The sequence below is a fragment of the Salmo salar genome, chromosome 22, assembly GCF_965601325.2.
Source record: "Salmo salar chromosome 22, fSalSal1, whole genome shotgun sequence".
Taxonomy (NCBI): Eukaryota; Metazoa; Chordata; class Actinopteri; order Salmoniformes; family Salmonidae; genus Salmo; species Salmo salar.
This window is the reverse complement of record NC_138312.1, coordinates 9,148,878-9,392,670: the sequence shown is the minus strand read 5'-3', so window position 1 is coordinate 9,392,670 and position 243,793 is coordinate 9,148,878. Positions and strand designations below refer to the sequence as shown.

At 42.1% G+C, this 243,793-nt stretch overlaps 7 protein-coding genes and 2 long non-coding RNA genes across 14 annotated transcripts; 5 read left to right on the top strand and 4 right to left on the bottom strand.

The window, feature by feature from the left end:
* The first annotated feature begins 2,691 nt into the window (after window positions 1–2,691).
* On the top strand, window positions 2,692–32,452 carry LOC106582705 (diphosphoinositol polyphosphate phosphohydrolase 1). The gene is made up of 5 exons (XM_014166035.3): window positions 2,692–2,963; window positions 16,483–16,593; window positions 31,567–31,611; window positions 31,723–31,807; window positions 31,928–32,452. The coding sequence occupies exons 1-5, from the start codon at window positions 2,865–2,867 to the stop codon at window positions 32,122–32,124; spliced, it is 537 nt and encodes a 178-aa protein (XP_014021510.1). The 5' UTR covers window positions 2,692–2,864; the 3' UTR covers window positions 32,125–32,452.
* Window positions 32,453–36,285: 3,833 nt separating this feature from the next.
* On the bottom strand, window positions 36,286–41,463 carry LOC106582706 (small ribosomal subunit protein eS10). The gene is made up of 6 exons (XM_014166036.3): window positions 41,357–41,463; window positions 40,646–40,795; window positions 38,276–38,450; window positions 37,105–37,191; window positions 36,803–36,858; window positions 36,286–36,375 (listed from the first exon to the last, which is right to left on the bottom strand). Exons 2-6 carry the CDS (start codon window positions 40,793–40,795, stop codon window positions 36,328–36,330), a joined length of 516 nt encoding a protein of 171 aa, XP_014021511.1. The 5' UTR covers window positions 41,357–41,463; the 3' UTR covers window positions 36,286–36,327.
* A 1,376-nt stretch (window positions 41,464–42,839) lies between these two features.
* On the top strand, window positions 42,840–114,796 carry LOC106582704 (protein kinase C and casein kinase substrate in neurons protein 1). Of its 3 annotated transcripts, XM_045705328.2 has the most exons (11): window positions 62,146–62,345; window positions 88,364–88,482; window positions 95,017–95,173; window positions 106,218–106,453; window positions 106,639–106,794; window positions 107,797–107,972; window positions 108,094–108,214; window positions 108,401–108,531; window positions 109,633–109,841; window positions 110,198–110,257; window positions 110,517–114,796. In XM_045705328.2, the coding sequence occupies exons 2-10, from the start codon at window positions 88,423–88,425 to the stop codon at window positions 110,209–110,211; spliced, it is 1,260 nt and encodes a 419-aa protein (XP_045561284.1). In that variant the 5' UTR covers window positions 62,146–62,345; window positions 88,364–88,422; the 3' UTR covers window positions 110,212–110,257; window positions 110,517–114,796. The 3 variants fall into 3 exon arrangements, with proteins under 3 accessions (XP_014021504.1, XP_045561284.1, XP_014021503.1); XM_014166029.3 differs by lacking the exons at window positions 62,146–62,345; window positions 110,198–110,257 and adding an exon at window positions 42,840–42,968; XM_014166028.3 differs by lacking the exon at window positions 110,198–110,257.
* A 4,217-nt stretch (window positions 114,797–119,013) lies between these two features.
* Window positions 119,014–139,197, bottom strand: LOC106582703 (SAM pointed domain-containing Ets transcription factor). 4 transcript variants are annotated; one of them, XM_014166023.3, is made up of 6 exons: window positions 138,794–139,197; window positions 124,725–125,202; window positions 123,090–123,287; window positions 122,656–122,703; window positions 122,289–122,465; window positions 119,014–122,152 (listed from the first exon to the last, which is right to left on the bottom strand). In XM_014166023.3, the coding sequence occupies exons 2-6, from the start codon at window positions 125,188–125,190 to the stop codon at window positions 121,974–121,976; spliced, it is 1,068 nt and encodes a 355-aa protein (XP_014021498.1). In that variant the 5' UTR covers window positions 125,191–125,202; window positions 138,794–139,197; the 3' UTR covers window positions 119,014–121,973. The 4 variants fall into 4 exon arrangements, with proteins under 4 accessions (XP_014021498.1, XP_014021497.1, XP_014021500.1 ...); XM_014166022.3 differs by having other exon boundaries at window positions 138,907–139,197; XM_014166025.3 differs by lacking the exon at window positions 138,794–139,197 and adding an exon at window positions 134,640–134,832.
* Window positions 139,198–160,415: 21,218 nt separating this feature from the next.
* LOC106582702 (uncharacterized) lies at window positions 160,416–162,705 on the top strand. Its single transcript, XR_001323376.3, has 3 exons — window positions 160,416–160,805; window positions 161,067–161,178; window positions 161,288–162,705. It is a non-coding gene; the product is annotated as an uncharacterized LOC106582702 (long non-coding RNA).
* A 6,025-nt stretch (window positions 162,706–168,730) lies between these two features.
* On the top strand, window positions 168,731–171,474 carry LOC106595686 (uncharacterized). The gene is made up of 4 exons (XR_001326441.3): window positions 168,731–169,452; window positions 169,597–169,752; window positions 169,935–170,047; window positions 170,592–171,474. It is a non-coding gene; the product is annotated as an uncharacterized LOC106595686 (long non-coding RNA).
* Window positions 171,475–183,942: 12,468 nt separating this feature from the next.
* On the bottom strand, window positions 183,943–197,149 carry LOC106582701 (protein ILRUN). Its single transcript, XM_014166020.3, has 5 exons — window positions 196,569–197,149; window positions 195,147–195,301; window positions 194,726–194,923; window positions 194,089–194,396; window positions 183,943–184,243 (listed from the first exon to the last, which is right to left on the bottom strand). Exons 1-5 carry the CDS (start codon window positions 196,814–196,816, stop codon window positions 184,208–184,210), a joined length of 945 nt encoding a protein of 314 aa, XP_014021495.1. The 5' UTR covers window positions 196,817–197,149; the 3' UTR covers window positions 183,943–184,207.
* A 3,303-nt stretch (window positions 197,150–200,452) lies between these two features.
* On the top strand, window positions 200,453–211,180 carry LOC106582700 (U1 small nuclear ribonucleoprotein C). Its single transcript, XM_014166019.3, has 6 exons — window positions 200,453–200,541; window positions 209,104–209,146; window positions 209,255–209,363; window positions 209,795–209,884; window positions 210,013–210,123; window positions 210,571–211,180. Exons 1-6 carry the CDS (start codon window positions 200,534–200,536, stop codon window positions 210,684–210,686), a joined length of 477 nt encoding a protein of 158 aa, XP_014021494.1. The 5' UTR covers window positions 200,453–200,533; the 3' UTR covers window positions 210,687–211,180.
* A 17,057-nt stretch (window positions 211,181–228,237) lies between these two features.
* LOC106582699 (V-type proton ATPase subunit S1) lies at window positions 228,238–238,234 on the bottom strand. The gene is made up of 7 exons (XM_014166018.3): window positions 238,068–238,234; window positions 231,778–231,818; window positions 231,459–231,547; window positions 230,339–230,580; window positions 230,165–230,215; window positions 229,669–229,912; window positions 228,238–229,177 (listed from the first exon to the last, which is right to left on the bottom strand). Exons 1-7 carry the CDS (start codon window positions 238,166–238,168, stop codon window positions 228,914–228,916), a joined length of 1,032 nt encoding a protein of 343 aa, XP_014021493.1. The 5' UTR covers window positions 238,169–238,234; the 3' UTR covers window positions 228,238–228,913.
* Window positions 238,235–243,793: the final 5,559 nt, after the last annotated feature.

Sequence of the window (243,793 nt, the reverse complement as noted above, 5' to 3'; positions counted from 1 at the left end):
CAACAAACAGTAAATAATTACATAGCCAGGTATAATTCAACAAACAGTAAATAATTACATAGCTTCTCTGACTTTAGGTTTACAAAAATTGACTCGGGGCTCCCGAGTGGAGCAGCGGTCTAAGGCACTGCATCTCAGTGCTTGAGGCGTCACTACAGACACCCTGGTTTGAATCCAGGCTGTATCACAAATGGCTGTGATTGGGAGTCCCATTGTTACATCTGCTCCTGCCAAGCCCTCTACTTCTCATCCTGTCTGCCTAACCCGCCGCCACTCCCCCAGTCCTCTCTCCCTCTTCCTCTCTGTGTGTGGAGAGGTGTGCTGGAGGCAGAGCAGATCCCCACCAGCTGCATGCAACCTGTTCCATAATCAAGACCTCTACAAACACTCAGCCCTGACACTTCCACGCTGCCAGATCGTAACCTCCGCTCCATAAGTCTGCGGTTTTAGCCGTTTGTTCCTGCTTAGATCCTGGTTTCCCTTGCCTGACACTGTTTACTTCTCCGCTGCCCGCTCTGACTTTGGCCCGTCTACAGTCCCATGTCTCGTCAGTCCTGCTACTCTGTCCTGGACCCCCCCACTGCACTGCATCCTTGGATTCCTCTCCAGATCCGCTTACCCAGTCCCAACTCCCCTCACTCCAGCCTCAACCTCCGCACCGGGCTTCCTACAACCCGCCTGAGCTTCCCCTGGCCTGCACCCCATCTTCCCCCTGTGTTTCAATAAATACCTTGGTTACCTCATCCCAGTCTTCTCGTCTGAGTCTGCTCTTGGGTTCACCTATTCCTCTCCGTGTGACACCCATAGGGTGGTGCACAATTGGCCCAGTGTCCTCTGGTTTGGCCGGTGTAGGCCGTCATTGTAAATAAGTATTTGTTCTTAACTGACTTGCCTAGTAAAATAAAAAAATGAAATAAATAAATAGTGACGATATGTCATGTGTAATAGACCGAGTATTGAACTTGCATCATCTGTGCATCTCAAGACAACATTAGCCCACTGAGCTAACATTGGTTTTCAGGCCTCAGGCAAAGTTACTCCATGTGAGGATAGGTGGGAGAACATCCTTTGTTATACTTCACTGCTGAATGTTTTTATGAATCTGTATGGATTAGAACACCTGTGCCCTGTGTAAATGCCTATCCTCAAGATACCAGTACAGTACACTACAACACTCATGTCCATATACTGTACTCTTATCCCTCTGGGCCAAGCACTGTCAGCAGCACCTGCAGTAACAGCCTCTGAACCCCCTGCTTGCCCTGGAATGAACAATCTGCCTCTCCCTACTGGTGCCAATAACACATTCTGCTTGGCCAAAGGTGTTGGCATCATAAACAATTATATAATACTGTATGTTTACTATATAATGTTTGCGCCTGTTTTGTTGAATTCCACCTTGAACATAAAGATACTTTTACTGCAGAGGGAAAGCACAGACGGCCACCCAAAAAGGTGGTAACACTATTCTGGTTTCCTTTTGTTGATTACTGTACATCATCGTGGTTCCTCTTAAGATTGCTTATTGCATGGGTTTTAGACACTGCCTGTATTGTTGAGGTCTGCTTGTGAAAAATGTATGTTGCTGCCATGGGTGTGGTAGGTATGACACTGAAATGGACTGTGCACATCCCTGTAGCATGCAGAAAGCAGTAATATTGTCCTCTTGTTGCTTTCAAGAGAAGAATGAGCAGGGATCCCAAGAGTCCTCTGAGGAAGAGGAGGAGGATGAGGAAGATTAGCTGTAACTGCTTTTTACAATCAACACTACCTCATCATTCAATGTAATGGGCTTGCCTTCCAACCACAGCCTGACTTACACTCATATATTCTCCATGGTGCCCGTTACAGAGGGGTGGGGAAATGTATCTTCTATTTACAACTGCTCTGGAAATAAATACTTAAACGATATTTAACATAGTCAGTACTATGTAAATAGAATAACTTTAGCAACTAGAACTCACCTTAGAATTCTAATCCACAATTGAAAATTAGGCTCTCGTAATTTCTTTAATTTCAAATTAAAGGGTAATATTTGGGGAATGTCCTCACCTTGGAGACGTTTCTTCATCTCCTGTTCTCTGCATCTATGCACAAGGAACAAAATACTTCCAGAGTGTTGTGTTTAAACTGGTTAATATTTCACACTGTCTTTCAGAACTCATGCAAGACACTGCAAAACATTTGAATCGATTTTTATTACATCTATGTAACCTATTTTATTGTGGTCGTGGTCACATACTGTTCAGGCTGTCCATAACGTCACTATGAAATGGATGCATAAAACATAAAAAAAACATGAAACAAATAATGTAAAGCATTTAAAAAAGACTTTAGGCGAATCAATTTATTGCAACATTGAAGTATATTATTAGATATGCATAAATTGAAGTTTCGCGTGAACACACGTTTTACATGTTATTGTGGTTAATTTTACAAGCTCGGCGTTAACGTGCCATTTAGTCATTGGTATGAATTACAACCAAAGATTGGATCTTGGTCTGTTGATAACCAAGGCGATGAATTCCTCCAGCATCCCGGTGAAAGATATCAACAGAAACGAGCGTCATTAGCGTAAATTCTCTACTTCGTTTCGTTTTTTTGGCATTCAATGCTGTATTCCTCAAAACAAAATACGTAATATCCCAATGCCACCATCGTTAAGATATGCCATGTTACGTTGTTTACGCAGTTATCTTCATAATGGCGACCGTGCTGGAGATGTGCTTATGCTTATGAAAATGAAGCGAAGAAGAAGTTATTTCTTATAAGAAAACGCCGGGGTTCCTCATAGGAGGACTTTGCGTCGAAGACAGCGTCTTTCCCAGTGTTTGAATTACATTTTTGGTCCCTTGGTACCCGAAATGATGAAGCTCAAGTCAAACCAAACCCGGACATACGATGGGGATGGCTACAAGAAGCGGGCCGCCTGTCTGTGCTTCAGGAGTGAAAGTGAAGAGGAGGTGAGGCCAAGGATGCTGGGGTGTAGGGTGGGCCGCAGTTCAGGAAAGCACAGATAACATGGTAGATAGATGTTTGTCGCAGTACATTTTTATTAATTTGCTAATTACGAAGGTGAATTAGATAGTTAGCTAACGTTAACTAGCTATCTAACTGGTTGTTACTGGTTTTGGTTTGCTTTGTTGAATCAGCGACCACCCAGGGATAATTAACGTTGAGTTAGCTAACGGTAGCAGCTATACTGAGTAGGCTATTTATTCTAGCTAGCTAACTTAGTAGCGTTGCAGCTAACCAAACATTGACGTTAGAAAGATTATAGCTAACGTCTTTTGTTAGATTGTTAGGTAACTGCTGGACACAGTCACCTAAGTTAAGTAGCAAGCTAGCGAACGCGTAGCCAGCAAACATTACTGCAACAACATATATTGGTAACCGGCTACTAGCTAGCTAACGCGCTAGCCAGCAGTGAGACGTTATCGTCTTGCAAGCTAGCTTGAGAGCTAACAAGCGCTACATGACAAAAGTATGTGGACGTCGAACGTCTCATTCCAAAATCACAGGCTACTAAGTATGGATTTGGTTCTGCCTTTGCTACTAAGCCTTTTTTTTGGTACCTTTATTTAACTAGGCAAGTCAGTTAAGAACAAATTCTTATTTTCAATGACGGCCTAGGAACAGTGGGTTAACTGCTATGTTCAAGGGCAGAACGACAGATGTTTACCTTGTCAGCTCGGGGATTCGATCGTGCAACCTTTCGGTTACTAGTCCAACGCTCTAGGCTAGGCTACCTGCCGCCCCTCTTTCCACTAGAGCATTACTAAGGTCGGGCACTGATGTTGAGTGGCTCGCAGTTTGTTTTCCATCCCATTTCTGTATGGACCTGGCTTTGTGCACGGGGGAATTGTCATGCTGAAACAGGAACCCCAAACTGTTGCCACAAAGTTGGAAGCACAGAATCGTCTAGAATATCATTGTATGCTGTAGCGTTAAGATTTCCCTTCACTGGAACTAAGGGGCCTAGCCCGAACCATGAAAAACAGCCCCAGACCATTATTCCTCCTCCACAAAGCCTTACAGTTGGCACTATGCATTCAGGCAGGTAGCGTTATCCTGGCATCAGCCATACCCAGATTTGTCCTTCGGACTGACATGGTGAAGCATGATTAATTACTCCAGAGAACGCGTTTCCACTGCACCAGAGTCCAATGGCGGCGAGCTTTGCGCCACTCCAACCAACTCTTGGCATTGCACATGGTGATCTTAGGCTTGTTGTGCGGCTGCTCGGCCATGGAAAGTCATTTCGTGAAGCTCCCGACAAACAGTTATTGTGCTGACGTTGCTTCCAGAGGCAGTTTGGAACTCTGTAGTGAGTGTTTCAACTGAGGACAGACTATTTTTACGTGCTTCAGCACTCGGTGGTCCCGTTCTGTGCACTTGTGTAGCCTACCACTTTGCAGCTGAGCCGTTGTTGCTCCTAGAAGTTTCCACTTCAAAATAACAACACTTGCAGTTGACCGGGGCAGCTCTAGCAAGGCAGATATTTGATGAACTGGCTTGTAGGAAAGGTGGTGGCCTATGATGTCACGTTGAGTCACTAAGCTCTTTAGTAAGGCCAGCCTACTGCCAACATTTCTGATATGGAGATTGCATGGCTGTGTGCTTGATTTTATACACCTGTCAGCAGTGGGTGTGGCTGAAATAACCAAATCCACCAATTTGAAGGGTTGTCTACATACTTTTTTGTGTGTGTGTGTGTATTGCTACTGCTAGTTAGTATCGTTCTGGTGATAAGGGTAACATAAAACACTGACAATCAATGTTTAGCAGCATTGTCAATGGCTCAAATCTCATGTCAACTCGTGACATAAGAGCTAGCGCTAGTTAGTTAGCCACATTTACGAGATAGATATCTAACTAGATAGCTAGCTAGATATGGGCCTTGCTTAGATTGCCTAGAAGTTGGACTAGCAACGAGTAACTTTACTGGACCGACCACTTGCTAACCGTGCTTGTGCTCAAACTAGCTAGCTACCTACCCCTTCAATATAACGTTAGCTAGAAAATAATCTGATGTAGAGGTCGACCGATTCATCGGAATGGCCGATTTCAAGTTTTCATAATCTGTCATCGGCATTTTTGGATGCCTATTATGGCCGACTGTATTGCAATCCACGAGGAGACCGCGTGGCAGGCTGACCACCTGTTAACGTGAGTGCAGGCAGCAAGGAGCCATGGTAAGTTGCTAGCTAGCATTAAACTTACCTTTATAAAAAGCAATCAATCTTAGCATAATCACTAGTTAACTACACATGGTTGATGATATTACTAGTTTAACTAGCTTGTCCTGCGTTGCATCTAATCAATGTGGTGCCTTCAACTATGTCACTTCTCTTGTGTAAGCAGAGTCAGGGTATATGCAGCATTTTGGGTCGCCTGTCTCATTGCGAACTGTGTGAAGACCGTTTCTTCCTAAAAAAAGGCCGTAATAAATTTCCCAGAATTTTACATAATTATGACATAACATTGAAGGTTGTGCAATGTAACAGCAATATATAGACTATTTGCCACCCGTTCGATAAAATACGGAACGGTTCCGTATTTCACTGAAAGAAACTTTTTGTTTTCAAAATGATCGTTTCCGGATTTGACCATATTAATAACCTAAGGCTCATATTTCTGTGTGTTTATTATAATTAAGTTTATGATTTGATAGAGCAGTCTGACGGAGTGGTGGTAGGCAGCAGCAGGCTCGTAAGCATTCATTCAAACCGCACTTTCTTCCGTTTGCCAGCAGCTTTTCACAATGCTTGAAGCACAGCGCTGTTTATGACTTCAAGCCTATCAACTCCTGAGATTAGGCTGGCAATACTATAGTGCCTATAAGAACATCCAATAGTCAAAGGTCTATGAAATACAAATGGTATAGAGAGAAATAGTCCTATAATAACTACAACCTAAAACTTCTTAACTGGGAATATTGAAGACTCATGTTAGTAAGGCTAGGCGTCCCGCTAGCGGGACAACTTCCTGTGAAACTGGAGTGTCGCGCAATTCAAGTAAATAATTATATAAATGATGGATATTAAACATTTAGGTACATACAAGTGTCTTATATCGGTTGAAAGCTTACATTCTTGTTAATCTAACTGCACTGTCCAATTTACAGTAGGCTTTACAGCAAAAGCATGCCATTCGATTGTTTCGGCGCCCCACATCAAAATATTTTTCCACCGGCACAGGTTTCATAAATTCACAAATAGCGGTTAAATATTCACTTTGAAAATCTTTTTCTGATTTGTCATCAAAGAGTCCCAGCAATAACATAGTGTCGTTTTGTTAGATAAAATCCTTTATATCCCAAAAAGTCTGCCATCGATTTGAGTAATCCACACGTTCAACATGCCAAGATAGGAATCCAGAAATCTACACGTAAACTTTTTCAACATGTCAAAATCCATTTCTATTTAATCCTCAGCTACCCTAAAATGTAATTAAACTATAACATTTCATACGGAAACAATTATGTTCAATAGGAAAACAATATTAGCAGGTGCGTCTTGTCTTCATCACGCCCGCATACATGAATTTCCAAGTCTGTGTCCCTGTAGTAAAACTCATATTTCTTACCTGTTTTGGAAGAAACCAGCCTGAAACCTTGAACAGACTACTGACACCCAGTGGAAGCCATGGGAATTGCATACTGGGAACTATATTTAATTATTTCCCTGTAAGTTGGAAGAGCATGGGCGCCCCTACCATATCTATTGTGTTATAGTCTCCTACATTATTTTTTTAACATTTCTACAAACTTCAAAGTGTCTTCATTCCAATGGTACCAATTATATGCATATCCTGGCTTCAGGGCCTGAGCAACAGGCAGTTTACTTTAGGTACGTCAGTCAGGTGGAAATTGAGAAAAAAGGACCCTAGCCCTAACAAGTTTTAAAAGAAACCACCAGCTTTCATATGTTCTGAGCAAGGAACTTAAACGTTAGCTTTTTTACATGGTACATATTGCGCTTTTACTTCCTTCTCCAACACTGTTTTTGCATTATTTAAACCAAATTGAACGTTTCATTATTTATTTGAGACTAAATAGATTTTATTGATGTATTAAGTTAAAATAAGTGTTCATTATTCATTCAGTATTGTTGTAATTGTCATTATTACAAATATATATATATATATATATAACAAAAATCGGCCGATTAATCGGTATCGGCTTTTTCTGGTCCTCCAATAATCAGTATCGGCATTGAAAAATCATAATCGGTTGACTTCTAGTCTGATATGGATCACATCTAAAGATCTAGCTAGCTAATCTGTATGGCCAGATAACCTAACCCATAGCATCACTCATATGGCCCATATTATGTGTGCCAACCGGGCTAGAGACAAGTCAGTGTCACCAAAACCATCATCACCGGGACGGTCTGTAAGGTTAGTCAATATGTGTCTCTTGGTTATGCCCGGTAGCTATGTCTATGCATGCATAATAGCTAACTCTGCGTTCTTGAAAAAGAATGGCGCTGCACTAGCTAGCTGCAGTTTTATGGGCTCCTGACCAAGTCTGCTATTTAGTGTTTCTTTTGCATTGATCTTAACTTTTTTGTGCATAATGTTTCCGCCATCGTTTCATATGCCTGAAAATAGTTTCTGGACTTCAGAACAGCGATAACTAACCTATATTTGGATGAAGATTTCTACTTCAACGAGTTGGCTGCATAGGACTTACTGCTAACCCCGGACCAGGCCCTAATCTCCGAGACTCAGAAAAGGGGAAAAAAAAGACAGGATAGTCTCTCTTACACTATCAACCGGACCGGAAGAACTGGAATATCCTATGTTTCTCAGATTTATAGCTGAAGGAGGACATTGATAATATACACTGAGTATTCAAAGCATTAAGAACACCGGCTCTTTTCATGACAGACTGACCAGATGAAAGCAATGACCCCTTATTGATGTCTCTTGTTAAATCCACTTCAATCAGTAGATGGAGGAGACAAGGACTTTTAAGCCTTGAGACAATTGAGACATGGATTGTGTATGTGTGTGATTCAGACGGTTAAAAGACAAAAAATTTAAATCGATAAAAGACAATACTGTGCAGCCGTATTCATCGACCTGGCCAAGGCTTTCGACTCTGTCAATCACCACATTCTTATCGGCGGACTCAACAGCCTTGGGTTTCTCAAATGACTGCCTCGCCTGGTACACCAACTACTTCTCAGACAGAGTTCAGTGTGTCAAATCGGAGGGCCTGTTGTCCGGACCTCTGGCAGTCTCTATGGGGGTGCCACAGGGTTCAATTCTTGGGCCGACTCTTTTCTCTGTATACATCAGTGATGTCGCTTATGCTGCTGGTGATTCTCTGATCCACCTCTACGCAGACGACACCATTCTGTATACTTCTGGCCCTTCTTTGGACACCGTGTTCAGTGTCCAACGAACTCTCCTTCCGTGGCCTCCAAATGCAAGTAAAACTAAATGCATGCTCTTCAACCGATCTCTGCCCGCACCTGCCCGCCCGCCCAGCATCACTACTCTGGATGGTTCTGACTTAAAATATGTGGACAATACAAATACCTAGGTGTCTGGTTAGACTGTAAACTCTCCTTCCAGACTCACATTAAGCATCTCCAATCAAAAATTAAATCTAGAATCGGGCTTCCTATTTCGCAACAAAGCATCCTTCACTCATGCTGCCAAACATACACTCGTAAAACTGACTATCCAACCGATCCTTGACTTCGGCGACGTTATTTACAAAATGGCCTCCGACACTCTACTCAGGAAATTGGATGCAGTCCATCACAGTGCCATCCGTTTTGTCACCAAAGCCCCATATAATACCCTCCACTGCGACCTGTATGCTCTCGTTGGCTGGCCCTCGCTTCATATTCGTCGCCAAACCCACTGGCTCCAGGTCATCTATAAGTCTTTGCTAGGTAAAGCTCCACCTTATCTCAGCTCACTGGTCACCATAGCAGCACCCACCCATAGCACACGCTCCAGCAGGTATATTTCACTGGTCACCCCCAAAGCCAATTCCTCCTTTGGCCGCCTTTCCTTCCAGTTCTCTGCTGCCAAAGACTGGAACGAATTGCAAATATCACTGAAGCTGGAAACTCGTATCTCCCTCACTAACTTTAAGCATCAGCTGTCAGAGCAGCTCACAGATCATTGCACCGGTACATAGCCCATCTGTAAATAGCCCATCTGTAAATAGCCCATCCAACTACCTCATCCCCATATTTTTTTTTTTCTTTCTTCTTTGCACCCCGCTATCTCTACTTGCACATTCATCTTCTACACATCTATCACTCCAGTGTTTAATTGCTAAATTGTAATTACTTCATCACTATGGCCTATTTATTGCCTTACCTCCCTAATCTTACCTCATTTGCACACACTGTATATAGATTTGTTTTATATTGTGTTATTGACTGTGCATTTGTTTATTCCATGTGTAACTCTGTGTTGTTGTTTGTGTCGCTTTGCTTTGTTTTGTCCAGGTCGCAGTTAAAGGTAAAATAAAAAAAAGTGGAATTATGTTTTTAGAATTTTTAAATGTTAATTTATTAAAGTCTTGAGTAAATAAGTATTCTACACCATGTTTATGGCAAGCCTAAATAACTTTAGGTGTGTAAACTTGCTGAAGTTGCATGGACTCACTCTGTGTGCAATAATGGTGTTTAACATGATTTTTGAATTACTACCCCATTTCTGTACTCTACATATACAATTATATTGAAGGTCCCTCAGTCAGCAGTGAATTTCAAACACAGATTCAACGACGAAGACCAGGGAGGGTTTCCAATGCCTCGCAAAGAAGGGCACCTATTGGTAGATGGGAGAGAAAAAATCGGACAATTAATATCCCTTTGAGCATAATTACACTTTTGATGGTGTCTCAATACGCCCAGTCAATACAAAGATACAGACGTCCTTCCTAACTGAGTTGACGGAGAGGAAGGAAAACGCTCAGGGATTTCACCATGAGGCCAATGGTGATTTTATAAGAGGTATAGGAGAAAACAACTGAGGATGGATCAACAACATTGTAGTTACTCCACAATTCTAACCTAAATGACAAGGAGTGAAAAGAAGGAAGACTGTACAGAATAAAAATATTCCAAAACATGCATCCTGTTTGGCGCTAAATAGTACTGTAAAAAATGTGGCAAAGAAATACAATTTTTGTCCTGAATTCAAAGCATTATTTTTGGGGCAAATGTAACACATCTAGTACCACGCTGTCACACCCTGACCATAGAGAGCCCTTGGTTCTCTATGGTGTAGTAGGTTAGGGCGTGACTAGGGGGTGTTCTAGTTCAATATTTATGTGTTGGTGTTCTGTATGGTTCCCAATTAGAGGCAGCTGGTAATCGTTGCCTCTATTTGGGGATCATATTTAGGTAGCCATTTTTCCCACCTGTGTTTGTGGGATATTATCTGTGTTGGTGCTTGTGCCACCACTTAGTCACGTTGTGTTGCTTGTTTATTGTTTTGGTTAAAGAAGTTTCACTTTAAATAAATATGTGGAACTCAACAAACGCTGCACCTTGGTCCGTCTCTTACAACAACCGTGACACACGCTTCATATTTTCAAGCATGGTTGTGGCTGCATCATGTTATAGGTATGCTTGTCATTGGCAAGGACTAAGATGTATTTTAGGATACAAATAAATAGAGCTTAGCACAGGCAAAGTCCTAGAGGAAAACCTGGTTCAGTCTTTACAAAACACTGGGAGACAACTTTCAGCAGGACAATAACCTAAAACCCAAGGCAAAATATACACTGGAATTACTTACCAAGACGACACTGAATATTCCTGAGTGGTATAGTTACAGTTTTGACTTAAATTTGTTTGAAAATCTATGGAAAGATTTGAAAATGGCTTTCTAGCAATGATCAACAACCAACTTGACTGAGCTTGAAGAATTTTTGAAAGAATAATGGGAAAATATTGTACAATCCAGGTTTGCAAAGCTCTTCGAGACCCAGAAACACTCACAGCTATAATCGCTGCCTAAAAGTGATAAAATGTTACTTATGGTGTTGAATACTTATCTAATAAAATGTTTTATTTTCCATTACTCTATATATATATATATATATCTGTATATATATGTATCTGTATGTGTGTGTGTGTTTGACTTTGACATAGTATTTTGTGTAGATTGATTACAAAAAAAAAATGAAATCTATTTTAATCCCACTTTGAAACACAACAAAGTTGAAAAAGTCAAGGGGTGTGAATACTTTATGAAGGCACTGTATGTACATATCAAGCTCCATTACCTTGTACCCCGTGTATATACAGTGCCTTCAAAGTATTCAGACCATTGACTTTTTCCACATTTTGTTACATTACAGCCTTATTCTAAAATGGATTAAAAAATAATAACACCCTATAATGACAAAGCGAAAACAGTTTTTAGCCATTTCTGCAAATGTGTAAACGTATTAAACAGAAGTACCTTATTTACATAAGTATTCAGACCCTTTGCTTTGAGACTGAAATTGTGCTGAGTTGCATCCTGTTTCCATGGATAATTCTTGATGTTTCTACAACTTGATTGGGTTCCAGCTGTGGTAAATTCAATTGATTGGACATGATTTGTAAAGGCACACATCTGCCTATATAAAGTCTCACAGTTGACAGTGCATGTCAGAGCAAAATCCAAGCCATGAGGTCGAATGAATTGTGCGTAGAGCTCTGAGATGGACTTGTGTCGAGGCACAGATCTGGGGAAGGGTACCAAAACATTTCTGCAGTATTGAAGGTCCCCAAGAACACAGTGGCCTCCATCATTCTTAAATGGAAGAAGTTTGGAACCACCAAGACTCTTCTTAGAGCTGGCTGCCTTGCCAAACTGAGTAATCGGGGGAGAAGGGCCTTGGTCAGGGAGGTGACCAAGGCTCTGACAGAGCTCCAGAGTTCCTCTGTGTTTGATGGTTGTCCTTCTGGAAGGTTCTCCCATCACTCCACCAATCAGGCCTTGTCTGGCCACTCTACCATAAAGTCACTCCTCAGTAAAAGGCACATGACAGCCCGCTTGGAGTTTGCCAAAAGGCACCTAAAAACTCTCAGACCATGAGAAACAAGATTATCTGGTCTGATGAAACCAAGATTGAACTCTTTGGCCTAAAGGCCAAGCATCATGTCTGGAGAAGCGTGGTGGCAGCATCATGCTGTGGGGATGTTTTTCATCGGCAGGGACTGGGAGACTAGTCAGGAGCGAGGCAAAGTACAAAGAGATCCTTGATGAAAACCTGCTCAGGATCTCAGACTGGGGCGAAGGTTCACTTTCCAACAGGACAAAGACCCTGAGCACACAGCCAAGACAATGGAGTGGCTTCGGGACAAGTCTCTGAATGTCCTTGAGTGGCCCAGCCAGAGCCCGGACTTGAACCCGATCTAACATCTCTGGAGAGACCTGAAAATAGCTGTTCAGCAATGCTCCGCATCCAACCTGACAGAGCTTGAGATGATCTGCAGAGAAGATTGGGAGAAACTCCCCAAATACAGGTGTGCCAAGCTTGTAGCGTCATCCAAGAAGACTCTGCTGTAATCGTTGCCAAAGGTGCTTCAACAAAGTACTGAGTAACGGGTCTGAATATTTATGTGAATGTGATTTCAGTTTTTTTATTTGTAATAAAATTGCAAATATTTCTAAAAACCTCTTTTTGCTTTGTCATTATGTGGTATTGTGTGTAGAATTTAACAATGTGGAAAAGTCAAGGGGTCTAAATTAGTGATTCACCGATATGACATTTTTGGCTGATACCGATATCCAATATTTTCCTTTCCAAATTTTCTTTTACAGATAACCGATATTAAAAAAAAAGTCGGCCTTTTAAACATTCTAGTACAGTTAAATAGTTAACACACACACACATGGACACAACGGTCTAAGGCACTGCATCTCAGTGCAAGAGGCGTCACTACAGTCACTGGTTCGAATCCAGGCAGTATCACATCCGGCCGTGATTGAGAGTCCCATAGGGCGGCTCACAATTTACCCAGCGTCGTCCGGGTTTGGCTGCCGTTGTAATTAAGGTGTGTGTGTATGTATGTAGTGATGCTAATAGCAGTGACGCTATTACTGTGTAACTGCGGTAGGGCAACACCTAAAAAATAGCACACTTGGTATTGTGTACTGGTGCGCGACTAGTCGCGAAAGCCAACATCACCCACGACAGAGAACGGTTTACATTTACATTACATTTAAGTCATTTAGCAGACGCTCTTATCCAGACTTACAAATTGGTGCATTCACCTTATGATATCCAGTGGAACAACCACTTTACAATAGTGCATCTAAATCTTTTAAGGGGGGGGGGGGGTTAGAAGGATTACTTTATCCTATCCTAGGTATTCCTTAAAGAGGTGGGGTTTCAGGTGTCTCCGGAAGGTGGTGATTGACTCCGCTGTCCTGGCGTCGTGAGGGAGCTTGTTCCACCATTGGGGTGCCAGAGCAGCGAACAGTTTTGACGGCTGAGCGGGAACTGTGCTTCCTCAGAGGTAGGGGGGCCAGCAGGCCAGAGGTGGATGAACGCAGTGCCCTTGTTTGGGTGTAGGGCCTGATCAGAGCCTGAAGGTATGGAGGTGCGGTTCCCTTCACAGCTCCGTAGGCAATCACCATGGTCTTGTAGCGGATGAGAGCTTCAACTGGAAGCCAGTGGAGAGAGCGGAGGAGCGGAGTGACGTGAGAGAACTTGGGAAGGTTGAACACCAGACGGGCTGCGGCGTTCTGGATGAGTTGTAGGGGTTTAATGGCACAGGCAGGGAGCCCAGCCAACAGCGAGTTGCAGTAATCCAGACGGGAGATGACAAGTGCCTGGATTAGGACCTGCACCGCTTCCTGTGTGAGGCAGGGTCGTACTCTGCGAATGTTGTAGAGCATGAACCTACAGGATCGGGTCACCGCCTTGATGTTAGTGGAGAACGACAGGGTGTTGTCCAGGATCACGCCAAGGTTCTTAGCACTCTGGGAGGAGGACACAAGGGAGTTGTCAACCATGATGGCGAGATCATGGAACGGGCAGTCCTTCCCCGGGAGGAAGAGCAGCTCCGTCTTGCCGAGGTTCAGCTTGAGGTGGTGATCCGTCATCCACACTGATATGTCTGACAGACATGCAGAGATGCGATTCGCCGCCTGGTTATCAGAAGGGGGAAAGGAGAAGATTAATTGTGTGTCGTCTGCATAGCAATGATAGGAGAGACCATGTGAGGATATGACAGAGCCAAGTGACTTGGTGTATAGCGAGAATAGGAGAGGGCCTAGAACAGAGCCCTGGGGGACACCAGTGGTGAGAGCGCATGGTGCGGAGACAGATTCTCGCCACGCCACCTGGTAGGAGCGACCTGTCAGGTAGGACGCAATCCAAGCGTGGGCCGCGCCGGAGATGCCCAACTCGGAGAGGGTGGAGAGGAGGATCTGATGGTTCACAGTATCAAAGGCAGCAGATAGGTCTAGAAGGATGAGAGCAGAGGAGAGAGAGTTAGCTTTAGCAGTGCGGAGAGCCTCCGTGACACAGAAGAGCAGTCTCAGTTGAATGCCCAGTCTTGAAACCTGACTGATTAGGATCAAGAAGGTCATTCTGAGAGATAGCAGGAGAGCTGGCCAAGGACGGCACGTTCAAGAGTTTTGGAGAGAAAAGAAAGAAGGGATACTGGTCTGTAGTTGTTGACATCAGAGGGATCGAGTGTAGGTTTTTTCAGAAGGGGTGCAACTCTCGCTCTCTTGAAGACGGAAGGGACGTAGCCAGCGGTCAAGGATGAGTTGATGAGCGAGGTGAGGTAGGGGAGAAGGTCTCCGGAAATGGTCTGGAGAAGAGAGGAGGGGATAGGGTCAAGTGGGCAGGTTGTTGGGCGGCCGGCCGTCACAAGACGCGAGATTTCATCTGGAGAGAGAGGGGAGAAAGAGGTCAAAGCACAGGGTAGGGCAGTGTGAGCAGGACCAGCGGTGTCGTTTGACTTAGCAAACGAGGATCGGATAAGTCATCCGCAGAGAGGGAGGAGGAGGGGGGGGGGATGAGGATTCAGGAGGGAGGAGAAGGTAGCAAAGAGCTTCCTAGGGTTAGAGTCAGATGCTTGGAATTTAGAGTGGTAGAAAGTCGCTTTAGCAGCAGAGACAGAAGAGGAGAATGTAGAGAGGAGTGAGTGAAAGGATGCCAGGTCCGCAGGGAGGCGAGTTTTCCTCCATTTCCGCTCGGCTGCCCGGAGCCTTGTTCTGTGAGCTCGTAGTGAGTCGTCGAGCCACGGAGCAGGAGGGGAGGACCGAGTCGGCCTGGAGGATAGGGGACAGAGAAAATCAAAGGATGCAGAAAGGGAGGAGAGGAGGGTTGAGGAGGCAGAATCAGGAGATAGGTTGGAGAAGGTTTGAGCAGAGGGAAGAGATGATAGGATGGAAGAGGAGAGAGTAGCGGGAGAGAGAGAGCGAAGGTTGGGACGGCGCAATACCATCCGAGTAGGGGCAGAGTGAGAAGTGTTGGATGAGAGCAAGAGGGAAAAGGATACACGGTAGTGGTCGGAGATTTGGAGGGGAGTTGCAATGAGATTAGTGGAAGAACAGCATCTAGTAAAGATGAGGTCAAGCGTATTGCCTGCCTTGTGAGTAGGGGGGGAAGGTGAAAGGGTGAGGTCAAAAGAGGAGAGGAGTGGAAAGAAGGAGGCAGAGAGGAATGAGTCAAAGGTAGACGTGGGGAGGTTAGTCACCCAGAACTGTGAGAGGTGAGCCATCTTCAGGAAAGGAACTCATCAAGGCGTCAAGCTCATTGATGAACTCTCCAAGGTTGATTGTCAAGGGGAATGAATTCCATTTTCTTGGCTTTAATGGATTTCGCTTTTGAGTTGTCTCTTTGAAATATTCTTACTCTTTCAAATGACTGTTTGACTTGACTGCTCGATCCACACAGTCATTGTAGGCTAAGTTAGGAACGCTGTGTTGCATGTGTAGCGCAACATTTTACGTGGCGTCATTACGTCATGTGCATACCTATATAACGTAGGTACATCAGCTTTGACATCAGTTTTGCACATTGGCGTTAAACTAGACATCGGCTGATAACGATGTTGGCATTTTTAGCTAATATCGTCCGATTCCGTGATGTTCACCAATTTATATATATATATATTGTTTTTCATTTTCTTTATTTTATTTTTATATATCATGCATCCCTAGTCTAAATACTTTCCGAAGGCACTGTAGCCAAGTTATCGTTACTTATTGTGTATTTATTATTACTTGTATGTGTTATTACTTTTCTATTATTCTCTGCGTTGTTGGGACGGGCCCGTAAGTAAGCATTTCACTGTTACTCTACACCTATTGTTTATGAAGCATGTGAAGAATACAATTTTATTTGATGTGTTATTGAGAATATGTCACCTGTAATTTGAATAGGATTGAGATGTTGTCTTTAGCTGAGTAGAGAAGTTGTCTCAAGCAACCTGAAACTCTGGATTTGATTGATGGTGCTCAATGCTGTATCGTCTTTTTCTGCAGGTGCTGTTGGTGAGTAGTAGTCGTCATCCAGACAAGTGGATTGTCCCTGGTGGGGGGATGGAGCCAGAAGAGGAGCCCAATGTAGCAGCAGCACGAGAAGTCTGTGAAGAGGTTTGTTTGTTTCTTTCTTTCTTTCCCTCTCATTTCATTGACCTTTGAATAATTAAGCTAACTCCATTCCCACACTGTTCTCTATCCCCGCATTTCAGGGAACTTGTGGTGTTTTTCATAATTGGTTATGGATATTAGAGATGATGGTCTCTTTGTTTTAGCTGTGGCTTTTTGGGTAGACGACCTCAAATGTTTTTTCTTGCAATCACACCCCTCAATTACAATATGGTATTTGCCGGAATGGCAACCAGATATTAAACTGAGATTTGCCATTGTGACTAGGCTATGTCATACTTTGAAAAAGAACACATTTGGCCTGCCATTACTGGTCCCATGCTGATTACCTTGATAAAGCTTGTGGAAACATGGCTATTGAGCTCAACATAGGGATGGGCGATATGGCCAAAGAATCTCTAAATAACCTTTTGTTGTGCAGTTAAAGGTAAAATATACTGCATTTCAAACAGTCAGCAATAATGTAGCGATTTCAGGTCTTTACGTTGTACGCCAATGCCGCGCTTGACAAACTGAGCAATCATTTTCCAGACTCAATGTTCATTGATACTCCCGTTTGTGTTATCTGCTCTGTGCGCGATTTGAGCAGTTGAGACGTACTGTAAAAAGGGTATCGTTAGGAAGGTTAACGTCTCTATTACAGGTTCTAAATAACAGAACCTGTAATAGGTTCTAAATGTTAGGTTCTAAATAACAGGGTAAAAACTGACGGACCACTATAAAAGCTCAAACCAGACAGACATGTTTCCACCAGTGGTAGTATAAATGTATATCCCAATTTGGGTGGAGCATCCTCCTTCCCTCTAAACATTACATCTTTATTGCTAGGCAGGATATTAAGTGATGCAGGCAATGAACCCTTTCCTTCTCCCTTAATCTGACCTGACCTCGGCCCCCATTCCTCACTAAACCACATCTCTCCAACCTTATCAGTGACTGCAACCATGTGATTGCCTTTCCTTTACTCATTACATTCCACGCTTAATTGACTCCACCATATACATTCCTCCTACAGATAACCATTCACTTCTGGTGTAGAAACCAGACTCTGGCACTCCTCATTGCCTTAGAATACTTGATAATTAACAATATTTCAAGTTTATGAGTCAGAACCCATCACAGTAAAAATGTCTCAATGTGTTTGTGTCCATATGACCAACTATGTTGGACCAAACCTCAAATGCAAAAAGCGAATTGAAACTGCTTGTCAGAAAGGAAGAAGTGATTGCTCATCTTTGTAGTGAGTGGCAGGGGGAGGGGCGTGTGTGTGTGTGTATGTAAACAGAGAGGAAAAGGCGACATGAGAGGTTTCACTCTCGCCAAAATCATTAAGTTTCTATGGGTTTATTTTGGACCTAAGCTTGTCGCCTGCCTTTCCGGCTTTGGGACAACGACTCCCATTTTGTTATAGGGTGGATACATGAGCATCTCGTCATTATATACACATCTCTGGTGTAAATGGGAAGGTGCACACAGCACAGAAGGAGCGAAGGAGACAAGCCCAAAAAGACAACCTGAGATTAAGCGGACATAAGCCATCATAAAAGCAGAAAATAACAAAACCCTGATTCTTGCGATACAGGCATTTGAAATATCACACAAAAACATACATTTGAATTGAATTAAATTGATATATTGCCCAGCCCTAGCTCAACACATTATTCTTTTGATGTTGGTCAAAGCACATTCACTGTTAGCACTTATCTCGAGCCCTTCTGGGCAGAGCAGTTGGTCTTGATCTTACTCTGTTTATGTGTACTGAGAAAGCACATCCACAGTAAGCACGCAGCCAAGACTCGTATCCCAGAGTCATGTTACACAGGAGTGTTAAAAGTTCCAAAGGGCGTTATACTGAGATTAAACACTGCCCTTTACACAATGCTGTGGCTGCAGGCCAGACAACCAAGCCACAGGCCCAACTCATGCTCAGAAGGAAGGAACATGTTTCCTTTTTCTATGGAGATCATTTTTGTTTGTTTACATAATGTAGCCTATTCTGTACTAATCACTAATTTAACTAATTTACGGGGTAAAGAGGGTTTCTCTGTTGCCAAGTAGTGTCTCTTCAACTAAGGCTTAGGTTCCAGAAAATAATATGATAACTTAGCTTTCTGAGATAAGCGTTCCAGAAATCATAGCCTACATTTACATTTACGCCTACTTACAAGATTGCATGGACACTTTGAAAGCCTGTAAACTATATGCAGGGCTGCAGACTAATATTTTCCCCTGGTGACACTAACTTTTTCAGTTGGTGGCACCAGCCTAGGATTTGGTCGCACCCCCAAAAAAGTTGCAGTGTCAAGCAATAGAAAGAATAAGTAATCATGTTCTAAAGTAATTCACAGTGCTTTATTAAAGCTAGACTCTTTTTCAAAGACAATGTCACCCCACCTCTGTTTTGGTAAAAAGCTGAGGGATGGGGCTTGAAAAATGTAACCACTCTCAAATTCATAGAGCTATGGATGCAAGTACTAACCATCCATGATATCAAAATGATAGTTAAAACTATGTTTTAAGGCTATACAGTGGTTGTTTACATTGGAGTAAAACAAGCTTATATTTTGGCTTCTGATTGGGTATGACAGTTGAACTAAGATCATGAGTCATTGGTAAGTTTTTATGTCCAAGACTCAATGGGTATGTATAGTTAATTTATAAGTCCAAAAATGTATCTAAGGATTTTAACTTTGAGGCCTTTTTATCAGTTAGATTTAGCCACCACCTGCGTCCTGTCTCTCCTCCGTCCTCTCTCGCCTCCTTTTGAAAAAGGTCAAAGTTAATCAGAGTTGGCGAGGAGAGTGGAAATGCTCTTGCTTGAAATGAGACTGTCCTCCACTTGGGTGTCATTAGGCAAGTGACGTTACAGGGATGGATCCCAAAATAAATTTTAAAGTGCTCAAAACAAATTAAGCTAGTTGTGCAAGACATTTTTATAGATAAAACAATAAGTAGCATATTGATTTTAAATGTGTGCATGTTTTTCTCTGAGAAAACAAAAGCTGATTCGAATGGGGTGTGGCAGATTTTTAAACTCTTTTGCAGTAAGATAAACATGAGTATCCTCGATGAAAGGTGGCTATCAAGGAGGGCAGGACAGTCATCCATTTGCCTTCTAACGATTTGACACACTCCTCGACCACTTATATTTTACTGTTAACATAGGGCTCCAGAATTTTCTTTTGGTCAATAGAGATGGATTTGCCTACATCTTTATGTGCACTAACAGGTATCCTAGGCTAATTCTGTTGGATAATTTACCACTGAGTAAGTGGAAACTCAAAACACATTTTCTAAATCGCTAACCTTAACCTCTACGGGATCGGTGTGTGTGTCTACCCCGCGGGACGGTTGAGCTAACGTGCACTAATGTGATTAGCATGACGTTGTAAGTAACGAGAATTTCCCAGGACACAGACATGTCTTATATGTGCAGAAAGCTTAAATTCTTGTTAATCTAACTGCACTGTCTGATTTACAGTAGCTATTACAGTGAATACCATGCTATTGTTTGAGGGGTGTGAACAATTATGTACTTGAAAATGTATCAGTAAACCAATTGGGAACATTTGTGCAGACTTGATACATCATTTTCAACAGTAATACAATGGTTCATTGGATCAGCCTAAAACTTTCCACATACACTGAGGCCAAAATCTAAATTGAGCCTAGACTCAAGTCATATAATGGCCTTTCTCTTGCATTTCAAAGATGAAAAAAATGAAAACACGTGTTTTTTCTTTGTATTATCTTTTACCAGATCTAATGTGTTAAATTCTCCTACATTAATTTCATATTTCCACAAATGTCAGTATTTCCTTTCAAATGGTATCAAAAATATGCATATCCTTGCTGCAAGCAGTTAGATTTGGGTATGTCATTTTAGGCAAAATTGAATAAAAAGGGTCCAATCCTTAACCTGTAGGGGGCAGTATTGACACGGCCGGATAAAAAACGTACCCGATTTAATCTGGTTACTACTCCTGCCCAGTAACTAGAATATGCATATAATTATTGACTTTGGATAGAAAACACCCTAAAGTTTCTAAAACTGTTTGAATGGTGTCTGTGAGTATAACAGAACTCATATGGCAGGCAAAAACCTGAGAGGATTCAATATGGGAAGTGGCCTGTCTGACAAGTTGTTGTTCATCTTGGCTCTTTTTATTGAAGACTGAGGATCTTTGCTCTAACGTGACACTTCCTATGGCTCCTTCCTATATCGAGGCAGCCTCTGGCTGAAACACATTATCGCTTTTGGCAAGTGGCCGATCAGAGGACAATGGGCTTAGGCGCGTGCCCGAGTCGACCCCATGCTTTATTTTCTTTCGTCTGTTTACCTAAATGCAGATTCCCGGGTCGGAATATTATCGCTTTTTTACGAGAAAAATTGCATAAAAATTGATTTTAAACAGCGGTTGACATGCTTCGAAGTACGGTAATGGAATATTTAGAAATTTGTCACAATGCGCCATGCTCGTCACCCTTCTTTACCCTTTCGGATAGTGTCTTGAACGCACGAACAAAATGCCGCTATTTGGATATAACAATGGATTATTTGGGACCAAACCAACATTTGTTATTGAAGTAGAAGTCCTGGGAGTGCATTCTGACGAAGAACAGCAAAGGTAATAACATTTTTCATATAGTAAATCTGACTTTGGTGAGTGCTAAACTTGCTGGGTGTCTAAATAGCTAGCCCTGTGATGCCGGGCTATCTACTTAGAATATTGCAAAATGTGCTTTCACCGAAAAGCTATTTTAAAATCGGACATATCGAGTGCATAGAGGAGTTCTGTATCTATAATTCTTAAAATAATTGTTATGCTTTTTGTGAACGTTTATCGTGAGTAATTTAGTAAATTCACCGGAAGTTTGCGGGGGAGTATGCTAGTTCTGAACGTCACATGCTAATGTAAAAAGCTGTTTTTTGATATAAATATGAACTTGATTGAACAAAACATGCATGTATTGTATAACATAATGTCCTAGGTGTGTCATCTGATGAAGATCATCAAAGGTTAGTGCTGCATTTAGCTGTCTTCTGGGTTTTTGTGACATTATATGCTAGCTTGAAAAATGGGTGTCTGATTATTTCTGGCTGGGTACTCTGCTGACATAATCTAATGTTTTGCTTTTGTTGTAAAGCCTTTTTGAAATCGGACAGTGTGGTTAGATTAACGAGAGTCTTGTCTTTAAAATGGTGTAAAATAGTCATATGTTTGAGAAATTGAAGTAATAGCATTTCTAAGGTATTTGAATAACGCGCCACAGGATTCCACTGGCTGTTACGTAGGTGGGACGATTTCGTCCCGCCGGCCCTAGAGAAGTTAATTAAAAATAAAACGCACTGCTTCTAGTCATGTATTAATCTAACATATGTATTCAATATCCCAAAACGATCAGTTGTAGCCTAGCCTACTGCCCAATGAGTCCTATGCGCTCACAATGGCTGTTGCACATTTTGCGCACTCCGTATCTCAAAACCATATCAAATATCTTGTTTTTAAAATAATTGCTATAGAGTTAAATGTTGAGTTCAGAAATAAGAATTATACCCACAGAAAGCAGAGGACCTCCTATCTTCAACAGTGATGACAGTTGATTCCAAAGCTGTATTCTTCCCGCAATTGGATTTTGAAATGTTATAGTCTACAATCAGAAGGCTTTTTCTTTCTCCTGGAGCGCAGGAGAGAAGAACAGGGGCTAGCTTATCAGAGTAGGTGGCCCCAGCAAAACAGGCACAGCGTAGGTCAGAGACTTTCATTACAGGAATCATAAGGATAATACTGTTTGACCAAATCATGGTTTTAGCCTACAAAAAAAATAGGAAGTTTAGTGTAAGGTGACTATTTAGAATGAGCGGCTCGCACCGATACGACCAATTACAATTTTTACTTGCTCAGCCAAGTCAAAGGGACGCAAACTGTGACTATATGGTCGCAGTCTGGAGCCCTGCTATGTAGTCCATTTCTGGGAAGGCTGTTTTGAATGGAAAATAGCTCCAGATTGTTGATTTAATCATTTCCTAAATCTCCTTTATTGCAGCTATTTAGTAGTGATGGGTGAAATCAATACAGTTATGTATCACAATATTATTTTTGGACAGTATTATATTTGACTCCAAGTATCGATTTGTAAAAGTAGTATCCCGACTTGTAACTATCAATTTTTGATTTGTATTATTTTATTTTTTAACCCCCCCCCCCCCAACACTACTAAATATCTTGGCTAGCTACCTACAGTATTTCTCATGCTCTGTCTTGTCTCTCTGCAGCAGAGATATAGTGAGCAATATGTTTGGAACGTAAAATCGCAGAATCAAATAGCAATACATTGAGAATTGCCATACATATCGTATAAGCACGTAAGTATCCTGATATCCTAAGGTCCATGGCAATTCTTAGCCCTACTATTTAGGCTTGTATGCCCTCAGATAATTACATTTGAGGTTTCAGATCATGTTCAATGTATTCTTATACTGTGTAAAATATGTACTTTTAGGGAAAGCAGACTCATTCTTTAGGGAGATATCCCTTGTCAGTGTTGCTTTGTCATGATGTTCATCAAGTTTTCTGTTATGACATTTTATGTTGCTATGAGACCATTCTCGACACATAATCTACTAGCCACATAAGGGACATCAAGACTGGTTGGGGAATTGAATAGCATCTCAGAAAATGTTTCAAGACCCAGACCGGGAAAGGGCATTGGATTTGAACACCTCTTGACAGACAGCCTTTAGTGGGTCATTGGATAGAGAATAAAGATTACTCGCTGTACTCAGAAATAAACTTTATGGTGGTTCTGGTTGCGATGCCTCAGTGGGTAAAGTGAGCACACCCTTGGCGGGGATGGATTTGATGGGTGCGTCAAGTTTTCAGGGTAAATGGTAAATGCCACTTTTTGGCGTTAACCAGTATTTCTGCATTAACAAGGTGACAATCCATCTGATTGGTTCTTCGGCGGGCATAGCGGGATTTCTTATTAGCGTCCGGGTTAGAGTCCTGCTCCTTGAAAGCAGCAGCTCTACCCTTTAGCTCAGTGCAGATGTTGCCTGTAATACATGGCTTCTGGTTGGGGTGTGTACGTATGGTCACTGTGGGGACGACGTCATCAATGCACTTATTGATGAAGCCAGTGACTGATGTGGTATACTCCTGAATGCCATCGGATGAATCCCAGAACATACTCCAGTCTGTGCTAGCAAAACAGTCCAGTAGCTTAGCATTTGCGTTATCTGACCACTTTCTGAGTGAGCGAGTCACTGGTGCTTCCTGCTTCAGTTTTTGCTTGTAAGCAGGAATCAGAAGGATAGAGTTATGGTCAGATTTGCCAAATGGAGGGCGAGGGAGAGCTTTGTACATGTCTCTGTGTGTGGAGTAAAAGTAATCTAGAGTTGTTTTTTTTACCCTCAGGTTGCACATTTAACATACTGGTAGAAATGAGGTAAAACGGATTTAATTTTCCCTGCATTAAAGTCCCCGGCCTCTAGGAGCGCTGCCTCTGGATTAATATTTTCTTTTTTGCTATGGCCTTTAACAGCTCGTTGAGTGTCATCTTAGTGCCAGCATCGGTTTATGGTTGTAAATAGATGGCTACGAAGAATATAGATGAAAGCTCTCTTGGTAAATAGTGTGGTCTACAGCTTATCATGAGATACTCTTCCTCAGGCGAGCAATACCTTGAGACTTCCTTAATATTAGTTTTTGTGCACCAGCTGTTATTTACATATAGACACAGATCGCCACCCCTTGTCTTACTGGAGGCAGCTGTTCTATCTTGCCGATGGTTTCAAAAACCCCGGCAGTTTTAAGATTGATGGTAGAGGGGATTTACTCACTCGCCGTCGGATCCTTACAAGGCACCCCGACCTATGTCCCCGATATCTCTCTCTTCTTCATGCAAATGGAGATTTGGGCATTGTCAGGTGTCTGAAGTAAATCCTTTGTGTCCGACTTTTTAAAGGAAAAAATCTTTGTGTAGCACGAGGTGAGTAATCGCTGTCCTAATATCCAGAAGCTCTTTTCGGTCATAAGAGACGGTGGCAGAAACATTATGTACACACAATAGCACAGCAGCCATCTCTTCCGGCGCCATTAAACTGTTGGTGAGCATTTCTCCATTCCCAAGATAAACCAACCACTTGACAGGTGTGGCATATCAAGAAGCTAAGTAAACAGCATGATCATTATGCAGGTGCACCTTGTGCTGGGGACAAAAGGCCACTAAAATTTGCAGTTTTGTCACACAACACAATGCCACAGATGTCTGACTGCAGGAATGTCCACCAGAGCGGTTGCCAGATAATTGAATGTTCATTTCTCTACCATAAGCCACCATCAATGTCATTTTAGAGAATTTGGCAGTACATCCAACCGGCCTCACAACCGCAGACCATGTGTAACAACGCCAGCCCAGGATATTCACATCTGGCTTCTTCACCTGCAACATCATCTGAGACCAGCCATCCGGACAGCTGATGAAACTGAGGAATATTTATGTCTGTAATAATGCCCTTTTGTGGGGAAAACTCATTCTGATTGGCTGTTCCTGGCTCCCCAGTGGATGGGCCTATGCCCTCCCAGGCCCACCCATGGTTGCGCCCCTGCCCAGTCATGTGAAATCCATAGATTAGGGCCTAATGAATTTATTAAAATTCACTGATTTCTTATATGTAACTCAGTAAAATCGTTGAAATTGTTGCATTTTTGCTTTATAATTTTGTTCAGTATACATATCCCAACCGGAAGCCTTGGATTACAGGCAACATTCGCACTGAGCTATAGGCTAGGGCTGCCGCTTTCAAGGAGTGGGACACTAATCCAGTTGCTAATAAGAAATCCCGCTACGCCCTCTGAAAAACCATCAAACAGGCAAAGCGTCAATACAGGACTAAGAATCCCACTTCATCGTCTATCACGCTCGTCTGATGTAGCAGGGCTTGTAAACTATCACGGATTACAAAGGGAAAAGGTAGCACTTTATTTGACACCCAGTGCCATAACATGTTATCAATCAAATTTCAATCAAATTTATTCATAAAGCCCTTTTTACATCAGCCGACGTCACAAAGTGCTATACAGAAACCCAGCCTAAAACCCCAAACAGCAAGCAATGCAGATGTAGAAGCATGGTGGCTAGGAAAAACTCCCTAGAAAGGCAGGAACCTAGGAAGAAACCTAGAGAGGAACCAGGCTCTGAGGGGTGGGAGTCCTCTTCTGGCTGTGCCGGTGGAGATTATAACAGTACATGGCCAAGATGTTCAAACGTTCTTAGATGACCAGCAGGGTATAATAATAATAATAATATTATTATTATTATTATTATTATTTTATTATTAACACAGGACACCAAATAAGACAGGAGAAATACTCCAGACGTAAGACTGACCCTAGCCCCCCGACACACAAACTATTGCAGCATAAATACTGGAGGCTGAGACAGGAGGGGTCGGGAGACACTGTGGCCCCATCCGACGATACCCTCGGACAGGGCCAACCAGGCAGGATATAATCCCACCCACTTTGCCAAAGCACAGCCCCCACACTACTAGAGGGATATCTTAAAACCAGCAATTTACTACCCTGAAACAAGTCTGAGTATAGCCCACAAAGATCTCCTACACGGCACAAACTCGGCAGGGGCGCCAAACCCGGACAGGAAGATCACGTTAGTGACTCGACGCACTCCTTCTAGGGACGGGATGGAAGAGCACCAGTAAGCCAGTGACTCGGGCCCCCGTAATAGGGTTAGAGGCAGAGAATCCCGGTGGTGAGGGGAACCGGCCAGGCAGAGACAGCAAGGGCGGTTCGTTGCTCCAGTGCCTTTCCGTTCACCTTCACACCCCTGGGCCAGACTACACTCAATCATAGGACCTACTGAAGAGATGAGTCTTCAATAAAAACGTACAGGTCGAGACCGAGTCTGCATCTCTCACATGGATGGACAAACCATTCCATAAAAATGTAGCTCTATAGGAGAAAGCCCTGCCTCCAGCTGTTTGCATAGAAATTCAAGGGACGATAAGGAGGACTACATCTTGTGACCGTAGCATACGTGTTGGTATGTACGGCAGGACCAAATCGGAGAGTTGGGTAGGAGCAAGCTCATGTAATGCTTTGTAGGTTAGCAGTAAAACCATGAAATCAACCCTAGCCTTTACAGGAAGCATGTGTAGAGAGGCTAGCACTGGAGTAATATGATGAAATGTTTTGGTTCTAGTCAAGATTCTAGCAGCCGTGTTTAGCACTAACTGAAGTTTATTTAGTGCTTAATCCGGGTAGACGGAAAGTAGTGCATTGCGGTAGTCTAATCTAGAAGTGGCAAAAGCATGGATTAACTTTTCTGCCTCATTTTTGGACAAAGTTTCAGATTTTTGCAATGTTACAAAGATGGAAAAAAGCTGTCCTTGAAATAGTCTTGATATGTTCGTCAAAAGAGAGATCAGATTTCAGAGTAACGCCGATGTCCTTCAGTTTTATTTGAGACGACTGTACAACCATCAAGATTAATTGTCAGATCCAACAGAAGATCTCTTTGTTTCTTGGGACATAGAACTAGCATCTCTGTTTTTCTTTAAAAGTAAAACATTTGCTGCCATCCACTTCCTTATGTCTGAAACACATGCTTCCAGTAAGGGAAGTTTTGGGGCTTCACCATGTTTCATCGAAATGTACAGTTGTGTATTGTCCGCATAGCAGTGAAAGTTAACATTGTTTCCGAATTACATCACCAAGAGGTAAAATGTATAGTGAAACGAATGGTGGTCCTAAAATGGAACCTTGAGGAACACTGAAATTTACAGTTGATTTTTCAGAGAGCAAATCATCCACAGAGACCAACTGATATCTTTCTGACAGATAATATCTAAACCAGGCCAGAACTTGTCCGTGTAAACCAATTTGGGTTTCCAATCTCTCCAAAAGAATGTCATAAGCGATGGTGTCAAAAGCAGCACTAAGGTCTAGGAGCACAAGGACAGATGCAGAGCCTTGGTCTGACGCCACTAAATGGTCATTTACCACCTTCACAAGTGCAGTCTCAGTGCTATGATGGGGTCTAAAACCAGACTGAAGCATTTCGTATAAATTGTTTGTCTTCAGGAAGGCAGTGAGTTGCTGCGTAACGGCTTTTTCAAAAAAAAAGTTGCAATACCAAGTTTATATACCAACCTCAAGAGGGGGGGTGAAAAGATTTGGCATGGTACCTCATATCCTCACATTTATACAGCTGCACCATCGAGAGCATCCTGACTTGTTGCATCACCTTGGTATTGCAACTGCTTGGCATCCGATCGCAAGGCACTACAGATGGTAATGCATACAGCCTAGTACATCTCTGGGGCCGAGCTTCCTGTCATCCAGGACCATACCAGGCGGTGTCAGAGGAAGGCCATCCAGTACCTGAGCTCCAAGTCTGGGACCAAAAGACTGCTGAACGGTTAATCAAATGGCTACCCAGACTATTTGCGTTGACCCTCTTATTTGTATTGTTATTTATAATTTTTTGCACTGATTGTCTTGCACAGGCTCTGTGCACACTCACTGGACTCTAACCACACGCTGACATACTACACTGACACTGCAACACACACGGACACACAAAACACACATGCATATTGACGCCAGACACGCATACATTCACCTTCCTTCACACTCTTTACATACTCTCCTGCTACTCTGTTTATTATCTATGTATTGTCACTTCAGCCGTACCCCTCCACATTGACTCTGTACCGGTACACATTGTATGTAGCCTCATTATTGTTATTTAAAAAAAAAAAAAAATCCTTTAGTTTATTTAGCAAATGTTTTACTTTTTCGTTTTAAATCTGTGTTGTTGGTTAAAGGCTCGTAAGTAAGCATTTCACGGTAAAGTCTACTTTACCTGTTGTATATGGCGCATGTGACACAATTTGATTTGAAATGTTTTTTTTTAACAAGATTTACATTTACATTTAAGTCATTTAGCAGACGCTCTTATCCAGAGCGACTTACACTGTGTTTTCCACAGTTTCAACCATTTGTTGAACTTCTTGTTTCAACTTTATCATCGCAGTGAGGTCAAACATTGTAGCCTAAAGCATGATACTGTTTTCATGATAAGTGTCTGTGATTTTCGATTACATTTGCATTGATGTCAGAGTGATTGAAGGACAATGGAGCGCTGAGTTGGGTACTATCAACACATCAGCCCCATTCATGTACAGAGCGCATAGGAGGATATTACTGTGACTCAACGGTCACATGGAATTTGACTGCGGTCATAACTGCCGGTCACCACAACAGCTCGATGCACTACCCTCTGGAGAGAGAGCCCTGCGGTTTCAGGCGGTGCAGTTGCCGTACCATGCAGTAATCCAACCTGACAGGATGCTCTCTGGTGCATCTGTAGAAGTTTGTGAGGTCCGAACTGAAAGACATAGGAGCAGGTTAAGGGTTATGCATAGTACCTTGTATTAGTGTTCACAGCCACTCATCCAGTTAAATGACCTGACCCGTTGGAGGCTAACTAGACTCGAATGCAGCTCTACGGCTCATGTCCTTCACTCATGTTCTCATTATGATATGGACAGGGTGGCCATTTTGAGTAGAGGTGGTTGATATGGAGATGGTGGCCATTTTGAGTAGATGTGGTTGAGGTTTGCCTACGCTATCCAAACCCTGCCTATTCTCCAGTCACCCTAGTGCTGGTCTTCCCCATATGATCTGGTTGAAGGCATGAAGGGCGTGGGATTGATACTGGGGTATATACTGGTATTATTCACTATGGAGTCCAAGTTTATTAATAGACTGAAACTAGAGGATGCCAGCAGTACGCACCAGCAGCCAAAGCCTATGACCAATGGGACCCGCACCTGCTGGCACAACCATCAGGGAAAAACATGGCCTTCCAAGGCAGTCTGCAGTTCTTTGGACCACTGCTCTGGAATAAGCTGGACTTATCCACACGGCAGCTAGCTAGCATGTCTGCCTTCAAAAGAGCTGTACACAAATCTATTAGGATATGTGAGCGTCATTTTGTATTTATGCTACTGCGTATAATGTGTGTGCTTCTGTGTATGCTGTTTTTATCTAGTCAACTTTTATGTGATGTGTATGTTTTTATTAATTAAATGGAACCTAGGACTTTCTAGAAAACAGTGGCAGTTGTTAGTGGACTATCCTGGCTAATGAAAATGTATCGAAAACTGGCCCAGTACCCCTCACCATCTCTGGGGGACACAAACAAGATATGCCATTTTCACACTTTGAGTTGTACAGTGCCAGTCAAGTTTGCACACACCTACTCATTCAAAGGTTTTTCTTTATTTTTACTATTTTTCTACATTGCTGAATATTAGTGAAGACATCAAAACTATGAAATAACACATTGAATCATGTAGTAACCAAAAAAGTGTTAATCAAAATATATTTTAGATTCTTCAAAGTAGCCACTCTTTGCCTTGATGACAGCTTTGCACAATCTTGGCATTCTGTCAACCAGCTTCACCTGGAATGCTTTTTCAACAATCTTGAAGGAGTTCCCATATATGCTGAGCACTTGTTGGCTGCTTTTCCTTCACTCTGCAGTCCATCTCATCCCAAACCATCTCAATTGGGTTGAGGTCGGGTGATTGTGGAGGCCAGGTCATCTGATGCAGCACTCCATCACTCTCCTCCTTGGTCAAATAGCCCTTACACAGCCTGGAGGTGTGTTGGGTCATTGTCCTGTTGGAAAAACAAATAATCCCACTAAGCGTAAACCAGATGGGAAGGCGTATCGCTACAGAATGCTGTGGTAGCCATGCTGGTTAAGTGTGCCTTGAATTCTAAATAAATCAGTGTCACCAGCAAAGCACCATCACACCTCCTTCTCCATGCTTCACAGTGGGAACCACACATGCAAAATTCATCCGTTAACGTACTCTGCCTCTCACAAAGATACGGCAGTTGGAACCAAAAATCTCAAATTTGTACTCATCAGACCAAAGGACAGATTTCCACCGGTCTAATGTCCATTGCTCGTGTTTCTTGGCCGAAGCAAGTCTCTTCTTCTTATTGGTGTCCTTTAGTAGTGATTTCTTTGCAGCAATTCGACCATGAAGGCCTGATTCATGCAGTCTATTCTGAACAGTTGTTGAGATGTGTCTGTTACTTGAACTCTGAAGCATTTATTTCAGCTGCAATTTCTGAGGCTGGTAACTCTAACTTATCCTCTGCAGCAGAGGTAACTCTGGGTCTTCCTTTCCTGTGGCGGTTCTCATGAGAGCCAGTTTCATAACGCTTGATGGTTATTGCGACTTCACTTGAATAACTTTTAAAGTTCTTGAAATTTTCTGGATTGACTGACCATATCTTAAAGGCTTTAACCAAATAGGGCTATCTTCTGTATACTACCCCTACCTTGTCACAACACAATTGATTGGCCCCAACTCACTAAGAAAGAATGTCCACAAATTAACTTATTTGTCACAGCTGTTAATTGAAATGTATTCCAGGTGACTACCTCATGAAGCTGGTTGAGAGAATGCGCAAAACTGTCAAGGCAAAGTGCTACTTTGAAGAATCTCAAATATAAGATATTTGTTTAACACTTTTGTTCACTACATGATTCCATATGTGCAATTTCATAGTTTTGATGTCTTCACTATTATTCTACAACACAGTACAAATAAAGAAAAACCCTGGAATGAGGTGTCAACTGTTGACCGGTACTGTGTATAAAACACCATTTGGTGTGAACCATGACGGGTAGAGGCACAGGTGTGTACACTTTATTACATTTTATAGCAGGACAGTTGTGTGAAGGATGTTTTCTCTAATGGCATCTTCAGGACATATTGTAACACACAGGCTACACACACCTAATGAATCGATTGCCACAGTGACACGGACTCTTACGATTGAAAGAGTTATGTTTTTAATCCGTAGATAGGGTTTTGATTCGCTTCCTTGTTTTTTTGTTGTTCCACAGGCAGGTGTGAAGGGGACTTTAGGTCGCCTAGTTGGAATATTTGAGGTGAGTTTATGTTATGACATGCTTAGGCATGCTAAAGCTTGTTTGGGAGTGGAGAGAAAATATGGACTTTGTTCTGAAAAAAAAGAAATGTCAAAACTGTCTATCTTACAGAACCGAGAGAGGAAACACAGAACCTACGTCTACATTCTTATCGTAACTGAGGTCCTGGAGGATTGGGAGGACTCAGTGAACATTGGTGAGTGGCTTTCATTTCAATCTGATTATACTACAGTTTGAATTCTGGTTATAGATGCCTCTCATGTCTGTCTTTCTAAACTTGTGCCACAATGGTGTCTGTTCTTGTTCCTTTTAACAGGGAGAAAAAGGGATTGGTTTAAAATAGACGATGCAATACAAGTGTTGCAGTGTCACAAGCCTGTGCAGGCCACTTACTTCGAGCCTCTCAAGGATGGTTGCCTGACCAGCAACGGGACGCCCCTGGTGGCCACGATAGGCGGAGACCTCTCCCCCACCTACAACATCAGCCAGAGCTCCGTGTCGGGTATCAGATAACTAAAACACAACCCCAGGAGCTCTTGCCACCACTCTCCCTCTTACTTATTTTTTGTTGTTGTCTCAAAATAACATGGTTTGCCTTGCCAACTCATTTGTGCCAGAATTGTGGTGCAGACTTGACAAGTGTTGAGTGAAGATTCTGAAACAATTTGGAAATGTAATTTTTGACCCCCTTGTTCGTTTCATTTTATTGAAAATTTTATGAAGCATCCCTCACTCCCTCATTCTCCTACCTTGAACACACCCTTAGTGTGGTGTTTACTGAATGCAAGAACTACTTTTTACTGTTGTGATGTAAAAGTGTATACTTAGTGCTTAAGCGCAATGCTGTCAGTGGTCTTTTTTAATGTCTCCTCTTTTGGTTATTGTCTGTGTATGATTGTGCCCAAGAGCGTGTTTTCCCTCTTTTAAGGATAGGAAATGTTCTGTGCATCTGAATAGACAGTTGTAGGAAGTGACTTGTTTTGCATGATCGCTGGCTATGTTTTGCACATTGGGGTCCCCTGATACAGATTGTGAGGCAGATAGTCTTTGGTGGTAACTAAGTTCTTTGAATTCTCATTTAGCTCCGCATTGTGGTTCTTGGTATTAATATCTTGCAGGTTTCATCAGAAAGACAAGGCCCTTTTCCCCATTTGACCCGATCGTCAAGTAGCCTATACATTTTCCCTTAGTCTGGAAGCTAGCTAGCCATTTCAATATTGACTTTTAGGCAGAAAAAAAATCTAGAAAGAATGTCTACTCAACTAAATATGTAGCACAGTCCCCATTTTGCTGAGTTAGCATTGAGAGTTTACCCTGGTGTTTTACCCAATAGACTGAGACCCTTTTGTTCTCCAGTGTCTTTACCTACTTAACGGTCTAGTAGTCTGTTAGTAGTGGTTCACTACAGACACCGTAACAGTAAGCAGACCCCCCACCCCCCCACCGACCAAAATGTATCAGTTTATAATTTAGAATTCCATGGTGTGAACAACTGCAGTCTTCCTCCATTTATTTTGTGCCATCCATGGACTGACAATTGCCTTCACCCAGCACACACACCACCTTTTTATCAAATTTTCAGATTCTCACCCCTTACTTTAACCTCTGTTTTATATCAGATGTTTACATTGCGTTCATAACATTTATTTTTCACTTAAACAAGCACTACTAGACATGTATATTTGAATAATGTAGATTCTTTTGGGGGTTGGGGGGGGGGGCTTTTCAGTAAAAATGTTTTACCCTTTTTAGTATTGAATCTGCATCTCCAAAACAAACACCTGCTTGATATTGAAAGTAATTTAATCTAAAATGCTGTCTTTGCAGAACAAACAAACAAGCCTTGTACAGTTTGAGACCTTGTTTAACATGTAAAAATGCTTTGAATACTATTTTATTTTCATAAACGTCTGGCAAATCTTTAGCCAACCTGCTATACTTGCCTTAGATGTGGCATGGAGCAGCTGGCTCAATACTGTGAAACTGGAGGCCCTGTAGATAGCATGTAAGACGTTTTATTGTAAATTGTTTATTTCTGTATAGATCAAAGGTGAGTACAAATGACAAAACAGTTCCTCTGATGCATTTGTGAGGGCTATATTTTGCTCAGCCATGGCTGTAGGGTTGGCTTTGTAAGGTTTGTTGACGAGTTGCTTTGATACACAGTATATGTTAAGGCTAAATAACAAGTAAATGTTGCTAGCTTTGTATTGGGGGGGGTGAAGAGAAGACCCCATTTATCATGGATGATATAAGCAGCAGAGATGCCTCAGATGTTCTACAAAGACCTCTTGAGGCTGAGGTGTAATAAAGTGAAGTCCATAGTTGAATTGTTAACATACAAAATTGAGGGTTTCCACTGGATTGAATGCTGTTTCCAGACCACTACCATAAGCTTTTATGTCATTATCCTAGTCTTCTGACAGAACCAACATATGTAACATCTCCCTATTATCTGTTCTGCCCTGTCGTTGTTTCAGTAGCTCATCATTTGCCCTCCAAAATGAGCATTATATACTCAGTGGTCAGTTTATTAGGTACACCACCCCATTCCCGAAAATAGTTCGCTCCTCCAGTGTGTCACGTGGCCGTGGCTTGCTATAAAAAGGAGGCATCCAGTTACCGGATGGGCACGGATGGGCTAATGCAGCAGACGACCACACCGGGTTCCACTCATATCAGCTAAAAACAAGAAGCGTCTCCAGTGTGCACGCAATCACCAACATCACCTGGTCAAACAAATCACGATTCCTGTTGAGTCATGCTGATGGCAGTCAGGATTTGACATAAGCAGTATGGGGCAATGGTGTGGGGGATGTTTTCCTTGCACACGTGAGGTCCCTTGATACCAATTGAGCAACGTTTCCATGCACTGAAGAATTCAGGTTGTTCTGGAGGCACCTAATAACTGGCAACCGAGTGTATGTTATCCCCAATCCCAGACTCAAGGTCTATTCTATAATGTAAGGGTTGAACTAAATTGGTGAGTGGATTACTGATATCAATAGAAATTCTACTTTGAACCATTTATTGCTTTTTATAAACTAGGTGGTTCAAGACCTGCATGCGGATTGGCTGACAGCTGTGTTATACCAGATTGTATTCCACAGGTACAACAAAACATTTATTTTAACTGCTCTAATTACATTGGTAACCAGTTTATAAAGCAATAAGGTAATTTGCGGTTTGTGATATATGGCCAATATACTATAGCTAAGGGCTGTGTCCAGTCACTCCACGTTGCGTCGTGCTTAAGAACAGCCCTTAGCCGTGGTATATTGGCCATATACCATATCCCTCTGGCCTTACTGCTTCATTAAATGAGCTGCATCAAAAGGTGTGGGGGGCTAAGTCTTGGAACTGTCTAGTGGAAACCAATTTTTCCCAATACCACCTTAGCCCCACAGAGCAGAATACATTTAGGCCTATTATTGAATTTTGTGGTCAGCCTCCCTTAAAGTCCACCATTTTCTTTATATGATAATGAGCTATCAATCAAATTAGATGGAATTGGAAAATCTCTAAAGTGAAGGGGTTCTATTCAAAATGGGCACAAGCAAGGGCAATGAATGTGGATATCCATATGTAACAGCCAATGAATGACCACTTGTTCTTTAACCCGTTTGTACTTTGTTGATTTTTCTTGTACATACTAGCTAAAGCAGCACTTATAGCTAGATAAACCTTATGCTTTAGTCAGTAAGTATTTTTCTCCTTTCCTTCCCTCTAATACATACAACTCCTTTTGTTAATACAATGAAAGTTGGAAGTGGAGGGGTTTAAGAATTCAATACTTCGTTATTAAGGGGATAAGTACTGTATAAATATACCCTGCTCGAGTCCTTTAGAAATGCATTTCTCTCTTCCTTAGGATGATTTCACACAGCACGCAGTGAAAGCCAGAAGGAGTGGATGTAGGCATTTTAAAAGGCTCAAACGCAGCCTCTGCTCAGATAGGCCTCCTTGGCCCTTCACCGGAGTGATGTAAAACTTGCCTATATCACACCACCTAGTGGTCAGGCAGTATTCTGCAACGCATGTGAAACAGTTTTGCCTCAGTCAGTGAATGTCTAGTTGAGGATTCTTGCATTCTCAGCAGTATTTGTTTCATGGCATTGCATTTGGATAGTGACTACTCTGACAGCTTGATTATTTTTCTATTGGATCACCCTGTAGTAGGGGTGATACTCCCTTGCTATATACAAATTGATAAGGCAAAATCACAATCAGATGGGATTCAGTGAAGAAAGCTATTTGGGCTACCTAAAATATAAGTGTGCATTTCCCTAAGCACAAGCCCTTGACCTTCCCTACATATTTGTAGTAATTGTTTTCTCCAAGGTGTACGTCACTGGAATATTTACCATTGTCATTTGGGACTGTGAAAAACCAGTGAGAAGACTGAAGATTGTAATATAAATGTGCCAACAAATAAACACCAGTATTTCAGATCTGGATTCCATTTGCCCTTTTTTGATCATTGTAACAGTGTCTAGCTACTTAGTATTCCACTTTTAATACAGGTTGTTGATAAACCCGACTAAAGGACTGTACTTTGAATAACCTGCCACGCTTTAGCTAGTATAATTACTATAGTGTGCAAAATAACTCCCCAGTCCACACAAACACTGGAAAGAATGCTACATATTTAAAGTACTGACAAATAAAAAGGGCAAAGTTGTGTTTTCTGTTTATTGTAAAGTAATTGATAGACATTTACTCCTGAGGCGGCTGCTGTCCTCGGCCACGTCCAAATCCACCCCTCTGAAAACAAAGAAAAGGATAAGCTTCCACGTCACAAGATAGCTGGTCAGCAAAACAAGTGTCATACGGTTATGTTTCCAATTCATGTCCCAAATTTGTCAACCCGAATAACTTTACTCAATGCGTTAGAACAGTGCGTCTGGCTGCCCAATGTATGTTGTTTTTCACAATAGCATATAATCAATTGCTCGTGGCAATATCTTGTTGAGTCAACTTAAATGCAAACAAATAAGGCTTTGAATTGCCTATTCTAGTACCATAGACGTACAGTATACAACCTTTCAAAGGTAGGCTATACAATAAACAATCATTTATGACCATTTATTATTCAGACTTGTCATGGTAACCAGCATACTGAGTGGGTCGCCAGGAACAGAGTTGAGCACCTGCTTCAGACTACATTACCATTAGGCAATACAGTACTTACAAATTGGAACTCTGTGGCTGAACCAGCACCTGCCTCTGCTTTCTTGTCTCCACCAGCTGTAAAGAAAACAGCTTGTAATCAAAACCTGTTTTAAAGTTAGCCATTTTCCTATATTCATCACCATTCATACTAGTCAAAGGCTGAGGAAACAAGTCATTACCAATAACAAATGTGCTCACCAACTACTGGATCTCAAGGCAGATATTTGGAGCTACAAAGCACTCTAGTCAGCAGATCGTGAAATTCCCAGTTGGTTGAAAGCGATGGTTAGGATTAGAGGGATTCTGTAAAACTATACATACGTGGTGCAGCAGATCTTCTGTAATTGTCTCTATCACCCCCATCACGGTTGAAGCGGGCAGGCCTCTCTCCCCTCTCTCCCTCCATACCTGGAAAAGAAAAGACAACGCTCAGCTGGGTGGGATGTCAGACTCAAAAACACAGGAAGGAACATCAGGTTTGGGTCCAATCAGCACCTATGACTATACAGTACAAAATCCAATAGTCTTCACTGAACAGCTCGAGGGATGCAGTGTATGCAGACCTGTTCCATCCCTGTTCTAACCCACCTTAGTCAAACAATCAAGGTCTAAATCAAAGACCACGATTAGTTGAATCAGTTGTTAGTACAGGGCTGGTACTAAAGCCAGCACACTGCAGCCCCCCAGGACTGGAGTCACCCAGACCGGTTGTAGAAGTAGGGGCTCATTAGGAGCAGTAATAGCCCATTCACATACTATGCTGGTTTGGTAACTTTATTTTCATATTGTCCTTTCCAGCAACAAGGTGGATATGTAATAGTGATGGGGGTATAAAAAAATATATATATACACACACACAGTTAGGCTACATGTCACGATATTTTGGACATTATAAATCGACTCAAAGTATCGATATGTAAAAATAAAACTGAATCTGACTAATGATTAGTCAGATTCAGTTTTATTTTTACATATCGATACTTTAATCATCTCATCGCTGTAGCCCGTGACAAACACACCTCATTCAACTCATTGAGGGCTTGATGATTAGCTGAATCAGGTGTGCTTATCTAGGGTTACAATAAACATGTGTACTGGTGGCGGTACTCCAGGACCAGGGTTGGGACACAGCACCAGGTAGCGTTAGCTAACGCTAGTCAGCTGAATACGCGCCAAAACGCCTGTATTTTTCATCCTATAGCTTGTTTTTAAATAGTAAACCATTTCCCCCCCCCCCACGACTTTTATTGCCATGACTGATCAAAAATGATCAAGCCCTTGTCTTTCTGAAGCAGACATAGGCAGCAATATGTTTGAAACATCAAATAACAGTATCGAAATATAATACATATAGGAAGTGAGAATCGCAATACATATTGTATCGGCAACTAAGTATCGTGAGGTCCCTGGCAATTCCCAAACCTAATGTGTAACCAGTCCAGGACAGTGCAGCTCATCAGTGTGAAAATGGTTAGCCTATAAGTGGACGTACCCTTGGGCCGGGGCCTCGCGGTCTCAGGACGCATCTGGCGGCGCAGGGTGGCGGGAACAATCTCAGGTGGAAGGTGCAGGAAGTCTCTCAGGTACTGGATACCTTCATTGGTGAGGTACCAGTAAAAATGGCGCCAGGCAAATTGCTCCTTGACATACCCAAGTGACTTCAAGGACTGAAAAAGCAAACATGAAAAAAATATATATATATTTTTTTTTATATAAAGACAAAGCCCCAAAATCCAACAGACATGACATGCTAGGGAAACACTTTCCGTAACCCAACTGTGTGCAAGTCTGAAAATCCACATCAGTGGTGTATTCATTAGTCGGAATCTGTTGAAAAACGTTTAGCAAGAAACTGTTCACTAAAGGAAACAAACGGGGAGGGACCTAGATAAAATGTGTCCAATAGAAACTCTCGTAATTGAAAAGTGTTTTCAGATTGAAGTAAACAGTTTCTGTTAATGAATACACTAGGGGTGTGGCGAGTCATCTGACAAAATTAGTATCGTAACTGATATGGGCAATTTTCTGGATGCAATATTCTTTTGTAATTATCCGTGATACAAAACTGTTTTTTATTTTTCGGGTGCATGCAAGTATGTTTCTCATCTCTCAGTCACGGAGTTTCTAAACCCTACTGTACCGTCTTTAAGTCAGTTATGTGCGTGGTCTAAATAACTCAACTGGCAAGCTTGCCTGTCTGTAAAGAGAAGGGCAGGCTGTACGTTGATCCTGGTGCTCTGATTGGATAGGGTGAAGCTGTATCTCTGTCCACTCACTTAACCTGTTGGGGCTAGGGGGCAGTATTTTCACGGCCGGATAAAAAAAAAAAAACGTACCCGATTTAAACTGGTTACTACTCTCGCCCAGAAACGAGAATATGCATATAATTAGTCGATTTGGATAGAAAACACTAACAGAACTCATATGGCAGGCCAAAACCTGAGAAGATTCCATACAGGAAGTGCCCTGTCAATTTGTTGTCCTTCTGTTGCATCTATCGAAAATACAGCATCTGTGCTGTAACGTGACACTTTCTAAGGCTCTCATTGGCTCTCTAAAGCCGCCAGAAAGTGGAATGGGGTGTCTGCCGTCTCTGTGCGAAGAACAACTGGAGAGTTTGAGAGTGGTCAGCCTGGGGACAGTGAGACAGATGCGCATTCACGAGAATTCTCAATTTTTCTCTTTCAGTCTTTGAATGAATACGTTGCCCGGTTGGAATATTATCACTATTTTACGAGAAAAATAGCATAAAATTTGATTTTAAACAGCGTTTGACATGCTTCGAAGTACAGTAATGGAATATTTAGATTTTTTTTGTCACGAAATGCACTCGCGCGTCACCCTTCGGATAGTGACCTGAACGCACGAACAAAACGGAGCTATTTGAATATAACTATGTATTATTTGGAACCAAAACAATATTTGTTGTTGAAGGAGAAGTCCTGGGAGTGCATTCTGACAAAGAACAGCAAAGGTAATACAATTTTTCTAATAGTAATTCTGAGTTTAGTGAGTCCCAAACTTGGTGGGTGTCAAAATAGCTAGCCGTGATGGCCGAGCTATGTACTCAGAATATTGCAAAATGGGCTTTCGTCGAAAAGTTATTTTAAAATCTGACACCTCGATTGCATAAAGGAGTTCTGTATCTATAATTCTTAAAATAATTGTTATGTTTTTTGTGAACGTTTATCGTGAGTAATTTAGTAAATTCACCGGAAGTGTTCGGTGGGCATGCTAGTTCTGAACATCACATGCTAATGTAAAAAGCTGGGTTTTGATATAAATATTAACTTGATTGAACATGCATGTATTGTATAACATAATGTCCTAGGAGTGTCATCTGATGAAGATCAAAGGTTAGTGCTGCATTTAGCTATGGTTTTGGTTTTTGTAACATATATGCTTGCTTTGAAAATGGCTGTGATTATTTTTGATAGGGTACTCTGACATAATCTAATGTTTTGCTTTCGCTGTAAAGCCTTTTTGAAATCGTACAATGTGGTTAGATTAACGAGAGTCTCGTCTTAAAATGGTGTAAAATAGTCATATGTTTGAGAAATTGAAGTTATAGCATTTGAGGTATTTGTATTTCGCGCCACGCGATTCCACTGGCTGTTGACTAGGGTGGGACGCTTGCAGGAGGTTAATATACTGAACAAAAATGAATGCAACATGCAACAATTTCAAAGATTTCACTGAGTTACAGTTCATAAGGAAATAAATCAATTGAAATCAATTCATTAGGCCCTAATCTATGGATTTCACATGACTGGGCAGGGGTGCAGCCAAGGGTGGGCACAGAACCAACATAAAAAACTCAAACAGTAGAATCAATATCTCCTAAAGTTCAAATGCCTCTCACCAGCATTGCTTTCATCACATGAAGGTTGGGCACGTTCTTGTCGGCCAATTCAGGGTGCTTGGGCAGATGCACATCTTTCTTTGCCACCATGACGCCCTCTTTGAAGAGGAGCTCATAGATGGCAATACGGTTCTTCTTAGGCATCAGCATCTATTCACACAACCGACAATGAGACAAGCGTTAGCGTAAAATGCAATATAACAGGGATGTCCACCTACCCACATACTGGCTGGCAAACAGCCTACTACAAGATTGTAAGGTCACTAACGTCACAAGATTGGGTGTCCTAACTGTGATGTCAACTAACATTACCCCAGCCGGTAGGTACGTTAAGCTAGCTAGCTTCTTCGGACAACTATGGGCTCATTTCCCAAATGAGGTAGGTAACGAACACTTTACCATGCTTCTAGAGTCTAATGATAAAACCACATTTTGAATGAGTTGCATCCGGCAGTGGTTACTACCTATCACACTGGCTTTGAAAAACAATATAATGAAGCGATACGAGGACATAGCAGGGAAGTCCGTGTAGGTAGCTAGACTACCTTGTGTATTTTAACCTACATCTCGAATAATATAAGGCTTTTTGGGGAAATGTGTGGATGTTTACAACAATGACATACACATCTATCTAAAATTGAGACTAACAGCTTCATACAATGTAAGATGTCTTAGATTTATTCAGATTATGTTTGCTAGGCATTTCCCTACCTTGCCACTTGCTAGGGGACCGGAACCGGAAAGAACGACGGAAGGCGTTCAAGAGCGTTTATGTCCAGACGTTGGACCTTTCAGCTTTACCGTCATCTACTGAACTGGCGGGAAAAGTGCAGTAGACTAAATGGAATTGCCGATAGACAGGGAATTATTATTCCGCATCGTCATTTTTGCAAATTAGGCTATGGGTAAAATAGCCATGCACTTTTGTTAATCAAATAAATGAATTGACACATATCTGCAATAGGTATACACTGTCTAAGCTTACACCACTTATCAAAGTTCTTTTCAACCTGAACCACCACTCGTCCTTTTTTGGAAATACGATCTTATTTTTTTTTTTACGTTACAGGAAGCTTCAGATACATTTTCCGGTCTTGTGTGGGGATTCAGCCAGCGGTATTTGTACTGGGGTGTTCATTTAAAGACCATAACATTATTCTTCCATTGGACCATCCAGGGCCGGCTCCAGGCATAAGCGACATAAGCAGTTGCTTAGGGCCCCAGGTTGCTAGGGGGCCCACCCCCCAAAAAAGTTTTTAGGAACTGTCTGGTTCTCAACTTAGGATAGAATATAGAGTTAGAATAGTAGAATACACAAGGTGTAAGTTCAACATTTGGTTGTGCTTCAGCAGTTTCTCCTGTTTTCAAATCAAATTTTATTGGTCACATACACCACAGGAGGCTGGTGCTACCTTAATTGGGGAGGACGGGCTTGTGGTAATGGCTGGAGCAGAATTGGTGAAATGGTTACCATGTGTTTGATGCCATTCCATTTCCGCCGTTCCAGCCATTATTATGAGCCGTCCTCCCATGAGCAGCCTCCATTGATATACACATATTTAGCAGATGTTATCGAAATGCTTGTGTTCCTAGCTCCAACAGTGCAGTAGTATCTAACACTGACAGTCACTCAATTAGCCATTTCAGCTAACATTTTTTAGATTGTTAAATTAGTCTAGCCAGTAATCTAAATTTATAGCAATCATGGCCGAATACCGACTGGGCACGCAGTGCACATGCCCAGGGGCCCTGACCTCCAGGTGGTTCTCATTGATTTTTGTCGTCACTCTTACTCGGATATCATTAACATGGCAAAATGTGTAAAATTTCAGGATATTTGCTTTAAAACTGCAAAAATGTATCTCCACACCATGGAAAAATCAGTAGAACTGCAGAAAACATGCTTTGAAACAGTAAAAATATATCTCTGCCCAATTACAAAATAGTAGAATTGCATGAAATGTGTTAAAAAATTGCAACATTTTCTCTCCTCCACATGGCAAAATGTGTTGAATTGCAGGAAATTAACTTTCAAACATACATTTCTATCCACCATCAAGAGGGGGGCCACACTTTTTTTGATCCGCTTGGTGGGGGGGTCCCCAACCAAATCTTGCTTAGTGTCCCCAAAAAGCTAGAGCCGGCCCTGGGACCATCCCCCATATGTCGCCTCTTGTCCTGCCGCTTTTTGTGCAGCAGAAGGCAAGCCTTCACGCTGTCAATTGACGGAGCAGGGTCTACCTTTTTTTGTAGTTGCTATAACGGGAAATATTTTTATATTTAGGCCAACAGGGGAGTCGGACACATCGCATTGTGTTCTCTGGTATGTTATGCATTTACAGTATATACGCATGCACCATTTCCAGTTTGTTTCAGTAGAAACGGAAAGAATAGGCTAAGAATTGCATCTTTGACTGGTAGGCTACGCAACCCATCATATTCTGCTACTGGGGACAACGAGACTTTTGAACCCTACAGTTTTTTTTGTTGCTTTATTCTTTAGTAGCCTACATTTTATTACAATATGCACTACAAGACCAAAAGTATGTGGACACCTGCTCGTTGAACATCTCATTCCAAAATCATGTGCATTAATATGGAGTTGGTCCCCCCTTTGCTGTTATAACAGCCTGCAATCTTCTGGGAAGGCTTTCCACTAGATGTTGTAACATTGCTGCTGGAACTTGCTTCGATTCAGCCACAAGTGCGTTAGTGGAGTCGGGCACTAATGTTGGGCGATTAGGCCTGGCTCACAGTCGGCGTTCCAATTCATCCCAAAGGTATTCGATGGGGTTGAGGTCAGGGCTCTGTGCTGGCCAGTCAAGTTCTTCCACACCAATCTTGGCAAACCATTTCTGTATGAACCTCGCTTTGTGCACGGGGGCATTGTCATGCTGAAACAGGAAAGGTCCTACCCCAAACTGTTGCCACAATGTTGGAAGCACAGGATCGTCTAGAATGTCATTGTATGCTGTAGCGTGAAGATTTCCCTTCACTGAAGCACTGAAGGGGCCGGATCCATGGAAAACAGCCCCAGACCATTATTCCTCCTCTACCAAACTTTACAGTTGGCACTATTCATTGTGGCAGGTTCAGCAATGCTGTATACAGATTTTCCAGCTTTGTAGTAGGCCTAGATGGAAATAGATTATTTGGATCTATATTAAACATATTTGGGTGGCAAAAACAGAATATGCTACTTTCAGTATTATGTGTGTGAATTTCACATGCATGTTATTCATCTACAAGATGCCTTTTTACATGGCTTCCTATTACTATATAGTTAACCACATCCATCTTAATAATATAAACAACAATATTTTCTGTGATATCCATTGACTTTTTTGGCATCAAAATGGCTAGATGAAATTGACTAGTAGCTGTCATGTCTTACTTTCTTAAACTTTTTGCAACATACTGCGTTATACTACCATGCCCCAACTTCCCACATCCTCTCCTCTCTGAGTACTGAAGCTCAAGGGGATTTTCCCCCTCAACCAACTACACCACTAAATTAAAGGTTGCTGCTAACACGTTCTCCTGTAGGGCTCTCAGTGCTTGATCTGAACCATAGAAATCAAATTACTAGACCAGACAAAGCCCCTCAGAACATGGCAATTTATTCTTTGTTATTCTAGTCTAGTTCTATGGTCTGCCTGGTGGTGGAGGCTGAGTGCAAAGTTTAGGATTGAGCTGTTTGGTAATTGGAGATAGTGATAGGATACTCACAAAGGACAACTGGAGTGGACAGAGAGAGAGGCCGCATCCGGTGTCCTTAAAGGCCCAGGCCCAATAGTTCCCATCGACTGTGTTATTTTTTCTTTACATTTTACATTTAAGACATTTAGCAGACGCTCTTATTCAGAGGGAGTTACAGTGGATTCATCTGAAGGTAGTTAGGTGAGACAACCACATAGCCTACCAAATCAAATTGTATTTGTCACCTGCACCAAATACAACAGGTGTAGATCTTACCACAATGCAGTTATGAAAAATAAGAGTAAGAAAATATTTACTAAATAAACGAAAGTAAAAAAATAAAAGTAACAACAAAATGACAATAACGAGGCTATATACAGGGGGTACCGGCACCGTGTCAATGTGCGGGGGTACAGGTTAGTCGAGATAATTGATGTAATTTGTACATGTAGGTAGGGGTAAAGTGACTAGTCATAGTAAGCAATTTCTTCTCTCAATTAAGCAGCTATTAGCAAAGTCAGTGCTAGTTAGAAAAGACAAGTGCAAGTGTTAGTGCAAGAAAGGCTAGAGTGTTAGTTTATTATTATTATTGTTGTTGTTACGCTCACGTTACGTCACTGCCTAGTCCAATGTCTGCATCGCAGAATGTGACTGGGGACTCACTTACTTCAGGTATAATGTTTTGTGGAGGCCCCTAAAATAAGTACTTAGGAATTGTTATATAGGTTGTTCCAAGTAAAGCACATCATGTGCTTTCATGAATTTGGTTGAGTGCTTCTCATTCTGTTCATTTCTGCTATATACAACAGAACAACCTTTGCAAAATGTCCAGTAAACATAGGTCAGTCTCATCTGACATCACAGCCAAAACCTTGCCTCTTTCTCGTGGATGAGGAGAGGGCAGACAAGCTGTTGGCAGACTGAGAATCTGCATTGATCCCTTCTGACTATCTTTTCTGCTGTTATCTCCTGTCTGAGGGACAGACAGACAATGATGGAGAGCAACATTAGAAGAGAGGAGATCAGATTAATCTTTGTAAAGATCCGGGTTGATATTGAGGAAGAGGAAGAGATTAGAGGAGATAGAACTGACGTCTCCGTCTCAGAGATTCATCTATCTGTTTGTTTGTCTGTCTGTCATTTTGTTTTATTATGAAATCCGTCATCCTCTCTCTCTTGTCTCCTTAGGTGTGCTCCTTCAGGGGAAGGGATTCTATAGGGCTCAGTCCTAACCTGGGGTTATTTATTTATTTCACCTTTATTTAACCAGGTAGGCAAGTTGAGAACAAGTTCTTATTTACAATTGCGACCTGGCCAAGATAAAGCAAGCAGTTTGACACATACAACAACACAGAGTTACACATGGAGTAAAACAAACATACAGTCAATAATATAGTAGAAAAATAAGTCTATATACAAAGTGAGAAAATGAGGTGAGATAAGGGAGGTAAAGGCAAAAAAGGCCATGGTGCCGAAGTAAATACAATATAGCAAGTAAAACACTGGAATGGTAGATTTGCAGTGGAAGAAAGTGCAAAGTAGAAATATAAATAATGGGGTGCAAAGGAGCAAAATAAATAAATAAATACAGTAGGGGAAGAGGTAGTTGTTTGGGCTAAATAATAGATGGGCTATGTACAGGTGCAGTAATCTGTGAGCTGCTCTGACAGCTGGTGCTTAAAGCTAGTGAGGGAGATAAGTGTTTCCAGTTTCAGAGATTTTTGTAGTTCGTTCCTGTCATTGGCAGCAGAGAACTGGAAGGAGAGACGACCAAAGGAGGAGTTGGCTTTAGGGGTGACCAGAGAGATATACCTGCTGGAGCGCGTGCTACAGGTGGGTGCTGCTATGGTGACCAGTGAGCGGAGATAAGGGGGGACTTTACCTAGCAGGGTCGTGTAGATGACCTGGAGCCAATGTGTTGGCGACGATTATGAAGCGAAGGCCAGCCAACGAGAGCGTACAGGTCGCAGTGGTGGGTAGTATATGGGGCTTTGGTGACAAAACGGATGGCACTGTGATAGACTGCATCCAGCTTGTTGAGTAGGGTATTGGATGGCTATTTTGTAAATGACATCGCCGAAGTCGAGGATTGGTAGGATGGTCAGTTTTACGAGGGTATGTTTGGCAGCATGAGTGAAGGATGCTTTGTTGTGAAATAGGAAGCCAATTCTAGATTTAACTTTGGATTGGAGATGATTGATGTGAGTCTGGAAGGAGAGTTTACAGTCTAACCAGACACCTAGGTATTTGTAGTTGTCCACAAATTCTAAGTCAGAACCGTCCAGAGAAGTGATGCTGGACAGGCGGGCAGGTGCAGGCAGCGATCGGTTGAAGAGCATGCATTTAGTTTTACTTGTATTTAGGAGCAGTTGGAGACCACGGAAGTCCAAAGAAGGGCCAGAAGTATACAGAATGGTGTCGTCTGCATAGAGGTGGATCAGAGATTCACCAGCAGCAAGAGCGACATCATTGATGTATACAGAGAAAAGAGTTGGCCCAAGAATTGAACCCTGTGGTACCCCCATAGAGACTGCCAGAGGTCCGGACAGCAGGCCCTCCGATTTGACACACTGAACTCTATCAGAGAAGTAGTTGGTGAACCAGGCGACGCAATCGTTTGAGAAACCAAGGCTACTGAGTCTGCCGATGAGGATGTGGTGATTAACAGAGTCAAAAGCTTTGGCCAGGTCAATGAATACGGCAGCACAGTATTGTTTCTTATCGATGGCGGTTACGATGTCGTTTAGGACCTTGAGCGTGGCTGAGGTGCACCCATGACCAGCTCTGAAACCAGATTGCATAGCGTAGAGGGTGCGGTGGGATTCGAAATGGTCGGTAATCTGTTTGTTGACTTGGCTTTCGAAGACCTTAGAAAGGCAGGGTAGGATGGATATAGGTCTGTAGCAATTTGGGTCAAGAGTGTCACCTCCTTTGAAGAGGGGGATGACAGCAGCTGCTTTCCAATCTATGGGAATCTCAGACGACACGAAAGAGAGGTTGAACAGGCTAGTAATAGGGGTTGCAATAATTTCGGCAGATAATTTTAGAAAGAAAGGTCCAGATTGTCAAGCCCAGCTGATTTGTAGGGGTCCAGATTTTGCAGCTCTTTCAGAACATCAGCTGAATGGATTTGGGAGAAGGAGAAATGGGGGAGGCTTGGGCGAGCAGCTGTGGGGGGTGCAGTGCTGTTGAATGCAGTAGGGGTAGTTAGGTGGAAAGCATGGCCAGCCGTAGAAAAATGCTAATTGAAATTCTCAATTATAGTGGGCTTATCGGTGGTGACAGAGTTTCCTATCCTCAGTGCAGTGGGCAGTTGGGAGGAGGTGTTCTTATTCTCCATGGACTTTACCATGTCCCAGAACTTTTTAGAGTTTGAGTTGCAGTAAGCAAATTTCTGTTTGAAAAAGCTAGCCATGGCGTTTCTAACTGCCTGTGTGTATTGGTTTCTAACTTCCCTGAAAAGTTGCATATCGCGGGGGCAGTTCGATGCTAATGCAGAACGCCACAGGATATTTTTGTGTTGGTTAAGGGCAGTCAGGTCTGGGGAGAACCAAGGGCTATATCTGTTCCTGGTTCTAAATTTCTTGAAAGGGGCATGCTTATTTAAGATGGTGAGGAAGGCATTTAAAAAAAAATTACCAGGCATCCTCTACTGAAGGGATGAGGTCAATATCCTTCCAGGATACCAGGGCCAGGTCGATTAGAAAGGCTTGCTCGTTGAAATGTTTCAGGGAGCGTTTGACAGTGATGAGTGGAGGTCGTTTGACCGCTGACCTAGCAGGGTCTTGTAGATGATCTGGAGGCCGGTGGGTTTGGCGACGAGTATGAAGCGAGGGCCAGCCAACGAGAGCGTACAGGTCGCGGTGGTGGGTAGTATATGGGGCTTTGGTGACAAAACGGATGGCACTGTGATAGACTGCATCCAATTTATTGAGTAGGGTATTGGATGGCTATTTTGTAAATGACATCGCCGAAGTCGAGGATTGGTAGGATGGTCAGTTTTACGAGGGTATGCTTGGCAGCATTGTTTGGCAGGTTATATGGAAACCTGATTGAACCAGTTGAGAAGGTAAAGGTTTTCACTGATTTCTGATTAAGCTAGGGTTGTGACAATGATAGAATTTGGGATAATGATTAATTGTCATGCAAATAGCCACAGTTATTGTCATTTTTGTAGATCTTTTTTTTTTTAGCTTGTAATGCATCATAATCCATCTTTGAAAATATACCTGAAGACATACCTAATAAACGCAACACAGCTTTGGTGACACCCCTGTCTAAGAAATGTATGGTTTTGACCGCTTGGAGGTATTGGAAATTAAGCTTCTCCTCCCAACCGTGCTGTTCTGCTATTATAATGAACTTTACCCACTTCATGTAAAAATGTAAAACTGCTAATGGGTTAACTATATTTTACTTGAATATAAAGTTGAATCCACCCTTCTCCTAAAATGAATGTATTAAGGCAAATTATGATGATGATTTTTTTCAGTTCACGTTTATTCCATAATTGTCGGTTACACGATTATACAACAATTGTGTCAGCCCTAGATTATGCGCTCAGTGCATTCCACATAAACGTGCTACACTATGAGCATAAAGCCCTCTGTATTCTACTGGTTACACTTCCTCTATAGATGCTGGCCTTGAGCTTCTTTAATGCATCCCTCCTTTCTCAAACAAATCACTGGTCAGGCACAATTCGATAGGGAGAAAGCAAGATCTATAGTTAGTCCAAGAAAGGGAGGAAGAATGGATTTCTGGACTATGCAAACACGGCCACTGTATTATTGGTATCTGGCTGAGTGGCGGTGAGGGCAGCAGGGAGGCCCAGATCAGGCAGGCCCGGACACCCAAACCAACCAGGCTTGGCAGTAATTGAGCAAAGGGCCTAATAAAGGCTCTGATAGAGCCTTATGGGCCTGGTCAAAAGTAGTGGACTGAACAGGAAGCCATTTTGGGATTCAAACAAAGAAGAACCCCTGTGGGTGTTGGCTGCAGGTTTTAACTGTTCATCTATACTATTGATTTAGTGTCACCTAGAGCCAGGAAGAGGGCAGGGAGGGGCGGAGGGGGAGGGAATGGCTTTATGTTGCCACGGCAACTGGATTTATTAAAGTTTGGTGCAGTAGACAGAGCTAAGGTATTTCCTTGGTGTGTGTGTGTGTGTGTGTGTGTGTGTGTGTGTGTGTGTGTGTGTGTGTGTGTGTGTGTGTGTGTGTGTGTGTGTGTGTGTGTGTGTATGTGTGTGTGTGTGTGCGCGTGCCTATGCTTGTGTGCATGCATTTGATCGTGTGAGAGAGAGAGAGAGAGAGAGAGAGAGAGACAAAGAATGAAATAGCCTGTAGCAGAGAGAACTTGTTTGATTGTAGACTTCTCCAAGGCCCCGTTTAATCCTCTGAGCCCATGTTAGCACGTCAAGCTGGCAGACAGACCCTATAGTCTCAGTGTTAATGTGCTAAAATCTGTGCCTTAATTGTGCTTTGACTCCAGCATCTCTGATAATGTAGATGGTATTTGATTGCCTGCATCCTTAAACGGTTTTCCCTCTCACTGCGCAGCCAAGAGAGTTCATTCATGAAAACACCATCAGAGAATCTCTCTCTGTGTGGATAGTCACCGTGAGCAGCTGCAGTGTGTATTTGAGTGACTCATTTCACCAAGTTGGCACTGTAATCTCTGAAACGATTGGCTGCCTCTCTGCAGAGCTCTGTAGCGTTCCTGAGTATGGTTGCTCCAATGGTTGCTGTAGGCCAGGGCGAAGCACCGCCGCAATGTGTTACAGTACGTTTCGACCGGAAGCGGTGCCTCCGCTTGACCACGCCTCGCTCCAAAAGATTGGCCGCTTTGTGGGAGTAGACGTGAACCTATTCAAGTAAGTAAGTAAATACATAAAAAAATATTTATATACAGTACCAGTCAAAAGTTTGGACACACCTATTCATGCAAGGATTTTTCTTTATTTTTACTATTTTCTACATTGTAGAATAATAGTGAAGACATCACAGCCAGCACAGCCAGACATCACAGCCAGCACTGCCAGAAGAGGACTGGCCACCCTTCGTAGCCTGGTTCTAGGTTTCTTCCTAGGTTCCGGCCTTTCTAGGGAGTTTTTCCTAGCCACCATGCTTCTACATCTGCATTGCTTGCTGTTTGGGGTTTTAGGCTGTGTTTCTCTACAGAACTTTGTGACATCGGCTGATGTAAAAAGGGCTTCATAAATACATTTTATTGATAAAAAATAACACATATGGAATCATGTAGTAACCAAAAAAGTGTTAAACAAATAAAAATATATTTTATATTGGAGATTCTTTAAAGTAGGCACTCTTTGCCTTGATGACAGCTTTGCACACTCTTGGCATTCTCTCAACTAGCTTCATGAGGAATGCTTTTCCAACAGTCTTGAAGGAGTTCCCACATATGCTGAGCACTTGTTGGCTATGGCTTGTTGGCTGCTCTGCATGAAAACATACATGAAATGAGTTTCAAAATGAATAGGAAATATAGTCAAGACATTGATAAGGTTATAAATAATGATTTTTAATTGAAATAATAATTGTGTCCTTCAGACTTTGCTTTTGTCAAGGAATCCTCTATTTGTAGCAATTACAGCCTTGTAGACCTTTGGCATTCTAGTTGTCAATTTGTTGAGGTAATCTGAAGAGATTTCACCCCATGCTTCCTGAAGCACCTCCCACAAGTTCGATTGATGGGCACTTCTTACGTACCATACGGTCAAGACAACAACAGCTCAATAGGGTTGAGATCCGGTGACTGTGCTGGCCACTCCATTATAGACAGAATTCCAGCTGACTGCTTCTTCCCTAAATATTTATTGCATAGTTTGGAACTGTGCTTTGGGTCCTGTTGTAGGAGGAAATTGGCTCAAATTAAGCGCCGTCCACAGGGTATGGCATGGCGTTGCAAAATGGAGTGATAGCCTTCCTTCTTCAAGATCCCTTTTACCCTGTACAAATCTCCCATTTTAACACCACCAAAGCACCCCAAGACCATCACATGGACAGATGGCGTCAAGCACTCCTCCAGCATCTTTAGATTTGTTCTGCATTTCACGAATGTTCTTCTTTGTGATCCAAACACCTCAAACTTATATTTGTCTGTCCATAACACTTTTTTCCCAATCTTTCTCTGTCCAGTGTCTGTGTTCTTTCGCCCATCTTAATCGTTTATTTTTATTGGCCAGTCTGAGATATGGCTTTTTCTTTGCAACTCTGCCTAGAAGGCCAGCATCCCGGAGTCGCCTCTTCACTGTTGATGTTGAGACTGGTGTTTTGCGGGTACTATTTAATGAAGCTTCCATTTGAGGACTTGTGAGGTGTCTGTTTCTCAAACTAGACACTCTAATGTACTTGTCCTCTTGCTCAGTTTTGCACCGGGGCCTCCCACTACTCTTTCTATTCTGGTAGAGCCAGTTTGTGCTGTTCTGTGAAGGGAGTAGTACACAGCGTTGTACGAGATCTTCAGTTTCTTGGCAATTTCTTGCATGGAATGGCCTTCATTTCTCAGAACAAGAATAGACTGACGAGTTTCAGAAGAAAGTTCTTTGTTTCTGGCCATTTTGAGCCTGTAATCGAACCCACGAATGCTGATGCTCCAGATACTCAACTAGTCTAAAGAAGGCCAGTTTTATTGTGCCTTTAATTAGCACAACAGTTTTCAGCTGTGCTAACATAATTGCAAAAGGGTTTTCTAATGACCAATTAGCCTTTAAAATTATAAACTTGGATTAGTTAACACACCGTGCCATTGGAACACAGGAGTGATGGTTGCTGATAATGGGCCTCTGTACGACTAGGTCGATTTGCAACATTAACAATATCTACACTGTATTTCTGATCAATTTGATGTTATTTTAATGGACTTTTATTTTTGCTTTTCTTTCAAAAACAAGGACATTTCTAAGTCACCCCAAACTTTTGAATGGTAGTATATATACAGTGGGGCAAAAAACTATTTAGTCAGCCACCAATTGTGCAAGTTCTCCCACTTAAAAAGATGAGAGGGGCCTGTAATTTTCATCATAGGTACACGTCAACTATGACAGACAAAATGAGAACAAAAAAATCCAGAAAATCACATTTTAATGAATTTATTTGCAAATTATGGTGGAAAATAAGTATTTGGTCACCTACAAACAAGCAAGATTTCTGGCTCTCACAGACCTGTAACTTCTTCTTTAAGAGGCTCCTCTGTCGTTTTTGGAGGACAAAGAATGCTGAGTTGCATCCAAAGAACACCATACCTACTGTGAAGCATGGGGGTGGAAACATCATGCTTTGGGGCTGTTTTTCTGCAAAGGGACCAGGACGACTGATCCGTGTAAAGGAAAGAATGAATGGGGCCATGTATCGTGAGATTTTGAGTGAAAACCTCCTTCCATCAGCAAGGGCATTGAAGATGAAACGTGGCTGGGTCTCAGCATGACAATGATCCCAAACACACCGCCCGGGCAATGAAGGAGTGGCTTCGTAAGAAGCATTTCAAGGTCCTGGAGTGGCCTAGCCAGTCTCCAGATCTCAACCCGATAGAAAATCTTTGGAGGGAGTTGAAAGTCCGTGTTGCCCAGCGACAGCCCCAAAACATCACTGCTCTAGAGGAGATCTGCATGGAGGAATGGGCCAAAATACCAGCAACAGTGTGTGAAAACCTTGTGAAGACTTACAGAAAACGTTTGACCTGTGTCATTGCCAACAAAGGGTATATAACAAAGTATTGAGATAAACTTTTGTTATTGACCAAATACTTATTTTCCACCATAATTTGTAAATAAATTCATTAAAAATCCTACAATGTGATTTTCTGGATTTGTTTTCTCATTTTGTCTGTCACAGTTGAAGTGTCCCTATGATGAAAATTACAGGCCTCTCTCATCTTTTTAAGTAGGAGAACTTGCACCATTGGTGGCTGACTAAATACTTTTTTGCCCCACTGTACAGTGGCAAGAAAAAGTATGTGAACTCTTTGGAAATACCTGGATTTCTGCATAAATTGGTCAGAAAATTTGATCTGATCTTCATCTAGGTCACAACTACAGACAAACATAGTCTGCTTAAACTAATAACATAAACAATTATACGTTTTCATGACTTTATTGCACACACCGTGTAAACATTCACAGTGCAGGGTGGGAAAAGTATGTGAACCCTTGGATTTAACATTTTGTGCCTACATTTTCTGTAGTTGAGGATCAGACCTGCACAACGGTCAGGAGGAATTTTGGACCATTCCTCTTTACAAAACTATTTCAGTTCAGCAATATTCTTAGGATGTCTGGTGTGAACTGCTCTCTTGACGCCGTGCCACAGCATCTCAATCGGGTTGAGGTCAGGACTCTGACTCGGCCACTCCAGAAGGCATATTTTTTGGGAAATCTGTTGAAGACATTCTGTTGTTGATTTACTTCTGTGTTTTTGGTCGTTGTCCTGTTGCATCACCCAACTTCTGTTGAGCTTCAATTGGCAGACAGATTTGTGCACCATATTTGAGAGAAATAAGCTTTTTGTGCATATGGAACATTTCTGGGATTTTTATTTCAGCTCATGAAACATGGGAGCAACACTTTACATATTGGGTTTGTATATGAAACAGGGCCCTCTGTCTTACTATGTAGCCCATGTGTCTGATGCTGTCTGGCCAAAAAGTATGACATGCCATACTATTTTTGGCAGACAACATCAGATACATGGGCTACACATACTGAAACAGAGGCATGTTTCGCTCGCTCAGATGCTTTAATTCAGAATGATGCATCTTTCTGTCAGCACGCGTCTTGGTCAAAGAAATTATCAATATTTTAATATTTAATTTGGAAGCACAAGGAGGTATGGTAGGGGGAGTCATATTTTATCAGTAGCCTATGTAAAATGTTATATGAGTCAATTAAGTGTCCATCTGGTCAATTAAGGCAGTTAGGACTGTTTAGAACTACAAATATCCAACATGGCATTATTATATCCGCCAAAGCGTTATTTTATCCACTATGGTGTTATTATATCATGCTAAGACATGAGGTGATGGCAGCGGATGAATGGCTACCAGTGGGTCCAGTTCCTGCTGTAGACCATACTATTTACCAAGAAGGTTTTCATATATTTTTTTTTAGCTGTCTATTTATCACCTCAAACCAATGCTGGCACTAAGACCGCACTAAACGAGCTGTATGGGGCATAAGCAAACAACAACATGCTAATGGAGAGGTGGCGCTCCTAGTGGCCATTGATTTGAATACAGGGAAACTGAAATCCGTCTTACCTAATTTCTACCAGCATGTCACCTGTTTAACTAGAGGCGAAAAAAACCTCTAGATCACCGTTACTCCACAAACAAAAAACGCATACAAAGCTCTTCTTTGCCCTCCATTTGGCAAATCTGATCATAACTCTATCCTCCTGATTCCTGCTTACAAGCAAAACCTCTAACAGGTAGTACCAGTGACGCTTAAATACGGAAGTGGTCCGATGAAGCGAAGGCTGGTGCCAGGACAACAACCTCACCCTAAATGTCAGCAAGACAAAGGATCTGATTGTGGACTACAAGAAACAGAGGGCCGAGCACGCCACCATTCACATCGACAGGGCTGTAGAGGAGCATGTCGAGAGCAGCAAGTTCTTCGGTGTCCACATCACTAAGGATCTGTCATGGTCCACACACACCAACACAGTTTTAAAGAGGGCATGACAATGCCTCTTCCCCCTCAGGAGGCTGAAAAGATTTGTCATAGACCCTCAGATCCTCAAAAAGTTATACAGCTGCACCATTGAGAGCATCTTGACTGGCTGCATCACCGCTTGGTATGGTCCAGTACATCCCTGGGGCCGAACTCCCTGCCATCCAGGACCTCTACACCAGGCGGTGTCAGAGGATGGCCCTAAAAAAAGACTCCAGCCACCCAACTTAAAGACTGTTCTCTCTACTACTGCATGGCAAGCAGTACCAATGCACCAAGTCTGGAACCAACAGGACCCTGAACAGCTTCTACTCCTATAGCGGTATTGTTAGAGAGGGGTAAAGATAACGATTTTTGTTTGGACGCCAGGCAGGTATTAACCCTGCTGAAAGATAAATTGTAGGATAGATAGGGTACTGCTACCAGACACACACACATCAGCAGAAGAGACTGCCTAGAGTGTAACCTGTTTGCCAGATAGCCAGTGTAGAGAAAATATAAGACTCCATCTAGATTTACATTACATTTACCTAATTTAGCAGACGCTCTTATCCAGAGCGACTTACAAATTGGTGCATTCACCTTATGATATCCAGTAGAACAACCACTTTACAATAGTACATCTATATCTTTTTTGGGGGGGGGTAAGGTCGGGGGGAATACCTATCCTTATGATATCCAGTGGAACAACCACTTTACAATAGTACATCTATATCTTTTTTTGGGGGGGGGGGGGGTAGGGTCGGGGGGAATACCTATCTTTAAGGAATTCCTATCCCAGGTATTCCTTAAAGAGGTGGGGTTTCAGGTGTCTTCGGAAGGTGGTGATTGACTCCGCTGTCCTGGCGTCGTGAGGGAGCTTGTTCCACCATTGGGGTGCCAGAGCAGCGAACAGTTTTGACTGGGCTGAGCGGGAACTGTGCTTCCGCAGAGGTAGGGAGGCGAGCAGGCCAGAGGTGGATGAACGTAGTGCCCTTCTTTGGGTGTAGGGACTGATCAGAGCCTGAAGGTACGGAGGTGCCGTTCCCCTCACAGCACCGTAGGCAAGCACCATAGTCTTGTAGCAGATGCGAGCTTCAACTGGAAGCCAGTGGAGTGTGTGGAGGAGCGGGGTGACGTGAGAGAACTTGGGAAGGTTGAACACCAGGCGGGCTGCGGCGTTCTGGATGAGTTGTAGGGGTTTAAAGGGGAGGGTCCGGGTGGGCTCTGATGGCTCCGGACTGGCGGGCGGCTCTGGCGGCTCCGGACTGGCGGGCGGCTCTGGCGGCTCTGGCGGCTCTGGCCCAGGATTCACCAGGCTGGGGAGACATGCAGGAGGCCTGGCTCTGGGTGCAGGCACAGGACTCACCAGGCTGGGGAGACCCACAGGAGGCCTGGTCCTGGGAGGAGGCACAGGATAGACCAGGCTGGAGAGACCCCCTGGAGGCCTGGTCCTGGGAGGAGGCACAGGATAGACCAGGCTGGAGAGACCCACTGGAGGCCTGGTCCTGGGAGGAGGCACAGGATAGACCAGGCTGGAGAGACCCACTGGAGGCCTGGTCCGAGGAGGAGGCACAGGATAAACCGGGCTGTGGGGGAGCACTAGAGTTCTGGTGCGTAGGCTTGCCACCCATACTCCAAGCTGAATGCCCACTCTTGCCCGGCACGGGCAGAGCGCAGGCGTAGGGTGAACTGAGCCCTCCCAGCGCCCCAGAGACACAGTGCGCAGAGCCGGCGCAGGATAACCTGGACCGAAACGGCGCACTGGAGACCAGACGCGCTGAGCTGGCACAATCCACCCTGGCTCGATGCCCACACGCATGGCACTTGCGGGGGGCTGGCCTATAGCGCACCGGGCTATGAGTGCGCACTGGAGACACCGTGCGCTTCATAGCATAACACGGTGCCTGACCAGTACCACACTGCTTCCGGTAAGCACGGGGGGTTGGCTCAGGTCTCCAACCTGACTCTGCCACACTCCCCGTGTGCCCCCCCCTCATTTTTTGGGGGGGCTGCCTCTCGTGCCTGTTGCGCTCCCTTGCCTCATACCAGCGCCTTTCAGCTTTCGCTGCCTCGATCTCCCACTGCGGGCGGCGATACTCCCCAGCTTGAGCCTATGGTCCTTTTCCGTCCAGTAATTCCTCCCACTTCCAGGAATCCTGAATGCTCTTCTCCTGGTGCTGCTCCTTCCTCCGCTGCTTGGTCCTTTTCTGGTGGGTGATTCTGTAACGGCCGTCGTCGCAATGAGACCAAGGTGCAGCAGAGGATGTGTTCATCATTAGGAATTTTAATAAATGAATCAACACTACAAACAAAACACGAAAAGAAACGACAGCCAAACAGTCCTGTCAGGATTAACACAAACCTAGACAGAAAATAATCACCCACAAACCCCAAAGGAAAAACAGGCTGCCTATGTATGACTCTCAATCAGCAACAACGATCTACAGCTGTTCCTGATTGAGAGCCACACACGGCCAAACCAAAGAAACAAACCAACATACAAAAATAAACATAGAACGCCCACCCATGTAACACCCTGGCCTAACCAAAATAGAAAACCAAAATATGGCCAGGACGTTACAACATAGAACACAGACAACAATCAAAGCTATATACAGGTGTCATCAGATCCAGAGGACATAAGAATAGAATTAGCAGAGGTCCTGGAAAGCTTTTCTGAACACCACGGTCTTCAGCTGTGCCTTAAAGGAAGACAGCCCTAATAGTGTCTGGAAGTGTGTTCTACAGCTGCAGAGCTGCACAACTGAATGCCCTGTCACCCATAGTTTATAGTCTGCTGAAGGGACACTGACGAGTGAAGGGTGCGTGTGGGGCAGGAGGGTAGAATGAGGTCTGACAGGTACTTGGGTTCAGAGCTGTGGATAATTTGGTAGGTGTGAAACAGGATTTTGTTGTTGATGCGTGAGCAGTGATGGTTGAACAGTACTGGAGTGATCAGGATACTTGCAGAAGACTTCTGGAAATCCTGTAGCCTGTTTAGGCACTTGGCAGATGCGCCAACAAAATGGGCATTATAATAGTCCAGACGGGATGAAATAAAGGTGTGGATGAGTTGCTCAGCTGCAGGTTGTGATAGCATAAGTCATAACCTGGCAACGTTCTGTAAATGGAAAAATTTGACTTTGGTCATACTCTTGATGTGGACCTTAAATGAGAGCTGACTGTCAAATATCAACCCAGGTTGTAAACCTCACTGGAAGGGAGGACCTTGACACTATCAATATTGAGGCTGCAGCTGCTGATGTTGTTTATGATGGTGCGAGTGCTAATCAGGACGACCTCCGTCTTTTTGCAGGTTAACTGCAGGAAACTCAACTGCATCCACGCTTTTATGTCCTGCAGGCAGCTGACCAAAAGTGCAGTGGCAGTATTTGTGGAGACATACAGCTGAGTGTCATCAGCATGACACTGTTTTCTCAAGATAGTTCCAAGTGGCAGCATGTAGATACAAAACAGTAGTGGCCCCTGGACCGAGCCTTGAGGCAACCCCATGTCGGACCACAACTGTGTCTGACTTACTAGGACCAATAGCTATAAACTGGTAGCAATCTGTGAGATGGGACCTGAACCAGTCCAGTATCTGACAGGCCCAGGAGCTTCTCAATGCGGTCTAGCAGGACGGTATGGCTGATCGTGTCGAATGCTGCATTGAGGTCCAGCAGTATGAGGGTGCTTGCAGCCCCAGAGTCAGCATTCATCAGGAGGTCATTGGTGGCCCTTACCAGGGCAGTCTCTGTGCTGTGTCTAGCTCCGAAACCTGACTGGAAGGGTTCAAGTAGGTTGTGAGTGACCAAATGGTTTTGGAGCTGGTTAGAAACAGCACATTCGAGGAGCTTACTCAGGAAGGGCAGGTTGGAAATAGGCTTGTAAACTCAGCAAAAAAAGAAACATCCTCTCACTGTCAACTGTATTTATTTTCAGCAAACTTAACATGTGTAAATATTTATATGAACATAACAAGATTCAACGACGGAGACATAAACTGAACAAGTTCCACAGACATGTGACAGTCCGATGATGCTGTGACACACCGCTGTGACACATCGCCCCAGACCATGACGGACTCTCCACATCCAAATCCAGAGTACAGGCCTCGGTGTAACGCTCATTCCCTCGACAATAAACGCAAATCTGACCTTCACCCCTGGTGAGACAAAACCGAGACTCGTCAGTGAATAGCACTTTCGCCAGTCCTGTCTGGTCCAGTAACGGTGGGTTTGTGCCCATAGGCGACGTTGTTGCCGGTGATGTCTGGTGAGGACCTGCCTTACAACAGGCCTACAAGCCCTCAGTCCAGCCTCTCTCAGACTATTGAGAACAGTCTGAGCACTGATGGAGGGATTGTGCATTCCTCGTGTAACTCGGGCAGTTGTTGTTGCCATCCTGTACTTGTCCCGCAGGTGTGATGTTCGGATGTACCGATCCTGTGCAGGTGTTGTTACACGTGGTCTGCCACTGCGAGGACGATCAGCTGTCCGTCCTGTCTCCCTGTAACGCTGTCTTAGGCGTCTCACAGTACGGACATTGCAATTTATTGCCTTTGCACATCAGCAGTCCTCATGCCTCCTTGCAGCATGGAAAAGGCACGTTCACGCAGATGAGCAGGGACCCTGGGCATCTTTCTTTTGTTGTTTTTCAGAGTCAGTAGAAAGGCCTCTTTAGTGTCCTAAGTTTTCCTAACTGTGACCTTAATTGCCTACCGTCTGTAAGCTGTTAGTGTCTTAACGACCGTTCCACAGGTGCATGTTCATTAATTATTTATGGTTCCTTGAACAAGCATTGGAATCATTGTTTAAACCCTTTATAATGAAGATCTGTGAAGTTATTTGGATTTTTACGAATTATCTTTGAAAGACACAGGGTCCTGAAAAAGGGAAATTTCTTTTTTTGCTGAGTTTAGTTCTAGAGATTGTCAGGGTCAGATCCAGGCTTTTTAAGTACTGGTGTGACAGCGGCCAGTTTGAGCTGAAGAGGAACACATCCAGTGATGAATTGACTTGCTGATAATTTCTGTGAAGAAAGGCTCCAGAGCAGGTAAGCAGGTGGGGATAGTGTCAAGTGTGCAAGTGGTGGGCTTCGTTGTTTTAACCAGCTTGGTTACATCATCTGCAGTTACTGTGGTGAAGGTGGAGAACCTGGACTCAGGGAGCATAGGACTGGCTATCTCAACTACCAGGCCTGGAGAAGATAGTATGATGTTATTGATGTTTTACATTTTGCTTTGGAAGAAGCACAGGTATTGATTGCACCGTTCTGGGGAAGCTGAGGTAGCAGAATTGTTCAAAGGTTGGAGGAGCTTGCTTACAGTAAAGAACAGCACCCGGGAGTTACCACTGCTGATCAGTTGAGATAATAGGATGTCCGAGCTGCATTTAATATATACTAGATATGTACTTATATGTACATATCTACGTCAATTACCTCGTACCCCTGCACATCAACTCGGTGCTGGTACCCCGTGTATATAGCCAAGTTAGCGTTACGCAATTGTGTATTTATTATGACCTTTTATTTTATTATTATACTACATTTGATTATTTCTCTATTTTATTTCTCTCTGCATTGTTGAGAAGAGCCGGCAAGTAAGCATTTCCCTGTTAGTCTACACCTGTTTTTTTTTTACAAAGCATGTGACAAAATAAGATTTGATTAGAGCATCAGAGGGAAACAGAAGCAATTAACACAGAATGATTTTACGGCAGACACCTCACCAGACCTGCCCTCGTGTCTGTAATTCCTGAACATAGAGGGAGTAGCACCAACAGTCTGGATACATGCGAGCTGATGGGGAGGTCATGTATCGAGAATAAAAAAACAAAATAAATCAATAAAAAGCCTGCAGGTGGTATGGTATATTATATGCTGCTCCCAGGTGCTTTGATTCAACTGCACCACAATACACAGATGATGTTTCTGCTCGAATAGCCTTCATCAGGTGGCTTTAAGTCTTTCTTCATATGAGCAGCATTTACCGTGTGTAAGCTTTCTTTCTTTATTCATCAGTATTTACACTTGGCCCAGCACCCAGTGTGGGAATTTGGGATGTGCATATCATTTCCACACCCAACAGAAAGAAAAGATTGGGGTCAGCCTTGTGTAGTAGCCAGCAGGCGAGAGAAGCCTTTGTGTTTGAAGTGTAGGAGAATTAGTTTGATCCCCTCCTCAATCTGAGTCAGTCCATCTACACATTCTCTCTATCATTCCCTAAGGTGCTGCCAGAAAGGGAGGGAGGTGTGTGTTGAAAGCAGACTGAGTCTATGAAATAAAGGCTGCTGCTGGTGCTTATATATGCTCTGCGGCAAGCTTTTGATTTACATTTTAGTCATTTAGCAGACACTCTTATCCAGAGCGACTTACAGTAGTGAATGCATACATTTCATTTCATTTCAAGCATTTTTATTTTTTTGTACTGGCCCCCCGTGGGAATCAAACCCACAACCCTGGCATTGCACACACCATGCTGGCGTTGCAAACACCATGCTCTACCAACTGAGCCACAGGGAAGACCACAGGGTGGGAGTGATTCCGCACCCCCCATTCGATAAACACACACAACCCTCCTGCCAGTTGCAATGTGTCCTTAGAACGCCACGTCAGCTTTGATCTGACCCGCTGCTGTTTCCTGCCAGACAACACACCTAACAGGACTCTTCTGTAACTACACGCACATCCGGATTTTGTCTTAAAAAAGGTTTATTGCCTATTTCCTTCCTTCAGCCCCTTATTTCCTTCCTCTCTTTTCTGTTTACCTCTTTCTCTCATGCCCTCAATCTCTCCAGCCTACCTCTCTCTCTCTTGCCCCCCTCTCTCTCCTGGCCCCTCTCTCCTGCCATCCTCTCTCTCTATGACCTTCCTTACATTCCTGCCTCCCTTTTTCTCTGCTGCCCCTTTCTCCCTCCTGCCTCTTTTTCTCCTGTCCATTTTCTCTCCTGTCTTTTTCCTCTCCATGACAACGGTTCTCCTTGAGACTCCCTAGGAATGTGTCAGACAGACAGGGAGGGAGTGCCCTCACTGGCATCTGGCTAATTATTGATGGCCTTGCCGGTCTTCATGAGGATGTGTCAAAGTTCAGTCGGTATGTGTGTGTGTGTGTGTGTGTGTGTGTGTGTGTGTGTGTGTGTGTGTGTGTGTGTGTGTGTGTGTGTGTGTGTTGCGGGGGTGCTTAGACAACAGGGTGTGTCGTCTCCTTCAGGTGCGTAGCCGCGCTAGTTGCCTCTAGCCTCTAACACTGTCCGTCTCGAGTGACACAGATCGTTCCGAGTGTTGCTCACAAGGACTTAGCCAGCACACACAGACAAGAGCGACCAGGTACAGTACTGTTGTTATGTTACTTTAAAATACACAATGTAAATCAATATATACTTTCTGAAATATTTACAGTTTTAATAACCTACTCTACATACACATCATGTAGAATGTTAGAAAAATCAGGGTTCTTTAGAGAACTCCTGTACTTATGATTCAGTGGGGGCTGCTGAGGGGAGAACGGCTCATAATAATGACTGGAACCATGCGTTTGATGTATTTCATACCTTTCCACTGATTCCGCTCTAGCCGTTACCACAAGCCTGTCCACCCCAATTAAGGTGCCACCAACCTCCTGTGTTATGATTTGTTGATTATGTGAACAATGTTGTTTAGTTTTTCTCGAACCTGATTAGCTAGCTTGCATCTACTCCTCCACTGAATTATGTATTAAGATCACTGCAGACATTCAAACAGGACGTTGGGCCTTTGGATAACATGTTGATTTATCAATCCGTCTATCAAAAAAATGTTATTTTCTCTAAGAAGGGTACACTTGTTTAACTTGAACTGCTCGCGCTCTTGAAATCCTCCTGAATGTATGGGTGGTAGAGGGTGTTGTTCTCTGATACCTTGGATATACACCTGTTGCTAAGCAAATAGATGTCGTAATTTATGTACCTATGATGTCACCACAATAGCGAAGTGTGTATGGTTGTTTTATGGATTTACTGCACTTTGTTATGCTCTCATCCTTTTCTCCCATGGCCTTATTGAATCATTGAGCCCCTCTGCCCTTTCATGACACCAGCTGTCTCCTCTCTCTCTCTCTCTCTCTCTCTCTCTCTCTCTCTCTCTCTTTCATTATTTCCAGTATTACTTCCAGTGCCCATCTTTAGTTTTTGGGTGTTGGCCAAGCACTAGCATCGTACTAAACATCCTGATCTCACAATCTGTTTTGCTTACATTCTGTTTTGAAGGGAGTGGCTCAAATGGTTTGAATCCAAGGGACCAGGGATCCAGTCTAGAAGCACGGCTCCCATTGTTTTGCTTCGGTACTGCAGTTTAACTGACGCCCGGCCCAGAACGACAATTTCCGTAGACGGCCACATAGAGAAGTCAGATAAAGAAAATCCTAAAAACACTTTAGTCATCACCTTTGTGCACAAAACATCCATTGAATTATTCAAATAATTGTCGCTGAGGCTGATTGTTTTTCCATCAATCACAGCAGAAAATATTTACATTTTATATTCATTCAAAGTCTGCCATGTTTTTGGATGATGTCATGACGTCGTCACTGCTCACGCTGCTCCCTGTGTGCACTGAGGGCTAGTGTGCATGTGATGTTGATCCGTTTAAACCGGATGCAACCCGGATATAGACGGTCCATTAATCGGCGTATGCAAATGTGAGTAGCTAACCTTGAAAACAACGGTCGGACATATCGGACGCAGTCTCCAGTTAATATTACACCTCAGTGATTGAATCTGGTCGTGGCCAGACTGTATCTATGTAGCAAAACAGAATGTAAGCCTGCGAGATCAGGATGGTTGGTACGGGGCTAAAACATTCCCATCCCGAGGAGGAACTGTTAGGAGCAGCTCTGTTTGTGGTTTCCTTCCCTGTTAGTCAACTGTGCAGTCACCTGGAGTGTGACTGGTCAATGGTGAACGTGCATAAAGATGGCAAAATTCTGATATGACATCATTGTTTTAGCACTATCCATGAGGATTGGGCGATGTCTGGAATGATCGTCCCATCGCTGATATACGATTGTATATGGTATACGATTGCGCACTGTCACGGGTGTCGTTGTGTATTGATGACCAAAACGCAGCGGGAATATGGATGCTCATCTTGTATTTAATAATTAAAGAGAACACGGAAAAATAACAAAACAAAGAACGACAGATGACAGTTTCGCAGGCTAAATTAACAGCAGTGCAAAAGACAACTACCCACAAAAACTCCAGGTGAAAACAAGATCCTAATATATGACTCCCAATCAGGAACAACGACGTACACCTCACACAAAAAAAAACGAAATACCCCAAAACAAACATAAATCCCCTAAACTAAAGGGAGGGAAGGGAGGGTGGCTGCTGTTAATGACGGCACCTGTGCAACACCCCCCTTCCCCAACCCACCTATACTGGAGGTGGCTCAGGTTCTGGTCTACTGCCCTCCAGACTGTAGGCCGACTCGCTTGGTCCCGGACCGTAGGCAGACTCACTCGGTTCCGAGCTGTAGGCAGACTCACACAGTTCGGAGTTATAGTCAGACTCACACAGTTCGAAGTTATAGGCAGACTCACTCGGTTCCGGACCGCAGGCAGACTCACTCGGTTCCGGACCGCAGGAAGACTCACTCGGTTCCGGACCGCAGGCAGACTCACTCGGTTCCGGACCGCAGGCAGACTCACTCGGTTCCGGACCGCAGGCAGACTCACTCGGTTCCGGACCGCAGGCAGACTAACTCAGTTCCGGACTGCAGGCAGACTCACTCGGTTCCGGACTGCAGGCAGACTCACTCGGTTCCGGACTGCAGGCAGACTCACTCGGTTCCGGACTGTAGACCCATTCACCCCTCTCCGAACTGTGGGCCGTCTCACTCGGTTCTGCACAGTGGGCCGTCTCCCTTGGTTCCGAACTGTAGGCCGTCTCACTCGGTTCTGCACAGTGGGCCGTCTCCCTTGGTTCCGAACTGTAGGCCGTCTCACTCGGTTCCGGGCTTAACACTCTCACCGGATACTCATGACGGGGTACTGTTGTCGGATACTCTGGACGGGGGACTGTTGCCGAATACTCTGGATGGGGCACTGTCGTCAGATACTCTGGACGGGGCACTGTTTCCGGATACTCTGAACGGGGCAGTGTTTCCAAATACTCTGGACAGGGCACTGTTTCCGGACACTCGAGGCTGGGCTGACGCACTGGAAGCCTGATGCGTGGGACTGGTAGTGGAGGTACCAGCCTGGGGACACGCACCTCAGGGCTAGTGCGGGAAGCAGGAACCGGCCGAGTGGAACTGGTATTACGCACTGGAAGCCTGATGCGTGGTGCTGGTACTGGAAGTGCCAGTTTGGGAACACGCACCTCATGGCTAGTGAGAGGAGCGGGAACAGGCTGAGTAGGACTAGGCTGACTCTCTGGAAGCTTGATGCGTGGTGCTGGTACTGGACGTGCCAGACTAGGGGTTCGCACTTCCGGGTCAGCACGAGAGGCAGGAACTGGAAATACTGGGCCATGGAGGCGCACAGGCAGTCTTGATCGCACCTCCTGCACAACCCGTCCTGGCTGGATGGAACTAGTAGCCCTGTACGAGCGGGATGCTAGTACAGGGCGAACTGGGCTGTGCAGGGGCCTGATGGTTGCCGTGCGTAGAGCGGGCGTAGGGCAGCCTGGTCTTAGGAGGCGCGCCGGTGACCAGACGCACTGCGCAGGCATCCTCCTACCAGGCTGGATGTCCACTCTAGCACGGCATCTGCGAGGGGCTGAAATAACTCGCACTGGACTGTGCGTGCGTATGGGCGAGATCGTGCGCACTTCTTCAAAACTCGGCGCCCTCCACTCCATACGGTCCTGCATATAAACACGGGTAGCTGGCTTATGGCTCATCCTTGGCCCAGCCAAACTACCCGTGTGCCCCCCCAAAAAATTATTGGGGGTGCCTCTCGTGCTTCTCCCTCAGCGCGTACAAGGCCTCGTACCTACGCCTCTCCGCCTTGGCTGCCTTGATTTCTTCCCGTGGGCGACGGTATTCCCCAGCCTGGTGCCAAGGTCCAGCCCCGTCCAGAATTTCCTCCCATGTCCATTTCTCCCGATAGTCCATCTCAAATTCCCTTTGCTCCTTTCTCCGCTGCTTGGTCCTTTTCTGGTGGGTAGTTCTGTCACGGGTGTCGTTGAGTATTGATGACCAAAATGCAGCGGGAATATGGATGCTCATCTTGTATTTAATAATTAAAGAGAAACAGAAAAAATAACAAAACAAAGAACGACAGATGACAGTTTCGCAGGCTAAATTAACAGCAGTGCAAAAGACAACTACCCACAAAAACCCCAGGTGAAAACAAGATCCTAATATATGTCTCCCAATCAGGAACAACGACGTACAGCTGTTCCTGATCGAGAGCCACACAAACAACAAAGAAATAGACAAACCAGAAAACCCTAGAAAACCAAAACCAGAAGATACACTAAAACCCCGGAATACACTAACATCAAGGCGGTGACCCGATCCTGTAGGTTCATGCTCTACAACATTCGCAGAGTACGACCCTGCCTCACACAGAAAGCGGCGCAGGTCCTAATCCAGGCACTTGTCATCTCCCGTCTGGATTACTGCAACTCGCTGTTGTCTGGGCTCCCTGCCTGTGCCATTAAACCCCTACAACTCATCCAGAACGCTGCAGCCCGTCTGGTGTTCAACCTTCCCAAGTTCTCTCACGTCACCCCGCTCCTCCGCTCTCTCCACTGGCTTTCTGTTGAAGCTCGCATCCGCTACAAGACCATGGTGCTTGCCTACGGAGCTGTGAGGGGAACGGCACCTCCGTACCTTCAGGCTCTGATCAGGCCCTACACCCAAACAAGGGCACTGCGTTCATCCACCTCTGGCCTGCTCGCATCCCTACCTCTGAGGAAGCACAGTTCCCGCTCAGCCCAGTCAAAACTGTTCGCTGCTCTGGCACCCCAATGGTGCAACAAGCTCCCTCACGACGCCAGGACAGCGGAGTCAATCACCACCTTCCGGAGACACCTGAAACCCCACCTCTTTAAGGAATACCTAGGATAGGATAAAGTAATCCTTCTAACCCCCCCCCCCCTTAAAAGATTTAGATGCACTATTGTAAAGTGGTTGTTCCACTGGATATCATAAGGTGAATCCACCAATTTGTAAGTCGCTCTGGATAAGAGTGTCTGCTAAATGACTTAAATGTAAATGTTAAATGTACATAAACCAAACACCCCTTTAATACTACACACACAACCCAAACCATATGAAACAAATACCCTTCTGCCACGTCCTGACCAAACTACAATACAAATACTCCCTCTACTGGTCAGGACGTGACACGCACGGGCATTCTTTATACGTTACTAATGTTTTCTTGTGGTTTTTCTGGAAAGTTTTCTTAATGTTCTCAAATCAAATAAAATTTGATTGGTTACATACACATTTTTGGCAGATGTTATTGTGGGTGTAGCGAAATGCTTGTGTTCCAAGCTCCAATAGTGCAGTAATATCTAACAATATACAACAATACATACAAATCTAAAAAGTTAAATAATGTAAGAAATATAGAAATATTAGGACAAGCAATGTCGAAGTTCAGAGCATAAATATTGTTGTCAGAAGTTTACATACACCTTAGCCAAATACATTTAAACTCAGTTTTCCACAATTCCTGATATTTAATCCTAGTAATCCTGTTTTAGGTCAGTTAGGATCACCATTTTATTTTAAGAATGTGAAATGTCAGAATAATAGTAGGGAGAATTATTTATTTCAGCTTTTATTTCTTTCATCACAGTCTCAGTGGGTCAGAAGTTTACATACACTCAATTAGTATTTGGTAGCATTGCCTTGAAATGATTTAACTTGGGTCAAACGTTTCGGGTAGCCTTCCACAAGCTTCCCACAATAAGTTGGGTGAATTTTGTCCCATTCCTCCTGACAGAGCTGGTGTAACAGAATTAGGTTTGTAGGCCTCCTTGCTTGCACACGCTTTTTCAATTCTGCCAACAAATGTTCCGTAGGACTGAGGTCAGGGCTTTGTGATGGCCACTCTAATACCTTGACTTTGTTGTCCTTAAGCCATTTTGCCACAACTTTGGAAGTATGCTTGGGGTTATTGTCCATTTGGAAAACCCATTTGCGACCAAGCTTTAACTTCCTGACTGATGTCTTGAGATGTTGCTTCAATATATCCCCATCATTTTCTTTTCCTCATGATGCCATCTATTTTGTGAAGTGCACCAGTCCCTCCTGCAGCAAAGCACCCCCACAACATGATGCTGCCACCCCCATGTGTCACGGTTGGGACGGTGTTCTTCGGCTTGCAAGCCTCCCCCTTTTTTCTCCAAACATAACGATGGTCATTATGGCCAAACAGTTCTATTTTTGTTTCATCAGACCAGAGGACATTTCTCCAAAAAGCATGATCTTTGTCCCCATGTGCAGTTGCAAAGACTGGTTGGCCTTTTTATTGCGGTTTTGGAGCAGTGGCTTCTTCCTTGCTGAGCGGCCTTTCAGGTTCTGTTGATATAGGACTCGTTTTACTGTGGATATAGATACTTTTGTGCCTGTTTCCTCCAGCATCTTCACAAGGTCCTTTGCTGTTGTTCTGGGATTGATTTGCACTTTTCGCACCAAAGTACGTTCATCTCTAGGAGACAGAACCCGTCTCCTTCCTGAGCGGTATGACGGCTGCGTGGTCCATGGCGTTTATACTTGTGTACTATTGTTTGTACAGATGAAGATCATACCTTCAGGCGTTTGGAAATTGCTCCCAAGGATGAACCAGACTTGTGGAGGTCTACAATTGTTTTTTTGGAGGTCTTGGCTGATTTCTTTAGATTTTCCCATGATGTCAAGCAAAGAGGCACTGAGTTTGAAGGTAGGCCTTAAAATACATCCACAGGTACACCTCCAATTGACTCAAATGATGTCAATTTGCAGAAGCTTCTTAAGCCATGACATCGTTTTCTGGAATTTTCCAAGCTGTTTAAAGGCACAGTCAACTGAGTGTATGTAAACCTCTGACCCACTGGAATTGTGATACAGTGAATTATAAGTGAAATAATCTGTCTGTAAACAATTGTGTATATATATATATATATATATATATATATATATATATATATATATATATATATATATATATACTGTTCAAAAAAATAAAGGGAACACTTAAACAACACATCCTAGATCTGAATGAAAGAAATAATCTTATTAAATACTTTTTTCTTTACATAGTTTAATGTGCTGACAACAAAATCACACAAAAATAATCAATGGAAATCAAATTTATCAACCCATGGAGGTCTGGATTTGGAGTCACACTCAAAATTAAAGTGGAAAACCACACTACAGGCTGATCCAACTTTGATGTAATGTCCTTAAAACAAGTCAAAATGAGGCTCAGTAGTGTGTGTGGCCTCCACGTGCCTGTATGACCTCCCTACAACGCCTGGGCATGCTCCTGATGAGGTGGCGGATGGTCTCCTGAGGGATCTCCTCCCAGAGCTGGACTAAAGCATCCGCCAACTCCTGGACAGTCTGTGGTGCAACGTGGCGTTGGTGGATGGAGCGATACATGATGTCCCAGATGTGCTCAATTGGATTCAGGTCTCTGGAACGGGCGGGCCAGTCCATAGCATCAATGCCTTCCTCTTGCAGGAACTGCTGACACACTCCAGCCACATGAGGTCTAGCATTGTCTTGCATTAGGAGGAACCCAGGGCCAACCACACCAGCATATGGTCTCACAAGGGGTCTGAGGATCTCATCTCGGTACCTAATGGCAGTCAGGCTACCTCTGGCGAGCACATGGAGGGCTGTGCGGCCCCCCAAAGAAATGCCACCCCACACCATGACTGACCCACCGCCAAACCGGTCATGCTGGAGGATGTTGCAAGCAGCAGAACGTTCTCCACGGCATCTCCAGACTCTGTCACGTCTGTCACGTGCTCAGTGTGAACCTGCTTTCATCTGTGAAGAGCACAGGGCGCCAGTGGCGAATTTGCCAATCTTGGTGTTCTCTGGCAAATGCCAAACGTCCTGCACGGTGTTGGGCTGTAAGCACAACCCCCACCTATGGACGTGGGGCCCTCATACCACCCTCATGGAGTCTGTTTCTGACCGTTTGAGCAGACACATGCACATTTGTGGCCTGCTGGAGGTCATTTTGCAGGGCTCTGGCAGTGCTTCTCCTGCTCCTCCTTGCACAAAGGCGGAGGTAGCGGTCCTGCTGCTGGGTTGTTGCCCTCCTACGGCCTCCTCCATGTCTCCTGATGTACTGGCCTGTCTCCTGGTAGCGCCTCCATGCTCTGGACACTACGCTGACAGACACAGCAAACCTTCTTGCCACAGCTCGCATTGATGTGCCATCCTGGATGAGCTGCACTACCTGAGCCACTTGTGTGGGTTGTAGACTCCGTCTCATGCTACCACTAGAGTGAAAGCACCGCCAGCATTCAAAAGTGACTTAAACATCAGCCAGGAAGCATAGGAACTGAGAAGTGGTCTGTGGTCCCCACCTGCAAAACCACTCCTTTATTGGGGGTGTCTTGCTAATTGCCTATAATTTCCACCTGTTGTCTATTTCATTTGCACAACAGCATGTGAAATGTATTGTCAATCAGTGTTGCTTCCTAAGTGGACACTTTGATTTCACAGAAGTGTGATTGACTTGGAGTTACATTGTGTTGTTTAAGTGTTCCCTTTATTTTTTTGAGCAGTGTATATGTATATATATATATATATATATATATATATATATATATATATATATATATATATATATATATATATATATATATATGGGATGTATAGACAACATGGACAGTATATGGATAGAATATGTAGTATATTTGAACAACAGTATATGTACAGCAATAGTTAAAAAGGATAGGTCTTGACTAGAATACATTATATACATATGAAGTTGGTAAAACAGTGTGTAAACATTATTAAAGTGACCAGTGTTCCATGACTATGTACATGGGGCAGCAGCCTCTAAGGTGAATGGTAGAGTAACAGGGTGGTAGCCAACTAGTGACTGAAGTTCAGGACAGGGTACTGGGCGGTGGCCAGCTAGTGGTGACTATTTAACAGTCTGATGGCCTTGAGATAGAAGCTGTGTTTCAGTCTCTCTGTCCCAGCTTTTATGCACCTGTAATGACCTCACCTTCTAGATGGTAGTGGGGTGAACAGGCTGTGGCTGAGGTCCTTGATGATCTTCTTGGCCTTTCTGTGACACCGGGGGCTGTAGATGTCCTGGAGGGCAGGCAGTGTTTTTCCCCCTGGTGATGCTTTGGGCAGACCTCACCACTCTCTGGAGAGGCATGCGGTTACAGACAGTGATGTTGCCATACCAGGTGGTGATACAACCCGACAGGATGCTCTCAATGGTGCATCTGTAAAAGTTTGTGATGGTCTTAGGGGCCAAGATACATTTCTTCAGCCTCCTGAGGTTGAGGAGACGCTGTTGCACCTTCTTGACCTTACTGTCTGGGTGGGTGGACCGTTTCAGTTTGTCAGTGATGTGTACGCCAAGGAACTTGAAGCTCTTCACTTTTCCGCTGCGGCCCCGTTGATGTGAATGGGTGTGTGCTCCCTCTGCTGTCTCGTGAAGTCCACGATCAGCTCCTTTGTTTTGTTGACGTTGAAGGAGAGGTTATTTCCGTTCGCACCACTACACCAGAGCCCTCACCTCCTTCCTGTAGGCTGTCTCATCATCGTTGGTAATCAGGCCTACCACTGTTGTGTCATCTGCAAACTTGATGATTGAGTTGGAGATGTGCATGGCCACGCAGTCATGGGTGAACATGGAGTACAGGAAAGCGCGAACAGGATGAAGGTATGATCTGATTTGCCAAAGGGAGGGAGGGAGAGGGAGGGCATGGAGTACAGGAAAGCGCGAACAGGATAGAGGTAGGATCTGATTTGCCAAAGGGAGGGAGGGAGAGGGAGGGCCTTGTAGCCGTCCCGGAAGGGAGAGTTGCAATGGTTGATAGTTTTTGATGCGCACGTGGCGCAGGAAATGTGTTAATAAAACTTTGGTAGTGTTTTCCTCAGATTTGAGTAATTAAAGTTCCCAGCTAAAATAAATGCGGCCTCAGGATGTGCGGTTTCCAGTTAGCACAAAGTACAGTGTAGATCCCTGAGACGCTGTCACGATGACCGAAGAGAATTCTCTTAGGAGATAATGCGGTCAGCATCTGATTGTGAGGTATTCTAGGTCAGTTGAACAAAAGGACTTGAGTTCCTGTACATTACCACAATCACACCATGAGTAGTTAATCATGAAACATTCACCTGAGCCTTTCTTTTTCCCGGAGAACCCAGCTGGCTGTATGGACAAGTCATGATTCCGTGAAAGAGAGTATATCACAGTCCCTGATGTCTCTCTGGAAGGAGATCCTCACACTGAGCTCTTCTTCTTTATTGTCCAGATACTGAACATTAGCAAGTAATATACTCAGAAGCGGTAGATGGTATGCACGCCTCCTGAGTCAGATTAAAAGTCCACTCCGAATCCCTCTTCTCCGCTGGCTGTGTCTTGGAGCAGTCTCTGGAATAAGTAGAATTGGGTGGGTACGAACGAAGGATTAAATTCAGGAAAGTTGTATTTCTGGTTGAAATGCTGGGGATTTACCGCCGCTCTAATATCCAAAAGTTCTTACTGGCTCTATGTAATAATGCAAAAGACGTTCTGAGCTAATAATGTGAGAAATAACACACAAAGAAATTAAATACTGCAAAGTTGCTTAGGAGCCATGAACAGGGTGACCATGTCTATCGGCGCCATCTTATATTCTGAGAACATGACTGCAATTCCCATAGAAGAACGTTGTTTCTTAACATTCTCTGAACGTTCTGAGAACATGACTTTAACTAGAACCATAAGGAAACCTGTAGAAAACGTTATCTTGAAGTACACTTGCAGAATATATATTTTTAAATATCAGGGCAAAGGACTGACAGACTACAAATGTCCATCAACATTTACAAATCCATCATGGTTGCTGCTAGCTAAATATGCTAACGAGCGCAAAACAAAAAAAATTAAAGAATTGCAAAGGAAGGAAATCATGCTCATAAAGTTATACATATGTTGGTAGGAGCTACCGAATGTCATTTTTGGTGAGTTTGGACATTTACAAGGGAATGAGAATGAGAGACATTGTGCAAATGAACAAAATTTTGATGCATGCTTGTCTGAAGAAAGAACAGAACTGGCTCTGAAGCAGCATGTATACATGCTGTGTCTGTGTGGAGTCTGGAGTGGCCAAGGCAACGTGCCTGCCTGCTCTGCTCGGAGAAGAGGGGGGAGGAGCAGACGACGAAAACAGAGAAGAGAAGAGGAAAAACGCAAGGAAATCAAGATAGCAGTGGCAGCTGTACAGATAACTCATCCAATGGGCTTTGACTTCTCAAACATGGCAGAAAGCTCACACAATATGATGAGCTGTCACCATTGTAATTCAACCTCTTACTTAGTTAACTAGCCAGTTAAACTTAGGGGTCGCGTAAACACAGAATTCTGCATTTTTCACGCAGGAAAAAAAGATAAAACGCATAAGAAATATCTTGTTGCATTTTGTAAACTCAGATCTAAAATGCATCTTATTGTAATTTCTGCTCGGCATCAGACACATTTTTTGCTTCAATTGCATTCCAATCAGATGAGAATTCACAAACAGGCATTCTATCAACAGACAGCGCTCTGACTGATGTGTAGCTACTTTTCTCCAATCCTTTTCTTGGTGTAGCCAGCCTACTTTCCTCCGGTAAAATGCAAGATTCATGTTAAGCAAAACATTAGGAAATGTAGCTGACTATATTCTTTCTATAATAAACATTATAAATAGGATGGCCATGCATCTTTTTTGCAAAAAAGACCTTGCTTTTTCATTTACTTGTGTGGCTGCCAGCCAAATAGCATTGCACTTCTTTTGTCATCTGATGAAAATGAAGCAATTTTCTGCCGAATGTGTTGCACTAATGTTTTTTTCTGTGAAGGAAAACTATAGTTGCAGGCCCCTGATCACTCTATTGAAGCAAAAAAACACGGTTGACTTTCAATATAAAATGCGACCCCTGTCAATACACAGCTGGACTACCTACTTTCTTCCATTGAGCTATTTACAAACAAACACTTGACTGGCTCAACTTTTCTGTGAAACTAAGGTAAGCTTCCTAATGTAAAATAATGTGACAGGTGCTATGAAGAAGGTGATCTGCTTTATTGCAGAAGTTTACTGAAATATAGATTTAGATTCAAACAACTTTCTGAGACAGAAATCCGTTAGGCCTATAGATTCATTCGATGGTTGATCATGAAAGAGTAGGCTATAGCTAGGGCCTAGAAGTCACATTCAAATGGAATGGGGATTGGGGAGAAAAAAAGGAAATTAAGATTTTAAAACAATAAGACAGACAACGGAGTGTCCGCTGCAAAAGGCCCATGATCAACCGACATTGGAGAGGGAAAAAAACACATTAGGACCTATCTGACATTTTGTGCTTCTTTGGTGCTCTCCTCTCTTTCTACAATCTACATTGTTATCTTGCATTATGTTAATAGTCTAACTACCATGTACACTACCGTTCAAAAGTTTGGGGTCACTGAGAAATGTCCTTGTTTTTGAAAGAAAAGCGATTTTTTTTGTCCATTAAAATAACATCAAATTGATCAGAAATAGTGTAGACATTGTTAATGTTGTAAATGACTATTGTAGCTGGAAATGGCAGATTTTAATGGAATATCTACATAGGCGTACAGAGGCCCATTATCAGCAACCATCACTCCTGTGTTCCAATGGCACGTTGTGTTAGCTAATCCAAGTTTATCATTTTAAAAGGCTAATTGGTCATTAGTAAACCCTTTTGCAATTATGTTAGCACACTTGAAAACTGTCGTGCTGATTAAAGAAGCAATAAAACTGGCCTTCTTTAGACTAGTTGGGTATCTGGAGCATCAGCATTTGTGGGTTCGATTACAGGCTCAAAATGGCCAGAAACAAAGACCTTTCTTCTGAAACTCATTAGTTCATTCTTGTTCTGAGAAATTAAAGCTTTTCCATGTGAGAAATTGCCAAGAAACTGAAGATCTCGTACAACGCTGTGTACTACTCCCTTCACAGAACAGCGCAAACTGTCTCTCACCAGAAACGAAAGAGGAGTGGGAGGCCCCGGTGCACAACTGAGCAAGAGGACAAGTGCATTAGAGTGTCTAGTTTGAGACACAGACGCCTCACAAGTCCTCAACTGGCAGCTTCATTAAATAGTACCCACAAACACCAGACTCTGGGATGCTGGCCTTCAAGGCGGAGTTCCTCTGTCCAGTGTTCTTTTGCCCATCTTAATCTTTAATTTTTATTGGCCAGTCTGAGATATGGCTTTTTCTTTGCAACTCTGCCTAGAAGGCCAGCATCCTGGAGTCACCGGATAATGTATACCCTGCTAATGACCATAGAAAAAAAGAGTAACGGAAGGCGAAATTAGCACAACAAAGAATTTGTGTTAAGTGCATGGGGGCCGCCATCTTCATGCACCTCTATTGGACATTAATTGTGTGGCCAAAGAGAGCTAGGCCATTACAGCTCCCTTCAGCTCTGTTCAGCTGGGGAGTGAAGTGGGGTGTGCAGAGCATCAGCATAGTCTCCCAGGGAGGGACAGGTTAGGGTATCCTGTCATTGTTGGTAGAGACATTTTAATGGCCGTGTTTTGTTGTAAGAAGGTGTGGTCCGGTTAGTTAGTGTCTGATCGGTTTCTGAGGGCAGGCTGGACTTGATATTAAGATACAGAGAGAGAGGGAGGCGGTGTATGCCACAAGGAGGAGTCAGAGGTAAGATGATGATTATACATTGGGTAAACAAAACATTAAGAACACCTGTGCCTTTCCATGACATAGACAGACCAGGAGAATCTAAGTGAAAGCTATGATCCCTTATTGATATAACTTGTTAAATCCACTTCATTCAGTGTAGTTGAAGGGGAGGAGACAGGCTAAATAATGATTTTTAAGCCTTGAGACAATTGAGACATAGATTGTGTATGTGTGCCATTCAGAGGGTGAGTAGGCAACTCGGTGTTAGGAAGGTGTTCCTAATGTTTGGTATACTCAGTGTAGATGAAGTGTTTAGGTTTTTAGAGGTAGTGAAATATGCTGGGTATTGTCTTCACACACTGCATCAGGATTTTTGTTGTCTTCTTGGATGTCTCTCTGTTACAGTCTTCAGAGTGGAAGACGTTGCATAGAAAAGTGAGTGGAACAATGGAACTCAAGCTGATAAAGACTAGCCCATATACTCAGCTGGCTCATAGTGATGGACTTAACTTTTTTTTTCTATCTGTGTTTATAGTCTAGTATCATGGGTAGGGCCATCTGCGAGCAAATATGTCAGTTTAGAATATCCTCAGAACCCCAGAAATGATTTGAATAGATAGCATCCCTCCTGATTGAGTCTGGCAGTGTGTGTAGCCTATGGGTAAGGATTCAGTCTGGCAGTGTGTGTAGCCTATGGGTAATGATTCAGTGTGGCAGTGTGTGTAGCCTATAAGTAATGATTCAATCTGGCAGTGTGTGTAGCCTATGGGTAATGATTGAGTCTGGCAGTGTGTGTAGCCTATGGGTAATGATTCAGTGTGTGTAGCCTATGGGTAATTATTCAGTCTGTCAGTGTGTGTGTACTGTATGGTAAATTATATGGGATGAGTTGGAATTGAAAGGCCCTGGCTGAGGCCTCCAGGTACGTAGGGTTGGTCATCGCTCCTATCTGTTTACACAGTATGGCTGAATAATTGATGATATCTTCTGTCTCTATATAATGAGCAGGAATCTGATGAGAGCAGCAGGACGCAACGTCTCCTGCAGGGCCGGCTCCAGGTATAAGCGACATAAGTGGTCGCTTAGGGCCCCAGGAACTCAGTCTCAACTTATTATGGAGAGTTAGAATAGTAGAATATACAAGGTGCAAGTTAGACATCTGGTTGGGCATCAGCAATTTTTCTGTTGTTATGACAGTCACTAACAGTCACTCAATTAGCCATGTCAGCTCACAATTTTTTGTTTGATAAATTAGTCTAGCCAGTTATCTAAACTAGGAGTCATCATGGCCGAATACTAACCCGTCACAAAGGGCACGTGCCAAGGGGCCCTGACCTCCAGGGGGCCCCCATTGATTTTGTTAGTCACTCGCACTCAGATATCATTAACATGGCCTAAGTCATGGAAAAATATGTACAATTTCAGAAAGTTAACTTCAAAATTGAAAAGAATTGTCTCTCAACCCCTTGACAAAATGTGTAGAATTGCACGAAATTTGCTGTAAAACTGAAGAAAAAATACTTTTGCCCAAGGGCAAAATTAGTAGAATTGCATGACATTTGTTATTAAATTGCAACATTTTCTCTCCATCCCATTGCAAAATGTGTAGAACTGCAAAAAATGTGCTTTAAAACGTAAACTTTTTTTTCCTGCATATGACCAACATTGCCAAGATCCTAGTGTTGATCCTGCTTGTTGTTTGGAAAATAGCTTTTTGAACAGAATAGGATAACATTTTGACTTTCAAAACCCCCAAGATACCTTTATTGATATCAATTTGCAGTTATCAGTATTGGGAAGTGTTGTTTCCTGAATATTTCCTCTACCTGTCCTCTGGTGTCTCAGCGCTGCAGTCAGAGAGATGTTTAGGCAGCACATTAAGTGTTTATGAGGAATAGCTGCTGCGCTGCTGTGGGTCCTGAGGCGCGGAGGACCTGTCCTGCAGTGGGATTTTACTGTGGCTGGCTGGGAGCTGTTGCTGTGAACCCCTGATATTCCCACACTGCCCTCGTTCTCCCCCATCCTCCCCCTCTTCTTCCCCCTCTCTCCTCTATCCTCCGATGTCCTTACCCTCTTCCTCCGTCCCCCTTTCTTCACACTCCTTCCCCTATCCTGCCCCGCCCTGCTCAGCATCACTCTGTCTGGCGCTCTACCCAGTGATGATCAAGCATCATGCCAGGGTGAGTCTCATGATCCCCTCTCCTCTTCTACTCTCTGGCCACTGGGTCTACACAGGAAAGCACAACTGGTCACATTCACAGGAATTACATATTACACAGGCCTATCAGCTGTTATAACAGCATCGTCATGGAACCCTTTCTTTCTTTCTGGAATGTCCTGATAGCTATTCCTGGCTGCTGATTATCACTCACACACATTCATATAACCATACCCTGAAACACTCACACACTTCCACTCAACACATTGCCTGGCCAGAAGTGTCTGTGCTCTTGGATAAGACAGTGTCTACATCGGTTGCCTGTTTGTGGTGTGATGATGCTTGCTCAGCTCTCTGAAAAAATGGGGCTCTGAGCTGAACAAAAACAAAGGGGCGGGAGGAGAGAGGAGAGAGAGGAGTGGAGCCCACGTGCCTCAGAGCTGTATCTGTAGCTAGCCGTCGCATCTCACCTTGCTAATGGAGGAATGGGGGTAAGGCTTTTGTTGCTATGACGGAGTGGAGGGAGGGAGGGAGGCTGCCTGCATTCTCCATATTTTTGGGTGCATTCATTTGTCTTGGCTACAGCCTAGATTGGTTTCTCACTCTGGTTAATGCAGTCGGTTGATGTGCTCGTGTGTTTGAGGTTGAGATGTCCGTGTGTGTATATTTGGTTGTGTGTGTGGAGATGGAGAGATGGAGGTGCATGGTGTGCTTAGTTTACGAGTATTATTGAAATATGTGTTGTGATCTTCTTCATAGTGTTGCAGGGGGATGTAAAGGAGAAGGAGAGCACTTCATGTTCCTTTCGATGGTGAATTTGATGAATCAGAATGAATGGGTTTTTACTGCTTTTCTTTTTGTGTGTAACAGTATAGGTGGACTACGTGTTATTTTGTGCCAAAGACTAGTAGGCCCTAGTATATTTCAATATTGTCACGTCCTGACCAGTATAGGGGTTATTTGTTATTGTAGTTTGGTCAGGATGTGGCAGGGGGTATTTGGTTTATGTGGTTCGGGGTGTGTGTCTATGTAGAGGGGTTGTTGATTTATGTGTTCCGGGGTTTTTGGTCACTGTTCTATGTTTATGTATTTCTATGTTCTATCTAGTTTAGTCTATTTCTATGTGTAGGTAATTCGGTTGTGGACTATCAATTGGAGGCAGGTGTTTTCTAGTTGCCTCTGATTGAGAGTCCTATAAATAGGTATGTGTTTGTGGTTGTAGTTTGTGGGAGGTTGTTCTTGTTTTGCTGTATTAGTCGAATATTAGTCGATTTCAAATATTGATTTCTGTACATATTACATATGACAGACAGAATTTAGAAATATGTTGTCTGTTAAAAAGCTAGTTGTGTGTGTGTGTGTGTATATATCCTACCATCTAGCCTTGTTCCTAGAGAAGGCTGTCCTATATTAGAACAAAATCCTCCTCTTGTGGTTTGATGGATTAACCAACTGTAGTGCACATCCAGCTCTCACACTTTCCCATGCAGTCAAAGCCCCTTTTTCAAACAAAGCCATTCTGCTCATGTTTTGTCTGGGGAGAAACAGAATTGTGGAGTATTTATCACTCTCTTTCTCTCACTCATTTTCCCTCTTTCCTTCTCTCATTACCAAAAGTATTCTTCCACCCATTGGTTTAGGACTGCTGAGTGACCCAAATACACATGCAGTGCCCTCTCCTCCTCCTTCCCTGACCCCCACACGAAAGTGGAGCCCTCTATTGTTTTCAACATGTCTCTCTCAGTGTTGCTGGGCCTCAGTCCTCAGGAATGGAATAGTTTCTATATATACACAGGGCTGAAGATGTGTTATTGCCCACTGCCGGGCAATAGAGAGACAATGCTGTGGCTGCTTTACTGTATGCCTGACTGTCTCTCATAGACACTCTCCTAGCCAGGATTGGTGTTAACGCTGTGAGGCTCTTGGATAGGAGGGACCTGCCTGAGAAAGATAACGGTCTAATCCAATGTATCAGAAATCAACAAAGATCCATTGACAGAAAGGAAGGCTTGTGAAGTCTGATGGAGGTATGTATCACAGCTCAGGCTAAGACCAGATGCAGACAGAGGAGGCGGATAGTACGAGTCTCAGAGTTTATTACAGTACAAGGGGCAGGCAAAAGGTAGGTCAAGGCAGGCAAAGAGTCCAAATCCAAATCAGAGTCAGGCAGGATCAGGACAGGCAGAAAGATCAGAAATGGAAAAGCACAAACTCGAGCACAGGAAACACGCTGGCAGAACTTGGCGGGACAAGACAAACTGGCAACAGACAAACAGAAAACGCAGGTATAAATACACATGAGGTAATGGGAGACACCCGGTGGGGGTTGGAGACAATCACAAGACAGGTGAAACAGATCAGGGTGTGACAGCATGAAACTATTAAGTGTTGGAAGCCATACGGAGCTACAGATCTTTGTTCCAATCCACAGTGACTCACCGTCTTGTCTCCAACCCCACTTCATAGACCCTCTGACTCTCAACTCACTCTCAGTGTGCGCCCTTCTACCTTGAGTGTGGGCTTGTTTCCCATCTAATGTGATGCTGTATGGCAGGCAGCTAGCTCTGTGTTCCACAGAACAGAAGTAGGCGCTCGTCGCGCACTGTCTGTCAACCAAGCCTCAGCTCTCTCTGGTGGGACTGACCAGATTCTGTTGTGTATTAACCTCGCCTGCAAGGGTTACACTGCGATAGTAGTGAAGACACGAGACTAGGTGTGTGTGTGTGTGTGTGTGTGTGTGTGTGCGCGAGTGCGAGCGCGCACTCACAAGGCCTTCCCCGGTGAGATTGCAGGGCTGATGGGGGGGGTTGCAGTATCGGTTGTGAAAGAAACATCCAGTTGCTCTTGGAGTACAATCTGTAAATTGTAGTCTCTGCTGCCATAGACATTACAGAACATGACATTTGCCTTGATTAAGGACTTGAACCAACCAGCAACCCTGTGGCCTCTAGACCTCAACAGCAATGTCTCTCATTAGTGGAAAACATTTTCCCTACTAGCATGTTAGCCTTTCCACTAAGTTAATAGTAGAGGCACAGCTGTTCAATAATAACTATTTTGTTCTGAGGTGTTTTTATTAAGGTTTTGAGAAACAGGAACCATATCTAGCTGGCTTTGAACCAGCAACCTTTTGGTTACTCGCCCAACACTCCTAAACCACTAGGCTATCTGCATGGCAGACAGACTGAGAGTGTTGAAAATCAGACAGACAGACAGACAGACAGACAGACAGACAGACAGACAGACAGACAGACAGACAGACAGACAGACAGACAGACAGACAGACAGACAGACAGACAGACAGACAGACAGACAGACAGACAGACAGACAGACAGACAGACAGACAGACAGACAGCGACCCCTAAAACTCTGAGGACGCGGCTCGTGGACAGATAGGCAGGCAGACAGACGGACACAGACAGGCAGGCAGGTAGACAGACAGAGAGGGATACAGACAGACATACAGTTTCTAAGTAACAGACTCCTTAATCTGATAAAAATTGAGCGGACAGCATGCAATTATATTATTAATTACCCAGTTAGCACATAATGTTCTGAGAACGATAGGTTTCTTATAGCTTGGTGGGAGCGTGGTTGTCCTATGGTTATTTTGCATACAACCTTCTGTCACATCCTGACCAGTAAAGGGGTTATTTTTTATTATAGTTTGGTCAGGATGTGGCAGGGGGTATTTGTTTTATATGGTTCGGGGTGTGTGTGTATGTAGAGGGGTGTTTGGTTTATGTATTCCAGGGCTTTTGTCATTGTTCTATGTTAGTGTATTTCTATGTTCTGTCTAGTCATTTCAATTTCTATGTGTAGGTAGTTGGGGCCTTTAATTGGAGGCAGCTGTCTTTCATTGCCTCTGATTGAAGGTCCTATAAATAGGAATATGTTTGTCATGGGAGGTTGTTCTTTGCATAGCTGTGTGTTGCCTGCAAGACTGTTTGATGTCTGTTAGTTTTTTTTCTTGTTTAGTTTATAGGTGTTCTAATAAAGTTAATATGAGCACTCAACCCGCTGCGCCTTGGTCCATCCACTACGACGACGATAGTTGCTTAGATTTGGAACATTCTTAGCACATTTAAGGAACTTGACAATGTTATTTTCTTGGTATTTCATTACTTTAAAAGAACGTTTCCTAAAAGTTCAAACATGGTTACATTTAATTAAAATGTTGATCATGTTGCAGGAATGTTCTCTGACTGATTTGACATTGGAAATGTTCTCAAATATTAACGAGAACTTTAAGATGTTAGATGTTCTTCTGTGGGAATTTCATTACTTCAGCGTAACGTTTCCCCATGGTTCTATTTAAATTCATGTTCTGAAATTGTTCCAAGAATGTTTTAGAAAACTTTCCAAAAAAAACACCAGAAAAGTTTAGTAACATTCAGAGAAGTTTTATTAAAAAGATATACGGTGGCAAGAAAAAGTATGTGAACCCTTTGGAATTACCTGAATTTCTGCATAAAGTGGTCATCAAATTTGATCGGATCTTCATCTAAGTCACAACAATAGGCAAACATAGTGTGCTTAAACTGATAACACACAAATTATTGTGTTTTTCATGTCTATATTGAATATATCATTTAAACATTCACAGTGTAGGTTGGAAAAAATATGTGAACCCCTATGCTAATGACTTCTCAAAAAGCTAACAGGAGTCAGCTAACCTGGAGTCCAATCAATGAGACAAGATTGGAGATGTTGGTTAGAGCTGCCTTGCCCTATAAAAAACACTCACAAAGTTTGAGTTTGCTATTCACAAGAAGCATTGCCTGATGTGAACCATGCCTCGAACAAAAGAGATCTCAGAAGACCTAAGATTAAGAATAGTGGACTTGCATAAAGCTGGAAAGGGTTACAAAAGTATCTCTAAAAGCCTTGATGTTCATCAGTCCATGGTAAGACAAATTGTCTATAAATGGAGAAAGTTCAGCACTGTTGCTACTCTCCCTAAAGATGACTGCAAGTGCACAGTGCAGAATGCTCAATGAGGTTAAGAAGAATCCTAGAGTGTCAGCCAAAGACTTACAGAAATCTCTGGAACATGCTAACATCTCTGTTGATGAGTCTATGATAGGTAAAACACTAAACAAGAATGGTGTTCATGGGAGGACACCTTGGAAGAAGCCACTGCTGTCCAAAAAAAAACATTGCTGCACATCTGAAGTTTGCAAAAGTGCACCTGGATGTTCCACAGCGCTACTGGCAAAATATTCAGTGGACAGATGAAACTACAGTTGAGTTGTTTGGAAGGAACACAACACTATGTGTGGAGCAAAAAAGGCACAGCACACCAACATCAAAACCTCATCCCAACTGTAAAGTATGGTGGAGGGAGCATCATGGTTTGGGGCTGCTTTGCTGCCTTAGGGCCTGGACAGCTTACTATCATCGACGGAAAAATGAATTCCCAAGTTTATCAAGACATTTTGCAGGAGAATGTTAGGCTATCTGTCCACCAATTGAAGATCAACAGAAGTTGGGTGATGCAACAGGACAACGACCCAAAACACAGAAGTAAATCAACAACAGAATGGCTTCAACAGAATAAAATACGCATTCTGGGGTGGCCCAGTCCTGATCTCAACCCGATTGAGATGCTGTGGCATGACCTCAAGAGAGCAGTTCACACCAGACATCCCAAGAATATTGCTGAACTGAAACAGTTTTGTAAAGAGGAAGGGTCCAAAATTCCTCCTGACAATTGTGCAGGTGTGATCCACAACTACAAAAAATGTTTGGTTGAGGTGATTGCTTCCAAAAGATGGTCAACCAGTTATTCAATCCAACGGTTCACATACTTTTTCCACCCTGCACTGTGAATGTTTACACGGTGTGTTCAATAAAGACATGAACATGTATAATTGTTTGTGTTATTAGTTTAAGCAGATGTTTGTCTATTGTTGTGACCTAGATGAAGGTCAGATCAAATTTTATTACCAATTTATGTAGAAATCCAGGTATTTCCAAAGGGTTCACATACTTTTTCTTGTCACTGTACATTCCGTTCTCAGCATCAATAAAACTCTCTCTCCTTAATCTTGTTAAGTGCGTTCAGGTGTGTTGGCCGTGCACACTAATTGGCCACACTGGATCTTAATGAGTGATTGATTCCTTTTGAAATCGTGTCTGAATAGAATCAAATGAACAATGTTGTATGCATAAAACAAACATGGCATGCAAGCTCCATCCTGGTGACACAGTGGACTAATTCCATGGATAGAGAACAAAAGATCATAGGTACTGCCACAATAAAAAAAATACATGTGTTGGCATGATGTGGCATGGTTAATGCCTAAGCAAATTAATTCCCATGTGAACTATCTGTGCTTGGAGTTCGAAACAGTTAACCCAAACTAAGCTAGCAGTGTTATTAAAAGTCGTCTTGAAACATTAAAATCAAATCAAATCAAATTGTATTAGTCACATGCGCCAAATAGAACAGGTGTAGACCTTACAGTGAAATACTTACTTACGCGCCCCTAACCAACAATGCAGTTTAAAAAAATACAGATTAGAATAAGAAATAAAAGTAAGAAGTAATTAAAGAGCAGCAGTAAAATAACAATAGCGAGACTATATACAGGGGGGTACCATTACAGAGTCAATGTGCGGGGGTACCGGTTAGTTGAGGTAAAATGTACATGTAGGTAGAGTTATTAAAGTGTCAATGCATAGATGATAACAACAGAGAGTAGCAGCGATGTAAAAGAGTGTGTGGGGGGGGGGGGGGGAAAGCAATGCAAATAATCTGGGTAGCCATTTGGTTAGGTGTCCAGGAGTCTTATGGCTTGTGGGGAAGAAGCTGTTTAGAAGTCTCTTGGACCTAGACTTGGCGCTCCGGTACCGCTTGCCGTGCGGTAGCAGAGAGAACAGTCTATGAGTAGGGTGGCTGGAGTCCTTGACAATTTTTAGGGCCTTCCTCTGTCACCGCCTGGTATAGAGGTCCTGGATGGCAGGAAGCTTGGCCCCAGTGATGTACTGGGCCGTATGCACAACCCTCTGTAGTGCCTTGCGGTCGGTGGCCGAGCAGTTGCCATACCAGGCGGTGATGCTCTCAATATTGTAGATGTAGAAACCTTTGAGGATCTGAGGACCCATGCCAAATCTTTTCAATCTCCTGAGGGGGAATAGGTTTTGTTGTGCTCTTTTCACGACTGTCTTGGTGTGCTTGGACCATGTTAGTTTGTTGGTGATGTGGACACCAAGGAACTTGAAGCTCTCAACCTGCTCCACTGCAGCCCCGTCGATGAGAATGGGGGCGTGCTCGGTCCTCTTTTTTCTGTAGTCCAGAATCCTCTCCTTCGTTTTGATCACGTTGTGGGAGAGGTTGTTGTCCTGGCACCACACGGCCAGGTCTCTGACCTCCTCCCTATAGGCTGTCTCGTCATTTTCGGTGATCAGGCCTACCACTGTTGTGTCATCGGCAAACTTAATGATGGTGCTGGAGTCGTGCTTGGCCGTGAAGTCATGAGTGAACAGGGATTACAGGAGGGGACTGAGCACGCACCCCTGAGGGGCCCCTGTGTTGAGGATCAGCGTGGCGAATGTGTTGTTACCTACCCTTACCACCTGGGGGCGGCCCGTCAGGAAGTCCAGGATCCAGTTGCGGAGGGAGGTGTTTAGTCCCATGGTCCTTAGCTTATTGATGAGCTTTGAGGTCACTATGGTGTTTTGAACGCTGAGCTGTAGTCAATGAATAGCATTCTCACATAGGTGTTCCTTTTGTCCAGGTGGGAAAGGGCAGTGTGGAGTGCAATAGAGATTTCATCATCTGTGAATCTGTTGGGGTGGTATACAAATTGGAGTGGGTCTAGGGTTTCTGGGATGATGGTGTTGATGTGAGCCATGACCAGCCTTTCAAAGCACTTCATGGCTACAGACGTGAGTGCTATGGGTCGATAGTCATTTAGGCAGGTTATCTTAGTGTCGTTGGGCACAGGCATTATGGTGGTCTGCTTAAAACAGGTTGGTATTACAGACTCGGGCAGGGAGAGGTTGAAAATGTCAGTGAAGACACATGCCAGTTGGTCAGCGCATGGTCGCAGTACACATCCTGGTAATCCATCTGGCCCAGCGGCCTTGTGAATGTTGACCTGTTTAAAGGTCTTACTCACATTCGCTGCAGAGAGCTTGATCACACATTCTTCTGGAATAGTTTATGCTCTCATGCATGTTTCAGTGTTATTTGCCTTGAAGTGAGCATAGAAGTAGTTTAGCTCGTCTGGTAGGCTCGTGTCACCGTCAGCTCTCGGCTGTGCTTCCCTTTGTAGTCTGTAATGGTTTGCAAGCCCTGCCACATCCGACGAGCTTCAGAGCCAGTGTAGTACAATTCGATCTTAGTCCTGTATTGACACTTGCCTGTTTGATTGTTCGTCGAAGGGCATAGAGGGATTTCTTATAAGCTTCCGGGTTAGAGTCCCGCTCCTTGAAAGCAGCAGCTCTAGCCTTTAGCTCAGTGCAGATATTGCCTGTAATCCATGGCTTCTGGTTGGGGTATGTACGTACGGTCACAGTGGGGACGACGTCATCAATGCACTTATTGATGAAGCCAATGACTGATGTGATGTACTCCTCAATGCCTTCGGAGGAATCCCGGAATATATTCCAGTCTGTGCTAGCAAAACAGTCCTTTAGCTTAGCATCTGTTTCATCTGACCACTTTTTTATTAATCGAGTCACTGGTGCTTCCTGCTTTAATTTTTGCTTGTATGCAGGAATCAGGAGGATAGAATTATGGTCAGATTTGTATGCATCTCTGTGTGTGGAGTATAGGTGGTCGCGAGTTATTTTTCCTCTGGTTGCACATTTAACATGCTGATAGAAATTTGGTAAAATGGATTTAAGTTTACCTGCATTAAAGTCTTCAGCTACTAGGACCACTGCCTCTGGGTGAGCGTTTTCTTGTTTGCTTATGGAGGAATACAGCTCATTCAAAGCTGTCTCAGTGCCAGCCTCTTACTGTGGTTGTATGTAAACAGCTACTAAAAATACAGATGAAAATTCTCTAGGTAGATAGTGTGGTCTTTAGCTTATCATGAGATACTCTACCTCAGGCGAGCAATAGTGTGAGACCTATAACCAGCTAACTGTATGTTGACAGTGTCTATTTTATTCTCCAAACATTGCAAGTTAGCTAGCAGAATGGAAAGGAGTGGGGGTTTATTCGATCGCCTACAAATTCTCAGAAGGAAGCCCGCCCTCCGGCCCCTTTTTCTCTGACTCTTCTTCATGCAAATTCCGGGAATCTGGGCATGTTCCCGAGAAAGCAGTATATCGTTCGCGTCGGGCTCTTCTGACTCGTTCAGGAAAAGGATTCTGCCAGGTCCTGGTGAGTAATCGCAGTCCTTATGTCCAGAAGTTATTTTCAGTCATAAGAGACGGAAGCGGCAACATTATGTACAAAATAAGTACAAAAATGACTTACAAACAATGCAAATAAACGAACAAAAAAACACAATCGGTTGGGGGCACGTAAAACGTCTGCCTTCCTCTCCGGCGCCAAGTTTCAAGGAAGTTATTCAAAAACCTCAAAACGACCTTTAAAATCTGCTTAAAACAATCATAACACTTAGGAAATGTTCTCAGAACCTTATTTAATACCTTCAAATAACCTATCATTTTCTTTTTCAGAACGTTAATAACACCTCACAGGAAAACTTTCAAGGAACCATAGTAAAATGTTCTCAGAACCTCCCTGCAACCTAAACATTTTAGTTCCCAGAACAGGCAACATTTTCACTTCCGTTTTCAGAACATTTAAAAAAAAATCAATTTCACCTGTCAGGAAACGTATGGCTTCGTTTCCTGAACCAATGGGAAACCAAAAACATACGTTCCCACAACTTCCAAGGAACTAAATGTGCTAGCTGGGTAGAGTCGACTCCTCCATAATGCAAAGGGCCACATCAGTGATTCCTTTAGTTAACAGAGAAACAGTGCTTTATTAACAGATAACTCAACCTTATCTTGGCACAATGTCTGTGTACATTCTCAGGATGAGCAACTTGATCACTTACTTAAAACTACCTCCTGTATTTGAAACTGGTAGCTTGCCTACTGTATATCTGAATTTGAAGGGACTGAGGGAGGACAGTAACTGAATAAAACGTACAAGTTTTCTGTTGCTCTTCTGTCATTAGTTCTTTCACATCTTCTACATCTGAATAACATTTCATGATATATTGAAAGAAAGGGAACATTATATTCACATGGAGCACTTAAATAGTTGGTTTTCAATTCCCACACGCAGTCTCTGAAATGGCCTCTTTGCATATTTTTTTGTAATTTGGATAAAAGCAACTGATCACATTGTATTGCTATTATTGACGATCCTCTCTCTCTCCTCCCCTCAGTGCATGACGACCGTGACTGTGCTGCAGACTCCCGCAACCTCCTCAAGCCCTCTAGGATCATGTCGGGCGTCTACGATGAGTCAGCCAGCCAGGAGGATGGCACAGACAGCTTCTGGGAGGTGAGAACAGACCACAACTGTTTGCCTACAGAGATAGATTCATATAAAGTCAAACAGGCATCCCTTTAAGTGGAACTGGGATTTGAACCAGTAACCAAGGTGTCCACACTCTGCAATCACTGCATCACCCTCCTATGGCTTTGCGGCAGAGCTGGCAGCGTGACAGGCCACTGACTAGGGTTGCGGTTGTAGTGGGATTGTGTGTCTTTGTGTGTGTATGTGTGTGTGTGTGTGTGTATATGATACAGTATCCCACTCTAGGGGCTACTGCTGCCGTAGATTACAGGTTTGACAGGTGACAGGAACGTCTGTATGACGTCTTTATATGACGTCTTATTCTGGTAGCAAACTAGTTGAAAAAGGAAGTATTTTTACTGACCAGAATTACATATTTTTTGGACCGTCATACAACCAGTTGGTCATAATTGTAATCTCTATCTGACTAGCTGGTCATAAATCATAAATGTGGATATTGAAAACATTGTTCATTACATTTATATTTGTTTCCATAGGCACCAATAAAGTTTAAATCTACAACATATTCTTACTTTTAAAATCGTTCAAACAATGGCAAAAACAAATCTACAACAATTTTTTTAAGGGACAGATCAGAATTTACTAGCGGGGAGGGGCTGGTCCAACTCAAGGTGTCATTAAAAAAATGCACCCCCCTCCTCAAAGTTACAAATATTTTCACATGATTGTAACACCCTCCCCCTTCATAGAATTAATTCAAAATCATGTTTACGACCACAAATAACAATAACTGTAGTGACCCTGTGTTTATAAACGTGGATATCAACTTTGTCACTTCAGCATGCTTTTGTGGCACAGTCGATGCTATGCAGGGCTACAGGCCAGAAGGTTGAGGGTTCGCCGACCACCACAGACAAGCTCACTCTTCCTGCCTGTTTCGTTACACTATGATCAGAGCCGGCTGCAGACAATGATCAGCTAGGGGGAAATCGGATTGTCAACATTTTGATGCCATATTTTCTGAATGTCATTAAATGTTTTGTACAGATGTCTCTTTCCATTCATCAATTGGCCGCTGCGCAATTTGAATTGATTGATTGATTGATTTTATTTGTCAGTTAAAAAATACATATATACATAAAGATTTTTCACCGGGATTGCACAATAAAGTCTGGGACTTATTTCCGTTGTGGTCCCAATTACATAGATACAGACCCATTACATAGATAGAGATGAAAAAATGTTCCACCTCCAGATACTCATCTGAGGGTGGAGTTTAAGTACAATTCTTATAAACTTGTTTGGCTGGTAGCTTATTCTTTAGATGTTTAGGGCTGCTGGTGAACCATGATGTGCAGGCATAATCAAAGCGACACTGAACTAGCATATGTGTTAGAGTCTTTAGGGTGTCTATAGCTAGGTTTCCATCCAATTGGCGACAGATTTTCATGTGAAGATTCTAAAATCTAAAACAATATGCCATTTCAGTTTCCTTCAGGAAAATTTTGCGCTGGACAACATGACAGGGAAGATTTTAATTGACCGGACATTTGAGAAATGCGTGATTTGATTTGATTTGATCCAACCTGCCAGCGCCATCAATAAACGAGGGATGTTGGCCAAATGAATCACATATGCTTGTCCTTGAAAACACCTTATAACAAATTACAAAAACACTATCCCTTGTGTTTCGAAAAGGAAGCATACGCAAAACTTAATAACCACATTTTTTGGGGGAGTTTTAGGGTACTTTCCTAAAACAATAATTGTCCACCTCAGAGTTCAGCTGTCAAAGATTTGAGCGCTAAATGTATCAGGGCATTGCATGCAAAGGCCACTGTATGATATTCATATTTTAATAAATACATATAGCCTATATAAAGGAAGAGAAGTTTAGGCATAACCCCATAGAGAGAGATATGCCGGTGGCATGCTATGACACCGATATTCATTTATTTTTGCCAGATGGCTACTGCGTCTGCTATACAGATATAGACGTACAGAAGGAGGGTCATTTGTTAATTTTCGATCCGAATATTTTGTATAAAGATAAGCACTACAATGTTAGATTATAGGAGTAACTCTGATAGGCCTGAAACATTATTCCTCACCTCATGTTCAACTGTCGGAGTCAGCTGGAACACTGGGGTGCACTGCCTTCATATCATACGCCTGCAGTAGCTAAAGCTTAATTATAGCGACACCATACCAAACCTTCACAAAAGTTGATGTCAAAAGTAAGTCAAGCCATTGTTTATAGGGAAAATATGAACAGAAGAGATGATGTCAACCAGGGGAAAAAAACAACCCCCCCTCCCCCCAAAAAGAAAAAAATCACACAACCCTACCCCTAAACCACACAACCCTCCCCTATTTTGGATCAACCCTCCCCCCAATAAATTTTGATGTGTCCCTAATTGTTTCAAATTTCACCCAAAGAAAGCACATGCATAGAAAGACTGGGATACAGAGTATATAAAGACAAATTTTTTTATTGTATTAATGATTAATAAAAGCAGTGTGATGGGGTAGATCCTCATCAAAGACCTCTGAGCACAGAAGGTGATCTGGAGCGTAGTGGCCCTCTTGAAGAGTGGTGTGATGGGTCATAGTAAAGAGAATCGGTGCATTAAAACTTTATCGATATGAAATTTGAAGAATTTTGAAGAAACTTGAAGAAACTTTGTGGACTCAGCTGGCTTAAAGTATTTCCATGGTACTAGTTGAAAAAGTTTGTGGCATTTATAGGTTAGAGATGGCTTCAAAAAAGAGCAATTTGCTCATACACATACTTTGCATCTTCCTCCAACATGGCGATCAGGGGCATATTTTAGGACATTCCAGAGGGCCTGCAACACATCAAGCTCCTGAGTTTTCTGGCTTTTCATGACACTTTCTCTAAGCATACAAAGAGAAAAAATAAATTAATGATTGGCATAATGTGGGCATGCAGAACACAACAGAACAGGAACGCACAGTAAAATATCTTTAAGAGAATCTACAAAAAAATGTCATTGTCTGTGTCAAATGTCTTAACAGCTCACATTTACTTACCAACTACAATAGAGCACACATGAGTGGTAGCAAAGGCATGTTTGCTCCTCTGTCCCTTCATATTGAAGTGGGACATTAATTCATTGGTCATCAATCTGAAACATTTTATAAAAGAGAATATCAAAATTAGACAGTAGTTGGATTATGACTGTATTTTACTCATCTCTAAATGGTAAAGTTATGCTTGATAAAATAACTTTTTATAAACACACCATCCCATAATCCTGTGTACATTGTCCCAGACAGAGGTTCCCCCATTTGAGAACAGCTTGGCAGTCTTAAAAAAAGAAAGGTAAATGCAAAAAATTGAAGTATGTGTAAAGAGACAATCCAATACTATATATTTCAAAAGCTGTGTTTTTTATATCATTCCTGCCACAAAGATTGTTAGAAATGGGTGTAATTGGCAAAGCTATTCCTCTTATCTGCATTCTGCACACTTGTTTGCGAATTGCTTTATTAATTTCATATGTATATACTGTATTCTATTCTACAGTGTTTTAGTCAATGCCACTCCGACATCGCTCATCCTAATATTTATATATTTCTTAATTCCATTCTTTTACTTTTAGATGTGTGTATTGTTGTGTATTGTTAGATATTACTGAACTGTTGGAGCTAGGAACACAAGCATTTCGCTACACCCACCATAACATTCTTCTGGCGCTTCATCAGCTGAATAGCATGTCTCTTGGGGAATCCAGTCTCAGTGAGACCTGATGCAAAGAAAAAATGGATGTAAGGAGGGGTGGTTCTGCTCACTCCTTTCAATGGGATATGGCAGAATAGGTCACTGCTAACTGAGTGGGTGGCCATGCACTGCTGTAGAGGCCATGGGAGAATCTCAATTTCATACTCTTTGTGTCCTCTCTCCTCACTTCCTTCTCAAAACCCATTGGATGAGAAAGCCAGAGGTTCCTCCCCTCAGACATTTTCCTCCAAAGGGTTTTGAGAATGAGGCGAGGAGAGAGGACAGAGGCGCGAGGTATATGCAATTGAGATTTTCCCCTCGCATCAGGTCATTGACATGTTTCAGGAGCTATAAAGACTGAGACTAATCATAATTAACCATTACCTGATGGTCTTCACTAAGTTAGACTTAGAATAGTAAGTACATTGACTATGTTGCCCCTCGGCAATCTTGCAGTCAGACAGACAGACGTAGAGAGATAGACAGCAAAACATAGACTGTTTACATTTCTCAGTCAGCAGGCTGGATAACTAATGTACGCCTTCCTTTGTTCCCTCCTCCATCCTTCCTTCCAAGCTAGAATTGAAGTAGGCAGTTGAGAGGTGTATTGTTAGAATTAGTGTTGAGGGGGATCAGGGATAGGCAAAATGTATTGTCAAATACAAATGCAAAATTCACAAAAATACCTGATGAATCAAGAAAAGCTTCACATCCACATTGGGGGTACACGTTTCAAGAATTAGGTCAGCTTACAGTGTCTCACACACACAATCAATGTTTCCTTTATGTGTATTCATTAACCATCTCTCTCCCACACACACAGAGCTAGCATGACAAAATGTTGACATGACAATATTCACACACACACATACAATTACTGTCACTAACTAAACAGATATCAAAAAGCTAGCTAGGTACAACCAATGGCCACAACAGGTACACAACAGGATTAGCCAGAGAAGCTAATGTTAGCTAGCTAAAATTGGCCAGCTTTGTTAGTTAACGTTTGCTAGCTATTCAATCTGTCAGCAGTTTCCTTGATGTTCTTCTCCCCAACAAACCACTGCTTTACTTACAAAAGTAAAACAAGAATGCAGGAGAACAGGGACTACCATTTAGCAGATTAGAGATCTATTGCTGCACGCAAGGCACAGATTCCAATCCAAGTTTTATGCCTACCTCCTTATTTAGCTACTGAAATATGCCTACCTTCTTATTTAGCTACTCAAATGAAAATACAATTACTGCACACATTATGTTAATTGCTTAAAAGCTTTAAGGGAAAATATAATAGTCATATTTTCTAGATCAAATTCAGGTGCAATAATATTTGACTAATTATTGATAAAAAAAAAGTGTTTCGTAAACCCTTGTAAATTGTAGTAGGATATTGAAATAAAACACATATGCCTATGTGTTATTTCGTTAAATTCTGAAAAGAAATGTAGTTAGTCATAATTGAACATCAAAATTGCATTCAGTTGAACAGAAGAAAATGTGCAGCACAATAAACAGTGTAATTGGCTAACACAGACAAAATATTACCATTAGAAGCCAACACAACACAGTAAGCTACCAGATGCCATTAATAAAACAACCATTATTTCATTGTACCACAGTTTTACTGCATTTTAATGGCAGTGCATTTTTGTAAGGGTATCCTGTATTATTGTTCATTTTTATCTTACATGCTGGTAGCCTAGAACAAACGTTATGGAAGTGAATGTGCACTTTTCAATTAGGTGGACAGCAACTACGAAAAACCCTACAATGGCCTGTAGTGAAAGCAAAAGCATTCATACCATCAGAGATTCTCTAAATTAGGGACCATCTCTGATAGCTTTAGGATCGCTGAGACTGTCACACAGTTTAGCTTTTAATGACCTAGCAAATTCGATAGAGGTTAAATATATCACATTTCTTAGTTTTTTTAATTTGTATTTCATCACCTGCTGAATAAAAAACTCAAATGGCCCTAAACCTGAAAAAGTTATTCGGGCCGGATGAGCTGAAGTGCACTCGGCCCGAGTACCATTAGCCAGAGCCCAGAGTAATATGATTCTGCCGGACTCGGGAAGAGCTCTGCCCGCATGAAGCCCTCCGAGTCCGAGTCTATGCCAAGTACCCCGAGTCTCAAATGGAATAGGCCCGAGCCCAGCATGTTGCCGCGCGACCTTAACCCACTTTGGTGCGCTCTGACAGCTGTTGTTTGCTAACTGTGCTAAGCTGAATAGCGCAAACCCTGCAGAAAAAGAACATTACTCCAATTTTAATCATTTTAATGGTTCTAGTATCTTATATCCAATGGGTGCATGGCCCACAAACACTAAGCACATGTTTATATAGATTGGAGTCGATTAATTTAGTAGTATTTAGATAACTGGTCAGTAGTTCAATCGGATTTAAACCAAAAAACAGATAAAAAAAAAAGGCATAATGTAAAAGACATCTTAATCTGTTTGTGATCTGGTTATAAGACGTCCAACCAGAAAAATACATATTTAACATATTGTATGCCCACTGGGATAAGGATTCTAGCTTTAAGGTGGCACGCCACTTTCTTAAAGACGATTTATGCTTGATTCGGCAATGCGCTCAGTACGGAGGGTGTGCCGCAATTTCAGAACAGGCTTCCATCAAAACAGCTCTGTTCCGCGAAGCGCATGAAGTATGAATGCCCTAACTTCTGCAGAGGCCGCATCACAGTAAATACTGCACAGCCAATGTAGATACTGGAATTACCATAAATCGGCTTTTAAGGTGGAATGTGTTGAATGTAATTGAAATGCCTCTCATTCTGGTGCCTATGAAAGGTGGGGAACTACAAGTGTGCTGTGAAGCGGATTGATGACGGACACAGGCTCTGCAATGACCTGATGAACTGTATACAAGAGCGTGCCAAAATTGAGAAGGCCTACAGCCAGCAGCTGACCGACTGGTCCAAGAGATGGAGACAGCTGGTGGATAAAGGTATGAGGGGAGGAGGGGAGACACAAACCCAGCTGCTCACAATGCTTTGGAAAGTTACTGCCACCTGTTGGTGCCCAGTTAGCAAAAAAAAGATGTCTAAAAGGCGTATTTTCCAGACGTTGAAGTTATGTTCATTTTAGGTTCAGAATAAAAGGTCAAAATATACACATTTTCTGGATGTTGAAAATACTTATTTTCCGGACGTTGAAATTTTCGGTTCTGAATGAAAGTTGAAAACACATAATTTACAGACATTGAAAATACATATTTTTTGGTCATTGGTTCTATGTCAAATTTCAACTGCACATATTGTACATGCTCAATGAAGTAAGCATTATATCACAATAAGAATTTTCTAATCCATTTAATCTTGGAAAGAGGAGCCAACCAAAGATAGCAACATATAATATTTATTATTGCTCCCTTCTGTCACATGCACTTATGTTAGCTTTTTTAAAAAGCTTTCAAACTGGCAGCAATGATGTTTAAAGTAGTCCAACCTACCTTTCTTCTTCGTTGGGGTTTTATGGTGGTGCGTACCAATATTAGGTGCAGTACCGCCACCTACTGGGCTGGAGTATGATGGAGACTATGGAGGTGTTCTACACTTTGCACTGTAATCTAAAAATGTTTGATTTAACCTTTATTTAACTAGGCAAGTCAGTTAAGAACAAATTCTTATTTTACAATGACGGCCTACCCTGGCCAAACCCTCCCCTAACCCGGACAACGCTGGGCCAAATGTGTGCCGCCCTATGGGAATGGAGGAAGGAAATGATTGCTGAGTGAATGACAGTTTGTTCTGGACTAGGGCTATGGCGGTCACGAAATTTCATCATATAAATATTTCATCAAATAACTGCTGGTCTCAAGGTAATTGACCGTTAATTAACATAAACACACTTAGCATCTCCTGGCTTTCACACATAGCCTACAAGCCACTGATGCAGACCTTTGGAACATCTACATTTTAAAAAGTATAATAAATCCATGTAATATAGCCTACACCTTCACAATAAATCCATTATTTATTTTAGACAGGTCTAAAAAAGCATGATATGAGGAAAATTCATTTATATTTCAGAAGGACAGAATAGCATACTCTGAGTTGTCCTGATGTTAGGTCCTCATCTGGCTATGCCATATGGCTATGGGCTACACTAGTTCATTTAGCAGACAACATTTGCTTAGAATTCCATGGCATTATTTTATAGTATGAAGAATACAATTGAACAAAGCTGAATAAAATACAAAGGATATTTTCTCCAAACAATTTAAGGGAGTGTGCACATGCGGCTCTTCTGTGTTGAGCGGTTAACAAAGAAATAGGTACTCCTATATTCTTAATTAAGAGTTATTAATGTAACTTCAGTTGTTCTACAAACGTTGGGCTATATGTTTAGATTTTTAATACGTTGTAAGGCTGCATGATGCGACACTAATGATGATTTGAAAAAAGTTTCATGATAGGCATGAGCTCAGCTTTGTTTTTTGTGCAGGCTGTACACACTTCATCAGTCTCTCATTTACAATTTGACAAGCACTTGATAAGGCCTCAATTTTCCCGGAGGCATCCCCTTTGTGTGGCCATAATGCCCCCTAAAAAAATCCATGCCTTTTGCTGCCAGTAGCCATTGTGCCCTTCTCCCTGAGTGCTGCTTGCTCTGAAGCACCTCTCACTCACATGGCTCTCCCTCACATGATCGGGTCTTTCTCACAGGCTACAAGGGAAGACAGACACATCAGGGACACAACTGCACGAGTACTTATCCAATTCCGAGGTGCATATTGAAGATATTGGAAGAACTGTCCACATTTACTTTTTGTCAGCCAACAAGATGAGTAGACCTAATGAACAAAAAGCTCTAGCCTATGTCAATCTACTATCCCCCATAGTACAAAAGTCGACATATTCTATTCTGTGCATGAAATAAATATTCCAAACATAGTCTGGGGCAGTTGTGGGATATGATAGATCCCAAATTAATACAACCACTAGCATAAAAAAAAAAAAACATTTTTACGCAATGAGGCTGACACAACAGATCAGAACGTTTAGCCTAAAATGTTGATAAACTATTAGGCTATTTCTTCACATTATAAACGCAGCAATGCACACACGGCAGTATGCTATATTAATTAGTGGGAAAACACCATTATCAACACCATTATGCTTTTATTATAAATGTGCATTTTTTTATGTGAAAAAGATCTTCCCCAAACTTGAAACTCGTGCACTGCTTATATATGCCAGTTAGGCTCTACACTCCTTGTAAAGCGGATTAATGTGCTTAATTTTAAGAAGTTATTTGGCCACTTTAGTTGTGATACAAACCTCATCAGAACATATAGGCCTATGGGCTAGACTACTTGAGGTGTGCGATTATGATTAGAAAAAGTCAACAAAGAAAGGCATTGTTTCTTGCCTTATGCTGGGCATAATTCACAAGTGATGATATATAATTCACAAGCTAATATTGTCGCCCATCAGACTATTCTCGATTTAATCTTGTCTTTACATATACTAAATAATATATGTGTGAAATTTGTTTGGATTTAAAATGCACCATTATCATGGACCTGTCTCAAAACAGGGGCAGCGGAAAAAAATACATGACATCTATGCACTTAAATAGCGAAAGGAGGATGCTTTTCCCGTGATTCATTTTCATGACAGCCAGGTAGGCTGTATTCCTGTTGTAAATATAAGCAAAGTACTTAATATTAGGAATGTTGAGAAATAAATATAGTAGGCCGAGCCTATAGAAAGCTCATGGGATCCTCCTCTTTTTAATAGAGGCCATCACTCTGTTTTCTCCTGCAATTGCATAGCCTATAGAAATGTTGCACAACATGAGCTCATGGGATCTCATGAAGTGTTTGATTATATTTTCGATCACATTTGCATTGATGTCAGGGTGATTAGAGGGACAATAAAGTGCTGAGTACCAGGCAGTTAGTTTGGTAGGCTACTAACCATCAGCAGCATCATAGCTTGAAGAAGCCTAATTAGTATGACTAAATGGTTACATGGAATTTGACTGCCTTCATGACTTGTGACCGCCAGTTTGGCGGTAATACGGTCACCGTAACAACCCTATTCTGGACATGTTTTTAGTAAGTTGGGGAGGGTGAAACTTATGCCCAGGGATGTGATCGTTCTTCTGATTGTTTGCCTCTGATGTTGGTAGGTTTGACAGCGAAAGAGGACGTGGTCTGTAGTTTCTGCAGCAGGACAGTTGAGACATGAACCCGTTTAGTTTTTTCCTATCTTATGGAGACAGTGGTTGAGGCCGTTGTGACCTATTCACAGATGGGTGATGATGGTTTCTGATCATCTTGAAATTAATTTGTAGTTATTGCTGATTGAAACCAGCAAGTGAATGGAGTGTAAATGTCTTCCTTTTCCCCTGCTGTCCATTCCTTTTGCCGTTAGTCGAATAATAGGTCTGGCCTACTGCAGGTGGCCTGCTGCGGGTGTGCGAGATCATGCCCCCATCCACATTGATGGGCCTGCAGTGGAGTGGGTAGACAACTACAAGTTCCTTGACGTCCACATCACTAAGGACTTAAATGAACATGGTCCACACAGTCAGGAAGAGGGCACGGCAGCGGCTCTTCCCCCTCAGGAGGCTGAAAAGATTTGGCATGGGCCCTCGGATCCTCAAAAATGTCTACAGCTGCACCATCGAGAGCATCTTGAGTGGCTGCATCACCGCTTGGTATGGCAAATGCACCTCAGTTGACTGCAAAACTCTACAGAGGGTAGTGCATCACTGGGGCCGAGCTCCCTGCCATCCAAGACCTCTATGTCAGGCGGTGTCAGAGGAAGGCCCAACTCCAGCCACCCAAGCCATAGACTGTTCACTCTGCTCCTGTCCGGAAAACAGTAGCAGAGCATAGAAGCAACAGCTTCTACCCCCAAGCTATATGACAAGATTATTAATTTAATGGCTACCCGGACTATCTGTAGTGACTCTTTGCACACTAACAAGGCTATACACTCAGGGGCCAGTGTAAAAGACGTGCTACACGGTCTCCTCTTCCTAGTATCCTGATGGCCAATGTCCAATCACTGGAAAATAAAAGTTGTGAACTCAGAGCAAGGCTTCAATCGCAGAGGGACATCAGGGAATGCTGTGTTTTTGTTTTTACAGAGACGTGGGTTATAGACGAAACACTTGACTCTGCTAATCAACCAGATGCCGTTTCCATTTTCCATATTGATCAAACGGCAGCTACAGGTAAGGGCTCCCGAGTGGCGCAGCGGCCTAAGGCACTGCATCTCAGTGCTAGAGGTGTCACTGCAGACACCCTGGTTCGAATCCAGGCTGTATCACAACCGGCTGTGATTGGGGGTCCTATAGGGCGGCGCACAATTGGCCCAGTGTCGTCCAGATTTGGCCGCTGTAGGCCGTCATTGTAGATAAGAATTTGTTCTTAACTGACTAGTTAAATAAAGGCAAAACAATAATAGAAATGTTAAAAATTACTAGACAATTTTAAATATATAATAAACTAGGGGGAGGGGTGTGTTTCGTCATCAACAATTCCTGGTGTACTGAAGTTGAAAACATCTCGAGCTCCTGTTCACTCGACCTGGAGTTTCTGATGCTAAAATGCAGACCCCACCATATGCCAAAGGAATTCACGTGTGCTATTATCACAGCTGTGTACATACTGCCACAAGCGAACGCAGCACTCAGCAAATTGTACAAGATCATTAGTCAGCAAGAATCCTCTCACCTGGAAGCAGTCTTTATTGTCGTGGGTGACTTTAACCAAGCACCGTTAAAAAAATGATTCTCCAATATATCAACACTTATTCTGCCCCACAAGAAAAAAACGTGCTGGACCACGTACTGTATATGCAAACATCTGTGACACGTACAAAGCCATCCCCCGCCCCAACTTCGGCCAATCAGATCACGTCTCTCTGTCCCTACTCTCCTCCTACAAGCAGCAACTCAAGAGGGAGCCACCAACACAGAGAATAGTATGGCGCTGGACAAAGGATGCAGACTCAATGTTGTAGGACTGTTCTGAGAATACTGTTTGGAATATGTTCAAAGATTCCTCCACCCAGGACTCATCCATCAACATTCAGGACTATACATTTTCAGTCACAGGCTTCATTAGGAAATGTGTTGATGATGTTGTACCCACAATAACAGTCCAGACATACCCCAACCAAAAACCCTGGACAAACGGCGATATCCATTCCATGCTGAGAGCCCGTACTGCAGCATTCAATGTCAGCAGAATGAACCCCGATGACTCTGTGGTGCGCAACGTGTACAAGGCAAGCAGGTAAATCCATTAGGGACGCAAAAAGAGAATACAGACTCAAACTTGAATTGATGTTCGACAACTCAGACTCGCGACGCATGTGGCAAGGACCACAGATTATCACAGACTACAAAGGTAAATCCAGCTTTGTGGTGCCCACCGAAGCCTCCCTCCCAAACGAGCTTAACATATCTATGCTCATTTCAAGGCAGACAATACAGAGGCATGTTGGAAGACTGTCTCTGCTCTGAGCTATCAAGTGCTTTCGCTCTGAGACTGATGTGAGGAAAACTCTTAAAAGAGTGAATACTCACCAAACCGCTGGCCCAGGTGGCATCCCTGGCCACGTCCAGTGTGTGCTGACCAGCTGGCGGGCATCTTCTCTGACATCTTCAACCTGTCCCAGGCTGAAATCCCCACCTGCCTTCAAGGAGAACACCATCCCAGAGCCCAAGAAAAGATGACATGCCCAAATGACTATCCCCCTGTCACACTCACCCCGGTCAACATGAAGTGCTTTGAGGGCTGGTCATAGTCCACACACTGGACCCACTCCAATTTGCCTACCGCTCTAACAGATCCATGGAACATGACATTTACAACACTATTTCCACAGCCATAACACATCTGGACAAGATTAACAACTATGTGAGAATGCTGTTCATTGACCACCTTTCAGCATTTCCTCCAAGCTCGACACCAAGCTCACAGCCCTGGGTCTGGACACCACCCTCTGCAACTGGAACCTGGACTTCCTGAACGGCAGACCACAGGCTGTGAGGATTGGCAACAGCACCTCCTCCACACTGACTCTTAACACATGGACCCCCAGTGGTGTCCTCAGCCCTCTACTGTACTCTCTGTTCACCCATGACTGCATGGCTTTGCACGACACCAACTCCATCATCAAGTTTGCTGACGACACCACAGTTGAAGGCCAGATAACCAACAACAATGAGTCAGCCAATAGGAAGGAAGTAAGTGAACTGGCAATGTGGTGCTAGGTCAACAACTTCTCCCTCAACGTCAAATTAAGCAAAGGAGTTAATTCTTGAATTCAAGAAGCAGAGGATAGAACATTCCCAGCTCCGCATCAATGGGACTGCAGTAGAGAGAGTCAGCAGTTTTCATAAGTTCCTCGGCACATCACCGAGAACTTGACATGGACCAACAACACCACCACTCTTGTCAAGAGGGCGCAACAGCATCTCTACCTCCTAAGGCAGTTGAAGAAATTGGCCATGCCACCCCGGGTCCTCCAAATACTACAGCTGCACCACCGAGAGCATCCTGGTAGGTTGCCTCACGGCCTGGTACAGGAATTGCTCTGTCCACGACCTCAAGGCCCTCCAGTGGCTGGTGAAGATGGCCCAGTACATCACTGGAACCATGTTCCCACCCATCCAGGACATCTACTCGAAACAGTGCCTGAGGAAGGCCCGCAGCATCATCAAGGACCCCACACACCCCAGCCACAAGCTGTTCAATTCCTTACCGTCAGGGAAATTGTATCGGAGCATGAGTTCTGATACCAACAGACTCAGAGACAGTTTTTATCTACAAGCCATGAGACTGCTGAACACTTGAACTGGACTGACCACCTGCTCTGAATCTCCACACTTTAGCACATACCCACACAGACACACAGACACACAGACAAACACACACACACACACACACACACACACACACACACACACACACACACACACACACACACACACACACACACACACACACACACACACACACACACTCATGCTACACACACATCACAACTGCTGCTACCAGACTTGTCCCCCAATCCTCCCTTCCCCAAAACATGTGTATATAATGGACTATAAATTGTGCCGTCCTGTATTATGCTTATGTTAACATGTTTATTTTATTCTACTGAGAAATGTACATTTACTTTATGTTTGTATTCTTATCTTTTATTATTTATTATTGTTGTTGCTTTGTCGAGAAGGAACCTGTAAATAATCACTTCGTTGGACGGGAGTACCATGTGTATCCCATACATACGACTAATAAAACACTCTCACGCAAAACCCACACACATTCACATACACTACACGTGTACACACACACACACATAACACAAACTCTCATACCAACACACCACAAACACACACACGGATACCGACACAACACAAACAAACAGAGACAACTACACGCGCACACACGTTTACACTCATAATATGCTGCTGCTACTCTGTTCTTTATTTTATTCTTATTATTGTCTATCCTGATGCCTCGTCACTTTACCTTGCCTTCATGTACATACAGTATCTACCTCAAATACCTCATTCCCTTGCGCATTGATCTGGTACTGATACTCCCTGTATATAGCTCCACATTGATCTGGTACTGGTACTCCCTGTATATAGCTCCACATTGATCTGGTACTGGTACTCCCTGTATATAGCTCCACATTGATCTGGTACTTCCTGTATATAGCTCCACATTGATCTGGTACTCCCTGTATATAGCTCCACATTGATCTGGTACTGATACTCCCTGTATATAGCTCCACATTGATCTGGTACTGATACTCCCCGTATATAGCTGCACATTGATCTGGTACTGATACTCCCTGTATATAGCTGCACATTGATCTGGTACTGGTACTCCCTGTATATAGCTCCACATTGATCTGGTACTGGTACTCCCTGTATATAGCTCCACATTGATCTGGTACTTCCTGTATATAGCTCCACATTGATCTGGTACTTCCTGTATATAGCTCCATTCTTGGGTATTTTATTCATCTTATGTTACTATTTTTCTTTGTATTATTATTTGTTAACTCTGACTCACTGGGACAGGTACGTAAGCAAGCATTTCACAGTAAAGTCTACACCTGTTGTATTCGTCACTTGACAAAATAAAATGTGACCTTCGTCCAGCGTTTGTAGGCCTGAGGTAGAGTCTGTACAGATGAGTGTGCTTGGTGATCTACTCTCTTCTACACAGGTTAGGGCTAAGATACAGGTCAATGAGTTCAGAGGTGAATACCAAAGGTTATTTGTTAGTCTTTTTTTCTTGGTGAACTCTATGGTATATAGAAGGCTGCTGAGAAGGTGTGTTGAGGCGTGGTATTGTGACTTTTCATACCCTGCTGTCAACAGTCCTACCGCCTCTTTACCCACTCCTTCCCGAATCATCTACAGTAGGCTAAAATCGGCTTTTACTGGTCCAACCTACAGAATAAACCAACAGCCCACTTCAACTGCAGTAACATTCTCAGTAACGGCTACAGACATATATTTGTCTTACTATGACTGTTTATGTTGTTGTTCATCTTCTGTAATTGAATGCACTGACTGTACTAACTATTATTATTCATTAATGAGCTCCGCCCCCAAACAAGTACAAATCTGGTCAGCCCGGACCAGACCAAATCTGAACGAGACACAGACGTCTACGCTATGTTTCACAAGTTTGAACAGCACAGTACAGCATGGCACAGTTCAGTACAGTAGAGCACAGTAGAGTACAGCATGGTACGGTACATTTTATTCAGTAGAGTACAGTACGGTACAGTAGAGTTTAATTTGATAGAGTACAGTACGGCACAGTACAGTGTATTTCAGTAGAGTACGGTACAGTACAGTGTATTTCAGTAGAGTACAGTAGTGTACAGTTGAGTACAATACAGTACTTTAAAGTATGGTACAATACAGTACATTATACTGTACTATGCTCTTCTGTACTGAGCTGTACTGAACTTTACTTTACTTTTCTTTGTTTACTGTACTCTGCTGTGCTGTACTGTATTGTACTATACTATATTTTTTACTGTAGGGGGAAAGTGGGGTAAGTTGAGCCAAAAGGTTAATTGAGCCACCCCTTGTTTCTCGGAAACCATACACAAAATGAATAATGTGCCCAAATGTTTAGGAAGAGGTCATCACTTCATGGAGTCTGTGAAGGAAGAAACAAGTGGTAAGCAAGTTAGGTCCACAAAAAGTATTTTCACAAAGTCGAATTAATGTATTATGTTATAGGTTTTACGATGCTTGTATCTAAACCAAAGTAGATCGTTTTGAGATTGCTTTGTGCTAGGTTTAGAACCAACAATGGACTTGCGTCCTTGTATTTGTGTGGGCTAATATAATCAAAATGTTAACCTTGGGGTAAGATGAGCCAATGGCCACCATACTCCATACAAATGATTATTATATTTTGTCAGTTTTATTCACATGCATCATGTTTTTGCAATGTGTCATGCATATGAACTCAAGATAGTGTATTTTTATTGTTACAGAGCAGACATCATGTCCAGTGTATGCAAACGTAAAACAAGCAGAGGTCTAGCCCGACTAAAGGTTCTTAAGAGAGCAGCCAAGGAAGTGAGAGACAGAGGGCTCTACATGGAACCCAAAAGTGTTCTATGTGGAACCAAAAAAGGGTTATTCAAAAGGTTCTCCTATGGGGACAGCTGAAGAACCATTTTAGGTTCTAGATAGCACCTTGTTGTAGCTTCTCTTTCTCACAGGAACATGTTTGTTTTCTTTGTTTTTGTCAGTGTACCTCTTCAGTGTCCTTCAGTCTATTTTTCATCCCTTGCTGCTGCTTAAATTGACTTATTCCCTTCTCTCACTTCCTTGGCTGTTCTTTCAAGAACCTCAAGGGGTCTTGACTCGTAACTGCCGGAGTACCGTTTTGGAACCCTTTTCTTTGAAGAATGCATGATAGAGTAGCGGAGGCACACAAGGTCTTAGCTGATGACATGGAGTCTGAGCTTGCTAAACATATCAAGAACCCCGCAGACCAGTTTTCATGGGCTTAGTAGCTTCAAATGCAGAGAACTTGCCTACGAATTGGCAAATCGAAGGGTAATTAATATTGAAAAGAGGGATCTATATCTGAATGTAGGCATACATTAAAGATATGCAATATACCACACCCATATTCCATGAATTTAACTTTACCTACCAACACCATCACCCACTGTCACATGACACTATCAACCACATACTCCTCTCTCCTCTACTGTACTGTAGTGTGCTGTACTGTGCTTTCCAAACTTGGGAAACATAGATTTCTATGATTGGTTCAGATTTGGTCCGGACCGACCAAAGCTGAACCAATCATAGATGTCTATGTTTGGGCTAAATATAGGCCAGTCCGGACCGGACGTCTGTGGATGTTGAAATCAAGGCCACTCCAGACCGGACCAAATTTGGACCAAACATAGATGTCTATAATTGGTTCAGAAATCAAGGCCGGTCCGGACCACAACAAAAACAGACCAAAAAAAGATGTCCGGACAGGACCAAAAAAAGACATCGAAACAACGTCGGCATTAGTCTGTGCTTAGTGGGTGCAGGCTATTTTTAAGCAATAAGGTCTGGGGGAGTGTGGTATATGGCCAATATAACACAGATAAGGGCTGTTCTTAGGCACATATGTCACAAACCTCCGAGGTGCCTTATTGCTATTATAAACTGGTTACCAATCGTAATTAGAGCAGTAAAAATAAATAAATGCTGTGTCATACCCAGGGTATACGATCTGATATACTGTACCACGGCTATCAGCCAATCAGCATTCAAGGCTCGAACCACCCATTTTAGAATTTATAATAAACTCTTTCTAATTTTGTCAGTACCGTAAACGCAATGTGCGGGATCTTCTTTTCTCTAGACAGTTTTGCCATGGAATAAAACTGCTATTAGTCATGAAGTAATACTGGAGTAATCTGTTTCTAAAATTGTTAATGGACCTCCCCCTTCTCCCTCTCCCTCAGGACCCCAGTACGGCAGTGTGGAGAGGGCCTGGGTGGCAGTGATGACAGAGGCTGAGAAGGTGAGTGAACTGCACCAGGATGTGAAGAACAGCCTGGTCAACAATGACTTTGAGAAGGTGAAGAACTGGCAGAAGGACTCCTACCACAAGCAGATGATGGGAGGCTTCAAGGAAACCAAAGAGGCAGAGGAGGGCTTCAAGAAGGCCCAGAAACCATGGGCCAAGAAGCTCAAGGAGGTGAGGGGCAACCACCTGAACTACACTTAGAATGATATAATGTTTTCCCCAAATTGAGTTTTGACGTCGAGTTCCGGATCAGAACATGCACCACGCTCTGCTGTAACCTTGAAGTCGTTTGCATTGAAATGATGTCCCCAAAGGGTTCATGTCCTTCTAAAATATACCATTTCTTCTCTCCTTAGCTTGAGACTGCCAAGAAGACGTATCACCTGGCTTGTAAGGAGGAGAAGGTGGCATCGATCAGAGAGGCCAACAGCAAGGCAGACGCCTCATTCACGGCCGACCAGCAGAAGAAGCTCCTGGACAAGGTGGACAGGTGCAAGCAGGATTCTCAGAAGGTGAGCTACCCAGACCCCTACTACCCAGATCAGGGCGTAGGACTTACATCCACCAGCAAGGCATAGCAGTAGCACCCACCTGGCTGAGACACGACAGCCATTTTATGCCGGAACACTGATTACCACACATCAGCTATCATCACAGTGAAGAGTCCTTTCTGCTAATCAGTATTCACACTGAGAGCTGCAATCAAGGCGAGTGGAGAGGAGAGAGTGAATCAAATCAACTCCAGCTTTCAAACATTTACATTTAAGTCATTTAGGTCACACACCACAGAGCTTATTCCTGCAGTTGCCACCCTCCACTGCTCAATCCTCCTCTTCCTCCTCCTTATTTTTTATAAAAAAAATATTTTTATTTCACCTTTATATAACCAGGTAGGCCAGTTGAGAACAAGTTGTCATTAACAACTGCGACCTGGACCAAGATAAAGCAAAGCAGTGCGACAAAAAACAACAACACATGGGATAAACAGAAATACAGTCAATGTTAGTGAGGCCTCTCATCTCATTGCCATGACTAGTTCCAGGAGTATTTCTTGACCAGTTAAAGATCTACAGCCCAGAGAGGACCTATTTAGTAGTATAGTGGACTTTACTCTGCTGAGGCCACTGTGATGATGTCACAGCCTTGCTACCCCTTGACCCCCTCAAACCATTACACATGTTCAATAATACTGTCTTAGAACTAGAGAGGACCACTAACCTTCATTCAACCTTGGTCAAAATCAATCACCACCACTTCTCAGTAACCTCAAGCCTCTAAAGACCTTGCTATGCAGAGGCTAGAACGATCTAACTGAATAGAAAAAGAAAAGTCACTGCGATGTGTAGAATATTGACATTAAAATACCCCTTATGAAAGGTCCCTGGCACATTAAAATACAACAAATATTAAGCCCACTTTGTTTGGCCCCCGGACCCTCAGCTCTGAACTGTACAGCCAGTGTGTTGTTTATCCCTTACACGTTATTAACATACTGTGTGATCTTCCCCATGCAGGCTAAGGAGAAGTATGAGAAGACTCTGGATGAGCTGAGGAACTGTACGCCCCAGTACATGGAGAACATGGAGACAGTGTTTGACACGTGTCAGCAGTTTGAGGATAAGAGACTGCGGTTCCTCAAGGAGGTGCTGTTGGACATCAAACGACACCTCAACCTCACCGAGAACCAAAGGTAGGGCCATACTTACACACACCTTGGCCCACCACCTGGGCACCACCATAATAGTACACTGAGTCAAGATGAATGTGTCAGAACAGAGGTGTAACTGCTGTCTATCTCTGTCTGTCTTCAGCTACGCCACAGTGTACAGGGACCTGGAGCGCACCATCACCTCTGCCAACGCACAGGAGGACCTGAAATGGTTCAGCAACAACCACGGCCCTGGCATGCATATGAACTGGCCCCAGTTTGAGGTGCACAACCACCGCTTCCCAGTTAGCCTCACAATACATGTGTTTAATTGATCGTTTTTAACTCATGGTATGAATTCATTTTAATTCACTTCCCCCATTGACTGAATAGGAACAACCAGGCTTTGACTGGTAACTATGGCTTGCTCCCTGTCTTCCGTCCTTCCTTTCTTCCGTCCTTCCTTCCAGGAGTACAACCCAGAGATCACTCACATGATCAACAAACGAGAGAAGTCAAAGAAAGGGGCAGACGGTATCATGCTGACCAACGTGACAGCGGCACCGGACTATGTGGCTGCACCGGCTAGAGACAGGGGCAGGTAGGTCTCACAGACACCTCCACCACTATGGTTACCTTCTGTAGTAGAACAGACATGCCTCTCTAACATGTAGAATAACTGTGAGTGTCATCACAGAGACCATTTAAATTTTTTACCAATTCTAACAGCAGAATATATCTCAAAACATCTCTTTTTACAATGTGCAGTATGTCAGTGATGTAATTGGCACTTTGCAATAGTAAGCAAGTAAGTCTTGGACAAGTAAGCTTTGTCCGAGCCAGAATGGCCCATAGGTGCAATAGGGAATTGTGCAATAGGCAATGTATGAATTCTGTGTATGAGATGTGTATTAGCCTTCCCTGTAGCTCAGTTGGTAGAGCATGGTGTTTGCAACGCCAGGGTTGTGGGTTCGATTCCCACGGGGGGCCAGCACAGAAAAAGAAATGTATGAAATGTATGCATTCACTACTGTAAGTCGCTCTGGATAAGAGCGTCTGCTAAATGAAAAAAAAAAAAAAAAAAAAAAAAAAAAAAAATGTTATATCTGTTGTTTGCTCAAGACCATTTCCCCACGTATTGGATGGGGGCTATAACATTTATCTTGTCTTGTCTTATCGGATGTCCTTGCGATAGCAGCAATGATTCATGTGGATGTAAAGTTAACGGTTCATAAATACAAAGCACGCAATGTCATCGCAAGCTATAGTATCATTAACTCGATGTGAAATGTCACAGTTGAGTTTGGTAATATCTCCCACGAGGGCTGTTTAGTGGCCAGAAGATGATGTCACCCCAGTTGTTTTTGCATTGTCAGTGTGATCATAGCAGAACAGAGAAGCGGGGGTGTATTCTGTTGCATGTTTTCTCGTGCTGGGTCAACATGAACGTGCGAGAGGTCAGCTCTTAAAGGACAATGGAAGTGAAACATCCAGTTTGTGTCTCCAGTTCACTCACCTTGGTTCGACTGGAAGGTAGCAACAGCCCTTTCTCCTCTGTGCTGGTCACATGATGACCATGAGGATGGATAGTGATCCTAGTTACTGGAGGAAACTTGTGGAAACTTGTGGTCAACGGTTCTGCAACTAGACAATGATGATGATGATGATGGCCCATGACGTTGAAACGTCTCCTCCTCCACAGTGTGAGCAGCTCTGATAAGAACCAGGCCTACTCCTCCCAGGACCAGTCGGCAGAGTGGTCAGACGATGAGCAGGCCGCGCCAAACTCCGGCTCAGACACCAATGGGGGTGGGGGCAACCCCTTTGAGGAGGAGTCAGCGAAGGGTGTGCGGGTGAGGGCGCTGTACGACTATGACGGGCAGGAACAGGACGAACTCACCTTTAAAGCAGGTGAGAATCCCAACGAGAACTAACAACTCTATTTGGTTGTTTGGTTGTAATTCTGTGTTTATTGTGATGTTGTCATGTCTATCTTTTTCAAATGTGATGCCACAAACCAATTTCCCATTTGGGACAGTAAAGTTACTACTACGACTACATTTTAGAAACAGAGTCTGTTGGTTGGTTACTGTAAGAAAGACACTAAATTGTGCCCTGAACATTTCAATTATATTATATTATATTTGTTTTGTTATTTATTTTATATACGATATAAACCAAATAATCTAACTTACGCACAGGTACAAGGTTTCCAGAGATAAAAAGGAAGTTATTTTTTGTCTCATTACATTTTTCATCCCAAAAAGACAACAAACAATAGCAACACCCACGGCCCTGGCATGCATATGAACTGGCACCAGTTTGAGGTACAGTTTGCAAAAAGTCAACAACATACACATCTCAGATTTAACCCAGATTTCAACCAAAAATCAACAACAGAGTTTCAAGGTTTGGTTGATTTCAAATAGAATTGTAATTGAATTCATGTTTTTGTTGATAACTCAATCAAATTTCAATCCAAAATTGTACAGTATGTCAATATGTCTTTTTCTACCTTCCCTTCCTCTCCCTCCTTCTCTCTCGCTTTTTCTCTTTCTCTCTCTCTCTCTCTTTCCTGTCTCACAGGAGATGAGCTGACTAAACTAGAAGACGAGGATGAGCAGGGTTGGTGTAAAGGCCGGTTGGACAGTGGCCAGCTGGGCTTGTATCCTGCTAATTACGTGGAGCCTGTCTAGCTGCTTGTGTACGTGGAGGACACTGCCCCATTGGTTAGTCACCCAGACTGAACCGTCTGATCATACTGCACATTACCAGAGACTTCAAAGCAATGCTTCCCCATCCCTCCTCTCTACCTGAGCAACCAACACACAGACTGAGCAGTCTTTATTTAAACACTCCCCTGGGACCCACATCAGACAAAGACAGTACCAACACACATCAACCACAACACTGGGCTTGGGACCATGGTCAAACCACGTCAGTATATGTGTACCAACAACAAACACCACAATCCAGAAGTGCAGGAAAATAATTCAGCATTTTTGTGTAGCTGTGTTCTATTCCAATGTTGTGCAGTGGTTATGATGACATTTACATGGCAGAAAGTACATTCCCTCATAACATATGATATGGTTTAGTCCATGATGCTTGCATAGCCAGAATGAGCTATGCGCTGTGCATTGTAAATATGTGCTGACGGGGCTGTCATTCCATGTAAGGTTCTAAAAGTCCCCCTGTGAAATAGCAGCAGCAGCAACTGTATGACATTAATGACATTTAGCTGCAGGATCACTGACAAATCACTGTTGAGCAGAGCACAGCAGTACTACGCTGTTGAGCCTTGTTCAGTGTAATGGCATAGAACAGTGTTTCTCTACCCTCGTTGTACCAGAGACTGGCAAGCTATGGTTCTCCTCTTTGGATGACTGTTTAGTTGAAAAGCTTCTCTCAAGATCAGACGATGTTGGTGTCAGACAGATGAGGGACCACTCAGTAACGTCTCAGGGGCCGGTGCCAGACCATGGACCGAGGGTTGAAGAAACACTGGTATAGGACATATTCTTTCCCTAAAGCAGCATCGAGTTAATGTACTTGTAGTACCTCCGATCATACCATGTTGATCATGTGCTTGTAATTTCCTGACCCCACTGCTTTCTGGACTCATCACTTTGTTGTTTTCTTTTGTCTTAAAGTGCAAGCTGTGTTCATTGAGAAATATGAAAATGATGCTTTATTGTTTTGATTTCTTTTGTCTTTTTTTTCTTTAGCATGTATTGGGTTTGGGTAGTGCATTCCTCAGCCTATACGAGGCCTCCACAAGGGTTCATCGCAATTATAACATTGACCCAACTCCACTAATGGGTTAAACGGTTTGTCATCAGAAATGAACTGTCGCCGACCAAATTAAAGGAGACAAAGACATTTAGGAATATGAGAGAATCCTGGGAATTCACTGTATCGATGACACATTTATAGTAACAAACTAACGAGAGCCCCACTGCCCCATGTGAGATACTAGATTCTATCCATAGATATAAAACACATGCATTTTTTTATGAATGAAAATGAGTCACCCTAACTGTATCCCAGCTCAGTCTCTGTCTCTCTCCACCTTGCTGTTCCTGATCTAACGGTCATTGCATACTAGATCACAATAAGCTGTTAAATACTACTGAAAGTGAGCTTCCTGTACATGTTCACCAAATTATTCCTTCTTTTTAGTTTATGTTTTTATCCTGTCAGTTGAATCCTTAATCCTTAATATCATTTTAGAAACTGATGCCAATGATTTGTGTCTCTTAACTGGAAAAATTGAGACTTATCCAAATAATGAGGATAACTTGAATCTATACAACTGAACTAATGAACTACTGAACTAATGAATCAAAGAGAATCTGCAGCGGAGATAATACCTATAAAATGTGTGACTGTTATTATATATATATATACTGCTAAAAAAAATAAAGGGAACACTAAAATAACACATCCTAGATCTGAATGAATGAAATAATCTTATAAAATTATTTTTTCTTTACATAGTTGAATGTGCTGACAACAAAATCACACAAAAATAATCAATGGAAATCCAATTTATCAACCCATGGAGGTCTGGATTTGGAGTCACACTCAAAATGAAATTGGAAAACCATACTACAGGCTGATCCAACTTTGATGTAATGTCCTTAAAATAAGTCAAAATGAGGCTCAGTAGTGTGTGTGGCCTCCACGTGCCTGTATGACCTCCCTACAACGCCTGGGCATGCTCCTGATGAGGTGGCGGATGGTCTCCTGAGGGATCTCCTCCCAGACCTGGACGAAAGCATCCGCCAATCCTGGACAGTCTATGGTGCAACGTGGCGTTGGTGGATGGAGCGAGACATGATGTCCCAGATGTGCTCAATTGGATTCAGGTCTGGGGAACGGGCGGGCCAGTCCATAGCATCAATGCCTTCCTCTTGTAGGAACTGCTGACACACTCCAGCCACATGAGGTCTAGCATTGTCTTGCATTAGGAGGAACCCAGGGCCAACCACACCAGCATATGGTCTCACAAGGGGTCTGAGGATCTCATCTCGGTACCTAATGGCAGTCAGGCTACCTCTGGTGAGCACATGGAGGGCTGTGCGGCCCCCCAAAGAAATGCCACCCCACACCATGACTGACCCACCGCCAAACCGGTCATGCTGGAGGATGTTGCAGGCAGCAGAACGTCCTCCACGGCGTCTCCAGACTGTCACGTCTGTCACATGTGCTCAGTGTGAACCTGCTTTCATCTGTGAAGAGCACAGGGCGCCAGTGGCGAATTTGCCAATCTTGGTGTTCTCTGGCAAATGCCAAACGTCCTGCACGGTGTTGGGCTGTAAGCACAACCCCCACCTGTGGACGTCGGGCCCTCATACCACCCTCATGGAGTCTGTTTCTGACCGTTTGAGCAGACACATGCACATTTGTGGCCTGCTGGAGGTCATTTTGCAGGGCTCTGGCAGTGCTCCTCCTGCTCGTCTTTGCACATAGGCGGAGGTAGCGGTCCTGCTGCTGGGTTGTTGCCCTCCTACGGCCTCCTCCACATCTCCTGATGTACTGGCCTGTCTCCTGGTAGCGCCTCCATGCTCTGGACACTACGCTGACAGACACAGCAAACCTTCTTGCCACAGCTCGCATTGATGTGCCATCCTGAATGAGCTGCACTACCTGAGCCACTTGTGTGGGTTGTAGACTCCGTCTCATGCTACCACTAGAGTGAAAGCACCGCCAGCATTCAAAAGTGACCAAAACATCAGCCAGGAAGCATAGGAACTGAGAAGTGGTCTGTGATTACCACCTGCAGAACCACTCCTTTATTGGGGGTGTCTTACTAATTGCCTATAATTTCCACCTGTTGTCTATTCCATTTGCACAACAGCATGTGAAATTTATTGTCAATCAGTGTTGCTTCCTAAGTGGACAGTTTGATTTCACAGAAGTGTGATTGACTTGGAGTTACATTGTGTTGTTTAAGTGTTCCCTTTATTTTTTTGAGCAGTATATATATATATATATGTGTGTATGTATATATGAAACAGTGTTAACCCTTTAAACACCAGGGATGTACTCTTAATGACAATGACGTGGGGAGAGAAAGCTACAGTACAAAGTACACTGTAAAGAAAGGCAGAAAGTGTAAAATATTGATGAGGAAACTGCATTTTCTGCTGCTAGAAGTTCATTTTGGAGATCTGGGATATAGCTACCGGGGGGACATTTTGGGACAGCACTTCCGATAGTGGGATAAAACATTTTAACCATCAGCTCTCTAAATGAAACCCAAGCCTAGCTAAATCAGTAAATACTTCACCTGAGCCACACCACCCATACCCACAACAGACACACACACTAACAGAGAGAGAAAGAGAGCATGTGTACACAGACACTGGCTCAGTGCATCTGGAAAGACCCAGTTCAATTACCACCAAGACACAACTAGTGTACATGCTCTTTTAAACTATTGTAGACTCCTTTAGCCAGTTCAACACACCAATAAAGTGCAGATAGTACACTATTGTCCATGTACCCAGCAAACACAATGCATTGTATCTAAATCAGAATGAGATTGTTTACAATACTGTTGTACACATGTAATCTAATTTGTATATGATTATGATGTAAAGTACAGTCATTTACATAATGACTATGGTGTTCACACAGAAATTCACGTGAAGCCGTGAAAGGATGGTGAATATGTAAAGATGTTTTAACCTTTTATTTGACCTTGTTTTGCATACAGTATGTAGGGGAACCGGTGGTTGTGGGAAAGCCCTAGTGGTCTAGAAGTCTGTCTGTTTAGAATAATAGTTCTGTAATCTTCAAATTGTAGTGCCTGTTCATCTGCATACAACAAAATAAAAGGCTTTATCAGAACATTGGAATGACTATTGTGATGATAGGTATATGCATTCTGTGGATAGAGGGGTGATATACACACATCCATAAAAAAAAAACGTTTTTTTGTACACTGCAAATTGACCATTTGATTACATTGAGGCACGATCACTTTTTTTGTTGCTGCTAAATTCCTGATGACCAAAAACGTTGGTTATAAGCATGTATGAGACTTTATAATGTATTTTGGCAAGTCTTATAATAATCAATTAACCTGCAAGCTGTAAATAAAGCCTTACCTAATACACCACTAGAGGTCATCAGTAAACACAAAGAACTTCAGCTCCTACTCTTTCTGAATCAAATGCCCCTAACAACAATCACTATTTGGGTTGACATCTAATGGGGGAGGCACATCTACAAATACAGTGCTATGACTTTTTATGTATGAATGAAATTATGGTTGAAGATAAAAAGTAAATATTATATTTTGTGGAACTGTTACTTTTTTTATTTATTCCCTGAGCGAGACATTCTCTCTGACCTTTTTATCAAGCCGCCATATTCACCTTGAGGTGATATATGTTGAACTTGTTATGACCTTATAGATGAATATCATATTTCAAACAGTATTTAAATAGTGTAGATCTTACGGTGTCTTTTCTTACAGGAACTTTTTTTGACAGCTGCATTCATAATAAAGACCAATGATGAATCGTGTAGAAAATATAAAAAATATTATATTTTTGCAGTTCATGGTAATAAAAGAGCAACTAAAGCCAACAAAGAAAATGTAACAAACAATACACCAGTGCATGTTTAACATAAAGATAAAATATTTGAGGATAGCATGATAAAATAGGTATGAACAGGCAGGGTAGACACCAGTATAGAGGCTGGAACTGGAATATTTCTGAAGAGATGACCCTTGTCCAGGCCCTGACTGACTGGTGAAATCTGACATCACCATACAGTGATCTCAGAAAGTATCACATCCCTTGACTTTTTCCACATTTTGTTGTGTTATAGCCTGAGTTTAAAATGGATTACATTTAGATTTTGTGTCACTGGCCTTCACACAGTTCCCCATAAGTGGAATTATGTTTTTAGAATTTTTTTGAAATTAATTAAAAATGAAAACCTGAAATGTCCTGCGTCAGTAAGTATTCAACACCTTTGTTATGACAAGCCTTCAGGAGTAAGTGTGCTTAACAAGTCACATAATAAGTTGCATGGACTAGTGTTTAACATGATTTTTGAATGACTACCTCATCTCTGTACCCTACACATACAATAATCTGTACGGTCCCACAGTTTAGCAGTGAATTTCAAACACAGATTCAACCACAAAGACGGGGGAGGTTTTTCAATGCCTAACAAAGAAGGCCACCAATTGGTAGATGGGTAAAAATAAAAAGAAGCAGACACTGACTATCCCTTTGAGCATGGTGAAGTTATTGATTACACTTTGGATGATGTATCAATACACCCAGTCACTACAAAGATACAGACATCCTTCATAACTCAGCTAAGCAGAGTCAAAATCCTAGAAGATCTGCTTTCCAACACACTGGGAGATAAATTCACCTTTCAGCAGGACAATAACCTAAGACACAAGGCCAAATATACACTGTGGTTGCTTACCAAGATGACATTGAATGTTCCTGCGTGGCCTAGTTTCAGTTTTGACTTAAATCGGATTGAGAATCTATGGCAAGAATTGAAAATGGCTGTCTAGCGATGCTCAACAACCAACTTGATAGAGCTTGAAGAATTTTTTAAAGAATAATGTGCAAATATTGTACAATCCAAGTATGCAAAGCTCTTAGGGACTTACCCAGAAATACTCACAGCAGTAAAGGTGATTCTAATATGCACAGTGCATTTGGAAAATATTCAGACCCCTTGACTTTTTCTACATTTTGTTACGTTACAGCCTTATTCTAAAATGGATTCAATTATACATTTTTCTCATCAATATAAGGACAAAAGGAAAACAGATTTTTAGAAGTTTTTGCACATTTATTAAAAATAAAAAACAGATACCTTATTTAAATGTATTCATACCCTTTGTTATGAGACTCGAAATTAAGCCGAGGTGCCTCCTGTTTCCATTGATCATACTTGAGATGTTTCTACAACTTGATTGGGCTCTGGCCCAGCCAAGACAACGCAGAAGTGACTTCGGGACAAGTCTCTGAATGTTCTTGAGTGGCCCAGCCAGAGCCTGGACTTGAACCCGATCGAACATCTCTGGAGAGACCTGAAGATAGCTGTGCAGCGACGCTCCCCATCCAACCTTACAGAGCTTGAGAGGATCTGCGGAGAATGGGAGAAACTCCCCAAATACAGGTGTGCCAAGCTTGTAGCGTCATACTCAAGAAGACTCGAGGCTGTAATCGCCGCCAAAGGTGATTCAACAAAGTACTGAGTAAAGGGTCTAAATACTTATGTAAATGTGATATTTCAGTTAATTTTTTTATACATTTCCAAAAATGCTAAAAAAATGTTTTTGTTTTATCATTATTAATGTGTGTAGGTTGATGAGGGGAAAAATCTATTCAGTCCATTTTAGAATGAGGCTGTAAAGTAACAAAATGTGGAAAATGTCAAGGGGTCTGAATACTTTTCCGAAGGCACTGTATTGACTCAGAGGTGTGAATACTTACGTAAATGAGATATTTCTGTATTTCATTCTCAATAAATGTGCAAAAAATTCTTAAAACATGTTTTCACTTTGTAAATATGGGGTATTGTCAATGTTAAATAGACTTTTTGGAGTAAGTCAAGTTGTATGAATACTTTCTGAAGGCACTTTACATCATCTTACAAATATTATGTGCAAAGTGAATCTTTGGTCGCAATCAGTGTTTTAATGTTTCACATTTATAAGTCCTGTTTATACCTGGTGCTAAAATGTGTCCTGTGTTCTGATCTTGTCCACGTTCTGATTGTGCTCACATTTTTAGACAGTTGTAGATTACTAAGACACTGTGTTCTGATTGTGATCCAATCTTCCTGACCATCTCCGGAGGTAGTCAGGGACCCATTGTCTCTGTAAACAGACCTGGATTTAAATCATAATTATTCCGCCCTGTAAAATCATGGACAGGTAACACCATTGACTAATGGCATCAATAACTGTCTTATATCTGCCAAATAATTTGCATACAGGGAGGGACCAGAAAATCTGATCACAGTTTAGATTAGGTTGACAGATAAGAGCAGGGGTGCAACTTTCACTGGACGGACGGACAGACATGACCCCTCCCACATTCTGAAATTGCATTTTTGCCCCCCTTCCCCAGTTTTATCACTGCATTGTGTTACAAAAAGCAGCATAGGTGTGCTTTAGGACCATGTAGATGCCTCAGAGCAGTCGGGTAGGTGGTTTCAGTGGTTTCAGCCGGCTGGATTTAGGACCGTGCTGACACCACAGAGAGTGTGAACTGAGGTAGATGTTGCCTGTATGTACTGTGCTTTTTCTTCAAGTTGCAAAAGCAAGCACAGCAGAAACTGGATTCTCTTTATTTGACTGATATAGCTGTTTGACTCAACAGAAGAAAAAAATATTCCCAGTGCTGAGCTAGTAGTGCAACTGACATGCAATGTTAGATAATGTTTCATCCCCTCTAGTTCTGTTTGAAATGAATGAACTAGCTAGCTAGCTAACTGGATAGTGTACCACAGTCAGTTCAGCTCTAGCCTCTAGCTATCTGTCAGGTAGCAGTATCTAACAGCTGTTGTGTGTATGGAAATGTTTTGTAGCCTTTGTTTTGTCAACAGAAGTTAATTAACTTGGTTCGTTTATGCCAGTTGATGTTCCATTGGAGCTAGTCAAAAGTTGACTAAAGTTAGATATCATTTTGGCCCCAATCACAGTCAGTATAGCAATGTAGCCTTATTGATCTGTCAGTTTCCCTAGCTAACTCCCTACTTTTCACACTGACACGGTATAAACAGCTCTACAGGCTTCACAGTGACGGTGCACGGTCAGTACACAACACTATGCTCATCATCTCTTAGCAGGATCAGATGGTGACAGCTGTCGGATCAGGGTCAGACAACCAGGGAAGACCAGTCTACAGAGCTCAGGTGAATTTTGCAGTGTATTATAACAATCAGTGAATGGATACAAAGTTCCATCTTGAGTTGATGGGTAGGCCTAGATAAATATTTGTCATGCCTTATCTGTGCAGGATCAGATGGTGACATGGCTCTCAGCAGGGTCAGGCAACCAGGGGAGACCAGTCTGTAACGGCGCTGAGGTGAACTTTTGCAGATGCAACACTTTATTGTCTCAGGGAAACAAACACTGGACAAGCCAGAAGCTTCACAGATTGAAACTATTTTAAGGCAGTCTGACAAACCTCTAAAGTTGATTTCCAAACTGTATCAAGGGTTGATAGAGGCTTTTCCCGATGACACAAAGCATGTTAAACAAAAATGTGAGGAAGACCTGGGAGACACTACTGATGATGATGCATGGATACAGATATGTTTGAATGCCCAGTCATGTTCATATAATCTCAGACATACATTACTGCAATTTAAGACCATCCATAGAACGTAACATATGCCAGTGTAACTAAATAACATGCACTCAGAAATGTCTTTCCTCTGCTGGAGGTGTAAAACATAAAAGGGGACATACTTCAATATGTTATGCTCTTGTGAAGGCTGGCTAAATGTTATTTTTATCGCAGTATTAGTGACAAATTTGCTTGTAAAGTAGTAAAAAGTTAATTATTTGATCCCACATTTATAGCACACAATGACTACATCAAGCTTGTTACTCAACACATTTGTTGGATACATTTTCTGTTTGTTTTGGTTGTGTTTCTATAACTTTCTCACTCATCATTATTCACGATTTATTCAGGATTATCCATAATCATGGTAGTATCCACATTCATGTAGAAGTATTTAGAAACATATTCTATTCTTATTTTCAATATAAGTGACCCCAAAAGGTTCATATTAGATTTTGTGGAAATGCAGGAAATGAGCTTTAGATGCCCATAAATTCTGAGGGAGGACCTCCAGACCCCCCACCAGGTTATGTCCCCCCCACTTCTAAAACCAAAGTTGTGCCCCTGTATAAGAGATACATTTTATTACCATTTGCAGACTTAACAGACCTTAATCAGATAGTGATTGAATCATCTTGATCAGATGATGAAAGCCTCATGTTAGATAGCACAACGTGTGAATGAGGCTTTAGTTTAGACTGGATTGTATGCTCAGACGAATATATCCAGTTAGCTGGAACTATACAAGGCACCAAGGTAAAGCAGATACTGTAACTTGATAAGAGTTCACTTGAGATCGTAATAATGCGTGGGGACAACAAGACACGAGCTGAAGTCAGCCAACTACGATTCCCCACATGGCAGCTTATTGTCATTGTTGGTAGCTGACTGTTCAGAATCATAACACCACACGGCCATCTACCTCATCGATGCGTGCTCATCATTTTCGTGAAGTTGTCAGCCAACCCGTTTATCTGGAACTTTTTTTTATAAAGAACCATGCTCATAAGGTTCTAAATGGAGCCTGTATGGTGCTATAAATAACCCGTTCCTAATGTTTTATAAAGAAGCATAAAAAAAGGTTCTATATAGCACCAAAAAGGGGTTCCGCTATGGTCACATCCCTTTTTTGGGCAATATAGAACCCTTTTTTATGGTTTCGATATAGAACCTTCATGGAGACTGGTTCTATAAAGAACCTTTCTCAATCTCAATGGTTCTTTGTAGAACCATTCATGGGTTTTTATTCTGGTTTAAAAGCCATAATATACTGTTAAAATGCAATCGTTTTTATTATTGTGTTTATTAACAAGTTAAATCAGGTGTGGTAGCTCTGGAACAGCTGGGAGAGAATTGACACCTATTGACTTAGTCAACCGTTCTCAATTGACACAAGACCATACATGAGTCTTTCACAAGACACTGTCACTGGCCATAGTCATACATAACATGTAATAGCGTAACACAACAGATTAGATCAACTGGAAGGACACTCACTCACGGTTGCACAGAAGGAGCTGTGAGCAAGCCAAGTCCCAAAATATTTGAATGAGCTGCTGCTGCTACATTGACATTTTTTGAACCTCAAAGAACCATTGAAGGGCTCAATGGGTTCTTTGGGTCATTATGGTTCCACATAGAACCAGCACCCTTACCAAAAACCCCTCGAGGAACCCTCATTTTTTTATTGTATACTTCATAGAATTCAACAGAATTGGTAATGATCAATTATGAGATTAGTAATGCTGCTTGTTTTCAAGAATTGAACCTGTATTGCAATGGGGAAGATGGTGGAGGATACAGTTTTTGATGTAGATATTACAATTAGACGCAAGCAAAAGGTGCAGAACATATGACACATAACATGGTAATATACAGTGGTCTGGTGCTTTCTAGATGTTTTCTATGGCAGGGTGGAAAGCCAACGGCTTTTACCAGTCAGTTACAGACTTTGACTATATGAGTTTATTATGAGGGGGTTGTTGCTGCACTCCCATTCAGGTTCAGCGAAATGCTCTATTGTAAAAGCCTTTCGGGAGAGTTCCGAAGTGTGCCATGTGATTAATAAAAAAAAGAGTGAGCTGTTTGCCTCTCTGGATGACAGCCAGAGCCAGAGTTGAGCCCTAGCTGAAGCAAAACTCCTAACCACATTCCCAGAGGAATGAGTAGAACAGGCTCTGATAAAATAAGCACACGCAGACTGTTCTTCATCCTACACACAGGGACACAGCAGGTACATAATGTTAAAGGTATAACTGTGGGCATTGGGAATTTCTCTTACTTATGTTTGACGCCAATCAAATGCTGTCTTTTAAGATACGGGTTATTGATTAAATGATATAATAGGAAAAAAGGACAGGCAGATCGTGCAAATGAAAAAGGCAGTTCAAAGGGTTTTTTTTTCTTTCTTTGTTGTTTTGTGGTTTTTAAGAGGAATCAGCCCAGAGAAAAAGCACTTTCATTTTAGTCTCAAGTTTCTTCTCTGCATTAAAAAAAGCGAAAAATTATTTTGCCAGCTTTGACTGCTGACACTTACTGGCAAATGCTGGCAAAGGCTATGTGTACTTACAGGGGTTGGTCAGTGCATGCTTGTTAGTTTCACCCCTTTTCAGCTTGGTGTTGGTTTAATGTACAAGTGCAAGGTGTGATCGTGTGGCCCTTTCTTTGGAGACCTCTGTCCTCCTCCGTCCCCTCATACTGGGTGGACAAACTGATAGACCAGTCTCTGGGAGACATCAGGCTTGCGGATGATGCCCTTCTTGTAGTACTGCCGTATGGAGCGGCTCAGCTTGTCGTAGTTCATCGCTGGACGGTTCTTCCTCAGTCCCCAGAGTCTCGCCACGTGAGCAGAGTCCTCGATTTTGAAAATACCTGACAGACAGCAGAGTGAGATTAGATATGGATTACTTTATCACTGCATTAAATTGTCATTCTCTGTCTTTAAAAAAAAAATGCTTCTGAACTCAACCCATCAGTTCTTAGAAGTCACACAGCCTGTCCTGCTCACCTTTCTCCTTGTTGAGCCAGCGGATACAGCGTCCATAGTTGTGGGGTTTGAGGAGCAGCTCTCTGAGGAACTGCCACAGGTGGATGGGCTGGCCTGAGCATGACGAGTCTGCCTCCAACCACAGCTCCTCTCCGCCTGCACAGAGGGATGAGCTATGAACACGCACATGCGCGCACACTGCCCCCCCCCCCCACACACACACACATATTTTCTAACAAAGCTGCACTATACATTCTTCCTAGGAGCTATGAACCCACACAACTGCCACTACTCCTTCCCAAGGGCCAAGAACACTCTGGCCCTCAAGAAATGAGATTCATGTCACTTTCTTTCCTAACAAAGCTAATAAAGAGGAGGCTAAACGTACCTGTGATTTTGCTGTCTCCCACGGAACACCTCTCTTTCATCCAGGCAGCTGTAGAGAGGGAAAGAAGGGAGAGAAAGAGAGAAAGATGTATTGTTGTATTGTTTGAACGGAATGATAAAAGCTTCATTATCCTGAGGAGAAAACAGTAGTAAACTACAGTATGTGCAGAATGTCTGTCTAAACCTGTCATCAGGGCCAGCCCCAGGCATAAGCAACAAAAGTGGTCGCTTAGGGACCCCGCAAAAAACATTTTGTAATAATCATGGCTGAATACCGACCTGGAACGCAGAGCATGTGTTTAGGGGACCTGACCTTCAGGGGTCCCCAATTGATTTTGTTAGTCATTCTCACTCATATATCATATTAACATGGGTATAACCTTAGGGCCCCCAAAAGGCTAGGGCCCTGCCAGTCATACAGCTATTATAACACACCTGACTTCCAGATGTCCAGGTGGGCGTGCAGGGTGTCTCCACACTGAGGGGACCTTTGCCTGAAGTCCTCTTCACTCATGGCACACAGGTCTTTCCCAGTGAGCTCCTGGAAGGCCTTGCCGGCCTGAGGCAGTCTATACAGGTGCTCTGTCCACAGCAACCACTTCTGGACGTTCCCCGAGCTCCACTCTATGGGGTCTGGGGATAACAGATAAGAACGGTAGCAATAACACTTCATTTTGGATAGTCCCCTATACATCTATTGATGTTGAACAAATTATTAGCAAACTAGCAGTAACATTTACGGTAAATGTCAACTGCATGTCTGTTGGCCTGCAATAGGGAGGGATCTATTCAGGATAGAGGGTTACCAAAACAAACATGAACACAGTGGAGACCCTAGATATGTGTGGTCCCCATACTGCAGAATCAGTGTATCTCTGGTCACACACACACACACACACACACATAGAGTGCAATCAAATGCTGTCAATCAGAGGCCAATTACTGTCTTCATCATAAAGTGTTTATTTGCCTAGTCTTTTCTCTGCGAGCTTCGCTCTGGGTGAACTCTATTTGCAGGCGTGGCCTAGGGCAAAATGGTGGTTTGCCTAAGGTGGTGTACTGTTCTGTTGTGTACTCTACAATCATTTTCATCAGTTGAAACGCACCACAAGACCACATTTTGGATACAGCGGTAGCAGCAGGAGGAGAAGAAGTAGGGTCTCTGTGATGAAAGGGTGTGACTGACAGAAGACATCTTACAGTTCACACAGTTCTGTATGCCCTTGACCTGCTGTTTGCTTTGCCAGTTGAACAGACCTCACCCATGCACTGTGTACACGGCTGTTGGCAGGCAAGCAGTACCGTCGTTCCCACTAAATCCTGTTGGGTATTTGTTAAACACATGCAAAGGTTGGGATTATACAGATCCTTGAGCAAACAAGCATGACTTGCGTCAGCGAGACATAGTTCATCATTAAGAGCTGTCATCCATCTCATTATCATCTAGCGGCAGGTGGATTCTGCAGATGTGTCTGCTCTGAATCAGTATATCAATACCTTGTGTCAATACCTGATTGGACAGTATGCATGAATAGGCTAGAATGAATGGCTCTGGTGTTTTTCATGCTCATGGAAGGGAGACAGGATCACGCAGTAGTGGCAGCCATAGATGAAGAATTAGGAAAAAGTGTAAAGTCCCTCAGTCCACTGACAATGGCTCATCAAGCCTGGTGGTTAGAGCATTGGGCCAGTACCGAAAGGTTGCTGGATCGAATCCTCAAGCTGACAAGGTAAAAATCTGTCGTTCTGCCCCTGAGCAAGGCAGTTAACCCACTGTTCCCCGGGCGACGAAGACATGGATGCCAATTACGGCAGCCCCCCCCCCCCCGCACCTATCTGATTCAGAGGAAGACACGTTTCAGTTGAACGCATTCAGTTGTACAACTGACTAGGTATCCCCCTTTCCCTTCCCAAAATATGAAAGGCACAGAACGCTGATGTGACAAGGATCAATTAATCCTACATGGAATCGGTACCCACCACAACACATATCTTTAAACAGGAATGTCTATTCTACTAACTACTAATTCTAGCACGAGAGTGGCCATTTACTACTGTAACAGTACCTACCTGGGATGATGTTGAGCAGCTTGCAGGCCGTCTCGATGTCCTTCAGCACCTCCCCGACCACCATGCTTTGGACCTGTTCCAGGGATCGCTCCTCCTCCTGGCCCTCCAGCCCCGGGGAGAGCCCCAGGGCCTGGCTGTCGATGACGGGGCACTGCTCTGGCTCCTCACGGTGCTCGGTCTTGGTTATGGGGAGAGGCACGGGACAAGTCTGACCCGAGGAGGGCTCGGTCACCTTCACAAGCCAGGTGGAGTCCTCGGTGAAGAGCATGTCGAAGCAGGACAGCTGGAGGCCCGGAAGGCCGCGATGCTCAAGAGCCTCCATGCAGGGCTTGGTGTCCTCCATCTCCCAGGCCATATCAGCCTCTGCACCTGTCCTGTCTCCCAAGGGGCTTTCAGGCAGACCTAGGCGGGACGGAAACAATGGGCTGCTGCCCTCTGATGATAGACTCTCCCCTGGACTCGACATGGCTGATGCCTCCTTGTGAGGGAAGAAGAATGGATATTTAGTTTACAATAGTCAAAAATATTTACCAATGTCAAGAATGTGATAGTACCAACAGTATCTCCTATTTGATATGTTAATATATTGTGTGTGTGGAGATCAGTGGTGTAAAGTACTTAAGTAAAAATACTTTAAAGTACTACTTAAGTAGTGTTTTGGGGTATCTGTACTTCACTTTACTATTCATATTTTTAGCAACTTTTACTTTTACTTCACTACATTCCTAAAGAAAATGACTTTTTACTCCTTACATTTTCCAATACACCCAAAAGTACTCGTTACATTTTGACAGGAAATGGTCCAATTCACACACTTATCAAGAAAACATCCCTGGTCATCTCTACTGCCTCTGATCTGGCAGACTAGGTAAACACAAATGCTTTGTTTGTAAATTATGTCTGAGTGATAGAGTGTGCCCCTGGCTATCCGTCAATAAAAATAATTTTAAAAAATTGTGCTGTCTCGTTTGCTTAATATAAGGAACTTGTAATTATTTGTACTTTTACTTTTGATACTTAAGTACATTTTAGCAATTCCATTTACTGTTGATACTTAAATATATTTAAAAACCAAATACTTCTTTACTTTTACTCAAGTAGTATTTTCCTGGATGACTTTCACTTTTACTTGAGTCATTTTATATCAAGTTATCTTTACCAATACTCAAGTATGACAATTTAGTACTTTTTCCACCACTAGTGCAGACATAGGGCATTGACCACATTCATACAGTTCATGACGGAATAATGAAAACCAGCAGTTTGTCATCAAACTTGGTATGATCCTGCAACACCTGTGTGCTATGTGGATAATCATCTGACAACTTCCCATAGCCAACTTGTTGACCCAGAGTAAACAAGTGTTTCTTCATTTGTGTGGGAATGAGCAGAATCACGCTCTAGTTCTCTTTCATATATCCAATTCAGTTTGATGTATGACTGGAAAACATGAATCATTATTTCACTGGAAACCCTGTAGAGAAAGTGTAACCAGTGACCTACATGAACATCCTGATAGCCAAATCGTAATAACCTCTTGGAATTACTGAAATTCGACTTAGAAGTATTATTTAAAAAAAATGATTATACAGTAGATTATGTTTTTGCAGTAAATCAAAATCACAGTACCTTCAAGAAACTATACCTTCGCGCCCAAAGCTCCGGCTGCTAAACGTGCAACAGTTTCAAAATGTTAAGAAAGTCCATCAGAGGGACTGCGGGTGTGACTCCTCCAGAGTGATGCACGGTGAACAGAACAGAAACTGAGGTGAGAGCATGTTTGCAGAGGCTCTTTAAATGTGTCCCGAGTCAAGTGAAGATACAGGGGGAATGACCCTTTAGAGAGTGCACAGAACCAGCAGGGCAGGCATGGGGCAAAATGGATTGCACTGAGTCTCTTACTTGTGGGTCAGTGGCCCAGAATGGGTGGTGACTTGGGGGTAGGTGACTTGTATTGAGGCCTAAAGCGGTACGACCGCCTGCCTTTTCCTTTCAAGGTGCCGTCTCCGCAGCCCTCTGGCTCCACTGTCAGCTGGAATTTTTAATCAAATGAAAGAAAGATCATGTGGAGGAGAAGACACCTCAAATGTAGTATGACGGTGGGCCAGTGTTGTTGTCTGCTAAGGAACAGTTCCATAAGAATTTGGAGGAAGTTGTACTTCTTGTGTCAATTCACTCTGTTTACGTACACTCTGGTTTCAATGGTTTTGCCCTGCCTCATGTAAAGCAGCCCAAAGTTATTCCTCACCATGTGACCTGAACAGGAAAAACGCCTTGCCTTAGAAACTTTCCACACAGCTGCAATACAACTGGCATCAGAGTGGCATCCTAAGTCAATATCAGAGGTTGTCAGCTGTACCACTGACCGGTGTAATCTCAGGATGATCTCACTTATGGCTCACAGTGTACCTGGCTACCTGCTGCCACAGGTGGTAGATGGGAAGAAACTTAGCTGTCATAGAGACAGGGGTTATCAGTAGTTGTGCCGTGGTAAAAGACGCCTGCTATCGCACAGCACATGTTCAAGGAGAGACATGGTTTGTTTGCCCAGAGAGACTGTAAGCCACTGTATTCATAAAACAGCTATAACACTATTGTACCACACCCAGCAACCGCAATCCAAACCATCTATATTTATGTTGATCAATTGTTCCACTTGTTATATGGTTGTTTTTCAAAGAAACTAAGAAACTGATTGAACTGATCAGACATTGAATATTCCTTGGGGTGAGGATAAGGCTACTTTAGCATTACCACAAAGATCCTTGCGGGAACACAGTTGACAGACTGTACCAGTCCTATTAACCCTAAAGGAAATTAAGTTATCCTCTCCAAAAGAGCTCTCTCTCTCTCTCTATTCTCCACGTCTCCAAACCCCTAGTCTATCCCCCTCCCCATTCCTCCTTTTATCTCTCAATTTCCCGCTAAGGTTCTGGGGATAACCCAATGTCTCTTCTCTTCATCAGGAGGCAGATTAAAAAGCGCCAGGCGGTGTACCGGCCAGCCTGCTGTGTGTCCACTCTCCTCTGTAACAGCTTGCGCTAAGCCCATTAGCCCGGCAAATTTAGCCATATTAGCTTTTTCCAAAAGGGGAGGGGACGGGAGAAAGAGGCACATGCTCCCATGGGGAAGGATTAAGGGCCTGACTGATCTCTAAATGAGTTTGGTCAAGACGGTGATATTCGTTTCAGGAGAATTAGGCTTCGCTCCATTTGCTAGCCAGGCCTTAGACTGTCACGACTTCCGCCGAAGTCGGCTCCTCTCCTTGTTCGGGCGGCGTTCGTCAGTCGACGTCACTGGCTTTCTAGCCATCGCCGCTCCATTTTTCATGTATCCATTTGTTTTGTCTTGTTCCATGCACACCTGCTTTTCATTCCCCAATCAATCTCCATGTATTTATTCCTCTGTTCCCCATCATGTCTTTGTGAAAGATTGTTTGTGTTACGTGTTATTTGTTGCCGCGCCAGACTGGTTTGTTTTTTCCGTGGTATTTCACGAAGATGTTTATTGTTAAACATAATTCTTGTGACTGTTTTGCTCGTTTTGCACTTTTGCCTCAATAAAGTGTGCGCCTGTTCACAAATCTCTGCTCTCCTGCACCTAACTTCGCTACCAGTATGCACACACTTGACAGAATCTTTCACCTACCATGGAGTCAGCAGGAGCAGGTACCCCGGTCAGAGTAGTCGAGGAGCGCGTCCAGGAACACGCGGCAATGCAACATCATCTCGGTGCCATGATGGATTGCGTTGTCCACACCATGGACCGCTGGGAGAGACAGGAAGTCTCTCCAGCGCCTCGACCAGCGCAACCGGGGTTACCTCTACCCGTCCCGTCCGGATCCAGTGCCAGTGGGATGCGTCTCTCCCTTCCCAGGGAGTATGATGGGACGGCCGCACCGTGCCAGGAGTTCCTTTTACAACTGGACCTATACCTGACCACCGTTCACCCAGCTCCCTCAGGAAGGGAGAGAGTATCCGCCCTTGTCTCATGCCTCTCGGGGAAAGCTCTGGAGTGGGCAAACGCCGTGTGGGGAGAGGAAGACGCGGCGTTGGACCACTTCGAGGAGTTCAGGGGGAACGACTATTCCATTTGAGGCAGGGGATGAGGAGCGCACAGGATTTCGCGCTGGAGTTCCGGACCTTGGCCGCCGGAGCAGGATGGAATGACAGGGCCCTCATCGACCACTATCGATGCAGCCTGCGTGAGGTCGTCCGATGGGAGTTGGCCTGCAGGGATGCCGCCATCACCTTTGACCAACTGGTGGATCTGTCCATCCGGTTGGATAACCTGCTGGTCATCCGTGGACGTCCTGAGGGGGCTCTGTCAGTTCCATCTCCCAGCACTCCTGCTCCGGTGCCCATGGAGTTGGGAGGGGCTGCGCATAGGGAGGCTAGACGTGCACCATCTGTGGCCGCAGAGGACACACTGCCGGTCGGTGCCGGGTTGGTCCCTCTGGGAGTCGAGGCAGCAGGCAGGGCACTCTAGCGTCACCCCAGGTGAGTCTGCACCACTCTCATCCAGAGTCCTCTGTTGTCCACCTGTTTGTACCTGTTTGTTTCCCTGAGTTCTCCCCGCATTCCCAGCATAAGGCGCACGTCGATTCAGACGCAGCTGGGAATTTTATCGACAGAGCGTTAGCTCTTAGTTTAGGGATCCCCATTCTTCCTGTGGATAGACCTTTCCCGGTTCACGCTCTGGATAGTCGAACATTAGGGTCCGGGCTAATCAGGGAAGCCACCATCTCCCTGGCCATAGAGACGCAGGGGGGTCACGAGGAGAGAATCAGTCTCTTTCTCATTGACTCTCCTGCATTTCCCGTGGTACTAGGCCTTCCCTGGTTGGCTCGTCATAACCCCACCATTTCCTGGCAACAGAGGGCTCTCACTTGGGTGGTCGCAAGAGTGCTCGGGGAGGTGTGGTGGGGTTTCCGTTGGTGCTACCACGGTGGAAAGTCTGGCTCTGGCTCTTTCTTTTGTCTCAATAAAGTGTGCGCCTGTTCACAAATCTCTGTTCTCCTGCACCTGACTTCGCTACCAGTACGCACACACTTGACATAGACACACAGTCAGATGAACTATAGCCATGAAGGCAGCCATCCTCCCTGGTAACCATTTAACCACTTTCTTATTTTTTTTTTGACATTCTCTGTATCAAGCCTGCTTGTAATAAAAGCATGGATGAGTCTCTCTGTATCAGACTGAGAAATGAAACGGCAGCACCATGGCAATGTTCCTCAGGTGGTAAAATGCTATTTTGGTCACATTCCTAATGTGTGATTCAAAATTGTGGTCAGAATCAATAATAACACCTAGGTTTTTTTACCTGGTGTTTTATTTTTATTGCCTGTGAATTAAAATGTGTGGCTATATTCCCTCTCTGTGCTTTGGCTCCAACAATAAGTACATCGGTCTTGTCTTGATTTAGCTGGAGGAAGTTGTGAGCCATCCACGTATTTAAATCACTAATACAGTCTAATAATTGATCCCTGGAGCTAAAATCCTGTGGTGACAAAGAAATGGAAAGTTGTGTATTGTCTGCGTAGCAGTGAAAATCAATGCTGTGCTTTCTGATAACACTGCCAAGGGGTAACATAGGTGCTACAGAATTTTTCAGGAACAGGAGTTGAATACCCTGACTGCTATATCTTCTTTAAAACAACTCTTGAAACAACAGAGTGCATCAGTCATGGATATAGGGAGACACAACAGTCACCAGATTTCACTTGTTGAGTCCTCTCCCTGTGCACTTCCAAAGAAAGGGCTCCCTTGTTTGATTTTGGAGTTAAAGAAGTGTATATAGTCAGGTGTGACTGTTTGCTGTGTGTGTATGGTTTAAAGAGAGATTTTGGGGCTCTATTCAATCAGATCCGCTTTAGTCGACATCCGCAATGCGGATGCGACAGCTGTCAAATCCACAAGAGGCTCCTGGCATTAAACCTAAAGTGGGCATTGTCATTGGCTGCAAGGACTCGCATTATGAGAAATCCCATGCAGCCTTGTTTACAAGTTCAAAGTTTGAACACGACACTAAACTGAGATGTAGGATTATCTACACCTCCATTAGGCTGATGGAAATATTTCCTTTGTATCCCCTTTTTCTCCCCAATTTTGTGATATCCAATTGCGATCTTGTCTCATCGCTGCAACTCCCCAACGGGCTCGGGAGATGGCGAAGGTCGAGTAATGCATCCTCCAAAACATGACCCGCCAAGCCACGCTTCTTAACACCCGCCCGCTTGAGCCGGAAACCAGCCGCACCAATGTGTCGGAGGAAACACCATTCAACTGACGACCGCAGTCAGCCTGCAGGCTCCCAGCCTGCCACAAGGAGTCACTAGAGCACAATGAGCCAAATAAAGCCCTCCCCCCCGACCAAACCCTCCCCAAACCCGGACGACGCTGGGCCAATTGTGCACCACCCTATGGGACTCCGGGTCACAGCCGGTTGTAACAGAGCCTGGGATCAAACCCCAGGCTGTAGTGACGCTGCAACACTGTGACGCAGTGCCTTAGATCGCTCCACCACTCGGGAGGCCCTGAGTGTAATTATTTCTATATAGCCTACACTTTCTCGTTCTGAACTTCAAACACAGGTGCGACTGGTGACACCGATTTGACAGCTCCAATGTAGTTACACCTACAAAACATCAACTATGCGGGTGTCAGCTATCGCCGGTTAACACGTGATCTGATAGAATCTATGCCTTAGACAAGCCTCAGGGATTCTTAGTTATTATTTTTCATGGGAAACTTAGAACCATCCAGGTAATTCACCAGAGTTTCATAACATTCGGGGCACAGCCCTGAAGACCAGGGGCTTACATTTCCTGCAATTCTACGCCATTTTACATGACTGGAGACATTACAAGTATATTTTTTGTATACCACACAATTGACCAAAATGACAAGAAACTCTGACATTGACATACTGAGATAAATAAAATGAACAACCCATGTCTTAATTGCAACCAATAGCATAGGCCAATGAAAATAATGGATACACAGATTGTAGGCCTACAATATGCGGTAGAAATTGCAGTCCACCAACTTTCCAGTGGCACTATCTTATCCAAGTAGATTTTCCCCGCAATTGTATTACGAAATATTGCAAAATACATTCTAGCTGCTGCCTGCTGTTCATTGACAGCTATATTGGCAGCAACAACTCAACAATCAGCTGATATTTGTCACATGGACTGCCTAATTGCCGGATTCCTGACTGTAGGCCTATGAGCTCATGATGTGACAAAATACAATTCACAGCAATTTTTTCAAAGAAGCTATTGATCCTCTGTGGATAAATTATGCTCTCTGGTGTAATATTTTGAATGATTTCATTTATTTCTGTACAGACAGGAGTAATTATATAATTTGGCAAATGTATTTCAATGGATCTGCAGCACTTCCAGCACCTCTTCCTGCAGCTATGTGTTCTTCCATGGATTGTGGCCAGTAACCCCATGTGAGGTTATTGCATAGGTAGGCCTACTGTTACAATAATATTAAAATAATCTGATCAGCGAGGAGCCTACAATTACAAGATAATAAATTCAGTAGGCTAAGTCAATGAAGCTTATAGTAGTTTCAGCTATATTGTTATAGAAATTATGTAGACCTTATGACTTGTTTGACCACTGTAGCACAGTTTCAATGTCCATAAGGCTAATAAGAAAGATGTCAAATTCAGTGAAAAAAAAGAAAATTGGACAATGATTGATTTATCAAGACCAGTTCCCATGCTTGTCTCAAAGTTGCGCAATGACGCTGTCCCAATCAAAACGGCGCTGAAATGATCAGTTGACCACACATGGCAAATGCTTTACATTTATTATAACCAGTGGTGTAGTGCCATAGCTCAATTTTCTATTAATATTTCGCCATCATTTCTGAATGAAAGTTTGTAGGAACATGTAGCCTATTGCATATCATCCAAATTCTAAGATTGCCTATGCATACACATAAGCGGCTCAATTCATTTGAAATAAAAATGTCTTATTAAATCACTGTCAATCGTGAACAACAATTATTCATGTTTTACGGGTGAAACGTCCATTCTGCATGCATGCTAACCCAATCAGTCTCATGGGAATATGCATTTCAATCTTCTTGAATTACATTTTAGTCATTTAGCAGCCGCGCTTATCCAGAGCAACTTACAGTAGTGAATGCATATGTTTCATACATTTTTTCTCTGTACTGGTCCCCCATGGGATTCAAACCCACAACCCTGGCGTTGCAAACACCATGCTCTAGCAACTGAGCCACAGTTGGGTTAGCATAACTCTAGCCAAACAATTCTAGGAATAGTATTTCCTCCATTGTTGTAATGAATGACGTAGGCTAAGTGGTCTAACTACTGTTTAATATAATTTTAGATCAGATGGAGTTAAACACAGACACCTGTATTTGGTTTCAATCAAGGCATATTAAGCCTATGGTGGGTGCTGTTGAGTTCACGTCGTTTTATTTTTCAGACATTTCAGCACAATCGTCCTAAATTGTCACGAGAAATGATCTGGTGTTTTTGGTCTAACTGTGGCCTAACATTATCTATGCTATTACATTCTGTTTGTGATTTTGAATACTAAGCATTCACGGGTGACTCCCGTGTGGCTCAGTTGCTAGAGCATGGTGTTTGCAACGCCAGGGTTGTGGGTTCGATTCCCACGGGTGACCAGTACGGAGAAAAAAATGAATGCATTCACTACTGTAAGTCGCTCTGGATAAGAGTGTCTGCTAAATGACTAAAATTTAAATGTAAGTAATCATTAAGTGATCTTGTGAGACATCACACCATTCTGAGAAGTGGTGGAACATCCCTCTGTGGTTTACCGACAGCACTACACCAGTGATTATAACAGTTATATGACTTTGGGAGTTTCACATAACCACAACTTTACACCATCGCAGCAGTGCAAAAGATTAGCGGCTGACACAAAAATCATTTGTGCTAAAGCCCCGAAAGACAGGTCTTGGTAATGTCCCTGGAATCAACAAATGGAAGAAAAGAGGATGAGGATACTAGCTTAATATGAGAGTGCTGGGAAGATCAATAATACCCAGCAATGCCTACTGTTCTCACAAGGATGTAGCCTTACTGAGAAAAAAATTACAGCCCCTTTAAACTCTCAGACCTCTCATTTGTTATTTAACCAGGAAGTCCAATAGAGGTCAGAGCCATGTAGGCCCACATGTGACATATCCTTACTGCAGGTGACTGCATGTTAATGAGAAGCCCAGGGTCTACAAATGGTAGAATAGGCTAAATATGATAATAACGCAACAACAACTGATGGGAGTAGCTAACTACTGTAGCTAACTAACTTGGGGTCCCGAGTTGCGCTGTGGTCTAAAGCACTGCATCAAGGTGTCACTATAGAAACGCTGGTTCGAATTCAGGCTGTATCGCAACTGGCCGTGATTGGGTGTCCCATAGGGCGGTGCACAATTGGCCCAGCGTTGTCCGGGTTTGGCTGGTGTAGGCTGTCATTATAAGTAAGAATTTGTTCTTAACTGACTTGCCCAGTTAAAGGTTAAATAAAAGCATTTAAAACATGTAAACTAGCCAGCTGACCTCTGTAGCAAGCTAACAAGCAATGCTAAAGGGATTGCAAACGGGTTAGCTTAACTCTAGCCAAACAATTCTAGGAACGTATTTCCTCCATTGTTGTAATGAAAAGGTGCCTTCCTTGTAGCTCAGTTGGTAGAGCATGGTGTTTGCAACGCCAGGGTTGCATTCACTACTGTAAGTCGCTCTGGATAAGAGCGTCTGCTAAATGACTAATATGTAATATGTTTCGGTCCCAAAACACCGTTTTCTGCAGCCTAGTGGGAAGAGTGCTGATGACGTCATCCACTGTATGTGCGTTCCGATTGTGTCCAGACTGAGAAGAAAAACGCACACAATGCATACCTGACAGCCTCATGAAGTGGTCAGCCAGCTCTGAACACAATCAGACCACAAAGTGACTTTTGTGCGTCTAGACCCGTCTTTTCAATGCGTTCTTCGTATTCTGTTAGCGGAAGCCGTGTGTAAGTGTCAAGTGTAGACATGACCTTAGTGAACGGTTTCTTTGTGTGCCACGCTGTTTTGCAGTTGTTGTAACATGGGACCATTTTCACCTGTAATGCAGGTGCATTGGCATCAGGCCAGGTTCTTCAGAGAGGAACACCCTTTTGAGGAGGTGACTACAGTTACCTATAGGGGTGTGCCAACCTGAAAATACTGGTATTCATAATCGTAGGACTATTAGTAATTGACAGTTAATAGTCGGATCGGATGATACTTTTGATCTTGTGATCGGAAAACACACAAGTGTTTTAATATGCCTAAAATAGATGTTGGCAAAATACCAATCTCTCTGCGAAATAAACTGCAGATTAGGAGCAGCGCGTGGAGGGGTGTGTGTGTTTGTGTCCTCAATTTTCAGCAAGCAGTTTGATGTCACTCATTCAGAATGCGCATCCACGTTTAATCTTTTCTCCGTACCCTCGCCCCGCTTTCGTTAGATACAGTACAATGCACATTGATAGCTTGACCAAACGTCCTACCCATTTGATTTATCATAGTAGCAGGAAGCGTCAAGAAATGATCTGACCGAAACATGCAAGGAGAAGTGGTTAGGTGAAAATATGAAGCGAATCGAGTGGATTTAGAAATACAGCTTTGCTCTATCCAATCAGAGCAGCTAAATCAACATACAGCCCGCCCTTCTATTTACAGACAGCCAAACTAACCAGTTGAGTTATTTAGACCACGTAGCACCTCGCATTTCATTGAAAGATTCGTGCCGGGTCTGGCACCCGAAACTTACTTTTTTCTGATCACGGATAGGCTAATAACAAAAAATACTCAGATCATTGCCCATATCTGTTAAGATACTTGTTTTGTCCGATTAGGCTACTCGGCACACCATACTTTTTACCTTTTCCAAATGCTCACATAACACTCAATCTTGACAGAATATTATCCTTACAGCACTACACACGCACGTTTTGAGTGTCTAGTGCTATTGAACACCTGTACCCTTAATATTTCCTATCTCTGAAGAGGCCGTTGCTACATACTTAAGTGCTGTGGTGTTATGGTTTGGGTAGCAGCCAAACCAAACCATTGTTACTTTTCTGTAAAATGTACAGTGCCTTCAGAAAGTATTCACACCCCTTGACCATTTCCACATTTTGTTGTGTTACAGCCTGAATTTAAAACTGATTAAATTGAGATTTTTTTGGTCACTGGCCTACACACACTACCACATAATATCAAAGTGGAATTATGCTTTTGTCTACATTTTTTACAAGTTTATAAACATATTTAATCTGAAATATCTTGGTTCAATAAGTATTACTTACAACCTCATGCTAATTGCATTAGCCTACGTTAGCTCAACCGTCCCGTGGAAGGGACACTGATCCCGAAGAAGTTCTAAGAAGTCACATAATAAGTGGCATGGACTCACTCTGTGTGCAATAATGGTGTTTAACATGATTTTTGAATGACTACCCCATCTCTGTACCCCACACATATAATTATCTGTAAGGTCCCTCGGTCGAGCAGTGAATTTCAAACACAGATTCAACCACAAATACCAGGGAGGTTTTTCAATACCTCGCAAAGAAGATGGGTAAACAAATTGGTAAAAAAAACCCAAACATTGAATATCCTTTTGAGCATAGTGAAGTCAGTAACTACACTTTGGTTCGTGTATCAATACACCCAGTCACTTCAAAGATACAGGCGTCCTTCCTAACTCAGTTGCCGGAGAGGAAGGAAACTGCTCAGGGATTTCACCAAGACGGAAATTGTGACTTTAAAACAGTTGCAGAGTGTAATGGCTGTGATAGGGGAAAACTGAGGAGATAGTTACTTCACAATACTAACCTAATTGACAGAGTGAAAAGAAGGAAGTCTGTACAGAATAAAAATATTCCCATACCTGTTTGCAACAAGGCACTAAAGTAGTACTGCAAACAATGTGGTAAAGCAATTCACTTTTTGTCCTGAATACAAAGTGTTACATTTTGGTGCAAATCCAATACAACAGATTACTGAGTACCACTCTCCATATCTTCAAGCATAGTGGTGGCTGCATCATGTTATGGGGATGCTTGAAATCGTTAAGGACTGGGGAGTTTTTCAAGATAAAAAATAAACGGAATGGAGCTAAGCACAGGCAAAATCCCAGAGGAAAACCTGGTTCAGTCTGCTGGTAGATTAATTCACCTTTCAGCAGGACAATAGCCTAAAACACAAGGCCAAATCTACACTGGAGACAGTGAGTTCCTGGGTGGCCGAGTTACAGTTTGGACTTAAATCTGCTTGAAAATCTATGGCAAGACCTGAAAATGGTTGTCTAGTAATGATCAACAACCAATTTGACAGAGCTTAAAGAATTTTGAAAAGAATAACGGGCAAATATTGCGCATTCCAGGTGTGGAAAGCTCTTAGATTTACCCAGAAAGACTCACAGCTGTCATCGCTGCCAAAGGTGACTCTAACATGTATTGACTCAGGGGGTTGAATACTTATCTAATCAAGATACACTGGTGTTTTATTTTTCCTGTATTTTTTATAAATGTTAGAATGTTTCTTCCACTTGGAAGTTACAAAGTATTTTGTGTAGATCGTTGACAAAAAATCTACATTTAATCAATTTTAATCCCACTTTGTAACACAACAAGATGTGGAAAGAGTCAAGGGGTGTGAATACATTCTGAAGGCACTGTAAATCCATCAGGCACCTATGCCATTCTGGTCATCCACCAGGGGAGAATTTTGGATAATGCCATATTTCTCGTTTTTATTACCTCAGGGATTCCTTCACTATCTATAATTGGCAAGATACCTTTCATGTAATGGCAGATAAATTGGTCTGTGGTCACATTTGTGATCAGTCCCCTCCTTTATTCCCTGTACTCCCTGTACTCCCTGTTCACTCATGACTGCACGGCCAGGCACGACTCCAACACCATCATTAAATTTGCCGATGACACAACAGTGGTAGGCCTGATCACCGACAACGACGAGATAGCCTATATGGAGGAGGTCAGAGACCTGGCCATGTGGTGCCAGGACAACAACCTCTATGGCAACTGCACGGCCTCCGACCGCAAGGCACTACAGAGGGTAGTGCGAACGGCCCAGTACATCACTGAGGCCAAGATTCCTGCCATCCAGTAGCTCTATACCAGGCGGTGTCAGAGGAAGGCCCTAAAAATTGTCAAAGACACCAGCCACCCTAGTCATAGACTGTCCTCTCTGCTACCGCACGGGAAGCGGTACCGGAGCGCCAAGTCTAGGTCCAAGAGACTTCTAAACAGCTTCTACCCCCAAGCCATATGACTCCTGGACACCTAATCAAATGGCTACCCAGACTATTTGCATTGCCCCCCTCCTCCCCCCTCCCATAGTCACTTTAATAACTCTACCTATATGTGCATATTACCTCAACTAACCAGTGCCCCCGCACATTGACTCTGTACCGGTATCCGCCTGTATATAGTCTCGCTATTGTTATTTTACTGCTGCTCTTTAATTTCTTGTTACTTTTATTTCTTATTCTTATATCTGAATTTTTTTTAAACTGCATTGTTGTTAGGGGCTCGTAAGTAAGCATTTCACTGTAAGGTGAAATTCCCCGATTACCTGTTGTATTCGGGGCATGTGACTAATACAATTTGATTTGATTTGAAATTGATTGACAAAAATCAGAAGTCCTCAGACAGGTGCAATGTTGCACAGTTGAGGCATACAGATTCTCTAATACCTTGATGTTGAATAAAATACAATAAAATGAAATACCACATCGTGCTGTATGACAGGAAATTGGAATATTTTATCAGCATAAGAGCTGCATCTTCATAAGATGTAACCCCATATACCTTTACCCCATAAGATAACTTCAAAGTAATTTTCTTTCAGAAACGTTCAATTAAGACCAATGCAGAGCGAACAGCACCTGATAAATTACTGATAAGAACACACCTTGGAGACAATTCTGTGTCTTTTTTGCCCATACACACAGACTCCACAAAAAGTACATCCTGACTACCTGTCCGACTCCTTACCTGGGCCAAGGTGTGCTGGCCTCTGGGTGGTCTCAGGCAGGGCTGAGACTGGTGCTGAGTGTAGACAATACAGGACCCCAACAGGTGTAAGGTAGACTAGTGGTGATGATTACCTCTAGTCCAGTTAGCTCAGATTCCAGTCTCTTCTGTCAGTCTGCAGGTGTCTGGTGTTTTATGATGGGCCAGGAGATGCGCCAGGCAGGCAGGCAGCAGGTAGGGAAAGCAGGCCTATAAGTAACCCAGAAGACTGATGAAGAATCCTCTACCTGGGGGCCTGAGGCTGCCTACTAGACTCTGCTGGATCACTCAGCAGACTTAAAAGGCGCAGCCCAAAAGCACACTAAGGCTAACTAATGCTATCAGTGACAATGTACCTGCTGTGGGTGTGACAGAGGGAGAGTGAGAGTGTGTGAAGGAATTCCAGTTCCATTGACTGCAGGTCATATTTATACTAGGGCAGCCTTGTTTACCTAAGCACACACATTCTGTGTGTATGTGTGTGTGTGTGTGTGTGTGTGTGTGTGTAACACACATAACACAAAGTAATTTCTCAACCCTGTTAGTACAACGGCATCTGATCTTAGTTCAATGTATATGGGTGTCTGAGTGTCCATGACAGCTTCTTGTTTAATCTGGAAGATTCTGTACAGATTAATTGAAATTTCATGGGGAAATAGACTGTACGTCAGTTTGAAAAATTATTCAGGTGGTTAGAAAAGGATACTTGAAAATAGTTATTCTGATGTAAAAAAAATCTTGAATGTAGTTAGTACTTTACTCTACTTCACATGTCCAACCATCTTGGGAAATGAATTCAACATAGATATTACACTGAACAAAACTATAAACGCAACATGTAACGGCCCATGTTTCATTAGCCAAAATAAAATATCCCAGAAATTTTCCAAACTTACAAAAAGCTTATTTCTCCCAAAAAAATTGCCGCAACATTTGTGCAAAAATGTTTTATCCCACTTTGTAACACAACAACATTTGTGCCAAAAATTTCACACAATAAAATGTGTGCAATTGTTTTGGGAGAAATAAAGTTTTTGTGAGTATGGAACATTTCTGGGATCTTTTAATATGTGTTTTACCCCTGTTAGTGAGCATTTCTCCTTTGCCAAGATAATCCATCCACCTGACAGGTGTGGCATATCAAGAAGCTGATTAAACAGCATGATCATTACACAGGTGCACCTTGGGCTGTGACAATAAAAGTCCACTCTAAAATGTGCAGTTTTGTCACACAACACAAATGCCACAGATGTCTCAATTTTTGAGGGAGTGTGCAATTGGCATGCTGACTGCAGGAATGTCCAACAGAGCTGTTGCCAGAGAATTGAATGTACATTTCTCTACCATAAGCCGCCTCCAAAGTCATTTTAGAGAATTTGGCAGTACGCCCATCGTGACATGAGTTATGGTATGGGCAGGCATAACTACGGACAACGAACACAATTGCCTTTTATCAGTGGCAATTTAAATGCACAAAGATACCTTGACGAGATCCTGAGGCCCATTGTCGTGCCATTCATCCGCCACCATGTTTCAGCATGATAATGCACGGCCCCATGTTGCAATGATCTGTGTCGCTGAGAAAAGGCAACACTATACCTTAAAGATGCAGTCTGGGATCTTAAGCACAAAAAATGTGTAACATATTGAATGAATTGGATTAGTATCATATCATACGAATTGCAACAAAAAAAGCAGGTAGTAACATGTCATACAAAATGGATGACATAGTACACAATTGGATGACGTAATACACAAAAAACGGGGAACCGTTTTGGCTCGTGAGCACCACTTTCAAAACCACTGTCTGAAATTATACAAAAGTTCTGGAGCATCACTAATGACTATTCAATCTTCAATGGATTAAGCTGTTTGTGCTGATACTGAGGATGCATCCTGTTTCCTTTCACTTACAAAACCACTGAGGAATGTGTGACAGTGTGTCATTTTCACTACATTAATTATTACTTCCCTTCACTTGCTGGCATCAACATCTTAAGTGCCACCTACTGCCTACTGTGTATATTGGAGGTGTTCGGGGAAAAAAGCAAAAGACAAATTCTTCTTCTTCTTCTCTTGGGACCTAGACCCGTATTCATAAAGTGTCTCAGAGTAGGAGTGCTGCTCTAGTATTGGTTTCACCTTTTAAATCATAATTAATAAGATAACAAGGACAAGGGGGGACCTGATTCTAGAACATCACTCCTACTCTGAGATGCTTTATGAATACGGTGCCTGATCAGAAAAAAAGAGGTGGCCCTAATCCCGCCAATTATAATCTAAAGAAAGTGAATGACGACAGGTGGACTAATGTAGAAGTTTTCCCATTTGGCAATAAATGATGCATGCTCCCCCCAAATGACAGTAGAGTATAGCTTTTTCCCCCATTCATAATGTTGTATTTGCACTGTAAGCCATTAATTAATAGTTAGCAGGATTACCGGACGTTAAAAAATGCCACAATGCTGCTCCCTTAGCTATGGGGGGTTTTGTGTTTAAGGAACAATAAGGTAACAGGACATAATTTGGTTTCATGTGTGAAAAAACCTGTGGGAAAGGGTTTGGTATATGAAGCTTGCATCCATTCTATATACACTACGCATATCGACACAGATGATAAACAGCTCAAAAGAAAAAATCTAGTGATTGATCTCTAATCAACTGTGCCTTTTAATCCGTAAGAGTTCATTTTCTGTTTTTTTAAATAACAAGAGCGTGAGTTAGATATCATTACGCATGCAGTGTTTGAATGGAGTAATTGTGAGATTGGGAGAGGGAGTGCTGCTAGCTGAGTCACAGGATAGACACAGGGCCTTTAAAGAAACTGATCCTGGCGTGTGTTTACTGTTAAACAGACACACCAATACAAACCCACACTAACCCTGCTATTTTACATCTGCAATAATAACAGGAATCATGAAAGACGGCCTCCTCTCTCTGGACCTGTTATAATGGACCCAAGGCTGGTGAGTGTGTGCGTGTGTGTGCGTGTGTGGGCGCGTGTGTGTTTGCGTGTGTGTGTGTGTGTGTGTGTGTGTGGCTTATTGAATCATGAAGCAGTTAAGTGTGTGAATGAATAGTATTGGAATACAATACATTATTTCCAGACTGAACTTGCCTGCAAAAATTATGAAATATCATGCATTGGACCTACACTTTAAATTGGCAAATAATCCTAACCACATTCATTCAACGTTACCACAATGAGTCAAATGCCATAAAAAAAAAAGAATCTCAGTTAAGCTGAGTGGCACAGGCCTCACTCTCTTCTGTTTGTTTTTGGATTTGCCGACATCCCATATGAAAAAATTTGCATGGCAGTTACTTGAACCATGGGAAGAAAAGATGTTGCTCTTAAAGCATTTAGAAAACTTTGCTTTAGAATAACATTCTCATGGTTGAGGCAAGTATTTTGGAGAGATAAGAATTTATCAAGTTGTCACAGTTCCAATTGACAAACGTGTACCTTGATGTTATTTACTACACTGTAACCTCCCTCTGTGACTTTCAGGGTTGGAGCAGGTGTTTTTGGCATGAATAATACATTCAGTTATGGGTTAATGGACTGTTCTGGCTCCTTGACTTATTTTATATGCATAGGTATTGACAATCTTCTATCAGTTGATAGAGTGAAATTAATGGGATTATGTCCTCAAATCACTTTGACTAAATGTGGTGCAACAAAGTAGCCAACTAAACTGTGTTGACAAGAATGAAAACATAATTTGGGGAATGTTTATGGTAAATACATTGTTGGGGTTATTATCTTCTCTAGAAAAGGGGGCAGTATTGAGTAGCTTGGATGAAAAGCGTGCCCAAAGTAAAATGCCTGCTACTCAGGCCCAAAAGCTAGAATATGCATATAATCAGTAGATTGGGATAGAAAACACTGAAGTTTCTAAAACTGTTTGAATGATGTCTGTGAGTATAACAGAACTCATATGGCAGGCAAAAACCTGAGAACAAATCCAACCAGGAAGTGGGAAATCTGAGGTATGTAGTTTTTCAAGTGATTGCCTATCCAATATACAGTGTCGGTAGGGTCATATTGCACTTCCTAAGGCTTCCACTAGATGTCAACAGTCTTTAGAACGTTGTTTCAGGCTTCTACTGTGAATGGGGAGAGAATAAAAGCTGATTCAGTCAGGTGTCTGGAAAATTGGCATGAGCTCAATCATGCGCGCGGCCGAGAGAGCGAACTGCCTATTCCTTTCAATTCTAAAGACAAAGGAATTGTCCGGTTGGAATATTATTGAAGATTTATTATAAAAACATCTAAAGTTTGATTCTATACATCGTTTGACATGTTTCTATGAACTGTAATGTAACTATTTTGACTTTTCGTCTTGACTAAACTCGCGCACTTAGTGAATTTGGAGTGCTGGACTAAACACGCAAACAAAATGGAGGTATTTGGACATAAAGATGAACTTTATTGAACAAAACAAACATTTATTGTGGAACTGGGATTCCTGGGAGTGCATTCCGATGAAGATCATCAAAGGTAAGTGAATATTTATAATGCTATTTCTGACTTCTGTTGACTCCACAACATGGCAGGTATCTGTATGGCTTGTTTTGGTGTCTGAGCGCTGTACTCAGATTATTGCAAAGTTTGCTATCGCCGTAAAGCTTTTTTGAAATCTGACACAGCGGTTGCATTAAGGAGAAGTTTTTCTATACTTCTGTGCATAACACTTGTATCTTTTATCAAAGTTTATGATGAGTATTTTTGTAAATTGATGTGCTCATTCACCGGAAGTTTTGGAGGCAAAACATTTCTGAACATTACACGCCAATGTAAAATGGGGGTTTTGGATATAAATATGAACTTTATCGAGCAAAACATACATGTATTGTGTAACATGAAGTCCTATGAGTGCCATCTGATGAAGATCATCAAAGGTTAGTGATTAATTTTAGCTGTATTTCTGGTTTTTGTGACGCCTCTCCTTGCTTGGAAAATGGCTGTGTGGTTTTTCTTGTCTAGGTGCTGTCCTAACATAATCTAATGCTATGCTTTCGCCGTGAAGCCTTTTTGAATTCGGACACTGTGGTTGGATTAACGAGAAGTCTATCTTTAAAATGTTGTATAATACTTGTATGTGTGAGAAATGTGAATTATGAGATTTTTGTTGTTTTGAATTTGGAGCTCTGCTATTTCACTGGCTGAGGTTAATAACATTTCAACAATATATACTGCTATGTTATGGATAAAACCCTACCAGTAAATCCAGGTACTCCATCTTTAATTGATGTGGTTGTCAGTCAGGCACACGGCTGCCAACTTTTGAAGAAAGCTTGGAGTGAGATTTGATATGTGAATTTCATTGCCCCCTGGCACAACCGCTGGACGGGGGATTAGGGGTCCTCCTCCAGGAACATTTTACTGTTTTAAATCAAATTTCCTGCAATTCTACATATTTTGGAACGGCTTAAGCCATTGACCAGGGTGGAAAGTACAACATTTCAGGTGTATATGCTTTGAACATTAAATGAACACTCTAAATTAGATGACTTTGTTAATTTAAAGTATGTAAAGATTTTTTTTTTTTAGGTGATTTTGACACACAGGAGATGTTAGATGTTAGAAACAGTTGGAAGGAGGGATTGATCCTTGTTCTCAGGTAGAAAGTGTCACGACTTCTTCCGAAGTCGGTCCCTCTCCTTGTTCGGGTGACGTTCGGCGGTCGACGTCACCGGTCTTCTAGCCATCGCCGATCCACCTTTAATTTTCCATTTGTTTTGTTTTGTCTTCCCACACACCTGGTTATAATTCCATCAATTACATGTTGTGTATTTAACCCTCTGTTGCCCCCATGTCCTTATCCGGTATTGTTCATTGTAAGTGCTTGTGCATGTTATGTCTGGTGTGTGTCGGGTTTTGTACACATTTATTGACTGTTCTGTTTTCCGGTGGGTTTTTATTAATAAACTGCGCTGTTGGAGACAGTTTTTGCTCTCCTGTGTCTGACTTCTCTGCCGCCAGTACGCAAGGACAAACATCATCCATGTTCATCCTCTGACTTCCATACAACACAATGCACTTTCTTCCAAATAATAAAAGCAACCACCCACTTCACTGCCGTGACCTCCTTGTTGAACCACTGCCTATCTCTTTGATCTGATATTTGCTCTTGAGCCATTTCCTAAGTTTTGGAACAATAGCTGTGAAATGTGTTAAGGTGTTAGCCTGGAAATGGACATTGCATTGCATAGACAAGCCCTATCCTGCAAACATACGACCCAAGCGTGCGCGCGCTGGCGGATGCAAGGTCATCAACCAGTTGTTAGACAAGAGGAAATATCATGATGTAGCAATTCAGAAGCACGGAGGCCAATAAATTTACTGAAGTGTAAATACACTAAGAGTGGTTGGTGATAAGTAGAATGAAATTCAATGCAAGTTGTTAGCTTGTCCTTTATGAGGTCTTCAGTGGGACCCACGCCCAGACTGATGTTGTCTCTTGAGCTGTTATCACTGAGGCTTACTGAGCTCTCTACCAACCATATGCTATATGGTAATACATGCCCGCTGCCTTGTTTCATCGTGTCCCTGTTGTGTCAATGAGGGACCTGTAGGCCTACATCGGCGTCCAGTATGCAGAACCCAGAACACACACTGACTGACTGGCACCACTTATCACAGGACTATAGGGCTTCAGGGTCATAAACAAAATCAAGGCTTTTCTGAGATTTCAATTCATATTGCTTTTGTTTTTTGGTGAACTGTGATATAATCATTCACCTCTTTATAGATGATTTAGAAAGAATACCTTTACTTTCACACACACACACACACACACACACACACACACACACACACACACACACACACACACACACACACACACACACACACACACACACACACACACACACACACACACACACACACACACACACACACAAAGACCATGTTGCAACATGCAGGGCCAGCCCACCCTTTAGGCAGGAATAGGCAGCCGCCTAGGGCAACAGATTGACGAGGATGGAATTTCCCGAGCTAAACTGACCACAACGCTCCTCCAATAACACATATACCTTACATAATTCTGCCCAAAGACAATTTCACTCTCACTCAGTGGCATATGGGCTATTTAGGTGAGCACTGATGCTGCCCCGTGAAAAGTAGCACCTACTTTGTTAAAGGCAGGGGTGCAAAATAAGATCCATGCCCAGCGCACCTCTCCACGGTGCTGTTGGAGAGACGAACTGCTGCGGCGCTCCACCAATGTTCCGTCAAAACATTACCTAACATAAATCATGTAGCCTATAGCCTACGGTAGAAATAGTGGCGTTTTCTGTAGCCTCAGAAAAGCAAGCAGTTTATTAGGCTACAGATGAAATAAGCTATGATGAACTTCACAAGGTGTTGAAAGTGCACACTGATGAGCTTGATGCTCCTTTCCAATAAATATTGAAGGTCTTATTCTGGAGACATGAAGATCGATGCTTGACTGCCGTTTGACAAATTAACATTTTCTCACTTTTGTCCATAATAATCTCATGTAGGCAAACCCCACTGAGTCTGCGAGCTGTTGGCTACAGAGCACTTGCTAAAATCAGAATGAGCACATTCGCTATATAACACCACATTTTTTGGTGAAAGAAAACATCAGTAGAGTTGGATTTAACCTCAAAGGTTATTTGTTTGTGCACTACGTCATCACGCACAGCCTTTAATCCACAACATGGAAACACATTGCTGGTGGGAAAATGTGCATATTGTTTCTATGTGGATTTTAGAATATTTGCATGAAAATCTGTCGTCAATAGGAAGGAAACCCAGCTGGTGTCATGAGACAGACACTTTTTACACCATAAACCTTTCCCTGATCAAATAGCCTAACCTAAATGGCGCCCAATCAAATAAAAAAATTAGCTTCGATGTGAATATGACATGTTCAGTAAGGAATAACCGCCGACATTCCGTACATTACCTTGGAAATAATGTGCGATGCAGCGGGATGAGGACAGAGTACATTTTTCTAAGGTAATGTACAGAACAGAGGCGTTTATTCCACTTATACCACAGATGCTAAAGAAAACAATACTAAAGCACACATTTACCAGTATAATTTTCGACAGATAATCTTTGATATTTTCATTTATATATAAGAGAATTCATACTTTATCATCTTTTGATTGCTAGAGACGCAACCCAGTCATTTGTTTGATTAGTTCGATATTTATGGATGCGACCCAGTTGTTCGTCCTATATGTTCCATAGCCTTGCTCACTGGTAACGTTCTTGTCCCTTCTTGCTAGTTAGCTACGGCTAACACATGATCTCTGCAGCCAAAATAACAGCAAAGAAGTTGCATTTGCATTAGTTTTGCCTGGCATAGCTAGAAAAGTTTGCCTTCTCATCAAGACACTTAACACAGGAGATTGCATTGCATATCAAACACACTACGCTAGAAGCTAGCTAAATAGTTTGTTGCTAGCAAACCTGCCAATATGGCAACTGAATTCAAAAATACCAGTTGCTGAAAACAGCTGGTCAAACTAGAAACACGTGGGAGGATTTGACATCATAGTGCCACTTGTGTCATGACTGCAACATCGGGGCCGAAGAAATTAATGTTTATCAATCCCCGCATTAGGTCATCAGATGTTCCAAACAAATATGTCTCTGTAAAAGCAAATCAGATAGTTAGCTAGCTAGGTTTTTCCTCATTGGACCTGTATTTACAATGTATCCAATTTCTGTTTGTGTGGTTGTTGGTTTAGCTTTCTGTAACTTCGGTCAGCATGTGTAGGCACATACTGTATTGCATCATGATTGCAAGGTGTCCCGATATTTTTTTCAACTGCCCCATTATCTGGTTTCAATTTCCATTCTAGAATACCCTTGTAACCAATCAGAAATGAGTATTCAACAATGCTATTGAATAACAAACAATAATACTAAAAACAGGACAGGTCAAAGTGAAATGGACAATATGGAAAATCAGGCTACTCACAAATTCTGTATGGGAGTTTCACCCTGTGGGCTAAATTGTCATAATAATCAGTGATTTCAAGTTTGTATTTGTACTTTTTTGATGAGCTGCATCATAGCAAAAAATAAAAGACTTCTGCATTTCCTGCTGTGTACACATATGGATTCTCATTGAAAATAGGTAGGCCTACCACGTGGATAAGCATCCATTGCGAGCCAACACTGTAGGCTACACATTTTACATTTACATTTTAGTCATTTAGCAGACGCTCTTATCCAGAGCGACTTACAGTAGTGAATGCATACATTATTTTTCCCCGTACTGGTCCCCCGTGGGAATCGAACCCACAACCCTGTTGTTGCAAACACCATGCTCTACCAACTGAGCCACACGGGACCGTGATGCAATACACTATTGTAGTTTTGCAGGTGAGGAGGGCAGCAATTTCTTTGTCTCTACTAGGATGGCAGAACAGCCAGGAGCGTGCCTGGCAACATGGTTGCTTTTTCCAGATCAATCAAGTTCATAATCAATGTTCTCATCTGTTAGACATTTACATCAAATGAAAATGGTGGACATATTAAAGTCAAACAAAATAATATAGTCCAGGCAATATGTGAAAATGGAGGACATTCATTAATGGGAGCCCAGGTCTTAAGTCAAGTAAGTCAAGTAAGATAGGTCAAAATAATGTTCACACTTTCATAAAACCATGAAACTTGGTATACTTATACAGTTTGGGGCCATGAACATGTTTAGAGATGGACACATCGCAAAAACGCCCTCTGGCGGCTGTGGTGGGCATTTTTCTATTCCGCCATAACCACACAATGTATTTTCCTTCATATCTAATAACTCTGTTGACTTATATGCACTTGCAGATCCCAGATATGATAAGCAGCAGTTTGCCGTGTCTTTCTTATTTAAGTTGCTCAATGTACAGTAGAGAGTTAAAGTTAATATTTGTCCTCATTTGTTCTGTTCACACCATGTCTGCACAGTCCCACTCAAATAATCACATATTATTTTATTCACACACCATTATGGTACCTGTCCATCATAAAGTCAGAGAGACCCTTTCTGTTTTTCTGTGTACAGTCAGGTCTGTGTTATTGTATATCATATTTTTATATATCATTATTAATAAATTGTACCTCACCCTTTCCAAATCCCCTCCAACTCACAAGGCAGGCAATACGCTTGACCTCATCTTTACTAGAGGCTGTTTGCCTACTAATCTCACTGCAACCCCATCCAGGTTTCTGATTATTACTTTGCTTCCATTTTAGTCTCCCTTTCCTCCAACCCTAGCCACCCTAGCCCTACCCAGATAGTCATGCACCATTGCAATCTTCACTCTCTCTCTCCCACTACTCTCTCATCTTCTATCCTATCAACTTTCCCTTCTTCTAAATCCTTCTCCCTCCTGTCAAATTGTCTGTGTCTGCAACAGTACTCTCATTACTGGTGTCCCCCAGGGCTCGGTTCTAGGCCCTCTCCTCTTCTCTCTATACACCAAGTGACTCGGCTCTGTCATATCCTCACATGGTCTCACCTATTATTGCTATGCGGATGACACTCAAATACTTTTCTCCTTCCCCAATTTTGACACCCAGGTCACGACACGCATCTTTGCATGCCTGGCAGATATCTCAGCTTGGATGTCAACCCACCACCTCAAGCTCAATTTCACAATTTAATATTAATGGTTGATGACAGTGGGCAACAAAATCAGATTGCAGTCTCCTTGTCCATAGACTGCTTTCAAGGTAAGAACCCAAACATGTAGTATTTTGGGTGAACTGTCACTTTAAAATAGGGCTAATTTCGTAAAATCACCCAAACTTCCCAAAATGTTTTATGAATATTAAAATGCAGGTAGTTTATGCCTACTAGTTGAAGATCCTTGCCATAATTTTACTCTACATACAGTACCAGTCCAACTTTTGGACACACCTACCCATTCAAGGGTTTTCTAGATTTGTACTATTTTCTACATTGTAGAATAATAGTGAAGACATCAAAACTATGAAATAACATATATGGAATCATGTACAGTAGTAACCAAAAGTTTTAAACAAATCAAAATATATTTTATATTTGAGATTCTTCAAAGTAGCCAACCTTTGCCTTGATGACAGCTTTGCACACTCTTGGCATTCTTTCATCTGTCATCTGGAATGCATTTCAATTAACAGGTGTGCCTTGTTAAAAGAAATTTGTAGAATTTCTTTCCTTCTTTATAAGTTTGAGCCAATCAGTTGTGTTGTGACAAGGAAGGGGTGGTATGCAGAAGATAGCCCTACTTTGGTAAAAGACCAAGTCCATATTATGGAAAGAACAGCTCAAATAAGCAAAGAGAAACAACAGTCCATCATTACTTTATGACATGAAGGTCAGTCAATCCAGAACATTTCAAGAATTTTTTAAATTTCTTCAAGGGCAGTCGCAAAAACCATCAAGCGCTATGATGAAACTGGCTCTCATGAGGACAGCCACAGGAAAGGAAGACCCAGAGTTACCTCTGCTGCAGAGGATACATGTTCATTAGAGTTACCAGCCTCAGAAATTGCAGCCCAAATACATTTTTCACAGAGTTAAAGTAACAGACACATCTCAACATCAACTGTTCAGAGGAGACTGTGTGAATCAGGTTGTCGTGATCGAATTGCTGCAAAAAAAAACACTACTAAAGGACACCAATAAGAAGAAGAGACTTACTTGGGCCAAGTAACACAAGCAATGGACATTAGACCCGTGGAAATCTGTCCTTTGGTCTGATGAGTCCAAATTTGAGATTTTTGGTTCCAACTGCTGTGTCTTTGTGAGACACAGAGTAGGTGAACGGATAATCTCTGCATGTGTGGCTCCCACCATGAAGCATGGAGGAGGAGGTGTGATGGTGTGGGGATGCCGTTGCTGGTAACACTGTCAGTGATTGATTTTGAATTCAAGGCACACTAAACCAGCAAGGCTACCACAGCATTCTGCAGCAATACGCCATCCCATCTGGTTTGCGCTTAGTGGGACTATCATTTGTTTTTCAACAGGACAATGACCAAAAAACACCTCCAGGCTGTGTAAGAGCTATTTGACCAAGAAGGAGAGTGATGGAGAGTGATGGAGTGCTGCATCGGATGACCTGGCCTCCAGAATCACCCAACCTCAACCCAATTGAGATGGTTTGGGATGAGTTGTACCACAGAGTGAAGGAAATGCAGCCAACACGTGCTCAGCATATCTGGGAACTCCTTCAAGACTGTTGGAAAAGCATTCCCGGTGAAGCTGGTTGAGAGAATGCCAAGAGTGTGCAAAGCTGTCATCAAGGCAAAGGGTTTCTACTTTGAAGGATCGAAAATAGAAAATAAAATAATAAATATATTTAAATTTGTTTAACACTAATTTAGTTACTACATGATTCCATATGTGTTATTTCATAGTTTTGATGTCTTCACTATTATTCTACAATGTAGAACATAGTAAAAATCGAGAAAAGCCCTTGAATGAGTCGATGTGTCCAAACTTTTGATTGGTAATGTAGACAAAATAGGATGTGATTATGGGTTTATGAGTAAGTCCCCCTATGACTTCTGCCTAGCATGTGCACAATATAAACATTTAAAAATTTATATTTGTATGACTTTTTCAAAACTGTCCATGAATGGCTGCAAAAACACAACCTCATACAGTTCATTTTCAAAAGACATATCAGATTTTCAAATTTGTGATTACACTAATAATAAAATAAGCATGGGGAATAACAGTAGTGTTCTTGCTAACAAACACAGTAATTACCCTATATTTTATCCCATTGTTAAGAATGATAAGTGTCCCACTGATCAGACTAAATAAAGTAAATATACAATCTCTTGAAGACAAGATTAATTAAATCTGCCACTACACCCTAACCCCCCCAAAAAAGTCTATGCATTGTCCCATCTCTAGAATCAAATGTACACTTTGTGGTTCACAATCTGTTTGACAAAATCATTTTCACAGTTACAAATCAGGTCACCCTACCAAACTTCCCTGCTAAGACATACTGTAAGTCTGTCTGCTGCCTTTTCGTTGTCACAGCAGAAATTACAAAAACCAAACAAGGGGACTAATGAAAATACATTTTAGTATATGTTGTCAAAAGACTGCATTCTGAAGTTTGGATGGGAGTAACAGCAACCTAATTTTGTTGACAACATTGTACATAAAACTGTGTTAACGTGCTGCTTGACAGGACAATGATAGAGGTTCCGCTCGTGATGTTAAATTGCAGGTGCAGATACTTCGATTCAAAAACAATTTGTAGCACAGTTGAAAAGTGAACGCGCTGACTACACAATGGGCTAATTAGAAAAATAAAAGCAGTACTTTTCAATGTGTGAGATATAAGAGGTGTACTGTGAGAAGTGGGTCATATGCGTATGTCTCACAGCCAATGCGTGAGAGTTGGCAGCTCTGAAGGCATAAAGGTGGAAAAACACTCCCAAGAAATGTTTTTCTTATGAAATATTATTTTCGGGTTTCTGTACACAGAGGACGCAAGATGAAATGACCACAAAGAACATGTGTTTATCTTTGTGTTAAAGTAAAACAATATATATTGTTTTACATTGTACAAGCATGCTTTCTTCAAGGCCAAACATCATCCATGTTTAACCTCTGACTTCCATACAACACAATGCACTTTCTTCCAAATAATAAAAGCAACCACCCACTTCACTGCCTTGACCTCCTTCTTGAACCACTGCATATCTCTTTGATCTGATATTTGCTCTTGAGCCATTTCCTAAGTTTTGGAACAGCAGCTGTGAAGTGTGTCAAGCCGTCAGCCTGGAAATGGACATTGCATTACATGGACAAGCCCTATCCTGCAAACATACGACCAAAGTGTGCACGCACTTGCGGACGGAAGGCCATCAACCAGTTGTTTAGACATGACGTAGCAATTCAGAAGCACGGAGGCCAATACATTTTCTGAAGTGTAAATACACTAAGAGTGGTTGGTGATAAGTAGAATGAAATTCAGTGCAAGTTGTTAGCTTGTCCTTTATGAGGTCTTCAGTGGGACCCACGCCCAGACTGATGTTGTCTCTTGAGCTGTTATCACTGAGGCTTACTGAGCTCTCTACCAACCATATGCTATATGGTAATACATGCCCGCTGCCTTGTTTCATCGTGTCCCTGTTGTGTCAATGAGGGACCTGTAGGCCTACATCGGCGTTCAGTAGGCAGAACCCAGAACACACACTGACTGACTGGCACCACTTATCACAGGACTATAGGGCTTCAGGGTCATAAACAAAATCAAGGCTTTTCTGAGATTTCAATTCATATTGCTTTTGTTTTAGGTGAACTGTGATATAATCATTCACCTCTTTATAGATGATTTAGAAAGAATACCTTTACTTTAACACATACACATATACACACACGGCAGGGTAGGGTAGCCTAGTGGTTAGAGCGTTGGGCTGGTAACCGAAAGGTTGCAAGTTCGAATCCCCGAGCTGACAAGGTAAAATCTGTTGTTCTGCCCCTGAACAAGGCAGTTAACCCACTGTTCCTTGGCTGTCATTGAAAATAAGAATTTGTTCTTAACTGACTTGAGATAAATAAATAAAAAATACCAAGTTGCAACATGCAGGGCCAGCCTACCCTTTAGGCAGCAATAGCCACCTAGGGCAACAGATTGACAAGGGTGGAATTTCCCGAGCTAAACTATTGTTTTTGGTGAAACAATTTAATCATTCGCCTCTTATTTTTCACCCCCCTTTTTCTCCCCAATTTTGATCTTGTCTCATTGCTGCAACTCCCCAACGGGCTCAGGAGAGAAGGTGGAGTCATCCGTCCTCTGAATCATGACCCATCTAACATTGCACCTTAACACACGCCAGCTTAACCCGGCAGCCAGCCGCACCAATGTGTCGGAGGAAACACCATTCAACTGCCGACCGCGGTCAGCCTGCAGGCACCCGGTCCGTCACAAGGAGTTGCTAGAGAACGATGAGCCAAGTAAAGCCCCCCTCCCCGGCCAAACCCTCACGTAACCAGGACGACGCTGGGTCAGTTGTGCGCCGTCCTATGGGTCTCCCGGGAATGAACCGGGGTCTGTAATAAAGCCTCTAGCACTGCTATGCATTGCCTTAGACCACTGAACCACTCGGGAGGTCCTATCATTCCCACACACACAAAGACCATGTTGCAACATGCAGGGCCAGCCCACCCTTTAGGCAGGAATAGGCAGCCGCCTAGGGCAACAGATTGACAAGGGCGGAATTTCCCGAGCTAAACTGACCAAAATGCTCCTCCAACAACACATACAGTGTCTTATTTTGTTACGTTACAGCATTATTCTAAAATGGATTCAATAAATAAAAAATCCTCATCAATCTACAGACAATACCCCATAATGACCAAGCGAAAACGGGTTTGTAGAAATTTTTACAAATGAAATTATTTGGACATGACTTGGCAAGGCACACATGTGTCTATATAAGGTCCCACAGTTGACAGTGCATGTCAGAGCAAAAACCAAGCCATGAGGTTGAAGGAATTGTCTGTAGAGCTCCGAGACAGGATTGTGTCGAGGCACAGATCTGGGGAAGGGTACCAAAACAAACAATTGTGCAGCATTGAAGGTCCCCAAGAACACAGTGGCCTTGATCATTTTTAAATGGAACAAGTTTGGAACCACCAAGACTCCTCCTAGAGCTGGCCAACCGGCCAAACTGAGCAATCGGGGTGGGAGAACCTTCCAGAAGGACAACCACCTCTGCAGCCCTCCACCAATCAGGCCTTTATGGTAGAGTGGCCAGACGGAAGCCACTCCTCAGTAAAAGGCACATTACAGCTAAGGTTGCAAAGGTTCGGAAACTTACCGGTAAATTTCCGTACATTTTATGTACATTTTCCATGGGAAGTTAAACCCGGGATTTTTGGAAATGTTGCTTAAATTCATTAATAAATATAGCTTATAACAGTGAACCTTTTATGTGGAATACACAAAAGGCAATTCTAGGTCTTGTGGCATATTTTGGTTAAACTATCCCCAATTCAATGGAATTTCAACCCTCTGCATGCACAGTGCATTCTTCCATCACATGTGCAGTGTACTCTTCCATCACATGTACAGCTGATTCTCAAGATCTTGCACACTAATGAGATGCTATTGAGCCCACACTACTACACTGTCTGAGCCAAGGACTACATGATTTCTGGAAAGTTTTGATTACAATACTTGGTGATGTCAATATATTTTATATGACATGCATGATTTTTTGTTAACTAGTAAATAGTAGCCTACAGCAAAGTGTGTTTAAATAATTTCTAACTTGCCAACAATTTCTGCTAGTTAGTTTTTGCTACCATGTGGGTTTTAGCCTGCTAACTGAGGAGTGTTAATTCACCTGTTTCCATATATGTTTCATTTTAAAACATTTATCTTACAAAGGAGTTGTTTAATCTAACTGCTTTTAACTATTTATCTGTACATGTAAAAAACAAAAAAAAATACTCATTTTCTTCTCATCTTTACAGGAAAATGCCACAGGCACTATCTGATGTGTGGAGACATTTCACTGCAGCTAATGTAGAAGGAAAAGCTGTGTACATTTGTAAATACTGTGCCAAATCATATGTAAAAATAAATAAATAAATATGCATGAAATGTATGCATTCACTACTGTAAGTCGCTCTGGATAAGAGCATCTGCTAAATGAGTCAAATGTAAATGTAAATGCTACAAGGATGCAGAATCATCTGGCCAAATGCATAAAGTTCCCTCAGAGCTCACACAAGCAACCTCTGACAAAAGTCCCTCTACTTCTATTCGAGGTGAAAATGATTAATCAGACACCTTATCGATAGCAACAGCTCATGGTCCTCCTGGAATCCTGTTTTTTTTTTACTCAATAGAGGAATGTAGTCAGGGAAATGCTGATAAATGACTTTCTTGAGCTGTCTATTGAACTAGTTCACCTCTGATGCTCACAGGCAATGTGTATTGGATGAGATTTCTGAATGTTCTTCACGCAGCATAGACCCCTCCAACCAGACATGCTTTATCTACTCATTTGCTGGATACAGAGTTCAAGTGAAGGTTAAGCAAATCATAGAGAAAGCAGACTGTATTGCAATCATCTCTGATGGGTGGTCGAATGTTTGTGGGCAAGGAATAATTAACTACATCATCTCCACCCCTCAACCAGTATTCTACAAGAGCACAGACAAAAGGGACAACAGACACACCGGTCTCGACATTGCAGATGAGCTGAATGTAGTCATCAATGACCTTGGACCACATAAGGTATTTGCACTGGTGACAGACAATGCTGCAAACATGAAGGCTGCGTGGTCTAAAGTGAAGAAGTCCTACCCTCACATCACACCCATTGGCTGTGCTGCTCATGCATTGAATCTTCTCCTCAAGGATATCATGGCACTGAAAACAATGGATACACTTTACAAGAGAGCCAAGGAAATGGTTAGGTATGTGAAGGGTCATCAAGTTATAGCAGCAATCTACCTCACCAAGCAAAGGGAGAAGAATAAGAGCACCACATTGAAGCTGCCCAGCAAAACCCATTGGGGTGGTGTTGTCATCATGTTTGACAGTCTCCTGGAGGGGGAGGAGTCTCCAAGAAATGACCATATCACAGTCTGCCGCTACGGACAGCCCCATCAAGAGGATCCTCCTCGATTATGTATTTTGGGAGAGAGTGGTAAGCAGCCTGAAACTCCTGAAACCTATAGCAGTAGACATTGCACGGATTGATGGAGACAATGCCATCCTGTCTGATGTTCAGACTCTGCTTGTAGATGTAAGTGAATAAATCCGCACTGCACTGCCCACTTCACTGTTGCTCCAAGCAAAGGAAACTGCAGTTCTGAAATACATCAAAAAGCGTAGAGACTTCTGCCTGAAGCCCATACACGCCGCAGCGTACATGTTGGACCCCAAGTATGATGGCAAGAGCATCCTGTCTAGTGCAGAGATCAACAAGGCCTATGATGTCATCACTACCATCTCTCCACCTTGGCCTGGATGAGGGCAAGGTTCTTGGCAGTCTGACGAAGTACACTTCCAAGCAAGGGCTTTGGGATGGAGTTGCAATATGGCAGTCGTGCCAAGATATCTCATCAGCCACCTGGTGGAAGGGACTTTGTGGATCTAAGGCTCTTTCTCCTGTTGCCTCCATCATCCTCCAAATCCCACCAACATCAGCCACCTCAGAGCGCAACTGGTCCTTGTTTGCGAACACACACACCAAAGCACGCAACAGGCTGACCAATACAACAGTTGAAAAATTGATGCTTTTTGAGCCTGACAACGAGCCATCCTCAACAAGGTTAGAAAGTGACAGTGAAGATGAGGCCTCAGAGCCTGATGTTCAAGATGTGGACATTGAGGAGGTCCAGGGAGAAGACATGGAAGCCTGAGAGGAAGACAACCAAAGCTTTAGTTTCTAGACGATCATTTTACAGATGAATGTTGAAAACGTTTTTGGGAGATGCGATGTATCATTGGAGATCATTCAATATTCCTTTCTTTTGTTGTTCAGTGAAATCATCCCATGTGAAGAGTCAACTCATTTAATTAAAGTTAAATTCGTAACTAAACTATATATATTTTTTCTATTGGAAGGATTTAATAATTTGCAATTATGTCTACTTATGATAAGGTAAAAGGTTTATGTTTCTGTCTCCATATGATATGGTAAATATATCCAATGCAAAAAAACAACGACATTTAAATGGTATTAATATTAATTCCCATATATTTCTGTTAATTCCCATATATTCTCGTTAATTCCCATATATTCCCGTTAATTCCAACAGAAAGTTTCCATCTCTGAATATTCCCCAAAATGTGCAACCCTAATTACAGCCCGCTTGGAGTTTGGCAAAAGGCACCTAAAAGATTCTCAGACCATCAGAAACAAGATTTTCTGGTCTGATGAAACCAAGATTGAACTCTTTAGCCTGAATGCCAAGCATCACGTCTGGAGGAAACTTGCTACCGTCCCTACGTTGAAGCATGGTGGTGGCAGCATCATGCTGGGGGGGGGGGGGGTTCAGCAGCAGGGACTGGGAGACTAGTCAGGATTGAGGGAAAGATAAACGGTGCAAAGTACAGAGAGAGATCCTTGATGAAAACCTTCTCCAGAGTGCTCAGGACCTCAGACTGGGGTGAAGGTTCACTTTCCAGGACAACGACCCTAAGCACACAGCCAAGACAACGCAGGAGTGGCTTCGGGACAAGTCTCTGAATGTCCTTGAGCCCGGACTTGAACCCGATCGAACATTTCTGGAGAGACCTGAAAATAGCTGTGCAGCAACGCTCCCCATCCAACCTGATAGTTCTTGAGAGGATCTGAAGAGAAGAATTGGAGAAAGTCCCTAAATACAGGTATGCCAAGCTTGTAGCGTCATACCCAAGAAGACTCGAGGCTGTAGTCGCTGCCAAAGGTGATTCAACAAAGTACTGAGTAAAGGGTCTAAATGCTTATGTAAATGTGAAAACCTGTTTTTGCTGTCATTATGGGGTATTGTGTGTACATTTATGAGGGGGAAAAACGATTTAATCAATTTTAGAATAAGGCTGTAAGGTAACAAAATGTAGAAAAAGTAAAGGTGTCTGAATACTTTCGAATGCACTATATACCTTACATAATTCTTCCCAAAGACAATTTCTCTCACTCAGTGGCATATTGGACATTTAGGTGAGCACTGATGCCGCCCCATGATAAGTAGCACCCATTTTGTCCAAGGCAGGGGCGCAAAATAGCGGCACTCCCCCAATGTTCCGTCAAAAAGAAATTACATAAATCATGTAGCCTAATAGCCTAAGGTAAAAAGAGTGTCGTTTTCTGTATCCTACTGGCTGGAGATCAAATTTATGACAGTAACCAGATTTCCATTCAAATTTTATATGCAAGTAAAGTACGTTGTATAAAGATGTCGTGACAGGCCTTATGTAAAACAACACATTTTTCGGTAAACTTTCCAAATGTCGACAAAACAAAATATGCTAGACAAGGTGGGATCTTTTTGTGTCTGTAAAAGTAATTATGTGAGAAAATTCGGTGGAAACACATTTATGCACAAATATTTATATAATAGCCATCACATTGAAATAAACTTGGAGTCGCTTGATGATATGTTGTGTGGTCCTCCCACTATGACTCGGAAAAGTAAGCAGTTTATTAGGCTAAATAAGAAATAAATTATGATGAACTTCACAATGTGGTGAAAGTGCACGGTGATGAGTTTGATGCTCCTTTCCTTTAAATATTGAGGGTCTTATTCTGGTGATATAATGATTGATGCTTGGCTGCTGTTTGACAAATAAAAATGATCTTGTCTTTTGTCCATAATAATCTCATCATGTAGGCAAGCCCCACTGTGTCTGCGAGCTGTTGGCTAGAGAGCACATGCTAATACCTGAATGGGCACATTTGCTATATAACACATTTTTGTGACAAAATCATCAGTAGAATTGAATTTACCGCAAACGTTAATTGTATGTGTACTATGTCATCACGCACAGCCTTTTATCAATTTGATGGAAACATTGCTGGTGGGAAAATGTGCTTTTATGCAGATTTTTGAATATTTGCATGAAATTCTGTCGCAAATTGGATGGAAACCCAGCTAGTGTCATGAGACAGACACTTTTTACACCATGCAAGTTACTCCGATCAAATAGCCTAACCTAAATGGCACCCAATCAAATAGAAAAATATGCTTCGATGTGAATATGACATGTTAAGTAAGGGATAAACGCCGATGTTCTGTACATTACCTTGGAAATAATGGACGACGCAGTGGGACGAGGCAGAGTACATTTTTCTATGGTAATGTACAGAACGTAAGCATTTATTCGGTTTATACCACAGTTGCCAAAGAAAACAATACTAAAGCACACATATACCAGTCGAAAAAAGTATAAAATCGTTGATATTTTCAATTTTATGAGAGAATTCATCCTTTATTATCTTTTGGTTGGTAGAGACGCAAAACAGTCGTTTGTTTGATTACTTTGATATTTATGGACGCGACCCAGTTGTTTGTTGTATATGTTCCATAGCTCGCTCCCTGGCAACGGTCTTGATACATCCATAATAATGAGCTGATTATGCCTGATTTTGCCTGACATAGCTAGAAAAGTTTGCCTTCTCGTCAGGACGCGCAACACTGTTAATTACGAGAAGATTGCATTGCATATCAAACACACTACGCTAGAAGCTAGCTAAAAAGTCTGTTGCTAGCAAACCTGCCAATATGACAACTGAATTGAAAAATACCAGTTTCTGAAAACAGCTGGTCAAACTACCCAGGTAGCACAAAAAGTTTCTGGAACCTAAACCAACGTTGGACTTAGGATGGGAAAGGTTGTATATTGGTGTTGCAAAAACAAATGTTGTAACAACGTTCTCTTAACATTTATGAATAAACGTTTAAAAATACATGTATTTAAACATATTCCAATGTTGCCAATAGGTTGAGATGTGGTACTGTTTGACGTCTATGAAAGGGAACTCTTGGCCAGTGTTTCTAAACGTTGTCAGGAGGTTTCAAAATGAACGTTTCAAAATAAATGTATTTGAAACCTATTCCAACGTAGCCAATAGTTTGGGATTTGGTACTGTTTGACACGTACGGGAAGGAACTATTGGCCAACATTTATAAACGTTATCAGTAGGTTTCAAAATAAATGTATTTGAAACTTATTCCAACGTAGCCAATAGGTGTTACTGTTTGACATGTACAAAAGGGAACTCTTTGCCAACGTTTATAAACGTTGTCACTAGGTTTCAAAGAAAGAAACGCATAGAAACGCACAGTTCCATCAACTTGTTTGCGGAATGCGCGACCACTTGAATGCAGACAAGACCCTCTTTTCTAACTGTCACTTAGGTGAATTACTGCAGTAACATCGTCGGTTCACTTTGTAATTTTTATATGTGGTAACATTAGCTTTTAATTATGTAATCAGTGTTGATGTTAGATTATTAAACAACTGAATGCCTGGAGTTAGGAAGCTAAGTTAAGTAAGTTAACCTTTTAGTACAAGGTGACGTTAGATAACGTTAGCTTACCTAACTCAGTTGACTCACTTAACGTAACGTTAACGTTCGCTAAGTTGACTAACGTTAGAGTAAACTAGGCTTATTAACACTCTCTAACTTAACCGTTCTGCTAGTTAACCAGCCAGCTGACCAGCCGTAACGTTACGTTACCCCCTTGCCTTGAGTTCTTCGGATCATCATTCTCCTTTTGCCAAGTAAGTTACTGCTGTTTTCTGTTTACAGCTACAGAAGCCAGCCAGAAGCCAGCCAACAAGCCAGTCAACGAACCAGCTGCAGCCCTTGGTAACTTACTCTTTGTAAGAGTCTTCCTCCTCCTCCAGCCACCTAACATAAGGTAATTATCTGAATTATTTAAATTAATTAACCCACCCAATTACTCAACTAAGCACCCCACTAGCCACTGTGTATATATCTCAATGACACGATCAATACATTTATTTCAGGATATAATGGATAGAGCGAGAGAATGCTGCTATTACAGGAAATGGATTGCCTCAAGGAGAAAACTACTAAAGGACTGTAGCTTAAATAGGCCAGGCCAAGAAAGGCATATTGATCCTGCGGAGTCAGAAATTGCTATGGAATGCACACCAAGTCCTTATGACTTAGACACATCAAACGAAATCAGAGAAATTGACAATCATGGAGCCAACAATGATGATGATGATGGGGAAATCAGTGAAGGGGACATTCATGGAGCCGATGATGATGATGATGGGGAAATCAGTCAAAGGGATATTTATGGGGACTCAAACAATGACACAGTGATGGAATCCACTCTAAGAGAAGACTTAGCCTCTTGGCTTGTTGTAAATAATATAAAGCACACCGAAGTATCTCAAGATACTGAAAAAACATGGAGTTCATGATCTGCCATGTAGTGCACGTACACTGTTAAAAAATGATAAACATGTGCAGGTCGAAATGAAGTCTGGCATTGACTATGTGTTTTTGGGCAATAGAGAACATGCTGAAGAAGATCTTAGACAAGTCTCCCAATTGCTTCACAGATGAGACTGAGTATTTGAATGTGTCTGAATGTTGATGGACTACCCCTATTCAAAAGCTCAAAAAACGTTACCTGGTCTGTGTTGTGTGGTCTCAACACCCCACCGATAGTTTTCCCAGTTGCACTGTCATGTGGAAATTCTAAACCGAATGACCGCAACTTTCTTAATGATACCATACAAGAGATGAAGAAGCTCCAAGATGAGGGAATGGTGTATCGAGGCAGGCAAGTAAAAATACTTCTGACATGTGATCATGTCAGAAGGAGGGTTCAAACAATTCTCAGGATACTACAGATGTGAGAGATGCACCCAGAAGGGAGTCTGGCTTGGGTGAGTTACATATCAGGCTGTATAAGACCTAAAGGCATGCACTGACAGCACACTCAACAAGAACATCACCAACAGATGTCTCTATTCATAGAGTTTGACATTGACATGGTGAAGGCCCTTCCAGTAGACTATATGCATCAGGCTTGTCTGGGTGTCACAAAGAAGTTGATTCTGACTTGGATGCATGGAAAGAGGGAAACAAGAATGTCTAGGAGTCATATTGCAAATATCAGTGCCCGCATGTTGGAGCTGAAACCGGCAGTGCCCAATATCTTTGCTCGTAAGCCTAGGAGTCTAGATGAAATCGAAAGGTGGAAAGCCACTGAATTCCACCAATTCATGCTGTACATGGGTAAACTTGTACTTAAGGGTATCCTACAACCTATATAACGAGGCTATATACAGGGGGCACCAGTACCGAGTCAGTGTGCGGGGATACAGTCTAGTTGAGGTAATCTGTACATGTAGGTGGGGTTGAAGTGACTATGCATAGATAACAAACAGCGAGAAGCAGCAGTGTACAAAAGGGTGGGGGGGGGGGGGGGGGTGTACACGTCTTGGTAATCCATCTGGTCCAGCGGCTTTGTGAATGTTGACCTGCTTAAAGGTTATCACACAGTCATCCAGAACAGCTGGTGCTCTCGTACATGCTTCAGTGTTGCTTGCCTCGAAGTGAGCATAAAAGGCATTTAGCTTGTCTGGTAGGCTCGCGTCACTGGGCAGCTCGCGTCTGGGTTTCCCTTTGTAGTCCGTAATAGTTTTCAAGCCCAGCCACAATGACGAGCGTCAGAGCCGGTGTAGTAGGATTCAATCTTAATCCTGTATTGACGCTTTGCTTGTTTGATTGTTCATCAGAGGGCATAGCGGGATTTTTTATAATTGTCCGGATTAGTGTCCCGCTCCTTGAAAGCAGCAGCTCTAGCCTTTAGCTCGATGTGGATGTTGCCTGTAATCCATGGCTTCTTGTCGGGATGTGTTCGTACAGTCACTGTGGTGACGACGTCGTCGATGCACTTATTGATGAAGCCGATGACTGATGTGGTGTACTCCTCAATGTCATTGGATGAATCCCGGAACATATTCCAGTCTGTGCTAGCAAAACAGTCCTGTAGTGTAGCATCCGCATCATCTGACCACCTCCGTATTGAGCGAGTCACTTCCTGCTTTAGTTTTTGCTTGTTAGCAGGAATCTGGAGGATAGAATTATGGTCAGATTTTCCAAATGGAGGGCGGGGGAGAGCTTTGTATGCATCTCTGTGTGTGGAGTAAAGGTGGTCTAGGATTTTTCTGTCTTTGGATGCACATTTGACATGCTGGTAAAAATTTGGTAAAACTGATTTAAGTTTGCCTGCATTAAAGTCCCCGGCCACTAGGAGCGCCACTTCTGGGTGAGCATTTTCTTCTTTGCTTATGGCCTTATAGAGTTGGTTGAGAGCGGTCTTAGTGCCAGGTTCATTCTGTGGTGGTAAATAGACGGCTACGAATAATATAGATGAGAACTCTCTTGGTAGATAGTGTGGTCTACAGCTTATCATAAGGTACTCTACCTCAGGTGAGTAATACCTCGAGACTTATTTTAATATTAGACATCGCGCACCAGCTGTTATTGACAAATAGACACACACCCCCGCCCCTCGTCTTACCAGAGGTAGTGTCTCTGTTCTGCCGGTGTATGGATAATCCCGCTAGCTCTATATTGTCCGTATCGTCGTTCAGCCACATCTCGGTGAAACATAAGAGGTTACAGTCTTTAATGTCCCGTTGGTAGGATAATCTTAATAGTAGGTCATACATTTCATTTTCCAATGATTGCACGTTAGCAAGAAGAACGGATGGCAGTGGGAGATTACTCGCTCGCCTACGGATTCTCAGAAGGCTGCCCGATCTGCGGCCCCTTTTCCGGGCCCTTTTCTTCACACAAAAGGCGTGGATCTGGGCCTGTTCCAGTGAAAGCAGGACATCCTTCTCGTAAAAGGAAAAAGTTTCTTCCAGTCCACGGTGAGTAATCGCTTTTCTGATGTCCAGAAGTTATTTTCGGTCATAAGAGACAGTAGCAGCAACATTATGTACACAATAAGTAAAAAAATAAATTACACAAATTGCCCAAAAAATGTACAAAATAGCACAATTGGTTGGGAGAATGTAAAACGTCAGCCATGTTCTTCAGTGCCATCTTTTTCTTTTTTCAGGACACAAATGAAGGTGTCTTATATGGAGAAATGATTTATGATTTCACAACTAACAGAATTTTGGCCCAATGCAATGCCAAATCAATCATGCTTCTTATGATTTGTAATTACCCAAAGATATCCCGCAAAAAGGAAAGGCCTCCAAAGTGCCCAATGCACCACAACTGTGTTACTGTCCATTTATCTTTGGTGTTGACTGTAATAGCCCATTGAATTCACATACCTGAGTTTAATCTGAACTTCCTACAGGCCTACCAGCCAAAACAACAACTGGCGTAATAGCGCTACCTGCAGCATCCAGTAAGAATTGTGCATATCTGTTACAAATCAAATCAAAATCAAATTTATTTTTATATAGCCCTTCGTACATCAGCTGATATTCTCAAAGTGCTGTACAGAAACCCAGCCTAAAACCCCAAACAGCAAGCAAAGCATGTGAAAGAAGCACGGTGGCTAGGAAAAACTCCCTAGGAAAAACTCCCTAGAAAGGCCAAAAACCTAGGAAGAAACCTAGAGAGGAACCAGGCTATGAGGGGTGGCCAGTCCTCTTCTGGCTGTGCAGGGTGGATATTATAACAGAACATAGTCAAGATGTTAAAATGTTAAAATGTTCATAAATGACCAGCATGGTCAAATAATAATAATCATAGTAGTTGTCGAGGGTGCAACAAGCACGTCCGGTGAACAGGTCAGGGTTCCATAGCCGCAGGCAGAACAGTTGAAACTGGAGCAGCAGCACGGCCAGGTGGACTGGGGACAGCAAGGAGTCATCATACCAGGTAGTCCTGAGGCATGGTCCTAGGGCTCAGGTCCTCCGAGAGAAAGACAGAAAGAGAGAAAGAGAGAATTAGAGAGAGCATATTTAAATACACACAGGACACCGGATAAGACAAGAGAAATACTCCAGATGTAACAGACTGACCCTAGCCCCCCGACACATAAACTACTGCAGCATAAATACTGGAGGCTGAGACAGGAGGGATCAGAAGACACTGTGGCCCCATCCGATGATACCCCCGGACAGGGCCAAACAGGCAGGATATAACCCCACCCACTTTGCCAAAGCACAGCCCCCACACCACTAGAGGGATGTCTCCAACCACCAACTTACCGTCCTAAGACAAGGCCGAGTATAGCCCACAACGATCTCCGCCATGGCACAACCCAAGGGGGGGGCGCCAACCCAGACAGGAAGACCACGTCAGTGACTCAACCCACTCAAGTGACGCACCCCTCCCATGGACGGCATGGAAGAACACCAGTAGGCCAGTGACTCAGCCCCTGTAAAAGGGTTAGAGGCAGAGAATCCCAGTGGAAAGAGGGGAACCGGCAAGGCAGAGACAGCAAGGGCGGTTCGTTGCTCCAGCCTTTCCGTTCACCTTCACACTCCTGGGCCAGACTATACTTAATCATAGGACCTACTGAAGAGATAAGTCTTCAGTAAAGACTTAAAGGTTGAGACTGAGTCTGCGTCTCTCACATTGGTAGGCAGACCATTCCATAAAAATGGAGCTCTATAGGAGAAAGCCCTACCTCCAGCCGTTTGCTTAGAAATTCTAGGGACAATTAGGAGGCCTGCGTCTTGTGACCGTAGCGTACGTGTAGGTATGTAGGGCAGGACCAAATCGGAAAGATAAGTAGGAGCAAGCCCATGTAATGCTTTGTAGGTTAGCAGTAAAACCTTGAAATCAGCCCTTGCCTTAACAGGAAGCCAGTGTAGGGAGGCTAGCACTGGAGTAATATGATCAAATTTTTTGGTTCTAGTCAGGATTCTAGCAGCCGTATTTAGCACTAACTGAAGTTTATTTAGTGCTTTATCCGGGTAGCCGGAAAGTAGAGCATTGCAGTAGTCCAGCCTAGAAGTAACAAAAGCATGGATTAATTTTTCTGCGTCATTTTTGGACAGAAAATTTCTGATTTTTGCAATGTTACGTAGATGGAAAAAAGCTGTCCTTGAAACAGTCTTGATATGTTCTTCAAAAGAGAGATCAGGGTCCAGAGTAACGCCGAGGTCCTTCACAGTTTTATTTGAGACGACTGTACAACCATCCAGATTAATTGTCAGATTCAACAGAAGATCTCTTTGTTTCTTGGGACCTAGAACAAGCATCTCTGTTTTGTCCGAGTTTAAAAGTAGAAAGTTTGCAGCCATCCACTTCTTTATGTCTGAAACACAGGCTTCTAGCGAGGGCAATTTTGGGGCTTCACCATGTTTCATTGAAATGTACAGCTGTGTGTCGTCCGCATAGCAGTGAAATTTAACATTATGTTTTCGAATGACATCCCCAAGAGGTAAAATATATAGTGAAAACAATAGTGGTCCTAAAACGGAACCTTGAGGAACACCGAAATTTACAATTGATTTGTCAGAAGACAAACCATTCACAGAGACAAACTGATATCTTTCCGACAGATAAGATCTAAACCAGGCCAGAACTTGTCCATGTAGACCAATTTGGGTTTCCAATCTCTCCAAAAGAATGTGGTGATCGATGGTATCAAAAGCGGCACTAAGATCTAGGAGCACGAGGACAGATGCAGAGCCTCGGTCTGACGTCATTAAAAGGTCATTTACCACCTTCACAAGTGCAGTCTCAGTGCTATGATGGGGTCTAAAACCAGACTGAAGCGTTTCGTATACATTGTTTGTCTTCAGGAAGGCAGTGAGTTGCTGTGCAACAGCTTTTTCTAAAACTTTTGAGAGGAATGGAAGATTCGATATAGGCCGATAGTTTTTTATAATTTCTGGATCAAGATTCGGCTTTTTCAAGAGAGGCTTTATTACTGCCACTTTTAGTGAGCTTGGTACACATCCGGTGGATAGAGAGCCGTTTATTATGTTCAACATAGGAGGGCCAAGCACAGGAAGCAGCTCTTTCAGTAGTGTTAGTTGGAATAGGGTCCAGTATGCAGCTTGAGGGTTTGGAGGCCATGATTATTTTCATCATTGCGTCAAGAGATATAGTACTAAAACACTTTAGTATCTCCCTTGATCCTAGGTCCTGGCAGAGTTGTGTAGATTCAGGACAATGGAGCTTTGGAGGAATACCCAGATTTAAAGAGGAGTCTGTAATTTGCTTTCTAATGATCATGATCTTTTCCTCAAAGAAGTTCATAAATGTATTACTGCTGAAGTGAAAGGCATCCTCCATTTGCGAAGGCTGCATTTTAGTTAGCTTTGCGACAGTATCAAAAAGAAATTTCGGATTGTTCTTATTTTCCTCAATTAAGTTGGAAAAATAGGATGATCGAGCAGCAGTAAGGGCTCTTCGATACTGCACGGTACTGTCCTTCCAAGCTAGTCGGAAGACCTCCAGTTTGGTGCGGCGCCATTTCCGTTCCAATTTTCTGGAAGCTTGCTTCAGAGCTTGTGTATTTTCTGTATACCAGGGAGCTAGTTTCTTATGACAGATGTTTTTAGTTTTTAGGGGTGCAACTGCATCTAGGGTATTGCGCAAGGTTAAATTGAGTTCCTCGGTTAGGTGGTTAACTGATTTTTGTCCTCTGACGTCCTTGGGTAGGCAGAGGCAGTCTGGAAGGGCATCAAGGAATCTTTGGGTTGTCTGAGAATTTATAGCACGACTTTTAATGCTCCTTGGTTGGGGTCTGAGCAGATTATTTGTTGCAATTGCAAACGTAATAAAATGGTGGTCCGATAGTCCAGGATTATGAGGAAAAACATTTAGATCCACAACATTTATTCCATGGGACAAAACTAGGTCCAGAGTATGACTGTGGCAGTGAGTAGGTCCAGAGACATGTTGGACAAAACCCACTGAGTCGATGATGGCTCCGAAAGCCTTTTGGAGTGGGTCTGTGGACTTTTCCATGTGAATGTTAAAGTCACCAAAAATTAGAATATTATCTGCTATGACTACAAGATCCAATAAGAATTCAGGGAACTCAGTGAGGAACACTGCATATGGCCCAGGAGGCCTGTAAACAGTAGCTATAAAAAGTGAGTGAGTAGGCTGCATAGATTTCATGACTAGAAGCTCAAAAGACAAAAACGTCATTGTTTTTTTTTTTGTAAATTGAAATTTGCTATCGTAAATGTTAGCAACACCTCCGCCTTTGCCGGATGCACGGGGGGTATGGTCACTAGTGTAACCAGGGGTGAGGCCTCATTTAACACAGTAAATTCATCAGGCTTAAGCCATGTTTCAGTCAGGCCAATCACATCAAGATTATTATCAGTGATTAGTTCATTGACTATAACTGCCTTGGAAGTGAGGGATCTAACATTAAGTAACCCAATTTTGAGATGTGAGGTATCACAATCTCTTTCAATAATGGCAGGAATGGAGGAGGTCTTTATACTAGTGAGATTGCTAAAGCGAACACCGCCATTTTTAATTTTGCCCAACCTAGATCGAGGCACAGACACGGTCTCAATGGGGAAAGCTGAGCTGACTACGCTGACTGTGCTAGTGGCAGACTCCACTAAGCTGGCAGGCTGGCTAACAGCCTGCTGCCTGGCATGCACCCTATTTCATTGTGGAGCTACAGTACAGTACATAGTCAACCTCCCTTAATAGTGCCCAACAGTATCAACATATCCCTCTCTATTTTTCCCCTCAACCAAAACCGTTGTGTTTTTCTGAAATGTCACAATGCACTGTTAAGAATGAATTAATTGCTTTACGCTAAACCTCCTACCCAGCCTCATAGGTCTCCAACAAAAATAATCTGCATTCACAAGTGCTGAGCAGTCTAAGGGGATAATTGCAATGATGTCTGGTTAGTACTGTATATGTTCATCTGTGATTTAACAGTGCTTTGGTCAAAATAGCAACTCCCCTTTAATCCTTTCTGCTAAAACAGCTTGTCTAGGACTCAATTATATGTCTCCGTTCTAATCAATGATGTTGTCTTGTTAAGCCTTCCAGACAAAGGTACTGATGAAGCTAGACATTATAATTGAGAACCAGCAAGAGCAACTGAGGCTCCTTATTGCTACAAGGCCATCGACCACAGCTGAGGACCTCGACATTCTGCCATCACCGTTAAGACTCTGTGGCTGACCTGAAGCTACTGTTTAAGCGGATCTCAACAGAGGAGAATTTTCACAAACAATTGGTATGTTCTCACTGCAAGTACTTCTTCAACACAGAAAGATAAACACCGGCCGATAAAGTATTATAGGGCTACTACTGTAGGTCACATATTTTTCACTGTTTCTGTCAGACATACTAGTAATCAAATTCTCAATTACTCGACTAGACATCCTATCTCAGTATGCATGGGTCCAACACAGTAGGGAAGACTGTGAGAAGGATGATAGGGCGCATTGGGACCAACAGACTGTTGTCCCAGTTCAGTATGAAAAGGAGAAAAAGTTGGCATTCGAAGACCTGCCTCTTTTAAGAGTAATGACAAGTAGGTGCACATTTATACCGGATACCCTAGTAGAACCTTTATTATTTATAGCTCAGAAGTCAACCAGCATCTATTTACCTAGAATCCATTGGCCTCCTTGTCCTAGATCTACAATAAAATCCCATATTGAGCTGCGTTACTACTAATTAAACTGAATTATGATGTGTTTCAATCTCATTCAGAGGCCTGCAGCAGATGCCACAAAGAGGCCAAAATCACTGAGTGTGAGACCGAAATAGGTGAATACCTGAAGCATGCGCCATTTAAGGAGGGGGGCAACAAATACAGATCGAAGGTAGGACAGGTGGAGTTCCACATCAGATATTTTGTGTTCATTAACAGTACGCAACATCAGCACAAGTGTTTTACTTACATGAAACTGTTGTTCTTCATTGTAATTTATCTGAATAATTCAGTTGTATGATCGACTCCCTCGTAGCTCGCTAACACAATAGCTGGATGTTTAGCCTAGTCTAGCTAAATACCGTAGTAATCCACGAAGTAAAACATTAGCGAAGTAACAGCAGTAGCTCGACTTACCACATGCAAGTTATGCCTAACTATACATTAGTAACTATACAATCTATTAAGCTGTCGACAGGTCTACTTCATGGGTACAGCCATGTTTGTAATTCACCACTATCCCATAATGCTAGGTAACGTTCTTATTCTGTAACGTTACTTGTCAAAATTGACACATCTGAAGAGAAGAGAAGAGTCGCAGATAAACAGAAAGAGCTCTGTGTGCCCAAATGGTGTGAGAGAGCACGAGCTGACTGTGCCCCTCAAATAAATGCTAGTCCAATGATGAGTTTTAACACTCAGTTACTTTGTTTCAGACCACAACACTTGAAATAATGGAGAGTGACGGAAGCACGAGACCAAGAGACAGAAGCCCAAGAGACAGAAGCCCAAGAGACAGAAGCCCAAGAGACAGAAGCCCAAGAGACAGAAGCCCAAGAGACAGAAGCCAAGAGACAGAAGCCCAAGAGAGAGAAGGAGCACAAGCACAGAGTCGACCATAATGCTTTTTGACTAAAGAGGACATTTTGTAACTCCAGTGTTTTATTAAATATGTCCAGTTGTAAAAAAAAAAAAGGAAATACTAGGGAAATAATTAGTTAGTAATTAGTTTCTAATGTCACGTCCTGACCAGTAAAGGGGTTATTTGTTATTATAGTTTGGTCAGGACGTGGCAGGGGGTATTTGTTTTATATGGTTTTGAGTATGTGTTCATGTAGAGGGGTATTTGATTTATTAGTCCGTTTTTTGGGGGGGTTAGTTCTATGTTGTTAGTTCTATGTCTGTGCTAGGGTATTGTATTTCTATGTTTAGTTGATGGGGATTGGGGCCTTCAATTGGAGGCAGCTGTCTATCGTTGCCTCTGATTGAAGGTCCTATATTTAGGAGTGTGTTTGTTTTGGGAATTGTGGGAGGTTGTTTCTTTGTACTGCTGTGTGAGCCTACAAGACTGTTTCGATCGGTTATTGTTTTGTTGAATTAAGTGTTCACAAATAAAAGTTAAGATGAGCACTCAACCCGCTGCATTTTGGTCCCTATCCTACGACGACCGTTACAGCTAATCCAATTATAATTAATCAAGCGTTAGTAAGTAACAGTTTTATATTGTATTTCCTTGGTTAAAAAAAAATCTAAATATATAGTTGGAATTTCCTGTCTTTATTAGTTGAAGCCATCATCGCATATAACACCTATTACCAACGTTTGTTAAACATTGGCGAACTTGGATGGACGTTTGAAACCAAACCAATGTTGTAAAATACACCTATTACCAACGTTTGCCAACATTTTTTTTAAACATTGTTGGATGTTCATTAACGTTTAAAAAGGAACTAATGGCCAACGTAAATTACACTAATACCAACGTTTACAAATGTTGTCAAATGTTTACAAAATGTAATCTGTCCCCTACACTTTAACCAACACCGAACGTTTATCTGAATGCATTCAGAGTGTTTAGGCAACCAATCCAACACCTAAAAAGGTTTAGAAAACGTATTTTTGCTACCTGGGTAGAAACATGTGGGAGGATTTGACATCATAGTGCTGTGTCATGACTGCAACATAGGGACCAGAGAAATTCATGTTCATCACTCACCACATTAGGTCATCAGATGCTCCAAAAAAATATGTTTCTGCAAAAACCAATCAGATAGTTAGCTAGCTAAGTTTTTCCTCGTTGGACCTGCATTTCCAATGTATCCAATTTTGGTTTAGCTTTCTGTAACTTCGGTCAGTATGTGTAGGCGCATTTTGCGTCATGATTGCAAGGTGTCCAAATATCTTTTGCAACTGCCCTGATTTTTTTTTTTCTCCAACTGACCCATCTGGTTTTAATTTCCATTCTAAAATTCTCTTCTAACCAATCAGAAATTAGTATTCAACAATGCTGTGCTAAAAACAGGACAGGTCAAAGTAAAATGGACAATATCTAGAAGGGGAAATCTGGCTAGTTATAACTTCTGTCTAAGAGTTTAACCCTGTGGGCTAAATTATCATAATCAGTGATTTAAAGTTTGTATTAGTACATTTTTGATGAGCTGCATCATAGTGAAAAAGAAAATACTTCTGCATTTCCTGTTATGTACACATATGGATTCTCACTGCAAATAGGCTCAAGATTACTCCTGATTAAATTGGGTAGCTGATATTTAGAGATTAAATATCTAAAATGATTAGTCATAGGAATCAGGACTAAAGAAGCCAATGCAACTGGCTGTTTTACAAACGTTAGGCCTACCACATGGATGAACATTTATAAAATGTAATTGCGAGCCGAAACTGTAGGCTACACTATTGTAGTTTTGCAGGGGAGGAGGGCAGCAATTTTTCTGTCTCGACTAGGGCGGCAGAACGACCAGGACTGGCAACATGGTTGTTTTTTCCAGATCAATCAAGTTCATATTCAGTGTTCTCGTGCTGGACCTTTACATCAAATGAAAATGGTGGACATATTAAAGTCAAACAAAATAATATAGTCCAGGCAATATGTGAAAATGTAGGACATTCATTAATGTGCTCCTTATTGGAGCCAAGGTCTTAAGTCAAGGTAAGCAAGATATGTGAAAATAATGTTCACGTTTTCATAAAAGCATAAAACTTGGTACACTTATCAGTGTTCCAAGATGGCGTAGCAGTCGGATGTGTTTTTGTCTTGTTCCTTCCTGTCACTTGTAAACAGTTTTTCCTTGTTTTTTTGGTATATATTTTAATATCACTTTCCATCTTTGTTTTCTTTTTTTCTACTGTATTGTATGTTTTGTTTATTCCACGTGTAACTGTGTTGTTGTATGAGTCGAACTGCTATGCTTTATCTTGGCCAGGTCGCAGTTGCAAATGAGAACTTGTTCTCAACTAGCCTACCTGGTTAAATAAAGGTGAAATAAAAATAAAAAAATAATTAAAAAAATAAAGTTTGGGGCCATAAACACATCCTCAAAAAACTCCCTCTGGCGACCGTGGTGGGTATTTTTCTATTCCGCCATAACCACACAATGTATTTTCCTTCATATCTAATCAATCATTCTGTTGACTTAAATGTACTTGATAAGATAAGATATGATAAGCAGTTTGCCGTGTCTTTCTTATTCAAGTTGCTCAATGTACAGCAGAGAGTTAAAGTCAATATTTGTCCTCATTTGTTCTGTTCACACCATATCTGCACAGTCCCACTCAATCACATATTATTTATTTAATAATTATTACATATTATTATGGCACCTGTCCATCATGTAGTCAGAGAGACCCTTTACATTTTTTTGTGTAGTAAGGTCTGTGTTATTGTATATCATATTTTATATATCATTATTAATAAATTGTACCTCTAACTTTTTACATGAAACATCTAAAAATAAGTTGTTTTATGTACAGTACCAGTCAAAAGTTTGGACACACCTACTCATTCAAGGGTTTTTCTTTATTTTTATTAATTTCTATATTGTAGAATAATAGTGAAGACATCAAAACTATGAAATAGCACATATGGAATCATGTAGTAACCAAACAAGCAAAGAGAAATGACAGTCCATTCTTACTGTAAGACATGAAGGTCAGTCAATCCAGAGGAACTACTAGTATGGTTAGGGTCAAAAAGATTGTTCTGAGAGATAACGAGAAAGTTGATCAGAGACAGCACGCTCACATGTTTTGGAAAGAAAATAAAAAAGGGATACAGGTCTCTGATCCACTTTCTCATTATCTCTCTCAGAACAACCTTCTTGACCCTAACCAGTCTGGCTTCAATACGTGTCACTCAACCGAGACTGCTTTTCCCTGTGTCAGGGAGCCTCTCCGCACTGCCAAAGATGACTGTCTCTCTCCTCTGTTCTCATCCTCCTAGATATTTCAGCTGCCTTCGACACCGTGAACCATCAGATACTCCTCTCCTCCCTCTCTGGGCTTGGAGTCTCAGGCTCTGCACACTCTTGGATTGCATCCTACCTGGCAACCTGTTCCTATCAGGTGGTGCGGAGAGGATCTGTGTCTGCATCACATATTCTCACTACTGGTGTCCCCCAGGGCTCGGTTCTAGGCCCTCTTCTCTATATACATCAAGTCACTCGGCTCCGTCATATCCTCACATGGTCTCTCCTATCATTGCAATGTGGATTACACTCAAATAATTTTCTCCTTCCCACCTTTTAACACCCAACTAGCAACACGCTTCTCTGCGTGCCTGGCAAATATATAAGCTTGGATGTCGGCCCACCACCTCAAGCTCAACCTCGACAAGATGGAGCTGCTCTTCCTCCTGGTGAAGGCCTGCCCGCTCCATTAAGGTCTCCATTACGGTTGACAACTCCACAGTGCCACCCTACCAGAGTGTAAAGAACCATGGTGTGACCCTGGACAACACCCTGTTGTTCTCTGCAAACATCAAAGCAGTGACTCTACAACATATGTAGAGTACAGCCCTACCTCACACAGGAAGTGGCGCAGGTCCTAATCATGACTGTGACATGTGGTTCTCCCACCTAGCTATCTTAAGATAAATGCACTAACTGTACATCGCACTGGATAAGAGCATCTGCTAAATGACTAAAATGTCAAAATGTCACACAGAAGAAGTTATCAGAGAGGAAGATGTGAAGCGAGAGGATTTACTCCACCCAAAATCTGTCCACGTGAGATAAGTCCTTTTTGTACGGAGGTCTATGAGAGAGTGTCGAATTGCAGGAGGCTTATTTGATCAAATACAAGTTTGGTAATGTTTTGGCTATTACCAATGTACTGATATACACTACCATTCAAAAGTTTGGAGTCACTTAGAAAGGTCAGTGTTTTTGTCCACTTTTTTTGTCCATTAAAATATCATCAAATTGATCAGAAACACAGCATAGACATTGTTAATATTGTAAATGACTACTGTAGCTGGAAACGACTATCTACACAGGCGTACAGAGGTCCATTATCAGCAACCATCACTCCTGTGTTCCAATGTCACGTTGTGTTAGCTAATCCAAGTTTATCATTTTAAAAGGCTAATTGATTATTAGAAAACCCTTTTGCAATTATGTTAGCACAGCTGAAATCTGTTGTTCTGATTAAAGAAGCAATAAAACTGGCCCTCTTTAGACTAGATGAGTATCTGGAGAAGCTTCATTAAATAATACCCGCAAAACACCAGTCTCAACGTCAACAGGGAAGAGGCGACTCTGGGATGCTAGCCTTCTAGGCAGAGTTCCTCTGTCCAGTGTCTGTGTTCTTTTGCCCATCTTAATCTTTTCTTTTTATTGGGCAGTCTGAGATATGGCATTTTCTTTGCAACTCTGCCTAGAAGGCCAGCATCCCAGAGTCACCTCTTTACTGTTGACGTTCAGACTGGTGTTTTGCAGGTACTATTTAATGAAGCTGCCAGTTGAGGACTTGAGGTGTCTGTTTCTCAAACTAGACACTAATGTCCTCTTACTTAGTTGTGCACCGGGGCCTCCCATTCTGGTTAGAGACAGTTTGCACTGTTCTATGAAGGAAGTAGTACACATCGTTGTACGAGATCTTCAGTTTCTTGGCAATTTCTCGCATGGAATAGCCTTCCTTTCTCAGACCATGAATAGACTGATGAGTTTCAGAAGAAAGTTCTTTGTTTCTGGCCATTTTGAGCCTGTAATTGAACCCACAAATGCTGATGCTCCAGATCCTCAAGTCTAAAGGCCAGTTTTATTGTTTCTTTATCAGCATAACAGTTTTCAGCTGTGCTAACATAATTGAAAAAGGGTTTCCTAATGATCAATTAGCCTTTTAAAATGACAAACTTGGATTAGCTAACACAACGTGCCATTGGAACACAGGAGTGACGTTTGCTGATAATGGGCCTCTGTACGCCTACAGTTGAAGTTGGAAGTTTACATACACTTATGTTGGGAGTCATTAAAACCCGTTTTTCAACCACTCCACAAATTTCTTGTTAACAAACTATAGTTTTGGCAAGTCGGTTAGGACATCTACTTTGTGCATGACATAATATTTCCAACAATTGTTTACAGACAGATTATTTCACTCATAATTCACTGTATCACAATTCCAGTGGGACAGAGGTTTACATACAATAAATTGACTGTGCCTTTAAACAGCTTGGAAAATTCCAGAAAATAATGTCATGGTTTTAGAAGCTTCTGATAGGCTAATTGACATAATTTGAGTCAATTGGAGGTGTACCTGTGGATGTATTTTAAGGCCTACCTTCAAACTCAGTGCCTCTTTGCTTGAGATCATGGGAAAGTCAAAAGAAATCAGCCAAGACCTCAGAAACAATTGTAGGCCTCCACAAGTCTGGTTCATCCTTGGGAGCAATTTCAAAATGCCTGAAGGTACCACGTTTATCTCTACAAACAATAGTACGCAAGTATAAACACCATTGGACCACGCAGCCATCATACCATTCAGGAAGGAGACGCATTCTGTCTCCTAGAGATAAATGAACTTTGGTGCGAAAAGTGCAAATCAATCCCAGAATCCCAATCAATCCCAGAACAGCAAAGGACCTTGTGAAGATGCTGGAGGAAACAGGTACAAAAGTATCTATATCCACAGGAAACGAGTCCTATATCGACATAACCTGAAAGGCCGCTCAGCAAGGAAGTAGCCACTGCTCCAAAACCGCTATAAAAAAAGCCAGACTACGGTTTGAAACTGCACATGGCGACAAAGATCGTACTTTTTGGAGAAGTGTCCTCTGGTCTGATGAAACAAAAATATAACTGCTTGGTCATAATGACCATCATTATGTTTGGAGGAAAAAGGGGGAGGCTTGCAAGCCGAAGAACACCATCCCAACCGTGAAGCACGGGGGTGGCAGAATCATGTTGTGGGTGGTGCTTTGCTGCAGGAGGGACAGGTGCACTTCACAAAATAGATGGCATCATGAGGGAGGAAAATTATGCGGATATATTGAAGCAACATCTCCAAGACATCAGTCAGGAAGTTAAAGCTTGGTCGCAAATGGGTCTTCCAAATGGACAATGACCCCAAGCATTCTTCCAAAGTTGTGGCAAAATGGCTTAAGGACAACAAAGTCAAGGTATTGGAGTAGCCATCACAAAGCCCTGACCTCAATCCTATAGAAAATTTGTGAGCAAACTTCTGACCCACTGGGAATGTGATGAAAGAAATAAAAGCTGAAATAAATAATTCTCTCTACTATTATTCTGACATTTCACATTCTTAAAATAAAGTGGTGATCCTAACTGACCTAAAACAGTTTTTTACTAGGATTAAATGTCAGGAATTGTGAAAATCAGAGTTGAAATGTATTTGGCTAAGGTGTATGTAAACTTCCGACTTCAACTGTATGTAGATATTCCATTAAAAATCAGCCGTTTCCAGCTACAATAGTCATTTACATGAACAATGTCTACACTATATTTCTGATCAATTTTATGTTATTATAATGGACATAAAAGTTGCTTTTCTTTCAAAAACAAGGACATTTCTAAGTGACCCCAAACTTTTGAATGGTAGTATATGTGAATGCACGTATCATTCCAGCAATATTGAGAAGAACTACTTGGTTGTGCCTGTTGTTCACACACATATGCCCTCTCATTGGCTAGAAAGGCCCCACCCGATCTCATCTGCCTTCAATCTTTGAGGACATGTATTTCCATTGTTAGACTGGTCACTCGGCTACTTTGCCAATATAATAGATTATCTTTCTAGAAAACACTGCTGTGCTACTGGATGCATAATCTCAAAAGGCATCACCTATCCATGGTGTCAATGAGGACAGAGTTCACTCCTTTCCTACACACTCAGGTATGGTCATTTTAGAATAATCTTTAGTTGTTTTGTTTTTTTTCATCATCCAAACTCTCCAGCATGAATTGGGATTATTTAAGAATAAATAAGTAGTCTCCTTTTGAGGCACTACATCTTGAATTATGAATAACGCTTAATAATAATGATGAAATGTACATTATATTGTCAGTCTGCAACAAGAGATGGGTTGTTTAATGAGAATGAAACATTTAAAACCGTTTTCCTACTGTAAAACGTGCTGTGGGATTATACTTTTTCCTTTTTAATTGCTTTTCAGCATGTCTGAACTTTAATCATGATGACACCACTTACAGTAAGTCAGTGTACAGTAAGATGAAGTGAGATTTCCTATAACTAAACCGTTACCCTGGACTGAAGAGCCCACTGTGAGGAAACATCATACCTTATAGCTTGTACCATAAACCAACATACACACCATTAATGTGGGAAGCAGCACCTCTGTCTCAAGTACCGCTTACCTCTCACAAATAGACTTGCAGTTTCTCTTGGACTCGATGCCTATTTTTGTCATTTGGGGACCACTGCCTCTTCCTGGCAAAATAGGACATAAAACTGTGCTGTGGTCTCCCTGCCAACACAGTGTATTACATGAGTCAAGCAATGAAAACAACTAACAACCATGGTGCCACATTATTTGTGTCAGTGTTAATTTAATCATACAAATCTTAATTTATACATACAGGAAAAATGCTTGAATTTTACATTTTCTCTTCTCATAAATGTTCTATCATAAGACTATGCAAACTCTCCACTCATCCACGCCACACTGCTTAAAAACAAAGAAGCAAATAATTAAAAACTCTCCCCATCGAACACACAAAAACAAGCAAAGCAGACAAAGGGACTCCGATGATTAAAAAAAAAAATAAAAATTGGGAGGACTAACAGTACGACCTTGAGAAACACAGAAATATGAAAGGCCTGTGTGAAAACACCATGCCCACAACAAAACAGATGCCGTCCATCAGAATAAACCATAAAATACTATTGTACGGGCATCTACAACAGCTTTAGTCGATGAATAACAATTGTCACTAATTTCCTTTTTTTTTTTTTTTTTTTACTCAACCTGGTGGAACATGGGAAGCAGACAAATCCGGATTGCTTCAAGGGTGCGATAGAAAGAGTTAAAAACGACAACATTCCAAATGGTAAACAAATTGCAGAACATGATGTTAACTTAGTTTGGTTGATATTTGTAAACAATGATTAACATAACTAAATCTCATACAGCACTTTATGCAGAGTACAATGAATTCCAGGGTTGAACCTTTTTTTGAATATAAGTAGTACCAAATTTACTTAATTTGACAATCAAAATGGGACTCAATGTTGTGTACAAGTTTGGAAGAAAAATATAAAACAAGGGAGTATATATATATATATATATATATATAAAAACAAAATACGCTCTAGATCCAGATAGTAAATCGAATCATCACTTGCAAACATCTTTAGTGGCATCGTGCAAACTGCTGAAACAATATCAACATAATGGTGTTGATATTGCTGCTGGCTTGAGAAGTCACAAACCCAGAAGTCTATTTTCTATGATGTTGTCTGTCGTGACGTGTCAGAGCCAATTTGGTTTGGTAGTTTAATTAATAGCACCATCTGCTTGCTCTAAAGAACAAGCTTTACCACTGCATGCTCTGTGTTAGAACAGTACAGCAAAGCCTTATTTACTGGGCTACTCATTCACAGGCCTGTATCCTAAATTCTGAAACATCAGTGGTGGAATTGTTTTAGAATGTATTATATTTGTGTGTACATAGGTCACCACTTCCTTAACGAAGTAGTAACCACCATTTCATGCTTAGTAAAATCCAAAAGGAAACCCTACACATATAGTAACAGTCCAACGTTTGGACACACTTACTCATTCAAGGTTCTCTCTTTATTTGTACTATTTCCTACATTGTAGAATAATAGTGAAGAAATCCAAACTATGAAATAACACATATGGAATCATGTAGCAACCAAGAAAAAAGTGTTAAACAAATCAAAATATATTTTATATTTGAGAATCGTCAAAGTAGCCAACCTTTGTTTTGATGACAGCTTTGCACACTCTTGGCATTCTCTCAACCATCTTTGCGTAGAATGCTTCTCCAACAGTCTTGAAGGAGTTCCCACATGTGGTAAGGGTAGGCCGCCCCCAGGTGGTAAGGGTAGGCAACAACACATCTGCCACGCTGATCCTCAACACTGGGGCCCCTCAAGGGTGCGTGCTTAGTCCCCTCTTGTACTCCCTGTTCACCCCCGACTGCGTGGCCAGCACGACTCCAACGCCATCATTAAGTTTGCTGACGACAACAGTGGTAGGCCTGATCACCAACAACGATGAGACAGCCTATAGGGAGGTGGTCAGAGACCTGGCAGTTTGGTGCCAGGACAACAACCTTTCAATGTGAGCAAGACAAAGGAGCTGATCGTGGACTATAGGAAGGCCAAACAGGCCCCCATTAACATCGACGGGACTGAAGTGGAGCGGGTCGAGAGTTAAGTTCCTTGGTGTCCACATCAAACTATCATGGTCCAAACACACCAAGGCAGTTGTGAAGAGGGCACAGCAACACCTTTTCCCCCTCAGGAGACTGAAAAGATTTGGCATGGGTCCACCTTCCCCTCCTTTTGTCTTTACACTGCTGCTACTCGCTGTTTATTATCTATGCATAGTCACTTTACAAATTACCTCGATTAAAATGTACCCCCACAAATTGACTCGGTACTGGTACCCCCTGCAAATAGCCTCATTATTGTGTTACTTTTTGATTGATTCCATTTTTTTACTTGTTCATTTGGTAAATATTTCATTAACACCATTTCTTGAACTGCATTGTTGGTTAAGGGCTTGTAAGTAAGCATTTAACGGTAAGGTCTAAACCTGTTGTATTCGGCGCATGTGACAAATACAATTTGAAATGCTGAGCTCGATGGCTGCTTCACCTTCACTCTGCGGACCAACTCATCCCAATTGGGATGAGGTCGTGTGATTGTGGAGGCCAGGTCATCTGATGCATTACTCAATAAATCTCCTTGGTCAAATAGCCCTTACACAGCCTGGAGGTGTGTTTTGGGTCATTGTCCTGTTGAAAAACAAATGATAGTGGGACTAAGTGCAAACCAGATGGGATGGGGTATCGCTGTAGAATACCGTGGTAGCCAAGCAGGTTAAGTGTGCCTTGAATTCAAAATAAATCACAGACAAGGTCACCAGCAAAGCACCCCCACACCATCACACCTCCATGCTTCACGGTGGGAGCCACACATGCGGAGATCATCCGTTCACCTACTCTGCGTCTCACAAAATAACCAAAAATCTCACATTTGGACTCATCAGACCAATGGACAGATTTCCACCGGTCTAATGTCCATTGCTCGTGTTTCTTGGCCCAAGCAAGTCTCTTCTTATTGGTGTCCTTTAGTAGTGGTTTCTTTGGAGCAATTCGACCACGAAGGTCTGATTCATACAGTCTCCTCTGAAAAGTTGATGTTGAGATGTGTCTGTTACTTGAACTTGGTAAATAATCTATTTTGGCTGCAATTTCTGAGGCTGGTAACCCTAATGAACAGCAGAGGTAACTCTGGGTCTTCCTTTCCTGTGGCAGTCCTCATGAGAGCCAGTTTCATCATAGCGCTTAGTTTTCACGACTGCACTTGAATAAACTTTCAAAGTTATTTACATTTTCCAGATTGTCTTAAAGTGGACTGTCGTTCCTCTTTTCGTATTTGAGCTGTTCTTGCCATAATATGGACTTAGATATATTTGGTAAAATACCATCTTCTGTATACCAACCCTACCTTGTCTACACAACTGATTGGCTCATATGCATTGAGGACAGAAATTCCACAAATTAACAAGGCACACCTGTTAATTGAAAAGTATTCCAGGTGACTACCCCATTAAGCTGGTTGAGAGAATGCCAAGAGTGTGCAAAGCTGTTGTCAAGGTAAAGGGTGGCTACATTGAATAATCTAAAATATATTTAGATTTGTTTAACACTTTTTTGGTTACTACATGATTCCTTCCATGTGTTATTTCATAGTTTTGATGTCTTCACGATTATTCTACAATGTAGAAAATAGGAAAAAATTAAGAAAAACATTGGAACTTTTGACTGGTACTGTACATATGCAGACATTGATTTAAAACCTACAGTTGGAAGTCGGAAGTTTACATACACCTTAGCCAAATGCATTTAACCTAAATTTCTCAATTCCAGACACTTAATCCTAGTACAAATTCCCTGTTTTAGGTCAGTTAGGATCACCACTTTAATTTTAAGAATGTGAAATGTCAGAATAATAGTAGAGAGAATGATTTTAGCTTTTATTTCTTTCATCACATTCCCACTGGGTCAGAAGTTTACATACACTCAATTAGTATTTGGTAGCCTTGCCTTTAAATTGTTTAACTTGGGTCAAATGTTTCATGTAGCCTTTCACAAGCTTCCCACAATAAGTTGGGTGAATTTTGGACCATTCCTCCTGACAGAGCTGGTGTAACTAAGTCAGGATTGTAGGCCTCCTTGCTCGCACACGCTTTTTCAGTTCTACCCACAGATTTTCTACAGGATTGAAGTCAAGGCTTTGTGATGGCCACTCCAATACCTTGACTTTGTTGTCCTTAAGCCATTTTGCCACAACTTTGGAAGTATGCTTGGGGTCATTGTCCATTTGGAAGACCCATTTGCGACCAAGCTTTAACTTCCTGACTGATGTCTTGAGATGTCGCTTCAATATATCCACATAAATTTTCCTTCCTCAAGATGCCATCTATTTTGTGAAGTGCACCGGTCCCTCCTGCAGCAAAGCACCCCCACAACATGATGCTGCCACCCCCGTGCGTCACGGTTGGGATGGTGTTCTTCAGCTTGCAAGCCTTCCCCTTTTTCCTCCAAACATAACAATGGTCATTATGGCCAAACAGTTCTATTTTTGTCTCATCAGACCAGAGTACATTTCTCCAAAAAGTACGATCTTTGTCCCCATGTGCAGTTGCAAACAGTCTGGCTTTTTTTAATGGCGGTTTTTGAGCAGTGGCTTCTTCCTTGCTGAGCGGCCTTTCAGGTTATGTCGACATAGGACTCGTTTCCTGTGGATATAGATACTTTTGTACCTGTTTCCTCCAGCATCTTACCAAGGTCCTTTGCTGTTGTTCTGGGATTGATTTGCACTTTTCGCACCAAAGTACATTAATCTCGAGGAGACAAAACGCGTCTCCTTTCTGAGCAGTATGACGGCTGCGTAGTCCCATGGTGTTTATACTTGCGTACTCTTCTTTGTATAGATGAACGTGGTACCTTCAGGCGTTTGGAAATTGCTCCCAAGTATGAACCAGGAGGTCTTAGGTGATTTCTTTAGATTTTTCCATGATGTCCAGCAAAGAGGCACTGAGTTTGAAGGTAGGCCTTGAAATACATCCAGAGATACACCTCCAATTGACTCAAATGATGTCAATTAGCAATCAGAAACTTCTAAAGCCATGACATAATTTTCTGGAATTTTCCAAGCTGTTTAAACGCAGTCAACTTTGTGCATGTAAACTTCTGACCCACTGGAATTGTGATACAATTCACTGTAAGTGAAATAATCTTTCAGTAAACCATTTTTGGAATAATGACTTGTCATGCAAAGTAGATGTCCTAACTGACTTGCCAAAACTATAGTTAGTTAAGAAATTTGTGGAGTGGTTGAAAAACGAGTTTTAATGACTCCAACCAACGTGTATGTAAACTTCCGACTTCAACTTGCTCAACAGGCAAAATAGTTTGATGGCTTTTTTCACTCACTCACACATGTCATTTGCTCAAGCTAAACTCATCCAGCAGTCCTTACTCACTGAGGTTTGTTGACAGCTAAAAATAAGAAAGAAAACTAAAAACAGCTGTGTAGTAGTATGATTTCTTTTTTAGGATTTATAGCACTCATTATGTAGCATTTACACATGCAGATCTCAGGAGGGTGCTGATGATGTTGGTAGGGGGGTTATTCGCTGGGGTAGGTGCGTCCTTGTTCTCTCTGTAGCTTGTGTTTTGGTGGATTGGGGCAAGGAAGAGGGTTGTCTGGAGTCTGTATGAAATATGTCACTCCCCTCTCCGGTGCCCCTGCCTCAACATACCCTGGTCAGTTCAGCACCGCCTGGATCTCCATCTTTCTAACTCTGGCCAAACGGATAGGGGCCATGAATACCCTGGGGAGAGACACAGAACACAGTCAAATGCATGGTATGAGATCAGTAAAGTGAAATGCTAAGAACGTGGTAGATAGAAATGCATTGTGTAGAACAAATATGAGATTTCCCTATTAAGCGACAGGCATCGTATAAGCGCCGTTCATTACATTTCGATCTAAAAATTCTCTTACACTGGGGCATTGAGACAACAGTACTTTTCCCCCCTGCTACACTGGACGTGTAACTTTTTCCCGGCATGAGCAGAGCGTGGGCCGCTCCATCCCGTTGTTCTCGGGTGGGAGCGGAATGTGGCAATCTTGAAATTAGAACCAGTGCACAAGTCTACGCTGAACGGCGCATGCCTCTTGCGGAGTCGGCGTGCTTACGCCCAGGTTTTCATTGAATTTAATAGGAGTTTCTCAAGGTTTGCAAAAGTTACGTGTCCGGTGTCGCAGGCCAGTAAGGAAGCAGCACCCTCCTGACCAGAGCAGGCCCTTACATAAAGCACATCTGTATCCCTCAGAAAGATAAGTTCAGCAGTACCGTAGTCCATTATTGAGTCAATAAACACTGCGAATGAGCAACAGAGGCATGGGTTTCTAAACAGTCAGGTGTACCCAGCCAGGAGTGGCAGTACATTTACAGTCTGGAATAAAAAAGGCTAGCTATAAAACAGAAGTATGAAGTGATTTAGAGCAGGCACGGACACACACATATCCAAGCATCTCTGAGGGCTATATGGTGGCAAACTGACGAGAGTTATCATATATACAGGTAAATCCATAAAAACAATAAAATAACTTGTGATATTGTAACCACGAACTGACATATAGGGCTGGTTTTCCAGATACTGATTATGACTACAAGGAGAACCTCCGTTGAGAATGCTTTAGTCCAATACTTAAAAAAAGGTCCAATGCAGCCGTGTTTCTCAATATCAAATCATTTCTCGGTAACAATTAAGTACTATGGATGAATATTTTCCCAAAAATCTATTTCAATACAAAGAATAATTCACATTTATACCGAGAGTGTAACGAGTGTGCGCTGAGAGTCGGCAAGCAAGTTCAGGGAGTGAGTGTTTTTATAAATAAAAGAAACAATGAACACGAAACACAAACAACGCACCAGCATGAAAACAGAGTCAATAACACCTGAGGAAAGAACCAAGGGGGGTGACAGATACAGGGAAGATAATCAAGGAGGTGATGGAGTCCAGGTGAGTGTCATGAGGCGCAGGTGCGCGAGACGATGGTGACAGGTGTGCGGGATAATCAGCAGCCTGAAGACCTCGAGGCCGGAGAGGGAGTATACATGACAGAGAGTCCCAGGAAATACCACAGAAATCTTAAAAAAATAAAAAGATATGGTTACTATGCCAGGGTTCTCCCAAAATATATAAAGATTTCACCAAATGTGAAACTGATATTTAGTAATGACACAGTAACATTGATCGCCAGTGACATTGTTGTGAATTGCGAAAGAGGGCGTTCATAAACCCCGAATAGGCTATAGCGTTGTCGAATCATACAAACTTTGTAACAGCGGTCAAACAAAAGTCTAAATGATCAAAGTTGACAGAATATCTCCTATTTGGCAAAATCGATATTATTATTATAATAATACAAATCAGCTCATGAATAACAGGGAGACGAAGAGAGGTAATTGTTTAAATATCAAGGTATTTTAACAGGGACCAACTCTGCTTAAAATAAAATAACTAAAATCGACCTAAGCGCTCATATGGGCAGCAATAAGAGAGAGAGAGCGCAGAGAAGCAGGATAAATGTTACAGTGGTATTTTGACATGCATAGGCGAGACGTGCTTTAATAATGCAACCTATGGATTACAGAATAAAGTTAGGAATTTTAATGCGAGACAGGAGTCAGGATTTGGGGTTTCAGTGGGATTGGCACAATAGGAAAATAGCCTAGGCTCCATATAAAAATAATTTAAAAAGACTACAACGTAGTCGATATATAAATATACACTGGATTTAGGCTACATTATTGCACACTAAATGTTTCTGATCAGTGATAGCTCAATTATTTTTTTTGCTCATTTACCCTAATGTACTGCCAGAGATAAAATGACCAAATAAATAGAGATTCAGTGACACAAAATCACATTGATTGATTATCAGACAAGTCAAAGGCTTTTGGTTGGAAGTAGGACAGGCTACTACACAAGTGAAGATCAAGCAGACTTGTTCAAAATGTTATCAGCTAATATACAGTGGCAAGAAAAAGTATGTGAACCCTTTGGAATTACCTGGATTTGTGCCTAAATTCATCATCAAATTTGATCTGATCTTTATCTAAGTCACAACAATAGACAAACATAGTGTCCATAAAGTAATAACACACTAATTAATGAATTTCTCATTGTCTATATTGAATACATCATTTAAAAAATTCACAGTGTAGGTTGGGAAAAGTATGTGAACCCCAAGGCTAAAGACTTCTCCAAAAGCTAATTGGAGTCAGCTAACCTGGAGTCCAATCAATGAGATGAGATTGGAGATGTTGGTTAGAGCTGCCTTGCCTTATTAAAAAAAAATGTTTTGAGTTTGCTATTCACAAGAAGCATTGCCTGATGTGAACCATGCATCAAACAAAAGAGATCTCAGAAGACCTAAGAATTGTTGACTTGCATAAAGCTGGAAAGGATTACAAAAGTATCTCTTAAAGCCTTGATGTTCATCATTCCACAAATTGTCTAGAAATTGAGAAAGTTCAGCACTATTGCTACTCTCCCTAAGAGTGGCCGTCCTGCAAAGATGACTGCAAGAGCACATGGCAGAATGCTCAATGAGGTTAAGAAGAATCCTAGAGTGTCAGCTAAAGACTTACAGACATCTCTGGAACATGCTAACATCTCTGTTGACGAGTCTACGATATGTAAAACACTAAACAAGAATGGTGTTCATGGGAGGACACCACGTAAGAAGCCACTGCTGTCCAAAAAAAACAATGCTGCATCTCTGAAGTTTGCAAAAGTGCACCTGGATGTTCCACAGCGCTACTGGCAAAATATTCTGTGGACAGATGAAACTACAGTTGAGTTGTTTGGAAGGAACACACAACATTATGTGTGAAGAAAAAAAGGCACAGCACACCAACATCAAAACCTCATCCCAACTGTAAAGTATGGTGGAGTGAGCATCATGGTTTGGAGCTGCTTTGCTGCCTCAGGGCCTGGACAGCTTGCTAATCGTCAACGGAAAAATCTATTCAAGTTTATCAAGACATTCTGCAGGAGAACATTAGGCTGTCTGTCTGCCAATTGAAGCTCAACAGAAGTTGGGTGACGCAACAGGACAACGACCCAAAACACAGAAGTAAAATCAACAACAGAATGGCTTCAAAATAATAAAATAGGCCTTCTGGAGTGGCCAGGTCCTGACCTCAACCCAATTGAGATGCTGTGGCATGAGCTCAAGAGAGCAGTTCACACCAGACATCCTAAGAATATTGCTGAACTGAAACAGTTTTGTAAAGAGGAATGTTGTGACTGTTGTGCAGGTCTGATCCGCAACTACAGAAAACGTTTGGTTGAGGTTATTGCTGCCAAAGGAGGATCAACCAGTTATTGAATGCAAGGGTTCACATACTCTATCCACCCTGCACTGTGAATGTTTACACAGTGTTTTCAATAAAGACAAACGTATAATTGTTTGTGTTATTAGTTTAAGCAGACTGTTTGTCTATTATTGTGACCTAGATGAAGATCAGAACATTTTATGACCAACTTATGCAGAAATCCAGGTATTTCCAAAGGGTTCACATACTTTTTCTTGCCACTGTATGAGCAAACCAGAATAAAATATGATCATTAGTACCTAACTAATATTTCCCCAGCCTAAATTGTTACCAAATATCCAAACAGAGATTCAGTGAAAAATCTATCTAGATAAGTCCCACACGCTTGTCAAATCAGCACTTTCCCAATCAAAACAGTGCTAAAATTATAATCTAGGTGCACACACACACACACACACACGATTGCTTTAAATTAGTATAACGGTTGGATACAACTTTAGGAGTTTCAGTATAAGCAAGAACTTGATACATGCCTTCAATTGCATTAGTCTACTTTATTCCAATATTTTCATCATTCAGTTGCTCATATCTAAGGTGAGTTTTCCTTTCTCTGTGCTTTTTCTAGGCCCAATGGCCGTTTCCTCACTCCATTGCCGGCCGCCTCCACCGTGTTGTTCTCAACACTAGTTTAAATCAATATAGCCTCCTGTTTACTAGATGTCTGGCTTTTTCTTCTTTTTTACCCGTACTCATTTCATTTCTGTGATGGCCGAACAGGTCTGGGCTCGGGCTTCTGCTCACCAGGCTTGGATCAGAATCAAATTATCAGTTCTAATTAGAACTCTAAACTGCATTTGGGTCTTGTGTGCAGTCCGGCAGTTTCAATTATGCATGTGCTTTGAATTTATGGCGACTTTGTGTGAAGTAAATCCGCTAGGCTAAAGGCTTCCATGTGACAACCTGTTTAGATAATGTGCCACTACATTTTTTGCCAATCTGCTGCGGCGCATGTTGTGTATTTTGTGGAATTGCATTAGTGCCACATTGGGGGGGAAATGTTGTAATTTCCCAGGTCTTGTCATACATTTTTTTTAAATAATAATTCAGGAAATGTGAAGAGTGGTTATGAGATCCAGGTTACTGGTGTTAATACCTATTAAGTACACACACATAACCGTTCAAAAGTTGGATCACTTAGAAATGTCCTTGTTTTTGAAAGAAAAGCACATTTTTTGTCCATTAAAACAACATCAAATTGATCAGAAATACAGTATAGACATTGTTAAAGTTGTAAATGACTATTGTAGCTGGAAACAGTCGATTTTTTTTTATGGAATATCTACATGGGCCTCTGTACACCTATCAGCAACCACCACTCCTGTGTTCCAATGGCATGTTGTGTTAGCTAATCCAAGTTCATAATTTTAAAAGGCTAATTGATCATTAGAAAACCCTTTTGCAATTATGTTAGCACAGCTGAAAACTGTTGTCCTGATTAAAGAAGCAATAAAACTGGCCTTCTTTAGACTAGTTGGGTATCTAGAGCATCAGCATTTGTGGGTTCGATTACAGGCTCAAAATGGCCAGAAACAAAGAACTTTCTTCTGAAACTCGTCAGTCCATTCTTGTTCTGAGAACTGAAGGCTATTCCATGCGAGAAGTTGACAAGAAACTGAAGATCTTGTACAACGCTGTGTACTACTTCCTTCACAGAACGCAACCTGGCTCTAACCAGAATAGAAAGAGGTTTGGGAGGTCCCGGTGCAGAACTGAGTAAGAGGACAAGTACATTAGAGTGTCTAGTTTGAGACACAGACGCCTCACAAGTCTTCAACTGGCAGCTTCATTAAATAGTACCCGCAAAACACCAGTCTCAACGTCAACAGTAAAGAGGCGGCTCCGGTATGCTGGCCTTATAGGCAGAGTTGCAAAGAAAAAGCCATATCGCAGACTGGCCAATAAAATAAAAAATTAAGATGAGCAAAAGAACACAGACACTGGACTCTGCCCAGAAGGCCAGCATCCCGGAGTCGCCTCTTCACTGTTGACGTTGAGACTGGTGTTTTGCGGGTACTATTTAATGAAGCTGCCAGTTGAAGACTTGTGAGGCGTCTGTGTCTCAAACTAGACACTCTAATGTACGACACTCAGCAAAAAAAGAAACATCCCTTTTTCAGGACCCTGTCTTTCAAAGATCATTCTTAAAAATCCAAATAACTAAACAGATCTTCATTGTAAAAGGGTTTAAACACTGTTTCCCATGCTTATTCAATAAACAATTCATGAACATGCACCTGTGGAACGGTCGTTAAGACACTAACAGCTTACAGACGGTAGGCAACTAAGGTCACAGTTATGAAAACTTAGGACACTAAAGAGGCCTTTCTACTGACTCTGAAAAACACCAAAAGAAAGATGCCCAGGGTCCCTGCTCATCTGTATGAACGTGCCTTAGGCATGCTACAAGGAGGCATGAGAACTGCAGATGTGGCCAGGGCAATAAATAGCAATGTCCGTACTGTGAGACGCCTAAGACAGCACGACAGGGAGACAGGACAGACAGCTGATCGTCCTCGCAGTGGCAGACCACGTGTAACAACACCTGCACAGGATCGGTACTTCCGAACATCACACCTGCGGAACAGGTACAGGATGGCAACAACAACTGCCCGAGTTACACCAGGAACGCACAATCCCTCCATCAGTGCTCAGACTGTCCGCAATAGGCTGAGAGAGGCTGGACTGAGGGCTTGTCGGCCTGTTGTAAGGCAGGTCTTCAACAGACATCACCAGCAACAACGTCGCCTACGGGCACAAACCCACCGTCGCTGGACCAGACAGAACTGGCAAAAAGTGCTCTTCACTGACGAGTTGCGGTTTTGTCTCACCAGGGGTGACGGTCGGATTCGCGTTTATCGTCGAAGGAATGAGCGTTACACCGAGGCCTGTACTCTGGAGCGGGATCGATTTGGAGGTGGAGGGACCGTCATGGTCTGGGGCGGGGTGTCACAGCATCATCGGACGGAGCTTGTTATTGCATGCAGGCAATCAACACTGTGCGTTACAGGGAAGACATCCTCCTCCCTCATGTGGCACCCTTCCTGCAGGCTCATCCTGACATGACCCTCCAGCATGACAATGCCACCAGCCATACTGCTCGTTCTGTGCATGATTTCCTGCAAGATAGAAATGTCAGTGTTCTGCCATGGCCAGTGAAGAGCCCGGATCTCAAATCCCATTCAGCACGTCTGGGACTGTTGGATCGGAGGGTGAGGGCTAGGGCCATTCCCCCTAGAAATGTCTGGGAACTTGCAAGTGCCTTGGTGGAAGAGTGTAGTAACATCTCACAGCAAGAACTGGCAAATCTGGTGCAGTCCATGAGGAGATGCACTGCAGTACTAAATGCAGCTGGTGGCCACACCAGATACTGACTGTTACTTTTGATTTTGACCCCCCTTTGTTCAGGGACACATTACTCAATATCTGTTAGTCACATGTCTGTGGAACTTGTTCAGTTCATGTCTCAGTTGTTGAATCTTGTTATGTTCATACAAATATTTACGCATGTTAAGTTTGCTGAAAATAAACGCAGTTGACCGTGAGAGGACGTTTATTATTTTGCTGAGTTTATTTAATGAGGCTGCCAGTTGAGGACTTGTAAGGCGTCTGTTTCTCAAACTAGACACTAATGTACTTGTCCTCTTGCTCAGTTGTCCTCTTTCTATTCTGGTTATAGACAGCTTTCTCTGTTCTGTGAAGGGAGTAGTACACAGCGTTGTACGAGATCTTCAGTTTCTTGGCAATTTCTCGCATGGAATAGCCTTCATTTCTCAGAACAAGAACAGACTGAAGAGTTTCAGAAGTCCCTTGTTTCTGGCCATTTTGAGCCTGTAATCAAACCCACAAATGCTGATGCTCCAGATACTTAACTAGTCTAAAGGACAGTTTTATTGCTTCTTTAATCAGCATAACAATTTTCAGTTGTGCTAACATAATTGCAAAAGGGTTTTCTAATGATCAATTAGACTTAAAATTATAAACTTCGATCAGCTAAAACATGCCATTGGAACACAGGAGTGATGGTTGCTGATAATGGGCCTCTGTACATATATATGTTTAAGCCATTTCCAGCTACAATAGTCATTTACAACATTAACAATGTCTACACTGTATTTCTGATCAAGTTGATGTTATTTTAATGGGAAAAAATGAAAAAAACATGTGCTTTTCTTTCAAAAACAAGCACATTTCTAAGTGACCCAAGACTTTTGAACGGTAGTGTATATACACACACACACAAAAGTATGTTGACACCCCTTCAAATTAGTGGATTCGGATATTTCAGCCACACCCGTTGCTGATGGGTGTATAATAAAAAATTTAAATACATTGAGCACACAGCCATGCAATCTCTAAAGACAAACATTGGCAGTAGAATGGAGATCAGTGAAGAGATCAGTGACTTTCAATGTGGTACTGTCATAGGTTACCACCTTTCCAACAATAGTATGTCCTGAGTTACAACACTCACTACCGAGTTCCAAACTGCCTCTGGAAGCAACACCAGCACAATAACTGTTTGTCAGGAGCTTCATGAAATGGGTTTCCATGGCCGAGCAGCCACACACAAGCCTAAGATCACCATGCGCAATGCCAAGCTTTGGCTAGAGTGGTGTAAAGCGCTGCCCCATTGGACTCTAGAGCAATAGAAAAGCATTCTCTAGAGTGATGAATCACGCTTCACCATCTGGAAGGCTGACGGACTAATCTGAGTTTGGCAGATTTGGCCCTTTCCTGTTTCAGCATGACAATTCCCCCGTACACAAAGCGAGGTCCATACAGAAATAGTTTGTTGAGATCAGTGTGGAAGAAACTGACTGGCCTGCACAGAGCCCTGCCCTCAATCCCATCAAACACCTTTGGGATGAATTGGAACGCCGACTGCGAGCCAGGCCTAATCGCCCAACATCAGTGCCTGACCTCACCAATGCCCTTGTGCTGAATAGAAGCAAGTCCCCGCAACAATGTTCCAACATCTAGTGGAAAGCCTTCCCAGAAGAGTGGAGGCTGATATAGCAGCAAAGGGGGACCAACTCCATATTAATGTACTTTAGAAAAAAAAAAAAATATGAGATGTTCGCTGAGCAGATGTTCACATACTTTTGTTAATGTAGTGTACCTTACCGTGATTGTTTCTAATAGCAGAGTAGCATAAATATTGCGCCCCCCCATGCACTTACCACAAATACCTTGTTTGCTAAGTTAGCGGTATTGTAAATTCCTCTCAGTTACTCTTCTGATGTAGCGTCATTAGCACAGTATACATTATCTACATTTTTGCTCCAAGACACCGGCAATTTTAAAAAACTGCATTTGATTGTGCCGATTTATTCGTGCACTGAATCATGTCGTGCGCTGTAGTTTCAAAACTCTGTGGATAGTGCTAAAAAATAATATTTCTGAATTCTGACATCTTTATGCACCATTAAAATGGTCAAAAAGAAACAAAATAGCTTCTTAGCAAAGGGCAATTTCTCAAGCAAGAATTTTGCTAGGACTGTCTGGGAGTGCTCTGAAGAGGGAAACTGAAAATGAGTTGCGCTCTAGCCAACATCTCGCAGATACAGTGCGGGTATAGACTACATAATGAGATTAATATGGACAAAAGAGTGAAATGATTTGTATTTGTCAAACGGCAGCCAAGCGTCGATCGCCGTGTCACCAGGTTAAGACCCTCGATAATTATTGGAAAGGAGCATCAAGCTCATCACCGTGCACTTTCACCACCCTGTGAAGTTCATCATAACTTACTTCATCTGTAGCCTAATAACTTCAGTTTCATACACATGCTATGTTAGGTTGTTAAATACTGTACCCCTGAAAACCAGAAACATCCACTTTCTGCCAACGGGCGGTAGCCTAATAAACTGCATGCTTTCCCGAACAATCAGTCTGCTACAATTCAGAGCAGCGCTCTATTGTGTTTTCCACACTACCAAACACACATTCTGTAACTGTACAGTAGTGGCAACGCATTGATAATTGGCAAACTTCCCCAACACTGTACTTTTGTGACAACAAAAACACTATATTGAAGTAGAGGTTTCAAAGTCAGCCATGAAGAGAGATGTTTTTATCCACATCCAAACATGGCACTGAAAACAAAAATATATAAAAACCTTTATATAAAATATAAATATATAAAAATATTGTAATAACTACTCACACAAGAGGCCCGATGTTTAAGCAGAAAAAAAATTAGGAGTGGACGTCACCTTCTTTCGAGGCAAGACAAACTTGGTTCATCAATTCATACATACCTGACTGTAAGTCACTACTGATAGATTGCTTTGGAGCCCATTCGATGCTCTATTTACAGCATTGTGAGACAGTCCGTTTTGATCTTGCTGGATGGCGTCCTGCGTGCCCTCCCAGGCTCCTCCAGGGTCTTTCAAGTTGTTGTGGTCTCCGGCGTTGTGTTTGCTCTTCTGTGGCGAGGCGAAGGGGTTGAAGTCTCCCTCCACGTTGCGGTGCGGCTGCGTGTTGAACTCTGTCTCGAAGGAGGACAGCTGCTGTGTCACGCCCAAAAGGCCCCCCACCTCTACACTGAGGATCACCCAGATCACGTCTGTGTGGACAGAGAGAGTGACACACACCAGGCATTAGGGGTGACGTGTTCTGTCCAGGAGACAGAGTGCTGTGAGTTAAATACCCCAATGCTCAGTAAATCAAGGATAAAAAGTCAAGTTGACCAATTTCAAGACTTTGATTGACCACTTCAAAATCTTGAAAAAGGACTTCACAGCTAAACGGTTGCACACAAATGTATAAAAGGTTTAAAAGAAGAAAAAAAACACTGCAGAGGTTAACGTGTCTGGATAATTTCTAGAATGAATTACACCCTTACGGAAAAAAATGGGTCCACAAAACAGTGCATCTGCGCTGTTTGGGACCTACCTCCGTAAAACAGTCCTGTGGCTGTGCACATCCTCCATTGGCCCTGGTACATGCCAGGTGACGCAGGGCTGTGCATCTGCACACTGACGTCTGAGATCTCCTGGGGGTCTAGACAGCGCACCATCACCATGTTGATGTGGCCAAACTGGTCCCCTCCGATGTACTTCAGACATACCCCGGGTGGCCAGGACTCTGCACCTGTGAAACACACAGACAGACAAAGATATTTGATACACATTTTTAAGACAGAAAGCTCCCTTTCCAACCATGCAGTCAGTTACTCATACCTTACCTGCACCACACACACACGTTTACAGGCCAGTGGTTTCCTGGTCTTACATTGCAGTGAAGGTTTTTCTTCTTTTGTGACTGAATCATACGTATGGTGATATGAACTGGATGAATAAAAGGTAACCCCCACCTGTATTCTGTATCCTCCAGGTCTTTGTGAACGGTGTGTCGGGGGGAACAGACTCTCCCTCACCAATCGTCACATCCTCCAAAAAAGACATGGATGGTGTGTTGATGCTGGGACTCTCAACGTCATAATATGCACCAATGGCTGCCTGTAGATTCCTGTTTTAATGGCAAAAGACATTGAGGAGAGTGGGTGAGTCAATGCCATGTTTAAATGAGCAAGTATTCAACATGATCTAGTTCCTGAAACTACTTCACAACAACCATTTAAAAAATATATAATTTTTAAATAACTATGTGGCTGATAATGATTTTCCCTGGCAAAAATATGAGTCAAGGTAATTTCAGGGTTGTTTTATTCTGTTCAGTGATAAAGTCGTGATCACTAGCCTACCTTAGCTCACTACCAATCAAATTACGTCATCATATCACAAACACTTGCTAGCTAGGTGTTCAAAAATGTACTCCTAGAGCTTGCACATGGTTGTTTAGCTGGACCATAAAAAAATACAAGTTAAATGCGACAGCGTTTAACAGTTAAAATCGATTTTTCCCAGTTGGAGCTCATTTTTTCACAAGTTCCCAGTTGTCTTAAAATGTCTTAAACGCAATGACGTCAGACGTCAGAGAGTTCAGAGTTCCCAGTTGTTTTGAACACACAAAAAAATCGATTTTAACTGTCATCTAACTCGGAATTCCAACTCAGGAACTCGGGCCTCTTTCTAGAGTTCTGACTTTCTGACCTGAAGAGCACTGACGTCATGACTTGACCTCGTATTTTTCAGAGTTCCCAGTTGTCTCGAGTAGGATTCTGTGTTTACACATGCAAGTGATTGCTTTTGACAATAACGCTGTATCTGCCTTCCCAATGAAAACTAGTTTTGAAATAAATTCTAAAAACACACACGCACACAAAATGGACAAGATATGTTGTATGCACCATGCTGCCTTGTTGACATGACCGAGCAGCGTATATTACTGTTTAATTTGAGAAAGGCGCTCCTCCCCTCACCTTGCCCGTTCACGTCGCGGTCCATAGAACGGTGCCCCGCAGCATAATCGAATCCGCCCAATATATCTAGCGTTAGCGACAGTTTCACATAACTAACGTAGCTATTGCCGCGTTCATATACTAATCGAAACTAGGAAACTCGGAAAAGTCTGACTTGTTAACTGGTTAGTTATACATGTGCAGCGTTCATCGAATCAGCCAATCGGAAATTTCCGTGTTCCAACTAACACATGAACACGGCATAATTCCCAGCAATGTCATAGCCAAATGCAAAGTATCGGCACAAGTAGATATAGCTATAACTACATGAGAGAGACACACAACCACAATAAATGACAACTAGCTCGCTTATTTGGCACTAGTCAAAATGTAGCTAGCTACTAGCCAAGTTAGGCCCCACATCCACGAACTCACCAGTTGGTCATGTCAAGGAAGAAGGCGCATCCTGCCGGGTTGAGTTGGAACCCCAGCAGTCTTTGGAACTCTGAGATGAGGACATCCTTGTCAGTGGTGCCCATACAGTTGAATTTCTGCATGAGCTCCGGGTCCAGGTCTATGTCCATGCCCTCCATCGGCAGGTCTACCGTGGCAGCGACGGCGGGGTCTCCTAATTTAAACCGAGGCCTTGTCCAGTCATAACAACCACTCCAACAACAATACATTTAATACGCATGGCGGGGGGCAACGTTTGACGTCGGTGCATTTTAACGTCACCTTGCGTCGCGGTGTGTGGGCCAAGGTGTGGACACAGAGTTTCTAAACCCAGAGACGCAAAAGCGCAAGCGTTCGAAGCAGACTAAGTAGACCAGGCCGGGGTTTGGGGTTGGAGAAGTAAATGAAAGTGAAAAAAATATTCCTTATTTGTTCATTTTCTAAAGGCAAAACCTAGATTCGAGACAATGTCTTAAGTAGTTTAACGTGTTATTACTCGAAATACGTCAAAAAACACTATATCGAAAGCGGTGCCTTTTGAGTTAACGACCTGCACATGCGCAGTTCGTCGCGAGACGACCGTTAGACCGATGACGTTTCTTTGCGCATGCGTTTAGCTAGCCAACGTCGCCGTGACATCGCCTTCAAGCGTGATCGGGGATTTCTATTGGAGAAGCGTTTTAGCACAGATAGAACGAGACAGATATTTCACCAGATGTATAAAATGTGAAGCATCCGCTTGGCGTTTCCACTCACTACCAAATATGGCCGGCAGTGGGAGAAAATGGAAGGAGATGGATTTTGGCTGAAATTCAGCAAATTTTCTAATCGATGAAACATTGGATCTCAATACAGTTTTCTGTTCCCCAAGCTAGAATCTGTAATGAACAAAGTGGACTACGTTTTGTAGACTTTAACCTTTGTCAAAGTTGTAAAAAATCGCGATGTTTAGGAGTGCAAATGCTAATTGCGTTATTGCACACGCGGAAACATGCAGATATATGCTACAACAGGCTAATAGGATCTCGCTGGCTCGTGTTTGGCTCTGCCCACCTCCTTGCTTGTTCTGCCCATTATGACTCATTTGTTCCTTTGCCAAAGTTGTAAAAAAAAACAATTGCGTTGTTTAGGAGTGCAAAGGCTCATTTGTTCCTTTGCCAAAGTTGTGAAAAATTGCGTTGTTTATAAGGAGTGCAAAGGCGAATTGAGTTATTGCACACGCGGAAATATGCAGATATGTGCTAGAACGGGCTAATAGGATCTCGCTGGCTCGGGTTTGGCTCTGCCCACCTCCTTGCTTGTTCTGCTCATTATGAGTAATGTGTTCCCATTAGAAACGACAGGCTGTGGTCTCTTGGTTTAGTTATAAACATATTTGGTTTTAGCCTATCTTCATACTCTTCTGTCAAATCAAGCTTTATTTATACAGCACATATCAGACATGGAATGCAACACAATGTGCTTCACTGGAAAAAAATATAAAAACAATGTAAATAAAAACTGCAATATTTACTACATAGGCTATATTATTTCAAGGCTGGCATACAAATAAATACATTGTGAAGCATTTGCAAATGTGACACAATAGGCTGGTAGGGACATATAGTGCTCAGCATTTAAATAACATTTCCTTGTATTATATCATTATAGTCTATATATTGTGCATATTTATTTTATTTTACCGTTATTTTACCAGGTAAGTTGACTGAGAACATATTCTCATTTACAGCAACAACCTGGGGAATAGTTACAGGGGAGAGGGGGATGAATGAGCCAATTGTAAGCTGGGGTTTATTAGGTGGCATATAGGCTGTGACTTAATTAGAATTAAATACAAAGTCAACGAAAAAAATACTTATTAGTGAATTTGAATTCATTTTTAGAATTCATTTTTAGAAACATTAGTTTGGCCAGTGTGTGGCTACAGGCTCATGCGATGCTGCCTGCGAGCCGGCCAGCAGCGGAAAATATATTTTCCACACTTGCAGAGGCGCTGGGGATGGTAAACACCCTTTTTGCCACTCTTGCCAGGCTGGGCAGAGATGCAGAGTTGTTTTATTTATTTATATAGATAGGCTTAAAGGTTTTTAGGCAAAACAACCCAATAAAAACATAAAGCTCCTTGAACGTTGGAATATGCCAGGCCTATTGAGCCAAAATCAAGTATGGCCTATTGTATAGATAATAGATTGAAAATGAACTAAACGTTTAAGAGATCTGATTTTGTATTTATAAATACTTTGTTACAATGACACAGTTATATACCCACCTCCTTCCTTTCTTATAGCATGTGCACATAGTAAGTACACCATCAAGTGTATTTTCAGATTCCACAATGATTCTTTAGTTGTGGACACTACATCACCGCACTGCCTATCTTGCTCTTGGTCCTCATCTTTGTAAATCACCTTGATTTAGCCCCTGTGTGTTTTACTAACATCTTTATGAAAATATTTAGGGAACTCCATGACAGTAGCTAAAGCAAGGGGCTATATCAGCACACAAGTAGACTACAAATGCATGCCCTGAGCTCGTCAAGTGAGCTCTACTGGACTAGATGAGAAGGCCGATGCTCCAGTCTTTGGGAATCTCGCCCAACGCTCCAGTCAAATTGGGCACTCTCAGCTCTGCTCACATACTCTGCTGGCAGGCTATTCCAGAGGCTGGGTATTACTACCTGAAGGCTGCCTCTCCGTGCCTCTTGGTCCTAGGCTTTGGGATAGTTAAAAGGCTAGTGTTAAAAGGCTAGCGCCTTTGAAGCATGTCAGACATGTTTTGGGGTGCACAATCGTGGATTGATTTAAAACCAATAGAAGAATCTTAAAATGAATTCTAAAACTGTCTTTAGTGTGGACTTTTGCTTAGGTCATCTGTTGCTATTCTTATTTTTATTGGCTTTTCTTTAGCTAATGATGGTTTCAAAACAATAATCTGGGTCGTTCTAAGGAAAAACACAATTAAATAATCAGAGGTCCTTTATTGCATTAATTAATTAGACTAATCAACTACTCTCCACAGGGAAATCATAATTAGTGATGAGAAAAAGTATGTCAATTATTAGGCGGAACTTTGTATCGTCAACCTTTGAATTTTTGAACAATTGAGAGTGGGAACACAGGCAGGGTTGCCATGTCCACATTTTCCTAATATTTGGTTACTTTGAAAACGATGTCACCGGTTAAAATGTATTGGTTGCGAGGTTTGGGCTATTTCTCAATTGCATCGCCGCCGCCATGGCATTTCTCTTATTTAAAAAAAATCTCACTGTGACCTGCTGATGCTGACTATCAGGCTGTGAGTGAGTAAGTGAATGAGTAAGTGAATGAATGATGGGGAGGGCCGGAGGGGTGTGTATGTGTGTGTTGAGAGCACTGGTTGAGAGAGCGCTGCAGCAGGCAGCTGAGTCACGGAGACAGAGCACCACACGCGCACTTGTGACATCTTTTTGCCAGTTGTAGGTAGTCTTCTTCGATTGGTCATTATGGAGCCACCTATTTCCAACACCTTTTCCATTAAATATATTACCAACGCAATTAGAGCAGTAAAAATACATGTTTTGTCATACCCGTAGTATACGTTCTGATATGCCATGGCTGTCAGACAATCAGCATTCAGGGCTCGAACCACCCAGCTTAATCATAGCAGTCAGAACAAGTGAAATTGAAAATGATCTGGCTAGTTTAATAAAGGAGAATAATGTTTTATCTTGCAACATTCTTAATAAGATCTCAATAATTATTATTTTGATGAAAAACCGAATTAAATTAAGTCTATATTATTTCTTAATTCGCTCGAGGTCGTTATGGGAAAGGGTTTATTGGATAAAAGTGGAAACTAATATTGCTGCTAGTTTTCAGGCCTTTGTGAGGGATTTACATTTGCGAAGGCTTGGCAACCCTGAACACAGGAAATGATCTCACTGAGCGTCTCGTGAAGAACACAAAAATATGCCTAAGTAAGTTGCGAAATCCCTCAATTCAAGTGTTATTTCCAAGTATTTTATCGCTGCGTCACCTGCAATAGTCACATGTTTCAATGTTTTACAACTTATGTTTGCGAACAATTATTTTTAAATCGAGATTGTGTATATTTTGTGTCTGCCCCCCAATAGTTAACGTTAGCATACGACCTTTAACGTTACCATTTTGCTCATTATTCATTCCCATCTAGCCAGTTCGCTGTTTTGATACTAAGCTATCTGTTCTCATTTAGCGATGCCATATCGTGGTAATGATCTCCTTGCCTTAACTAAAGTTCAATTGTGTATGTGAAATGTTTTATCTAGACTAGCTAGCTAACCCATTCATAGACGCTAACTGCTTTAGCGCCTGACGATAGTATCTTTTTGTAGTGGTGTTTTGTTAATAAGAATCCCAACTCGTTCTGAAAGTTAAAACGCATCGCTTGTGGTACTGAATGCATCTTTCATATCAGCGATAAATAATTTTCGATAAACAAAAGGTTAAACGCCCACACCCGTAGAAATCCACTTTTTCATCCTGAAAGACGATGGCCAGAGCTTACCCATGTTGCACAACAATGTAGCTAAATCATCATTTTAGTCAAAGTATGATGCTTGTAGTGCCAAATCCGAATGTGTGACTTCGGACGTTTCCGTGAGTCTTAATAAGTGTCTTTTCCAGTGGCGATTTTAGCATGTAAATCTTGGTGGGGTAGTGCATGCCAGCAAAGCCACTACACAACACGAAACAATACATTAATCGCATAATAACTGTGACAAACGGTGCCCACAATCTGTTAGGGCCTACACCTTACCACTGCTACACCTGGCTATCAGCAGAGTCTTGTCTGGCAATGAAACGGGTCATTTAGCCTCATTTACATGTACAAACTAGTGATGCACCGATATGACATTTTTGGCCGATACCAATATGCGATATTTTCCTTGCCCAGAAAAATGGTACCGAAATTAAACATTTTAGCGGCCTTTTAAGCGTTCTAGTACAGTTAAATAGTTAACACGCACACATGGACGCAGCGGTCTAAGGCACTGCATCTCAGTGCAAGAGGCGTCACTACAGTCCCTGGTTTGAATCCAGGCCGTGATTGGAAGTCCCATAGGGCGGCTTCATATTGGCTCAGCGTCATCCGGGTTTGGCAAGGGTAGGCCGTCATTGTAAATACGAATTTATTCTTAACTGACTTGCCTAGTTAAATAAAGCTTACACACAAACCACACTGACCAAAAAGTTATTTTGTTGGCATTTATGTATGTCCCCATTACCTGTAAAACATAATCAAAACCTATTTCTTTCACTTACTTGCTGTGCTGTTTGGTTGTTCATTTATTCAGTCGTTTCATTCTCAACCAGGATTTCTATGGAACGCTGTCTGGGTCTTTGCGTGTCAAAAAAGATACACGTCAAAACACTATTTGAAGTGTCAAATTAGCTTGTTGACCAATCAGGACCTGAAATGACTGCACGTCACAATTGAATATGTTCATAAATTTTTTTACCGTAGTTATTACACATTGATTATACTATCACTCGTATTTCATATGTCACAACGATTCATCGATACATATGCTATGATGCTGGTAAAGGTGTCTCGCGCACCTACAGTGCTGGTCATAAAAATAAAAAGCTAGCTTGCTCATGGATGCAAACAATGTTCTTCCCAAAAAAACATAGCAAAATGACCCTAATCATGTAAAATACACCTAATTTATAAGACAGTTCTTATTTGATTAATGGTCGCGTTTGGCAAGTGGCCGATCAGAGTACTATGGGCTTAGGCGTGTGCCCGAGTCGACCGAATGCTTTATTTTCTTTCGTCTGTTTACCTAAACGCAGATTCCCGGTCGGAATATTATCGCTTTTTTATGAGAAAAATGGCATAAAAATTGATTTTAAACAGCGGTTGACATGCTTCGAAGTACGGTAATGGAATATGACGATTTTTTTTGTCACGAATTGCGCCATGCTCGTCACCCTTATTTACCCTTTTGGATAGTGTCTTGAACGCACAAACAAAATGCCGCTGTTTGGATATAACTATGGATTATTTTGAACCAAACTAACATTTGTTATTGAAGTAGAAGTCCTGGAAGTGCATTCTGACGAAGACAGCAAAGGTAATAACATTTTTCTTATAGTAAATCTGACTTTGATGAGTGCTAAACTTGCTGGGTGTCTAAATAGCTAGCCCTGTGATGCCGGGCTATCTACTGAGAATATTGCAAAATGTGCTTTCACCGGAAAAGCTATTTTAAAATCAGACATATCGAGTGCATAGAGGAGTTCTGTATCTATAATTCTTAAAATAATTGTAATGCTTTTTGTGAACGTTTATCGTGAGTAATTTAGTAAATTCACCGGCAGTGTTCGGTGGGAATGCTAGTCACATGCTAATGTAAAAAGCTGGTTTTTGATATAAATATGAACTTGATTGAACAAAACATGCATGTATTGTATAACATAATGTCCTAGGGTTGTCATCTGATGAAGATCATCAAAGGTTAGTGCTACATTTAGCTGTGGTTTGGGTTTATGTGACATTATATGCTAGCTTGAAAAATGGGTGGCTGATTATTTCTGGCTGGGTACTCTGCTGACATAATCTAATGTTTTGCTTTCGTTGTAAAGCCTTTTTGAAATCGGACAGTGTGGTTAGATTAACGAGAGTCTTATCTTTGAGGAATTTGAATAACGCGCCACGGGATTACACTGGCTGTTGAGTAGCGTCCCACCTAGCCCATAGAGGTTAATGTGCTTCTTCTTGAGCCACTCCTTTGTTTCCTTGGCCGTGTGTTTTGGGTCATTGTCATGCTGGAATACCCAATCACGACCCATTTTCAATGCCCTGGCTGAGGGAAGGATGTTCTCACCCAAGATTTGACGGTACATGGCCCCGTCCATCGTCCCTTTGATGCGGTGAAGTTGTCCTGTCTCCTTAGCAGAAAAACACCCCCAAAGCATAATGTTTCCACCTCCATGTTTGATGGTGGAGATGGTGTTCTTGGGGTCATAGGCAGCATTCCTCCTCCTCCAAACATGGTGAGTTGAGTTGATGCCAAAGAGCTCCATTTTGGTCTCATCTGACCACAACACTCACCAGTTGTCCTCTGAATCATTCAGATGTTCATTGGCAAACTTCAGACGGGCATATATGTATTCTTGAGCAGGGGGACCTTGCGGGTGCTGCAGGATTTCAGTCCTTCACGGCGTAGTGAAGGGGGACTATGGTCCCAGCTGCTTTGAGATCATTGACAAGATCCTCCCGTGTAGTTCTGGGCTGATTCCTCACCGTTCTCATGATCATTGCAACCCCACGAGGTGTGATCTTGCATGGAGCCCCAGGCCGAGGGATATTGACAGTTCTTTTGTGTTTCTTCTATTTGCGAATAATCGCACCAAATGTTGTCACCTTCTCACCAAGCTGCTTGGCGATGGTCTTGTAGCCCATTCCAGCCTTGTGTAGGTCTACAATCTTGTCCCTGACATCCTTGGAGAGCTCTTTGGTCTTGGCCATGGTGGAGAGTTTGGAATCTGATTGATTGATTGCTTCTGTGGACAGGTGTCTTTTTTACAGGTAACAAGCTGTGGTTAGGAGCACTCCCTTTTAAGAGTGTGCTCCTAATCTCAGCTCGTTACCTGTATAAAAGACACCTGGGAGCCAGAAATCTTTCTGATTGAGAGGGGGTCAAATACTTATTTCCCTCATTAAAATGAAAATCAATTTATAACATTTTTGACATGCGTTTTTCTGGATATTTTTGTTGTTATTCGGTCTCTCACTGTTCAAATAAACCTACCATTAAAATTATAGACGGATCCTTTCTTTATCATTGGGCCACATACAAAATCAGCAGGGGATCAAATACTTTTTTCCCCCCACTGTATATAAGATGGCGCCGGAGAACAAGGCTGACGTTTTATGTATTCCTAACTGTGTTTTTTTAATGTTAATTTCTTTGCATTGTTTTTAAGTTATTTTGTACATAATGTTGCTACTATTGTTTCTTATGACCAAAAATAACTTCTGAGCATCAGGACTGCGACAATAAACCCCCACTTCCTTCCATTCTACTAGCAAAAGTGCAATCTTTGGAAAATAAAATCGATGACCTACGCGGAATATTAAACTACCAACGGGACATTCAAAACTGTAATATCTTATGCTTCATGATGGCTGGTTATACGCTGTATCGACTGGACAGAACAGCGGCATCTGGTAAGACAAGGAGCAGCGGACTATGTATTTTTCTAAATAACAGCTGGTGCACGAAAGGAAGTCTCGGTTTTGCCTCGAGGTAGAGCATCTCATGATAAGCTGTAGACCACACTATCTACCAAGAGAGTTTCATCTGTATTTTTCCGTAGCTGTCTATATACCGCAGCAGACTGATGCTGATGCTGGCACTAAGACCCCACTGAATGAGCTGTATTCCGCCATAAGCAAACATGAAAATGCTCATCCAGAGGCGACGCTACTAGTGGCCGGGGATTTTAATGCGGGGAAACTTAAATTAGTTTTACTAAATTTCTATCAGCATGTTACATGTGCAACCAGAGGGGGAATTAAACTCTGGACCACTTTTACTCCACACACAGAGATGCATACAAACCTCTCCCTCGCCCTCCATTTGGCAAATCTGACCATAATTCTATCCTCCTGATTTAAGGAAGCACCAGTGACTCGTTCAATAAGAAAAGTGGTCAGATGAAGCGGATGCTAAGCTACAGGACTGTTTTGCAAGCACAGACTGGATTATGTTCCGGGATTCCTCCGGTGGCATTGAGGAGTACAACACATCAGTCATTGGCTTCATCAATGAGTGCATCAATGACGTCCCTACAGTTGACCGTAGGTACATACCCCAACTAGAAGCCGTGGATTACAGGCAGCATCTGCACTGAGCTAAAGACAAGCTACCACTTTCAAGGAGCGGGACTCTTACCCGGAAGCTTATGAGAAATCCCGCTATGCCCTCCGATGAACTATCAAAGAGGCAAAGCGTCAATACAGGACTAAGATCAAATCGTACTACACCGGCTCTGATGCTCGTCGGATGTGGCAGGGCTTGCAAACCATTACAGACTACAAAGGGAAGCACAGCTGAGAGCTGCCCGGTGACACGAGCCTACCAGATGAGCTAAACTACTTCTGTGCTCGCTTCGAGGCAAATAACACTGAAACATGCATGAGAGCACCAGCTGTTCCAGAAGACTGTGATCACGCTCTCAGCAGCCAATGTGATTAAGACCTTTAATCAGGTCAACATTCACAAGGCCGCAGTGCCAGACAGATTACCAGGACGTGTACTGCGAGCATGTGCTGACCAACTGGCAAGTGTCTTCACTGACATTTTCAACCTCTCCCTGTCTGAGTCTAATATCAACATGTTTTAAGCAGACCACCATAGTCCCTGTGCCCAAGAACACAAAGGTAACCTGCCTAAATGACTTCCGTCTGTAGCCATGAAGTGCTTTGAAAGGCTGGTCATGGCTCACATCAACACCATTATCCCAGAAACCCTAGACCTACTCCAATTTACATACCGCTCTAACAGATCCACAGATGATGCAATCTCTATTGCACTCCACACTGCCCTTTCCCACCTGGACAAAAGGAACACCTACGTGAGAATGCTATTCATTGACTACAGCTCAGCGTTCAAAACACCATAGTGACCTCAAAGCTCATCAATAAGCTAAGGACCATGGGACTAAACACCTCCCTCCGCAACTGGATCCTGGACTTCCTGACAGGCCGGCCAGGTAGTAAGGGTAGGTAACAACACATCCGCCTTGCTGATCCTCAACACGGAGGCCCCTCAGGGGTACATGCTCAGTCCCCTCCTGTACACCCTGTTCACTCATGACTGCACGACTCCAACACCATCATTAAGTTTGCCGATGACACAACAGTGGTAGGCCTGATCAACGACGAGACAGCCTATAGGGAGGAGGTCAGAGACTTGGCCGTGTGGTGTCACGACAACAACATCTCCCTCAACGTGATCAAGTCATAGATGTTTGTGGATTACACGAAAAAGAAGACCGAGCACACCCCCATTCTCATCGGCGGGACTGTAGTGGAGCAGGTTGAGAGCTTCAAGTTCCTCTATACCAGGCAGTGTCAGAGGAAGGCCCTAAAAATTTGTCGGACTCCAGCCACCCGACCTCAACCCAATTGAGATGGTTTGGGATGAATTAGACCATGGAGTGAAGGAAAAGCAGCCAACAAGTTTTCAGCTTATGCGGGAACTCAACTCTAAGCATTCTAGGTGAAGTTAGCTGAGAGAATGCCAAGAATGTGCAAAGCTGTCATCAAAGCAAATGGTGACTACTTTGAAGAATCTGAAATATATTTCGATTTAACACATTTTGGGGGGGAGTAACTTCATGATTCCATATGTGTTATTTCATAGTTTTGATGTCTTAACTATTATTCTATAATGTAGAAAATACTTGGCAATTTCCCGCATGAAATTTCTCAGAACAAGAATAGACTTACGAGTTTCATAAAGTTCTTTGTTTCTGGCCATTTTGAGACTGAATTCGAACCCACAAATGCTGATGCTCCAGATACTCAACTAGTCTAAAGGCCCGTTTTATTGCTTCTGTAATCAGAACAGTTTTCAGCTGTGCTAACCTAACCCCTTTGCAATTTTCTAATGATCAATTAGCCTTTTAAAATTATAAACTTGGATTAGCTAACACAACGTGCCATTTGAACATTTACATAAGTATTCAGACCCTTTACTCAGTACTTTGTTGAAGCAGCGATTACAGCCTCGGGTCTTCTTGGGTATGACGCTACAAGCTTGGCACACCTGTAGTTGGGGAGTTTGTCCCATTCTTCTCGGCAGATACTCTCAAGCTCTGTCAGGTTGGATGGGGCGTGTCGCTGCACAGCTGTTTTCAGGTCTCTCCAGAGATGTTTGATCGGGTTCAACTCCGACCTCTGGCTGGGCCACTCAAGGACATTCGGAGACTTGTCCTGAAGCCACTCCTGTGTTGTTGGCTGTGTGCTTAGGGTTGTTGTCCTGTTGGAAGGTGAACCTTCCACCAAGTCCGAGGTCCTGAGCGCTCTGTAGCAGGTTTTCATCAAGGATCTCTCTCTGTACTTTGCTCCATTCATCTTTCCCTTGATCCTGACTTGTCTCCCAGTCCCTGCCACTGAAAAACATCCCCACAGCATGATGCTGCCACCACTATGCTTCACCGTAGGAATGGTACCAAGTTTCCTCCAGATGTGACGCTTGGAATTCAGGCCAAAGAGTTCAATCTTGGTTTAATCAGACCTGATAATCTTATTTCTCATGGTATCGTGATACTAAACCTGGTATCGAAGTCAAATTCTGCTATCTTGACAACACTAAACAGCACAGATATTTATAGCCTACTTCACTGTGGAAAAGAGGCCGCAATGTTGATATGATTTTGAGTTTGCGTCCATATGGTTTCACATTCGTCTCCAAGGATCATAAGGAAACATCCTAAAACAATTGCGTTGTTTATTTACAATCCCGTTATCCAAAATGATTACTCATTTACCTGTCTCTTAACAACTTATAAATTACAGTGCATGGAGAATGGTGTTATTATTTTTCCACTTGGAACCTGTAGCTTCGCTCAACCTTATTCATGGTTTCCTCCCGCGTAAAGGTGGTAATGGTTAGAATACAGCGTATCTGCCTCCCGAGTGATGCAGCGGTCTAAGGCACTACATCGCAGTGCTAGTTGCGTCACTACAGATCCTGGTTCAATCCCAGGCTGTGTCACAGCCGGCCGTGCCCGGGAGACCCATGAGGCGGCGCACAATTGGCCCAGCGTCGTCGGGGTTAGGGAAGTGTTTTGCCGGCCAGGTTGTCCGTGTCCTGTCATGCTCTAGGGACTACTGTGGCGGGCCAGACGCAATTCACATTGACATGTTCGCCAGGTGTACAGTGTTTCCTCTGACATATTAGTGTGGCTGGCTTCCGGGTTAAGCGGGCATTGTGTCAAGAAGCAGTGCGGCTTGGCGGGGTCATGTTTCGGAGGACGCGCGGCTCTCGCCCTTCGCCTCTCCCGAGTCCGTACTGGAGTTGCAGTGATGGGACAAGACTGTAACTTCCAATTGGATATCACGAAATTGTGGAGAAAAATAAATAAATAACAAAATACACACCCCTGCCACACCTTAATTTCGCTGACATCCACCCCAAACGAACAGCTGGCATAAGTTCAAGGTCAGAATACGAGGAGAGAGAGAGAAGGACATAAAAGGGAATTACAGTCCATTCGTTAGCGCTTAAATTGGGTCGGAATTTCCCCCATGGAGCCAACTGTAGGCAAATGTACCTGCTGTAAACCCTACATACCGAGAAGGGTTTTCGAGAGCTACTAGCTAGAATCTTCTTCACTCTCCCAGCCAGAGCCTTCTATTTGCATAGTAAACAATATAAGGCACTGCTCCAAGCTAGTTTGTTCTGGTCCATGGCCCAGCTAAAGTTTTTTTTGGGGGGGATTTCAGTGAATTGGTTAACTTGCTTTTTTGTATCCCCCAGATTTTATTGTGACTACTGTGATACGTACCTTACACATGACTCGGTAAGCCAGACTCTCTAATTTTCAGTCTCTGCACCCTTTAACAATTGCGAGCGCTTCATAAATTGCACCCTGTATTAACATTAAATTGAACATTATATATTTTTACAGCCATCGGTGAGAAAGACTCACTGTAGTGGACGAAAGCACAAAGAGAATGTGAAAGACTACTACCAGAAATGGATGGAGGAGCAGGCACAGAGCCTCATCGATAAAACAAGTAAGCAGATATGGAGGGGGTAGCTAAACATTCAGCAGATTCCATGCGGTTTTGTTTATAAGCAACAGTTTGTGCAGATACAAAACATGCACAAGCCCCACACACCCATACTTGCATAATAAGCGTATAGTGTTCGAATTCGGGGGTAGCCCTAACCAGGATTCGAACTCGGGTCCAGCGACTGTCAACCCAACACCTTAGCCGTTACTCCAAGAGATCCGAACATCTTTTAAGGTCGCTACACTACCCCCCTTGTGTGTCCCCATGCTTCTCTATACGAAGTCCCTCACGTGAACACATGCATCTCCGATGGCCTCATGGGTGCCATCCCACGTCGGACACCGACGTAGTGAATTCAGAGGTAGCGCCCTGGTCCAGCGACTGTCAACTCTACAATAGGTTAACATGTTGCCTTGTGTTTTCCTCCTCAGCGGCTGCCTTCCAGTCCGGTAAGATCCCTCCTACCCCATTCCCTGGAGCCCCTCCCCCAGGCGGAGCCATGCTCCCTCCTCCAAACATCAGTACGTAGACTGTGGACCAACCACAACAATGCTAGTCTAATATTTTGAGAATGATTTATATTTAAATGGGATACTGATAACTTGCTGTGTTAGGGACTGAGCTTTAAATTGTTATTTGTGAACCCCAGGTGGCCCTCCACGCCCAGGCATGCTACCAGTGCCCGGGCCCCCTATGGGTGGTCATGGTCCTCATATGATGCAAATGATGGGGCCCCCACCACATGGAATGATGCCTGGAGGTGAGATTATTGCCGCAACACCTACATCATGTATTGTTGATGTAAACTGTGTGTGTGTGTGTGTGTGTGTGTGTGTATGTGTATGTGTATGTATGTGTATGTATGTGTATGTGTGTGTATGTGTGTGTATGTGTGTGTATGTGTGTGTATGTGTGTGTGTGTGTGGTGTGTGTGTGTGTGTGTGGGTGAAAAAAATATTTTCAATGGGCATTGGATTAAAGCTCTGCAAGTTCTCACCCAAAATGTATCTGCTGCTGCTCACAAATCTTAACTGAACAAGAACAGTTCATGCCTGGTCAAAGTCATAGCTTTGAGATATATTTTTCACCAAGATGTGATGTATTCATAATAGTCCATAAGGGACATGAATACTGGACCATGATTAGGATAAAATGTGAAAACCAAGTAAAATCAGATATGATTTCTCTGATGTTTGCTGTCCTGTAGGTCCAGGTATGCGACCACCAATGGGCCACATGCAGATGATGCCTGGCCCACATATGATGCGCCCCCATCGGCCAATGATGCTTATCAGACCGGGTATGATCCGGCCAGACAGATGAGACCCAAAATCAAGAGGCGCTCCTGTGTTCTACACTGCCATATACATGATCTTTGGAGGACACTGCACCAAATGCATTGTTTGGGTTTTTGAAATGGCCACCTATTGTCTCCACCTTAAAACCCATTTGGTAGAGTTCCACATCATCCCTCTTTATCTCCACAAAACCATTTTGACAGGCTATTTATTGTGGTTTGACATAAACAAAACCTCTGGGGGTTTTTTGTGTTTAGTGTATAGGTCATATTTTGTTTTGATGCATAGTTGTATTGTTTACACAAGTAGGTTTTCGTTTCCCCCTGCTGTTCTAATAAGAATACAGCTGTGGAGGTTTAACGTGGTACCAGTTACACATGCATGTCAGAAAGAGCAGGTATTATTTTGTCACTGTTCTGTTGTAAATGCCTGATTTTTGTTTTTCAATGTAAAATATGCTTATTTTTTGGGCCCACAGTCTTTTTATTTTTTAAAGAAATAAAATGAGTAGACTTGAAAGTGTATGTTGGTCTTCAATCATTTAGTTTGGATAATAGATGTAAGAGGCTTCTACCTTCATAAAATGAACAAGGACTCCTGTTTTAGAAAATGGTCGGTGTACTTTATTCAATTTACCTCTACTTTATTCAACTATATGACACTTGAGTGTGTTCTATAGAAAGAAGTCTGCTTTTCAGACTGACTCTTTTTTTTTTTCTCCACAGGTCACTTGTACATCCTTTTCTCGTCAGTATGCAGCATGTGGTTCGTAAGGGCATTTGCCACAATCATTGTAGCTAAATGGTTTCTCCCCAGTGTGTAGCTGCATTTGCTCTGTCAGGGCTCCTTTCAGTTTGACGCATCTTCCACAAGCGTGTCCTTTCCCCTGTGAAGTCTCCGGTGTGTCTTTTTTTAAAGTACCTACCGCAACAAAGCCTTTGTTACATAGGGCATGTAAATGGTTTCTCTCCTGCGTGACTCATCATATGCATGATAAGGCTTTTCTCTCGCTTGAGGAATTTGCCAAGTACACTACATTGCCAAAAGTATGTGGACACCCCTTCAAATTAGTGGATTTGGATATTTCAGCCAAACTCGTTGCTAACAGGTGTATAACATTTGAGCACACCGCCATGCAATCTCCATAGACAAACACTGGCAGTAGAATGGCCCATACTGAAGAGCTCTGACATTCAACGTGGATGCAACCTTTTCAACAAGTTAGTTTGTTAAATTTCTGCCCTGTTAAAGCTGTCCCGGTCAACTGAAAAGGGCTGTTATTGTGAAGTGGACTTCTAGGAGCAACAACGGCTCAGCAGCGAAGTGGTAGGTCACACAAGCTCACAGAAAAGGACAGCCGAGTGCTGAAGCGCATCTGTCCTCTGTTGCAACACTCGCTACTGAGTTCCAAGCTGGCTCTGGGAGCTTCATGAAATGGGTTTCTATGGCCGAACAGCCGCACACAAGCCTAAGTTCACCATGTGCAATGGCAATCATTGGCTGGAGGGGTGTAAAGCACGCCACCATTGGAGTCTGGAGCAGTGGAAACGCGTTCTCTGGAGAGATGAATCACGCTTCACCATCTGGGAGTCCGACGGACAAATCTGGGTTTGGCGGATGCCAGGAAAACGCTACCTGCCCGAATGCATAGTGCCAACTGTAAAGTTTGGTGGAGGAGGAATAATGGTCTGGGGCTGTTTTTCATGGTTTGTTCTTAGTCCCTTAGTTCCAGTGAAGGGAAATCTTAATGCTACAGCATACATTGACATTCTAGACGATTCTGTGCTTCCAACTTTCCTGTTTCAGCATGACAATGCCTCTGTGCACAAAGTGAGGTCCATACAGAAATAGTTTGTTGAGATCGGTGTGGAAGAACTTGACTGACCTGCACAGAGCCCTAACCTCAAACCCATCGAACACCTTTTGGAATGAATTGAAACGCCGACTGCGAGCAAGGCCTAATCGCCCAACATCAGTGCCCAACCTCACCAATGTTGTTGTGGCTGAATGGAAGCATGTCTCCGCAGCAATGTTCCAACATCTAGTAGAAAGCCTTCCCAGAAGAGTGGAAGCTGTTATAGCAGCAAAGGGGGTACCAACTCCATATTAATGCCCATGATTTTGGAATGAGATGTTCGATGAGCAGGTGTCCACATACTATTGGTCATGTAGTGTATGTCATTAGCCTCTGACAATAGGCTATTTAGGCCAATATCAAAGAATGTTCAAAAAAAATGTACAAGGTATTCTCTCTGCTCTGGCAGGGATGCATAGCTACCTAATATTTACTGGAAGAATCTCAATTGCATATCCTTGATTCCTCGCCCACCCCTCTCGTCACCTTCTCAAAACCCATTGGATGAGAAGTTCCGAGGTCCATCCCCTCTGAACTGTCATCTGATGGGTTTTGAGAAGGAGGCAAGAGCATGCGAGGAATCAAATCATTCAAATTGAGATTATCCCACTGTCACTGCGGAAGCTAGCTTGTTTGTTGTCGGTACCACATGAGAGCATGGCGTAGACATAACACTTCAATCATCTAGGTTTGTTTTTCATTAACTTTATTTTATGCATAATGAACTTGGCTATTATGATATTCAGTGGCCTAAATAGACTACTTGTTGGAGTTTAATAACATATTTGTTTTGGTCACCAAGCTGAAATAATTATTCACTCTGAATCAGTCATACTGCACAGCAGGTTGCGATAAAAACTAGACTGCGGATATAGATCCGTTTTTTTTGCATTTGGGAGCAGAATTGTAATGAATATTGTTGATTCTGTGGATAAATAGATTAACGTTATTTATCTGAAAATGTCCAAACTGGAGCTGGAAAGACTGCAAACTAGCTGCACTTTATTTCGTTCTACCTGTTTTCTATTGATATTTATTTTTATATATCCATACAAAATTACGCTGATTCAGGATTTCAACTGGCTGAGAAAAGCTGCCTGCCTGTTAAATGCGTTTCTCACTGAGCGATTAGAACAGCAGCGGCTGTTAGGATATTTGGGGCAGGGAGAAATCTCCTCTTCGTCTACAGAGGCTTCTGGATTTCGTCGTTAGTCTCATCAGCTATACCCGCACTGTAGACTATCTGCGAGCTGTGGGCTATTATACAGTGCCTTCCGAAAATATTCACACACCTTGACTTTTTCCACATTTTTGTTGTCATAGCACCTTTACTTTTTCCACATTTTTGTTGTCATAGCCTGAATTTAAAATGGATTACATTGAGATGTTTGGTCATTGGCCAACAAGTGCAATTGTTTTTTGAAATTTTTGTAAATTCATAAAAAATTAAAAGCTGAAATGTCTTGAGTCAGTATTCAACCCCTTTGTTATAGCAAGCCAAAATAACTTCAAAAGTAAATAATTTGAATGGATGACTACCTCATCTCTGTATTCCGCACATACAATTATCTGTAAGGTCCCTCAGTTGAGCAGTGAATTTCAAACACAGATTGACATAACATTGAATATTGCTTACCAAGTGACCAGTGATGTTCCTGAGTGGCCGAGTTACAGTTTTGACTGAAATCTACTTGAAAATCTATGGCAAGGCTTGAAAATGGTTGTTTAGCAATGATCAACAACTGATTTGACAGACCTTGAAGAATTTTGAAATGAATAATGGCCAAATGTTGCACAATCCAGGTGTGGAAAGCGCTTAGACACTTACCAGAAACTAACAGCTGTAATCGCTGCCGAAGTTGCTTCTACAAAGTATTGACTCGGGGGTGTGAATACGTATGTAAATTAGATATTTGTGTATTTCATTTTCAATAAATTAGAAAAATGTCTAAAAACATGTTTTCAATTTGTCATTATAAAGTGTTGTGTATAGATGGGTGAGAATTCTTTTTTATTTAATCCATTTTGAATTTGGGCTGTAACACAAAATGTGGAATAAATCAAGGGGTATGAATACTTTCTGAAGGCACTGTATTTTGAATGCCTAAATTCTACATTATACAGTTCTACATCGTTTTACGTCAGCCAAGCAACAACATTCTGTCTCGGCGACGTTTTGCCAATGTGTAAACGCACTCCAAACAAAATATTCCCTATGCATTTTGATACGTCGGCCAGTATATTGGGTCAGTTTTCATTTGAATCCTTCACTTGTTTGTAACAATTGCAAAGACATTGACAACTTTGTATTTAGTCAACTTTGTTCTGAAGTTATCGGCAGTTACAGACAAATGAACATCTTGAGGCAAAAAAGCATCTAATGATGCACTTAGCTGTTCTATGACTGGGCTAAGGCAGTCGGTAAGGGAGTAAACGTAATTTATAATAGTTACATGGAGAAAATTTGACCTCTCTGAAATGAAAATAGATGGCCCTCCCTTCAGCAAAACATGTTTTACCTAATACACGTTGAAAACAAAACAAGTGACCCTACCAGTGGGCAAAACCTGTTTGAAAATACGTCAGTATGACATCTTTTTATGAAGTCTTATTCTGGTAGCAAACTGGTTGAAAAAAATAATGTTTTTACTGATCAGAATATTATGTATTTTTCTGACCACCATACAACCAGTTGGTCATAATTCTGAGCACTGTATTATGTGCTATATTAGGTAGCCTATTGGTCATACTTAAGACCTCATCATATCCTGGTAATGACCACCTGGCTACAGCCTATTACCTACTTTATAGCAGAGGAAAACATTGGATATCGAAAACATTGTTCATTACATTTCTATTTGTTTCCATAGCCACCAATTAAAGTTTAAATCGGCAACAGATGTTTATTTAAAATAGATTATGCAATGGCAAAATCAAATCTACATCACAATTTTCTGCACATCTGCATACAGTAGTAATTGTTTCATAATTCACACATGTCAATTACATGCAGAGAAAGACTGGGACACAGCTTATATAAAGGCAGATTAATAAAATAAAACAATTATTAATAAAAGTGATGTGATGGTTCAGATCTGCAGTGAAGAGAATCAGCGCATTACAACTTTATCGATTTGAGATTTTAAAAGAACTAGAAAAGGACATTCCTGAAGAAACTTTGTGGACATTTCCATGGGACTAGTTGAAGAAGTTGGTGGCCGTTATAGCTTAAATGTTTAAAAAAAAAGAGCAACTTGCTCATATATTGTACATACTTTGCGTCCTCCTCCACCACGGCTGTCAGCGGCATATTTTAGAACACTTACTGTAAGCAGAAAAAGTGAAGAAAATAAATGAACGATTGCCGTAACGTGGATATGCAGGACACGACAGAACAGTGACGCACAGTAAAATACCTATGACAGTCAGAATCGACTAAAAAATGTTTCATTCTTTATGTCAAATGTCTCAACCGCTCATATTTACTTACATTACCAACTACAATGGAGTGGTAGCAAAGGCATTCTGGCTCCTTGCTCCCTTCATATTGAAGTGGGACATGAATTCATTGGTTATCAATCTGAAACATTTTTTAGAGGATATCAAAATTAGACAGTAGTTGGATAATGACAATGTTTAAGTCTCTAAATAGTAAAGTTTTGCTTAATCCTAATACATGTTGTAATATTCAAACAACTTTTTGTAAACACACCGCTCCCTAATCCTGAGGACATTTTCCCAGACAGAAGTTCCCCCAAGAAAGGTAAATGAAAAAATTCAAGTAGTGTATATGTAAAGAGGCATTAACCCTTTGATGAGTACCAACACCCAGGTGTGATCATTCTACAGTGGTCCCTGCAGCATACGCTCAAACCGGTGTGATTAGAATACTCAGAACGTCCAGTTTCAATTGACGCAACAGTTAGCTTTTGAGCTGGCAACATTGTTATTTTCAAAGAAACATTTTCACAAACACAGTCCTTACAACGTTATGTCCTGAATGTGACCAGTTTATTTTTAGATGCAATGTTCAGACATTCACAGAAGTTGCGACAGCATAACACAGTCATCCAAACCAGAAAATCTAGGCTACATTGCTTGGGCTCTCATCGAAGAGAGAAGTTTTTTCCGGTTCAGTAAAGCCTCAAACATAATGTCACGACTCCCGCCGAAGTTGGCCCCTCTCCTTGTTCGTTCGGCGGTCGACGTCACCAGCTTACTAGTTACCACCGATCGATGTTTCCCTGTTCGTTTGGTTTTGTCTTTATTGTGTACACCTGTTTTTGATTCCCTGATTATGTTCATTATTTAACCCTCTGCCTTTCCTGTTTGTCTTGTCCGTGATTGTTTCCTGTTTTGTGGTTGTTGGAGGTGTTTCTCCCAACCATGTTATTTTTCTGTGAGCAGTTTATTGAAAATTTGAGTAAACACATTTTGTTTACACTTATCCCTGTGTCCTGCGCCTGACTCCACTACTTCTCATAAGAAACTATTACACATAAATTGTCCACAACAGTAAAATGGGCTACTTCTATGTGAATTAACACAACTCAATTCAAAGTGTTGTTAGAAAATAACATTTCTTAGAAAATAAATTCAAATTGACAAGTTGAAATATAGCCTATAAATAATTAGCAGGCAACATGTGTCTTGGTTTGAGGGCAGCGCAGGTTAACTGTCCTGTCCTGTTGGTGTATTGCCGCCACTTACTGTACAGGGTATTGAAATAAAACCCAAATAATATATTCCATTGCGGGGCGGCCCAAGATAATATAAAATACACAAATAAAACAAACAACCATTCCACTCCTTCAGTCACATTCAAATCACATCCCTACACAGGCTCAGGTGCCTGTGAGGACAGAGCATTCATCGACAGGATTCCTTGTAATGCCTCTGCAGAAAAGTTCCCGAGTCCCAAAAAACGATCAGCCGTACTCACAATGATGCCTATTTTCTCAGATTTCCTCTCCGTTTGCACTGTGCAGTTGATAACTAAAGTAATAAACACTACAAAGTCCACCTTCTTAACATGCAACATGTCAGGATCCCTCTGTTGACAAGGAACATCATCTTGTGTCTCTACTCCTACTACCATTACTTCATCAACTTCAAGCCTTTCTTCCACTCTTCTCAATGCCTCCGGATAGGAGACATTCTGGACAGCCCTTATTCTTGCCACCTCTGTCTCCTGCACCCTAACACGACACATAACCAAATCATTTACATTTATCACACTGCATGGGTTTGGGCATGATGGCCCTCACAGGGAATGTCACATAACCCAAATACACGTGAGAAGGGAGAGACTCTTCATCAAAACCAATAGAATGGATGGAGTGGGCGCCCTGCTTCGAAGATCTACACAAGACACATTCCAATCCGACATCTTCTTCAGACGCAAAGCATGCTCCTTCTGTTCCATAGAAACACAAAAAAAAAATGGTATCAGCCAACTTATCGTTTTTTCATCGACACCACCTCATCCAACGCATCTACAATTTTAATAGAGACTTCAAACAGATCTCCCAGGTAACAACATCAATCCAAAACCCGTATTCCTACCGTATTCCTACAAGATTCCACTACCACTTTACTTCTCTTATTTCCTTTTGCATTCGCCACTGTAATCCAGTTCTTCTCACTCTCATCCCCACTCGACACGTCATCCGATTTAAACAGAACATCCGCTTCCGCTTTTTCCCCCAAGACTAACTGTCCTGTCGCGTAACACCACATTTTGGAATAGTGAGGGCATTCTGACACACGAGGGAAAAGGTTAGAGACAATAAAATATTGTATTTTTCAATTGTGATGTCTGTCATATCATTGCTGCAACGAACATTGTTAGAAATGGGTGTAATTGGCAAATATCTTACTCTTCTCTGAATCTGCACGTGTGTGAGTTTGAGTGAGCGATAGGGAGAATGAGCTTGAGAGAAATGGGAGAAACTTTACATAACTCACCAGGGATGTGTCTGTTGAATCAGGACACAAGGGTTTTGCACCAAAACAAACTTGAGTTAAAATAGGAATTGATTTGCTTTACAAACATATTATTAGAAGCAGTGCTATTTCAATTGGATCTACTCACACTACACTCTTAGAAGAAAAGGTTCCAAAATCGTTCTTAGGCTGTTCCCATAGGAGAACCCTTTTTGGTTCTGTAGAACCCTTTTGTGTTCCATGTAGAATCCTCTGTAGAAAGTGTTTTACATGGAACCCTAGATAGTTCTACCTGGAACCAAAATGGTTCTACATAGAATCAAAAAGGGTTTTTCAAAGGGTTCTTCTATGGGGACACCCGATGAACCTTTCTAAGTTCTAGATAGCACTTTATTTTTCTAAGATCAATCAATCATGGGCAGTCTCAGTGAGACCTGATGCAGAGAAAATATTATCATGAGCATAGCTAGTACAAACCTAACTCTTACAAAGTGGGCTAGTAGGAATCAATACACATTGAAGATCAGAGTATTGTTAGGTTCTGACAATCGGAGTTAAAAACTCAAACGAACGTCTAGAAAAAGCTCAAACCAAGTGAATTCACCCACTGGGTCAAACAGCTGAAAAGACAAAGACATGTTTCCACAAGTACATATATTTATACCCTCTACTGGGTGGAGTCAACTCCTTGCACATCTAGACAGCCAATACATCTCTGTTGCTAGGCAGGAACTTAAGTGGTTCCTCTCGTTGTTGTAGTCATGGCCCTTCCTCCTATGTGTGTATGTCATAGGACTGTTCCTCCTCACTTCATCTGACCTGACCTCGGCCCACATTCCTCACTCCTCCCTAACACACGGCTGTCCTTCCTTATCAGTGACTGAAACCAGACCACTGCCCTTCTCCTCTCCATAGGATACATGAGATTTAACCATAACATGTTCTGACAGAATGTAAACTTTCTGCACTCTACACCCAGTTCTAATATGTTAACATGAATAAGGATACTTCAAGTTATTTCAAGTTAGAACCAAACAGTATAAAACATAAAAAAATAAAGTGTTGCACACAAAACTTCACTATGGATTGAAGGAGTGTGGTGCTGCTCTCTCCTTTCCCTGGGATGTGGCAGAATAGGTCACTGCTAACTGAGTGGGTGACCAAGCATTGCTATACAGGCCATGCATCAGGACGTTTACATGTTTCAGGAACTGTGAAGACCAAGACTAATCATGATTAACCATTACCTAAGGTATTCACTGAGTTAGACTTAGTCTAGCAAGTACATTGACTATGTTACCCCTCAGCAATGTGGCAGTCAGGCAGACAGACGGAGAGAGATAGCGAGATAGACAGCAAAACATAGACTGTTTACATGTCTTAGTCAGCAGGCTGGATAACTAATCTACTCCTTCCCTTTGTTCCCTTTGTTCCCTCCTCCATCCTTCCTTCCAAGCTAGAAGATTCCTGCAAAAAAAGAGAATGAAGAATTGAAATAGGCAGTTGAGAGAGATATTGTTAGAATGAGTGTTGAGGGGGAGGAGGGATAGGCAAAATGTACTGTCAAATACAAAATACACAAAAATACCAGATGAATCAAGAAATACTTCACATCTATGTTGGGGGGGTTCATGTTTCAATAATTAGACTAGCTTAAAATGTATTTCTCTCTCTCTCTCTCTCTCTCTCTCTCTCTCTCTCTCTCTCTCTCTCTCTCTCTCTCTCTCTCTCTCTCTCTCTCTCTCTCTCTCTCTCTCTCACACACATACACACACACAATCAATGTTTCCCTTACAGTATGTGTATTCATCAACCATCTCTCTCTCTCTCTCTCTCTCTCTCTCTCTCTCTCTCACGCACACACACACATGGCTAACATGACCAATGTTGACATGATGCCAATCTTTTCTGTAAGTTATTGTGATCATCATCATCTCTCTCCCCCTCTCTCTCTCACACACAGAACACACTCATACACACACAGTTAATATGACAGCGTTGACATGACAATGTTTTCTAAAGATGTTGTGATCATCAGCTCTCTGCCTCTCACACACACACATATATATGCACGTGCGCACACACGCGCACGCACAGATTCAAAATACTTCACCAGAGAGCACGACTTAGCAACAGAGCATCATTAGCTTCTTTTATTGTTTCAAATCACAAGTGTAGGCCTATGCCTGTTTTCCCACCATTTGGCGATATATCTGTACGTCGCGTGGCAATATGTATATACTGTAGCTGATTGAGTTGCGGCTGTCAGTGAAAAGCATCTAAAATATGTGTGAAGATAATGTGTTTTGAGTATAATTAAAAATGGTGCAACAAGAAGACGGGGAGGGGTGTGTGGCAAAGATATGGAGTGTCTCAGAATGCATGCACTCAGCTCTCCAGAATGTGCTCAGCTGTCTCTCACCAATTCATGCGCATTCATTGTTTCATTCTGTGAATTGTTTGCCCTTTGATTGTTTATTTTTGATCAATTCCCCATTGTATATGTCACCAGTAGGCCTAGTAAATGTACCGTAAATCCCCTGTCATTTGGTTACATTAATTTCTCTTAATCCATGTATTTATTTTAAAAGATATTAGGGGGTAGATCATCTTTAATATTGCAGTTAGATTGTGGCTTCCATCAATGTAATTGTCTGCATCACTTCCAATCCCCAATATATATTTTTGGGGTAAATATACTGTATCTATATATATATATACAGTTGAAGTCGGAAGTTTACATACAATTAGGTTGGAGTCATTAAAACTTGTTTTTCAACCACCACAAATTTCTTGTTAACAAACTATAGTTTTGGCAAGTCGGTTAGGACATCTACTTTGTGCATGACACAAGTAATTTTTCCAACAATTATTTAAAGACAGATTATTTCACTGTATCACAATCCCAGTGGGTCAGAAGTTAACATTCACTAAGATTTAAACAGCTTGGAAAATTCCAGAAAATTATGTCATGGCTTTAGAAGCTTCTGATAGGCTAATTGACATAACTTGAGTAAATTGGAGGTGTACCTGTGGATGTATTTCAAGGCCTACCTTCAAACTCAGTGCCTCTTTGCTCAAAAGAAATCAGTCAAGACCTCAGGAAAACAATTTTAGACCTCCACAAGTCTGGTTCATAATTGGGAGCAATTTCCAAACGCCTGAAGGTACCACGTTCATCTGTACAAACAATACTATGCTAGTATAAACACCATGGGACCACGCAGCTGTCATACTGCTCAGGAAGGAGACGTGTTCTGTCTCCTAGAGATGAACGTACTTTGGTGTGAAAAGTGCAAATCAATCCCAGAACAACAGCAAAGGACCTTGTGAAGATGCTGGAGGAAACAGGTACAAAAGTATCTATATCCACAGTAAATCGAGTCCTATATTGACATAACCTGAAAGGCCGCTCAGCAAGGAAGAAGCCACTGCTCAAAACCACCATAAAAAAGCCAGACTACGGTTTGCAACTGCACATGGGGACAAAGATCATACTTTTTGGAGAAATGTCCTCTGGTCTGACGAAACAAAAATAGAACTGTTTGGCCATAATGACCATTGTTATGTTTGGAGGAAAATGGGGCATGCTTGCAAGCCGAAGAACACCATCTCAACCATGTAGCACGGGGGTGGCAGCATCATGTTGTGGGGGTGCTTTGTTGCAGGAGGGACTGGTACACTGAACAAAATAGATGGCATCACGAGGAAGGAAAATTATGTGGATATATTGAAGCAACATCTCAAGACATCAGTCAGGAAGTTAAAGCTTGGTCGCAAATGGGTCTTCCAAATGGACAATGACCCCAAGCATACTTCCAAAGTTGTGGCAAAATGGCTTAAGGACAACAAAGTCAAGGTATTGGAGTGGCCATCACAAAGCCCTGACCTCAATCCAATAGAAAATTTGTGGGCAGAACTGAAAAAGCGTGTGTGAGCAAGGAGGCCTACAATCCTGACTCAGTTACACCAGCTCTGTCAGTCGGAATTGGCCAAAATTCACCCAATTTATTGTGGGAAGCCTGTAGAAGGCTACCCAAAACATTTGACCGAAGTTAAACAATTTAAAGGCAATACTACCAAATACTAATTGAGTGTATGTAAACTTCTGACCACTGGGAATGTGATGAAAGAAATAAAAGCTGAAATAAATAATTGTCTCTACTATTATTCTGACATTTCACATTCTTAAAATAAAGTGGTGATCCTAACTGACCTAAAACAGGGAATGTTTACTAGGATTAAATGTCAGGACTTGTGAAAAACTGAGTTTAAATGTATTTGGCCTAGGTGTATGTAAACTTCCGACTTCAACTATATATATGTATATATTTGTATATATTTTCCTTCATTATTTTCCCCTAACCCTACCACCCCTCCCCTAATTGGAGTCAACTAATGGACAATAACACTTAGGCTTCTACTTCCAGCTTATACATACTATATACATTTTACGGACACAGTATATTTTAAAATAGTTAACTTTTGTTTGTTTTTAGTCCCATCATTCAGCGCCCCTCAACCCCTCCCATTTATTTCTGAATACCATCCAGTTTGGATTTCTATTTGCCATATATTTTTCAACTGTGCTGTGAAGTTTCACAAAAGTTGTGAACCTTTCTATTCTCATAGTTTCTACAGATTATAAATTAAAGATAACATTTTTCGCTAAGAGTATTATTATATTATTGATCAATTGACTATGACTTTTAAAATCACCCAGCAGTGCTATTTGCAGAGTTATTGTCGGGTTGCGTCATTTGAATCTGGTATTAGGATATAAACAAACCATGCCACTTAGTTTTGCAATGATTATTTAATTCATCTTTAAGTAAATAGAATGATAGTACAAATGGAAAATATGATGTTCGTATATACGGTTTCACTGTAACACCACGCAGGGCAGACAGAGAAGAGGACGACACATTCTTTGTTTTCCCTTATATACTCTGACAGAGATAGTTCCCGCTCATTGCTGGCCTGTCAGAGGGAGGATGAGCGTGGTTTAAACTTACTCATCATCTCTGGCATACTTTTGGCCATCTTTTGTTTCAGAGATTGATTAGCTCTCTCTACCAAACCCTGCGATTGGGGATGATACACTGACCCGAACTTGTGGGTGATCCCCAATGCCTGTTCTAACTCCGACTGGTGTTCGTTCTTGAAGTGGGACCCGTTGTCGGAACGGATCATTCGTGGGACCCCAAATCTTGGTATGAGATCCCTTTTCAGCCATTTAATAACTGCTTTAGCATCTTCTCTGGCAGTAGGGATGGCTTCCACCCACCTGGTGAACCTGTCTACCATGACTAACAGGTACCTTTTTCCCTCTACCCTGTTGTCCTGTCCCATATCAGTGAAATCTATGCATATATCCTGGAATGGTGCATCAGATATCGGAAAACTGCCTATCACTGCCCCTAGTGATACCTTGTTGTTATAGCTCTTACATATTTCACAGCTTTCCGATATCTCCCTTGCCATATCCAACATATAGGGGTGCCACCATGCCTTTTCAACTGCTTTTGCAACACTTTTCCATCCCCCGTGTGCCTTCCCGTGTTCCTCTCGAATGATTGTCCTGAGAAGTTGAGCAGGTGCCACTGTTCTTCCTGTGTGGGACCTCCAGATTCCTTGATGGTCCTTTCTCGCACCCTGTCTGCTCCACACGTTCTGTTCATAAACATCAGCTGCGTCTTGTAACTGTCTTACTGTATCCTCCATTAATTCCTCTTGTCCCTGGGTTATTCACTGTACCATTTGTTGGGCTATGTAGCCTCCTGCTTCCTTGGCTGCTTGGTCAGCTCGGTCATTTCCCTCCCGCACCTTCGTGCTTTCCTTGCTATGTCCTTTATATTTCATGATTGCAACCCGTTTTGGCAGCTTGAACGCCTCAATCAATTTCTGGACTTCTTGCTTGTGTTTTATTGGTTCGTTCGAGCTAGTCAAGAACCATGCATAGATGAGGGAGTACTTTTTTAAATGAATGAACATGGCCTTATTTCTATTACAGCACATTCGATGACTATCATTCATATTCCATTCACCCGGATAAATGTAACATCGATATGTTTAGGCTGCTACATGATATAAAAATTTTCCCTATACATACCATGAGGTTGCTACAACCTAGCCTATGAATGAACATTTATAATGTAGGTGCACAGGCCAAGAGAACATTTTGAGTAATCAAGGTGACAGACAGTGACACATTCAATACTGCCTTGTACACTCTTGCCTGCAAAATGTTGATCTAGGGTGTAATCATTTGTCCAACAGTTGCAAACGAGAGTTTCTATAGGTCAGATTCAGGTATGTTTATTCCCGTTTTGTCCAGAGGCAACAAGAAGGCAACAAGAAACAGCTGTCTCCAATTGGAGATCAACCCCAAACAACACCCGACATAGAAACAGAAAACCTAGAACCCACAACATAGAAATAACAACACAGACTGTCAAACCCCCCCTCTGTCCAGTGTCTGTGTTCTTTTGCCCATCTTAATCTTTTCTTCTTATTAGCCAGTCCGAGATATGGCTTTTTCTTTGCTACTCTGCCTAGAAGGCCAGTATTCCAGAGTCGCCTCTTCACTGTTGACGTTGAGACTGGTGTTTTGAGGGTACTATTTAACGAAGCTGCCAGTTGAGGACCTGTGAGGCATCTGTTTCTCAAACTAGACACTAATGTACTTGTCCTCTTGCTCAGTTGTGCACTGGGGCCTCCCACTCCTTTCAATTCTGGTTAGAGCCAGTTTGCGCTGTTCTATGAAGGGAGTAGTACACAGCACTGTACGAGATCTTCAGTTTCTTGGCAATTTCTCGCATGGAATAGCCTTCATTTCTCAGAACAAGAATAGACTGATGAGTTTCAGAAGAAAGTCCTTTGTTTCTGGCCATTTTGAGCCTGTAATCGAACCCATAAATGCTGATGCTCCAGATACTCAACTAGTCTAAAGAAGGCCAGTAGTATTGCTTCTTTAATCAGCAAAACAGTTTTCAGGTGTGCTAACATAATTGCAAAAGGGTTTTCTAATGATCAATTAGCCTTTCAAAATGATAAACTTGGATTAGTTAACACAATGTGCCATTGGAACACAGGAGTGATCGTTGCTGATAATGGGCCTCTACGCCTATGTAGATATTCCACAAAAAATCTGCCGTTTTCAGCTACAATAGTCATTTACAACATTAACAATGTCTACACTGTATTTCTGATCAATGTGATGTTATTTTAATGGACTAAAAAATTGCTTTTCTTTCAAAAACAAGGACATTTCTAAGTGACCCCAAACTTTTGAACGGTAGTGTATATATATATAGCTAGCTCTCTGTATCTCTCGCTCTCTCTCTCTTACTTCTCCTTCATTTTTAAAGAAATTAATTTGTTAAAAACTGTTCAACTATTGCCTTTCTCTCTCTTTGTGTCAACTACTCACCACATGTTATGCAGTGCAGTGCTAGCAAGCTGTAACTTGTATTTTCAGTAATAGATTCATTGATTGATCCTTTGATTGGGTGGACAAAATGTCACTTCATGCTGCAAGAGCACTGATAGGTTGGAGGACGTCCTCCGGAAGTTGCCATAATTACTGTGTAAGTCTATGGAAGGGGGTGAGAACCATGAGCCTCTGAGGTTTTGCATTGATGTCAATATACCCAGAGGAAAACGGAAAATAGCTGTCCTCCGTCTACACCATGGAGGCTACTATAGACCTTCATTGCAAAACAGTGTGTTTTAATCATTTATTTGGTGACGTGAATATATTTAGTATAGTTTTATCTAAAAATGAGAACTTTTTTAATGTTTCACAATTTAAAAAAAAAATGAAATTCACTGAGGAGGAAGGTCATTCCTACCTCTGTGTCATGTCCTGACCATTGAGGGCTCTTATTTTCTATGGTAGAGTAGGTCAGGGCGTGACTGGGGGGTTTATTCTACTAAAAATGTTCTATGTTTGGTTCTAGTTTCTGTTTTTCTATGTTGGGGTTTTTGGATGATCCCCAATTAGAGGCAGCTGGTCATCATTGTCTCTAATTGGGGATCAGATTTAAGTAGTTGTTTTTCCCACCTTTGTTTTGTGGGAGATTATTTTGAGTTAGTGCATGTTGCACTTCTGTCGTCACGGTTTGTTGTTTGTTTATAGTTTATTGTTTGTATTGCGAAGTTTCACATTTAAATAAAATATGTGGAACGATATTCACGCTGCACCTTGGTCCTTTCCTACACACAGATGTGACACTCTGAGGAGCCTCCACTGATATACGGTATGATATATCTCGGGTGTCAGCTAATCAGCATTCAGCGCTCAAACCACCCAGTTTATAATAAAATTTAGTGCGCGTAAAAGCATAGTTCCCAATAAAAAAAACACACTACCCTCCCCAAAGCAAAAATATAAAGTTTGACAACTCTCCCCTATTGTTGACTTGGGACCGAATAGAATTTGTGCAAAGTCTAGTGATGCAATCGTTGAGCACATATACAGCAGTATGTAGCAGAGCGAAGACCAGGTTGTGAATTTGAGCCTCACTTCGAGCAAAACTTTTTCTTTAACCATCTGCCTGTCTATTTCTTGTCCAGAAACAGAGCCCTTTTCACACCATTCAAGAGGACATTCCATGAGCAATAGGTACTGTAGGACATTGATAACAGTTATGAGCCCAGGCACCACTGGAATTGGAGCCCAAGGTCTCCTGTTTACAAGACAGGTGCTTTCACTAGCTAAGCACAGCAGCTGACACATCTGCAATGCATGTTGGCAAACCTAACCTTTAGAGGAGGTGGATTGCAGTTTGTAGGGTGAGTTCATTCTACCTTGGAGAAAAGCATTGCCCAATGTGAGGGTTCGAACCTACAACCCTCAGATTAAGAGACTCATGCTCTACTGACTGGGATCTGGCCTGGGACTGAATATTTTACAACTCCAGTGCCTCCACTCAGTGAGAGATCTCTTTCCATGCAAGAATCAAACAACATTTATTAATATGTTAAAGGCCCAGTGCAGTTAAAATGGTTTTTTACTATGTTTTATATCATATTGTACTACAGCTGATGAAACTAGCATGGTAAGTGTTATTTCCTTGTAGTTGCTGGTTGAAATGACAATCTACACAGGACCTTTTAATCAGCAGGTTTGGTTTACATGGGCGAGAGTTTTGGCTTTCCATGGTGACATCACCATGCTGTAAATTGGTTAATAGACCAATAACAAAGAAAGTTCAAAACCTCTCTGCCAATAACAGATAGTTTTCAGTTTTTCTCTTGCCACCTAGACCACTCCCAGATAGCCCTAACAAAATTCTTGCTTGAGAAATAGTTGTTAGCCAAAAAGGTATTTTTGCAAAATTTTCTAGAAATCTATTACAGGTACCTGATTTTTACCCAGAAATGATTTGATATTGATATAAAAATGGCTGCATTGGACCTTTAAACTTCCACACTACTCTTCCATTTTGATAGATTGCGATGGACACCTTTGAGCCAACTTGGGTTTATTTTGTCCAAACACATAGCCTACAGATAAATGAAACGTACATAACAATAGGTTCTTAGAAAATGTTTACAATTTTGCGCATCAGAGTAGGGTACTGTTGTATGCAAATGTTTTTTCTAGCCACAGGCATGATGCATATCACAGTAAATTGTTGATGTGGTTCTGGCAATTGATTTAATGAACTGCTTTTTAAATAGTTCAATGACTATATAATGTTTTAACTGGAAAACTATTGAAGACGCACCTTGTAAGAAGAATACACATTTGAGAAATTAAAAACACCAAATAAAATTTACAAAACCAGAATTCACATACAGTATTATTTTCACAAAAGCTCGCACTAAGACAAGTTCTTGAAAACACATCCTCTGCAGGTCTGAAACATCAGAATGTCACCAATTGCGTATCCAACAAAGATTAATTCATTACATAATAGTATATACAGCATACCCTTTACAGTATGTATCGTTTAGGGTATGGATATTAAAATGAAACTTCTTTATCCAATATACCAGCATTTATAGTACTGACAAGGAACTAAATAAATAGTTTTTTGTGCTTTTAACAGTTTGAATTTCATTCAAGAGTACATCATTATTTGTTTATTTTTCACTTGCAATGCCAGATAAGTGGTTAATGTCTCAGGATTAGTGTCCCCCGAAGTTGTTTCCAAATCCACCAGATGATACTGAGCCGCAAAGTATTGGATCTACCGGGCTTGGATAACCACTGCCTGAGCCCAGCAATGCCACAGTGGACAACCATATCAAGTCCAGGCAACATGACCATGCCCTTCAGTATGGGAGGTTGCTTTATATCTAGAGTTGAGTCAGTCAATCAGTCGGTCTGCCAGCCATCAGGGGTCTCAGTCAGAGCCCCTGCACAGTCACTTTCTGACAACTACAGAAACGGTCTATACTCCTAGTGGTGGAGACTGAGGTGGATCCTGGGAAACAGAGTCCTACAAGCTGTTTTTCTCAGTGGCGGTGGAGCCAGTGGCATCGGTGCATTCTGCAGTCTCTGAGCTGCGAGGGAAGTAGACAGTAGTCTTGTGCTCTTCGTAGGTGTCGATGTGTTTGAGGTGCACCACCATGTGCAGAGCGTAGGCCAGGACCAGGAGAAGGATGAGAGAGGTGATCAGACCCATGAGGATTGCCGGAGTGAAGAACGTAGCACAGTCGCTGGCTGAGGCAAACTTGTTGGACAGCACGTTGAACGATTGTAACTGTCGGGCAAAGAGAAATATAAAAGTGAGATCTTCAAGTAAAGTAAACAATGTAAAGATTACATACATAACACATAAAGGTTATTACATAAAAACTATTCTTGTGGATTTCTATATCATGTAACTCTTTAAAAAAATAAACATGAATATTTCTGGGTTCATACACAAACACAATAAAATACAATACATTAACAATGTAGTGTAATGGTATAACAATAGTTCCACCTGGCGGTATGACTAGAGACTGTCCTGTATTATGGAGAGTTTAATAAAGCCACAGTCCTGGAGTCCTGTTAACCAATCATTCATTATTATTTTACAGCAATTTTAACAAATCATGGTTTTAACAAACAGTACAAGTTATCTATTACATTTCAACAGGAGTAGCTACAGAGGTTTCAACAGAACCATTAGAACGTGCTCCTCTATCAAAACATCCCTCCCCTCCTGCCATAAAATGTTGCCTTCCCGCAAAACCAATGCATGCCAACCTGGAAGTCTGTGAAGGTGATGTGCCAGTTTGCAGAGTTGTCTGTGATTGAGCTTGGTACAAGCAGCGTGTCGTACTTCTGCAGACTGCTGACGTGTTGACAGTGGTAGGAGTAGGTACTAGGAGCGTACACGTCGCTGGCATTGAACGTAGCCTCGTGGGTCCAGTTGTAGTGGATGTGTACGCTGTCCAGAGTAAACCAGTTCTGCCCTGCCGACTCATAGAACGTGTTGGACATCTGTAGCCTGTCGGAACAGTTCATACATTGATTATACATTTACATTTTAGTCATTTAGCTGATGCTCTTGTCAAGAGAGACACAGTTAGTGTACAGTACACAGAATATATAAATATCAAGTATCACAACCAAACTGTAACACACACGATATACTTTAGACCAACATGTGACCTGCCAGGAAAACCCTGGGCCAATCTATACTTTTTAGAATGGTCTTTCAAGCCTAAATTTGGCTGTAAAAATGAATGAAGAAGCAAACCTTAAGGCAAGTCCTCTCAAGTCCTCCACATCTCCAAAACGTAGTACAAGCCTGGTGGGAAAACAAATTCAATAGCACTGTCGTTACCTCATCCTTCAAAATATCAGGAGAGCGAGGAAGAGTCATGTATCTTGAACTGCAGCAGGAATATCTACAGCCGCTAAGCAGACTTACGTAGCTTTATCTTTGCTGCACATAGAGCCTTTGGTGTCAACCAGTGCACCGGGGCCGAATGCCTTCTCTGTGAGATCCACTGAAGTGCTGTTCCTGAACCTTATAGCAATCTTCCTGGCCCTAAACAGGATACATGTTTTTCCATTGTAAACCACGCTCAGAGGAGAGTAAGGAAGAGTGCTCGATGTCTGCAGTAGCCTCCTTTTGGTTCTGTGTGGGGAGTCCAGCTGCCACCCATAAAGCTGATGGCGGGAAAGAGAGGATGAAACAGGATGGGTTGAAAGAGGGAGAGAGGGAAAAGAAGAGAAGGAGAAGGGGAGAGAGAAATAGATAAGATGGTGGCTCATTGATTGACAACCAACAGTAATCTGAAGTACTATTACAGATTGCTTTTCATCTCATTGTGGGGGCTGCAGTGGGTGTTCATTGACCAATAAGACATTGTGTAAGGGTGCTGTTGTTAGGAATAATCTAATCTGTTTATTAATTTCCTTGATGACAATATATCTAATGGTTTACCTCACAAAATTATGCCTTCTGTCTGGGATTAATATCAAATGGCTGGGAATAAAACCTATTCTCATTGTACAAGGTCCTATTGGATAACTAAAAACTTCTGTCTGGTGTAGTCACGCACACAGTAGTCTACACTGAATATACCAAACATTCGGAACACCTTCCAAATATTGAGTAGCAAATCTTTTGTCTTGCCCATTCACAATCTGAATGGTACATATACACAATCCATGTCTCAATTGTCTCAATGCTGAAAAAATAATTATTTAACCTGTCTCCTTCCCTTCATCTACACTGATTGAAGTGGATTTAACAAGTGACATAAGGGATCATAGCTTCCACCTGGATTCACTTGGTCAGTCTATGTCATGGAAAGAGCAGGTGTTCATAATGTTTTGTGCACTCGGTGTATTTCTCCTTTCTGCTGAAGTGTGCACTCGTTCACTATACTTTCCGTAAATATGAAAGCATTGGATTGATGGAGGCATGGGCTAGTGGGAGGTTCCACCAAATTTCTTCTACCAGTCATTTCCTTTCAAGTCAGTGAAGTGAAGTGAACAAGTGCACACTTTGAGAGTAAGGAAAGATAATTGGGACATAGTACCTGCAGCACTCTTCTGAGAGGGTGCTCCACTGCAAGCAAAGAACTGTCCCCATCGGAAGCAGTACTGTGGCTCTGGGAAGCCAATCCATCTGTATACAAGGAGAGAAAGAGAAATATAATTCAATAAAAAACATTACTGCGTATTTACAATGTCAATACAGCGTTGTTACGGGAGTTATTACAGTGTTACTACTACACAGGTACACGAGCAACATAAAGTGAAGTGTTACCAGTGAATTTAGTTTATTTTTTTATACACATCTCAAAATATAATACAAAAGTTCACATAATCAATTGACAATAAGGGAAAATAACTCACTGTTTTGAACCCTGATATCTTGGGATGTGGGTCCCCCTAAACTGTAAATATAAGACAATAAATTATTATTTCAGATGGTAGACTGTAAGGTACTGGCTACAGGACATCAACGTAAATCTCTCTTATATGATTACTAGGACAGGAGATATAGGGTCCCCCTAAACTGTAAATATAAGACAATAAATTATTATTTCAGATGGTAGGCTGTAAGGTACTGGCTACAGGACATCAATCTCTCTTATATGATTACTAGGACAGGAGAATATCAGGCATATACTATATACAATTAAAACCATTTTAAGCATCGGGTTTGATACAGTTTATTATATACAGTGTCAAGAAAAAGTATGTGAACCCTTTGGAATTACTTGGATTTCTGTTTAAATTGGTCATCAAATTCGATCTGATCTTCATCTAAGTCACAACTATAGACAAACATAGTGTGCTTAAACTAATAACACACAAATGACTGTACTTTTCTTGTGTATATTGAATACATCATTTAAACATTCACAGTGTCGGTTGGGAAAAGTATGTGAACCCCTAGGCTAATGACTTCTCCAAAAGCTAATTGGAGTCAGGAGTCAGCTAACCTGGAGTCCAATCAATGAGACGAGATTGGAGATGTTGGTTAGAGCTGCCTTGCCCTATAAAAACACTCACAAAATTAGAGTTTGCTATTCACAAGAAGCATTGCCTGATGTGAACCATGCCTCGAACAAAAGAGTTCTCAGAAGACCTAAGATTAAGAATTGTTGACTTGCATAAAGCTGGAAAGGGTTACATAAGTATTTCTAAAAGCCTTGATGTTCATCAGTCCACAGTAAGACGAATTGTCTATAAATGGAGAAAGTTCAGCACTGTTGCTACTCTCCATAGGAGTGGCCGTCCTGCAAAGATGACTGCAAGAGCACAGCGCAGAATGCTCAATGAGGTTAAGAAGAATCCTAGTGTCAGCTAAAGACTCACAGAAGTCTCTGGAACATGCTAACATCTCTGTTGACGAGTCTACGATATGTAAAACACTAAACAAGAATGGTGTTCATGGGAGGACACCACGTAAGAAGCCACTGCTGTCCAAAAAAAACAATGCTGCATCTCTGAAGTTTGCAAAAGTGCACCTGGATTTTCCACAGCGCTACTGGCAAAATATTCTGTGGACAGATTAAACTACAGTTGAGTTGTTTGGAAGGAACACACAACATTATGTGTGAAGAAAAAAAGGCACAGCACACCAACATCAAAACCTCATCCCAACTGTAAAGTATGGTAGAGGGAGCATCATGGTTTGGGGCTGCTTTGCTGCCTCACTGCCTGGACAGTTTGCTATCATCGACGGAAAAATGAATTCCCAAGTTTATCAAGACATTTTGCAGAAGAATGTTAGGTTATCTGTCCGCCAATTGAAGCTCAACAGAATTTGGATGATTCAACAGGACAATGCCCCAAAAGACATACTTTTCCCACCCTGGACTGTGAATGTTTACACGGTGTGTTCAATAAAGACATGAAAATGTATAATTGTTTGTGTGTTATTAGTTTAAGCAAACTGTGTTTGTCTATTGTTGTGACCTAGATGAAGATCAGATCAAATTTTATGACCAATTTATGCAGAAATCCAGATATTTCCAAAGGGTTCACGTACTTTTCTTGCCACTGTGTATATATACAGTACCAGTCAAATGTTTGGACACACCTACTCATTCAAGGGCTTTTCTTTATTTTTACTATTTTTTTTACATTGTATAATAATAGTGAAGACATCAAAACTGTGAAATAACACATATGGATCATGTAGCAACCAAAAAAGTGTTAAAGAAATCAAAATATATTTTAGATTCTTCAAAGTAGCCACCCTTTGCCTTGATGACAGCTTTGCACACTCTTGACATTCTCTCAACCAGCTTCACCTGGAATTATTTTCTAACAATCTTGAATGAGTTCCCACATATGATGAGCACTTGTTGGCTGCTTTTCCTTCACTCTGTTGTCCAACTCATCCCAACCATCAGAATGCTGTGGTAGCTATGCTGGTTCAGTGTGCCTTGACTACTAAATAAATCACTGACAGTGTCACCAGCAAAGCACCCCCACACATCACACCTTCTCCTCCATGCTTCATGGTGGGAACCACACATGCGGAGATCATCCGTACACCTACTCTGCTTCTCACAAAGACACGGCGGTTGGAACCAAAAATCTCACATTTGGATTCATCAGACCAAAGGACAGATACTGGTCTAATGTCCATTTCTCATGTTTCTTGGCCTAAACCAGTCTCTTCATCTTATTGGCGTTCTTTAGTAGTGGTTTCTTTGCAGCAATTTGACCATGAAGGCCTGATTCACGCAGTCTCCTCTGAACAGTTGATGTTGAGATGGTTCTGTTACTTCAACTCGGTGAAGCATTTATTTGGGCTGCAATTTCTGAGACTTGTATTTCTAATAAATGTATCCTCTGCAGCAGAGGCAACTCTGGGTCTTCTTTTCCTGTGGTGGTCCTCATGAGAGCCAGTTTCATCATAGCGCTTGATGGTTTTTGCGACTGCACTTGAAGTAACTTTCAAAGTTCTTGAAATGTTTCCCACATTGACTGACCTTCATGTCTTAAAGTAATGATGTACTGTTGTTTCTCTTTGCTTATTTGAGCTGTTCTTGCCATAATATGGACTTGGTCTTTTACCAAATAGGGCTATCTTCTGTATACCACCCATACCTTGTCACAACACAACTGATTGGCTCAAACACATTAAGAAGGAAGGAAATTCCACAAATTAACTTTTAACAAGACACACCTGTTAATTGAAATGCATTCCAGGTGACTACCTCATGAAGCTGGTTGAGAGAATGCCAAGAGTGTGCAAAGCTGTCATCAAGGCAAAGGGTGGATACATTGAAGAATCTCAAATATAAAATATATTCTGATTTGTTTTTCTGGTTACTACATGATTCCATATGTGTTATATCATAGTTTTGATGTCTTCACCATTATTCTACAATGTAGAAAATAGTATAAATAAAGGTGTGTCCAAACTTTTGAGTGGTACTGTATTTAAAAAAACAACACTGGAACCATAGGTTGGCCAAGCGGACATTGTGAGATGGTACCTTCTACATGGAAAACAAAATGTATAATAGTGTTTTAGGAATTTGGACGTGACTAAAAAAGAGACAACACTTTCCCTAATAATGTATTTGGCCTAGTTTGCTCTTATTGTGTTTTCCTCAACAGTGCAAGAGATTATCCTGTGACTAACTGTTTAAGCATCTAATCACTGCCATAATGCCAGATTAAATGAGCTTTGGGGAAACGCTAAAACCTGATTAAGGTTCTGCTCGATTAATCCTCCCAGCCCATGGTGTCCTTACTGGGACTTAGGGGGGCCAGCAGCCAGACCATGGTATCCTTATTAGGGCTCAGAGGGTTTAGTGTAGCTAGCAGACTTCCCACCAGATCTGAGGCGGCTACCGAGGACTGGCAGGCAGCAGGGTTGTGGTCCTCAGGCAGTAAACTGAAATTCCAATTCCATTCTTCTTCATTGCTTTTCAATTAGGTACATTGGAATTTCAGTTAGGTTCCTGAATTGAAATGGAAATGACCCTAACCATGAATGGCAGACATTTGATGTGTGTGTGCACTTTAAAATCAATGCAAATGTCAGTAATTTAATGTGCAAAGCACTTTTTCTAAAGCTTTCGTCTTCGGGTGTCCAGTACATTTCTCCATTGGCGCACTACTGGTCTATCTGAGCAGTGGGTGGTGAGCATCTGTAGTCATACACTGTACTTATATTCTGCATGAATCATAATCCCTTATCTGATATGTTTATTATTAAAAGCATGAGGGCAACATTTGATTTGACCTTGTAATAAGGCACTATGCTACTGCGTTGTTTGTGGTGATTTGTTTAATACTATTACAGGTAGTCATATACTACTGTTAAATTCTATATTATTATCTATAACAGGAATAGATCATATTCAGTGTACCTCAGTGTAAAAGTGTAATTCTCTGACATTTGTTATTGAAATCCCATCTGTGGGTGTATCTGTGTTGGGCTGGCTCAGTGATGTAACAAGACATTTGGGAGTTGACGAGGAGTGAGTGCTCTGTGTTCTTGTTCGCCAGCAGATGCCATTCTTACATAATAAAAAAGCGACAAAACAATGAGTAATAATTTATCTGAACACAAGTGTCAAACTGAATTTGCTACACAGACCCACACGTCCTCACCAAAATCACTAACCCAAGCAAAAATTGAGCTTTAATTCAAACGACTGAACCAATTGTGATGATCTAGAGTGGATAGCAAAATCCTCCTCCCTTCTCCTCCCTCTATCCCAACCCCACCCTACCAGCAGATTACAAATCCACTCTGTACTCTGCCCTGCTGCCATCACTGACTGGCTGCACCTGAGCATGTTATGGACCAGCCATTATATAATCAATATGATCCGTTGATCATCTCTCTCTTTCACTTCACAATGCCTGGCATGTCTTTTATTCTGTGAGGGTAAGAGGGAATATTGCAGTGGACGCGCTGCTTTTAGACTGCCCCCTGTGCTCAGCTCAGCACGCTCATGCCTAGCTAAATCAAATCTGCTCTAAGACTAAAGCCCGTACTGCCCTACATGTTGCCACAAAGCCCCATCTGTGCAGGCGCGAATGCAGACGGGCTAAATAGCCTAATGCCCTTGAGGCAATATGTTGCCAATTACACATTCGTTTTTTTTATTTTTATTAAGTCAGATATTCACTAACAGATGAGCACAAAGCACATATGTTTTACAGGTGCTGGGATACAGGGCGGCGAATAATTACTTTGGTAAACAAGGAGGGGAAGGAATTTTTGTCTTTTTTAGTTAAAGATACAAAATGTTAAGTAGTATTGTCCATGTTTCGTTTTTGCCTAAATGCACAAAAGACACCTTGACAAGTGAAATGAGCCTGAAATTGTTTCATTGATTATGTTTCTTCATTATTGCAATTGGAATGATACTCACCTCTTGGATCATCAGGTGGCTTTGTTTACTGTATTCTGTGTAATCATCACCTGATTTAATCACAATATCACACTGCTCTCCTACAGAAAGCATCAGAAGCCCCTGCTGTCTCTTAAGGACAGGTTCACAGGAGGAGTAGCCTAGGCAGCTGAATAGAAATATCATTAAGAATATGATGTAGAATTTTTGGGGGGCAGTACATGCTCACAATACTGCTGGAAATGTCAGGACATGTTGACAGGAGGCTACTGTAGCCTATGCAGTAGCTGAGGTAAGTGTCAGGGTCAGGACCACAAGCCACATGTAAAAACAATATGATTAAAAAGTAAACAGGGGTCAGAAGGTAGGGAATCAAGGCACCAGGCATCTACTGGAGTCATCTACCTGGCAATCTGATAGCTCATATTTCAGTCCAAATATGGTGGCTCCAGGCTCCCTACTGTATTCATTAAAGTTATATAAAACACAATTCATGGGATATTATATCCATGCTACTGAAATAACATAAACTGCAATAACATTGTCAATCAAAATAACCAAAATCAATGAATTGATGTCCAATGTAACACTACAAACAAATAAAGGAAGTAACTGAAGTAACAAATCTGTAGTTAACATCATAGTTAACATATTTTATTTAATATAAAATATATTATATATATATTCAGTAAAACTCATGAAAAGAGCTGTTACAGAAATGACAAAATTACTGTTTTTATATTATTTATTTTACATTTTGATTACTAGATTAACAGCAGTGCAAGAGCTGAATAGAATAGAAATACTCAATCTAGCATATATGGACCTGTACTCAAATAGTGTAATCCTCAGTGGAAGGATGGCTCTGCGATATATAGCATGTGAGCATACAGAATATGACTCCATCTCATCCCTGATGTAACAGCTTTCATTCCTGCCTGTTTTTGTAGTGCATATATGGATTTGCCCTGTAAACTGATTCCTTCAGAGCAACACCAATGGATTTTCTCTTGTGTTTCACTGACAAATTCCTAGGACATTATAATTGCAGATGTGCACACTACAGTATAGTACAGTGCAGTGCAGCACACAAGGTAAGAGGGAAATCACTACCACAATTGTTACAGATAAAAAGAGACAATGCTTTTACAGATTCACAAATGCATTTTAAAACTGTCTGTTTCTCCTCATTCCCACGATCTCAATCACACTATGAAAGAACCTCATTCTCCCCCCACCCCCCTGCACATCCATCCATCCCCCTGCCTGACTCCAGCCTAGAGTTGAAATACCTCCTTTCATGCCTACCTTTTCTCCACAACAGCAGGTACTTGATCAAAAGACAAAGAAAGCTGCAGAAAAACGACAGAAAATAAATACAAATACATAAAGAGGTCTTGTTTAGCCATGGAGCCGGCCAGATGAGACTACGACTGATGATGACTGCTTCCTAATCTGCTTCGAAAACAGCCGAAGCCTAAGCCTACTGCTTGACAAGGGCAGCAGCCAATAGAAATCTAGATGGACTGGTAATTATGTGTCACGGTCATACCCACTCTCAGAACACACACACTCACACACAAAGCCCAGCATCTGTCCTCAAGAAAACTGATTCATAAATACACTGGTAATCATTTTGAATGTTCAAGGTCAGTACGCTTGCCATTTTTTTCCCACAGTGAACGTGGCCCCCTTGATTAAATGACCTAGATACCAGGCTGTCTCTATTGGAATTAATTTAAAGTATAAACCAGGGTTATCTGAAGAATAAAAAACAGCTCTGCATGAGAATAAGATCATGGGTTAATGAAGCAGTATGAAAATTAAATATGAAGAAAGACACGTTAATTCAATGGAATTACATCCTCGTCACTGGCATACAGTTGACACTGGATGGATCTGTTATTTTTCCTAGACTGGCCTACCTTTCTGTCTGTACATCAGTAACCTATGAATGATGAGATTGTGCTACAATTTAAAAGAGGGGTAAAAAAAAAAAACATAGGCTAGGCCTACATCAATGGAATTGTTTCATATTCTAATAATCTAAATAGTAATATAAGAATAAAATAGCGCAAAAGCATCATAATACACTGTATACTGAACAAAAATATAAACATAACATGTGAAGGGTTGGTCCCATATTTCATAAACTGAAATAAAAGATCCCAGAAATGTTCCATAAGCACAAAAGGCGTATTTCTCTCAAATTTTGTTCACAAATATGTTCACATCCCTGCTAGTAAGCATTTCTTCAAGATAATCCATCCACCTGGCAGGTGTGGCATATCAAGAAGATGATTAAACAGAATGATCATTACAACGGTGCACCTTGTGCTGGGGATAATAAAAGGCCACTTTAAAATATAAAGTTTTGTCACACAACACAATGCCACAAATGTCTCAAGTTTTGAGGGAGACTGCAATTGGCATGCTGACCGCAGGAATGTCCACCAGAGCTGTTGCTAGAGAATTGTATGGTAATTTCTCTACCATAAGCCGCCTCCAATGTGGTTTTAGTCAATTTGACAGTACGTCCAACCGACCTCACAACCGCAGACCACATGAGACCAGCCATCTATCTGAGATCAGCCACCCGGACAGCTGATGAAACTGATGAGTATTTCTGTCTGTAATAAAAATTCATTCTGATTGGCTGGGCCTGGCTTTCCTGTGGGTGGGCCCCAGCCCAGTCATGTGAAATCCATGAATTAGGGCCTAATAAATGGATTTAAATTGACTGTTTTCCTTATATGAACTGTACCTCAGCAAAATCGTTAAAATTGTTGCATGTTGTGTTTATATTTTTGTTCAATATAATAGCAAATGCTCATGATATGTGTCATTTGAAAAACATTAAGGGGTGGTGGCACCTGTCAGTTGTCACAACAGTTGTCACAATAAAATAAGTTAAGAGGTTTAATTATAGTGCCTGCTGCTGCTTACCTCAAATAATGATCCCATTGGGTTTACTGACATCAAGCCTATGACTCCTTGAATTATGTAGCTCTATAATTTTTTAAAAATTAGACCACTAATAAAGCAAGACGGCTTTTAGAGCTTGTCTTATCAAATTAGTCTAGTGATGGGCGGTCCAGTAGACTGGAACAGGCATGAGCCACTGTCACCTAGGCTACTGCTAAAAAACAATTTTAAAAGCATCTCATTTACTTCACTAGTGGTGAAGAACATGTTACTAGATGCAGTAGAGTCTAATATTATGATAATCTGTGGTAGAGGTTTGGGATTTCACCCTTTCACACAATCATCTTGTATCAAACACAATCAAAGATTGTTTGGACTTTTCCTCTCTGTTACAATCAGTAACATCTGCATTGACCCTATCTTGCACTAACTCTATGCAAACTCACAATACGACACTCACTCACATATACCTCACCGACACTCTCACATAAAATCCCCACACATATACACAACACACACGCATACCGACGCCACACACACACATACTCACTCATCATATGCTGCTGCTAATCTGTTCATTATTTTACTCTTATTATTATCTATATTGAAGTCTAGTCATTTTACCCCTGCCTTTATGTACATACTTACCTCAAATACCTCGTACCTCTACAAAGTGATACGGTACTGGTACTTCTTGTGATTCTACAGAAGTGGTGCAAATTGCAGTCCCACCCCCAAAAAAACTATTTAAAAAAGCAATCAAGCCTCCAAAAATGTTTTTACATCATGATATGTTTTATTTCTGTCACACCCTGATCTGTTTCACCAGTCTTTGTGCTTGTCTCCACCCCCCTCCAGGTGTCGCCAATCTTCCATTATCCCCTGTGTATTTATACCTGTGTTCTCTGTTTGTCTGTTGCCAGTTCGTTTTGTTCGTGAAACCTACCAGCGTTTGTTCCCCTGCTCCTTTCTGTTTCTTGCTCCTGTTTCCTAGTCCTTCACGGTTTTGACCCTTCTGCCTGCCCTGACCCTGAGCCTGCCTGCTGTTCTATACCTTTCCCCACCTCACTGGATTATTGACCCCTGCCTGCCCTGTCCCTGAGACAGCCTGCCGTTTTGGACCCTTTGCACCTTCTCTGGATTACTGACCCCTGCCTGCCTTTGACTTGTCGTTTGCCTGCCCCTGTATTAGAAATTAACTTTTGTTTCTTCGACACTGTCTGCCTCTGGGTCATACCTCAAATGTAATAATTTCAATACAAGGCAATAACAAACATATTGTTATATTAGTATATTACAAAATAATAGTTTATACACCTATTTATATTGAGAGGTGGCTATCCCAAACCCTCACTCCTAGAATTCATGTTTGAAAATAAAGCAAAACATTATTTATTTCAATAGAATATCTTGAGGTGTTCTATTATTACATTTAAAGATAAGTCTATAATGTGCTATTCTATACTGTACGACTTCTCTCTACTTGAGTTTCTTACATTTGAAATAAGGGCCAATGGACTCTTCATCTAGTGGTCTTGGTCTTGAGACCACTCAAGATCACATAAAGTCAGTCTTTAACTTGTCATGGTCTAAACTCACTGGATCTGGGTCTGGATCTTGGGACAAATGTCCTGCTGTAAATCTTGGTCTTGGCTTTGATCATTGGCTGATCACTCCCGACCCATAGGAATCCACAATCAGTTGAATATTTTTAAATGGTGGAAGCCCTCAAAGACAATGTCTCGAGTCCTCCATTTATCTGATTGACACATGACACCAAAACCCTTGTTATTCTGCCAAAATAAAGATAGGTAAAGTGATAATTTTAACTTTTAACAACATAATTAATTATATGCATAAGTAATTAAATCAATTATGTTTCAGATTCATACAATTAACATTGAACATTTTACAGAGAATAATAGAGATTATACAGTGCCTTAAAAGTATTAATCTTGTCACGTCCTGACCAGTAAAAGGGATTATTGTAGTTTGGTCAGGGCGTGGCAGGGGGTGTTTGTCATGTGTGTTTCGGGGTTTTGATGTATGTTCTATATTTTCTATTTCAATGTTTATTCTAGGTTATCTATTTCTATGTTGGATTTGTTTGGGGTTGGTCTCTAATTGGAGGCATCTGAATCTCATTGCCTCTGATTAGAGACCATATTTAAGTAGGGTTTTTTTATCATTGTGTTTGTGGGTGGGTAATTTCTGTTTGGTTGTCTAACCTGACAGAACTGTGGGCTGTTGTTTTTGTTTCTTTGTTTATAGTGTTCTCTGTTCAATAAATACAAGATGAGCACTAACCACGCTGCGCCTTGGTCTACTCCATTCAACAGCCGTTACACATCTCACTTGGCGTTTTTCCTATTTTGTTGTTATTACAGCCATTGTAATTTAAATAGATTTTTATTTGGATTTCATATAATGAACATACAAAAAATAGTACAAATTGGTGAAGTGAAATGAAAAAAATTACTTGTTTTGAAAAATGATAAAAAACGGAAAAGTGGTGCATATGTATTCACCCCCTTTGCTATGAAGCCCCTAAATAAGATCTGGTTCAAACAATTTCCTTCAGAAGTCACATAATTAGTTAAATAATTAGTCTGCAACACCACTAAGCAAGGGGCACCACCAAGCAAGCGGCACCATGAAGACCAAGGAGCTCTCCAAACAGGTCAGGGGCAAAGTTGTGGAGAAGTACAGATCAGGGTTGGGTTATAAAAAAATATCTGAAACTTTGAACATCCCACTGAGCACCATTAAATCCATTATTAAAAAATTTAAATAATATGGCACCATAGGACCTGCCCATAGGACCACTTTAAGCTGTACACTCCACAGAGTTGGGCTTTACGGAAGAGTGGCAAGAAAAAAGCCATTGCTGAAAGAAAAAAATAAGCCAACACTTTTGGTGTTTGCCAAAAGGCATGTGGGAGACTCCCCAAACATATGGAAGAAGGTACTCTGGTCAGAGACAAAAATGTAGCTTTTTGGCCATCAAGGAAAAAACTCTATGTCTGGCGCAAACCCAACACCTCTTATCATCGCCTCTCACCATCATGGAGGTGGGAGCATCATGCTGTGGGGATGTTTTTCATCGGCAGGGACTTGGAAACTGGTCAGAATTGAAGGAATGATGGATGGCGCTACATACAGGGAAATTCTTGAGGGAAACCTGTTTCAGTCTTTCAGAGATTTGAGCCTGGGACGGAGGTTCACCTTCCAGCAGGACAATGACCCTAAGCATACTTCTAAAGCAACACTCGAGTGGTTTAAGGGGAAACATTTAAATGTCTTGGAATGGCCTAGTCAAAGCCCAGACCTCAATCCAATTGAGAATCTGTGGTATGAGTTAAAGATTGCTGTACACCAGCGGAACCCATCCAACTTGAAGGAGCTGGAGCAGTTTTACATTGAAGAATGGGCAATAATCTCAATGGCTAGATGTGCCAAGCGTATAGAGACATACCCCAAGAGACTTGCAGCTGTAAATGCTGCAAAAGGTGGCTCTACAAAGTATTGACTTTGGGGGAGTGAATAGTTATGCACGCTCAAGTTTTCCGTTTTTTGTCTTATTTCTTGTTTGTTTCACAAGAAAAAATATTTTGTATCTTCAAAGTGGTAGGCATGTTGTGTAAATCAAATGATACAAACCCCCAAAAAATACATTCTAAGTCCAGGTTGTAATGCAACAAAATAGGAAAAATGCCAAGGGGGTGAATATGTTTGCAAACCACTGTATTTCTCTAAATAAAATGTTAAGGTTTTGAAAATCAGGTTAAGAGTCATGTCTTTACTGTTTTGTTAATTTGGTATGCAAATATTTTTTCTAAAATGTATCTGTAATAGAAGGTTATTCAAAATGATCATTTCTGTGCATGGAGGGTAATTTCTACCTTTATTGCAACTTTTTCACTGTTTCAATAGTGACAAATTTAGTGGTATGGTAAGGAATTCAGGTAAATAATATTTCAAATATGCAATACAAACAAAGTGTGCGAGTAGTATGTCTACCTGACATATGTTGGAAGACGTGTGTGCTGAAATTTTGTGAAAAATAAGATACAAATGCATTCTTTTCCAACCCCCAATTTGCACAACAA

Excerpts from the sequence above, each read along its gene's own strand:
- LOC106582699 (XM_014166018.3), bottom strand. The coding sequence starts at position 238,168 with ATGGCTAAACAAGACCTCTTTATGTATTTGTATTTATTTTCTGTCGTT. Across the intron at positions 230,216-230,338 it reads TGCAGCAAAGATAAAGCTAC|GCTTGTACTACGTTTTGGAG; the intron begins GTAAGTCTGCTT and ends TTTTCCCACCAG. Across the intron at positions 229,913-230,164 it reads TTGAGAGGACTTGCCTTAAG|GCTACAGATGTCCAACACGT; the intron begins GTTTGCTTCTTC and ends CTGTTCCGACAG.
- LOC106582703 (XM_014166023.3), bottom strand. The coding sequence starts at position 125,190 with ATGTCGAGTCCAGGGGAGAGTCTATCATCAGAGGGCAGCAGCCCATTG. Across the intron at positions 123,288-124,724 it reads GCTGCTCAACATCATCCCAG|ACCCCATAGAGTGGAGCTCG; the intron begins GTAGGTACTGTT and ends TGTTATCCCCAG. Across the intron at positions 122,466-122,655 it reads GGGAGACAGCAAAATCACAG|TGTGCGCGCATGTGCGTGTT; the intron begins GTACGTTTAGCC and ends GGGGGGGGGCAG.
- LOC106582704 (XM_014166029.3), top strand. The coding sequence starts at position 88,423 with ATGTCGGGCGTCTACGATGAGTCAGCCAGCCAGGAGGATGGCACAGAC. Across the intron at positions 88,483-95,016 it reads GCACAGACAGCTTCTGGGAG|GTGGGGAACTACAAGTGTGC; the intron begins GTGAGAACAGAC and ends TGCCTATGAAAG. Across the intron at positions 106,795-107,796 it reads GCAAGCAGGATTCTCAGAAG|GCTAAGGAGAAGTATGAGAA; the intron begins GTGAGCTACCCA and ends TTCCCCATGCAG.
- LOC106582701 (XM_014166020.3), bottom strand. The coding sequence starts at position 196,816 with ATGTATTGTTGTTGGAGTGGTTGTTATGACTGGACAAGGCCTCGGTTT. Across the intron at positions 195,302-196,568 it reads TTCCTTGACATGACCAACTG|GAATCTACAGGCAGCCATTG; the intron begins GTGAGTTCGTGG and ends CCATTAAAACAG. Across the intron at positions 194,397-194,725 it reads CACAGGACTGTTTTACGGAG|ACGTGATCTGGGTGATCCTC; the intron begins GTAGGTCCCAAA and ends CTGTCCACACAG.
- LOC106582706 (XM_014166036.3), bottom strand. The coding sequence starts at position 40,795 with ATGCTGATGCCTAAGAAGAACCGTATTGCCATCTATGAGCTCCTCTTC. Across the intron at positions 36,859-37,104 it reads CAGAAGATCTGCTGCACCAC|CTGGTGGAGACAAGAAAGCA; the intron begins GTATGTATAGTT and ends TTTTCTTTACAG. Across the intron at positions 36,376-36,802 it reads CAGCCACAGAGTTCCAATTT|AGGGGTGGATTTGGACGTGG; the intron begins GTAAGTACTGTA and ends CTTTGTTTTCAG.
- LOC106582705 (XM_014166035.3), top strand. The coding sequence starts at position 2,865 with ATGATGAAGCTCAAGTCAAACCAAACCCGGACATACGATGGGGATGGC. Across the intron at positions 2,964-16,482 it reads GGAGTGAAAGTGAAGAGGAG|GTGCTGTTGGTGAGTAGTAG; the intron begins GTGAGGCCAAGG and ends CTTTTTCTGCAG. Across the intron at positions 31,808-31,927 it reads GGAGGACTCAGTGAACATTG|GGAGAAAAAGGGATTGGTTT; the intron begins GTGAGTGGCTTT and ends TCCTTTTAACAG.
- LOC106582700 (XM_014166019.3), top strand. Across the intron at positions 209,364-209,794 it reads GAGCCTCATCGATAAAACAA|CGGCTGCCTTCCAGTCCGGT; the intron begins GTAAGCAGATAT and ends TTTCCTCCTCAG. Across the intron at positions 210,124-210,570 it reads ACATGGAATGATGCCTGGAG|GTCCAGGTATGCGACCACCA; the intron begins GTGAGATTATTG and ends GCTGTCCTGTAG.